This window comes from Microplitis mediator, chromosome 9 (genome assembly GCF_029852145.1).
Source record: "Microplitis mediator isolate UGA2020A chromosome 9, iyMicMedi2.1, whole genome shotgun sequence".
Lineage (NCBI taxonomy): Eukaryota > Metazoa > Arthropoda > Insecta > Hymenoptera > Braconidae > Microplitis > Microplitis mediator.
This window is the reverse complement of record NC_079977.1, coordinates 15,089,893-15,378,250: the sequence shown is the minus strand read 5'-3', so window position 1 is coordinate 15,378,250 and position 288,358 is coordinate 15,089,893. Positions and strand designations below refer to the sequence as shown.

General features: G+C 32.0%; 3 protein-coding genes across 5 annotated transcripts; all 3 read right to left on the bottom strand.

Moving 5' to 3' along the window:
* Positions 1–5,419: 5,419 nt before the first annotated feature.
* LOC130674192 (uncharacterized) lies at positions 5,420–10,729 on the bottom strand. Its single transcript, XM_057479462.1, has one exon. The coding sequence runs from the start codon at positions 10,727–10,729 to the stop codon at positions 5,420–5,422; it is 5,310 nt and encodes a 1,769-aa protein (XP_057335445.1).
* A 65,354-nt stretch (positions 10,730–76,083) lies between these two features.
* On the bottom strand, positions 76,084–233,523 carry LOC130674672 (transcription factor collier). 2 transcript variants are annotated; one of them, XM_057480070.1, is made up of 13 exons: positions 232,467–233,523; positions 210,705–210,858; positions 204,239–204,302; positions 192,940–192,995; positions 175,525–175,598; positions 169,734–169,802; positions 91,797–91,878; positions 88,800–88,932; positions 81,866–82,020; positions 81,657–81,783; positions 81,232–81,558; positions 80,797–81,108; positions 76,084–80,010 (listed from the first exon to the last, which is right to left on the bottom strand). In XM_057480070.1, exons 1-13 carry the CDS (start codon positions 232,535–232,537, stop codon positions 79,862–79,864), a joined length of 1,773 nt encoding a protein of 590 aa, XP_057336053.1. In that variant the 5' UTR covers positions 232,538–233,523; the 3' UTR covers positions 76,084–79,861. The 2 variants fall into 2 exon arrangements, with proteins under 2 accessions (XP_057336053.1, XP_057336054.1); XM_057480071.1 differs by lacking the exon at positions 76,084–80,010 and having other exon boundaries at positions 80,967–81,122.
* Positions 179,426–181,889, bottom strand: LOC130674673 (uncharacterized). Of its 2 annotated transcripts, none has more exons than XM_057480072.1 (3): positions 180,299–181,889; positions 180,006–180,198; positions 179,426–179,641 (listed from the first exon to the last, which is right to left on the bottom strand). In XM_057480072.1, exons 1-2 carry the CDS (start codon positions 181,754–181,756, stop codon positions 180,133–180,135), a joined length of 1,524 nt encoding a protein of 507 aa, XP_057336055.1. In that variant the 5' UTR covers positions 181,757–181,889; the 3' UTR covers positions 179,426–179,641; positions 180,006–180,132. The 2 variants fall into 2 exon arrangements, with proteins under 2 accessions (XP_057336055.1, XP_057336056.1); XM_057480073.1 differs by having other exon boundaries at positions 179,435–179,641; positions 180,006–180,216.
* Positions 233,524–288,358: the final 54,835 nt, after the last annotated feature.

The window sequence follows — 288,358 nt, the reverse complement described above, 5'->3', positions numbered from 1 at the left end:
GAAATAAAACCGATCTGAGTGTAAGGACCAGTACATGCCCAGAGTCTTGGTGCTGGAGTCTGAATCCTCAAATTTGTGATTCTTGATCGCTTCCACATGATTGATTTGTTGTAATTTTGGATGATTGCTTGCCCATTTAGCAAGAGGGAATCCGCCCGCTTTGCAGAGTGCTTTAAGTCGATCAGCAACTTGTTGTAATGAGTTCATCTAACACGTGTGCGATGATGACTGAGTCGTTTGAATGCTTAGATGAGAGTTTGAGTGCAAATTGAGATTTAGCTCTACCAGCATTGGAGACACCGATACCAATGATCTGTATAGATGAGTGTACTTTAGAGTTGAAAAGGGTGCACCAAGGAATCTGAAACAAAAGAAGATTCAGAACCTGGATCCAGCAATATACATAATTAATTAATGTAACGGGGCCGTTAAGCCCACCTCCGTTTGACGGGAGGCCGATACCTCGCCCTTTTGGGCATACTCGCGCTGCGAAATCCCTATTGTATATACTGAGCCCACCATATATTATAAAAGCGAAATATGAGCATAAGCTCACATTAACTTACCCATTAGGCATGCATTGCATGTGGGTGTCTCACCAACAGCCACCACGAGACCGACCTCATTTGGACCCAAACACTCCTCCCATCTCAGGAAATAGAGAGACTCTGGTCGAAGTGGGGCTTGGAATGGATCCCCCATGGTACCAGACTTTAGCTCTGGTCAACCGCTTGCTTAGGATTAGTGGTGCTGATGCAAGTTCTTCCCCAACCCATAAGGGCTACCTCCACTTAGGAATATATTCACCAAGATTTTAGACACGCCATTATAAACACTTGCCCTCATCCAGCACTTAGTGATCTCTAATCTACGAGCTTTTTGTGGCCGCCATGATGTTTTAAGGCACAAAATGGCGGGGGTTACTCACTCGTCGATGGTTACCCACTCGCCGAGCAATGTACATACTGGATGAGTACTCAACTTGGTGATAAAGTCCTCTAGGCAAGTTGCGAGTAAGATTGCTGGGCGATGAGTGCAAGTAAGATGAGTGCCGGACGTGTTTAGAGATGAATGCAGCAGATGAGTGCGTGGCTGGAGAAAGAAAAAAAAAAAAAAAAAAAATTAATATTTATACTGAATTTACTCACTTTAGGGATGAAACTTGGACTTTCGTCCTGGAATCATCGTGGCAGATGCGGGCAACTGCGAGCAACCACGGCAACTTGCGGACAGATGCGGGCACATAAACAGACATATGGAACCTATGTCCGGTTATGTGTATGAGCATCTGGATGGGACCTAACGACTCCACCGTCCATCTTACGGCTTGAAATAAATTAATATTTATACTGAATTTACTCACTTTAGGGATGAAACTTGGACTTTCGTCCTGGAATCATCGTGGCAGATGCGGGCAACTGCGAGCAACCACGAGTGCTAGGTGATGAGTCTGTAACAGCTGCAGCAGCATATGCACTGTTTTAGCGGATGAGCGCGGTGGTTTGGACGAAGGCGCCTGTTCCACTCGTTCTTGAGCACGAGCACGACTGACCAAGAACTCAGTGAGTACTTTGAGTGTTGGGTATTCCGTGGAAGCACTCATTTTGTTTTCCCAGAGCTCTCGGTTGTATGAGTCCAGCTTAGATATGATCGACTGCGTAAGCAGTGGGTTCACGTCTGAGTTACGATGAGTAAATGAGGGTTGTTATATCTCTCCTTGAGCTGATTCCACGCAGGTTCAAATTGGTCGTCGCACATTTGTACACTGGCAAGGCTGAGTGTGGCCTGTCCTTGTAGACAGCTCTTCAAATATCGAAAACGCTGGATTGGAGCGAGTTCTTGAGCATTGATCACCATTGAGGTGAATGAGTCCCTGAATTCAGGCCAGTTCTCGTAACGCCCATTGAACATGGGAATTGCGAATGCTGGCAGATGAGTTGGAGCCCGGGTTGAGTGCATGACAGCTGGAGCAGCAGCTGAAACTGGGATGGAGTTAATGAGTGTGATGAGTCTGCCTTTTGCGTTGATATACGACCGATACACGAGATCGTATACACCGTCCTTGATATATGAGCTCTCCAAGCACCCCTTGGTGCAGGTGAGTGCTAGTGAGTCGTGAGTGAAGATGAACTGATGTCATTCACCCTCAAGTAACTCAAGCCGAGACTTGAGTTGAGCCAAGCCGTCGGCAACGGTGAGTGTAGCCGCCAGAGCTTCCCAGTCTGAGAAGGCTCTGAGGCGTGAGTGCTGGCTGATGATTTTCAGTTCAAGTGCTAGAGAAATCGTAGATTTCCTTGGAGTGCGTCTGATTTTGTGTTTAGACTGGTCTCCCTCGCCGTGGTTCCCAGTCTCGTTAGCACTAGAGTCAGTGAAGGCTGTAGTGTTGCCGACGTCGATCGCCCGATTGGTTGTAGGTCCATAGGGGTACCTTCAGGGACCTCTGAGTTCTGCGGGTTCATTGGGAAACCCTTCTTCTAGTCGACATCCCCCATGTTGAGCTCCGTAACCTGATGATGGGTTTATATGAGTACAGCTGCGCACTGATGATGCTACCGACACAACCTACCAACCATCCGGCTCGAAGGACCATAAAATGTTGTAATAATAATAAAATAAATGCATGCCAGGACTGATTAGTGGTTAGGATGTTGGGAAAATATGCATATTTAAGAATATAACAATATTGTTATGTGTCACAGCACAAAATATCACTGGGTTACAATTTAAATCGTTGATTTAACTAATTGATACTGGTAATTGTCTAAGCTCATGAATATGGAATTAAAATGAATGCAAATTGTTAAATTGAGCTCGAATGATTGATGTAAGTAATTTCTGTAATTAATTTGAGTTTAGTTGGACACTGATTTGATTGTAAAAATGCCAGAATGAAAAGTAACATGAAATCAGAGGTTACCGAACGAAGTTAATTATTGAAAACGTTAATTACTATTTCTAAATAACACTAGATATATAATAATTTAATTATTGAGTTTTAATAATAATAATCACTGGATTAAATGAATTTAATGAGCTCATATTAAATTGCACTGAATTTAATTTATGTGTTGAACACGTGTTAGCATGATGCAGAGGCTACTGAGCGAAATATAACTTTTTATTTATTTGAAATTATTGAGCATAATGATGAATAATTAATTGTAATATTGAGTCCTTTAACTATTTGAGCACTAGTAACAAGTAAATATTTATTAAAAAATGCACCTGTTGTTTCTCCCGAAGGAATAACCTCGTGGTCGATGATCGCTGATTTTGTTGAATTCTTTGTTAATTTATAAATGAGTTTTTATGTAAGCAATTATAAAAATAATTATATTTTTATAAGGCTTACTGATCACTGATTGCTTTTAATTAATTACTTTTATTTAATTACTCGTGATGAGCGCAAAATGAATAGATTTAATATAACACGTGTTGTTACATGAATACGTAATCCGAAAAGATAATGGCGTCGGTCTTCTCGACACAAGGCAAGAAAATTCAATGCGCATGCGTCGCACTGCGCTAGTCAAGTTTGAATTGACAGACACTAGGCCCCAGTAGGTGCTGCCTCTATTTGCCGGAAGTGCAACTACATTCAAATTTGAATGTAGTTGAGATTACGCAACACAGGGGGATGCCGATTCCTTCAAGTAACTGTTATCCAAATTAAAAATACGAAAAGGACAACTCGACCGTTGAATAATTTATAATGTATACCGTTTTCGAATTCGCGACGGAGACGCGAACAAATTCGGTAAACCGTATGTGGTTACCCACGTGTGATAAATAATAAATAATAATAATAATAAATGACTCAAAATAATAAATAAATTAATCGTGTGCCTGAACCAGCTTCTCAGGCTGGGTAAGTGCACGAGGGCGCCAGCCCGTTTTTACAAAACGGACAAAAATAATATCAATTCGGGGAAGAGATCACGGGACCAAAGTTCGAGCGAGAATGTATGCACCAAACGGAAATATAACCAAATAAATATAATGAATAAAATAAATAAAGAATAATAATCACTAAAATATATCCAAGAAATTAACAAACTGATGTTGGCTATCACTGGAATCCTTTTACTAGATTATTTAATCCAAATATATTTATAAGTATAAATCCAACAAAATATTTTTTTACATTACCAAATATCAACTACTAAACATTAATTCTTTATCATAAATTTTATCAAATATTAATATACTCATTATAGCCAAATAATAATAATAAAAATCGAATTAATTAAATTATTCACTGGAGAATAAAATTACAAATTACAAATTGTACTTATTATACTTAATATAAAATTCATATAAATAAAAATACTAATTTCTTTCTTGGTTTAAAATTATTTACTCTGGGGAGAGAAAGACGCGGGAACTTAAAATATATTTGGCAACACTGGGTTGCATACCTGAAATGTCTCGCGACTAGTTTGCCGTGAGAATGAATTAACAATTAATTTTGTTAATTGATAATAAATTTAGCAATTTATTTTGCTAAATAATGATAATTTTAACGAGCAATTTTGTTAAATTATGGTAAATCTTAACAAGCAATTTTGTTAAGAATAATAAGTTTTAACAATTAATTTTGGTGTTAAATAAACGTTGGTGTCAATTTATTATACCAAGCTCAATGCTGCTGATCTCTTCAAAATGTACAATACAACTTATTTTTACACTTACAAAAATATCTTAGCGTTAATCTTAAGAAACTAAGATTGAGGGAAAAATGGGCGTGCTAGAAGGAAAAGAGGAAAACCAAGGGTTGTGATTGGAGCGCGAAGGGCATTAGAAGGGCCAGAGAAAAGTGGAAGGGTGGTATTATCGTGGGAGTATGGCGACGTAGAAAGGGAACGAAAGGAAAGTAAAAGAGGACGAGCCAAGGGAGTGAGATACAAGAAAAATGGTGACCGGACTATTTTGGAAAGTAGACGAGTGCACTTAGAAACAGATGTCCGGACTGATTTATGATAGGGCTTAAATAATTCCAGGATAAGGAGCAAAGGAGTTGTAAAACATGGGACTTGAAGTATTTTACAATTTCAAATTTAAACTTAATCCCTAAACAATAGACCGATGTTTGGCCGTTTACTTAAGCAAAAAAAATATTTAGACATAAGCATAAACTTATAGCTCAATCCTAAACAGATGTTTAGCAGAAGGTAAAATGAGTGAAGCTAATATAACAATAAAATAAAAAATGTAAAATAAAAAAAGATGGGTAATTCCCAAATTCCAGGGACAAATATTCTAAACTAAAAATACTAAAATATTATAAGAATGTGTGTAAATTAAAGTTAATTAAATATACGTAAAATAATAAAATAAAATAAGAAAATTATTCCGTGACGGAACATGCCGCCCGCCTTGAACGGATCTGCGTTCAAAATGAATGTTGGTGAAGTCGCAGCTAGTCGAGGGGCAATGGGCACACGCGTTTGGTGCAGCGTTTGTATTCGCTGGTGGAAGTCTTCACGGTAACCACCCTGATGATGCCGTCTGCTCCGGGGTGTACTGCGGTGATGCGCCCTAGCGCCCATTGAAGTGGAGGAAGATTGTCTTCCACAATAAGCACCAGTGAACCAACCTGTAGATCGTTCGATTTGTCGAGGTGCCCGCTTAGGGTTATGAGCTGATGTAGGTATTCTTTGTCCCAGCGCTTCCAGAAATGTTGCTTCAGCTGCTGGGCATGTTGCCAAGCTGATAGGCGATTAGATGGTATGTCGGTGAGATCGTCCTGAGGAAAGCTTGTCAGAGGGCCACCAACTAGGAAATGACCAGCGGTAAGGGAGAGCAGGTCATTTGGATCCGAGGACATAGGAGAGATAGGTCGGGAGTTTAAAATTGCTTCTATTTCGATAACGCAAGTCTCGAGCTGTTCAAATGTCAAGAAAGTATCACCAACTGTACGAATCAGATGGTGCTTAAAAGATTTTACGGCGGCCTCCCAGAGCCCACCGAAGTGAGGAGCACGAGGAGGAATAAAATGCCAAGTTTTTTTTTCGGACGTAAGAAAACTTGAGACGGAGTTCTTATGCTCCTCCGAATTAAACAATGTTTGTAATTCATTAAGCTCGCGGTTTGCCCCGACAAAATTTGTGGCATTGTCCGAGTATATCTCGAGAGATTTTCCACGCCTTGAAAACAGTCTTCGGAGGCTGCCAATAAAAGCCTCAGTGGTGAGATCACTTACTAATTCTAAGTGGACTGCTTTGGTTGACATGCATACGTAAATTGCGGCATAAACCTTCAATCGGCTACGGTTGCGAAAGCGTTTCTCCTTTATGTACAAGGGACCGCAGTAGTCGACTCCAACACGGAGGACAGGGCGGGAAGAGGTGACACGGGGTTCAGGCAGGATGCCCATGACGTGATCAGCGGCACGCGGCTTTGCTCGAAAGCAGGTAATGCAACGATAGATAATTTTTCGCGTAATAGTGCGACCGTCTAGGGGCCAATACGTTTGACCCACCGAGTATAGAGTGGCTTGAGTGCCAGCATGCTTTAGCCGTACGTGTTCTTCGGTTATGATAAGACGCGTTATATAATGATGAGCTGGCAAGAGCAGGGGGTGTTGCTGCTCCTTAGTTAGCGAGGAACGAGCCAGCCTTCCTCCTACTCTTAGGAGATCTTGCTCGTCGAGATAGGGATTCAACGGAATCAATTTACTATTGCCGGAGATAAATTCATTGTTTTTTAGTTGATTGATTTCTTTCAGAAAGGCTGAGCGCTGGGTAATCCTTATTATGAGATCATGAGCTTGTTGTAGCTCCTGTAAACTTAACCGATCAAATCTGCGATGATCTTTATGGCGAGCGTTATAAATAAAACGCATTAAGTAGGCCACAACCCATTTTAATTTATAACTGGAGTGGTACTTCTCTAGCAGATCATTGAGTCCGCACTCTATTTTCATACAAAGTACGCGATCGGGAGCCACGGGCTTCATTTCTGGAATCTCGATTGAAGGGAGAGCCCCCTTTGGCCAAGTGCTGGGCTCGTACTGCAGCCAGCTTGGGCCAGTCTGCCAGATGTTACTGACAGCGAACTCAGTCGGAGTTTGGCCACGAGAAATAGAGTCCGCGGGATTGTCTTGAGAGGACACGTGGCGCCAATGGCAACGATGAGAAAGCCTTTGAATCTCCGCCACTCTATTGGCGACAAAGGTTTTCAGTAAGTGAGGAGGGGTGTTTATCCAATGAAGTGTGATAGTCAAGTCAGACCATAAGTAGACGTCCTTAATATCTAGCAATAGTGTTTTAATAGCTACATCATAGAGTCTGGAAAGTAATAAAGCAGCGCAGAGCTCTAATCGAGGTAATGATAGTGACGACACTGGGGCGACTCGTGATTTTGAACAAACCAGATGAGTACGAACATGCCCATGCTCATCGGTAAAGCGAGTGTAGATACACGCTCCGTATGCTCGCTCGCTTGCGTCGCAGAATCCATGTAACTGGATATTGACTGCCCCCGAAGGAGCAACGCTGCGTTTGAACCGCAGCTCTTCAATCATGGGCAGCTGGGCCCGAAACTGGGCCCATAGTAGGTAAATTGAGATCGGGATTGATTCATCCCAGGCTAGTCCAGCCTTCCACAGAAGTTGCATTATTATCTTTGCATAAGCGATTATAGGGCCAAGGAGGCCTAGTGGATCAAATAGTTGTGCAATTTGCGATAAAATTGCACGCTTGGTAGTGGCCTCGGAAGCGGGCGCGCTAATAGTGTAGAAGAGTGTGTCGTCCCGACGACTCCACCGAATACCGAGAGTTTTGATAGTAGCGTCAGGGTCCAGGGACGTGTAAGTTCCCTCTGAGGCCTGGGGTAACTTTTGGATGAGGGCAGGCTCGTTGGAGGCCCATTTTCGAAGACGGAATTTGCCTTTTTTCAATAAATCAATTAATTCGTCACGTATGAGCTCTGCTTCTGTGAGAGTTTTAGCGCCAGTAAACAAATCGTCGACGTAAAAGTCCCTCAGTAGAGCGACGACAGCAAGAGGGTATGCAGGACCTTCATCGTAAGTAAGTTGATGAAGAGTGCGCACTGATAAATGAGACGCACAAGCGGTACCATAGGTGACTGTGTTCAGAACACAGGTCTTAATGGGCTCTTGGGCGGTTTCACGATAAAGAATTTTTTGGTAGATTGCATCCTCGGGGTGTACGAGGATTTGCCTGTACATCTTCTCTACGTCAGCAGTGAGCACGTAGGAATGAGATCGCCACCGAGTGAGTACTGTGAATAAATTGTCCTGCAGTTGTGGACCAACCATTAACGTGTCATTCAAGGAAATTCCCGTTGAGGTTTTCGCGGAACCGTCGAAGACTACACGGATCTTGGTAGTTATGCTGTCACCCTTTAGAACAGCATGATGAGGAAGATAGAACCCTGAATGAGCTTCATCGGGTTCATCAGACACCGACATGTGACCCAATTCTTTATACTCCTGCAAAAACTCAAGGTAGTCATGCTTGAGTGAGTGGTCTCTCTGAAAGCGCCTTTCTAGAGAGAAAAATCTTTTTAAGGCTGATGAGTGTGAATCGCCTAGTCTGCTCTTCTTGCTGTTGAACGGCAAGCGAACTACATACCGACCCTCTACAGTCCGGGTGGTATGGAGTTTATAATGCTCTTCACAAGCCCTTTCTTCCGAAGATAAGATTACAACAGAAGGAATTTCTTCCACCTCCCAGAATCGGGCTAAACATATATCAGACGATGGTGAGTTTAAATTAAGAGGACACGACACATTGGAAACGCTCAAATTGCTGTTTATTTCACCAGCAACTATCCAACCAAGCAGCGTTTTGTGCAGAACAGCGTCGGGATGATTTTTGAGGGAAATTTGTCCCACACTAAGAAGCTTATAAAGAAGCTTCACTCCAATTAGAGCATCGACCTCAGACGGCTTGTAGAACTCTAGGTCCGCGAGGGATATGTTTTTTGGTATTTCAAGCTGAGTTACATTAATAGAAATAGACGGCATTGTCTGGCTGATCTGAGGAATAATTAGGAATTCAACAGTTTTTTGAAATTTGCTATGGCGCGATTTTAACGTGGCGCGAGCAGAGTGCTTGACACTCGTAGATGTGTTATCCACCCCAGTTACTGAGATGTTTACCGGTTTTTTATCTAGATTTAAAAAATTAGCCGTTTTCTCTGTGATAAAGTGTGCCTGAGATCCTGCATCCAGAAATACTCGGCATTGCTTGATCTTTCTTTGCTTATTTACAAGGTCCACTATAGCAGTTGCTAGCAACGCTTCAGATGAGACCTGAGCGTGCATATTTATAGTGGATTTAGGCATATCGAAGGCCTTCGCAGACGCATTCAATGGCGATATTTCAGGCTTGGATTTGTCAAAGTAAAGTAGAGTATGGTGTCTATAGCCACACGTTTGACACTTTCCGGAAGGGCACTGTGAAGAGTGATGACCCTTACGAAGACAATTAGTGCATAAGTTAGATCCCCTTGCCGCGTCATAGCGAGCAAATGGTGATAGAGCAGTGAAGCCCTTACAAGAATAGATATAATGATCGCCACCTTGACAATAGAGACAGCGATTCTGAGAGGTAGAGGCTGCGAATGACTGTTGAGGACGCGATTGAGCCCGCCCGTTTGGCGGCGCTTGCCTAGCGTTATTTGGAGCAGGTGCAGGTGCTTGAGCTCTAGAACCTTCAAGTTGAGCTCGCTTTGTTAGAAAGGTAAGCATCTGCTTCATTGTGGGTTTACTCACGCCACAACTGAATTCTTCCCATCGCTCCCGCATAAAATTGCTAAATTTGCTCACGAATAAAGCGATCAGTGGTGAGTCCCAATGATCCGTGGGCTCACCAAGCTGACTTAAGACACGCAGATGCCGTTGGATGTGATCAAGAAATGACCGAATGGACGACTCCTTTGAGATTGAAGGAGTATCCAGCAAAGATTTTATGTAACTGCCCCGAATAAATCTCCTGTCATCGTACCGTTTCTTTAATAGGCCCCACGCTACCTCGTAGTTTTGAGATGAGGTTTCAAGAGAGGATATTACGTTGGCTGCTTCGCCGGTCAAGCAACCCTTTAGGTAAATTAATTTTCGTATAGGTGGAATATTGTGATCCTCGTTGACCAACGAGTTAAACAGATCATAAAATCCCAACCAAGTGTCAAAGGACCCGCTAAAGGTGGGTAGAGTGATGGTGGGTAAAGCGGGTAACATACTCATAGGATAATTGAATGCATGAGGCGCGGCCAAATTATTATTAACCGGTGCGGGAGTTGAAAACACGGCCGATTGATTTGAGGGAGAGGTTGTGACAGAAGGGATAGGCACGCTATTAACTAGCTGATTTAAAAATGGTAATACAGCGTCTTGAGATACCGCGGGTGATGATGTGGTAGTCGCAGGAGGACCCGAGGTTGTTGGAGGCGGAACTGCGGGAGTAGTTCGATCGCGATGTTCCGAAAGAAGGTTCGTCGCGATTGCATAAGTTTCAAAGTATAGATTCTCGAAATCGGCACGATATGCAGTTAATTCTTCAGATTCATCAAGAAGTGACTCTAATTCAAGTTGATATTCTTCAAATGTTTCCCGAACAGTCTCAATTTCTTTATACCGCTTTTCAAGGATTGGAAAATCTTTCGAAGGATCGAATTTCTTTAGAAAGTTTTCATACGTCGTCAACGATCGCTTGGCATTACCGCGCTTAAGCTTTAGCGCTTTAATTTGTTCAGCCGGCATTTTAATAATGAGAATAAAAATAAACTAGTATAAAATAAAAAATGTTTTGATTCTGCGAGCAACGCAATAGAAACGGAAGCAATAAAAAGTGGAGTTAATTATGGAATGATATTGATTGGTGACACATTGACTAACCTTTTGATGAACGTGTGGTTGTATTCTGGCTATGACGATCTATCGGGGTGTTGGGTCACTGCTGATGTAGATGATGTTGCTCGTGATGCTGACGTCGAAGTAGACTCAAGGATAGTGTTGGCCGGAGTGATGATGCGTTGACTCAGGCACTGCAGGATACCACTGACGCGATTACTTGGTGATAACACTTATTTGTATTGCGCGTTTGCAATAAACACACTGGCGATTGTGACAATCACAATAAGTCAATAACTAGCACTGTTACTTTGAATTTGAACTACTTCAAAAGTACTACGCAATTGTAGTTTATTTGATGATAATGATAAACTGGTGCCGGAATTAATTAAATTTTAAATATCCGGCTCGAAGGACCATGAAATGTCTCGCGACTAGTTTGCCGTGAGAATGAATTAACAATTAATTTTGTTAATTGATAATAAATTTAGCAATTTATTTTGCTAAATAATAATAATTTGAACAAGCAATGTTGTTAAATTATGGTAAATCTTAACAAGCAATTTTGTTGAGAATAATAAGTTTCAACAATTAATTTTGTTGTTAAATAAACGTTGGTGTCAATTTATTAGACCAAGCTCAATGCTGCTGATCTCTTCAAAATGTAGAATACAACTGATTTTTACACTTACAAAAATATCTTAGCGTTAATCTTAAGAAACTAAGATTGAGGGAAAAATGGGCGTGCTAGAAGGAAAAGAGGAAAACCAAGGGTTGTGATTAGAGCGCGAAGGGCATTAGAAGGGCCAGAGAAAAGCGGAAGGGTGGTATCATCGTGGGAGTATGGTGACGTAGAAAGGGAACGAAAGGAAAGTGAAAGAGGACGAGCCGAGGGAGTGAGATACAAGAAAAATGGTGACCGGACTATTTTGGAAAGTAGACGAGTGCACTTAGGAACAGATGTCCGGACTGATTTATGATAGGGCTTAAATAATTCCAGGATAAGGAGCAAAGGAGTTGTAAAACATGGGACTTGAAGTATTTTACAATTTTAAATTTAAACTTAATCCCTAAACAATAGACCGATGTTTGGCCGTTTACTTAAGCAAAAAAAATATTAAGACATAAGCATAAACTTATAGCTCAATCCTAAACAGATGTTTAGCAGAAGGTAAAATGAGTGAAGCTAATATAACAATAAAATAAAAAATGTAAAATAAAAAAAGATGAGTAATTACCAAATTCCAGGGACAAATATTTTAAACTAAAAATACTAAAATATTATAAGAATGTGTGTAAATTAAAGTTAATTAAATATACGTAAAATAATAAAATAAAATAAGGAAATTATTCCGCGACGGAACAATACTACCAAATCACAAAATAAATTTTACTCAGAAAAATAATATTTTAAATACTATTGTAAGACAAGGAGTCAAATACGCTATCCTTGTCTATAATACACTAAAGAATTTATTCGACGCGTCTACGCACGTATACCAAACTCTGGGACATACGCCGAATATATTCAACTTATTATCATAAATAACTCAGGTTCAATTATTAAACAATTAAATATCGCGATCAACTCTACCGAGGGTCCAGCGATAGCCGATGCAAAAAATGATAATACAGATGACTCAACAGCGTTGATAATAATTTACTTCTTGAATTTTTGAATAACAATTAATACGAAACTTTTACTTTCAATTCAATATAGCAAAAAATTAATTATCACCAAAATGACTTTCTTTAATATTTAATTACTTTTGTAATGGCAACTGGGCCAGAATAATTTTACTTAAAAATCGCCGACAACGACACGTCCTACCTTTACAATAGCCCGGTCCTCTCTGATTATTTTTCCGCGTCGGTTTTTCGAGGGATGGGTATCAGTCACGTGTTATCCCCTCTAATGACCTCGGACCCGAAATCATCAATTAAAATAAAATATTTAAACATATTACCCGACCTGAGTTATATGATAATAATAAATTAAATGATATTATTCATCAACATTCATAATCAAAATAATAATTAACCCTTTAAACAATAAGATAATAATTATTTCAGTGCACCACGTGGCGGGAGGGATATATTGATTTTTATCCCCACCATATCGACTTACTCTCCCTTCGGTTGATATTTTCATACAATATATACGCGCACGTGTGCTACTAACTAAAATGAAAATATTGATTAAATACATAAAATTGAAAATAATTATCAAAACATGAACATAATAAACAATAAATTCAATAAATCATAAATAAATCATAATTAAATAATTAATCAAAATAATATCAATACTTAAATAATAATATCTTATAATAAATAAATGCGCTTTATTAGCTAGGAGGTGTTTTTAAATTTACGGTGAGATGGAAAAGCACGCGCAGCGATTCACGTTTGAATCTCTACGTGACAAATTAAAAGAGAAAAATTAAATATCAATTATATTTCTTTTTTTTTTCTCTCCTTGAGTTAATCGCTGTTTAGCCTCGGCTACCGCACGCGCAGGAAATTAATCACCAGTGGAGAAGTGCTCAAAAGTCACCAGAGACCCAAAAAGAAATCTGGATGCTGATAAGACTTGGAGTTTCTTTTGTTACAAAAGCAGGGGGGCGATCATGGCGTATGAAATTTTCCCTCGATTTTAGTCTATATAAACACGCGGTTTATTTGCTTCGCGTCTTCAGTTCCCTTTAACATCTTAGTTGAGCTCAATCTTACATTACGACACTTCGGTATTAAGAGATTATTCTGCGAGTTTCTCATTCTCCAATTACTATTATTTCACAAAACCCAACCGGGGGTACTAATTTAATAGAATTTGAACGTGAGATTTCTACCTGGTCTATTATACGATTAGCAATAGCCAACGATCATCCAACCAACAACACCAACTCAATTGTACAACAGAAGCTGAATAAAATTTATATAATCAATTGTAAGTTCTCAAGCCTTTATTTATTATTTCTTTAGATGTAATTCCTTATATTGATTACTATTCCATACATATTACCGTAACGACGAGGTTTCCGTCACCCGAGTAAAGGACTTAAGTGTCTTAACTCAAAATAAGAGACTGTGTTGCATGTTAGACGTAACAATACACAGGAGTTTTACAATGTTTTTATGACAATTATTGAATAGTATTTATTTGCAATTCACAGGTTGAATCTTTTCACACGAACGCACTGTACGCTAGACCGATAGGCCCGCTTTATTCTCGGGTGATTTACAATTTGTTAACAGAATCGACTATTTCCGAACAGGGAATCGAGTGCCTAGGCAGTGGAGATCACATGAAGGGGTTCAGTTGTATTCAATATATCACTTTGTCGCGAGCTCAAATGATTTTACTCTAGGTATCCAAACTAGGAGTCTTGATGCCTAGACGTAAGACAGTCACGAGAAAAGAGTTTAAGGATAAAATTCGACTCGCAGAGTTGACGAATTCAGATTTATTTTTCCGTAGAAAATAAATTTTGAAAATGACCTTTTAGATATTTAATTTTAAAAGGATCGAATTGCGATTGTCAATCTAGGACCCCCGGTTGCCTAGGCATGGAGCGTCACGAGAACGAACTTCAAAATCGACTCAGTGAATCTTACTCGCGGGTTTGAATAAATCCGACGAGGGTTTCGGTAGCAGAAGTAATGACTTTTGGATATTTAATTTTAAAATAAAAGAATCGAATTCCGATTATTGATCTAGGACCCCTGGTTGCCTAGGCGTGGAGCGTCACGAGAACGAACGTTGAAATTGACTTACTCGTGGATTCAAATAGATTCGACAAGGGTTTTGGTTATGGCGGTAATGACTAAATTTGATTGTTTCTCATGCGTTTATATAGCAAGGGCTTAATAGAAAGGTGGGGCTGGATGATGTCACATCTCTGAGACAAAAAATGGGTTTAAAAAATCTGTCTATCGGTTGACTCTGCGGGCCAGCCCTAAAACTTCCCGCTATTTTCGAGCTTGAGGAGCTCGAAAACATTGTTGTGGTTACATTTTCGAGCTCTTCGAGCTTGAAAATACTTTTGTATGCCATTGTTTTCGAAAAAAACCGTTTTTTAGCATTTCTTTCTCCCACGATATCTCGCGAACGAATTAACCGATTTTGATGGTTGAGGCGGCAATTGACGTATCTTATTGAGGTCTAGAGCTGATCAGATTTTGGAATTGATTTATCCAGTCATTTTTGAGAAATTTCAAAAAAACCAAAAAAAAATTTTTCTTTTAATTCTTTCGTCAACGGTTTCTCCTGAACGAATGAACTGATTTTGATAATTGTAGTGGCATTCGACGCGGCTTATGAAGTTTTGAAGCTGATTAGATTTTGGAATTAATCCATCGAGCAAATTAAAAGTTATCCAAATAAAACATTTTTAAAAAAATTTTATTTTTAAAATATCTCCGAACGCACCCTACCGATTAAGCTCAAATATCGACAGCTCCAAGGCATTAACAAGTCGCGTTGAATGACACCTCAAAGATCAAAATCGGTTTATCCGTTCGAGAGTTATGAATATTTACATACATACATACGTACGTACGTACGTACGTACACATACATACACTCGGACATCATCGTAAAATTAGTCAGGATAAAACCACTAACCACTCAAACCACTAACCACTAACTTCCCGAATTTTTGAAAATTTTCAATTTTCTTAGCTTAGAAGGGAAGTTAATAAAAAAGAAGAAAACTAAATTAGGAGAGTTTTGATTTTTGAACAGCTGAAAATAAAATACGAGGTTCAAGAGGTCATGGGATCCGTTAGCGACTGGATGCAGAGAGAAAAATGACTCCGTGGTGGACCATAGGACACCTTAAAAACAATGTCTCTTTGACAAATATATGATGACGCTTATTACCAATACTTTAGTTGCTCTCAAAGAATAATTTTAAAAATCAAAAAACAAAAAGGGAAAAGGGAAAAATTTCCTATGGTAAAAAGGTCATTAAATTTCGAATTATTATACCGATGAAAAATTCAAAGTTCTGAAAACAGTTTGAAGTACAATCAAAATTATCAAAAAAGTTCTAATAAGGTCGATACTTAATTGTGCGTTTCCTTCGTTAGTGACACGTCCCGAAAAGTCGAAAATTCCGAACTTTTAAGCCAATCCTTTGTCCAGCATGATTTTATTATGTTTGTAATGAAATTCGTATTATTTTACAAAAGTTCAAAAAAGTTCAACAAAAGTTTGATTTTGTCTCAAATTTCGAAGTTCGGCACGTCGAACTTTTTTAAAATTTTTTTTTCACACGGGTATTAAATAATCTTAATATTTATTATTGTTCGATATAATATATGCTCAAAATAAACGCCGTTAAATGCCTAACGTCGGTCTCATAAACTTTTCCATTAAACACTCAGAATTTCTGATTAGTTAAATGCAGTGTTGAAACTTTTTTTAAGCATTTTCGCATCCCTTCTACCGTGAAAGTCGTCAAAAATAACCTGAAATATAGTTTTATTAAAAAGTGATTGAAAGTTAGAATGGAATTGGAGGAAGATAATACAAGTGAAAGTGAACCAGCAACTGCACCAGAATTCTCTCAAGCTGCTAATCAAATTTCTTACAATTGACTGCCAGATATATCAAGAAATGCTTATCAAAAAGCTTATACGTAATTTATGGATTAGCGTCAAACTAAGAAAATTAAATCCTTCTCTGAAAAAGTTTTACTTGTATATTTTTCAGAGTTACAACGAACTAAAAAACCATTAACACTATGTACAATTTACTCCATGCTCAATAGTACTTTGAATTTGTATCGTGAGATCTTCATTAATACTTATAAAAAATTACGCACATTTCTTAAAAAACAAGATCGTGGAAAAAAAAATTCTAAAATTTTATCAGCAGACAACGTTGCAGAATTTTTTTAATAATGCTCCAGATGATGATTACTTAGTGGACAAGGTAAAAATCAGTATATTTAATTATTATAAATATTAACTTTGCTACAAACAATCTATTTACAATTTCATCTCATTTCATGTACAATCAATTCACAATTTTACTAAATTTACAGGTTATCTTAATCTTATGAGTTTGCGGAGCTTGCAGAAGAGTTGAATTTTGCAAATTAACAATTAAAGATATCGAGGACAATGACGTGAACATGATAATTCAAATTATTGCCACTAAAACGTCAAAAGTTTGCAAATTTTCTGTTGATGGAGAATTTTACAAGATTATAAAAAAATTTCTATCGCTCCGATCAAAAGTTTGCAAGACTAGTCAATTTTTTTTAAACTTGCAGAAGGATAAATGCATCCAGCAACCGATTGGCATCAATAAAATCGTAGGTTTACCCTGTAAAATTGCCGCATATTTAAAGCTACCCAATGCAGACCAATTCACTGGTCATTGTTTTCAACGAACCTCAGTCACTCATCTCGTAGATGCTGATGCTGACGTTACTACTTTAAAGCGTAGTAGATAGGCAAAGCGGGTTCTGGTTGTACGGGGGTAAGATGGACATGATCTTTTGTACTGACGGATGGTAGGTTGTCGATTTATGATAATGTTTCGACTGTTAACGTGCTTATCTAGGGCCTTTTGACATCACTTAGATTCCAATTGACATCATTTGGATGCTAATTGGCATCTACTTCGTGTTATTGGCAGTCTTTTTTACCGACCGAGCTCAGTGTCAGCTTGTCTAGGGCCCGTTTGATGCTAATCGTCTGCCATTTTGAGTTCTTATCCACTATTTTGAGCTCATGTTATTATAGGTGGCGCCTCATCTATATTTTGAGCATCAAATTTTGGAACAAAATGACACCGTGATGGCGCTCAAGGCTGATACTTTTCAGTCTATAAGCCTCGAGTGTCATCATGGTGGCAATTTACTCCCTGACTAATGTTTGATTTATTCAAACTAGGGGTAGTATGAGCACTTGCGAGAAGACATGCCACCTAGTGGTGTAGTTTCTCTCCTCTTGTTTCATTTGTTTGTGACGTCATTCGACAAGTCTGAACTTGTTTTCGACCGATGGTGAGAGAAATAAGCTGAGCAGTGAGCTCAAGAGCTCGCAGCAGTTAGTCTACACTGAGAAACGTTCTAGTTAACAGTGGAAAGTTTTTTGGTGTTTATAACATTTAAATTTTATCAATAAAAAATAATTTCTTAATAAGTTATTAATTAATAAGGATTCATTTCAAATCCACATATTAAGTAAGTATTAATTTATCTTGTTTCTGTGAATTGTGATTTGTTGCACTAAAGATTATCTAATCAAATTACTAGTTTCCAGGATGGATCTTTAAAAATCAATGACATCAAAACCTTGGCATACATCTTGCCGGTCAAAAAACTTCAGGAATTAGGAGTTGACAAGACCTACAAAATTACTGAAATTAAAAAAATTTCAACACAGTTTAGACCTAAAGTAGTTGCTAACCTGAATGATAAATTTACGATCTACTTTCCTACGAGGACAAATAATGAATTGTTAGCTCACGAAGATAAATTAAAGACTTCGATTGACATGGTTTCTCAAGAGAATCTTTATTTTTTTTTATGGAACAAAATGCAATAAATTTGAATTCGTCGCCCAATCATCATAAATGTAGTTTATGTATGATAAAAATTTACAACAAAATTTAACATTTCTTATTCTAAATATTTACCAATTATTTATGGACCTTATCATGTTAATTTTATTCGATAAATCGCATAATTGAAATAAAAATGTAATTAGTATCATCAATCAATTTGAAAATTAAAAAAAAAGTACTCGTTTGCACAGTCGCAGCAAGAACATGAAGCTGCCTAAAGTTTTTGAGATAGTTAGTATCGTTGAAAGGGCGCGGGAAATTGAAAACAAGTACTTGCGCATGCGTTAGTCAAAGGATTATGTCACGCAATGTTTCTGAGATGGTTAGCGTGAAGCTGTCATAGCTCAGTGAAAGAGTAAGGAGAGGGTAGTGATAATAATATGCGCGGGACAATTAAATAAAATCATTCACTAGAACATATTTGTAGAGAGCGCGGTGTTTTTTAGAGGATGGGACATAGTCGGTTGGTTATAAAGAAAAGAATTGTATATAGGAAACTTTTTGATTAGAAAAATTTAATATTATTATTCTTATTAGTCAAGAAATATTTGACTACATAAAACTAATAGTAATAATCATAACAATCAATAACTGAGATCAATACACTAATAATTATAAATGAAACTCAGCTTGAAATTTTTTGTTATCGTTCATACTTTTGATATCTATTCAAATATATATTTAATGAATACTGAGAGGTGTGATGTTATGGGCGTCAGCTGTCTCGAATTTGGGAAAAGGAAAGGAAAAGGAAGGCGGGTAACAAAAAAAAAAAGAATGGTTGAAACAAATTTTTTATTAAACCAAAAAACATAGCATAAAAATTTTTTAAGTCAATGAAATTTTTTGAAATACTTAAAATAATAATAATTGATTATGGGATCTGTAGAAAATAGTAATTAACAATATTAAACTGAAATAATTGTGAATAAGAATAATGAAAAAACTTAAAATAATGAGATCTACACAAAATCGTAGTTAATAATATCAAATTAAAGTAATGGTGAATAATAAAAAACTTAAAGTAGGAATTAATGAGATCTACAGAAAAATATAAAATTAAAATAATTGTGAAGAATAGAAATTTAATAATAATATAAAATCCAAATAATAAATATTCTTTCTTTAAGTTAATTACAAATCATCATCATCATCAGAACTTTTTTTCGTTTCTGTCCATTCGCCAGCTGAATTCTATTTTAATTCATCATCTGTTACGACTATAGTATCATCTATTGAAAATGTATCATCATCATCATCAGTTATGTTTACCATCATCTGTTGTTGCTGTTGTATTTGTTGTAGCTGTTGGTGTCTCCGTACGAAATAGGATCCTTTTACGCATAATGGAAAAACTAATGCCCCCGTAAAATGATAATCTGGAATGTTTGATACAGTGGTTACATCTGACTGTATCCGAAACCACCAATAACGATTCTCATCATCAATGATTATGTACACAGTTAGAAACTAAATTCAACACAAATCGTCTGTTGCAATCGGTCTACACAAATGTTTGTGTTAATTCAACACATTGCGTTTGTGTTGATCTTTAACACAAATTTTATGTTAAACAAAATTGAACACATAAAATCTGTTCTTTTGACAGAAAATTTGTGTACCTTTAACAGAATATTTGTGTAAATTTAACACATTTTTCGTGTTATAATCAACTAATTAACATAAGCACATAACCTAACCAACTCAAGTATACTGATCTACCCTTAGTAGAACTTATGTCAATTTAGCGAACAATAGAACCAGGTCAAAAAGGTATGAAAGTCATCTAAATTAAATTGTAGAATGTATATATTTAATTTTAAATAAATTTTAATCTAAATTACCCTACAGACAATGCTGCTACAATGCTTTGCTTGGTTATAGTAATAAAGAATCGCACGGAAACGTTTAGTCAAACAGCACAAATTTTGTGTTAATTTTCGTATAACACAAGAAATGTATAACATTCTGGATTTTCCAATCATTTAACATAAAAAATCTGTTGAAGGAAATCAACACAAATGGTTTGTGTTGAATTAACAGATTTATGTGTTAAAAATCAACACAATAAATTTAACCAAATAATATTTTAACACACATACACAAAATTTTTAACTGTGTATGTTGAGATAGTTCCGATTGTTATGATTCTTCGATTAAAACCCTGTCCACTGTTATTTTGTCGCAATAAGTTTAGTTCTCTTGTTATGGCACCAACAGCATAATTCATAGTGAAAACATTCAACCATATGCGTGGAATGATGGCATCATACTCGGTGTACGCGCTCATGAAAACGGTTATTTCTCGACTAGTAGCTATTGTCCCTAGTAGAAATGAAATCGAGGCGCTCTCTAGGACCTGGCTAGTTTTACTAGATTCTAGCCAGGCGCTAGCCAATATAATGTGGAAGCGCTCACTAGCACCTGGCTAGTTTGCCTAGAATTGAAATGAAAAATGGCGATACTGAATTCCAGGATTCCGAATTATAGGTTATATATTAACTAAATACAAATCAACTATTATAAATTGTAATTTTAAAAAATTGAAATAAAAATTATTTGTCATAATTAAAATACTAATTTTAAATATAATAATTATTGTTAATCTGAATAATTTAATAACTTTTTTATTGTTATGTTAGAAATTGACATAAATTAATGTTTTTGTGGGTATTTGGCCCAAGCCGCGGGCATAACGGGCATATGACCGTTAGGCGCGGGATGAAGATCCAGTGATCGGTATAATGGAAATTTTATCGATCACTGGAACTTCACCCAAACCGAAACTGTACTGGCTAGGTTTTCTCTGTGGTTTTTCTACGCCACTACACCTCTATTGCACAAGGGAGGCTGTAGGGCATCACCGTCGGGCCACAGCCGCAGAATGAAAGGCAGAAAGAAAAGTAAAGCAGTTGCGATATAAAGGCAAAAAGTGTAAAAGGCCGTTACTACGGCTATATACTAGAAAACAATTAAAATTAAAAAAAATTAAAACTATATTAACAACTTGATTACAAAAATGTTGAGGTTTAGAGATTATGCTTCTAATTAAAATGTTGGAATTACCTTCTGATTCAAATAAATTTCAATTATAATCCAAAGACAGGTGGCTAATCAGCTGACTCTAATTTACAAGATTCAAAATTATATTTACTATTTTAATTGTAAATTACATATGCTCGAATTTTAATTTTGTAATTCTGATATAACTAACTGAACATTTCAAACTTCATTTAACATTTTAACTTTAAAGTTTCATTTAACATTTTAATTTAAAACTACAAAGCTCGAATTTTAATTATGTAATTCTGATATAATTAATTGAATATTTCAAACTTTCATTTAACATTTTAATTTTAAACTACAGGTGCTCGAATTTTTATTGTGTAATTCCGATATTTATAAACTGAACATTTTAAATTTATTCAGTTTTTAATTATACCTGGTTTCCCTGTGTAAATACATGATGTTTTACTTATACTCGTTCCACTAACTCTTTTCCTTTTCTTTTTCTTCATTGTTAAGAAAAAAACTCGTTCACACTTTGATGATTGCAGCCAGAAGAGAGCGAGAGTTTCCTTTTGTTTTCTTTTGTTTCTGGGTAGTGATTGAATAGTTTTGGTATTATAAGGTGGACCTGGATATTTAGTGAAACATTTTTGTCAAACTGTTGCGTAATCGCAACTACATTCAAATTTGAATGTAGTTGCACTTCCGGCAAATAGAGGCAGCACCTACTGGGGCCTAGTGTCTGTCAATTCAAACCTGACTAGCGCAGTGCGGCGCATGCGCATCAAATTTTCCTGCCTCGTGTCGAGAACACCGACTTCATTATCTTTTCGGTTAACGTATTTGTGTAAGAACACGCGTTACATTAAATCTATTTATTTTGCGTTCATCACAATTAATTAAATAAAAGTAATTAATTAAAAGCAATCAGTGATCAGTAAGCTTTATAAAAATATAATTATTTTTATAATTGCTAACATACGACTCATTTATAAATTAACAAAGAACTCAACTAAATCAGCGATCATCGACCACGAGGTTATTTCATTGGGAGAAACAACAGGTGCATTTTTTAATAAATATCTACTTGTTACCAGTGCTCAAATAATTAAAGAACTCAAAATTACAATTAATTATTTATCATTATGCTCAATATTTTCAAATAAATAAAAAGTTATATTTTGCTCAGTAGCCTCTGCAATCATGCTACCACGTGTTCAACACATAAATTAAATTCAGTGCAATTTAAAATGAGCTCATTAAATTCGTTTAATTCAGTGATCATTGTTATTAAAACTCAATAATTAAATTATTATATATTAGGGTGGGCCAAAAATCCGCTTTTTTTGAATTTTCACTATTAATACCGAAAATATTTTTCTTCGTACAAAAAAAAAATTTTTCGGAAAACAATAAAAATTTTAGATCGTTATCTTAGGCTCGCCAAATCCCGCTAAAGTAGGAAGTTAAAAATTTTTTCCCAACTTATTTTGATCGGAAATTTAACTCTCTACAAATAAAGGCTATAATAAAATTACGTAAAGTTGATAGTTACTGAGATAATTGCAATTTTCCTCAAAAAAATGAAATTTTTCAAGATATTATTACTTTTTCAAGGTAAAAAATGAATTTTATTATAAAAGTTTCATAGGAAATTCAATATTATACAAAACAAACCTAATAAACATTTATTCAAAGTTGATAGTTACAAAGATCATAGCGATTTTTGGTGAAAGCCACCAAATATCGAGAAATGTGACTATCTAAACATAAAATTGCCAGTTTCTGATTAACTATAAATTTCGAGTTTTTACCAGAAGGCCAATTCGGTGAGAAATTTGATTTTTCATGAAATTTATATGATAAAATTCATATTTTACCCTGACAAAGTGATAATATCTAAAAAAATTATATTTTTTAGAACAAAATTGCAATTATCTCAGTAACTGTCAACTTTACGTGAATTTATTATAGGACTTTTTTTTGTAGAGAATTAAATTTCCGATCAATCAGTTGGAAAAAAAATTTTAAACAACCTCTAACTTTAGCGGGATTTGGCGAGCCTAAGATATCGACCTAAAATTTTTTTTGTTTTCCGAAAAATTTTTTTTTTGTACAAAGAAAAGTATTTTTGGTATTAATAATGAAAATTAAAAAAAAAAAAACGGATTTTCGGCCCACCCTATTATATATCTAGTGTTATTTAGAAGTAGTAATTAACGTATTCAATAATTAACTTCGCTCGGTAACGTCTGATTTCATGTTACTTTTCATTCTGACATTTTTACAATCCAATCAGTGTTCAACTAAACTCAAATTAATTACTTGAATTATTTACATCAATTACTCGAGCTCAATTTTACAATTTGCATTTATTTAACTACGTATTCATGAGCTTAATCAATTAACAGTATTAATCAATTAAATCAACGATTTAATTTGTAACCCAGTGATATTTTGTGCTGTGACAAATAGTAAATATTGTTATATTTTTAAATATGCGTATTTTTCCAACATCCTAACCACCAATCAGTCCTGGCATGCATTGATTTTATTATTATTACAACATTTTATGGTCCTTCGAGCCGGATGGTTGGTTGGTTGTGTCGGTAGCATCATCAGTGGGCAGCTGTACTCATATAAACCCATCAGTAGGTTACGGAGCTCAACATGGGGGATGAGAAAAAGGAGGAGGATGCTCCAATTGAAATGCAGCACTCAAAGGTTCCGGAAGGCACCTCCAAGGATTCAAACCTCCTTCCTGAGATCAACGTCGACAACCAACATGCATTCAGTGACTCCAGTGTCGCCGCCGCTGGGAACAACGGCGAGAGAGACCCGCCTAAACTCAAAACAAGACGCACTCTATAGAAATCTACGATTTCTCCAGTATTCGAGATGAAGGTGATTAGCCAGCACTCACGGCTTAGAGTCTTCTCAGACTGGGAATTTCTGGCTGCTATACTCACCGTTGCCGACGGCTTAGCTCAACTCAAGTCTAGGCTTGAATTACTCGAGGGTGAATGGCACCAGTTCAACCTTACTCACGACTCACTAGCACTCACCTGCACCAATCGATGAAAAACCAATTTTATAAACAACTGAATCCGATCCTGATCAGATAAAAATTCATTGCAGCACTGTACTTGCAGATGAATCGTCAATAAATTTAACTTTTTGAAAAAATTGCGTCTACAATCAAAATTGATTGTCTCGATAAATAATTGGCATCAGCATGGTCACTGATAATTATTTTAACAATAAACCTACTAATTACTTTAGTTTTATCGTCAACTGATATTTATTTTTATCAGTTAATAATTCAGAGCAGTTTCTCTGCTGAGAACATAACAATCAGAGCGCAACACGATCAAATATTTTTTTTTTTTGTGACAATTAACATCAATTATCTAATACCGAGAACCATTATCAGCATGTCAACTGCTGAACAGGTTTCTCAATTCTTATCATTTCTCATGAAGTAGATTTTTTTAGTCTACAATTAAAATTGATTGTCTCGATAAATAATTGGCATCAGCATGGTCTCTGATGATTATTTTAACAATAAACCTACTAATTACATTAGTTTTATTGTCAACTGATATTTATTTTTATCAGTTAATAATTCAGAGCAGTTTCTTTGCTGAGAACATAAAAATCCGAGCGCAACACGATCAAAAATTTTTTTTTTTTTTTTTTTGACAATCAACATCAATTATTTAATACCGAGAACCGTCATCGGCATGTCAACTACTGAACAAATGTCAATCAATTGTTCTGTTTCACAGAAAACGATGTCGAGTAGTAGCTCTAGTGATAATTACACATCTCATAACCTTCAGGCTGTCATAACTGTTTAACTAAATAGATAATCTTCTTGTTCAATTTTTAATGTTATTACTTTGTGAAAATTCGGCAAAATGACTTCACTGATTTTCTTATATTTATTCATATGCTAGTAATTATTAGTATTTTATAAAATAATTTCACTATTTATCACTAACACACAACAAGGAAAATAATTCCGAACTTCTATTAACCATCACATGATATTGCACTGAGAGTTGTGGGAATGTTTATATTACGCTCACCGACGAACTTGAAATAAAACAATTTGTAATGACGTTTGCAATCATTTTACTATTTTAATGTGCTAATTATATGTGCATATCATGTTTTTTTTTTTTTTTTCGTAATTCATTTAAAAACACAATCCCGAAATTGTTTAATATTTGTTAACTTCAGGATCATGAAAATTTCACTGTTGGATAACGATAGTTTTATAACACATTTTACTTGGAATTTCTGCACCAGGGCTTTAAAATTCGAAGAACTGTATAAATAAATATTAAAATGATAAAAAAAAAGTTTTTACAAAATATTTTACAACTTCTTATCTTTCTTTCTTTGTCTATATCTGTTGTTTTTTATTGAGTAATTTCTTATATTTCTATCAAACCAATTATTTTAAATTTTTTTTCACGTTAGCAGCATAAAACCGTTGAAACAAGTTTTTTTTTTTGTTTTGAAATTCAGAGCCAAAATATCAAAAAATACTGATTTTAATCAATTACTTTTTATGGTTTTTGAATAATATTAACATTACTGATTGATTCATTTTATTAATTTCCAATCAATTGATTTCTACTTTTGTATTTTTGAGGACATTATGTTTTTTGATTGACATACGATGTACAGTTATTCTTCGCCACTAAACTTTAATATGAATTTTTCTCTAAACACTCATATATTAATTAAGTTATTTTTGTGAAGAAAATAGACAACAATAAATCAAAAAGTTTATCTTATTTTTTTTTTTAGCACACTTTTCTGAATTAGATACATTTTGAATATAATAATACTTAGTACATAAGTTATATTAAATGAAAATAAAAAAAATCCTGATGATTATTATATGTTTAACATAAATACTACTTATACATAAACAAATAATTTAAGTTTAATAATAAACTTATACTGAATACAGTCATACTGTATTCAGTGCACAGAACAACTTAGATGAAAAAAAAACTTAATATACTTTGAGTTTTACAGAGCTAAATATGATGATAAAGACATCAGTTATTAGCAGCCAAGTTCTTTCTGAGAAAAGTATTATCTTTTATGGCTCTATCATTATTCTCAATTATTGTAACTTAAAATGTTTGGAACTTCATTTTTATATAGATAAAATTTTTAATTTATTATTTTAGTGAGAGCTTACAATGTTTTTTGCAATCTACTATGTTAAAATCGAATCAACGATAAAAAAAATCATCCTGATGTCCTAATTTACTTTACAGACAATCATGGAAATATTTTTTGTAATTCTGTAATTTTTTTCTATAAGAATCTTGAGTTTAAACTCAAATAAATCATACGTAATTGATTACAAAAATTTTCAATCAATTATAATTTTTACTTCATCCAAATTTAAATCAGCATTCCAGATGGTTCAAAAGTAGAAAGATTTAAAAATGTTTTGTGCTTATTGATTAATGATCTCAATATTCATAATATCTTTACTTATAAGTCCTAATTGTAGCTAAATAATTAATTAAAAACATTGTAAACTGATAAATATTTATTGATGCGAAAATCTCATTGTGTTATGACTCATAACTTATGAGCAACATCAGAGCCTTTTGAATATTTTATTTTAAACTCTTTTTTTATTTAATAATCATTTGTATAATAATACATTAAGTGTATGGATAATTTTACCTATTTAATAACCCATGTAAAATTTTTAGCCATTGCTTCGAACATTTACGCTACTAATAGTAAAATTATACAGATGATTAGTCAATTCCAACAGGTTGTTGATAAAATGTCTCTTTTCAATAATTTAGTAATTATATTCATTATTACTGTAATGATACAGGTTACTTCCATGTGTCACATCATAAGATTTATCGTACTGCTCACTATAATAATAATTACCTTCTTGATAATTATTATTTTTCTGCTAGTTATCATTTGCTTCGTAATTTTCTTGCTGATAACGATTTTCCTCATAATTTTGTCTGCGTTGGGACCCTGAGTGATTTTGGTGTTTGTAAAAATTAGAGCGTGGAGTCTGTCGGACTTTCAATTTTCTTTCAATAGTATTCAATCTCTGTAAACAGTTTAAAATAAATTGAACAATTTTTAAATTTATATGGGGACATTTGTAATATTTGTATATAAAAATTTACCTCCAGTAATATATTAATCGTATTTTTCAACCGTTTATAATCACTTTCTAATATTGATAAACGTTTATTTCCTCGTTTTGATAAATCATTTGCTGTATTGTCTCGATCACCACTTTTTTTACATCCAATAATGATACCTTTACCTTGACATTTTGCTAGCGCTAAGTGCTGGTTACTAGAGTTTATAGATGATGTTTCTTCATTACTATTGTTATATCCACTAAAGTGATCTTCACATTGAGATGCATTATCAGGTTTATTTATCAAACATGATTGTTTTACTGCATTACAACCAACACACAGTTTTTTAAGCGGACGTGTATCAGCTTCTTGTTGATTTTGAGTATTTGTTAAAAAACTGCTGCTAACTATTATTGATAGGCCATCTTGATGATTTAAACTTTGAGCAGGATAATGCTCATGGTGATGACTTTTACAATCATGTTGATATTATAAGAGTGATGGGAGTGTTCTGGTGCTTGTTGCTTGCCATCATTCAGTTGAGCCATGTTTGTTATTGTTGATGATGGTACTGATGTAGTACCATAGAAGCTACAAAGTCTAGGTTGTATTTGTCCACTAGGTATCTGAGGCATAAAGACTTGTGGTACCCATGAAGGATTAAAAGTGCTGTGGACAGGAAATGTCCTCGGACCACTATTTGAATTATTTCCTGTATTCATTTCACTATGATATTGTGGCATAGGAAATGGTGTAATTATGTTTCCGGCGTGGGCACTGCCATCTTTAGATACATCACTAGAAGGCGGTGTCTTAGTTTTATTGTTTGGATTATTATTCATGGTTGTAACGGGGTAAATTGGGTCATTTTATTGACCATAATCGTGATTTATCACTGATGGCCACCTACCTTACCTGCTACCCCAAATGAGCATTCGATTAAGTTTTTCGACTTGTCGCCGGGCGCGCTAATAGAAAATACTCTCACGATAGGCCCAATCATAATTAATTAAGGGAGGAGTTTTCCGATCATTGCCGAAAATAATCGAGTGGAATTAATAAAACTAGAAGACAGCAGTGAAAAAGGACAGTAGTGACCGGAACGACCAGACTGACTAGACGTTCAGGACAGAGTCCATAGGATCGGGCGAACATCCAGACGCCCAAAGTTACAACCGGGAAGCACCGAGCCGGGATGACCAAGTAACCACCAGGACAACTACACGGAATAGGACAATTACATGGACCAGGACAATAACCAGACCAGGACAACTAATACTGGACAATCGACGATGTAAGAATTCAACATAAATCGTAATAAGTATTTTATAGAATATTCCCAGAATATTTATTAATTGAATACGCACTTATACGTCGTGTCCGCGAAGTATTGTCGTGTCTATTTTCGTGTAATATTCAATCGAAAACCGGTCCCAATATAATTAGCTTTGTTATTTCCAGGCAGGTTGTATAAAGCATCGCCGGAAAATTCTTCTGGAATTTTCCAGGCAGGTTGAGTAAGGCATTCACCGGAAAAGCAATTGCAATCTAGTCAAAATTATCTAGTCACTAATAATAGGATAAATTAAATTAATTTAAGTAATTAAACAAAATCAATTAATAAAATACAAACGTTGAAGGTGTCGTAAAGTAAAACGTGTTCAAGTTTTGAGTATTGGATATAGAGTCGGTGAATTGAATGTTAAGCGGTAAAATAAAAATAAATCCTAAAACCGTCTTAACAAAATGATTGATTAAATTGGTAAAGCAAGTAGTAGTGGTTATAAGAAATAATGAATGTTAATTGATTAGTGAATTTAAAGTGTAATAATTAATTATATGAGAGTTAATTTTAGTCGGAAAAAAGTAATGAATTTTATATTGTAAAGTGTGTGAGAGTGGATAGTGTAATTATGGAATTTGTGAATTAATTAATTAAGGTTTTATATCGCTTAGAGGGTCCAGGGGACCGCGCGGGAAAATAGTAGCCACGTAGAGGGTCTTGTCGACCGCGTGGAAAGTATTGAGTCGTGTATGTGTATTATAGTCCAGGGGACTTAGTGTGAGTGTGTGTGTGATATAGTCAAAGGTAGTTGACATTAGGTAATAAAGTTTATAGGTAATAAGGTAATAAGGTAATAAAAGGTTATAAGGTTTATAGAATAAAGGTTTAAATAAATATTGTCAAGGTTTCAATAAATAAAGGTTAAAACTGGTAATTGTGAAATAAATTAATTAATTATAAATTATCCTTCTTCTTCCTTCTCTTACAAATCAATTTTACACCGACCCTGATGATCCAAGATCCGGCTCTGGGAGGCCGTTATTACTTCCAGTGGCGCCCTTTGTTAGGACGACCAGAGTTATATGGTTAAAACTTCTAGAGTTTTATTCTCGTCATCGGCTGGCGTAGGTGATGGTTTTTTTTCTTGTTGACTTTTAATCTCGTTTTTTACGTTTTTGGGAGGAGAAGATGATTTGTTGCCACCTTTACCTTTCACGCCTGCAAATAATCATGTTACTTTTTGCATGTAATAAATAATTTAACAAAACAAGTAATTATTTTTGAATCTAAGAATTAGACATCATGAATTATAATTATATTAAACTTTCAGTAGAAAAAGAAGTTGCCTAACGTATATATATATATATATATATATATATATATATATATATATATATATATATATATATATATATATATATATATATATATATATATATATATATATATATATGTCGAATTACCAGTTAAGGTATTAATGACACTCGGGTCTACGTTGTTATCTTTGCCACTCATCTTATTTATTAAACAAATTAACGAGCACACCCAGGTAATTACTACTCACAAATATCGTATACACTAAACAATAAGATCACAAGCAATAACATCAGTATCGGACAACTACACAATATCAAAGTATCCAAGAAAATATTAAAGATTACAAAAATATCAAATATTACACAATATTAAATACACAAATTATTACAAGCGATTAGTTCACTAGAGAATAACAACTATTGACAATATTCTAGTTACTGTTGTAAAATGTGCGCGGCGGTAGAGTTAAAATCGAAACGAATACACGATCGGTCGGATAGCAATGTCGTCCGTTCTTTTGCTCAATTAGAACTAACTCTCTGTACTCAATATTCTTGAGTCCCCGAATCGACCAAAACTATATCTCAGGTAATTTTTACAAACTCATACAATTACTTTCATATGTTTGAAAACTCATTATACCGAAAATATTGCTATCTCTCGATCGTGTCTCGATCGTGTAAATATGAAAACTAACAAAATCTTAAGCGGATTAAATTGTAAAATATTTTTACTAAGTTTTTATTGTCTAAAAACGAACTCAATATAGTTGGGACTTTCCCAAGTCTCAGAAAACCCAAGTCTTATTTTATCTCCGACATATATATATATATATATATATATATATATATATATATATATATATATATATATATATATATATATATATATATATATATATATATATATATATATATATATATATATATATATATATATATATATATATATTGTAACATGAGGAAAATTCGACATCGGCCCGAGGTTTTAAATTATTTGAAGATAAAAAAATGCCGTGAGAAAAAAGAAAAAGAAGCCGTGAGAAAATTGAGCCTGATCGGTAGGGCTCATTCAGAGATATTCCAAAAATAAAATTTTTTAAAAAATGTTTTTTTTTGATAACTTTTAATGTGCTCGATGGATTGATTCCAAAATGGACTGGGCTCTAGAGCTTCATAAGCCGCGTCGAATGCCACCTCAACCATCAAAATCCGTTCATTCGTTCAAAAGAAACCGCTGTCGAAAGAATTAAAAAAAAAAATTTTTTTAATTTTTTTCGAAATATCTCAAAAACGACTTGATAAATCGAATTCAAAATTCGATCAGCTTTGGAACTTGATAAAACGCGTCGATTGCCACCTCAACCGTCTCAATCGGTTGATTCGTTTGAGAGATATCGTTGGAGAAAAAATGGTTAAAAACTATTTTTTTCGAAACGAACGGCACCCAAAAGTTTTTTCGAGCTCGAAGAGCTCGAAAATGTATTCACGACAAAGTTTTCGAGCTCAAGGAGCTCGAAAACAGTGGGAAGTTTTAGGGCTGGCCCGCAGGGTCAACCAATGAACAGATTTTTTTTTTTGTGAGACAACCAAATTTTCGTATGGGACTTAAAAAAAAAAATATCGATTTCATTTGGCACAGTCTAATGTATATGTATAGTTATACAGCCTTTTTTATTTTTCTATCAATTGTAATTTAACGACACTGTGTTACCTAGCCATTCGCAATACGATTCCTACAATTCTTTTAAAGAATTTGAAAAAAAAAATTTGATTCAATTACTGCATTTTTTCGCAAGTGACAATGTATACGGGATTCGTACTTGACGGACAGGAGATTTTTTCAAAGTATTTTTATTGAACTAAACAAATTTTGAAAAAGTATGGGATTAATCTACATTGAATTATCTTCAAAATAGTATGAAAAATATCGTAACTCCGTCAACTAACAAGCGTATAATATTTAAAATAGTTGCCAAAGTGAGGCGAAAAAAAATATTTCAATCGTAAAGCACACACTGGTGCTCCGCATCATGAGTTGTTCAATAACAATAGAAATAAACCGATACGTCATAGTGATAGGCGTAAAACAATAGGCATTTTCATTTTACGTGTGCATGTCTCAATAACAGCAATAATTATCGGACTGTTTATGCGTCTGTGAGCAGTGTACTCGTGTTCGGTAATTTGTGTAGTGTCCCAAATTTTTGAATTGCCGCCTTTAAAGATGGTGGATGCGCTTGCGCTGAACTTAGAAAGATGTGAAGGGAATAGAAAGGACAAAACCTTGGATTTTTAGAATGAAGAATTGAAGAGTGCACTCAATTACAAGGATGATAATTAATAATGGTGCAAAGTAAGATTTGGCTAAAGAAATTAATAGAAAAAATATGTGGTGATGTGAATACTCAAGAGATAATGAAAAAATATATTTGCAGTTGATTTATTGAAATGTGGATTGTGTGATCAAAAAAAAGTTTATGTATAAAAAGGTTATGGTTATAAAATCAGTTAATGATCTAAATTTATTATAAGCATGTGGTGATTCAAATTAAAAAACAATTATTATTGTGTTTATTTATTTATTTGTTTCTAATTCGTCATATCCGTGATACAGCACAAATAATTTCGCAAATAATTAATAAAAATTCTCAGAGTAACAAATAAAGTCTGAGAGAATTGTCAGCGTGAGCTGATGCCAATTGAACACAAAATAATAATAACAACGATTATTTTTTACTCTGATAATTGTTGTCAATTATTTGCGGAATTATTTGTGCCATATCATGGCCGAGATACGGCACAAGTAATTTTGCGAATAATTAATAAAATTATCAGAGAAAAAAATAAAGTCTGAGTCAATTGTCAGCCTGTAGTGATGCAATTTGGAACAAAAGAATAAATTGTCATCACGTTAGTTAACTTGTATCATTCATTGGCCATGGCTGTGAAACGGCCCAAATAATATTGCTACCAAGATATTTATTTCATTACGCGAAAAATGTTTCAAATGCCGATTCCCAATGTTACCTTTCGCACGACTGCTTGAGAAATTTTATAAAATCCAATTTATGATACCGCTTCTAGTTGTACGACGGTGATAACCTTTCTTCTTTTTAGTATTGAAAAAAATCAAACTATACGACTTTTAACACTTCATATAATTACTCAGCAATTTTTTTGTTATGAAGCTCAAGTGCTGAAGAATAATTATTATGCAAAATAACTCCGTCAATTTTTTTTAACATTGTGCATTCGTTTTATCATAAGTACAGCATTGATTTGTATTTTCAATTAAATAAAGTGAACGAGGAACGCAACGTCCGATCGAAAATTAGCAATTTTTATTTCTGTTTTCCCATCAAATTTTAAATGGAATAGTTATAATAATTATACAATGATATTTTTTTTATTTAGTGGTTTATTATTTTTCTCTATCGTTTTGTACTGTTTCCACCTAAACTTTTATTACGATCAATTCATCAACTGATTCATCTTTCACCTCATTAATTAAAAGAAAATGACCAATATTTGTCTAGGCACTTAAAAAAGTTTATTTCAAATTCGTCAAATTTAATTTCCTCTAAAATAGCATATATTTGCTTCATGGCAAGTATATTTTGAAAAGCTAAAGTATTATAAATGACTCAAAATATGACTTGAATTGGTGATTGAAATAACTCATAAATATCATAAGCCGTCCGCAAATAATCAATTTATTCTTGTTATTTTTTGTTATAAATTATAATTATAATCATCTATGACTTTTTTTAATCAATGCCTTTGAAAATTTAGATTTTTCAGGAATTCAATCTATTAACTATGATATTATAGATTGCGGTAAATTTGAAATAAATCATTTTTTTTTAACGATTTACATGCGGATAAATTCGTTGTTAGCTTGAGCATCATTTTTATAACATGAAAATTGATCTTTATTTTGACTTTTATCAGATTTTATCCATCTCATTTTCTGTGAAAAATTTTGTTGAAAAATTTCCCTGTAAATATTGTTTCATGAATTTTTTTTATCCAAAAAAATTTTGGAAAACTATGACAGGTGTATATTTAAATTTAAATACTTCTTGCGATCTACACATATGCCTGTTTTTGTATTCACACCGATTTTTATTTTATCTAACAATATATGGAAATATACATTTCAATGCCATCTTTAGTCGAATGTAGGTACTCGATACCCAAAGCATTTGGAGGTGCTTCCATCTGATGACGTAAAACAGAAATATTGATCAATTTTTTTTTTTTTTGACAGATGTATTTCGAGAGGTTACATTATCATTCTGATTGTTTCAATCGTTCGTTTTTTCGTATATTATAATGCATGAATTGTGTAATATGAAAAACCGATTAATTATAAGTTTCTCCATCGAATAAAATCATGATTTTTTCGAACATATGCCGTCAAAAAATAATACATGGAATTTCATAAAGTAGACATCTACCATACATTCAAATGTCGATATTTACCCAAATTTTAATAATAATAATTAATTTTTTTTTGTGAAAAAAATTATTTCATTCGACGTAGAATAAAATTTTTCATAACTTTGGAGATGGTTTTTAATTTTTATATATTTTAAAGAGTAACATCGTTACTTTGAAATTTGATTTGTTCAGTCGATAAGATCCGGTAAACACAAGACTGACAAATCCTCTTAAGTACTTTTAATTAAAAAATAGATTCCAAAACAACCGTTAAAGATAAATTAATGAAATTTTCAGGATTAATTGTCGAATATCTATATTTTATAAAAATATTAATAGCATAAAATTATTTGTTTGTTATCCCATTGTTGATTAACTTTTAAGTAAACAAATCAAAATTTCGGTGACTTCTCCGTCAAAAAATGAAGCTTTTTTTCTTGGGTTACATGCGTTAATTATTAAAGTTCAAGATCCCAAAATCGGGATGGGCGATATACATCGATGTTTGCGCCATCGTTTTTTTTTTTTTTTTGGAAACATCGATGATTATGACCGATGTTTTCAACTGTCGATACATCGATGTTCTATGTAAATTTCTTAACCATCGAAATCGAAAGTGAAGTAAAATAAATTTTTATGCTAACATCTGTCAGTAACTTATCTGTAGGTACATTTTTACATCTCTATACACAAGAAAACATATATATAACATAACGCGCTTATAACAAATAACCGACAAATTTCTAAAAATTGTCTATAATTATTCATTCATTCATTAATATTTGTGTTTGACTAATAATTTATTCTCAGAGATTATATTCATAACAATGTCTGAAAGTGCTATTAAAGTTTCGGAAGTTTCTCGTAAGTACAGTATTATATTTTAAATAATATTTCTAAATAAAAAAATAATAATTTGAGATATCTATTATGTATATTCATTGCAGATGAAACTGGTAGACAAAAATATGTTTTTTATTTCCAAATTGATGAACAAGCTCCACATAAAGTGGAGAATCTAGATTTCTATGCTTATATTCAAATTAAACGTAAGTATATCAATTTATATCTACTCTACAAATAAATTTACAGGTACTTTACTATAATAATTCTTTTTTATATTATAGATGACAATGAAGAGGCTTTTGATTTCATAATGAATCTTATTGAAAAAAACAATTTCCGGTCGATTCAAATGAATGAAAAATAATTTATAAAACTGTAGATTTGATTGACTTTGAACAAATTAACTAACTTGTAATATGAAAAAAAATTCGATTGAAATATAATGTATTAAAAAATAGTTTGTGGTGGAATAAAAAAAATCAGTATTTTTATTTTTATTTAGTAATATTTCCTTATTATTATTATGATTATTAGTATTATTTCTTTTTTTGTTAAATGTTCAGGGGGTTATTCCCGGTAGTCCGACTCTACCGAGGGCTTCACCTGAGCGCCAAATCGTTACTGCTGCGATGCTTCATCAACAAGATGATCAGCATGCGCAAGCAGGCCAAGTTTCGTTGCCTAAGTAAACAAAGGGATCCAAGAATCACAGCTTTTTGCATCCGCGATGCCAGAAACTCTACTTGCGCTGAACAAGTTGGTATACTAGCCAGCGCAGACACAAAAGACTGTTTCATCCATCCTAGGACGCCAACAATGAGTACGGCAAGCTTGACACGGTAGCCTGGGTAATCTCCTGTTTGTCAATTTCAAGCAGGAGATCCTCATATATTTCGTGTTTGTGCTCCTCTTTAACCGTGATTTTATATTCAGCAGGTGCTGAAAACTCAATGACATAAATGTCACGAGTGGTCTTATTGAAGAGTACAATATGAGGTTTATTGTGGTCGTTTTTATGCGTTGTTGCAAATGGCACGTTTCAATAAATACGACAACGGTCATTTTCAACAACTTGCGGAATATTTCCTTGCAGATAAGGTAACGCTGGTGTTTTATCGACACCGTGCGTATGTCTAAGGTGGTAATAAATATTTAGTTGTTGCAGCTTAATTGTATGCTATTAAGGCTACATGAAAATCATGTAGCTGCAACATGATTTTTCGCATGCTACCGCAACATGATTGTCATGTAGCCGAAACATGACAAATCATGTTGCTGCCACATGATTTCCTCATGTTACCGCAACATGATTATCATGTAGCTGAAACATGACGAATCATGTGGATGCAACATGATTTCATCATGTTTATTCACCAAGACTGCATCATGCTGCATTTACTATTTGTTTTTTTCCGGGCATGGGGTATGATTTTTGAACCCCGGAAGATTGACTTAATAACTTTTCTCATGTCATTATAAAATCGCCATGTACCGGGCACACTTCGACAATACGCTATATAATGAAATTTGCAGTATCCAATCGTTCCAGCCAAAATAAAAATTAGTTAAAAAATCAGTGTAAAAAATTCGTCAAATATATATACATTAAATAGTGAAAACGTACGAACTGGTAGCATAATTTTCTATTTTTACCTGATATTTTTTTTCATTTAAATTCAAAAAACTTGGCAGTTCTTGTAATTGACAAAGTCTACCTTCTTTTTCCGATACCAGTTTTACATCCAGCTCGATATAAATATACTTATTCAGCGTTCCTGTACAGGTCTGTTTTTCAAAATTACAATTTTTACAAAACATATTGTAAGTTATACAATTAAAATTCAAAGCTTCTTGTAATAGTTTGTATCCACTATTAATTATAATGTTAAAATCGACAGTTACAACAGGTACGGCAGTTTTATAATCTTCGCAATCCGGTGATGGGCACGAGAAATTTCGGAACGCACTTAGTTCATCAAGAAATAATTTTTGGAATAAATTGGTGACATTATCTCCACATGAAATAACGCGAGATATAATCGTTGTTGTATTATCTTCCATGTAATTTTTTGTTTGTTTCACTTCATTTTATCGATAAATGGGATATAATATAAAGAACCGTATTTGATATATTTCTTTGTTTGCCCCAGAAGATATAAACTCAGCTACACATTTAAAAGTGGTGATTTGGGAAATATTACAAAGTTATGAAATTGACTATTGTCTAAACTTCCGTTAAAAATCAGTTCAATAATGCCATCAAACGGACATGTATTATAGGCAAACCATTGTTTCTTCTCAAAGCAAACAGGGTTACCGTCATTACCATTTCTTAATAAATATTTTTTATCATCTTTTTTCGATTTTTATTACCCTTTATCACAGAATTTTCTTCAGAATTCTTAGGGTCTACTAATTTATTAGCCAATTTTATCTCAGGATAAATTTTAAAATATTTACCTTCAGTTACAATTTTTTCCGATTGTTTTCCAATTGCAGCATCTAAACTTATGTTACTCAATGGCGAACTAGTTTTTATGCAATAACAGCTGTGATCATTATTGATGGAATCATTAAGATCAAATGAAATTGCATCTTCTTTATTTTCATCATTTAAATCTAATTCCGTTTCTGAAATTTTATTAATATTGTCGTCATTAAAATTATTTGAATCGATCTCATCGTGTTGATTCTTATTAATATCAGTTGGATGGGAGTAAAAATATGGCTAATCATATATATCGTGCTTTGGGTCATTTCCTCGTCCAATTCAATTTTCGTTACATGACTTTTTTGCAGCTTCAGCATCATTGTTGATCAAAGTGTCAATACAAGTAAAATGATTTTACATTTTATAACAGATTTCCAGCACTCCCAACGACTCACAGAGTGAAAGAAATGAGCCGTATCGAGTCGTATGCATGTTATCGGATCAGTTGTAGTATTATTTTTAGCGTTATCGGAACATAAGTTAATATATTCCGACAGCGATCGATTGTTGAAAGATAAAGATATGCCATTCAAATAAGAGTGTGCTCCATCACAGTCGACTTTTTTAGGAATATTAGCTTTTAGACGACGCCATTTTTGTAACCATAATGTAATTATATCAGTGTCATGCACCTCCGAAAGCATCTGATAAATTGATTGAGATGTATGATTGAAATCAATAACTACTTGATATAGAAAAATGGCGCTAGTTTTTTGATGAGTAATGTCTGTGGAGACGACGATATTCATGATAGCAATGTAACTGCGACGGCGTAACGTAAAATAAAGAAAAGGGTATATCGGCTGTAAATGTAATTGAATTCAAATATACAGGATTTTGATTTATTCGGATAATCATTTTAATTAAGTCTCGTCGATCTTCTGGTTTGAGATTTATATTTTCTTCAACTAATTCGTTCTTTAACTGGTATAAAGTGTTTGGATTAGTTAAAACAGGACACTGCGTATTACCAGGCTTTAATAGTTCTCTTGCAGCTTGGTTAATGGATTCCTTTACACCTTTTTCTTTGCCATCTTTTTGAAGTACTTTTCGTCGCGGACCTTGAATCGGACGTTTACATTCCTCATGTTTTCCGAATCTGGTATCACGGCATTGAATGCAAATGATAACGGGACCATCTTCATCACGGTTTTTCTCTATGAATCCAAAAAGAGGATTGTTGCATTGCTTACTCTTGTAGCGGCCTATTACTGTAGCGTAGTAATTGCCGTGCTCGTGAATTGCGCTTTTTTTGAATACAAACGCACACTTCAGCCGATATTGATTCCATAATTCAAAAGCAATGGTATCTGTCCAAACTTTCGGTCGTAGGCCAGCACATTTGCTATCTGTCTTTAGCATGATATTCCACAAAGTTCTTGTTATCTCAAGTTCAAAGCAATCAAGGTCATTGCGTTTGTTAGAGTATAGCTTATTGAAATAATCGTCATCATCATCATCATCATTATTATCATCATTATCATTATTATCATCATTATCATTATCATCATCATTATCATTATTATCATCATTATCATCATCATCATGATCATCATTATAATTGTCGTTATAATCATCAGAAACGTCATTAGCATTGCATTTTTTTGTTATAAAGTACCCACATTCTTCTTGAGCTTTAGTGAGAATATTTCGCCTATTTTGTTCAATGTTCGTTCGAACGGCAGCAGCGTTCCATTTTTGTAAAAATTCAGGTTCATTAGCCATAAGTTCCCATACTGGCGATGACCACGCGGGCAAAGTATCCGAAGCAAAGTAATTCATATATTTTTTTTTAATTTTGATGGCATCGTCAACTGACACAAGTGATGGTCGAAGCATAATTAAGTTAACTGTTGATAAGACCTGAAAAACAAAATAATTCATTTAAGAATATCAATAATAAATATATCAATGTAAATAAAAATTTTTTAATTTCTTTACTTAAATTTAATAGTATTCTGATTTGAATCTGTGTTCAATAACAAGCTAGATTTATTTCTTACTTGATATAATTTAGGTGTAGATATTTTCCTAAATAATAATTTTATAATTAATAAAATATAGAATATGCCGAAAAACTTTATAATTGTTTGAAAAAAAAAACAATTAAATCATTAGTGATAATATAAAGGTTCCGTAACAAATTGCCCCCGGACAAAATAACCTCGACAAACTAACCCCGACAAAATAACCAAGAACAAAATAACCTGAAAAAAAATAACCTAAAAAAATAACTTTGTTATAAAATAACCTGAACGGAACCGTCACTTATTATCCGACGACAAAATATCCGCGATAAAATATTCGAATACATTTTATCCAATACACAAAACATCCTCGGACTAAATACTCGATAGATAAAATATCCCCGACAAAATATCTTATAACATAAATACTTTTTTTATAAATAGTACGGTACCTTTTTATCAGAAATGCTTAATATATTTGCACATAAAATTTGAGTATGTGATATTAAAAATAGATCAACAGATATCCTTGAAATCGTACTGTGCCCTTTTTTCATAGATTTTGGGTAGGTATTATTTCAGAAATAGGTCAACACATATGCTTGGAATGGTACGGTACCCATTTATCTAAAACCGTTTATTATTTTTTCACTTAAAATCTATTTTTCTGAATAATCTTTATCAACAAGATACTTTGTCACGAATTTTTGTCTCTTGAATATTTAGTCCGGGGATATTTTTTCTATCGGATAATTTAGATTCGGATATTTTATCGCGGATATTTTGTCGGGGATATTTTATCCGCGAACTACAAATCGTGCTACCAACCTGAACAACAATAACCTCTAAGTACGAATTTTATCGCTATAGATTTATGTGAATTTTTTCAGGTTATTGTTGTTTCGGTTATTTTACAACAAAATTGTTTTTTTCAGGTTATTTTGTTACGAAGTAATTTTGTTCTAGGCTATTCTGTCGGGGTTATTTTGTCAAAGTTATTCTGTCCGAGGGTAACCGGTCGCGGCAACAATATAAAGGAGGTTACTATTATATTCGATCCATCAAAATTTACTTTCTAAGCGCTTTTTATGAACAATGGTGATTCTACTGTCATTTGTTTTGGGGATGGTTTAAAAAAAAAGGCTTGCAATGTATAGGTACATAAATCACTATTTGGATATAAAGTAATAAAGAAAATAGAGCTATTTAAAATAAGAACTGAATAGTGAAAATTATGAATTATTTCAATTGTAACAACTATGGAGATCAATTATTCATTACATATTGTTCAGTCACGAGCTTGATCATTTTGAAAAGCTTCGTGTACTTTCACTACGTACGGGAGCAGCCGAACTCGCTACTGACTTGAATGTCAGAATAGTGTCGGATCACTCGCTATCTGGGCCCGTCACCTGCAATTTCTTGCTCATGACCGTGTCAAAACGGCATAAGAACCCGCTACCAGACGGCCAATCAAATAATTCGTCTTATATCAGTGTGTTCGGCAGCCAATAAGGAAATTGGCTGTTAACTACTTCCGGTTGGCGCGCATTTAAGCCAACGGGAATTCAATACTGCGTAAACTTCAATAATTAATATCTCAAAAAATATCAATCTAAGTGATTCGGTGCTAAGGACCTTTTTTGTAGGAAATTAAATTTACAATAAAGTAGTCATTTGCATTTTTTCCGTAGGTCTTGTTATTTATGAGATAATGAGAGAAAAAACAAGAATCCTATGAAAAAATTCAGTTTAGCGGTCCGTACTACCCCACCTGTACGAGTTACGACTTCGCGACCATGGACACTTTTGTAGAGCATTTAATTCTAAGAAAATCGCGTCTTTGGTCGAGATGATATCATAAAATGCCGCGGAATTATAGAAGTTTAAAAAATAAAAACCCAAGGTTACGTGTATTTTAAATGGGGAATCTTCACACGCTGTGGTCGAGTACTTAATATTAATATTAAGGGCTCAAACTCTCAGGGAATTTTTTTGGGGGTATTTTCAACAAAATTTTGGGATGGGGGCGAAAAAACACAATAGTCGCAAAAATAAAAGCACCCTAATATATATATATATATATATATTTATGTAATATAACGGACTTTTGAGGACACGATTGCGTCTACAGTTCTTATCCGATCTTAATTAAATTTTCTACACTTATTTTATATGTAATTACCACGGTTAAGCTCGAAGATGGGCTGAATCGGTCAATTAGTTTAGAAGTTGTGGCTGTTTGAAATTTTAACGATTTTTCGAAAAAATCAGTTTTTAATCACTTTTAAAGTTCATATAACTTGAAAACTAAAATTCATAGAGAATTTTTGAAAAAAGTATTTTAAAGCTTGACTAATTAGCTTTAATTCATGAAATTAAACTTTATATTTAGACCATTTCTTCCAATAATTTAATAGCCTTGAAAATTTTAATAGAATCAAAAAATGTTAAAAATATGGTTTTCATTCCACATAACTTATGCTTGTCCCATAGTAATCCAGTTTCGTCAGTTGTATTTTATTGTGCACAAAATATAACTTGTTAATTTCACTGCTATTTTATATTTTAAAAGTATTTCTTTTATTATTTATGATGTATCAAATGTACCTCTCATCCCTATGATTATCACTGGTCTTGTCATTACGATAGCACCCACAGTTCTTATCGGATCTTAATGACATTTTTTATACTTATTATATAGGTGATTACCTTGATCAAATTCAAACATGGGCTGAATCGTTTGGATAGTTTTGAAATTATAGCTGTTTGAAATTTTCATGATTTTTCATAAAAATCCGTTTTTAATCACTGCTAAAGCTTGTATAACTTCAAATCTAACATTTATAGACAATTTCCGTAAAAAGATTTCTAAAGGTTGTTTAGTTAGCTTTAATTTATAACCTCAAGCTTCTTGTTTTGACCATTTCTGCCAATAATTTTATAGCCTTGAAATTTTTAATGAAATCAAAAAATGGTGGGAATATGGTTTTTCATTCCACATAACTTAAGCATTTCCCATTATAATCCAATTTCGTCAGTTGTATTATATTGTGAAGAAAATAACCTGTAAATTTCACAGCTATTTTATATTTCAAATGGATATCTATTATCACTTATGATATTTTACACGTACCTGTACGTCCTATCATTATATCCGGTCTTGCCATCGTAATAGCGATTACAATTATGATCATACTAATGAAATTTCCCATACTTTGGTTACGTGAAGGTTAGTTTGGTACATTACCTATATAATGTTTTGTCAAATCAACTATCTGAAGTTTTCCATCGGAAAGAGTCATTGTCTTTTTTTACTCTCACTCTTAGAGAACTAGCCTAATTTCATATCATGACTATACACTAAAATGAATCACAAGATATGTATGTATAAAACTTTTTATATAGATTAATTGGAAAATCTACCTTCCATTTCGGCTGCCGAATGGCCTTTATTTTTACTTGTAAACATAAAAATCATCAGTTGTCTGCAGCTTCCACTATTACAGGAAAATGAGATAAAAATAGTATTATATATTATTACCAGAACTAATGTGAATCACAAACTGATTATCAATTTATTATTTAACCCCAAACTAATGACAATTGAATAAGGAATTAAAAACAGATTACAATGCAGAAACATATTAAATTTCAATTTATGAAATGAAAAAAAATAATGGAGCATAAATTCTGAAAACACGAAACTTAGTAATAAACACTTCATAAATTGCATTAACTGAATTTAACGTCAGGTGGCGTATGGTGAATGTTATTTTAACCAAATCTAGCGGTAAATTCCAATCAGTTATTGACCTAAAATTAAATTATACAAAGCGTATGTGAACCTTATATTAATTAGTAATTAAACTACTAAATTATACCTAAGACAACTTTTTCTCCAATTTTAATTCATTCTAGTGCAGATATTAATTTTTGTAAAGTCACATAGCATTATAAAATAGAATTTTGTTGAGCGAAAATTATCACATGCTTATATTAATCCCTAATTAATACTTATTTCATTATGACAAATATAGTAACATGAGATGCAATTTTGATTAATTTAAATTTGAGGAACAGCTTACACTTTTTATTTACTTTCTCACACATATGCAAGCAAATGAAACTTCTGTTAGCATTTGCACGCACATAATAATAAGCAATTAAAATGAGCCATTGTTAGGAATAAACTTGAATTAAAAAAAATTTTAATTCGATAAATAACTCTACTTTTCAATAAGAAATCAATGAAGTATTTGGTTTAATGATTTAGGACTTAGTTAGTGAAATTAAAAATTAATAACTTAAATTTCTATACATTTGCCGAACTCGTTAAAGTTTAAATGATAAAACATTCATACAAGCGATTTGGATTAGATTAATTTCCATATTATTGCTACGATTAGCTACCTGACGTATGTACCCCCCACCACCACTTTCAGGTGAATAATATCGCTCAACTATTCAGTGTTCATTGTGCTCTGCTAGTCGAAATTGTGCATCGTCGTCTCCATTGCTGAGCCTTGATAGGACATCGCCGTTGGACCACTGGAAATCCTGTTTACTGCCAATCGTCTACATAGATCATAATCATCAGGTGTCAACATCAGCGACATTCTTCGCACTTACCATCGAGATAAAGTAAGTCAGTTGAACCACCAATCCTTATCACTTTATTTGATTCCTTTTATATCTTAAATAAGAATTTTTTGTTGCCTTCATTTCTTACACCTGCAATTTTATAATTGATAATACGCATCGTATCTTATAATCAAAAAATTTATTAATCATGGCTGAAGACCAAATTAAGGCACAGAATCGAACGCGGTGCGGCTCAATGTGCTCTTACCGCATATAAAAATTTTCTTAATCGTTTTAATCCAGAGGAAGACTTTCCTGCTCTGGAAAAAAGGTATAAAGAAATATGAAAGTCTCGGGAATCTTTTTTATCGTATCAAGATGAGTAAGAATTATTAGAGGAAGAATCAGATGAGTTGCATGCTCACAGAACTGAATTCGAGGACCGTTACTTTAAGTCATACAGCATTGCCACTAAACTTTTGTCTAAAACAACAAATAATCAAGCTCAATCGTTAACTTCTGCCGCGTCAAGTAACGAGCTTCCTCGTAATACGGTATAACCACAAGATGTAGCCGTAGTTTCAACTCATTCAAATAATGATAATCAGACGCCGGAGATACCAGAAGTAATTTAAATAAATGATTTGCCAAGTATGGTCACACTCTCCCAGGCTAATCTTTCAAATGCTCCATCTTATAATTACATTGTTGCTGATAAACACTCGCTGCCTGACATCACTTTGCCAACATTTGACGGCTCTTTCGATTCGTGGTTGGGTTTTTATGATTTATTTAGCTCTTCAATACACGAAGATACTTCTATATCCGCCATTCGGAAGCTATTTTATTTGGAGGTCTGTCTTTCGGAAGAAGCGGCCAATGTAATTGCATCTATCGAATCGTCTTCTCAGAATTATGAAGTAGCTTGGAACTTGCTCAAAGAACGATATGACCATAGAAAAATTATTCAGGAAGGTTATATTCAAGCTTCATTCGATACGCCTTTAATATCTAAAGAATTCTCCACGCGTGCTTTTGTAGATCATATTCTCAAAAATTGACGTGCTCTTAAAACATTAGGAGAGCCCATTGAATCATGGAACGCGATAAAAGTAGTCATGCTGCATAATAAATTATATAATAAACTTACAGAACGATGGGAAGACCACTCCAGTAGTACTCCCAATCCCACTATCGATCAAATGATAACATTTCTTACAAAGTGAGCTCACGTTGAGAGTCTACGCTCGCAAGTATCTGCTAAACAAGTCGTACCCAAACCTAAAAAATCTGGGCCAACGAAACAAGCTTTTGGCTTCTCAGTCTCTCAAGGCCAGTGTGCTCATTGTTCTAGCGATGATCATTATATTAACAATTGTGGCTAATTTCTCGAGTTAAGGCCCTTTTCATGATATGAATTAGCAAAGAGAAATGGTTGGTGCACTAATTGCTTGCGTAAATCATATCATTCTCGTCGATGCACCTCGAAAAGTAAATGCCGCACGTGTGACGGTCAGCACAACACACTTCTGCATTTTGAAAGGCCACAGAACTTTGTCTGTGGAATAGGATCCGCCGCCTTCTTCTTCAAGGCCTGGAGCTAAGATCTAAAGTATGCATGCTCTCGTTTTTTCAGAGGCATTATTGGCTACGGCGATAGTAGACATAGTAAACGCTCGGGGGTATCTAAGCCGTGTCATGTTTTCTTGGACGCAGGCTCTCAGGCCCATTATATGACCGAAGCAACCGCTCGTTTTTTAAAGCCGGGTCGAATGTCAGTTAACAGTGCAATTAACGGCGTTGACGATCTGTGCTCAAACATAACGCATTCTGCTCGGGCAACAATTCAATCTCGGTTTAGCAAATTTTCGAAAAAAAATGAGTTTTTAATAATACCAAAGATTAGTAGAGCAATGCCTTCCATGGCAGTTGACTTGGCCCATCTGGAGATACCCAAGAACATTGTCTTGGCAGACCCAGAGTTCTTCAAGCTATCCGCAGTCGATGCTCTCATAGGTGTTGATTTATTCTATAAACTTTTAAGCATAGGCAGAATTGCTTTAAATAACCATCCTGATGCAGTGTTACAGAAAACGTAGCTCGGTTGGATAGTTGCTAGCAGCTTAAACAACTCCTTTAAAAAACCAAACATATCTTGTCATCTCGCAATGAGTCAGCAAATTCCTGACTTTAATCTTACTCGGTTTTGGGAAATAGAGGAATTATCTTATCCTAAAAATTTATCCCCTGAAGAAAGGTTGAGTGAGGATCATTATTTATCTCACACTACAAGAGACTCATCTGGCCGATATGTAGTTCGATTACCCGTTAATAGCAATCAACCGAAGCTAGGTAATTTTTATACCTCACCTTCTCGCCGTTTTCACTCACTGGAGAAACGGCTCATTCGAGACAAAACAATGTCCGCTGATTGTATTGCATTGATTATTGCGGGCCATTGTACATTGAAGAAAAACGTCATCGCAATCAGCAAAAGCTAAAGGTTCACGTGGTGGTCTTCATCTGTATGGTTACAAAGGCGGTGCACCTCGAAATCGCGAGTGATCTCACAAGTAAGACTTTTATCTCAGCTCTAAAACGCCTATTCTCTAGACTTGGAAAGTCTACCGACATTTTTTCGGATAACGGTACTAACTATGTAGGTGCCAATCGTGAGCTGGAGGAAGTTTATAATCTCGTGCAATCCACGGAATATAAAAACTCCATACAGAAATATGCTCAAAAGGAAAAAATGAAGTGGCATTTTATCCCTCCCAGAGCCCCTCATTTTGGAGGACTTTGGGAGGCTGCCGTTAAATCCTTCAAGCACCATTTAGCATGCACCGTGGGTGATACATTACTCACATATGATCAACTTGAAACATGTATGGTAGAAATTGAGGCAATTTTGAATTCTCGTTCTATATCTCCCATGTCCTCAGATCCCAACGATCCTCTTCCCTCAACTCCCGGTCATTTTCTTATCGGTGGTCCTCTGACGAGCTTCCCAGAAGAAGATTGAACTGACACAAATTCGAATCGTCTGTCCGCATGTCAACATGCGCAACAAATCAAGCAGCACTTCTGGAAACGGTGGTATAAGGAATACCTCCATCAGCTCATTAATCGTCCAGGACAGTCGAAGGGGCACAATAACCTGCAGGTTGGCACCCTAGTGCTAATTGCCGAAGACAATCTACCTCCTCTGCAGCGGCTTCTCGGGTGCATTAGCGCAATTGTTCCTGGAAAGGGCGGCATAGTTCGGGCTGCCACTGTTAAGACCACCTACGGGGGATACAAGCGTCGTATCAAGAAGCTGTGTCCATTGCTATTTGAGGAAGACGTCCAGGATTAATCACGATTGAACTCATATAGTTCAAGGGGGGTGGCATGTTCCGTCTCCTCTGATTTAAATTAATTTAGCTCATTATTTAGGATATTCTTTAGCTCCATTAAATTCAACTTAAATAATATTTAAATTTCAATGATGTCGAATATTTTATTATTTTTTAAGTTTTACCGTTTCACATGCGGAAAACTGAAGTGTAGTTTACTTTCATTTATTTTATTTCCATTTTATTTTTATTTTATTAGATTTTATTTTATTTTATTTTACTGCACCCAACATCTGCCTTGCACATTTTGGGTTTGTAAACTCCAAAGTTTACAACTCTAAAAAAAAACTTCATGAGTTCTTCAAGGCTTTTCGCTATCGTCGCAAAAGGGACCACGCAGCTGCAAAGGATTAAATTATAAACATTTCTCATATTTTTTGTTATATGGACATAAGCCTCACACTTCATAAGAAAAAAGTTCACCCTTGCTTAAGTCATAAAAATAAGTAAAATTTTGTTTATGTTTCATGTAGTCCCACGATCCTAGCGTCCTTGAGACTTTCCTTCCGTCATTTTTACTTGCTTCATCACTTCCAACTCCCTTAAGCCCATGAAGGGCCCGCTTACGACTCTCCTAGGCACCCACTTTTTAATTTCCAGCCAATGACCAATTTCTCATCTTTTTTCTAAGGCCTGATCACAAGAAAAGCCAATAGTTGTTTCCGAGTTCCCACTTCCTAGCCAATTCCCACCCTCGCAAAAATTGTAACTTAGATTTTAAGCTATTTTTATGTAGTCAGTTATCTCTTTGAACTTGTAAGACGCAGCACGCTTCCCTCAAAATAAATCTGAGTAAAATTTAAAATCCATCCTTGCCTTCATCCACTCGTCGCCTTTTTTGGTATTGACTACTGGTCAATACGTAATCACATAATTGCAATAAAACAATTGCGGTTCAAAACAAGTGGAAAAAACTATGGTCTCCGCTATCTTGAGACACATTATTTATAATTGTTTTATAAAAAAACGAACAACAAACAAACAATAATTTTTGGCGAACAATCAAGAATATACGACGAACAAACGATTTGTTTACATCAAAATTCTCAAAAATTGATTTGCCTCCGCCAACTTAAGACCGCCGAAATACACTCGAGAATTCAGGCTGGATTATAGATGAAGCTGTCAACAAATTGTACAATGACAATGGTTTTTTTGATGTATCTATGCTGTATACTGAGTCTTCTACTTGGGTTGCTAAAGACTACCATGAAATTGTTATCAATGCAAAGCATGAATTAATTTCGATAAGATCAAATTCTGATTTGAACGCATACATTGTGGCCACACCTGCTGCTGGAGCTCATGTTGAAGCTTTTAAAATTACCCTGCAAAAAATCGAGTGGATTGTACCATACGTGACTATGGCTGATAAACCAAAATTGAAGCTTTGAATTATATTACAAGTGTTCCTGCTATCGCAATCAGTTTCCGTGCCTGAGAGCTGTATGAGTATCCATTATTACCAAATACTTCGAAGCACATTTGGACAGTCAAAACTTCTACGCAGCTTAAGAAACCAGTTTTGTAATTTAAAACAGCAAGAAAAAATGATGCAACTAAAAATGCTAGCGGATTTGATCATTGCAACATCAGAGATATGAAATTATTTCTAAACTCTCAGAGTTATCCTGATGGGAATTTGAACCTCAGCATTGCAAACAATTGATAAGCTCTGTTGTATGACATGTATATACATTTCCAAATTTCTTACTACAACAAAGAACCTGAGCCACTGCTGACGAAGAAAAAATTTTTGGAACAAGTCCCACTGTATGTTATTGATTGCTCGAAACAAAACGAATCAATTAAATCTGGACATTCACCTGGAATTTGAATCTGAAAATCAGTTTCCTGCGTAGACATCAGCTTATTGCCTTATTGTACATGATCGCATAGTCGAGTATAATCCTATAAGCAGCATCGTACAAAAACGAAAATGAAGACTGTTCAATTTAATCCAACGCCAGCCGTCCATTACATGGATGTCAGGAGATTTGCACACGAACAAACAAGAAGAGGCGAATGGGAACAAGCAGCAAGAGATCGAAAACGATTTAAACAAAGATATAATAAATTAAATATAATGATTGAACCTGTACTGATTAAAAAACTTACATTTATAAATGAATAAACTTTTTTTATATTGATAGGTATTGTTTTTTATTCTTATAAGCTAAAATATACATTTAAGTCTTACATAACTTTTAATATTTTTTTCATTTTACATAATCTCAAATACTCATCAAAGTGGATTCTGATGGATAACAAATTCATGGTATGTCTGTAGCACCCGGTACATGTGTAGCTTGTAACAAGCCGACTCAACCACTTATTACTTGCTCTACCTGTCAAAAATCCTTCTATTTACTTTGTCTGCGTAATTATTCAAAAACAAAATCTTTGGATGTTTGTTGTGTAAAGACATTTTCGTCGAGTGAAATCTGTACCAGAAGTAAATCTGCCTTGGTTAAAATGAATAGTCGTCGATCAGGATCTGATACTACTTTGAAATCACCAATACCGTCTTTGAGTACTCTTTCCTTATCGGCACAGTCAACTAATAAGATTAAGAAGACAAGTACTTTACCGACAAAATCGTCAACCACCAGTTATAAGTCGTGTAATTCATCACTCATTACAACAATTACTCCAGTTTCTATACTATCACCGAATTCCGATAACGTTTTCTCGTTTCCAACCTCAAGTTTAACAGCAGTAAAAAACAGTGTCCTCACGAAAAACTAACTATGTCTCAATCTTTGTCGCAAGAAGCTATGCTCTCAAAAGCAACGTCTCAGGCACCTAATCTCGAGCCTTCGAAAGAATGGGGGACTAAAAGTATTGATGATATGCTATTATCAATTATGCAGTTTTTCCTCAAGTCCTCACAATCAATATCCACTAAAATAGATGATCTAGGACAACAAATAAACTCTCTAAAAGATAGTGGTCAGGCAAATACTTCTGACATCTTAAGACTTGATGGAGAGTTGAAAGTTCTTAGAGAAGAATCAAAGGCAGGAACTAGTAGTATACGTGATGAAATAAATAAGTTTAAATCAAATGAAATTTCCAATTCGGGTGCTAACTTATATACTCACATCTCTGCTGTGGCACCAGTGTCTGAAATAGTTATTTCAGGAATTCCTGATACAGTAGCACGTGATCTCTCACCTATTGAGGTCTCTTCTAGAGTATTTGAGAAACTTGAGGTTTCAAATCTGATAGGAGATATTTTATCAGTCCGTAAATTAGACTCTAACCGTAATTTAAACAAAGTTTCACATTTATACCTATTACATCTGAAATCTCCGCAAATCTGTGATTCTATTGTGAGCACAAAGAGAAAAATGAAAAATCTACAAATAAAGGATGTCTTTTCATTACGTTCTGAAGATTCATCGAGTGGATTTGTCTACGTAAATGAATACCTAAAACCGGAAAAATATAGACTTTTATTAAAAACAATAAAGACAGCTAAAATTATAAAAATTCAAATATGGTTGGTTCCGAAATGGCTGAATATTTGCAAAAAAAAACTGATGATTCGGAGCGTATTATTATTAATTCAGAATTAAATTTAATTAAGTTTGATTAACATAAAATAGATTTAACTAGGATAAGTAGTATTAAGGGAAATTCGTTGAAGGTTTTAAGTTTAAATGTGAATAGTCTTATTGGCCAATTAGCTTAACTATCACAACTAATCAATGATATCAAACCTCACATAGTGGTATTAGTTGAAACCTGGCTTAAGCCCACTATCGATAACAGTGTAATTGCAATTGAAGGCTACCAAATTGTTAGAAGAGATCGAGATTTATCAAATCCAATTACAAGGCGCTATCTAGGGGTGGTGGTGTTGCAGGCTTAATTCATGATTCACTTAAAGCAAAAATGTTACAAACATCTAACTCAGATGATATAAATGCACCTGAATTTTAAATTATGGATATTATCAGTAACTTAGGCTCACACCTTTTGCTTTCCTGTATTTATCGTAGACTAAATAGGCAAACCTCGCTATAAGACTAACGACGATAACGACTATAATCAAAATAAAATGTACATGCCTAAAGATTTTAGATTAAATAATTTATTTTCATAAAAAATACTTGAAATTTCGTGGTATCACATAATCAATTAACAGAAAAGAACGACAAAATTCTGTTCATTTTTGATTATATATAAAATGGATACACTGTATGATAAAGTAAAATTGAACGAAATATATAATGACAACGCAAAACGGTGATAGTCTTATAGCGAGGTTTGGGCGCAAACGCTGTTAAGCACAACAGTGGGGGTACCTCAATTCCAAGAATTTTTTCCCCTCCAGCTCCGAGCTAGTCTTATAACGAGGTCCTACTGTATTTAATTATTCAGTTCACTCTGATTGAAAACTTCAATTAAACCCGACTGAATCTGACTGTGATTAGTTGGCTACGCCTCCGGCATCATGACGCGTAGTGCAGGAATCTCCAACTTTCGGCCCTTGTAGTGTGATATACTTAATTTTCCGTTTTTCCGGATAACTTAAAAACGGTCAAATCGACCAATTCCTAAATCTAATTAGCTCTACAACTCGATCAAAGTTTTCGAATGCAGCCAAGAACATCTTAATCAAATTTGATAATCCTTTCGGCAGATATCGTCGACAGAAAAAAATAAAAAAAAAATGTTTTCCGATGTGTTCGAAATACACGAGTACTCGAAAGTATTTGCAAGCTTAAAAAGCTCGAACATATATGGCATTGGTGTACTCTGTTCCGGGTGTATCATAGTGTGGTGTTTCTGTTGACACACCTTACACAGGAATGGTGAGTTGCAAGCATCAGGTAGGTGATGGCCCAAACAATTCTCGCAAAGCCGTTTGTCAACAACGAATTGAGTGTGTTTAGCAATATTGAGTCCCAAAAATTGACTGCATCTCACAACAAAGTGATCTCACACAAATCACGAGGATATTGTGCAGGAGGGAATACCTTCTTAGGAGGCTCCGTGAGTGCAGCAGATGATTGCGTGGCTGGAGATTGAGCATTGGATGATTTGTTAGAAACAGCTGCAGCAGCGTATGAAGCTGTTTTACCAGATGGGCGCGGTGGTTTCGACGAAGACGCCTGTCCCACTCGTTCTTGAGCACGAGCACGACTGACTTAAAAGTCATTGAACGATTCGAGTGTTGGGTATTCAGTGGAAGCACCCATTTTGTTCTCCCAGAGCTGCGTAAGCAGTGGATTCATATCAGAGTTCAATTGAACACCTAGTTCCTTGGGTGCGTTGTCTACCTCTGACATGGTGTTGATGAGGTAATTGAGCTACTCAGATAAGCGTGATGTGAGTGCGTGCATATTTAGGAGCTTGTCCAATTGAGCACCGATGAGTAGGCGAGGATTTTTGTACCTCTCTCTTAGTTGATTCTAAGCAGGTACAAATTGGTCATCGCACATTCGTACACTGGCAAGGCTGAGTGCAGCCTGTCCCTGAAGACAGCTCTTTAAATACTGAAGGCGTTGGTCTGGAGCGAATTCTTCAGCGTTGATCACTATGGAGGTGAATGAGTCCCTGAATTCAGGCCAGTTCTCGTAACGCTCATCGAACTTGGGAATCGCGAGTGCTGGCAAATGAGTTGGAGCCCGGTTTGAGTGCACTACAGCTGGAGCAGCAGCTGGAACTGGTATTGAGTTGATGAGTGCGATGACTTTGCCTTTGGTGGCAATATACGAGCGATACACCGACTCGTATACACTGTCCTTGACGTATGAGCTCTCAAGAAAATCCTTGGTGCAAGTGAGTGAGAGTGAGTCATGCTTGAGGTTAAACTGGTGCCACTCACCCTCGAATAACTCAAGCCGAGACTTGAGCTGAGCCAAACCGTCGGCAACGGTAAGTGTAGCAGCCAGAGCTTCCCAGTCTCAGAAGGCTCTGAGCCGTGAGTGCTGACAGATCACCTTCATTTCAAGTGCTAGGGAAATTGTAGATTTCTTTGGAGTGCGCTTGGTTTTTAGTTTAGGCGGATCTCCTTCGCCGTTGTTCCCAGCGTCGGTGACAATGGAGTCACTAAATGCTTGGTTGTTATCGACAACGATTGCGGGCAAATTTATGCCCGTAGGAATTCCTTCTGGAACATTTGAGTGCTGCTTTTCAATGGGAGGATCCTCCTTCTTCTCCCCATCCCCCATGTTAAGCTCCGTAACCTGTAATGCGTTTATATGAATGCAGCTGCCCACTGATGATGCGACCGACACAACCACCCAAACATCCGGCTCGAAGGAGCATAAAATGTTGTTATAATAATTAAATAAATACATGCCAGGACTGGTTGGTGGTTGGAAAGTTTGAAAAATACGCATATTAAAAAATATAACTATATTTTTATTTGTCACAGCACATAATATGACTGGGTTACAAAATTAAATCGTTGATTTAATTTATTAATACTGTTGATGGTTTGAGCTCATGAATACATAATTAATTGAATACGAATTATAGAATTGAGCTCGAGTAAATAAATGAATTGGAATAATTAATATGATTCTAATTGAACACTGAGTTGATCGCAAAAATGTCATGATAATAAGTTACATGAAAACAGAGGTTACCGAGCGAAGTTAATAGTTGAACACTTGAATAACTATTTTCAATAGCACTAAATGCATAATTAATTGAGTTCATTGAGTTTTAATATTAATGATCACTTAATTTAATTGATTTGCATGAGTTTGTAATAAATTACACTGAATTAAATTAATTTGTCGAACACATGGTAGCATGATTGCAGAGACTACCGAGCGAGAAATAACTTTTAGGTTAATTAAAATATTGAGTATAATGATCAATAAATAATTATAAAATTGAGTCTATTAATTATATGAGCACTTGTAATAGTTATAGATTTTATAAAAAGGCACCTGTAATATTTCCCGTTTAAATCACCTCTTGAGCAACGTGGTTGATGATCGCTGAATTATTGAGTTCTTGATGTAATGTTTATATGAGTTCTGGTACTCAAAAGAATATAAATAATTATGATTTTAACTACTAATTATAATTATATTTACTAAAGATGAATGCTAAATGATACGATTTTATAAAACACGTGTTTTCACTTGAATGTATTAAACGAAAGATAATGGCGTCGGTCTTCTCGACACGAGGCAGAAAACAGTCGATGCGCATGCGCTGTACTGCGCATGATCAAGTTTGAATAAATTGACTTGACCCCAGTAGGTGCTGCCACTCTCTGCCGGAAGTGAAACAACATTTGAATTTGAATGTAGTTGTGATTACGCAACAGTGTTTTAAAGCTTGTTGAGCTTCAAGACAGTGGAAAGCTTTTGGGCTGGCCCGCCGGGTCAACTGGTTTCCAGAATTTTTTTATTATGATATTTAAACTAAAGAACTAGTTGCATCACATTATGTGGTGATTAAAAAAAACCATGAAGGCAAAAAGTTGGTATAACTTTGAACCAATTTTAGTACATCGTATTAATTTTGATGTCTTTAGGTGGTAATTGGCACGGTAAATTGAGTTCTTGAGCAGATAATTTTTTGGGAATAATTGGTTCTGTCGTTTCAAAGATATTTGCGAGAAACCGTTTTTCACTTTTCTTTCGCCATCGATATCTCTCGAACAAATCAATCGATCGAGATGATTGGGGTGGTAATCGACAGGTTTCATCAGATTCCAGACATAATTAGATTTTGGAATCGATCGATTGAATCATTTCTGAAATATTTCAATAAAACTATAAAAAAATTTTTTATTTCTTCTTTATCTTAGAGTCCAATTTATCAATCTATATGAAATTTTTAGGAAATTTGACGGCCAACAAACTCTTTCGATTGCCGCAACACACAGACACACACACGCACGCAAACTGTAGGGCGCCATTCTGAAAATGGCGAAAACAATAACTTACCTTTTTTTTTAATTTACAGTTTTGTTAGCGAGAAGTTACAAAAAAATAAATTTAGTGATCCTTCACGAATAATGAAGGACTCAATCATTTACTTCAAATAATTCAATAAAATTTTCAGTACATACGCTGTTAACCAAAAAAAATCATTTCCTCCAGCGTTACCACTATTAAAGCCAGAAAAAATCCTCATTTTCTTAGATAAGGTGAAGTGTTATCATTTTTTATCATTTCCCTTAGCCTTGGGAAGGCTTTCTAATTTCCTACGGCACTCTGTAAAATGATTACTTAACCATGTTTTTAAATAAATTGCAATATCATCCGAAGACCCAGGAACATACTGTATTTGTTTTTTGGTTTGCAAATGCAGGTAAAGATCTAAAATATATAAAATAATTAAATTGTAATGCGATTTTTGAATAATGAACTCACATACATATTTATTACGGTGTCCCTTATTTTCAAAATTTTGTTTTCATGAAATCCAGTTTGTCTGTAATGTTCTCACAGAATACAATTATTAGGTTATTTGTAGAAACTCTGTATTTTTTAGAATTTAATTTTACTGGTAGTTTTTCCTCAATTATACTTATTACCTGCTGATTGTCTGAGAGCTTATGTTCGATACATACGTTACATCGCCTTTTTCTCCTCCTTGTCACCTCCTTAATAAATTCTTCTGTTGACAGTTTCTTGGGCTCCTTCCACTCTTTCAATTTTTCCCGCTGTTGCTATCTTCCCCTTCTCTGTCCACGCGTGTCGCGTCTGCTCTCTTTCCTGTCTCTTGCTGCTCTGGTTTTCTGCTTGTCTCTAGCAGTCTCACTGCGCTTGCTCTCGTCCCCCCCCCCCCCGGCTGCGGTGCCAACGATTTGTTGGTCTGGAGGTTTGTAAGTCTCCGCTGGCTCAGCTGGTTCTGACTTACACTCTCTAGTGCTATAGTGTAGTCTTTATTTCTATATCCATATGCCCCCCATGGCACATTGTGACTAGTTTGTAAATTTTTTACTTTTCCTGCATATGTTTTTTCACTATTTTTTTTTTTTTCTCTTTCTCCAGCCTTCTTTTGACCTCTTCATATTCACTTTCTTTATACCAGCATCTTTTTAGCAACTAACTTCTCTCTTTCTCCCACATATTCTTTTCAATTTCATATTGATGTTTTATTTTACTGACCTCTTCCTTATTTATTTGGCACCACTCACATACATTGTTATTTCTGGCCGCTTCCACTTCTTTGTTCATTTTGCCTTGCACTATTTTTAATTCTTCCATTAACTTTGCGTTTCGTCTCTCCCAGTTACTGCACAACTTTTTTTTCAGTTCTTTAATTTATTTTTCAGCTCGCACATTCACTGTTTCCGAGATGTTTTGTTGTAGTTCTTCGTCTTTTTTCAGTTCTTGGATTACCCGTTTTTTGATATGCACGAGCATTTCCCGCCATTCACCATCGTTCATGCTTATTCTAGACTTACCGCTTTCACTTGTTGCATCAGGCTCGTTTTGTTTCTTCTCGTTTTCTCTCTTATCACTAACCTCGTCTCCCTCCCGTTCAATAATCGTTTTCTCAAGCTCATCGCCGCTTTCATTATCCTCTATGCTGTGGTTACTGCCATTTAGTGTCTCCCTTACTTTTTCATTTGCTCCCTCACTTCTTGTATTGTCTTAATTAACCACTTCATTGCTATTATCTGCGTCTTCTTTTGCCTTATCGATCCATTTTTCCCTTTCTGTTTTCTTGCTGTCCGCTGTCTTGCTCCTCAATCTATAACATCCTGCCGTTCCTCTATTCTAACCTCTCTTTTAGGCGGCTTTATTTTGCGTTTGTATATCTAAGCCACTACTTATTTTAACTCAAAATTTTTTTTCACTTAATGATGCCACTTGTATTATCTATTCAATTTCACTTTTTGTAATTTTTATGCACTTTTTTTCGCAATTATCTTGTTTTTTATCTTTCAGTAACACTCTCGCGTGCATTCACTTTCGCCTCCTAGCGGAGAATTATTTTTTTTATATAATTTATAAGTAATAATCAAATTAATTTTGTTATATTTTTGATTTTGTTTAAATTTTCCAGTCTATCGAATTATTGAAAGATATAGTCAAAATATAAACTATCGGGTAAAAAATGAAAGCTTTTGAAACAAATTTTAAGAAGCTTTTTACCGAAATTGTCAATCGTTTTAGTTTCAAAGTTATATAAGCTTCAACAGTGAAAAAATAATTTTTTAGAAAATCGCGTGTTACGTCCAGAATGATGAACACAAGTTATTCAGTCCCTTAATTTTGAGTCAGAGAACTTAAGCCATTTACTTGGGTAGCAGGGACCTCGCTATTTAGTGTCGAGTATGTCAATATACGAAAATAGGATGTACGAGGTGAATGGATGTGTCTTATCACTAGATAAATGAACAAATAATTAAACTTACAGTTTGTGTATTTAATATAATAATATGTCAGGATACAAGAATTGGCTAAGCTGGAGACGAGATTGTTGATTGCAATTCGATTCGTAATAAATTGTTGTTGGTTGAAGTTGGTGGCTTGATAGTTGGTTACGATTCGTGAATATTGAGAATTGTTGATGTGAATGAGCAAAGGTGTTTACTTAAACGAGGTAATTGACAATCTGTCTGAATATACTTTTTGATATGACGAAATTTATTTAAATGTGAATAATAATATTTAAAACAGCAATAATATTCAACTGAAATAATTTAATTATTTGTCATATTGAATAAAAGAATTAAAATCTAAATTACTATTATTTAAAATGTTTCTATTTAAATTGTATAAATTCCGAATTCAATTTTCAACGATTTGAACAAGCAAATAAAATTTAAAATAATAACATTATACGTAATCAAGAGCTTGATAATTAATGGGTGTAGAGGACCGATTTGCGGGGGTTTTTATAAACGTTATCATAGGCGAGGGGTTACAAGCGTGACCTAGATTTGAGTTAATTAGCTACCGAAAAATAGGATAGTAGATGAAAGCTTTAGCTATTAGAACGAAAAAGGAGATGCTATTTATAAGAAAAGTCGAATAGCTGAGATACTTGCGGGGTGTGGTGTAAAAAAAAGCGTACATGATGATTTCGGGTAGAAGCTTCTAGAAAAATGACAAAGACTAAAAAAAAAAGACGACGCGAGTTCTTCTGGGTGGAAGAAGAATGGCCGATTCCTATGTTATTAGATAGGGATTATTTTAGTCTGCTCATTACGGCTTATTGATAATGTTTATGGTATAGGTGTTTATTGATTATTGATTCTTTGATTATTATCTGTCGATTGATCATAGTCATTCCTTTCTACCCCCCCCCCCCACCCCGATACTCTCTTTACTGTAATTGGGCTTGAATAATCAGTGTGCAACTAGCTCGGGGATAGTTGAAAATCTAGCAGGGGACGAACAAGCGGATAATTGCTTGTTGGGAACCCGAAAGAGACAAGTGGAGGCCCACAAGTGCAAAGAGAAGCCCTTTACATAGGATATGGGAAGAACTTGCATCCGACCACTATCTATGCAAGCAGCTGACCAGAGCTGAAGTCTGGTACCATGGGGGATCAATTCCAAGCCCCACTTCGACCAGAGTCTCTCTATTTCCTGAGATGGGAGGAGTGTTTGGGTCCAAATGAGGTCAGACTCGTGGTCGTTGTTGATGAAGCACACATTATGGAGTGATCTGGAATAATTCTTGATTCAACTAAATAAGATAGACATCTGGATTACAATGGTATTTTTATTTTGTCATTATTTTGATTATTCATCGAGTTATTCAAAGTAGAAATGATCGATATATTCATATGTGGTAGTGAGAAGAATCACGCAATAAGAGACCTTGAAAACGCAGGCGGTGACAAAAGATGAGTCATAAGACACGCTTTGGAAGAAATTTATAAATCTTAATGAATACTATTAGGTGATTTTTTATTTTATATAATTAATTACAGACCGCCAATTAGGATCAAAATTTGAGTATTTAGCATTTAATATTCCATTTTTTCTTATCTATCGAGGGGTTATGGTTGTTTATCCTTATCATAAAAAATATGCCTGTCTTGATTTTAAATATTAAATGATTTACAATTATTATTAATCTCATCAGTAAAGGGACACTAATGAATTATTATGGGAACCTTGGCTAATCATTGTTTTATTTATTAGTTGAGTTATTAACTCAACTATAAAATAGTGAAATCTAACGATTATTATGTTCACTACAAAATTAAATTGACGGAATAAGGTTATAATGTGAAATGCATGTTATCAATGAATAAAACCATATTTCTTAATTTTGTTTAAATTCTTAAGGCTATTAAATTACTGGAATGAATAGTCAAAACAGAAAGTTTAAGGTAAAAAGTTAAAGCTCATTAAAAAGCTTTTAAATATTTTTTGCCGAAATTGTCTATGAGTTTTACTTTTAAAGTTACATTAACTTTAAAAGTGGAAAACTGGTTCTTTCGAAAAATCGTGAAAATTCAAAACAGCTATAATTTCTAAATTCTTCGACCAATTAAGCCTATTTTCAAACTTTTCAAGATAATTACCCATAATATAAGTGTAGAAAATTTCATTAGGCTCCGATAAGGATTACAGGCGCAATCGCAATGAGAAAATTGGTTACATATATATATATATATATATATATATTGTAACATGAGAAAAAATTCGACATCGACCCGAGGTTTGAAATTATTTAAATAAAATAAATAGTTATCCGGTGAGCCAATTCTGGTGACACCTATGAGCAAAAATTTCGACTTCGACCGTGCAAGCGATCCAACGCATGAATTGTCAAGAGAGATCCGGGTTAGACGCCGTACTGAACGGCCACGTTTTTTTTTATTTGAACAATTCGACCCGACCAAACGACCAATTTCGATTGCGACGTACGAACAATTTGAATTACGACATGTAAGATCAATCCGAGTTTGATCAACGAACAATAATTCGCGACAATTAATTACGACCGACAATAACCGAGTTCGTGAACAAGTGAACAAGCCGAAGCCTCGGCCCGAAACTGAACAACGTGTTCTAGTGAATTTAGTGTGAACAAGTGATCCGCGTTCGTGTAATAATTAAAAAAATGAAATAATCAATTTCGCGTAATAACTGTGTGATCGTGAAATTGAACGCGTTACCGAAATAAAATATTATTTTATATTTTATTTTATTTCGTTCGAGCAATTCTGAGAATTACGGCTTATCCGTGTCTCATTCGCAACAGTAGTCTTGTCACCTCGCCGTGTATGAATACTCTGACGTCACTCGTCAAGTATTTCTTTAATACTTCCGCTGTATGTGTGTCTCCGGACAATAAAATTATGTTATTTTTAATTTCGTCAACCGACTGTGTTTTTTTTGAGCAATGAACTGATTTGTTTTCCGATCAAGTACGAGAAATTTTGTTTTGTTTATATCGAGTCAAGCCGACCACGGCAATTTATTATTTTTGTTGTAACCGATTATTTTTGTGATACTGATCAATTATTTTGTATTTAATATACGACTAATTATTTTGTGTTAATTCTGATCAATTATTTATCGTAATCTTAAGTGCCTGACCTTTCCCCGATCCGCCACCCTGAGCCGAGTTATATTTTGATAATTGTTTGTTTTGGTGATTATAAAATCACCTGGCGCCCAACTAATTATTTTGGAACAAGGTAGCCAAAAACCGTAACTGTATTCGGACTTTACTCCGGTAGATCCCCGGTGGTGAAAAACCCGTTACAATATATATATATATATATATATATATATATATATATATATATATATATATATATATATATATATATATATATATATATATATATATATATATATATATATATATATATATATATATATATATATATATATATATATATATATATATATATATATATATATATATACATATATATATTGTAACATGAGGAAAATTCGACATCGACCCGTGGTTTAAAAATTATTTGAAATAATAAATAGTTACCCGGTGAGCAACTTTTGGTGACATCTAGAATCGAAAATTTCGACTTCGACCGAGCAATGGACCCAACGTCTTGTTTGAAACGAGAGATCCGGGATAGACGCCGTACTGAACGGCCACGTTTTTTTATCTGAACAATTCGACCCGATCAAATGAACAGAATTCGATTCCGACGTTTGAACAATTCGATGTACGACATTTGGAATCTCGACGTGGAATCTCGGTGAATACACCGTGGGTTCACGGTGGGTACACCGTGTAACCATCGTGAAAACACTGTGTAACCACCGTGTATACATGGTGATAAAATGGCACAAACCCACCGTGTAACCACCGTGATTTCACCGTGTTTCCACTTCCAGGGTGATTCGAAGCTCTTTTCAGGGTGATTCGAAACCGCCAGGGATCGATATGTTAACGAGTTAAAAACACTCAAAGCTTAGCAAAAAATCGGTTCATCGGTTGACCCTGTGGGACAGTTCTAAAATTTCCCGCTGTTTTCGAGCTCCTTGAGCTCGAAGACATTGTTGTGAATGCATTGTCAAGCTCTTCGAGCTCGAAAATACTTTTGTGTGCTGTTCTTTTCGAAAATAAATCGTTTGTCACCATTTTTTCTTCAATGATATCTCTCAATCAAATTGACGGATCAAAACGGTTGAGCTGGCAATCGACGTGGTTCATTGAGTTCTAAAGCTGATCAGATCTTACAATTGATTTATCGAAAAATTTCAAAAATATTAAAAGTAATTTTTTTTTTTTCAATTTCACGACAACAGTTTCTCTTGAACGAATGAACCGATTTTGATCGAAATTCGCGCGAAATTTTTGTTTTTTTTTTGTATCAGACTCCAATTTTTTCCACATGCACTTAAAAAAAAAATATTGGTTTGAAATGACGCACCCTAATATACACACATATTGAAATTTTGTAACGAGTGACATTTACGAACCCTTCTCAACCAATTATGATAGATAATTAAGTATAATTAAGTTTAATTATTAGTTTGTTTTCCTTGCTTCAGTTCAATAATAGAACTTATTTAAATGTATTATTCATGATAATGATTAACAAAATAAAATTAGTTTAGTAATAATATTTTTATTTGTTACTTTCAATTATGACTGAACATAGCTGCAATAGACGCTCGGCCGCGCACTGCATTGAGAGCGCTCAGCGGCGTGCGGTGATAAAGAAAATTCATATTGTTTAAACTCATCGCGAGAAGTAAAATTTTCTTTCGGGATCTTAAACTTTAATAAATACCGCACGTAACCCATGACAAAAAATCTGTCTATCGGTTGACCCTGCGGGCCAGCCCCAAAACTTCCCGCTGTTTTCGAGCTCCTTGAGCTCATTGAGCTCGAAAACATTGTTGGGAATACATTTTCGAGCTCTTCGAGCTCGAAAAAAGTTGTGTATCCCATTGTTTCCGTAAAAAACCTTTTTTAGCATTTCTTTCTCCCACGACATCTCACGAACGAATTGACCGATTTTGATAGTTGAGGCGGCAATCGACGTGTTTTATTCAGTTCTAGAGCTGATCAAATTTTGAAACTGTTTGGTTGAGTCGTTTCAAAGATATTAGCAAAAAACCGTTTTTTGGTATTTCTTTTTCCCGCGATAACTCTCGAACGAATACTCCGATTGAGATGGCTAAGGCGGCAATCGACGCGTTTTATTAAGTTCTAGAGCTGATTAGATTTTGAAGTTGATCGTATAAGTCGTTTCTGAGAAATCAATAAAAAACTAAAAAAAAATATTTTCGAGTCTACTTGATCAAATGATCTGAAACTTCCAGAAAACTTGATGGCCAACAAGCTCTTTCGATTGTCGCCTTAACCATCCAAATCGGTTCATTAGTTAAAAAGTTATAAGCCGGTCACACACATACATACACACACACCCACACATTTCGACGCCGATATCTTTTGAACTATTCAACCGATTTTGACGTTTGAGGTGGCAATCGGCGCGTTTTTTTGAATTCTAGAGCTGATTGAATTTTGAAATCGATCAGATGAGTCACTTCAAAGATAATCGAAAAAAACTGTTTTTTATCATTTCTTTCGCCAACGATATCTCTCAAACAAATTAACCGATTGAGATGGTTGAGGTGGCATTCGACGCGGCTTATAAAGTTCTAGAGCTGACTAGATTTTGAAGTCAATCGTTCAAGTCGTTTCTGAAAAATCACTAAAAAACTAAAAAAAAAAATTTTTTTTTTTTCGTAATTCACCAATATTTTCGAATCTGCTTGATCAAATGATCTGAAATTTTCAGGAAAGTTGAGGGCCAACAAGCTCTTTCGATTGCCACCTCAACCATCCAAATCAATTCATCAGTTAAAAAGTTACAGAGTTTACACACACACACACACACACACACACGCACACACACACACACACACACACACACACACACACACGCGCACGCACGCACACACACACACACACACACACACACACACACACACACACACACACACACACACACACTCACATGCATACATACATACATACATACATACATACATACATACATGCATACATACACTCGGACATCATTCTGAAAATAGTCAGAATAGCTTCCTAGGACCTCAAAACGTCGACATCTGATGAAAACTCGACTTTCGAAAATCGGGGTGAAAACAATAACTTCCCAATTTTCCGAAAATCGTCGATTTTCTTAGCGGGAAGTTAAATGAAGTTAAAAACCTTTTTTTTATTTGACTGAGAAGTCAATGAAATTTTCGTTTGTTTACTTAAAAGTTATTTAACTATAGGATAATAAACAAAGAATTTTAAGCTATTAACCTTTCGTTACTTGCGCTATGAGCGTGACGCCGCCTTTTTGACTACAATTGCAATAAAAATTACTGTATGGGTATTTGTAACTATATACTTAACCAATTCTCTTTTTGAAATCTATATGTTTGTTAAATATGATTATAATTGATAAACATATATTTTAAATATAAAAAAAGTATATTTATGTATTACAAGAATGTGAAAAAGCGGCACAGTGCTCATTATGCGAGTTAAATCGTCGATTCAATTTTTGTGACCACGTTGCCAAACTTACTGTTGTGACTGTAAGAAATAATTCATTATAGCATTATAATTTGGCAACGTCGCATTTCCTTTAGCATGGGCGGCACAGTGCTCACCGCGCGATGAAAATCGTCGGGCGAGTGGACGCGAGTACCAAAAGGTTAATATTTTTATAAAATATAGATAATTGACAATAAATCCTGAAAATTTCATGAATTTATCTTTAACGGTTGCTTTGGAAGCAAGCTATTTTTTAATTAAAAGTACTTAAAATTTTCATTGTAAAAAAAAAATTGTAATTAAAATGAAATATTTTGGATAATCGTTTGAGGGATTAATTTTTTATAGTGACTAAATAATAAACAAATACATAGACTTAATTACATGATCAAGTAGAAAATGGGGGCTCCACTTGACGTGATCTTACTCAAGTATCATCAGATCATCACTAATTAGTGCATGTTGAGTTGCATCTAGTAACCTACAATCAGTGTCCTCGGTAGGATCTTTGTGGATCAGCAGCTCCCACGAAGAAACAGACATACCGATGACAGTCATCTTATTCTACTACGACAGGGGAAAAATATCCAAAAAAGATATCGATTCGAACACCAAAAACGGCAATACGAGACGACATGCTAATCAATATGACTGCAGGCTTAGATTCGCTCAAGCCTCCTCAAAATTCAAGCCTCTTATTTTAAATCAACGACAACATCAACAAAAACAATAAATGAATGGCAGCAATAACTCACATTACACGAATAGCTAAAAGAATCCTCCCAATCAAACGGTTCAAAACAACAACGAAGGATATGCCCAACCACTTCAACAAACTCGCTGCCACTAGCATCCATAATGGCAACAATCAATAACATACGACGTGAACATCACCACCCGATAAATCTACTCAAATTTATAGCTTTCGCGAAGTCCCAACCGCATCTCTGATTTATTCTAGCTGAAGCAGAATGTACAATCTTAGAGATCGTCGATGGTAACATTAAATACTTAACAGTCATAAAAGCCATAGGTTATGAAGTGGTCAAACAACTTCAATAAAATAATTTGATTATATCCTGCTACAGATAAGTACAAAAAAGTACAATAATCTTACGACTTTTTGATTCCGGAGAAAAAATCTAAAAAAATCTGAAAACCGGCTGACCCTGCAGGCCAGCCAAGAAACTTCCCGCTGTTTCTGAGCTCAAACAGCTTGAAAGCATTTTCGTCAAAAAACCTATTTTAGCTTGACGAGCTCGGCAATATTTGTAAAAATATTCGTATTTTTTGGCTTTTCGAGCTTCAAAAGGCAGTTTTTTAAATTTTGTTCACGGTTCTGCTTAATGAAAGCAATGAATTTGGACGAAAATCAATGAATGCGAATTAAATAGAAACTTAACTAAAGATTTAGAAATTTACTAAAGGATCTAGATCATCCATTCTTTCCATTTCATCATCATCACTTCCACTGATTTCTACCTGGTCTTCGCATTCTTCACCATCTTCATCATGAGAATTTGAGCCTACATCATTTTGGCCTGTTACTGTGCTATTTCCATGGTTGTTTGAAGACAGCATGACGTGGTAGTATTCTGCTGTTTTATGAATCTTTGATGGCTGTTTCTTTTGCTGGACATTCTAATAAATGAAATATTTAAATTAATTTAATACATTAATTTTTACCTATTAAATAGAAATTGAATCCTTGAATTTCAAACGGATTAATTAAATGATTGGATATATAAGAGATGATTCTACATAAAACGAAGTTCTCCCAAAATTACGCATACATATTTTCTATCTACTACTTTAGTAAAAAAAAAAAAAAAAAAATTTATAATGTTGTTTGTAAAATGATGACAATTAAAAAAATATTAAAATTTTACGTTTATCAATAAAAATTTTATAACATTAAATGCCTAATACTCTTTGATTTCTATGTAACCATACATTGCTAAAATAATAGTTGAAATTTTAAAAACATTGTAAATAACGCAATAAATACATATATTTTGGTATTGAATTTTATTACAAATGTCGTACAGAATTTGATATACACGCTTCCGAATTATAAAAAATATGCTTTGGATTTTTTAAAACATCTACTCGAGAATTAAAAAAAACATTTGACAGTTAAAAAAAAAATATTTGAAATTATAATGCGTATATTTGGAAATTCTGAAACGTATATTTTAAGTACTATATGGAATTTGCAATGCAATATCAAGAAAAAATGTATTTATTTACAGCGTTCAATACAGTGTTTTAAAAATTCAGAAATTACTTTTCACAGTGCAAGTACAGGATTTTTTTCACAAGTTTTTCAAAGATCATCATAAATTTAAAGAAAAATTCCAGGATGCCCTGATGCATTGTGGTAAACATATAAATAATTTAACTCTCAATAGGAAATTCTCATAATTTCATTCTTTTTATTCGATCCAGTATTCTGTTTTAAACCAAAATTCAGTTATACCTTGAAGAGTAAAACCATAAAAAAATTGTTTTTGAACATCCTTGCATTGCTCTATGATATCCAGTTTTTTAGAAAATTTTCATATTGACGGCGTAGATATACTTCGTAGTCACCGTAAATAGATTGTGTAATCACCTTAAATTCACCGTGTAGTCACTTGATAACCACCATAAATAAATTTTAGAATCCCAAAAAATATACCGTTCAATCACGGTGGGTACACCGTATAACCACCGTGGAATTACTGTGTAACCACTGTGGAATCAGGGTGGGTACACCGTGGAATCAGGATGGGTACACTGTGGTATCACGATGGGTACACCGTGTAACCACTGTGGAACCACCGTGTATACACGATGATAAAATGGTACGAACCCGGCCTGTAACCACCGTGATTCCACCGTGTTTCCACTCCCAGGGTGTTTTCATCGTGATTTAGAACTGCCAGGGATAACTAAGAAAAATATTTGTCTCCGTATATTACCACCCATACGAAAAAAATATATATCCGGGCCAATCTGCATATATGAGACATACATTTTTATATATGTCGTTTATATGCAGATTGGCCGGGATATATCCGGATATATATTTTTTTCGTATGGGCATTTTTTTGTAGTTGTAGTTACTTATTTTTTCTCTGAGTGTAAATATACGAAAGCTTGAGATTATTTTAGAATGACTCAACTTAATCGAAATAATTACGCATTAGATTAAATTAAATATTTAAATACAGTAAACAAAGATACTCTTTTAAAACTGAACGAATAAAAGACTAGAAATTAACAAAAGTTAACGAAGAAAATTATTTCAACTCAAAGACCGTTACCAACCTCTTTCGTGCGTCTGTATGATTATTCTCAAAAAAAACAAAAAAAAAGTTTTTTTTTTTTTTTATTGAATAAAAATAAAGAAAAGCATACAGGCCTTGGGCGAACCCAATCTAGTCAAAAAAAAAAAGTTGAAAACGAGTAATCAGTGCTGCCATCGATTAAACGATATCAATACTATTTTATCTTCCAACAATAACGGTAAGAGTTTCATTTGGGATTTTGATCGTTTGTCCTAATAGTCACAATTTAAAGATAATTGTTCAGCAAGTTCTGCAGTGAAACATTTATGGCTAACTTAACGACAAGTTTCTGGTGAGCCTCGGCTGGATAATACTTGCGTGCAAGTTGATGCAAATCTACTGCCGTCATCTAAATGTAATTAAACAGAAAAACTTGCCGTCAATTTGAGGTAAAACTTTTAATCAACTTAACGTCATTGTCTGCCGGTAATTTTTGTTGTCAAATTGAATTCAAGTTACAGACAATTTACTGTCAAATTAAAGGTAACTGCTTGCTTTTCAACACTTTCCCTTTAAGTTGGCTTTGGATACGGCAGTAGTTTGAAGTTAACTTGTGGATAAGGTGGCTATCAGGGTGAAGGAATTTGCTCAAACCACTAGCAGTAACCGTAACCACCAATAAGACAAATGCCTCAGCCGCTAACAGTCGGTAAGGAAGATCTCACACACACCCTTTATTGACAATCGTAACGCAGATTTCTATTGCTGAAGTAGCTCTTCTTTCTTCCCACGTATCCATTGATTCTGAGAACTAATGGAACATTCGAGGTGGTTTGTAGTTTTGCCGCTAATAAGATTTTGCAATTAATTTATAATGTCTATTAATTTATTTGAAAAAAACGATTTTCGAAAATTCTATTTTTGGAATAACTTGAAACGTGTTATGCTGACAACACTGAATTTCTTATAGAATTTAAGTTTGGATAAGTTGTCTCAAATGGCACAATAATAATCTAAATCGGTTGATCCTTTCTTAAATCGTAGATTGTTTATATTAAAATGTAAACATACATACTTGTAGACATTATCTTGAATTCAGTCAAACTAGTTTCCTAGAACCTCAAAACGATAACATCTATTGAAAGCTAAATTTTTTAAAATCTAACTGAAACCAATAACTTTGTTTTTTGAAAATTTTCTTATTTTTAACGGAAAGTTCAAAATCTGTGAAAACTGAAGCATACACTGTGATTTTGAATAACAAGTTTACAAAATGCGATGATGTACTAATTATATGTGAATCAGAAATTAAATTTATCCAGGCTGATTTGTGCTTATTATAATATTGTTCCATGGTCGTATAAACATAAAAACGAATAATCATAAAAAAGTTCTCAAAAAAAAAACAATTTATGTAATCTATATTGAATACGAAAAAGTTACAGAGTAAAATTAATTCCCTATAAAGATTTATGTAATGTTACTTTTCCGTAGTATGTCTGAATTGAATCAAAATAATTTATTTACTTATAATTTTGTTTATATTCATTCTAAATCATTTGAATGAAAATATTGCTGATAAGCATTTTTAAGAACGTCGAAGTAATTTATCTGTAGAGATAACAAAGTGTCTTCGCCGATGACAATTAGAATGCCCGGACGCTCTCATAAGGAACCTGACATGCAACGCTGTAATTTGTTTATTATATATAATCATACAGTGTTTAAAGACAGTTGATGAGTCTAAAGACTTAGCAAAGGCTGGTACTCTGCTGAATTCGATATAGGAGGCTGTTTCTTTTCACACTACATCAATAAAATCCACGATTGATTCGAATTTCACTCAACCTGACTTCAGGGTGCCATTAGGCATCCCAATATTACAAAACTCTCAACATTTTTGGCGCTGATACCGGCTACTAAAAATAACCAACCAAATATTGGGCATTGTTACCGGCTGCGCAATAATTAATCAGTCCCGGATACTGACACTGACTACCCCGGATTTTTTGAACTCCTTATCTTTATACACTTAATGAGAGATGAGGTCGGATGAGTAAATTAATTTCAGTCGGTCAATATTCAAGGGCAAAAATAAATTAAAAATTTTGTTTACCGAAAACTAGCACACACAGTGGATCGATTGATACCCCAATGATGCCCAACTTAGACTCAGTATAAAAACACTTGAAAAATATTTATTCGACAGTTATAAATTTCTGAAACTTAACAGTCATTGATTTATTCTGTTCTGAAAACGTAACTACATTTCACAATTCCTAGTAAATAAATACATAGTTTGTTAACCTTATGCTATCAAAAGGTTTTTCATCCTCTATTCATTTCACATGTACGAATAAGTTTCAAATTATAGTATAGAAGTATTAAATGACGCAAATTACACATATCTACACATCTGCATTTTATTTTATATTTTATATTATTACTTAGGGTGACACAACTTATTGTTACAAAGTTTGGTGAAGGGTAGACGTAAGCACGTGACTGTCCTACCGCATGCCACGTGTCATCCAATCTAAATCTAATAACGTAAACAGCCTTATATATAACAACTAGCTGTATTCTTAATAGGATGTATACATATATAAAGAGAGAGAGAGAGAGAGAGAAAGATAAAAAGAGAGTCTCCTATAGGTCAGAGTAACAAGACACCATGTGAACTAACTGTATTGGTGAGTAGAATTACGATTATGTACCTATCTCCCGGTCACTTGATGAAAATTCAACCCCTTTCGAACTTCGCGTTTCTTCATTCCGCTAAAACCTCTGTATATTGCAATACTACATGGAAGAAGCTCACAATTTTAGATCAATATTTTTGAGGCATCTAGATAAAGCTGCCGCAAAAAAACCATTAGTAGAAAAAGCTGCCAGTGGAAAAGTCGCGCCGAAAATAACTGCTAATTTAAAAACTACAGGATAATCAAAGTACGGAATTGAGATTTACAAACCGATAAAAAAATTATTGATTGAATAATAATATTATTAAATTAAAAGCTCATATACTTGCAATACTATTTTGCTAAGGTGGTTCAAATATTTCTTTTCAGGTGTATCCGAAATTTTTCATAGAACAATGGTTGATTCCTAACGCAAAATCTATGATGATTATGCCATGAAAACCTTTAACTCCACTGTTCATCTTGTTTCTAAAAAAAAATTGATTTATTGTATACAAGACAAAAGACTGATGTATACTGAAATATGAAAGAAAATTCGTTAAAATTAATTAAAATCATTGAAAACGTCATTTTCAACAAGTTTCGAATGAGACCTGCTTATCAGACACAAAACAAATTACTTAAAGAACCAATAGAAATTCATATCCGTGCTTTTCGTCCTAGCAAATGAAAATATATAAGAATTGAATTAAAAATTCTTAGAGTCATGTTGGTTTATCAAACAATCCAGTCGAAGTCACAAAAAGAAATTCTTGAAAACATTTGACCTTATAAGCCCAACCCAAAACTTTGCGGTGTTTTAGAGCTCAGGTACCTCGACAACATCATTTCTTTGTAAATTTTCGAATTCGTTAAAAAGTTTCTAAAACGGGTATTACTTTCTTGGATTAAGAAAAAATAGATTTATTAGGAAAATAATAAGTTTTGTAAAACGGTTTCTTTGGAACAAATTGACCACGGCCCAGGTAGGAACCCCCAAGGCTGACTATAGACCGAGCCTTGGCCCTATTGTCACTTGCCAAGCTTCGGCAGCTGACCGTTGGCCCATGTCTAGGCCGAGGTTTGGTCCAATGGTTTAGTTAAATTAAATCGAGCCTCGGGTAGTGACCATTGGCCCGAGCCTCAGCCAGGGCTAGGCCTTGTGTTTTGATTTTTGTTAATTCGAGCCTTGGCTGCTGACCATTGACCCAAGGATCGGCCGAGGCTTGGCCGAGTAGTTTTACAATGTTAATCTGAGCCTTGGGGAAGGACCATTGGCCCAAACCTCAACCGAGGCTGGGCTCGATAATTCAATTTTTTTTAAGCCGATCCTTGGCAGCTGACTATTGACCAATGCCTAAACCTATGTTAAATTTTTATTTAATATTAAAATCAGCAACTTTACATGTATTAAGATATATGTATATAGAGAAAAACAGGGCATGATGGTCCACCGAGTATACGATTAATATCAAGAGTTGAAATTTTCCAAAAAGTAAAATTATTCGATATACAATAATTTTCATTCAATTAGTTATTGCTATGTACAAAACTTTAGTTAACATAAATGTTAGAGTTCAATAAACAATGTCGTATTGCTACTTGATCTTGCTCTTAATTTATTTATTTACATCAAATCATAAAATTACAAATTAATAAATATATGTCATTACTCATCAGACAATTTTATGTTCATTAAATAAAACTACATTGCACCTCATCTTTACGATCTAATATTTCTGAATTAAATTGGATTTAAATAGTTAAAAAGCAAAAAAATCACGATTATCTGAACATCGCATTTAGCACAGTGGATAGGGTCCCGGCCTAGTAATTGGAAGGATCTCAATTCGAACCCTGGTAGCGCCTAAATAATTTTATTCGTTTTTTTCCATTAACTCAGTAATTATTTAATTAGACTCCAACGTAATGTTGATAAAAGTGTGATCACAATTTTTTTTAGTTATATTTATTAATTTAAATAACGATATTTTAGATCAAGTATTAGGTGAGCTTTAGATTTTTTGCTCCCCGAGGTTTGGCCGAGGCTTGATTTTTTGTTTCCCAAAGCTTGGAACATGGACGTCATCCAAAGCTTAGACCAATGCTCACCTGATGGTTCAGCAAAGGCTTGACCAAGGCTCGGAACTCTGGCATGACGACTGGCCAAAGCCTGGTGCGAGACTTGTCAAATGGTCCCCCCCTATCATGGTTTTCATGTGTTTATAGGGAATTGCAAGGGCTGGTTGAGAGTTGGATTTCATTAAATTTTGAGGCAAACCAATTGAGCGGTTTACGAGTTACGTAACCCGAAAAAAGACGCTTCCATAATTTTCGTACTTCGATAATTTAGAAACTATTTCTACATTCAATTTTACAATGTACTCAACTTTAAAGCTTGATGAGTTCTTTCGATTGCTGCAAAGTACGGTCAAGTTGGTCCATTCGATCCGAAGATCTTCTATGATAGAAATGAGTTCACACACACACGCACACACACGCGTGCGCGCTTGCGCTGACACGGGTATGGACGGGCGTCCGTCTGAAAGTAATCAAAATAGACTCCTAAGACCTCAAAACATCGACACCTAATGAAAACCCGATTTTGGAAACTTGAGCAAAAGCAATAACTTCCTATTGATAAAATTTTCAATTTTATAGAGGAAACTTAGAAAAAAACAAATCAGAGTTGCTTATCTTTAATTTTTAACTTCGCGCTAAGAAAATTGAAAATTTTCAAAAATTCGGGAAGTTATTGGTTTCGGTCCGATTTGCAAAAACCAAATTTCTATCAGATTTTTACGTTTTTAGGTTCTAGGAAGCTATCCTGACTAATTTCACGGTGATGTCCGAGTGTATGTATGTGTGTAAATATTCATAACTCTTGAACGGGTGAACCAATTTTGATCTTTGAGGTGTCATTCGACGCGGCTTGTTAATATCTTGGAGCTGTAAAAATTTGAGCTTAATCGGTAAAGTGCGTTCGGAAATATTTCAAAAATAAAATTTTTTCAAAAATGTTTCATTTGGATAACTTTTAATTTGCTCGATGGATTGATTCCAAAATACAATCAGCTCCAAAACTTCATAAGCCGCGTTGAATGCCACCAAAAAAATCGAAATCGGTTCATTCGTTCAAGAGATATCGTTGATTAAAAAAATAGTGAAAACCGTTTTTTTTTCGGATATCTACAAAAAAATTGAATCATTCGATTTCAAAATCTAATCAGCTCTAGAACTTAATAAACCACGTCGATTGTCACCTTAACTGTCTCAATCGGTCAATTCGTTTGAGAGATATCGTTGGAGAAGAAATGGTGAAAAACGTTTTTTTTTCGAAAACAACAGCATACAAAAGTATTTTCGAGCTCGAAGAGCTCGAAAATGTATTCACAATAATGTTTTCGAGGTTCTTGAGCTCGAAAACAGCGGGAAGTTTTGGGGCTGGCCCGCAGGGTCAATTGATAGACCTTTTTTTTTTTTTTGCAATACTACTATAATTAATATACGGTTTTTTGTGTAAAGTCAATCATTTTTGTTATATTATAGATCTGAATCATGACGAGTCATAATATTTTGACTTTAAATTAATGACAATATGCTACCTTAGGATCCTATTTTATTTTAAAAAATATCTTCACTTTGATAAATGATTAAGTAGTAGAATAAGATGGTTGAAACAAAGATGTGCGACACTCGATGAAATAAATGAATGAAATTTTAATATACAATCGATTTTAATACAATTTACTAATTATAATTCTCATATTTTATAAGATATACAATTTATCTATTATTGTGCACAAATTAAATGGCAAATGATTTTTTTTTTTTTTTGATTGAATCATGAGTATATTATATACAAAATTTTTTGAGAAAGAAAAACACTTATATTAGTTATTGTAATAAAACTATATTTATGAATCAAGACAATGTACTATTCTAGAGAGACTATTAAATATATTCATGGCGTGAATGGTGAATTCGTAGTTATTTTTTTACGACAATCACGCTTGCCGTACAATGTAAAATTTTACAATCGACCATTATTTAAGTCCTGTTTTTTCTAAGTAATCAAGAATTTTTATTAGTATTAATATTTTTATCATTATTATTATAACTATGATAATTACTATTATTATTTATTTTTTTTGTATACATGTATTCATTTTATCGTATACATTTTTTTGTCTAAAGGTTGTGTTGCATTCACTTTGGACTTGCTGTGATGTTATAATATTATTTTATCTGTATATCGACTGATTCAAATGAATCGACTATTTTTTTTTTTTTTTTTTGAAATTCCGCATTGACATATCTTCAGAGTACCAACAAAGGACGCCTATGAGAACCAGAGCTCTTAATTTTGATATTTAGAGGTCATGCATCGCAGATTTTTATTTTCCATTTAAATAACACGGGAATAAAACTTTTTTTTTTTTTAATTCTTCAGCTCACAAACCAATGAACGGATTTTTATGCACAAGAAATATTTTTGTAGGAAATCGAACGCTTTAAAAAAAAGGTTTCATCTCATTTTTTGATAAATCCATCTGTTTAAAAGTTATTTAAACTTGAAGTCAAATTTATAGTAAAGTTTGAGATCTTTTGACTTTTTCGGCGAAACTATCATACTCATCACAAAATGACACATTGACTTTTTTGTAGGTAATTTTATTTCTGATAAATTATTACGAATAAAGTTCTATGAAATCCCGCATTGTTTCCTAGTTATTTCTATTTTAGTGTCAAGATCTTAAAATCAATCAGAAACTTGATTTTTTAAGAGCTTGACATCAAAATGGAAATAACTAGAAAACAATGTGAAATTTCGAAAAACTTTATTCACAATGATTTGTCAGGAATAAATTCACCTACCAAAAATCCTTTGTGACATTTTGTGATAAGTCTGATAGTTTCGCCGGAAAAGTAAAAAGATCTCAAAATTTACTATAAATTTGACGTTAAGTTCAAATAACTCTGAACAGGTGGATTTATCAAAAAATGATAGGAGACATTTCTTGTAGAGCGATCGATTTTCTATAAGAATATTTATCGCACATAAAAATCCATTAATTAGTTAGTTAGCTACAAATTATTCGGTACTTTGAAGATATTTCAATGCGAGATTACAAAAAAAAAAAAAAGTAGTCGGTTTATTTGAATCAGTCTAATATATATATATATATATATATATATATATATATATATATATATATATATATATATATATATATATATATATATATATATTCATTTATTTATATATTGTTATTATTTTATTACTTTCTTCGCAATATTATATTTTATTAACAAATCTGTTGGTCTAACTAGAAAAGTATATTAACAAAAGATTTTCATCTAATTTTCTAATTTTACTTGAAGTAATGATAAAAATAATTACATACTTTAATCTAAGAATGATATTTCTTTAAATTTATTTTTATTCAGAATTAATTTTCGAGTATTTTTACTTTTAAGATCCTTAATTACACTATAACAATATTTACAGATAATTTACAATTTACAATAATTTAATTTAAGGTAATAATTATTGGTATTCGATCAATTGATTTAATTATTTTTGGTGAAATTCACAATTAATTTTGTCTTTGTGGTTTTTCCACCTAAGAACTATATAAGGTCCTGTATTTATGACTAATAGGCGATATGTTTGTTTCTTTTTTTTTTTTTTCTTTTCAATAAATAGACTGCAAAAATAATTTTTTAGTAAAAAATGGAATTAACGCAAATACCCTAAATTAAAGATTAATTTAACTTCAAATAATTTTTAAAAATAGGTCATGAATTTCATAAAATTTTTGCCTAACGGAAGTTTTGCATTTAATATGAAGACACACTTACATATTTTAGTGAATAATAATAACTTAAGTTGCGTGGACTTAAATTACATTTATAAAACTCAACTCGATTAACATTGCATATTATAACATCTTATTCAATTAAGAGTAAAATTTTTGTTATTCTATTTTCACATTCAAGAAATAATGAAACAAAACAGACCGCAAGGTTAAAAAAAGCGTCAGTTTTAGAAGACGTATTAATTAATTCGAGTGTTACTAACAAATAGACTCTATTATAATCAATATTTTTTTCTTCAGGCCCATACGAAAATTACGTTGGATGCAACATACGAATAATTGGTTACCAATTGCCCTCGTAGGTATCTCAGTCAAGATCTTGAAATCACAGTATATATAGAAGTAATATTTCGCTGTATTCTCCTTGACTTGCTCAAGATTTGCTCCAGCATTGATCAATAATGCCACTAGGGTAGTTAAACCCTCCAGCTCAATTGCAAAATGCGCGCTTGCTTAAATATGATTTTCCATTTAAAAGGCATAGACAAAATTTTATTTAACTCTGAAATTTCATAACTCGTAAACGAATCAATAAATTGAAATGACCATAACATATTCCTGTAGAAAATTACATGCTCTACGAAAAGAGTCTTAAAATCTTCTGATAAATCTAACCGTTCAATAGTCATCTAAGCTTTAATTCAAAAGTATGCTAAAATTTTCGTGTTTTTTACTTTTCCAGCAAAACTACTAGTCTTACCGCAAAATGTCATAGGAACTTTATTCTAGATCATTTTTTTTTTTTTTTTCAATCAAAAAATGTTAATTAATAATTTTTTTATATTACAGTATAAAAATTACAGGATAGATTTATCAAAAAATTATATGAGACTTTTTTTGTAGAGCGTTGGATCCTTTACAAAAATATGTTATGATCGTTTTAATTTATTGATCCGTTAATGAGTTATAAAGTTTCAATGTTAAAAGAAAATTTTCCTATTTTATTTAACTGCGAAATCTTGTTTAAGTGAGCACGCGTTTTATATTCGAGTTGGAGGGCCTAACTTGGTACGCAATTTTTTAGATGCTATATTCAACGTAATTTTGGACCGAAAAAAAAATTGATTTTATTTGACAGTTTGAGTATACATAAGTAATATACATACATATACATACATCTATATTCATATGTGCATACACGGATAGAATTTTTTGATGAAAATTACTCTGCAATTTCGAGTAATCCTGGGCCATTCCAAAAAATTAGTATTTTTTATTCCAACTTTTAATATTTTTCGTTGAAATATTAATATTACCAGACTATGTTTTACTCTACTAGTGAGTAATTCTTTAACAGCAGTTAAAGTGGTATACATTTTACACACACAAACGTATGCTAGGAAAAAAGACGATCTCTTCCCTATCCAAAAATTCCCATAGAATCCACTCAAATGCGACGAAAACCGTATAGAATCCTATAGAGTGTATTGGTTTCTATGCGGTTTTTGTCGCATTTGAGGCGATTCTAGGGAATTTTAGGATAGGGTTTATCTCTATAACAATATTTATTTTAAAATTAAAAATAATTTTTCATCTTTTCTCTTTCAACACAATACGAGTAATTTTTGTTTTCTTTTACAAAATATTTATTTTAAGTCATATTCTAATGCGATTAGATGGTTTTACATTTTTTATAGAAATTCAAACTTATTAATTGTAATTTTTATTTTAATTCAATGTAAATTTTATAAAATGAATCATCAATTTTTTATCATAACCTACGAATAAAAATTGAATTAGAGAAAATTTATTTAGATAGTTGCTAGGGGTAATTTTTACTCGTAATTGTGAGTAAAAATTAATCTGATTGATTTTTACTCACTGAAAGAGTCAAAAGTAGAAAGTCGTAATGGTCGAAGATTACTCGATTTAGAGTAATTTTTAGAGTAAACAACTTGGCAGTATTTATACTAAAATTCTTTCCGTGTACAAACATTTATAAATTAAATCCTGATAATTTTGATTTCTACATTTTAATTTTGATTTTCGGAAACAATAATTCAGGTCTACGTTAAACTGTAGAATTATATAGATCCACGTAGATTGAGGTCAATCATTATAGATCTACGCGGCTCTTAACCATTTTGTCGCTAGTTTTGAGTCTTTGAATTTCCATGAAATATTATATATATCTTAGTACACGGAGAGAAATTTATGGTAACAATTACAATATATTATGGGAATGGTTCCCATAATGCACGGTAACCGGTTTTTTTGAAATATTGATTATAGGAACGGCACCCATATATATTATAGTTATCATTACTATAATATTATAGTAATCCTCACCATAATATTATGGTAACCATTACCATAACATTATGGTAACCATTACTATATATATGGTAACCGTTACTATAATATTATGGTAATCATTACCACAATTCTTTCACATGTGATATGGAAACTGTTACCATAATTATGGGAATTGTTCCCATACTTATGGGAACTTTTTCCAGAAAGTATGGGCCTATATCCCATAATTCCAAGTAATCATTACCATAAGGGTATGGGACGATATTTCATACACGTACTAGGAACGGTTACCATAAATTTATTTCCGTGTATGTGGATTATAATCATGAATATACATGCTGAGCAAAATTATTAATTTTAAAAATACATGTTGAAATTATTAAAATAACCTGTCTTGCTTTAGGGTTGGTTTTTTTATTTTTTTCTAAACTTCAACATTTCCATCAGACCATAAATACATAACTACTAGAAAATATAAAATTAGATCAAATATAAATGGATCAATGATAATTTTTTGCAGTGCACCAAGTTAAGTTTTTAAAATTCTTATTCAATCAGACTAACAACAATAGCAGCAGCGAGATAAATCTTATCGTAAATTTTCATTTTTCATTATGTCACAATCACCGTTACCATTACCAGCATCACTACATACAATGTACATCGTTAATTCATAACTTATTATAGTTCATCAAAATGTCGTTCATTTTTTCTGAAATATTAATAACTTATATAATTTCATATTGATATGTAAAACACATTGCCTAAGTTTTTACGTTTTTGAAGTAAATATTATTACTTTTTGTCATTTTCGTATAAACTTAGCAAAGGCATTCGTTTAAGTAGTTCTTTCATTGTTGGTATACGGTATGTTCATATAGTATGTAGTCATTAACACACGCGCAACACTTTACTGAGCAGCTGTGGCAAGATGATGTTGTGTGGACCAATGCGGTGATGCAACTGAAGCGGTGGTTGTTGGTTGTCGGACAACGGGGGCAAATGCACTCCCTCCTCCCACATCACCAGGCGAATAGAAAATGCCGTATTGCTCGTGTGCTATAATGATAAAAGATTAAAGAAAAAAACATGAAAATGATATTAAGATGCAATAGTAGTAAAGAAAAGTAAGTAAAAATGACGATTAATAGGGAAATATCCATAACAAATTATAATTTATTTATCACATAAATTAAGACCAGTTCACTCTAGAGGATGTAGACTAAAATATCCCAATAATTATTTCGAATGCTTCAAACAATTCAAAGATAAATTTGTTGATAGACTGTCTGCGTTTGCAATATTGCTCTTTTGAATCTATTAATTCTAAAAGTCCGTGATCTTATTCAAAAATTATAATCTGTGGTTCTGCATTAATTTCATTTACATATTTCTTAGTAAATCATCTACCTCTGTTGAACCTAATCCGTGTAAGAATTAAATTTTTATCAAAAAAAAAGTGAAGGTTTTTATTTTGTCAATTTACAATTCAAAAATACTAATATTACGAATGGAAGTTTATTTTCAATCAATTACTGTTTGTTTACAGTAACGTGTTATTAATTAATAGTAAGAGCTAATTTTAGTGATTTCATTGAAAACTAGAATAATTATTAAACATTCATCAAGATGAAATAAAATTATGAATAATTATAAAAAAATGTATATTTGATTGTTCATTCACAGTTGTGCATAATATGACCACCCTTGAAATTTTTTTCTTTAATTTTTCTGTTGAAGAAATCTTATTATGCACAAATGTATTAAAACTTTATTGAGTTTTCAGTTTTGGATGTACCAATAAACTCTATAATTTTATATTCAACAAGTAATAAGTATACTTACGAGAAGTGTAAAAGGTTGGACTGATAGTGTACGGATTAACAACAGCTGAATAATTTCCACCAGTCGTATAACTTTGGGGTGTACTTGCAGTACTTCCACAATAGCTGCTACCACCACCAGCTCCACTACCTCCACTGCTATTGCTTGTTACTCCTCTTGGACTTGCACTACTACTTTGTCGATATGTGTCAATACTACCACCTACGCTGCCGCTACTGCTACTACTGCTGCTGCTACTACTGGTATTACTACTTGCTCCCCCACCTCCTCCTCTTTCACCACCACTAGCTCCCGTGCTCACAGTGTTTCCGTCTAAAAATAGAAACCTGCCCGGTCAGAGATGAATTCACATGAGTATCCCATGGCTCTTTATCCGAGAATGTGGTGTAAACATTTAGAAAAAAAATAATACAAAAAAAAAATATATCAACATACCATCAGTCCATTTCGCTGTACTGCTACTACCATTCTCTTGTTGTTGTACAGTAACTGCCAATTGACCTGTATAAGAATTAAAAGATGTATTGGCAGAGCTGGATGTAGGTACAGGTACATGATTTGAGCCTGGACTTCTTGGTGCTCCACCAGTGATTGCTGAATTACCTGCTGATGTTGTTCTTGGCATACTATAAAGAGCTTCTGCTAAATCAGCGGCTCTTTTAAGAATTATTTCTTTTGGTAATTTTTCTGGATCACCCGGATGGCGTGGAATTAATTTTTGTAGTCTATCAAAGCCGTAAGCAATCGTTGGTTCATTCAGAGCTATATATCGTCAACAATAATAATATGATTATTTCTAATATATTTTTTTTTTCGTTTATTTGTTTGATGTACATTCAATATCACTGCAATTTACTTACAAACATAATTAAATCTTCCTGGTGAACCCTTACAAAATTGTTTGCTTTTATACGACAACGTCACTTCGACTACACCAGGCGTTTGTCGTGGTGGCGTTTGAACTTTAATAGCATGATCCGTAATTAGCTAAATCAAAAGAAAGAAAAAAGAGTTATAAAACCATACATCTAGAGATGGTTATAAACGGGTCAATCATCTTTTCTTTTACCTCACTCCAAACCAACATAGATCCAAAAACTACTTGTAATCCATCGAAGAAATGTTCTCCAATAATGATTACCGTTGATCCGCCTGAAGTCCAACCTTCACTAGGAGATATTGCTTTTATACAAGGAGTTTGCAACGGTAATGCTGGATATAAACCTTATATGCAACAAAGAATATAAGAAACTATTAACATAGGTAAATATTAATTCTCGATCAAAATTTTGTCATGACATTATGTAAGGAACTTGAAATTCAACAGTGTAATTTAATAGTCTGCCTAAAATCTTTTTAAAATTTGATGTTCATTGTCGTCGCCTTTCGATAATGACGATATTTTTCGTTGATAATTTCGTCGAACCTAATTTGTTTCGATACAAGCACTCTTTTTATGTAACTCCCTAAGAAAACGTTTTATCTAAATACCCTTTTGTATACTATGCTATTATTATGTTATATTGTATTAAGGGATGGCCGCAAGAAGCTTCGACTTTATGGCCAATTAAATAAAAAATAATAATAATAATAAATACAGCTATGATTTCAGGCATAGGGTCATTTGCAAGAAGTTCAATAATGTCTTAAAGTAGAAATACCATTCGTGGCCACTGATCCATTTTTGGACATTTAATACTCTATTTTAATTAATGAACACCTATTAAATAAAATTTCTATTATAACAATGAGATAAAACTATCTTTCTGCACATTTTAGAAATTGATTATGCCGTTGCGTCTTTTACAAATTATTTTATTTCAAATTTTCAAGTGCCCAAGACCGGCTCTAAAGTGGCCAAACACGGTACCTTTACCCCATGTGAAAATTTATAGTGCTCATGTATGAACACTTAAAGAGTTTTATCGTAAGAATCACCCGAAAATTTGAGTTAATGGTGGGACAACTCGATATTCGGGAGAGTCATACTATTTATTTCAGTAATTTTTAACAAAATTTCATTGACATTTACTCGAAAAGCTGGCTTCAATTTTTAATGTAAAAAAACACCGTCAAATTCTCTGCTATGCATACAGAATCTCGGTTACGCTATATCACGCAATTCATAGTAACTTATCAGTACTAGAATGAACAAAAGAAGCTGAACCTTTCCGGACAAACTAAAACTTAAAAGATTTCTGAGAAAATTGACATGCGGTATAATACGAAGTATCAAAAAGACTGGAATTTCCGAATGAAAATTGAAAAATTTTCTACAGCAGCTATTTTTTTTTTTTTAGTTATTTTTTATTGTAGATAGGCATAGTTAAAGAGTTATCTTTTAGGGTATATTCTAATAAAATTTTTTTAAAAATTACTGAAACAAATAAAATAATTCTCAAGAATATCGAGTTGCCCCATCATTACCTAAAATTATTGGATAATTGTCACAATTAAATTCTCTGCGAGTAATATACATGTATACAATGACTGTGATGGTGGTTGTGGCAAGAGTGGCATTAGTAGATGTAAGTTCAGTAACAATATAGCAGGCCTGCTATTCTGACTTCCAAGCCCGTGCGTGACTGTAAGAGAGTAAAACACAGGATGACTTGAAGATAGCTCTCACTTAGCATTCACGAACCAACGCGCGAAAACCCAGAAAGAGGTTGAGAAGACGTCCAACAATTTCACATTCTCTTTCTTACTCCCTTTCTTTCGATGCTGATATAGCAGATAGAAAAAAAAATTAGAAAGTAGCGTTGATGCAAAGAGGCAATAAAAGTAAGTTAAAAATTTTTTTAGGTAAAAAACAAAAAAGTCTTGAGAACCTCACAAAAAAATAAGAATGGTGGATCGTTCAAATTCTTCTGTACCGTCAGGATTTTTACTATTCTTGCCATCGCCACTAGCGTCACCCCAGTGCCAACAACGTTTTTCATTGATTTACATCTTGTCTTAGGAGCGCACACTAAGAGGAAACGTAAGAGTATTATACAGAAGGGGATGAACAATATAAGCCGTTTGTATGCGTAGCCTATACCAAACTTTGCTGAATTGCGCTACGACTTTTTATATTTTAGCCTACTACTGCTTTACATTCATGTATACGAATGTTTATATATATATTAGAGTGGTCCAAAGAAAACAGTTTTTTTTTTTTTTTTCAAGTCCCATCATATCAAAAGTTTCTGTAAGGTATAAAGAAAATTCTCACCAAAAGCCAGCGTGATATTTCAATTCTACGAAGGGCTCAATCATTTTTTGTTTTTCCATATAAATAGCATATGGAAATTTTTTTTTTTTCGTTTTCTTCAGTTAAAACTACGAAAAACTTTTTTCCTATTTTGATGGAAATTTTTTTATAGGAAATTTAATTCTCTGCAAGAAAAGTTTGAAATAGTTTTATCGTAATCCTAACGGCTAAAAAGTTATCGGGCTTTGAATACCAGCAACGAAAAAAAATATGATCAGACATGACTTAAGAACTTACTTCGTATTACGATAGATTTGATTACGTAATTTTTATTTTTTCTATGTGCAAAAAATGAAATTTGATGTACATACTTAAATACTCGAGAAGAATGATTTAGATCTGACCAGATATAATTATAGCTGATCAGATCTCATTATATCTGGCCAACCACCGGTTATATCCGGTCAGATCTAATCAGATATAATTAGATTTGAGCTAGATTCGGTATCAGACATGATTATATCTAGTCAGATTAGCTTATATCTCGTAAGATCCGATCAGATAAAACTATATCTGAACTAAATACAACATTGAACATAATCAGACATTATATCTGCTCAGATATAATAATGTACATATCTTATTTTTATAGAAAATTGTTTATATCTGGTTAGATCTGCGTATATCTCGTGAGATCTAATCAGATATAACTATATCTGGACTAAAAACAACTGTATTTACACCAAAACTGATACTCTTCCGGAAAGTATCAAAGAAACGCTTGGTAACGGTTATGATTTTCTTTTAGTTTCCTTAAGTTGTGGAAAACAGGGGATAATCAAACCAAATTTACAACGAATTAATTCTTTGACTCATGTTCGCACTATGAACAAGTTCTTAAACATTATTTGACATAACCAATCAACTTGTTAGCGCAACTAAGTATGAAAATATTTTAGAAATCTATCAAAAGTTGAACATTTGAAAGACTCGAGAAAGCGGCACCACGCCATACCAAGTTTTGTTTCCGCCACAAATTTCTGTCTGGTTTGCTGCATTTTTTATTTATTTTCATAAAATGAATTTACTTAATAAAAAAATTTCTAAATATTAAGATTTCATACAAGAAAAATTTTTCGGAAGTAAGTAAACATACAAAAATTGCCGTTAAACATTTGGCGATAGCGTGTTAAATTTGACACAGCAGCGGGAAGCTCATCGCGCGATCAAAGTTGTTCGGAAAAACCACGTGTACTGCGAAAAGTTGAACAAAAAATAAGTGATGCTAATAGCATGCGTCGTGACATGTAATTTGAGCATCCGAAAAAGTCCGGGAACTTCAAGGTTATAAGGAAAAGCGTGATAAAGGAAGTAATTTTTAACGAGATTGCTTTGAACGAGCGTAGTCTAAACTTACATAAAGTCTAAATAAAACAACTTGATCAGCTCAAACAGTAAGGCCAATTTCCAAATTTTCCAAAGAACAAATTTTTATTCCAAAGATTTAGTTGTTTGAATTATTTCATTGAGAACTAAGACGAAGCTAAATCTGAGTAAATTGGGCTTTTTTCGAAAAAAAAGATTGTTTATTGGACTTTTTGTATTTGATCTATGATAATTAAGGCTCATTCTCCCTTGTCATCAAGTTGGTGGCAACGTTCTGATAACTTACTGCTTCGACGTCACCAAAATAAACGCAAGAAGTTGACGACAACAAGATGTCAACTTGTACTTGAGTTGAGGGCAATAGTTGATGAGACATAAGTTATGGCAAACTTTCTATTCAACTTGTCTTTATCTAGTGACACCAACTTTCTGACTAGAAATGCTTACTATCAGGAGCGATAATTCAATTAATGAATCAATAAAGTTTCAATAGTGGCCCATTTTATCTCTGATTCAAATTTTTTTAGTTTTTGATAAAATAATTCAGACAACAAACACATAAAATAAAGAAATATTTTTTTTTTTACTTAAAATTTTTAATTAGTCCTACTCTTCGGACTGACCAACTCATTCTTTTTTTACAAACCATCTGTAAGTATTTTTAAACAAAAATATTACTTTGTTTCGAAATAATGTCCACTTCACCCCCTTTTCCCTATATAATTATTAAAAAAAAAGATATGGATATATACATATAGGCGTTTTTTGTCAATTTCTCGGGAGGCCCATTTCGCTAATCATTTCAAATTTCTACTTTCTTATGACCGGGTAATATTGATACTGAGTACATAATTAGGAACCAAAAAAAGTAGAATCAGAGAAAAAAGTCACATGGTTCGCCTTTTTTTCTTAACGCTCCAATTTTGACTCTCCTCTTGCCTTCGTTCAAATCCAGTCGTTTCATCAAGCATAATGATAAACAATCATTTGAAAAACAGCTTGTTACTTAATTATTATCGTCTTCTGGAATTTTCGTTCTTTAAATCCAGAAACAACTGTTTTCGAGTTCTAAGAATTAGAACAATCTTTTCGAGGTCAAGGAGCTCAAAAACAGCGGGAAATTATGGGACTTATCTGCAGAGTTGACCAGTTAACCAAAGGGCACTACTACAAGAATATTACTCTAGGATGCATACTTTTATTTCACAAAAATAGAAACAATAAAGTTAGTTTTGACGTGGTACCTAGGTACATAATAGAAAGATATCTATTACTCAGTGGCGTGGCTATAATACAGCAAATACGTATAGGATCAGTATTATAAGCGCAGTATTCTTAAAAAATTAGGAGTTAACATTGCTTTCTTTATAGTACCTTCTATAAGCCCCAAACTGCTCTAAACTTTGATTTGGCTTAAACAATCAAAGCGCCTAATGGCTCGGAAAGTAGAAAATTCATCAGTAACTGTTGAACACACAGGAAGAAGTGGATAATAGCTTGATAGAAACTGAATGGAGAAAACCCTTTTGAAGGTATGATGAGAAGTTGTGTCTCTCCACACGGTAAGAAATGCATGGCGTTCAACACCATGCTGGTATGGTCTCAAGACAGATACTAAAATAGTATGTGAAATATTTCAAGACAGTATTGTAACGAGTCCCAGAAGTATGGCGTTATTTACTATACCGTATAGTACTGGAGCTATTGTATTGCTCACACGTATGCATAGCAGGCACGGCGAAACAGCATGGCCCTGAGACCCATACTCCAATGCCGAGGGCACAATGCTACTAGTTTTTTCCGCCATAATTTCCGGCGTGTCAATCAATGTATACTATCGTATCACCACCAAAACTATATAGATGTCGTTAGACTATGTTCATCGGCCAGAATCAATGTGGATACGGCAATGCAGTATGGGCCTGACGGCCATACTGACATTGCAGCGTCCGCGACAACTATTGCCAATGTTACTATTCCCGCAATGGTTGAATCATCTATGCATACAATTTTATAACCTATAAAAATCTTCGATACCATACATCCGCATAATATTTCTTACCGTGCATTTATCTCGAAGCATTCTGTTCACCAGTACAGGGAACTGATACCACGGGAGGCCTTCCCAAGCCCACTTCGACCAGAGTCTCTTTATTTCCTCAGATGGTAGTAGTGTTTCGCCCAAGAGAAGAATGGACTCATGGCGGCTGTGGTTATGTACCACGCGCAAGGAGTATTTTTTTTTTTAATTATACCTCTGGTTAATGTCCACCTTAGTCTTTAATCGATCATATTTTTCGGCTAAGTGTCGTCTAGGTCGAAAGTAGGGATACCCCGCATCGCGTGTATGCCCGAAAAGAGCGCAGAAACGGCCTCCCGTAAAACGGGGGTGGACTTCGGTCCTGTCACATTAATTAATTAGTGCCTTTTATAAAATAAAAGTTCGAAAAATGGATTGCACAAAATATTGTGTGCAACAAATTGGAAAATAGTCCAGAATAATCCAGAATATGCTTTATGCTGTGAAGTGTAATAGAAGAGCGAGAAAGAATTTGCGGTAAAACCGTAGGGAAAAGTGATTATTAACAAAAAGTCTCCTGCAACAACATAACCAGAGACTAATCTGAAAATAGCCCATACCGTAATTAGCCATTTTTTGAATTTCCTGCTGACAAAAAAATATTTTGTTGTTTACTTATGGAACAAACAATAATGAGCGGCGGGACTAGCTATGCGTATATCATTTTCGAAAATAAGAGGTTTTATGTACTCAGTAACTCTAAAATAAATTATCTTTAAAATGCATGGTCACAAATAAAATTACTCTTATTATCTCAATTTTAATTATTATTTAATTCGTTTTAAAATCGCTTAAACTTGATTATCAGATTGTATAATCACCTTTGTAATGCATCATACAGTCTGCGGTGCAATATATCAATTCTGCAAACATACCGAAATGAATTGTCATTATAAACTTAGTTGATGTTAATAAACTGACGGGATATGGCTCACGTATAAGTAATGAACATTTATGTATCTATATGTATTAGGTAGGCTAAAAATAAAATTGTTGATTACTTAATTTTCACTCTCACCCTTTAATAACTTGGTATGATAAATAAAAAAAAATAGTTTCACCAAGTTTGAGTACGATACATCGAGTTTAATAGGTTGGGTAAGAATTTGAAAATGTTTAACAGATTAAAAATATTGAGTGTTTCTTTTTTTCTTTTTAATTACATTTTTACTACTGCAAATGTTACTTCCTACAAGATATATCGAAAATTAATTGTAGTCCAATAAAGGAAAAAAAAAAAGATTTTTAAACGCTTAACGTATCAAGAAAAATTAATTGTAATTGAAATACAAATGAAAATATTCTAACCAGTATTGCACTAATTATGTTATTTACACTTACTATTATACTCTCCATGATCACTGGGGTCCAAACGTTTAGCTCTACGTCCATGTTTACTGTTATTGTGGACAAACATATTATCCGAAACAGCAAGTAGTGGACCATCTACTCCAACTTGTGTTGAAATAATAACCTATTAATAAAAATATATAAAATCGTTCATGATCAATCGGAAAATAAATTACCTGTAGAAAATTATTTAAAATAAACATCTGAGATAATTAGATGTTCTACAAGCTTATAAGCAAACTTAATGCGTTCTATTGTCATTAAACGAACCGTTGATGAATTGTTTTATAAATTTGAAAATTAATAGTTTCAATTTGACTTTCTCAATATCTCTATTTCAACTCGAAAATGATCTTATTACTAAATAATAAAAACGTTATTGAAATAAAATAAAAATAAATATCCACAGCATCTCATTTAGTCGCACTTTCTCCGTTACTATTATTATCATCATTTTAAAAACATTTATTAAAACATAATTTTTGCTTTTATTATATGAACAAAAAAACCAACATAACTTCAATATAAGGAACTTTTAGAGAAGGGGAAAATAAAATTTTAATTTGCAACTTTCGGCAATAAGCAATTCCGGAAGAGATTCGAAAGTACGCGGTAAATATTTTAATTCCGCTCGCAGTTTTTATAGCTGTGTATATTTAAAAGTACGTGCTACATGAAAAAAGTTGACACACAATTTTTGTTTTTCTCTTTTGTTATTTTCCTTTTACTTTTTTACTCAGTATTTGAGCATACTTATATTCAATTTTTAACAAAAATTAATATTTAGTGATTTTTACTCATTTATCAGTTGTTGTGCTTACAGATTAAATGAAAACTGCACAAAATCGTTTTACAAAAGATTAAGTAGAAACAAAGGATTAAAAGAGACAAACATAGAGAGAGTGAAAGAGAAAGAGGAAAAGGGTAGCGTTGATACTGCGCGCTGAACTAATTGCCAGCTTGTGAATAACACAAGTTTCCGAGTTCACTAACACTACGCTATCTTTACCAATATATTAAAAAAGACTCAACACTCAAAAGGTTCTCAACTTTAAAATTTATCTATCGTTGATGGCAATAAATCGTTGTGCTAAAAAAAAAAAAATTTCACACTGAAGTTTGAATTGAATATACTAATAATATCTCGATATAATCCGTACCATTCATTACGTAATTGTGGAGACGCAGAATACTGTGATGATAAAAAAACATTTATTGTTGTGTAATTTTGAAAGATTTTCTTGATTTGAAACGTAAATGACAAAAAATGAATGAAAATTGTCAATTTTGTACGAATCATAAACTCTTCACATAATGAAAACATCAGAGCATAATTTTTTATGAAAATATAATGATTACTATTCGAAAATATAAATTTGTTGTGACTAATCAGAACATTGAGTTAAGTTTGAATTAGAAAAATTTTGAAATACAGTGCTGAGGTTTTTTTGGCTTCCTGTTAAAAAAATTTAAAATTTAAAATTAAGGGAAGTTATTGGTTTCGGTCCAATTTTTGAAAATTGAGTTTTTAACAGATCTCAATGGTTTAAAGTCCTAGAAAGCTATTCCGACTAATTTCAAGATGATGTCCGAGTGTATGCATGTGTGTACGTGTGTATGTAAATATTCTACTCTCTAAAAATGAATTAGTGAAATTCTCGGGAATCAGTGGATAGTCACTATTTCTACAGCTATAAGTATACCACTAATACAACCAGTGCTATACTTATAGCTGGTTCCCAGTGAATATTAACTAATTTGAAGTGAATTTCACTGATTCATTTTTAGAGAGTATGACTCTTGGACGGATTAACTGATTTAGGTTATTGAGGTAACATTCGAAGCGGCTTATTAATTCCCACAATCTGGGAATAACTAAGCTTAATCAGTACAGTATGTTCGAAGTTAAAAATAAAATTTAAAAAAAAATGTATCCTTCAAATTACTTTAACCTTCTCCATGGATTTATTCCAAAATCTCAGATTAGCTCTAAAACAATACACTGCATTAAATGCTACCTCAACCATCAAAATTAAATTATTTGTTCCAGAAATATCGTTAACAGAAAAATTTAAAAGAACTAGTTGACCTAAAATATACTTGCTACAAAATTTAGATTTTGAAGCTTTCTTAAATGAAACTATAAGTTTATCACGAAGTAGTAACAGAGAATAAAAAGTTCAGGTTAGATAAGACACGAGTGGTAAATCCAAAAATGTACACTTCAAATGCTCATATTAAAATTAAAATCATCGATAATTTTTCATTTTTGAAATATGAAGATATTTAAATGCAAATATTTTTATTTTATTATCTGAACAAATCTATTTTAAATAGTATTTAACATATTTCAAATGAAAGTAGATGATTAATTAATTTCATTGCGATAATTACAAAATTTGTTATTAATTACTTAAATTTCGAAACTCAAATCTGTATAAAAAAAAAAAAAAAAAAAAAAAAAAAACGTATAAGACTAGTCATGGTGTGAGGTTTTTGTATGTTCAATTTAACTCAGGATGCGGTTTTCATATTAAACGGATGTCGATGTTACTATTTTTTTAGTGTTCATGAACAATACAGTAATGGCTGACAAAACTAAGTGATCTATTTATCGGAATACTAATGAAAGCCTAATAAATTCTCACAACGATGATATGAACTTCATCAAATTAACGATATATAGAAATATAGAAGATCCTCGAATTTTCCTTTCTTTATAAACTACAAAGATATAATTACTGTTAAAGTGAATGTAATCAATATTTAGTCGTAGATTGTATATTAGCATGATTTGAATATTTTTTCACTAAGTTAAACAGAACATTTATTCCACTGAGCTATAATTTGCGACATTGCTACACATTACATTAAAGTCAGACTGTAGGTTTTAAGAAAGTTAAAAGTAATAGAATGCATCAAAATCTGAGACACAACGGATCTACTCGATTTAATCTTCAAATCAATAATCAAATTACAATAACTCACCTGGAAGCGTCGCATATCTCTCGGATTGCCCGCATTTTTAAGACAATTTTGGTTACACTTGAGGAAGAATTTGAGAAAGAACCTGAAAACAAAAAAAAACAATCATTGTACGTGGTTAGTTTTAGCACAGTGTTGTTGAAAAGGTTAAATGGTTGACAATGTGTTTAACGCTCTTCAGCACGAAGCAAAACTTAATTAGAGAAGACGAGAGGTACTAGCGGCTGGAAAGCTTGCGTTGAATACTGCATAAGCCAATTGGAGCCCCCGGTGCTGCCACTACCTTCCATCGCCACTCTACCTGTCTGTATTATTCAGCATTTCTCCAGATTAAAACCTGCCGCCACGCGCTTATACTTACTCGACCTTTAGGACTGAACAAGCGTTGCATGTTTTTATACAAATACTATTACAAGCATTTCATAAAGTCCTGTTATTTTGGTCTTTTTTTCCTTTAAATTTATATTGTTATTTATAATCTTAGAATTTGATTCAGAGTATACATCTCAAGTTTAATTTGTTAAAATCACCTATGGAATCTATAAGTTGCTTAACGATTTATAGCTAAGATTGAATGGAGTAACATCCACAGCTTGAATTGAAATTAATCCTAGGTAAATTAATTACGTACATGTATACTTTGACTAAGAATACCATCACAATATATCTCATTTGCACTCGATTGTGCATCAAATCATCATGCGTCGAAAATCTTTGCTTATGTTAGAAAGATATGGGAGAAACTTATTTATGAGTAAAATTTCATCTAAAAATTCACTAAAATCAGTTGAGTGATTAAAGTTCATGCACTGAAAAAAATAACTGTTTTCAAGTATCTGCGTGTCTGTATCCCCCCGGGAAAATTATTTGTTTAATATTAGTAAAAATGTACTCCAACTAAGAATATTTTCTAAAAATGAGTGTACAAATTCTTATATCAAGAAAATATTACTCGGTTGAAGTATATTTTTACTATGATTAAACAAATATTCACTCGGGGGAGGGGGGGGGGGGCACAAACACGCAGATACATAAAAAAAGGTTTTTTTTTCAGTGCATTTTTATCGTCCTCTATAGGTTGAACGTATGTATCGATAGATATAGTATAATATAGTGGAATAAATATAAAATCTGACCAAACTATCATTTATTAACATTCAGTAGTCCTTGGTGGATCGAATCTACCCTATGTATTTTTTTTTTAACTTTTCATTATGAAAATCAACGACTTTCGAAAAATCTATTAACATTGTTTTCACCACGATTGTCGACAATTAAGTTTTCATCAGATATCGACATTTTGAGATCTCAGGAAGCTATTCCAACTATTTGCAAGATGTCAGTGAGTGTACTCTCTGTAACTTTCTTTGTAACTTTTTAAGTAATTAACTGATTGGAATTGTACTGGCGGCAATCGAAAAAGCTTAACAGCTATCAAATTTCCTGTGTATTTGAGATTGACCTTTAGAGCTTAATACAACGTGCCAATTGCCGTAAGAGTTGTCTTAATTGGTTGATTCATTCGGAGGATATCGTCAGAGAAAAAAAATATGTATCTATACTGTCCATTAATCATCAAACGAACTAACAGAAAGACCCAATGAACACATCAGACTGAACTTACTACTGAAACTAGACTTAATCCTAATATACAATTCATTACATGGACCTGACTGAAAACCCTAGTTGTTTTCACTGAGAGTACTTTTGGGTATTAGAAATAATTCCAGCACATAAGGGGTCATGTCCTCTTTCACCAAAAAAAGGCATACTTTCTTACTATTAGATATTGAAACTGTTGTATCTAACTGAGTGAAGAAAGGCTGTCCACACTAGTTTATTGGCAATACTCGCCTAACATCTCATGAGCCAATTTCCCCTCGTTGTCAAAATCACTTCCTTCTTCCTTCAATTTGAAATGGTAAAAAAAGTTACTATTCACTATTTACCAATAATCTATGTCACTAATTCATAGAGTGGTATACTTTTCACTAGCAATAAGTGAATTTCTAATGCAAAATAGTGATTTTCACTTATTCTTTTTTAATGAGTACTCAATTAGATTATATACTATTTTTCGAATTGATCGTCTAAACGATGTGACCTGCAGTTAAATGAGTTGATAGAAAATGAGCTTCGATTGAAGATCAAAATTAACCAATCAAATACTTTTTAAGTTACTAAAAAGTATATGAAATAGCAAAAATTAGATTTAATAAAAATTTATAGTGTGAAAGAGTCAATAATGTAAAAATATTTTACGTAAATAAAAAAAATGTCGATATAATAAAGTTTTACGTTGCGCCGAAATCAATTTAATTTACTTTGCTATATCCAAAAGAGTTAAGATCTTATCCAACACTGCTAGCAGAGTACACTGAAAAGATAAGTATATAATGTATGTGTAAATTTAAAGTCTATTGTATACAGTCTTATCAGCATGGATGATCACGCGCGCACGCTAAGCATATCTCTATTTTAGACATGTTGTTATTGCTTTTGGGTTCCCTATTATTCTTTTTGTATGTATATATATATATATATATATATATATATATATATATATATATATATATATATATATATATATATATATATATATATATATATATATATATATATATATATATATATATATATATATTAAATGTATTTGCAATACGTGAAGTAACTACCTGAAAGTCATATAATCAAAAGTCTTTATTTGTTCTGAAATTAATCAAAATTTTCGTTGTTCATGTAGATTACAGTAGAATCGAAGTCGTGTCAAGTTGGAAGTAATGAAACTAGTTGACTATTGGGTAAGAAATATTAATGTACACAACATTTTGCAATTTATGATTAGAAAATATTCGCCTGAATAAGTTATTGAACACTTGAGCACAATGATAAATAAAAATTTTCCCCTCGATACTTTGAATAGCACTTTTATGACGATGAAACTTATTACTGATGTTGAAATCATGTTTTAGACTCGTTGTTAAAGAGTTTGAAAACTAAAGCTACGACGACACTCGAAATAACGACATTTCTGCGGAGATCTAGTGCAAGAGAGAGATAAAGCTTTGAAGGAAAAGAATCTAATAGACTACTGATGCGGAATTGAGTTTAGACCCTGTAAGAAACTAACGCTCGCTTCGCGAAGCGATTCACTATACTATCGATAGATATCACCCTATTGCTAGAATAAAATTCAGTTCGCATTTGAATCAGCTAGGTAATACAATCTATTAGTCCCACCCTAACAACAGCCAATGCCATAGATGTTGTAAGATTATATATCTCCATATATATGTATATGTATACATATATATATAAATGCAAAGACGGTTTTTATATTCACAGTTACCGCGAAATTTTCTAAATATATTCACACGAAACTCATACCGTAAGATTCATCGCGTTTTAAAGATAATTTCAAAACATATTTAATTGTTTAAACCTCTTAAATAACATATTTTTTCTTAATTGAAAAATAATCTAAATTTCCACTCAGTTTTGGCAAAGGTAACAAAGTAATTTTTTTTTTGTTATTTAACCGGATTATGTTTATTAAGTGATGCGTGATATTATGGTTATTCTCCTGTTACAATATAGTGTCAAAAAGTTGAGTTATATGCACGGTAAGAGTAGGTTAGGTGATAGTTAAAATGACATTGTTTTTGTCTGATACTGTACCCTTGAAAAGTTTACCTACATATTACTCATACATACGTATACACAAATACTCTTAAACATTTTCTTAAATTATAATTTGACAACGTCGCATAAGCTCTGCCAGTTGCTGCATAGTGTACTGACTATCCGTTTAAGTTTACCGTTCAAATAGTACTATCCATACTGGCATACTGGGTTGTCAGATTATTTTCGTCCAATTCACCGAAATGTAAATTTTTGCATTTATTGTTAAATTTTGCGTTGCAACGTCTCAATAATAAGATGGTGAATACTTTTTCTTTTAATTCAGAACAAATTCATTAATTTTCTGTTAGTTTTTCAAAAGTTTCTGACTGTTAGTTTATTTATTAGAATCACGACCGCGACCTAAAACGCATACTACTTATTGCTTGCAATGTTAATGATCCGAACTTTAATTATAAATATCTCGAATTAGAGAAGGTCAACCGAGTTTGAATTTTAATAGTGATTGCATCTTAATACCCTTAATAAGTATACGAAATTTTTGAATTTCCTGACACTATGCTCATCACCTGACAACGACTTTAAGAACAATTGTCTTTTCAATTGAAAATTATTTTATATAATTGTTACAAAAAACTGTACCCTCATTTATAAAGAGACATTTTCGTTTTCACGCTTAATACGAAGATTACTATAGACATTCATACAAGCAGAAAAAAAACTAACTTTAATCAAGAAGAATTTACGTGAGCCAAAAAAATTATGAAAAAAGTTTTTTTTTTAATTTATGGATATTTTAGTCTGAAAATTAATATTCTTGACCCAAATGTAATTTTATTGAATTGAAAAAAAAAAAATTCGCTTAAAATAACCCAAACTCTTGTTTTGACTGTGCTACCGATTGAAAAGAAGAATGGTAAGACCTCAGTCCAAGAATATTAGTCTCTCGGTTTTGAAATACCCCCACCTAACTGTCCAAACCATGGAGAGCAGAGAGACCTCTATATTATTGTCATATTAGTTATAGTTAAAGTTCAATTTTACAATAGCTTGGATAGGATCCATGCCAGCCTAGTGGATAGCAAACAAGTTTTCTTACTCTACGAACGCGAGTTCCAACCTGTCTGAGGTTTCTTGTTTTTCAAAAATAAAATTGCAACCTAAAAACATTGAGTAAAGTTGACATTATTTTTTTAATTAAAAAAAAGAAAGTACATAAGTATGCTGAAGTGCCGTCTTGAATCAAATCGCTAGTATCTCAAACCAAGAAAACGCTATACTTAGAACAAGAATATCACGCTATTAGATAACGAATGACATGATTTCGTTCGAAATGTTATAATTCTTGGTTAGAGAATACAGTTTTTTCTACTAAGATAAACTTGCTCAGATGGAGAATTTTCTCGTTTTTGTTGTAAGTAAATATTTTTACCATACCTGCACCGAAAGCTTGCATTCCTGTCCTGTTTAGAGGAAAGAAAGTTATACTTTTATTTTATGAGAAAACAAATGATAAAAATTGGCACAAGGGCCATTTTTCTCACAAACAGATGCAAGAATTTAAACTTTCAGGTGCAGATCTGGTGAAAAGTCGAATACACGCCACGGAGGAAGGCAGGACGTCCGAATTCGCATGCTTGTCGTCCTTGCTTTCAGCTCGGGTAGGTAGTTAAACACGTAGGTTGGAATGCTTAACTTTCCTTCTTCAGTGTGTAATATACTATTTTCGAATTAAAAAACAGAATGACTTAAAACAAGAATTTAATTTTGAAGAAAAAAAAACTCTTGATTCAAGTTAGACTTTTTTTCTGTATATAAAATCCACGTCATAAGGTTCAATGAGCTCTCGAGAGACTCTCGTGTGCCCATGTGCTTGAGTAGAAATACTTTCCTTAGTATTTTTTCCTAACCTCAAGAAATAACGCTGTCCTGATATCTGGACGAACAAACAAGACAACCCTTTTTGGATATCATTAAATATGAACACTACGGGATATTTTTGCATAAATTTATAACCATACGATTGAAGGCTTGAGAAATTTGTTGAAAATCTAATAAATTTTATCGAGACTCATTTTATTATTTTATATCTTAAAGCTAAAAAAAAGTCATTTTCATCATAAAAAATCTGGGCATCGGTTGGCCCTGCAGGCCAGCCCCTAAACTTCCCGCTGTTTTCGAGCTCTAAGAGCTCGAAAACATTAGTATAGATACATTATCGAGCTCGACAATACCTTTGCTTCCCTTTTTGTGAGGTGGCAATCGAAAGCTTTTATCGAGTTCTAGAGCTGATTAGATTTTGGAATTGATCGATCCAACAGTTTTCACAATGTCCAAAAAAAAACGAAAAAAAAAAATTTTTTTTTTTTCGTATTTCTTAGATATCTCAGAGTTCGTTTGAGTAAATTGTCTATAATTTTTTTGAAAATCTAAGTTCAGAAGATATCTTTCGAATGCCGCAAGAACCATCTAAACCGGTTCATTCATCAAAAAGATATGAGAGGTTTACATCCACACACACACACACACACACACACACACACACACACACACACACACACACACACACACACACACACATACATAGAGACATCGCTCTGAAAATGTCAGAATAGCATCCTAGCACCTTCAATTGTCGACATATGATAAAAACCCGGTTTTTGAAAATCGGGGTGAAACCAATAACTTCCCGAATTTTTTGATAATCGTCGATTTTCTCAGCGGGAAGTTAAAAAAGTTTCAGCACTAGAAATTCAATCGACGGGTGGCGCGGGGAGTGAAGGTATTGCTCGTTCTTATATATATATAATTCAATTTTCTAACCATGAATAAACAAAATAAAAATACTTAGACATTTTAAATATATACGCATGTGAAAAAATTGGAACATGTAGCAATCGTTAATTGGTACATGAGTACAAACAAACTCTAGGGTGTGCACGCAAGCAGAGTAGATGATTTATTGCGCACAAGGTTTGATTGAATTGGTTCGACTTTCTGTTTACCCCGGACGTGTGTATCCCTCATGCACAACCCTCATCAATAGCATTCAACACCACTGAAATATCCAATGCGTGTACGCGTCTAGTTTTCATATTTTTCATCTACGTTCTATGCATGCGTATTCATTTTTCTTTTCGATTGTGATATTTACTTTTTAGTGCTTGATACTCAAAGTTATGCATACATCATGTATGGAATTATATTTGTGGAAATTATATTTGCATGAACGTCTAGGTATTTATGTATAAGGAAAAAAATAGGAATCGAACATACATGAAATAATGATACAACATACATCAAACTTCATTATGCTATAGGCAACGAAACTTGCGACAGGCTTTTTTATGCTCCAAGCGAAAAGTCGAAAGCCGATTTGATTGTGAAATTCTCCAATCTCTTCAATGTTTGATTTACCGCTTAAAACACGTCTATTTTAACCATACAAGACTGAACATAAGAATACAATGGTCCCGGGCTCAAAATAATAATAATATTCTTCATAATAATAATCATGTTTAAAAATGCTTAATGATGGCCTGAGAAGTTAATCCCGATAAGGATTTGATGAAAATATCCTGGTAAGGACCTGGGAACGTAATCCTGATAAGGATTCGATGAGGATATCCTGATAAAGACCTGATAAGGTAATCCTGATAAGGACCTCATTGGTCTTAAGCGTTATATCCATGTCAATTCCTCGTCAGGATATCCTGATCTGGACCTTATTTGAAATAAAGTTAACCTGATAAAGACCTTGTTAGGTCCTTATGAAAAATTCTAGTCAGGAATTTTGAACATAACTTATCTTAAATGTGATTGGTGAGTGAAGAAACACATTAGTTAGCATGAAAAATAACGTGTTTTCTCATTTACCGGTTACTTTTCAACTAAATCGATAATAAACACACGGAAAAAAAATTTACTGTTGCTGCAACAGGAGGCATTCATGTTGCAGCAACAGGAAAAATCCTGTTGTAGCAACAGGATTTTCCTGCAGCTGCAACAGAAGACAGACATGTTGCAGCAACAGGGAAAAATCCTGTTGCAGCGACAGGATTAATACTATTGCTGCAACATGGCTGCCTCCTGTTGCAGCTGCAAGAAAATACTGTTGCTAAAACAGGATTTTTCCTGTTACTGCAACATGAATGCCTCCTGTTGCAGCAACAGTAAATCTTTTTCCGTGTAGTGTTAGTCCGAATAAGAATATAGTTTAAGCCCAAGGATATTTGTTGTCGGTAGAAATATGTTGGAGTAAATCAATTCAAAATAGTTTTATTTATCAATAAAAAAGCTATCAGTGGAGAATTATTATATATGAAGTTCTCTGTGCATATAGACGTTCTGGACCGACTTTTCACAATGCCCAACTTACAAGATTTAGTTGGAATTTTTTGTTTCGCAATTTAACATCTTTTTTTTTTTTAATAACAATTGCCTGAAAAATTTTATAAGATTTGTGGAAACTTTATGAAATTTTAGGAAATTATTATTCCTTATTGTGAAGTGGAAAGAGAAAAAAAAACAAAAAAAATCTACGTCTCAGATGTATGGGAGAAAATAGAATTAAAATAGGCTTGTAATTTTGACTCTGGATAATTAGCATAATTCACTTTGAAAATATTTATAGCTGTAATGATTCGATCAAAAATTAATGACTAATAATCGTCATGCTAGACGTGATCAAAAATTTCATTAACCGATAGGGTTAGGCTGATTTACTTCAATCATCAAGTTAGCAAATATCACCAACTTTACCCTATCAATGATCGTGGAATTTACGATAGAAATATTTGTGCTTACTAATAATTACAAATTATCTTCAACCACGATACTTAATGAGACTTACAAAAGAACTAATTGACATCGCAAAAGTTTGAATTTTATTATAATGCGCGTTGGATTTTTTTTTCTTTGCTATTAATATTACCTCAGTTGATCTTTTGTAATGCTACATTATTTATTGACAAGTGCGAAGAAAAGGATAGTTTAAAAAAAAAATTTCATGAGAATCCTACTGTAGATGAGACAAAGGATTTTTGCCTGAGTAAATCCAAGCTACTTTTCTTAGTTTTTATGTGGGCACAGGTTTCGAAAAGTCTACGCGACTGTAGAGAACTGCAAATCAATACATAAAAGAAGATAAGTATATATATATATATATATATATATATATATATATATATATATATTTGTGTGTGTGTGTGTATTTGTTTTTCATCGATATATAGTGCATTGACAAAATTAATTGATTATATTAAAATCCTTGTTTGCCTACACAAACCACGTGAGTACATGATTGGCCTGAAAAATACACATGAAATAAGCCTGCAGACCTAAATGCATAATTGATATTCAAGTCAAGACATATCAATTAATAAGAATGTGTATTAAAGTCTACGTTTATAAGTTAGAGTATACAGAATAGAGAATAAACTATGCAAGCACACTTCTGCACATACTGCTGCTGTAAACACATATATATATATATATATATATATATATATATATATATATATATATATATATATATATATATATATATATATATATATATATATATATATATTCACGTGTATAGATCTTTTTCTTTTATATTTACACACCTTATAAGTTTCCGCAAGTGAGAGAGTTAAGGTACATGAGTATAAGGGGTTAGCGAAGTATCCGGGGATACTTAATGTTTAACCAGTTTCCATTACCCCATAGACCTTAAACTATTATAAACTGGCTGGTGATACATGTATAACTATGTAAGGTACATTTTTAAGTATGTATTGTACAGCCAATAAGAAATGAATTGTAGCGACAATTAATTATCTAAATATGTGTATAACTAAAGACATAATATTCATTTCCTAATGACAATAAATCGATGACTACATTTTATTTGTTTCCATATCTGGAAAATAAAATATGAAACTTATAAAATTTGAATATAGGTGAATCAAGTAGTCGACAAAGCAGAAGAAAATAAGTGGAAAAGAAGGCTATATAAAGTATATACACACAGTTTAGTTGAAATCATAAGATAGCTAACTGAAGATCTTGGAGGCTATTGAAAAAGACCCGAGAGCTACTATACTAAGATGCTACATAATTCATAACTCAGTAATACGTCTTACGCGGGTGAGAGTATACCTTAAACCATGTCTGTGAACCCTCTTTATGTATGTCATAAGACACATATATATATATATATATGTGTGTGTGTGTGTTTCTTGTGCATGTGCTCTCACGCGTCATATTGGATCATTACATGTATATGACGATAACAATGTAAAAATAACCTATAATGACAGCCTATTTTATAAAGCATATAAAATGGGTTAGGAGAATGTTAAGAATAACTGAATTTGCACTCGAGTTTATCATATATTACCTAAGAAACACAATTTATTTATATGAATAAATATTACCTATATTCTTGAGTATTTACTGTGCTCATAAATTAATAGATTTTTAGCATGTTTTTGAGAAACACTTAAACAGATTGCTTGCATGTCAGTAGTCCATTTTGAGTGAAACGTATCAAATCTCGAAAAATATTCGATAGATTAACATAAAATTTGCGACGAAGAAAAAATTAATAATTTAAGCATTAGATAAAGAATTCTGTTTCTTAATAGAATTTTACATTTATTATTAAATAAAATTTTATAATCAACAAAATCGAATAACATTTAAAACAATATGCGTTTGTAAAAAGATTTGAATGCACAAAATATATAGTTTTTATCTTAGTCAGCAGTGTGTTGAATGAAAAAAAAGATATTTGAGAATATTATAGAAGAAAAAATGGCCGATTTGTTATGAGGATACTATTAATTTTGAGTTTTATTTAATTATTAGTGAATTCGGAAATTGGATAAATGATTTGATTATAAATGATTAAGCTAGGAGTTGCACGTTTTGCAACATCAAGTTTGTGATGATAGGTTGGAATGCAATTTTGATATTTGTGTATAGTGTTCCTTTGAAGACAATGACTCCTTAATGTATGAAGTTATTTACTCCCATGCGTTATAACTGATTTATAGAACTTGCCCTGCGAGTTGATGTTGATGTGGCAGACTTGTACTTTGATGTCACTACACTGATTGTTACTTCAATATCTTATTATACTACGCACATCCAAAAAAGAATTAGTTTCCGCTGTAGGATTAATAAATTGGTGTGGAAATTTTAAGTTTAACTAGTTCCAAAATATTTTTATACACGGTAAAATTTTGCAATAAAATAGGGAATTCCACAATCACGATAACGTTAATATATAAATTATTTGACTCAATACTTTGATGAACAGAAATTTAAATACTTGATCCTGTATGGTGGTAAGATAATGTTATTTTTAGGAAGTCCTCACCATTTATCTAGATTATTAGCTTAAATTTGAAAGAAAAAAACCAATTGCTATGTTATTAAAATGTGAAAATGAATTTTCGTTGAGGTTTTAATATGATTGAGATTGTAAGCTGCTGTATCTATGTTTTTTTTAATTACCCTACTACATATACATATATACGGTACTCATATTCCAAATACAATTTACGAGACGGTGAGTCGTATCTCTTTCTCTTATCTTTCCTATTCTAGGGCTTCGGTATCGTCATGTATCCATTCCAACATTTCGACGAAATAATACCAACGCGGTCTTGAGTAAGATTCAATTGCGATTGGTGCTGTACACGGTCCGACTTACTCTCGGCCAACTGTAATCTTTCTCCCGGATTCACGAAGCAGTTACAACTGTTTCACAATACAATTCACGCCTGGTTTGTGTGCGAAAATTCTTGAATTGTGAAAATTGGATTAATTCAGGCTTGATTTATAATCCCTAGCTGAAATTGTACTGAAATTAAGTATTAAATTTGAATCAAACCCCAGCGTATATGTACTTCCTAACCGGGAACTATGCCAATCAATTAAAGCTTGTCGTTATTACCAAGCAAAATGAACGGAGTCAGAAACATAAAACCAAGCTACAGTAAGAAATGTCATGCCGTAATTCTTTTTAATAGTCTCGAGCACAACTAAAGACTCCATATGAGAACCGACTAGTTTTTCCTTTCAATTTGTCCAATTGTTTTTATTGATTATTCGGCTATTACGTTATGTTTTTTCAATGTATCACAAATTTTTGGTAAATAGTTGTTTCCGATGTTTGAAAATTTACCTAGTAAAAAAATTTATTTACAGTTTACATCTTAAAACTTGAAATAATTGTATGCTGAGCATAGAAAAATGAAAAAATACAAAAACTTATAGTACGTGGTTAAAAATATAGATAAATAAAATAGTTGTGAGATTTTTATAAAAAATGTCATATTCATATGTGATTTGACTTATTGTACTTAAAGTAAGGATGACTTCTTTTTAATTAATATACAATTTTTGAGATTTCTGATTTAGTTTTGTATCATAAAAATTAATAGATAACTTTTTAGGCACGTGTCTAGCGATGGTATGTTAAATTTATGATGCACACCAGCAATTTTTTACATTAAAGTTATCTGTTTGAATCATGCAAAAACATTTGATTTTGATTAAAAAAGGAAGACAAAGTCCTTTTAGATCCAAACAACCATTTTATAATGAGCCTAATCAACAATATCAGAAAAAATTTTTGAAAAAATCATTTAGATTAATCTCATGGATCCCATAAACTCGAATTTTGTAATACAATCGAATTCCATTAACTTGGAGAGCCAGCTTCTGGAGGAGCGGAAATTTCTTGAAATGTTCGAGTTAACGGATGCCCCTTCTCCCTCAAAAAGCAAACTACAGCGCATGCGCTTGTACATCTACATAGATGATGCATATATAAGCAATGTAAAAAATTTTTGGACCTGTTTTAGTGTAAATGATTCGGTGTAAAAATTTCGGTATGAAATTACACTAAATATCGTTAAATTTAGGCAGTGTGAATTCAAAATTTTTACACCATCAAGCGTGTAAATGTGTAATTTATGATAATTTTGCGTCAATGAAAAATAATCATATAAATGTTTGAATGTTAAAAATAATATTTAATATCTAAATAATATTAATATAGTTGTTGATTAAGTAGTTAAAGATGTTTAATATGATCATTTGTTGCTCGTTAATCAAAATTATAACGAGTAACACGGAATGGGGTAAAGAAGTAGATTACACCAGTGAATTTGTCGCACGCAAATTTACTTCTAGTCGCATGCAGATTATCGTATAACCCACAAAAATGTCGCGGCAACAGTTGAATCAGCAAAAAGCTACTTAGGGAACAAAACAGCGAGCACTAAAATAGTACTCATATCGCATTAATAATAAAAAAAGTATGTTCAATTCGTGCGGTGGTGTCGATTACCCACACTAGCAAATGAGCGATTACTTCGTTCGTGCGCTCAACTTTGCTCTCGTGGGCAATCGACAACTTACCGCACTAGATGTACAATATACTATTAACTTCCCGCTAAGAAAATTGAGGATTTTCAATAAATTCGGGAAGTTATTGTTTTCACCCCGATTTTCCAAAATCAAGTTTTCATCAGATGTTGACGTTTTGAGGTCCTAGGAAGCTATTCCGCTTATTTTCAGAATGATGTCTGATTGTCTGTATGTGAGTGGGTTTGTGTGTGAGTGTGTGCGTGTGTGCATGTATGTATGTATGTTAGCTCTTTGTTACTTTTTGACTAATGAACCGATTTGGATGGTTAAGGCGGCAATCGAAAGAGCTTGTTGGCCATCAACTTTCCTGAAAATTTGATCAAGTAGACTTGAAACTTTTTGGGGAATTACAAAAAAAAAATTTTTTTTTTTTTTAGTTTCGTGATTTCTCAGAAACGACTCAAATGATCGACTCCAAAATCTAATCAGCTCTAGAACCTAATAAAACGCGTCAATTACCACCTTAGCCATCTCGATTGGTTTATTTGTTCGAGAGATACTGTTTGCGAAAGAAACGGTAAAAAATGGTTTTCTTAAATGATCTTTGAAGTGACTCATCTGATCAATTTATACATTTAATCGTTTCTAGAACTTAAGAAGACACGTTGATTGCGACAATGAACGTCGGATCGGTTTATTAGTTCAGAAGATATCGGCTTCGAAATGTTTGAAAAATAGCATTTTATGTTACTATTCCCGGATAAATCGTCATATAATGAACTAAAATGTGTTCAAAATCATGCCAACTTTTTGTCTTCATGGTCTTTTTCGGTCGCCTTATTAAGTAATCTAACTTGATCTTTAGTTTAAATCATATTATCAACAAAAAAATATCGTTTTTAATAATTTTTTTCAGACTTTTTATATATTAATGCTCTGATCTAAGTCAAAACTCATCTAAATCATAATTTTGATCACTTACATTGATTTCTGCTTGAATCCATTTATTTCATTGAACATAATTAGGAATAAAAATTGGAAAAACGCTTGTTTATTAATGGTTTTCGATTCATAAACTTTCAAACTTTAACATAAAATGTAACTGGTTTGAGCTTGAAAATCTGATAAAAAAACAATCATATGCAAGAGTAGCTCCGAGCTCTAAGAGCTCGAAAACGTATTCCCACTAATGTTTTTGAGCTCCAGGAGCTCAAAAAACGCGGGAAGTTTTGGGGCTGGCCGCAGGGTCAACCGATAGACCGATTTTTTTAATTGAGAAAGAATGTATATGTTTAGTATGATAAAGTGTTGCCTTGAATCAATTCGCTAGTATCTCGAACCAAGAGAATGATAGAGGAGAGGAAGGGGCAAAACGGGGTACTTAAAGAAATACCAAGTTTTCAAGGACTCAAACAATAGTATAACTATGTATTATTATTGCAAAAATATTCTTTACGATACAAATATTATCATCATTGCCCATCAGTATAAGAAGTTTCCTACTCTCGCAGTCGCCATGTTAACAGGACAGGACGCCGTAGCGGACCATGCAAGAGTTGCCATGGCAATGCCTCACATGGGGAGGGTGAATTCACCCTCTCTTATACACAATCCCTCTCTTGCAAGCACCAAGATGATAATAATACAACCTGCCTTTCCAGTACTACTCTACTGCGATGTTACTATTCTCAACTTTATTTCTAACACACGATAACATTCATATAATTCATATACAAGTCATATGACCATAAAGCACAGGATATACAAGTTGTGTAGTTGAAAGAACAATAGTTTTGTAGCTATTACTATTATAAATAAGAATATATCTTCGTATCAATATTAAAAAAAAAATAATATAGATATTGTTTTAACTTTTTCTATCGATTTTAGAAATTTCCAAAGAAAAAAAGAGTTATTGATTTTAGTCCCATTTCCGAGCAATAGTATATGTTTCGATAAATATATTTCCAGTTAATCAATAAACGAATACATATCTTTAGGTAACTTTTTACTTAATAAAATAAATTTTAAATGCTGCAATTGTTATATTTATTTATTGAGTCTTTGTTCTGGAATACTGTCATTTGTATGGGTAACTACACTCAAAAAAGGACTTCTTATTGCAAAAAATCTTTACTTGCCCTAAAAAATTTTTTGAATTATAAATTGCAAACCGAAATTTTCCGTTTGTGAGAAAAAATTTTTGAATTCTAATTATAAAACAAAATTTTTCTTGCGTCAAGAAATTCTTTTTTTCTGTATACGCACATCAAAGAACGTAAGTAGTCAAACTAAGTAATGGTTAATCGAAATATTATTTATTAACAAAATTGATTTTGTTTCAATTACTTATTTGTTTGATCTAATAACTAGTTTATGAACAATTCGAAGAAAGTGATTCAGCATTTCTAATAATCTGAGTTTTAATAAGTGTTTATAGTGTTTATAAATTAAAATTGCAATCATTTGGATTTTTCAGAACTTGAAAAAGTCAAAATAATAAAGTGATGAAACGTCGTTCAAAAAATGAATGTTTGATTAATTAATCAATCAATTTGTCCATAACACCAATGATAAATTTTATATATTTACATATTCTGAACGTGATCAAGATGAATAAGAATTGATTTCATAATTAATGGCATAGTAAAAGAAAAAAAACTTTGTCTCCTCCACAAAAATAGTATTCAATTTTTTTTTGTTTACATGAGATATATTTGGCATCAGAAAAAGTATGAAAAAATTGTAATTTATATTTTGGTGAAATAGAAACTGAGCGTATTAAATTAAAAAAAATAAATTCGCATTTAACGACGAGATAAATGTAATTTAATTTCAATGTATTGTAGGTTTTTTTTTAAATTATAATCAAGTATATTGCCGAAATCAGATTTATTGTTTAATGAACAAAATTTATATTAAAGGAAAAAGTCAATTAAGCTAACATAAATTGTCTAACTTCATTTCCGTTTAATTTAACAAAACAGATATTTACGAAAATGGGATTTTTTAAATTTTATAGAATAATTATATCAGTTTAAAGATAAGTTGGTTAGATCGCAATATAATCTATTGTATGAATAGTAAAAATACACTCAAGTAGTAAAAGTAGTGTACGATCAGACAGAACAAGGGTATACTATACTGTTAAGATTTTGTTGGTTTGTCATTTATTTTTGTAGTTTTTTTTTAGATAAAGCAGTGACGCACTTAATTGTATATGGTCCATAAATATAGATGTGCTTGTCATATTTATAAATTTATAAAAAATGAATTATACATTTATGTTCGATTTGTGTATATAAGGCGCGTGCGTAAAATGTTCAAAAGTTGAGTGCTGGTATAAGAGAAAGAGGTGACGAGTAGCTCAAATGTAAAGACAAAAAGGAAAAAGCAGAGCAATAGTAGTAGCACAAGGGAGAGAGGTTCGAGTGGGAGTACAGTTTGTCCCTGGAGTATCGACTTGCCCCACAGGACTCAGCGCGCAGCCGATAGTCCCAAGGGATTCGTTTTCTCTTTTCCACATCCACCATTCGTTCATTCTTTCTACCTCGTTGTCTTTCGCACAAGCGCCGCGCGCGGCACCCATCAGCGATCACACTCTACTGTTCTCATAGCAAGCCCATTTTTCTCAAGTACTTGATTTTTTTTTCTTTCATGTTTAATTTTTCCTTTATCTTTTTCTTTAATTTTTCAGCAGCACAAATTTATATGCATACTATTATAAATTGCGTACTACTTTTTTTAGATCACCCTTTACGTTTCGTACAAAACTTTACCATCTTTACTTGCGTGAGAAAAAAATAAAACTCCAAAAGAATGAAAATAATAAATAAACCAAAGAGAGGGATGGGGATAAAAAAGAAAGTGAATCTTGAAACACGTTATTCGTTACACGCGTGCAAGGGATCTCTAACACGGTGGGACGACGCTTTGAATAATTGAGTAACTCTACTTCTAACCCCAGCGTATACACGTATTGTGCGCAAAAAAAAACTTAGAAATTTTATGCCAATTGCAAGCAATTGTATAAATAATCAAATAATCATCTTAAAGTAGAAAAAAATTATATATATACAAATATATGTACTGAGGAAACCAAAATCAAAAAAAAAAATGCTCGACGTTTTTGCTATGTGATTGAAAAAGATCGAAAAAAATGACATAAACTAGGATTAGAAATGTTTGGTTCGTCAGCCGGAGTTTAAACATTACCACGAACAAATTTCAACTATGTTACTAATGCACTTGTGGCGTTCCTAATACTAACTAGATAACGAGAGAAAGAGAGAGGAATTAGAGGCAACCAATTATATCTTTTGAGTGGTTTATTAGTTATTAATTAAAATTTTTGAAAATAAATTGGAGGCAATTTTTAAGGGAGTTCGAATGGATAGTAATTTAAAACGGTATAAAATACACGGAAAAAAATGAACTATATAAATTGAGAATGACAAGTAATATAATGATAAAGTGATCAGTAAATACCATCATTTTAAATAGTATTTTTGTCATTTATGATTAAAACGTGAATAATTACAGGATAAGTATGAAAATTTATTGTCTATGTAAGAAAAATTACTATTTGAACTTTAAAAATCGTAACTGATACTTAGAAAATAGACGACACGTATTATAAAATTTACTATTTGAATGTTAAAATTCCCCATATTGACAACCGGGTTCCGGGTTATAATTTCAAACACTAATTTTTAAAGTTTATATTTTTCTGTGTAGTAATGAAGTCAATTTACAGGATATTTGCATCTTATATTGTGTATCATACAAATGTTCATGAATAGATCAAAGGTATCACTGTGGCTAGCGATTGAATTAACTTTTTTTTAAATAATCAAAGTATATTAATCCAGTATCACGCGGTATTTATTTATTATAGTATTTTCTTAGAAACTGTATGATGTTTTGCGCAATTTCGTGCAACTTATTTTTTACAAAAATTTTAAAATTCCTGAAAGCTCTGTAATTATTTGCATCTAAATGTCAATTTGTTACAAAAAATCGCAATCTAGCTAATTTTAATTAATTGAGCTTAAATGCAAGTAAGTAAAGAACTTTAAACAATTTCGTCTATTTTATGATAAATAATTTGTGGGAAGTGAAATGATTTACAAAAAAAGGTCCTATAGCATTTTAAAATAAGTCGGATATTATCGCCTGAAGAGTTAAATAATATTAAAAGTTCAACAAAAACATATATTGATTTTTTGGATACACTGATTTACTTTGAAAAAAATTAGAAAAATTGCGATAAGGCGGTTGTTAATATTAATATTAAGAGCTCAAACTTTGCACTGAGAAAATAAAATAATACTGTCCAAAGATGAATTTCTTGGTTCAAGAAAACCATTACAAGAATTTATTTTATTATTATTAATTATCAATTTCTTGAGAAAAGAGCATCAAATTTATTTCTGTTTTCATATGAATTTGATATTTTATTATGAGTAAACAAAAGAATAGCTTTACTCGAATTAAATAAAAATTATTTCCATCAATTCTACGAATTCTTGAGACAAAATTATATATTCTCGAAAATTATCAAGAATATATATATGTTCTTGTATCAAGTAAATATTCTTAATAAAAGGATTTTTTTTCTCAGTGTAACAGTATTTTTTTTTTCGTTATTTCGAAAAATATTTTTCCTATGTAAAAAAAAAAAATGTCGATATTTTTTTTTAATCAGACTAATATATAATATATTCGAAATTATACAGATTTTAGAAAAGATCATATAAAAATAGCATTATATTTATAAATTTGATCAACATTTCGCGACTATTGACACACTTGTACGTACACATAAGTTATATATATATATATACGTATATATATACGTAGTTGTTTCACAGAGACTCTAGAGACCTTCATTTTGACATGCGGGATTAGGCGTGACTCCGCCTTATATCTCTATATATACATACAGGATAAGTTTTGTCGCGTGCGTGTTCAAGAAACAAGGGTGAGTTTCGAAATAGAATGAAAAAGGAAAAGTACTCAATACAGTAGTGGTGGTATGTGAAGTAAAGGGACTTGTCCGCATCAGTTTCCCGCCAACATCTCGTGGTTTTACTATACCTACTTACACTATATCTGAACTTCCACATACACTCACATCTATAAATATATGTATGTATACTTACATGATAGCTAGAAGCAGAAGCCACCATGAGATATTGATGACTTTTTTTGGCCTCGACAAGTAGAAGGAAATGTATAGTGGTATCGTATAACGCGAAAAGAACGGTTGAAGGAAAAGAGAGAAGTTTTGTTGGCGAGTAAATAGAGAAAATTTTTAGTTATATATATGTATACAAAATACATATTCATAAAATATACTATTGCTTACGGATAATATTATGAAATAAGTATGTATGAATGTATAGTATAGAAAATAGTATTGACCAGTTACTGTAAGAATTTCGATTATCACCAGACAATTCAGAATTATGGAAGTGATTGAAGAAATGGATATTTTATCTTTTATGATAAAAAAAAACAGATCATTTCCAATTTTAAAATACTTTGGTAGGCTACAAAATTTTTTTTTTTTAAATTATTTATTCGTATGTAAAAATAACAGCTATGTAATCAAAATAATAATAATTCAGTGTCTGATTCTTTGCAGCACAATTTTCATTTTAAATACTTTATACTATACGTAGAACTTCCTGAAATTTTAGATTATATATAGTAAAATCATCTCTACTCGTCAATATTTTATTTCAATTGAAATAATAATATGTTTAGCCAAAGGCTGCCCAATTTCAAAACACAGTAAGAGACAAATTTTTCAAAATCGATTTTTTAGTAATTTTAGTCCCAGTGTTTTGTGAACATAATTCAATACATATTTCAAAAATGTTATTTTTGTTAGTTGCTGTGTTTTGGAATTGGGCATCCGTCTTTTTACTTTATCTTAAAGTAATTTTTTTACAGAAATTATTTATTGTTCAAAATTTATTACATAATTTTAATGACTTACGCTATAAGAGATAGTATAATTTTTTCAAAATTTTGCACAATTCATTTGGCTCGATTGGGCCTCATGTTTTACTTTTCTCTCTAGTGTCCCTGGTTAAACAACTGAATTCGATCGAATTAAACAGAATTAAATTCTTAATTCTATTTAATTCAGATAAATTCTGTTAATTCGGTACCTAACTAAAAAAGGAATTCTGTCTAATTCGGCAGGAAAACCAGACTTTGTCCAAATTAAAACGAATTCAAATAATTCTATTCGGTCTAATTCTGATTAATTCGAAAATAATTCTCCAATTTCTGGTTATGGATCCGAATTAAACTGAATTAAAACGAATTTGAAAATTTTAAATCGGTTTCATTCTGCTTAATTCTAATTCAAATTTTCAATTCAGTTGAATTCTCTTTTGCAGAATTCGACAGAATATAACAGAATTAAAATTTTTAATTCGGTCGAATTCAGTTGTTTACTCAGGGGTATGCTAATATTACACAAACGATAGATTGTGGTTATCTCAACTACAAGAAAATAGTAACTGTTACTAGAATATGCAGTAAATTTTAGTAACCATTGATAGTGTTATTACAGTTTTTATTGACGTTGCTACAAAAAGGTGGAGGAATTTCCTTACTCAATTTGTGCTTGACTCAATTTTAGCTGTTATTCTAGCAACCATACTTTTTTCATATATTATGTTCGCGTCAATAATGTTATCATTATTCCTTATTAGTTACAGACCACACTGATATTTATTTATGATAACTAAGAAAATAAAACAGAACAACAAAAATAGGCTTCAAAATATAGGAAAGTACTGTAAATTTTGGTCAGACGTTACTTTGGCATAGTAGCGGACGTAGCGGCGGAGAGTATCGTAAGTCGAGACAGGGTTGTGATCTACACTACGGTGGTTTTTGGGGTAGCGAACTCCCTAGAGGCGGTAGGCTAAATATATCCACCCACCTACCAACCCTCAAGGGGAAATGTCAAGACAACATGGCCGACGCCCGTCATTCGACTATATACCACTACGCAATATACTACATTAGACAAGCACCAAGCATTTAGTACGTTATATATATATATATATATATATATATATATATATATATATATATATATATATATATATATATATATATATATATATATATATATATATTATCGTTCTCGGTGGAATACAGCCTAACTCTACATTTTTGAAAAATGACTTTTTTGCATTGCCTGTTGGCAATCGTCGTAATACAAATTCTTGCTTGGTTTACATTTTTTTCAACTTTGTGAATTATAAAAGTTGTTGCACGAAAGTTGCCTAACTCCAACGAAAAATGAAAGATATAACAGATACTTTAAATATTAAGATGGAAAATATATTTTTCATGCACATTAGAAAAAGAAAATTATATTCTGAACCCCATACGAAAAAAATATATATCCGGATATATCCGGGCAAATCTGGAATATGTCGCATATATGCAACATATATATAAATATATGTCTCATATATGCAGATTTGCCCGGATATATACGGATATATATTTTTTTCGTATGGGACAAAAATATCAGCATATCATGAATCTTGGAACTTTATTTTTTCAAGTTGAAAAAAATGACTTTCTCACTGTTTTTTAGCTCTCCTGTATAATTTACAAAAATGGAGTCAGGCGTTACTTGAATCTCAACTTGAGTTGCTGATGTGTTTCAATCCGTCGTAAATTACGTTTACAAAATTTAATTCGAGATTAATCTAAATGACGTCTAGGCCTGAATCTAACCGTTTGAGTAATATATATGTGATTGTAGGACTGGTTATTGATTATTTGTATTTTGATTTTTTTTTTTTATGTGCGAGAAAAACCGTTAGTGATGAATGAAGGAAAGACGAGCAAGTGAGAACCAGCCGCTGTGTACGAGATAGATCGAGAGACCGTGAGTCGACAGATAAAAATCTACAAAATACTAAATATTTCGCAATTTCGTTTCATTCAGATAGTAAGTGAGTCAAACGACAATGAACGGGTGAAAGAATCTACACAAAACATGGGATTTAGAAATTTTTTTCCTAATATTATTCCCAGCAACCTTTGATTATTTAACGATTGTATTTTGACTAATACGAATGTAAAATATTGTTACGTCCGATTAATTTTTATTATTTTCAAAATAATATTTTTTTTTAATTCATGAAAAAATTTGATAACATACAATGAGTCAAGCGAGCATCAAAACATCTATTAACAAGGAAAATCTTAGAAGTAAGGAGAATAATCCCAGTGAACACATGACCTTATTTTGACGTCATACGTAGGTCATAGCAATGTCACGACATCTGATGTAAATTTGATGTCAATCTGACGTTCTACATGACTTTGATATGATGTAAAGCTTGTGACATCATATTGATGTAAGCATGACTCTTGTACTATGTCACAGTTATGACTTATGTATTACGTACGTTTGACATAGAATCTACATCACATTGTTATGTAGTAATAAAGTCATTATCCGTATATCATAATGACGTAATTTTAAAATCATACATTTATGTCAGTAGCAAAGTCACGGTTATACGTAATATGGATGTCACTCCTAAATCATATCTTTACATCAGTGACAAGTCAGTATTTTACGCAATGCTGATGTAATTTCCGAGTCATAGTTTTTTATCATCTATTTATTGAAATCAAACAATCATAGAATGAATTTTCAAATATGTGTAAATGTGTAAAAATAACAACTAAACGTCGAACATTTTTGGGGTCAAAGTAATCGATAAACTCGATAATAGATCATTCAGACGTTTTAGATTAAAAAATTAGCGTGAGCATAAAAAAATTAACTTTATTTTTTTAAATGATATATATCGAAAATATCATTTAGGATGACAAAGAAAATGTAACGACAGTTTGAACTCTTTTGATATTATGATTCTAAAGTTTAAGTATCACAATTTTTCAATCGATTAAATTTCATACGATTTTGTGGAATTATTTAATGTCTCGCAAAATTTTATATAAGATTTTTTAAATTTCACATCACAACAAAAAATTAAAAAATTTGATGAAACTTAATGAAATTTTATACAATTATCATCGAGGCCCACAAATATTGTTTCTATAACATTTCATATAAGTTCATGGAGTTTTTTTAAATTTAGTAAAAATCCATCACGAAAACTTATGAACTCTGTCTTTTCCGGCATTTCACTCTAAATACATCAATTAAGCACGAGATTTGAACTCTCGTGATGTGGACCAGTGAGTAACGTTCAGGACTACCAGCCAAGAGGAGCCGTGTTCGAACCCAGCAGATGCCCAGGATTTTTTCATCATTTAACGTTATTTAATCTTGTTTCAGAATTCACAATGCGTTCACGCGGTAATAATCAAATCAAAAATTCGGTATTTCATTTTTTTTTTTTTTTTTTTTTCAAAAATATTTTTTCCGAATTGATAATTTTGACATCACCCATATGTCATATTGACGTCATAAAATGTCACACAGACATCACATTTACGTCATGTATACGTCATTAGTTTTACATCATAATCTTACGTAAAAAAGTGGGAAATAATGAGTCACACCTGACTCATTCGTGACTTATATCTTACGTAAATGATGACTTAGCGTAACGTCACTCTGACGTCAAATTTACGTCAATGTGTTTACTGGGATGCGTGCGCCAAAAAGTGAAAAATATGGAGGGGCAGATAAGAAAATTTTGGGCCTGAGTAACGAGTAAAGTTCGCTCTCTTCAGGCTGCATTTATCGAGGTGCGAATAAGTTATTTTACAATGAAGAAGAAGAAAAAGAAAAGTTTTAGTATAAATTAAATTAGTATAAGTAGTTAATTTGAAGTTCATCAAGTATTCACACAGGAAAACAGGTATAATAAAATAATTAAAATATTAAATAAAATTTTGAAATATACATTTTAGTGATATCTGATTTATAATATTAAAATTCAAACACGTGTAATTTAAAATTAAAATATTCAATGAAAGTTTGAAGGTTAGGTTTATTGGACGGAGTAGGTATATCTCCAAATGTTTAACTGATCTAGAGCAAAGTTCGTAGTAAACAAATAAAGATGAATGTCTAGCAAACAAATGTGCTCAGAGTAGCCTACAGTGACAAGCCGAATTTGCTATGACTATTTGATAAATTAATTTATATTAAGAAAACCGTTCTCCTTTATATTATAGTTTTCCTTATATTCTGAAAAATACATAACTTTTCATTTGTTAATCTTTCCAATCGATTGTGGATTTCAATTCCCGTTAAAAATAATAAAATTATAATTCAAAGACTTTTATGTGCATAGGAATAAATATGAGACAATTATATCAGATAATACTCATAGATGGCGTATAGAATTATGTATAATTCGAAAGTTCTATTTCAGAGGTGCAATATAAAAATAACTTATCCAGTAGTAATGATCAGGATATAAAATATTTGACTTGAAAAAAAATGCAAAAATAGATTCGAAGTATGTATAGTAACTACATATTATGAATTATATATATATATATATATGTACATATAGTAACTACATATGAAGTAACACGCAAAATTTTTAGGCGACATTTAAAAATCCATAATCTGATTTAAAATTTCCATAATGCTCATGATTTTACAGAGATAAGCTATTGTTGCCAGGTGAAAGAAAAAATAAAGGACAAAAAAATTATCTGAATTTTAATATTTTCGAAATTTGTAAGAAATCACCTAAAAATTTGTTTGTAACACATGTTTAAAATGTACACAATTAGCGCCCATAGTCGACAGCTGAAAACATTGTATATAACACGGCATGTAAAAAAGATATGACCTAATAATTCCAATTGGGACGTCAGCAGTGCAAAAAATATAATTTTTAGTTGCATGCACTACAGTTTGCGTGCAAAAAATATCAGACTAATTGAGCCTTCTATCACCTGTGACCGATAACCTGCCGGCTTTGGCCAGTATCCCATACAAAGACGCCGTTAATAGAAAATATGCCGTAGGCTGGGCGATGTCTGCACGGAGAAAAATGTTCCCAGGAAAAAATTTTTTCATGAAATTTCATAAAATTTCTTGAAGACTTATAAAATTTGATGAAATTTCACAAAATTTTATCCAATTTTATGAAATTATACTAATGAAATTTGGTAAAATTCTTTGAAATTTTATCAAGTTTCATAAAATTTTATACAATTTTATAACATTGTATATAATTTTATAAAAATTTATGAAGTTTTTATAATTGCTATTGAGATTCCAAGAAGTTATTGGTATAAAATTTGACAAGTTCTTATGAAATTTTATCAGAAACCATGAGATAACTCTATGAAATTCCATAAAATTTTATGAAATTTCATAGAAGTATCTCATGGTTTCTGATAAAATTTCATAAGTTTTTTTCGAATTTTATGAACTTTCATAAAATTTTGTAAAACTTTGTAAAATTTCATAGAAATGTATAAAATTTCATACCCATATCCTAGAGAGGAAAGTACCACGGGCCCAGGCTTGGCCCAACTTTGTAGAACCTTGGGCCAGGCTTGTAAGCCAGTCTTGGCCCAGCCTTGGTAGAAGCCTAGAATGATAATCTCGGGCCAAGCCTGGTTGCCAGACCTGGCCCATGCTTGGTTACCAGACCTAGCCCAGGCTTCCAGGAAACGAATAAATTTGATTGAAAAAATTTATTATTATTAACCTCGTAGCATTCCTGATCATTAACGTTTTAATTATCTAAGGGAGGTAAATGATGTGAACAAAACTCGGTGGAAATTCTGCTGGACTCTGGGCGCGAACTGCCGTCCTTCTGATTACTGGGTCCGAACGGTAGCTACTGGACGAACCTACTAACGTTGAACTGGTACATTTATATGATCTACTTATATAAATCATAGGTATATCCAAGCTTGGGTAATCCTACCTTGGCCCAAGTCTGGGTTGTTATTAGACGGCCAAGGCTAGGTTACCCAGTCTTGGCCCAAGCCCGGGTAATCATTGTAACGGCCAAGGCTATGTTACCCAGTCCTGTTCCAAGCCTGCTTTGCCATTGGATGGCCAAGGCTAGGTTACCCAGTCTTGGCCCAAGTCTGGCTTGCCATTGGATAGCCAAGACTAGGTTACCCAGTCTTGGCCCAAGCCCGGGTAATCATTGTAACGGCCAAGGCTAGGTTACCCAGTCGTGGCCCAAGTCTGGCTTGCCATTGGATGGCCAAGGCTAAGTTACCCAGTCCTGGCCCAAACCTGGGCCAATATAGGTGTGCCAAAGCTAGGTTCCCAGTGCTGGGCCAAGTAGGGGCCCGTTGTTCAACTCTGGCAGCTCCTGTATGGGAACTTCTTGGGATCTCAATAACAATTATAAAAGGTTTATAAATTTTTATTAAATTAAATACAATTTTATAAAATGATATATAATCGTATGAAATTGTATGAAACTTTTTAAAATTTCACCAAATTTCATTAGTATGATTTGATAAAATTTGATAAAATTTTATCAAATTTTATAAAACTTCATGAAATTTTATAAAATTATACAAAATTTCGTATGAAAGCTTAAAACTCCATATCTCGACGAATATACTATTAATACATTCGCTATCACGTACGTGGCTCGGCGCAGTGGATAGTAGCAAGAACTTCAAATCGAAACGACGTAGGTTCTAGCCCAGCAGTCGCCAGGATTTTTTCGTCAATAAAAAATATAATTAGTCTGTCTCAGTAACGCCTTCATTCATTAGATCATTTTGTAAGATCTAATGGCAATTTTTTTTTCGTGATCTAATATTTTATTCGAAAAATTAATGGTGACTGTAGAATTTTATGAAATTTCATAAAATTTTACAAATTTTCATAAAATTTCATCAGGCCATTTTCAGCATAAAATTTTATAAAATTTCATGAAAAAATTTTTTCCCGGGTTGGCTCAAAACCTACTAATTTTTATTATGCTGTCGACCAAACTTGAAACAGGAAAGAAAGCATCCAAAAAATTATTGTGCTCATACGAAAAATTATTATGCTGTATCACAGCACTTACTATGCACGAGAAACTTATCGATAAGCTTTAATTACAAATTATTTTCATACATTAAAATAATTGTGATGCGGCATACTAATTTTTTTATAAGAGCATACTAAATTTTTGGATGCTTCACATCCTGTTTTAAGTTTGGTCGACAGCATAATAAAAATTGGTAGGTTTTTAGCCAACATTTTTCTCCGTGTGACTGCCGTCGCTCGGCCAAGCATTGACAATTAGTAATGGCTCACACCTGGTTAATTACCAGCAGCCGTTTAATTTTTTATCAAGATAGCGTAGTCAATTCAAAGTGATTTTTTATTAAAATTTTCGAATGTATATGTTATGACATAACTGGTTTTATATCAGAATATGACTTCCCGTAAAGGAAAGGAAAGTCATACGACGCTGCCGATGGCTGGCCAATGAATGGCTACTTATGACTGGCCGATTATCGGTTCACAACGTTGGGCCATTGTTGGTGAAACAGTGGTCCATGATTGATTCTTGTTAAATGAAAAAATCTACTAATCAATTATTAATTATTCAAATAACTCATTATTCTATCTTTTTTTAATTAATAATTATTTATTTTCGAATTAAACTAAGTCTTAATTAATAAATATTCTAATCGCCGATTAAAGTTATTTATAACTAACAATTAAAATATTTTTTAGTTCGTTGTTATTTGCAATCAACAACCGCAATTTTATAACTTTACTGATAAAAATTAATTTTATTACCCAAAGAGGAAAGTACCACGGGCCCAGGCTTGACCGAAGCTTGGTTCAACTATGTAGAACTCCGGACCAAGATTGTAAGCCAGCCTTGTTCCAGCTTCTGTAGAAGTCTGGAATGATAACACCGTGCCAAGCCTGGTTGCCAGCCCTGACCCATGCTTGCTTGCCAAACCTGGCCCATGCTTGGTTGCCAGAACTGACCCATACATCGAGGAAACAAATAAATTTAATTTAAGAAAATTTTTATTATTATTAACCTCGTAAAGTTTATGATCATTCACGTTTGAACTATCTAAGGGAGGTAAATAATGTGAAAAAAACTCAGTGAAAATTCTGCTGGGCTCTACCCATGCAGGAGCCACCAGAGTTGAACGACAGGGTCCTACTTGGCCCAGCACTGGGGAACCTAGCTTTGGCACATCTATATTGGCCTATGCTTGGCTCAAGATTGGGTACTCAGTTTTGGCTGGTACAATGGCAACCCAGGCTTGGGCCAAGACTGGGCGCCCCTGCCTTGGCCGTCCAATGGCAACCCAGACTTGGGCCAAGGTAGAATTACCCAAGTTTGGCTATACCTATGGTTTAATAGGTACATCACATAAATGTACCAGTTCAACGTTAGTAGGTTCGTCCAGTAGCTATCGTTCGGACCCAGCAATCGGAAGGACGGCAATTCGTGCCCGGAGCCCAGCAGAATTTTCACCGAGTTTTTTTCACATCATTTACCTCTTTTAGATAATTAAAACGTTAATGATTATAAATTCTACGAGGTTAATAATAATAAATTTTTTTTTAATTAAATTTATTCGTTTCCTCGAGGTTTGGGCAAGGTCTGGCAAAAAAATCAGGGCCAAGACTGGCAACCAAGCATGGGCCAGTTCTAGCAACCAGGTCTGGCCCAATGTTATCATTCCAAAGTCCTACCAAGGCTAGGCCAAGGCTGGCTTACAAGCTTGGGCCAAGGTTTTACATACTTGGGCCAAGGCTGCGCCAAGCCTGGACCCGTCGTACTTTCCTCTCTGGGTAGGTGCGAACTGTCGTCCTTCTGATTGCTGGGTCTGAACGGTAGCTACTAGACGAACCTACTAATGTTGAACTGATACTTTTATATGATCTATTTATTCTACTTCAACCACTCGGTTTTATGAAATACAACGAGCAATTCAATATATTTTCGATTAAGAAAAAAAATAAAATAATTCCGTATTATGTTTATTATAATTACATAATTTTTTTAAATAAAACTTATTAAATTTCATTGATTATGTATCCAGAACCCAGATGAATTATTTTGCTCTACCACCATTATACAAGATTACATTTATTATAAGAGTTTATGACTTATTTCTTAATTGAATTAATTTTAGCTTGTTAATAATCTATTGCACATTTAATTATTTTATAAATAAAAGTTTTTAAGGCCTATTTATCTGCTTTTTCCCTATACTAGTCAAATATATATAGGAAAACAAAAAAATTTTCCTCATGAATATTTATTTTTCATCGTTCTATTCAAATTTTTTTTTTCTGCTTTACGACTATTTACTTTTATGAGGGGCTTGAAGATATAGGACATAGAAAATGAAATGAAATGGGTGAATGGTTATAAACTAAAAATATATATCTGCATTATATTTATGTTTTCTATTTAACCGCAGATATTTCAATTTGTTCACATTTACCACAGCCAAAATAGAATTCACCATGTACCCGTTTATGTACATATAAACCAATATATTATTTAAATATATTGTTATTTAGTCAGGTAATAAATATAACAGATGCAAATACATAGATAGTGATATATATATATATATATATATGAATATATATATATATATTTACAAACATGGATTGATTGAATTTCGGCAAAATTCACAGCACGAACTGTATGTACGTCTCATTTGATTTAAACGAAAATAAGGTAAAAAAGTGAAAAAAATAAAAATCTAGAAAAAAAAAAAAATTTCCTAGTAGTTGTGATAAAGTGAAAGTCAAAAAGATGGAAGAAAGTGTAAGTTCTCAATAGGTTTTATCTTCGTCGGAAATTCGCAGGAATGAATATCGCTATGTTCGATAGGTAGGTATATATCCACCCCCTCTGTACGTTACTATATTCGAAAGAGGATGAACTGGTACTGCTGTATAAGGGCGTCTATCGAGAAAAGCGCCGTTTGCCGTACATTTATTGCTTCTGCCACCCTCCGCGCTTTTCCAGGTTACGACGTTATATTTGATATTGGATAGACTTCGTATACGTATCATTGACGTCGTAAAACCCGCCGTAAATAATATTAAATAAATGTAATACGCCAACACATAAAATACCGTTTAGCGACTCATATGTATAAGGCTACATCTTAATATGTTGATTATTAATATATACGGAAAAAAAATTGTGGTTCTTCTAACCAAAATATTGTAGTAAAACATGTGTAGTAGCAAGTACTCCATATGTGGTACCCTTAAAGGAAAAAACAATAAGCCTAAGCTTGGCCGAGGCTTGGCGCAAGACTTATTAACTCTGGGGGAACCTTGAAATCCAAGCTTGGTCGAAGTCTGTCTAAGCATCAAAATGATAACACCGAGCCAAGCTTGAGTGACAGTATTGTGCCAAGACTGCATTTAAGTATTGGCCCAATATCGAGTGTCAGCATTGTGCCAAGACTGTTGCTAAATAAGCACCTATACTTATTAAACATAAATAGAAAAAAAAAAATTTTAGCAGACGTGTGTAATTACAACATATCTATGGAAATAAATTTGTAAATTAGAGAAATCGGGTAGGTGGATGAAACTAATTTTCTTTGCATTTGCTGGGTCTCGAACCTGGTCCTTCATAGCTGCTAGGCAAGTGTCTTATCCACTAGGCTGTTACGCTATTCCCAGAAGCCAAAGGTTTTTAGGTACCATTTGTTATTTAGACTGGCAAACCAGGGCTTGTTACTTGAGTATTGGCTGAACCTTGCCCCAAAATTGGCAAACCAAAGCTTTTCAATTAAATGTCTGTTAAATCTTGGCCCAAGACTGGAAAACCGAGGCTCCTCAGTTGAACGTTAGTCGGATCTCGGACCAACCTTTGGAAGCCGAGCCTGGGTAGCCAAGACTGGCCCTGTTGTTAATATTTTTTTCCTACAAGGGTAAAGGGTACTATATAAATAGTACTGATTTTACCACACGTCTGGTTGAGGCTATTCCAAGTTGAAGTTGACATTTCTTTACTCCAACTTGTAGTAACCTCAACTCCAGCTGCTAGTGTAGCAACAACAATTCTTTTCCCGTGTAGTAATAAATGATTATAATACAAAATTGTTTTTTTTTTTTTTGTATTGTAGAAATATGTCAAGTCAAAAACTTTTAATAATTATGGATTTCTCAGAAATAACTTTTCAACGGAAATATATTTATTGGGTAAAGAAGACGTCAATTCTGATACAACGAGCTGTAGAGTCATGTAAGGGCGTGCGCTGTAGGTAACTGTGCGCAATCCCATTCATTTCGGACTGAAGCGCACACTTACCCACTACCTACACTTGCCCCACATGACTCTATTGCACACCTCAAGCGTGAAAGCGCAGGTGTGCTTTATGGACGGTTTTTTTTATTCGACTATTTTACTCACATTAAAATCTTTATACACAATTTTTATTCCACCATGATAGGTAAAATTGTATACTAGCATATAGAAAATTTATTCAGAAACAATTTGAACCCAATATTAAGTCGATTTATTATTTTATTCGTTTAAAATAAATTAGTTTAACTCAAGAAACCAATGCTGTCAATTGTTACGTATGAAACTTCGTAAGCACGATAACTCTCGATGGACATCGTTAATCGGCCTAACTTTATAACTTCTCGCTAAGAAAATTGTAAATTTTCAAAAATTCGGGAAGTTATTGGTTTCGGTTCGATTTACGAAAATCGAATTTTCATAAGATGTCAACGTTTTGAGGTCCTAGGAAGCTATTCTGACTAATTTCAAGATGATGTCCGAGTGTATGTATGCATGTATGTACGTACGTACGTATGTAAATACCTGTATCTTTCGAACGGATGAACCGATTTTGAACTTTAAGGTGTCATTCGACGCAGCTTGTCAATATCTTGGAGCTGTGAGAAATTGAGCTTGATCGGTAGGGCTGGTTCAGAGATATTCCAAAAATAAAATTTTTTAAAAAATGTTTTTTTTTGATAACTTTTAATGCTCAAAGAGCTCGAAAACAGCGGGAAGTTTTAGGGCTGGCCCGCAGGGTCAACCGATAGACAGATTTTTTTATTATTGTCTTTGTATTTTTTATCACAAGAACCCTTATGAAAATTACTATCTGAATCCTTTTGGTTTAGTTGTAACTAAGTAACGACGTAAAACTGATTATTCGTGAAAAATTTAGCTGCTATTTTTACTGTTGTTATTTTTTTTTCATTGTTTCTCTTTATCAACTACTGGTGGCAGCACTAGCGTTTCAGTATGTTTGAAAAAAAGTGACATCTAAGACAAAAGGCGGGATATTTAAAAAAAAATGTTAGTAAAAAAATATTAAACTGAAAATAAGAAATAAAAAAATTAAATTGATAATTTGTAAGTTGAATAAAAGTTCATGATAAAAAAAAATACATTAATATTATATAATAAAAGTAGTGATTAAAAATAAAATGAGCGATTGAGGTGTGCACTTTTGGATTTTCCAACATTTTTTACTTTTTGTTTTACCATAATTTTTCCATTTTAAATAAAAGTGCGAAGTTATATAATTGATTTGTGTGTTGTGGCCAAAATAGAACAATAGAATTTCTTTTCGTTTTTCTATTTTTGACTGGTTTTGACCTGGAAATTCATAAAAAATATCATATTATATAACACTATCAAATTCTATAAAAAGATTTTTTCACGGGTAGATTTAAATATTACAATTTCATAAATCTTTATAAAATCCCCAGAGAGGAAAGTACGACGGGCCCAGGCTTGGCCCAAGTATGTAGATCCTTGGATCAAGCTTGTAAGCCAGCCTTGGTAGAAGTTTGAAATGATAACACAGGGCCAGTCCTGGTTGTCAGACCTGACCCAGGCTTCGTTGCCAGACCTGATCCATACATCGAGGAAACGAATAAATTTGATAAAAAAAAAAATTTAATTATTATTAACCTCGTAGAGCTTATGATCATTCACGTTTAAACTATCTAAGGGAGGTAAATGATGTGAAAAAAAATCGGTGCAAATTCTGCTGGGCTTGAACTGCCGTCCTTCTGATAGCTATTGGACGAACCTACTAATGTTGAACTGATGCTTTTATATGATCTACTTATTAAACGATAGGTATAGCAAAACTAGGGTAATCCGACCTTGGCCCAAGCTCGGGTAATCATTTAATGGCCAAGGCTAGGTTACCCAGTCTTGGCCCAAGCCCGGGTTATCATTGTAACGGCCAGGACTGAGTACCCTATCTTGAGCCAATATAGGCGTACCAAAGCTAGGTGCCCCAGTGCTGGGCCAAGTAGGGCCCCGTCGTACAACTGGCAGCTTCTGCATGGGATGGCGAAAATACAATCCCATTAGCACTAAATTGAAATTCGATAAAATTTTACATAACCCCATAAAATTATGCAAAACTACTTTAAATTCTATGACATTTTAAAAACTACAAAAATGTTCATGAATTCATCCTCTTCAATACTGGGTTCAACATTATAAATTTCTATAAAAATTTATAAAGTTTTGAAGAAGTTCATGAACTTTTATAGAAATCGACAAAATTTTATACAAATTAATCAAACTTTATGTAAGTTTCTAAAATTTTAGAAAATCATTATCTTAGGACTTTAAATTTCATTCAATCGTATGAAATTTATCCGAATTTTGTAAAGTAAAATCAATTGTCATAAAATTTTATGGAATTTCATAAAGTTTTACAGAGTTCTATTAACTTTATTTCGTAAAATTCTATAATATCATATAAAATATTACAGAATTTTGTGTAATTTTCTCAAACTATATGAAACCAATTCTATAACAATGACGACTATCTATTTATTTTTTAATGTACTGACTTCGATATACTCGACTTTTGCTGTGAAAGTATGTGGTAAAATTCACAGTTCTTGTAATATATATCGTTTGAAAGTTACTCACGTGGAAAGTATATGGATCCGTGTTGTATACTGACCAGTACCTGTTATCTCGAGTTGAAACTCAGGTCGCAATACAAACGTATTTACAGTGACCGTAAAATCCAACAGTTAATTGAATGTTGGAATGAACCCGATCGTACAAAATCGATCACTGGTGACAACGTGCTAGATAAAAGATTGTGCGCTGATAGAAAATTTATAAACTATTTTTTTTCTTCAAATTTAAGCGTGGATATGCTTTGAAATTTGTTACATTCGGAATTGATTTAGAAAATTTATGGTAAATTTTGTTTTGTCTTTTTTTGAATTATAATGTCAAATATAATCTTAATTTTGAAATTGTGAAAGAAAACCTCAAATAAAAGCTTAATGCTCTATAATTTTTAAAACATTTTATTTCAATATTTCGATAAACGTTTTATATAAACTTATTAATTAGAAGTATTTTTTCATCGTGCGTGAGTGACGAAAAAAAAAAAAAAAAAATTATTAACTTGAAATAAACGCAAACATAAATATGTCATGTGCGTCCCCTAAAGGAAGTGTGATGATATTTCTTTTTTCTAGTAACTGAGTTAAAGCCATTTAATATACTAATATATGATGTTCATTTGTCAGACAAAAAACAGAAGCACCCGGCGCTCAAGTGTTAAATCTGTATATTGACACAGACACAAGTGTTTTTGTATAACATGATACTGTTTAGTTGCCGACACATACGACTGCTATTGCTGCTGCACCATCTAGCATACATTTATCAGAGGGCGTTGAAATATATCATTCTGATACGACACACGCGTTGACCGGCACACCGGAAGAAGACCTTCGAAATTATCGAATGTAAAAATCTCGGATAGTTGTCTTGTCATCATCGTCATATAATGTTTATGTATCCTGTTTATAAACACTAAAAAAAGTCAATTACTACACTTAGAGAATTTTATAGTAAAAATTATTTAAAAATTTTAGGTAACAGTGGGACGACTCAATATTCTTGAGAGTTATAATATTTGTTTCCGTATACGGAGAAAAAAATATAGTAAAAATTGCAGTATTGTAGTAAAAATTACTAACAGATATGAGTAAATACAATCTGTATTTTAATTATTACCAAACATTTAGTAAAATTTACTGGTTGGCAATTATTACATTAGATGATATTAGAAATTATTATGCGTAATGTATTTTTTCCTAACAGGATTATTTTTTTCTACTGACCGTACAGTAAATTCTACTATGCATAGATCAAATTAAAAGAAGGTGGGGACGACATGTACAAATATGTATTACAAGTTAATAAACCTTTGTTCAAAGGAGACATCAGATTCTTCAAAAATAAAAATCGACACCAACACTATTACAGATGACATGAATAGCGATAATAATCAAAATGATAGCAATAATAATAAAAAGTTGAAAGCTATTAAAATTTTAATTTTGTTTATTTCAATTCTAATATAGTAAAATTTACTAAACGGAATAGTAAAATTTATGAAACGGGATAATAAAATTTACAAAATATATAGTCATGTTTACTAATGCAGCTTATATTCAATTCCATATTTAAATAATAAATATTACTAAAAGTAACTAATAGTATATTGTACAACTAGTGCGGTAAGTTGTCGATTGCCCACGAGAGCAAAGTTGAGCGCACGAACGAAGTGAGTGCGCTCATTTGCTCGAGTGGGTAATCGACAACACCGCACGAATTGAACACAGTTTTTTTTATCATTAATGCAGTATAAGTTCTATCTTAGTGCTCGCTGTTTTATTCTCCAAGTAGCTTTTTGCTGATTCAACTGTTGTCGCGACATTTTTGTGGGTTAAACGATAATCTGCATGCGACAAGAAGTAAATTTGAGTGCGACAAGTTTACTTGTCGCACTCAAATTTACTTGTCGCACGCAGATAATCGTTTAACGCACACAAATGTCGTGGAAACAGTTGAATGGGCAAACAGCTATTTGGCGAACAAAAGAGCGTGCACTAAGATAGCACTTATATTGCATGAGTGATAAAAAAATTAATGTGCAATATAGTAGATTTTCCATAACCAGTATATAAGAAAATACTAAGCGAGTTGTAACTATTAATAATCGGATTTTCAATACTTCATATTTGACATTTAAATTTTACTATACAATATAATAAGTACTCTAAGATCAGTATATGAGAAATTACTAAATGACTTGCAGTTACTACTAATTATGTTTTTGAAAATTCATAACTGACATATAGAATGAACTTAACAGAATAGTAAATTCTCCAACATCAGTGTTTAAGAAATTACTATACGACTTGTAAAATATACTTATCTGTTTATGAATGTTTCATACAAATCATACGCGTTTCAAGATTACTATTTAAATTTAGTAATTATTTTCATATTTTTTAGTAAAATTTACTACAATTTTTTCTCCGTGTAATTTTTAATAGAATTTCGTAGAAATATACTCTTAAAGATGACTATTTCTATTACACCGCATAGTATTGTTTCTGACTTATCAAAAAATCTATTACTTTATTTCAATGTTAAAAATAAAAAAAACTAGGTGCACTAGAAAATTTAACAATTCTAATGTAAATATTCTAACTTTTTCGAAACTTTGTACTGAATAGCATAGTAATGTTATTGAAAATATTTTTAATTCAAGTTCGTTCGAAAATATTCTTTTTTTTTCGATAATTCTAGGAGCTCATGAGGAACTCATGCAAATTCGCCTTGGTTTCGACTTAACTGGTCTTACTTAGTCACGATTTAAGACGTCCAAATCTAAATCAAGTTTGATTTTTAACCAAAGTATGTTCCGATGAAAAATTGCACTGTTTTGCCTACGTTTCGTTCGTTTATAAAAATTAAATGGAAACATTTACTCTTTGGAATATTTCGAAATTCTCATTTCTTTTAATATTTCCATCATATAAAGTAGTATGTAGGTGGAAGTATGTGGAATACTTATATCAAAATAATAAATGTAGAATGTTGCATTTGAGGAACAAAAAAAAATTGAATTAAAGAGATATTCAGTCAAAAACGTGTACGTAGTGCAGTCTGTGTGTGGCCTGAAGAGAATGGACAGGCGAGGTGAGCTCTGGCTCGCTAAGTTGTCACTCCGTCTGCGACTCCTTTTTGTCAGAAGAGACTCGAATAGTATATATAGAAATAAAGAAAGATAGAATTTCGTGTGTTGATTCTTATATGCGATGTGCACATTCATATATATATATATATATATATATATATATATATATGTACATACAAAGTAATTCGTTTGTCTCTTTCTGTCTTTTATCTGCCCCTGAGATTCTTTTGGCTCGTCAAGAGCGCGCGGATTTCCAGTTTTTCTTCAGGCAATATACGTAACCAGCTTTCGATCTAATAGCTCGCTGATGCTTCATCTCGTTTTTTCATATTTATTTTTTTCTTTTCGTTTCAACGTTATATCGTTTATCTTTTTTTCCTGCTGTCTGATCGTGTTGCTGTCTCTCTTTCTTGCTTGCGCTTGTCCACATCAATTCGTCCATCATTCTTTCTCCTTACCGCGCGCGCGCCGAGTCGCGTACTTGCACTGGCAACGTTTCTCCGTGCGATCCGTGCAGACGCGCGATCCCGCTGAAGGCAGAACGTAGCCATCGACTGCAGATCAACCTAATGAGGATAATTCCTGCATTGACTGTCGAGCATCGAGTACTTATGCTGAGTAATTTTCTTGGCTGCTATGCGTACCTCACAGTAGCTCAATTTACTGTAATAATCCTATTCGAAGCGCACGACTGGTATATGGACTACAATAAATCATTTTTAACTTAAGAGGCATTCTATTGTGAAATGGGAAAAATTACATTTTCTGCTATTTTTTCAAATATTTTTATACCCAACGAAGGATTGAAATTCAAGACTAATTTCATTTTCTTTTCTTGCGATAAGCTTACAGTTGCAAACGAAACAAAAAACGTTCAAGTTAAAGCTCGAAAGCGCTGGAATTAAAATAATTAATTAGTCGGTACAAACAGGTTTTTATTTTGCCTTTATATAATTATCTTTTAGGTCATTGTCTATATTCAGGCTCACCACAGTTTTCAATGTTTCAAGTGCTTATACTTTGAATATCTATAAATAAACTTTTTCCACTTGTTCTGGTACACGGTGGAATAAATTTTCTGTATGGGTTTTTGTCTTTAACACTAGATATATATCCGAACCTTGCAATTGAAGTGTACAAAATTGATCAAAATAACATAAAATCATGCAAATTTTCAAAAATAAATTGTTCTAATATATAATTAAATTTTTATATAGAACCGTAAGATGGATGGTGGAGATCTATGGGTCTAACAAAGAGTTAGAATAATTTTTGAACTCTTGTAATAGTGAAAATTGGCATATTTTTGTTATTTTAATACTTTTGAAGTGTACAACAGCTCACCTTACATTTTGTTGCAAGTAGTTTGGACGATTTCCACCTCCCTTAGCTAGTATACTATCTGGCTGAAGCCCACAAAACGGTTTTACGCCGGCGCGTACTAGTATAAAATGTAGTCTAAGGCAAGAGAGCGTTAACATAGCCTTACTAACGAGTCTGTTAACGTACTCAGAACAAAACTACATATATTATGGCACAAGGGCATACACCTTAAGTTTTTGGTGGTCGACTTAACAGTTGATGCATAAAATAATAAAAAAATTACGTCAAATAGTGCAGTATAGCACGGAACATTGCGAAAATATCAAAAGAAATTAATGCATCATGTTTACAGCTTTAGCATAAACACTTGAATATTGACACTTATTGTGTACTCAATTAAGCAAATATATCATTAATTGCATGGTGACTAACTTGGTTTCAATGCTAATTGTCTACAATGAGGATTTTTGCTAATTTACACATAGGTGAGCCCCACTTCTAAACAATTACCGTCTTTTAGTTTAAATTTTGTACTTTTGCGCATTTTCAGTGAATTAAGAAATAAACTGAGACTTTAATCCTGGATAATTCTCAATAAAATTTATTGAAAAAATCGGTCTATCGGTTGACCCTGCGGGCCAGCCCCAAAATTTCCCGCTATTTTCGAGCTCAAGGAGCTCGAAAACATTGTTGTGAATACATTTTCCAGCTCTTTGAGCTCAAAAATACTTTTGTATGCCGTTGTTTTTGAAAAAAAACGCTTTATATCATTTTTTTCTCTGACGAATAAACCGATTGAGACAGTTGAGGTTACATTCGACGCGGAATAAATACCGAATTGGTCTGGGTTCGATTCCCAGTTCAGGCTATCTATATTTTTCTCAATTTATCTATAAATTGTTTTATTGAGAAGGTTAATTGCATGTTTGCATGTTTAGGTTTCCACTATAGTTAAATAAAAAATCCAATATATTATAAAGTTTAAGAGCCCAGTTGATTTTGGAATCAATCCAACGAGCACATTACAAGTTATCAAACAAAAAACATTTTTGAAAAAAAATTATTTTTGGAATATCTTCGAACGAGCCCTACTGATCAAGCATAATTTTTTACAGTTTGTAGGAATTAATAAGCCGCGTCGAATGACACCTTGACGATCAAATTCGGTTCATCCGTTCAAAAGTTACAGAATATTTACATACGTACGTACACGCATACATACACTCGGACATCATCGTGAAATTTGTCATAATAGCTTTCTAGAACCTCGAAACGTCAAGATCTGATAAAGATTCGGTTTTCGAAAATCGGACCAAAACCAATAACTTCCCGAATTTTTGAAAATTTTCAATTTTCTTAGCGAGAAGTTAAAAATATTATTAGTATCATGTACCACAACAACGATTTTTGTTATAAACAAATAATTATATCCTACTTAAGATTCTGACCTAGACCGATCACGCGAAACTAATGGCCTGCACGTTAGCACGCTCAGTTACGGTGGCTTGTTGAAAATCATGTTCTTAAGGAACTCTTTTAAGTTATTCATCGATGTTTATCATCTTAAATATTAACCTGTTAACTTGTTGATTTGACTTGCGCTTATCATTTATAGGTCAATGTTCATTTTAATCTGGTAAATTACGTTTTTTCATCAACTATTAATCTCATGTCACTACTTTTCAGGTTTAAAGTTAAGTTTATCTTTAAAAAATTATATTTTTACAACTCACATTGCTTTTACGAAGTAAACGTACAGTTATAAATCCCATGTTTTTTCGTAGTTAGCAAGCTACTATATATGTAAGGAAATAAGTAAATGTTCTTTTTTAAAATTTTATATACACTAATGGAAAAAATTAAAGGATCAAAAAAAAATTCTAAATTTTTAGGCGATTTTCAACAGGCTCTGACTTTGAGAGAAATGGTCGTACAAGAAAAATAAAAAAAAAGGAAATTGTAGCTCCAAGTATCTACTTTTTGGATTAGAACTTAAAAATTTTTTAGCGTCAGTGGTTTTAGAGTAATCTTAGAAAAACCAGTGACAAAAAAATTTTCAAATTTTTTTAATATTTTTTTTTTGGTCTCCGGGCGTGGAAAAAATTATTTTTGCTTAACCACTATAAGGATCGGATACCTTCATTATTCAGCTTTAATTTCTTTTTTTATGGACCTTGATACGTCCACTTCTCGCCGAGATATCGGTCTTCAAATGGAAAAGGATCCTTTTGTCTTTGATTATCGATATCTCAGAAACCAATGATCGCACAGAAAGTTAATGGTGGGTTTTAAAAACTTGAATAAATTCCCTTCAACGACTAGCCATTGCTTTTTCGAAAAAAAAATTTTTTCCTATCGTCACATGAATTTAAAAATGCAACAAAAAAATGGGCTTTTTGTGGTTTTTTGGAAAATCAAGAGCTGAAACGGAAATATTGTGGAAATCGATAATGTTGACTGTGCATTTTACAGTTCAATGTGTCCACAAAAACCCTGCAAAGAGCTAGATTAATCCAACCAGCCGTTTTTTTGTTTCACGCGATCAAATTTTTAAAAAAATTAAAGGATCACGTTTTTTGCTCTGAAAAGCTCATAATCTTTAACAAGATGAAAACAAACATTTTTTTGGAGCTTTGTCCACAATTTTATTGCAGACAGTGCTTAAATTTCCAAAAAAGAAAAAACTTTTTTTTCGAAACAAAAATTTCAAAAAAAAAAATTTTTTTTGAATTTAATGACTGAGAGATCAGTAAAATCACGGAATGCAGCGACGTAAACGTGTTAAAAATTATTGGGTGTTGGTTTTGTAAATTTCCTAAAGTTATTCCAAAAAAAAATTTTATTGAAAAATTTTGTATGTTTTGCTATGTTCACATAGGGAAATATGATATGTCAACATAGGAATAATTCTTATGTTAACATAGTAAATTTCCCTATGTTAGCATAGTTAAAATTCCTATGCGAACATAGGAAATATTACAGCATATGAGAATTACCTGTATTTTTTCTCCATGTAGTTATGACTAATTACATCTGTTACGACCACTGATTTATTAACTAACAATTTCATTGATTAGAATAGTGAAGCGGTTTCTACTGATGGAATCAGTAACATTTTACTAATTTGCAATGATATACTTGAGACTATTTAAATCAGTAAATATTCACTGATAATCAGTGAATATTCACTGATTCAGATTAAGAGAGTAATCCTATTGAAGCGAGTTAACTCCTAGATCCATTTTTTGCGGAAGCATAATAAAAATCATATAAAATGTACACGGAAAGAATTTTTGAATGAATATTGCCATGTCGTTTATTCTAAAAATTACTCTAAATTGAGTATCCTTTCCAGAGAGGAAAGTACGACGGGCCCAGTCTTGGCCCAATTATGTCGAACCCTAGGCCAAGCTTGTAAGCCAGTCTTGGTAGAAGTCTGGCTTACTCGGTGGAAATTCTGCTGGGTTCTGAGCGTGAACTGTCGTCCTTCTGATTGCTGGGTCCGAACGATAGCTATTGGACAAACCTACTAATGTTGAACTGATACATTTACATGATATACTTATTAAGCTATAAGTATAGTCAAACTTAGGTAATCTTACGTTGGCCCGTCTGGGTTGCCATTGGACGGCCAAGGCTAGGGCACCCAGTCTTGGCCAAATCTCGGGTAATCATTGTAACAGCCAAAGCTAGGTTACCCAGTCCTGGCCCAAGCCTGGGTTGCCATTGGATGGCCAAGGCTAGGTTACCCAGTCTTGGCCCAAGTCAGGCTTGCCATTGGATGGCCAAGGCTAGGTTACCCCTAGCCTAAAATTACCTCTAGCAGCTGTCAAGATTAATTCTCTTTAATTCAATTTTCACTCTAGGTTATGATAAAAAGTTGATCATTCATTTTATAAAATTGATATTGAATTAAAATAAAAATTACAATTCATAGGTTGAAACTTCTATAAAAAATCTAAACCCATCTAATTGCATTAGAATATGACTTAAAATAAATGTTTTGAAAAATGAAAAAAATTTACTTGTAGTGTCGAAAAAGAAAAGATACAGAATTTTTTTAATTTTCAAATATATACACATATATATACGAAAAGTGACATGTGCTGGTGTTTGAAAGATGAATGATTTAAATACAATTAAAATTTATTATTTTTTAAAAGGGAGGATTAGAATTTTTATAGGTTGAATAATTTATCTTTTTATTTATCGAGTTTCGAAAAGTGGATAGATCTTAATACAATTATTAATTTAGTTTGTTTATGCTAATAAAATGTACCATTAATATATCACTTTTTACTGATGTTTTTTTTCATTGAACTAGACTTTACAGTTTAAAACTTAACTACCAAACAATATTTAACATAAGGAATTCCATAAGTTTCTATAAAGTATGCAAATAACAAAAACTATAATTTATTATAATGATTTTCATATGACATGTCACCCTTATGGGATAGTGGCCATCAAGAAAAATAATTTTTTTCAACACCCTCGATTATTTTCAGCTCAAATAATTTTTCGAATACTTTGTGCCTAAATCTCTCGGTGCGATTCTTTTGGGCTTAAAAATGTTTAACGATCTACTCATGTTAAATTACATTTACAGATAATATGTCATACTGAAATACAATATATAAGCCAACTATTTCGAGAAGGACACAATATCTCCCAAAAGAAACATATTAAATTTTACTACACATCGTGTTATCCTTCTAGTTTGATGATGATCATCAATTGATAACGATCAGCAGCTCGATACATAGTTGTTTTGTATATTTTTACTCGCTTACTAACTAACACGTATACAAGCAAAGTCACGTATATATGTTCTCGTATACAAATGTTTAACAAAACGACTTTTTTATGGACTATAATTAAAATGAAATATAGACAGCAACAGGTAGAAGTTTCTTTTGAAGAAAATAATAAGTTTAGATGGAAAAAAAGTTATAAAATTATTTATTGTAATGTTTTTTGATTGTAAGTAATATTTTTATGCAGTATCATTGTTGGCAGCAATTGCCTACCAAATGTCGCAATCGGTGGCTCGATAACTTTAAATGCTGCTGAGCATTAGAGAACTGAAAATAAATAGTTGTATTAAAGGCTAAAAATTTTAGGGTATTTTCGTGAATGTATGCATCAATATTTTGCTGTGGGAGTGAAAAAAGATGTTCGTTTAAAACGAATCACCCTAATATATATACACATAGGTATCTATTCAGTTATTATCTCACGTCGAAAATATTCAAACACTTTAAACTTGCAGTAGCCATTTTCTTCACGCTTCTCAATGTGTTCATTCATTTAACATGCTCTATATTTTCGTCTAAATTTATATGTACATAAAAAAATATGCGTTTATAGAACTTGATAGCTTAAGGCTCGACGAAATCACAAGGAGACAAATACTTTTGGCTTTATATACGCCCCTGTTTTCTGTCTCTCATTTTTCACGCCCCTTATACACAGGGCAGAAAAGATAGTACCAGAAAGAGCAGAGCAAGAGTATAAAATAGCAGTGTGGCAGAGAACATCGGCAAGTCTTCCTTTTTTTGCGCCGACGCAGCCTCAAGAGCCACACGGATAATGTCATTCCGATTTACATAGGTATGCATGAGAACGATTCTTCTCTCAATTTAACCACGACGCAAATCAACTCGCGGTGAATCTGAGAAACCGTTTATTTCTATTTTCATTTATCTACTTTTTTTTGTTAGTACAATTTTTTTCGGCAGTTTTATAATGAACAATTTTCTTGTAAATTTAGATTTATTCAAGATTAATAAGACTGATTATTGATTTTTGAATAGGAATAAATCAAACTGATAGAAAAATAACTTTGAGTCAATTTGGTTTCTTTTAATTCCAATATGCCTCGACTTTAAATGCAGTGAAGTTCAATATGACATTGGGTTCAAATCCTCACATATTTGAACGAAAACATGTATTCAAATACACGATATCATAATCATATTTGTGGAGGCTTTTACGCCCTCAATCCAAAATTATGTACAATTTTTTCAATATAATAAGGGCTTTATCTAGCCCGCTATTTCCTTGGTACAAGCAACGGATTTGAACCTAGAATTCTTCGATCGAGAGTTAACTGATGTCTTGGACGACTCAGCTACAAGAGGGTTTACAAATGTATGGAGTGTTAATACCTATACAAACAAACAGCCGTGAGTTACGAGTATGCCTCTAACAGTGGACACAATTACTATTCAACATTTACGACTGAACATTATAATTTTTATAACTTACATCATATTAAAACAGAAGCAGCACTGTAATATTTATTTTATTTTTAAGTAAATAGTAATATAAATGTAGGAATATAGTTTTTAAATTGTACTTTTTTCTGTTCTTTTTATGATGTTGACAGTGTAATTATTCAGATGATTTTTAATACTTAGAACCTTTGCTAAAATTACGATGTTCAATAGTAAAAAAACTAACCGACATATAGTTACTTTTAAAATAAGATATTTGATAATTGACGGTAATGATAATAATTTTTTTCATGTATCTCAGTATCGATCATGTTTCAAATGAAAATATTTCCGACCACAAAATTTTATTTAATCTCTACATAAATACAGTAGAAGTTTATAAATTGCCTAATCATCACGGTTAACATAATTTGCATCGTCAAGATTATTGAGATTGCTATGATAAATATGTATAGGCCTTCAAAATAATCTTAACTATTAAGTCCATGGCTTGGCAGAATGGATAAAAAAATTAATAACCATCAATTAATCAGTACGGAAAAAAACTAATTAACACTTATGAACACTTTTGAAAATTCATTGGTGTTGACAAGTGTTTTATTAGTGATCAGTAGTGACTATTAGTACGCTGACTTGTGAATCTTACAACACTATTGGGTGTAATTAGTGTTGGATAGTGTTGTTTTAGTGTTCATTAGTCGGATTCCTAATGATTTTTCTAATACTATTGGAACTGGATAGTTTTGAATAATGTTCTATTAGTGTTCATTAGTACTCTGGATAATGAATCTTGTAACACCGTTGGAAGTGATTAGTGTTACATTTACGATCATTAGTACTTTAAATACTGAGTCTTGCAGCATTATTGGAAGTGATGTGTGTTGAACAGCGTTTTACTAGTGATCATTAGTGGACTGATTAGTGAATCTTATCATATTTCTGGAAGTGATAAGTGCTGACCAGGTTTCAATAGTATGTTCAATAGATATCCGAATAGTTGGTACTACTCTACTGTGAAATTCAAATCAATAACACTAAATGCACTAATGACATTAGTGCACGAAAAACGTAAATATTAATGTATCTTATTAGTGTTGATTAGTTTTTTTCCGCAAGGAATGATTGGATTCTTTTTTTTTAAATCAGGTTACACTATCGATACTAAAGAATAAGTGGAATATGCTTATGACACAAAAAATTTCTAGAACACCAAGAACACTAAACACACAAATTACACTAAAATAACTAACGACACTAAGTGAACTAATTACACTAAAGCATCAGTGCATGAAAATACTAGACCATTAGTTCTTCATTAGTGTTTATTAATATTTTTCCGTAAGGAAATAAATATTTATTTATTTATCAAATACCTTGAAACTGACGGGTAAGTTATGTAAGTAACAGACCGAATGATTAATTTTCTGTTGACCGAACAAACAAATAATCTTTATCCAGATGGGATCTTGGTCACGTTTATCCCCAAAGGATAAAGTTTGCGGGTGCTGACGAGATGTAAAGGGAACAAGAGCATATATATAAATATATATTTATATGTGAGCTCAAAATATCTAGTAATTGATAGTGCCACAATGGACCCAATGAGCCGTAGGAAAATAATAAGCCATCTAGAGCTATAAAGATCCAGGATGTATGTTACATGGAGTAATGTTATTCTGGACAAGAGTATAATGTTGGCGCTTTTTTACGAACGAGGGATCTTATAAAATCCCAAGATAGTATATACATATGTATATGCGTACATTGATTCTATATATATACAGAAAGCGTAAGTCCAAGAGGGTGACGTAGTACAATATATGCACCCTACTCTTACAGTTGCATCATGTATGCTGATTATATCTTACAATGCTTTGTAGGGGTGTGTGCTTGTAAGCCACATGAGAGTGACTATATTTCAAAACTCATTACTTTGTAAAAAAATTTCCGAAAAGCCCTTAATCAGAATGAGATATTATGTATGTAAGCTGTAGACTCGTTAATGTTGGACATATCTGGATAATAAAAATAAATTCATTTGTACTTGAAAAAAAAGTTTCAATAAAAACTACTGTGACAATCATGACTATGGTCTAGCTGCGTATAGATCTCATCTATATGTAGAAAAAGAATGAATAAATATAGAAAAACATTTTATTGATTAGGACATAGAAAAAAAATATTTTACTTTTAATTGAAGTGGAAGTATTCGACATTTACTAACCATCGTAGTCAATATTTCTATGACACCCAAGTGAATTGAATTCTGTAATTCTCTGCGTGTAATGATTCGAATGATGTTGTGCACTCCCCTAATTCAAAGTATTCGGTGCTCTATCAGCTACTAATTTGCCAAGGACTCATATAAAATCGTACTAATAATTTGAGAATGTTCATTTTGAAATTGCAAAATTTTGCAAGACTAGTAAATATTTTATGTACTGGATGATAATTAAAGAAAATCGCAATAAAAAACTTATTAATCAGATGTACGTTTAAACAAAAGCCTACCAAAGTTGTCACGGTTAAAACCATCACAAGCAATTAATCATTTTGACTTTTAGTGCACGGAAAAAAATAATCAGTAGCAGCTACCGATTATTTCGGTAGTGGTTACGGATTATTTCGGTAGCTGCAACCGATTCATTCGGTTCTACTGAATAATTTCAGTGAGCAAAGAAAACTATGTTTGAAGGATGGGGGAGGGTGGGGCAAAGAGGCTCCTCTAAAATTTTTATCAAAAAAAAATTTTTTTTTTTTCGTTTAATTACTATAAATCTGATATATATGTGCATTTTTAGCCTTACGCATGACACCTGGGGAAAATGGACCAGCCATCTTATATACGTTACTAGAGCCATTGGATAAAAAAAAAAACTAATTGAGCTGCATAAATTTGAATCATTTAAAAAATCAACCCCTTATTTCAAATTATTATTCAATTTTGATTGAATTATAACATGAGCATTCAAGGCATATTTCTTTGAATTTCCCTTACTTTTTTACAACACTATTTTTTTCATTTCCAACGTTTTCGTTTCGTGAATAATTATTAACCCGTCAGCACTCCCGTCAGCTTTTCGGTATACTTTACGCCCGTGATGAGAGTTTTGCACACGCTCAACGCGCTTGCGCGTAGGCACCAAACAAAGTTTTTTAAATTTTAAGCTAGAAAATATTTCTCATAAGTTAATTACTCTATGTATTATAAGAATAATAATAAATGAATAAATGATAATTGTAATTCATTTACGATTAATAAACATTATTCAAACTCTAACGAATTTAACCGACTAACTCTGAACACCACATGCCTATGATATACGAGCAGTCACGAGAGTACCCGAACATGAAATTTTTTTACTCACGCCTTTACGCCCGTGATGAGAAAAATGCTCACATTTTTTGAGGAGCATAAAAAAAAATTTTTTAAAGCGGAATCTGAAAATAAATAAAACTATTCAAAGATAGAAAAAATTGCGACTGTTCGTTCCATTTGGAAAAAAAAAAAGTTATTCATGTTTAAAATCGAGCGTGAGCAAAATGCTCATAATGGGAAAGCTAATGGGTTAAAATTTAATTTATTGCTGGCATTAAATCAGCAGTTCACTAAAATGCTTAAATAATTTTCATATAATTGTAGTCCTTGATGTCGATTTAATTGTGTTTATATAGTTCCCATTTAGTTTTTTTTTTTTTTTTTTTTTTTTTTTTTAACGACGTGACTAAATAAGAAATAATATACATAGCAAGAGAACGTATAATCGAATCTCAGCTGTACTGGTATATATAAACGACGTACGGCGTGAGATTAGATTAGCGTGGATTAGCCAATCAAAAACTACAATACTCGGAGCCCCACGAATATATCCCTTTTCATAGATATATATATCTATATATATATATATGTTACTAGTGGAGAATATATATGAAAGCGAATATGAGAGAAAGAGAAAGTGGTAGCAGTGACATTTGATGCTACAGCTAGTGGGGTTCTATTGGATTTGCGCATAGGCTCCCGGAATCAAATGATCTGCCGTGGCTGACGAAACGATCTACTCGCGCTCTAATACTTTGTCTCTTTTTGCCTCGTTTATTCAACTAAGTCTATCAGTCAGATCAAGATTGGAACCAGGGATGGGGTAAAAAAAAGTTCTATTTTGTTAAATATCAACATGCGAAATGTATTAAAGAAAAATTCAAGTGAAAAGAAGAAAGATTAACTCAAAGTTTAAGATGATAATCTCACAATATATAAGTAACAATGGAATTTATATACATTTTTAAAATGAGTTTTTCATTTCTGATAAACGATTTTGAGCTTCAGAAAAATACATCATTAAAAATTATTTTCAGCTTAGTTATCCTTTTATGGATTACCTTTTAATTTTTCAACCAGTCAAATAAATTACGAAAATTTTTTAGATCGAATAATATGGAATATAAAAATCAATTTATGTATAATCTAATAAAATCCACGACTAGTCCATCTCCATGTCATCTTCACTCTCTTTCTCTCTCTTTAAATATATATATATATATATATATATATATATATATATATATATATATATATATATATATATATTGTGAATAACTTTCTCACATGTGTGTCTGTAATATGAGACATCATTGAAATAGTATTCGTTTCTCATATGCCCACTCTATTTTCTATACATAACTCTCAATACAACATGTGTAGATGGAAATTTAATCAGGCTCAACTAAATATGTATCATAGTATCAACTATGGTTCATCCTCTTTCCTACATTCATATGCGAAAGTACTAGAATCCACGATGATTATAAAAACTGAAAACTATTCATATATGAATCGGTCAGAAAAATAACTTGATTTTGGCGTAATTTTAAAAATTGAAAATGAAGCAAGTCTAGAAAGTCAAAAGCAAGTCAAGTTTAAGTTCCTTTTCTTACTAAATGAAAAACATATGTTAAGACATGGGAACTCATTTGGTTTTGACTTAAATTTGACTAACAAGGAAGGTGTTCCGAGTGTACCTCTCCGATTTCGATGAGACTGAGATATCTCATTCTCCGAGGAAATCGAAGGGACACGTAGTTTTTTTTTTAGCTGCGGAAAAACATATTTAGGGGGTGAAACCACCCCTCAAAGTTTAGGTTCCAAAGAGGTGTTTTTCAAGTTTTGCATATTTGCAGTTTGAATAATCAAATGCTTTGATCCGACTTAGTTGACTTGAATTTAATTTAAATTTTTAAGTTGAAAAAGTCATATTAAAGTGAAGAAAGTAAGTGTAGCTAAAATCAAGTTAACTAAGTCAAATGCAAGTCAAAAAATTATCACAGTCAAAGTCAAGTTGATTGAGTCAAAAGCAAGTCGAATAAATCAAAATTGTCAAAATCAAATTATTTTTTTTTAACCAGGTTGCTTTAAAGGAAAAACCATGAAATCAGTAAATATATGTTATTTTTTATTACGTTTTAAAAATACCATGAACAAAAATATTTATAAAATTTGAAATTGTAACTGATATCAGTAAATATGTAAACAGCTTGATATACTCTCAAGTATACGCCTCTTGTATTATATCATTATTATCATCAATATACTCTGTTTAATATAAATTATTTTATCAATGATTTATTTTTCAAGTGGAATTCGTTATATCAGTCAAATTATTGATGCGATAAAAAGCGAGTGCATGATGAGCAATAATATTATTAATTTACCGAATCTCCATTGACATGATTTTATCAAGTTTCAGATCATCACGCAAAAGTGAGTATTTATCAATTTACTACCAACGACTACTTTCTCTGAATTGAAACTGGACACCCTAGCGGATCCAAATTACGGTATCCAGAAGAATTATCGTAATCTACGGTAAAATGCGGAAATTTACCGAAGTTTACTGCACATTATGGTAAAGTAACACAATGTACCGTAAATCGCGGCAAATTACGGTAAAATACCGTAAATGATGGTAATTCTGCTGGATATCGTAAATTACGGTAATTACCGTAATTTACCGTAATTCGGATCCGCTAGGGCATCTTCGATTCAAAATTTAGTTCTGTAACTTTCGTACTACATCATCATGTTTCACATGCAAATATTCTACAAGCTTATAAAATATCTATTACACAAGCGTAAAGTAAAACAATTTCTTGGAATAATGATCAGTCTATTTACCAAACATAACATTCATTTTCTTTTAGATAGAATTTTGTTTTTTGTTACTCAATCGTTCATTGAAAATTTATCAGAGGAAAGGGATGAAAAGACCATAAAAATTGAAGAGTCATTTTGAATCTTCCAATAGAACGAAATCTTGAATGACTAAAAATATCGATAAAGCTCATCAGTCTTTAAGTCATTACTTTTTCTTTTTCCCTACTTACTTTAAAACATTTACGATTAAAATCAGCATACTGTAAACGCTGATAATAATATGGTAATATTTATTAGTAGGCCGATAATAGTAGTTTATGCTATATGTATACTAAGGCGTGAATAATTTGACAATCATGTTGTCGTGACATGAGCGTAAGCCTTATGATGCATTGACGGTCCTCATATCAATGTGTTATAACTTTAAAGCGAATGACGCGATCATGATTGTCAAGTTTGTTCCTAAGTCCACCTGTAGGATACAGTATTTTTCGCAAACCCTGCTAGGAAAATTCAATTTTCGAGAAGTAAAAAAATTTTAATTCAAATCAAATTTTCCATGGATATGATAATTGTTAGTTTATAAATGTTTGTTTTTTTATCCCAGTAATCATAAACTGACAAAGTTGTCTATTGTATACGATAAATGTCACATGAGCGACAGAAACTAAAAAATAATGCGTTGTCACAACGTATCGTGGCGTTTCACTTGCTTTAAGTACGATCACGTCGTTAGTTACAGAGAGGATAATTAAATAAAAACACTGATCGTAAGGTCTTATTCCTACGTAAGTATAGTACAGTTAAAACTGTAAAGGTGTAGGCTATTTAAGTGAGTGTGCTTACAGCGCTCAAAAATTGAATTTTCTAAGCTGGAATTTCAAAAACGCATTTTTTTTTTTCCAATTATTTTCTTGAGTGGAGACATGATGAAACACTTGATTGAGAAAAAAATCTTTTGGTTTAAAACTATACACTCTTTTGCGCCAAAAATTTTTTTTTTTAAGTCGAATTAACATTGGCTTGGCTTAAGAAAAAACTTATCTTGCTCCTCAAAAAATGCACTTTTGAAATGAAAGTAAAAACATTTTTTGAATAAAAAAAAAATTATCATTCTTTGAAAATTTGCTTTTTTAATAAAAACGAAAAACTTTTTTATTCAAGAATATTTTCCGCCCGCCAAAAAAGATCTATATGTATGCAATGAAATGCCATTTGCAATGTGTCATATAGATAATTGAAAAGTTATTAATAATTGATAAATAAAAAAAAAAATTTCTAATGCCTTTTGATTTTACGATTCTCCATAAGAAAAACTTCATTGAAAGACCTTCACAATCCCCTTATTCTCATACCTGAATTCTCTAAAACCAAATACGCAAATTTAATCAGTGAAGATAGCTACCCTGAAATTAACTAGAAAATCAGTAAATCTCGACGTAAAAGAAGTGATTTTTTAGTGACAGTGATAAAAAATAAGTACGAGTTTCATGGGAATATAGGTTATTAATATCTATATTGCCCCAGAAATATAAATAACTATATAGTACATATGTATTTATGTATTTTTAAAACGAAAAAATGTCTATAACAAAATATTTTATAAGTAGAAATAACATTATCCACATAACTGCATACATAATTTGGTTACATAGGGACACAGATGGTCTCCCTTAGGGCACTTACCAGTTACCGCCATCACCATCACCCCGCTATCGGCATCACCCACTACCAACATCACCAACACCCCTGATGGTAGTATACATGCCTTATGGTCAACATGATCTGTACGAAACTTAGACGAGTCACTAACCATATTCATCTAGCAACTAAATTTAGAAATATTATTAGCCGAAAAATCTATTTCAGCAATAATAAAACTCATCATTAGCTTATAAAAATCTATTTACTTTGAGTTGTATCTCACTGTTGCTTATTTGAGCTACTGCTTAATAAATAAAGTTGGACAACATCAGGTAGATTCAATATTTTATCGGGTTGCAAGTCAGAAAGATTAACCAGTAGCTTGATTGAATATACTATATTGTTAGTGAGACTCTGAATGTATCTAATGATTCATACCAGTTCATCACTGGTGTAAATGAGTGTATGATAATGCTTGATACGTATTCATTTTATATGAGTGACTATTTTTATGGAAAAAAACTACGGAACACTAATGGACACTATTAAAAATTCTAAAGTATTTATTAATGATCATTAGTACTCCAACTAGTGAATCTCGCAATACTATTGGACATTATTACACTGTAAAAAATCACCGGGGTAAGTCCAAGCAGTGTAGGTGTTAAAATTATCGGTGTTAAATGTACCGCCGAAAGCGGTGTAAAAATAACGCCGCCACCGGTGTAAATATTCTGTACCGGTGTTAAAATAACGCCGCCACCGGTGTAAATACTCTAGACCAGTGTTAAAATAACGCCACCGCCGGTGTAGATATTCTTTACCGGTGTTAAAATATTTTATTTTGTGAATATTTTTACTTACTCGATCAATATACTAGTTGATAAATGATATTTTTTATTAATTTTCATAAAGAACTGACATTTTTTGTATTTTATAATCTTTCAAGTTAATACTCCAAGCGGACGCAATTGACCCCGCGTTTACACCGGCATTACTCCGCTTTTACACCTGTTACCCCGCTTTTACACCGGTATTACTCCGCTTTTACTCCGGTTACCCCGCTTTAACACCGGTATTTTTAACACCGGTGTATTACTCCTCCTACACCGGTGGAATTTCATTTTTACACCGGGCGGAGTTAAAACGAGTCCATTTTTAACACCGCTCTTTTTACAGTGTAGTGTTTAATAGTGTTTCGTTAGTGATGATTAATACTCTGACTAATCAATTTTGCAACACTATTGTAAGTGATTAGTGTTGACTATTGTTTCATTAGCAATCGTAAGTAGTCCGATTAGTGAGGCTACATCGCTATTAAAAGTGATATCAGTATCGATCATGTTTCGAATAAAAAAATCTTTAACCTCAAAATTTTATTTAATCTCTATTTAAATACAGTAAAAATTTATAAATTGCTCAATCATCAGGTTTATTATCATTTCTATTGTAAAGTTATACTTTAATTGTTAAGTAGACTTTGAAAGTAATCCTAACTATTGAGTCCATGATATTGGAAGAGTGGTACAAGCTTCAATTGATATGCAGAAGAGGATCCAGATTCGAGCCCCCGTAATCACGAATCGTTTTTCATCAATAAATAAATTATTAAACATCAATTAATCATTACAAATCGTAATCATAAGTATATTCGATTGGATCCAATTTTTTAACTTTCCGCTATGAAAATTGAAGATTTTCGAAAATTCGGGAAGTTATTGTTTTCACCCCGATTTTTGAAAATCGAGTTTTCATCAGATGTCAACGTTTTGAAGTCCTACACGGAAAAAAATTCTTGTAACCAGCACGGTACGATTTCCTGACTGCCACGATACTCATTTACCAATTTGGAGGTTAGTTAGGTTAGCGTTACGTATAGTGGTGGCAACGATCATATCGTGAATGGGAGTAGAATGGATCGTAACGGTAGCTATCCAAATTGCTACCATAACTATACAGATCGCTCCCTTCACGAAATCCGCATAACGATACGTTAGATGCTTCCAATCACAATAATTTTTTTTTCATGTAGGTAGCTATTCTAAGCATTTTCAGAATGATTTTCGAGTGTGTGTGTGTGTGTGTGTGTGTGTGTGTGTGTGTGTGTGTGTGTGTGTGTGTGTGTGTGTGTGTGTGTGTGAACTTCTCATAACTTTGGAACTAATTAACCGATTTGAATGGTTCTTGTGGCGACCGAAAGATTTTGTCGGCTGTCAACTCCCTAAACATGAATTATTGAAAATAAGTAAATATTTACTGATTCCAAGTGAAAACCGAACCACTAATTTCAAAAAGTGGTTTGGTTGGCACTCAGAATAAGTGAATATTCACTTATTTCACTTATTCATGTTTAGAGAGAACTTTCCTGAAAATTTCAGAGCACTTGATTGAGTAGAGTCTTTTCGAGCTCAAAAATGTATTCACAACAATGTTTTCGAGCCTAAAAAGCTCGAAAACAGCAGGAAGTTTTAGGACTGGCTCGCAAGGTAAACCGATAGACAGATTTTTAAAACATCTTCCCATACGGAAAAAATATATATCCGGATATATCCGGATATATATTTTTTTCGTATGGGTTTTACAAGTGACAATAGTCTAATGTAAATAATTAAGTAGGTTACCAGATATGTAACACGGAGAATAAAATTTAATAATATTTGTTATTTGTCAAATAAAATTACTATTTCACTGAAGTAAACTTGAAACAGTCCAAAAGTACTTAAAACATCGTAAATGTTGCTAGATAATATTGTAGTTATGTCCATTTACATAGTTTTCTCGTCAATATAGAATGTTAATTATTCCTATGCTAGCAAAACCAACGTTACCACGTAGAATGATGGGAGGGGGGGGGGGGGCTTTCGACACGGCTTATAAAGTTCTAAAGCTGATTAGATTTTGGAATCAATCCATTGAGCACATTACAAGTTATCCAAAAAGAAACATTTTTGAAAAAATTTTATTTTTGGAATATCTTCGAATGCACCCTACCGATCAATTTCAATTCTTTACAACTTTCAGATATTGACAAGCTGCGTCGAATGCTACCTCTACGATCAAAATCGGTTTATCCGTTCAAAAGTTAAAGATATTTACATACGTACGTACATACATACATACACTCCGATATCATCTTGAAATTAGTCAGAATAGTTTCCTACAACCTCAAAACAGCAAGATCTGTTAGAAATTCTTTTTCGAAAATCGGACCGTAACCAATAACTTCCCAAATTTTTGAAAATTTTCAATTTTCTTGGCGGGAAGTTAAAAAAGAAAGATAAAGTGCACAACTTTTTCAACTTTCTGCTAACAAAATCGATGATTTTCAAAAAATTCGGGAAGTTATAGTTTCCACCCCGATTTTCGAAAATCGAGTTTTCATCAGATGTCGACGTTTTGAGGTCCTAGGAAACTATTCTAAATAATACTTATTATATTTACGAAAGTCATTTTGGAAAGTTTAAAAAGCATTTAGAAAAAACAATTTTTTTTCTATAAAATTTTGAGGGTACCCCGATTCGCCTACCCTGCCCCGTTTTGCCCGGCCCTTCCCTATAGTTATATATACATATACGAACGTCTCGATCAACTAGAAATTTATGCGATTGATTCTGCTAGGGAGAAGTGACAGTACAAGGAAGCGCTTTTAGTCCTGGTAGATCCGCTCCCTTGAGAATACATTTTCCTTGAACGCGTGCGCATAACCACTATGTCCGAAGGATCTCAATAAATTTGCATGTAGAATACACGTGGGAGGACAAGTGTCTTTTGGAATAGACCAGAAAAGATAAATAAGATACTTTGCTATTATATCCAAGAAGAAAGCTACACTATATCTATAATCCGACAGTAATATTATGCTCTGTGTCTTTTCTGCACTCAAGTTCAAATAAAATAATTAGATATAATAGCTAATATTTTTTATTAAATAAAATTATTGAAATATCATTCACGTCAATTATGCAAAAGCATCACCTTACAGTACAAAGAGCACCAGCGTAAATAAACATCATAAATATTTTCCTTCGAGAATTTCCATCATATCCATTAGACTTCTGTATATACATATATCTATACAAAGCCGTCGGCCTCTAAATTGCACAGACTTTGGCCTCTCAATGCGTTAAGGGCAAGAGGGTGGACAAGAGAGCTTGGGCTGACCCGTTGCTATGGCGACCATATGGATTGATCCGAGCAAATATCATCTCCGAAGACACCCGAAAGAATCACCGGATTTTTAAGAGAATAGCCATAAGGCTAACCTCGTCTACTTGCGCAGACTTTTGTCATATATATATATATATATATATATATATATATACATATATATATATATATATATATATATATATATATATATACATATATATATATATATATATATTTGGATACGTAGTTACCTGTCTTTTGTCTTCCCACATGATTTTAGGAAAAATTAAAAATGCGAAAACATTATTCATTTAAATTTATCGCTCCAAGAGTACATATTCAAATGTTTTGAGAAACCATGTTACGCACAATCAATAGTTCATATACCGGGAAAAATTTTAAATAAATTGAACCCATTTCTAGAATATATATATAGAGTTAAACATACGGTTATATACGGTAAAAAATAGGATCGTAAGCTAAACGTTAAACGGGAAAAATTTCTATTTAGCAGAGAGCTATCTATACTAGGGTACACAAGAGTTAGACGATACATTTTTCAAAATCGTTTCAAATCATAATTTATTATTTTTACAATTATTTCGAAGTAACTTGACAGATAAAAAATTTTTTTCAAAAATCGTAATTTTTTTTCGATACTTTCACCTAAGTTGTATTGCAAATAGAATTCCTCACTTAAATTAGCAAATAAATCACCACACGCTTATTAAATTAGCCATTGAAATTCTAAAGTTAGGAACTCTGTTCAAAATCGTTGAAATAAAATATACTAGAAAGTAAATTGTTAAATGTTTTCTGTGTAACAATTGTTTTTGTAGATACTAAAATTTCCACCTGTGAAGCCTTCCAGGTAGGAATAAATAATAGACTTATGCTTGGTCTAAGCTTGTGCTAAGTCTCGCTATACTAGAGCCTAGCATGGCAACCAAGCTAGGCGCAAGCCGTGTTAAGTTATGGAACGATGGCGTTGAGCCAAGTCTGGTAGCTAATCTGGGCCAAGCGGTAAACAAGCCTGGCCAAGCATTGGAAAAAGAAATGACCAAGCCCTAACCAATGCATTGTTTAAAATAATACAGATAATTTCTATAACAACGCTGGTATATTAACACGTTTATTAGTTAGAATCAAAGTTTGTAGATTATTTTTTTTTATCATCGAAAAATTCTTGGGTGTGGGGCTCAAATCCAGGTCTTATATTACCATAGAGCTTTCATTTCTATTAAGAGAATAACGGATTTATAGTAAATGGATCGTTTTCCTGTTGCATTATACATGTTGAATTAAAAAGTTTATTTGACTAATTGAAAATCTGACAATTCCCATATACTAACTGGTAGTTTTGTCTGTTCTGGGGTCCTATTATTACTTCCATTAAGTCCAATAAAATCAATTGGCTGTGAGATTCTATATGAAGTTGAATTAAATTTAACTAAAGTCGATAAAAAAATTTTTTACTGTGCAAAACATATTGAATAAATTATAATAAATGCTTTTAGTATACAATGAGCAATTTTGATTTTTGTAGTGTTTAATAATGAATTATGTACTAAAAACTGATTATAAATTAAATTATGTCACCTTGACTTTTATGGCTGGACGAGCATTACCATCAACTTACGATAAGATCGTAACTTTCTTCAAAGTTAAGTTAAACAAGCTGCAAAGTCAGTCACAAACTTTCTGAACTTGGCAAGTGCCAATGAGGCATATAATGCTATTAAAGGAATCTTATTATGCCACGTAGAGCTAAAGCGATTGCGGCTGCGCTTCTCTGTTCTATTATCATGTCAGATAAATATATGAAACTATACATTTATACCCCTGATTGAAAAAAAGCGAATCGAAACGATTTGTAATGTTAAATTCTTATAAGAAGAGCCATTCAAAAGTATTCAAAGTATTCAAACGCATTAAAAAATATTAAAAATTTTTTTTTTCTAATCGGTTCTTTTAATAAGGAACTATACACCTGTATAAATAGCATCACATCTGGCCAGTTATGGCTATACAAACACTTCCGACATAGCCATACATAGAAATTCACCGTGTATAACAATATATGCCCATATATGAGTGGGGGAGAGGGAGGTAAAATAGGCCCCAAAAATTTTGTTTGATTTAAATGATTCAAGAACAAGAAATCCTTGCGAAGTGTTCGAAATTGTGCTTTACTTTTAACTCGTCTAGATAAATAAATTTTCCGAACTTAAATTTAAAATTAATTTTTTTTTTTCAAAAGCTTTAAAATAATTTAAAAGTTGAACCGAGATCATATCGGTTACGTGCCGAGTGCTCTTTCAGTTGAGCTATCCGAGCTTATGCCATAGTCAATTCAATGTATCAGTATACAAAACAATAAAATAATTAAGCACGAAAAATAAATATTCTTAAAAATTCATTAATTAACATTTTCACCATACTTGCACCGGAAGTTTAAATTCCTGCCTTTTTTAGAGGGATAAAAGTCGTTACTTTTGTTATGAGAAACCAAATGATAAAAACTAGTGCATGCGTCATTCTTTCCATAAACAGAGGCAACAATTTAAACTTTCAACTGCAGGTTTGGTGAAAAATTGTATACACATCATGGAGGAAGCTAGGACGTCCCAATCCGTATGTTTACCATCCTCGCTTTTGGTTCAGGTAGGCAATTTTGAACGTCGGTTGAAATGCCCTACTTTTCTTCCTTGGTGTGTAATATACTATTAAGATGAAATAAAATAACCGAACTTTAATAGATTTCTCAGAGTGTCCATTTTGCCCCAAATTTTAATTTTTTTATTTTTGGAGCATATGGATTACAAATACGTGGCAGAAGACTGGAAAAAGTAAAAAGGGTAAAAAAAATCAAATACTAAAGCGTTTTTTGAGAGGGGCCTATTTTGCCCCAAATTTAAAGATTTTCAATTTTCAACAGATGCGGCATATTGAGACCAAATATACGGTAAGGGGCTTGAAAGAACACAGTAAAAAATATTGTGCATTTGTGTCGAAAACGGTTTGTGTTAAAAATTGTAGTGTGTTAAACTAACACAAAGTTTGTGTCACTTTTTTTTGTAACATAAAAAATGTGTCATACACTCTATATTAACACATTTTGTGTGTTACTCTGGAATATTTTGCGCCCTCTTGTGGCGATATTTCAACATTAACTTTGTGTTAAAAAGGGGTTACACAAAGTTTGTGTCGAAATTTCAACACGAATTTTGTGTCAACCGTTTTTAACACACAAACTGTGTTGATTTTACACAGTATTTTTTACTGTGAAGTTAAACAAGTAAGAACCACTGAGAATATAAGCCCTTTTTTCTTAAATGGCCCATTTTGCCCCTTTCTCTATGTATGGCTATGCATGAAAATTACCCAGATATGACCATACATGCCAATATATGATCATCCATCATTTTATATTTAAAACCGAAATTGATAACTTTACGAACCAAATTAACAATAATGACAATTAGATCTCTGTAACCTAGTAGATAAAGATTAGTTTCTAAAGTAAATAATAATTTCTTTTTTAATTGATGAGAATCTAACTTGTGTTTCCAAAAATTATCCAATTGTTTATGCGTTATAAGATATAAATGCGAAAATCAAATTTCGTAAAATTTTATCGAATTTTGTAAGATTTTGTAAAGTTATATAATTTTGGAAGTTTTGTAGAACTATTATTTCTCGGATGAAATAAAGTTTTGCAAAAATTGATAAGACTCATACTGTTACAGAAATTTATAGTTTTATTCGCAGAAAATAAAGTACATATAGGATCTTGTAAAAATCGGTCACATATGGGCATAATAAATTTTCTTATGTGATCATGTATAGCTACATCTGCGGTATATAAAGGCATACATGCTCATTCAATGAAAAATATTATAATAAGCAATAAAAGATAACATTAAAAATATCATTCTGAAATTCGTGACAAGTAGGTTTGTTATATGGAGAAACAGTCATATGGTATACATGTTCAGTTATGTCATGTTATAAGCAATTTGTCTAGCCTGTACATGATTTTTACATAATTAATTCATGCATGAATAACCATGTATGTTAATATATGGCCAAATATAGTCATACTTGATCAACTAACGAAATTTAATATTCTCTTGATATGAGACGTGTAGGGTCATATATGTGACATGTATTCCAATGTTCTACTCCCTGGGGAAAAATATCTGAGAAAGGGTCGTTTAACCAAAGACCTGACAATGTTCATGGGCTAATCAGACGAGTAGGCTATAAATTATTCAAAGTTAATGAAGAAAATTGTTGAAATTTTACAAATATTTTGTCAACAGTCTTTCTTAACCAAATCACCGATTTTCATCTTCTTAACGGTGATTCAGTCTATTAAGCTTTGAAATTATATAGATTTTTGGATTGAAGTGTCAAGAAAAATTCAAATTATTTATAAATAGTACATTTTTTTCATTGAATTTAATTTTTTAAACAACGCAAAATCTCTTCAAACGAGAAACATTCAAATCAGTAAATTCTTCAAAAAGATTCATAATATAGCATTACGCTTACGAGTGCTCGCATAAAAATACTATTAAAGATTGGGAGACTAAAAATTTTTTGTAAAATCAATAATCTTAAACATGTGTCATATAAAAAATAAATTTTTAGTCAAGAAGAGATGTAAAATGATACTAATAATAAGACATTTTCATACGCGCAAAGAAGTTTATAAAAAAATTACTTAAAAATGGTAGGTAACGGTGAGATAACTCGATATTTTTGAAAAATATATACTATTTGTTTGAGTAATTTTTATTACAATATACTCTAAAAAGATTATTATTTTTACTGCAATATTACTTTTTTTAGATACTATTACTTTCTTATCATTTTGAATATATAGTTATTAAAGTTTTATTGGATATTAATAATAAGTGAGTATAATTCATTCCATATATATACTGGTATTTCGATAGCGTAGAGTTTGATTGATTAGACACACATTAGAAAATAAAAGTATAAATCGGCTTGTATATACAATAAATATCAGCCGTTTAGGCGTGTGAGTATGACTAAACACTAATTCGTTATAGACGTATAGTTAATTTTATATGATATGGTTGTTTTATGCACAATAATATATATAAATCTATACAGGAAAGGCTAAGATAAAGAGTGCACCTAAAAAAGTTGGTTAATTATTTTTTTGTCTTTTTTTACGTCTTTCCAAAAAAATTGATACTAAAAATTAAGATGTAGAAAAAGGTTTACAAGTCCCAAAACTTTCCGCTGTTTCCTAACTCTAAGAAATTATATGTGTACTTTCCAAAAATAGTTTTGTTCAAATGGATAAAATTGATAAGCAATTAACCTTGCTAACTAAATCATCGATTCCTTATAAGGTTTTTGATTAATCCAAATCAAAATCTTGTTCATGCTTTCATTTTTGAGTTTTCCAAAATAAAAAATTCACGAGGGGAGTGAATAATTAAAAATTCATTCACTCCACATTCACTCCGGACTCAATCCGCATTTACTCCGCGAATTTTTTACAGTGTATGTATTCCCTAATTCTTTTAACGAGCTGCAACCTAGGCGAGAATTAATCAACTCAATAACCATGTATATATATTTATATACATACCTATGGATTAGTTTTTTTACTGCCGCATGTAACCCTAAAAATAACTTCAGGGTTACTAACCCGTCCATTACACACCTGGCTATCCTTAAACGGCGGAGGGTCGAGATTTGGTATTGTAATCCCTATGGGGCAGAAAAAGTCTGTACTTAAACTACGAATTCCTTTTTGCAGGAAGATTAATTTGCCTAAAACAGCTTAGTAAAATGGTCACCAACTTAGCTCTTGAGTTACGATAACCCGTTTTTCACAAATCGTAATAGAACTACAAAGAAACGAAAATATATTAGTGGTTAATTTTTTTAAACTAATTTATTTTTCAAGTATTATACATATGTTTTCTACCTTCACTTTTACACTGAGAGAAAAAAATGGTTTTCTGAACTATAAAAAACAGAGTTGAATGAGACCTCCACTATTGACTGCAGTTTCGTTAACTGATTTGATATTAGTTAACAGTAAGAGAAAAGTATAGTTAAGGTGACTATTTAGTAGTAAATTTAACAATTTCTTATTCATAATGCCCAGAAGAAAATTGTTATGACAACCACACTTCTATAGTTAGCAAGCCTACTTCGATATAATTATCATCACACTATAAATATAGTAACCACTATTAAGAATTCATAGTTTTAGCTACTATATTAGTTTAGCGCTTTCAATTATTTCAACAATGGTAAATTCAAAAAGTTAATTTTTTAACTTCCCGCTAAGAAAAATGTGAATTTTCGAAAATTCAGGAAGTAATTGTTTCACCCCGATTTTTTAAAATCGAGGTTTCATCAGATGTCGACGTTTTGAGGTCCTAGGAAGCTATTCTGACTATTTTCAGATTGATGTCCGAGTGTCTGTATGTATATGTGTTCGTGTGTGTGTGTGTGTGCATGTATGTAAATTCTTTATAACTTTTTTACTAATGAACCGATTCGGATGGTTAACGTGGCAATCAAAAGACATACATACATACATGAAATTTATAGTAGATTTTAATCTAATCATTATGAAAACATAGACTAGATTTAGTTTGTCAAGCAGAAAAAAGAATCCAGTTAAAAAAAAAATGTAGTTGATGACACTACCTCGTTATCAAGAAAATTAATTAATTTAAAGAACCTATGTTCTAAGCAAATTTTATTTCATTACTTCAAACAAATTAAAATTTTCCACTTAAAGATTTGACTTGATGAGCGGTATTTCAGACGCAATTGAGATAGCAACGACTATTTTTGACATCAAAGCATATTTCTACTTAATTAATTAATAATTTCTATAGAAATAAAAAAAATAATCTTTAAAATAATCAGCAACATCATTGAATTAAATAAATTGTAATTAGTTCAGTTTCTGTTTATGATTTTATTATTTAATTCAATAAGTTTTCGTTCATAATTTAAATTTATGATGTTGAAATGATTACATTTCTACCTTGTATTAAATAATGATGAATCAAAGACAGTTTGGATGTTACATTGTGAAAAATCGGGAGTAAATCCGGATTCAATTTCAATCCGAATTTACTCCGAATTCACTCCGCCACTCGGAGTTCCGGAGTTTTAAAAAAAATCACTCCGCATGTGGAGTGGATTGGGAGTGTTTTTTTAGCGGAGTGATTTCGGAGTGACGCGGAATTTATTTTACTCCCAATTCACTCTAGCCCGGAGTTTTAACATTAAAATGAATTTATGGTTAACTGTTAAACAGTGTGCGTGTATGTAAGTATGTGCGGGTGCGAGTGTGTGCGTATCAACTATTCAGTAAGGTTCACTCCGCATTCCCTCCGGATTTAATTCGCATTTACTCCGCGAATTTTCTACAGTGTATAACTACGTTAATCAAAAGAAATTCTAGACTTCAAAAATATGCGTGACTTTCAGAGAAACGATCCGTTTCATCCAATACAACCAAATATCAGCCATCATTCAGTTGACGATGGCTTCGTTTGGAAAACTACTATTTTCTCTGAAAGCATATAACACTTGGGTTCAAGATTAATATATAAATAATATCAATATAATTGCTATACATTTTTAGATTCCCGCTAAGAAAAGTGAAAGTTTTCAAAAAAAAAAGGTAAATTATTAGTTTCTAAACAGATCTCGACTCTTTCATCTTGATGATTTCTATTAATAAAAACCCGAAAAAACGATTCATATTGATTATTTTCAATTTCTTGATTTTTTGATGATTCATACGAAACGTTAGTTTTTTGAGCTCGAAGGGTTCGGAAATACTAATGTATTTAAAAATATCGTCGAGTTCAAAGAGCTCAAACATGTATCACTTAGATTGTTTAGTCCTAAGAACAAAATTTTTTTTTCTATCTCCAATTATCTTGTGTACGAGAAGATCAATTGAAATAGTATCGATACTTTTGAGAGTTTTTAAAGCAAGTGAATAGGTTAAAAATAATTTTTCAATTTTTTGCGGTTCTCTACTATTTAACTATAGCATATCATCAACAAATGTTAATCTTAACATATCATATTAGTCATACGCCTATATACAAACAAAACGAAGGTAATCGTAGCATCATTGAAATATACGTGCATATATCGAGTAGGTGTTAGTACAAGTAGCGTATTTTTATTGAGGCCCTTGAAAATAATTGAATTGGCCACGCGACCCTTCAAGTGGAAGTGTGGCCTCCGGTCATGCAGCGCTAGTCTAGTGTGCAGTGTAATAGTGTACATCAGTAGTGTACACATGTTGTGTAAAAAGTACTAGCTAGTATAGTTACATCTATGCGAATACACAGTAGTATTCGACTATACTTGCCCATATATAATATATATATATATATATATATCTTGAAAGTACATGCGCTTTCAAGCTTGTTCTCTAGTAACCACCTGTTTCTCGATCGGCTGCACTTTCGTCATAGAAAAATAAACTTTATTATGGACATAGCGCACGCGGATAAATAAAGGATTTAATATCACATCTTGGTTAGTGCTATTATACTATTGCTCTCGAATTTATATTTATTTTCTGCTTGTGTGCAAATAAATAATATATAGAGTGATATAATTAATTCATTAAATTAAATGTAAATATTTAAAGTTGTATGCTATTCTTTTTGTTCCTAGTAATTTTTCTATACCATTCATGATTGTTGTGTTTGAAATACACTAATGAAATAACAAATCAATAAAAAAATTGCATTAATGAAACCAGTTACGATTTTTTCGTAATCGGATTGAAATACAAGTGAAACACGCTGTGATTATTTCCATATCAAGCACAAAGTGTTCGTCAAGTTTAATTTGCCAATTATATATATATATATATTTTAATAGTTAAATTTATTTTATTAAAAAACATCTATTGTAATAATGTATACAGTGTTTTTCAACAACCGCACATTCACTAAAAATGAAGATAGTGGAGATAAATGGTCGTCTATAGATCAAATAGAGGAGAGCGGGCCAAATGCTATTTGGAGTCATCTACCGTGTCTCAATCTGGAGACGACCTTCCTATATACAAGGCATCGTCGAGCCGTGACGCTTGGCATCTGTTACATCCACACAACATGCTTCGCTTTTAATTCAGATGATTATTATGTGTACAAGTATGAACAGGGTAACTAAAAATAATGATCAACAACAACTACATTATATTCATACCTAAAAAATTATATTTTTACTTGTGTTATATGATATGAAAAAAGATTATTATAAATAATCGTTTATTAATTTATTTGCGTTTGATTTATTGAGAGTAAAAAATGCACTAAAATTAAAATAATAAAAAAAACTCTGAAAAACAGTAGACCCCGTGGGCAAACCCCAAAACTTCCCGCTGTGTTCGGGCTCAGAAAGCTCGAAAACTTTATTATTTGCAAATTTTCGAGCTCTTCGAAGTTATAAAAGGTTTATTTTGTTATTCAACCAAGAAAAATACATTTAGCTAAAAAAAGAAACTAATTTTGTCGTACGATATCTTGGGAACGAATCAACCGATTTGGACGTGTTTGGAGGCAATCGAAAGGCCTCATCAAGACTTTAGAACATTACATTTTGAGGTTAATCGGACAAGCATTTTAGATGAGAAAAAAAGAATTTCAATTTTTATTTTTCGGATAACTCGTAAACGATTTCACCGATCGTCTTCGAAACCTATACAGATCTAAGGCTTGGTGAGCTCTTTTGATTACCGCCCAGAACGTCCAAATCAGTTGATTTGCTCCAAAGATATTGTACGACAAAAATTAGTTTACACACATCCACACACACACACACACATACATATATCCGAAAATAGTCAAAATAACTTCTTAGGACCTCAAAACGTCGAGATTCGATGAAAACTCGATTTTCAAAAATCGGTTCGAAACAAATCCCTTTTTTTGAAAATTTTCAATTTTCATAGTGGAAAGTTAAAATAATGAAATATAAGATGTTACATTTTCTTATACTGTAGTTCGATAAGCTTCATAAAACATCTGTCTTCCTTATTCTTATCATACTAAATTTTAAGATTTGTAACACATTTGCAATAGCAAATTCTAGATTCAAATCATTGTATGGAAAGTACTCTTTGTGCTCATCGATAAAAGCGGAGACAATTAGCGTAAACCGAATTTTTTAGTGTTTTCGATAAAATGTAAATGCCTTAAAGCGGAGTATAATTTATATATTTTATATATATTTCACTTCTATTGAGGATGAATGATGGACATCCGAGTGATCTTATAAGTTTTTCATCCAGAATACTGATAAAAAAATCAGAAAAACGAGTGAGAGAGAGAGAGAAAAAGAGCAAAAAAGCACTGCAGTTTATCGATGTCGTGGTGATTTTTCACTCACTTAGTTAAGCGCACATCAATTTGCATTAAGATCGTCACTTGATCTACTGTAACAATTTTATATGATAGATGTAGAAATAAACCAAAAGTATAAAAGTTTATCCTGTTTTTGCATTACTTGATGAAAAGAAAAACTTGTTTACTCAACATATATAGATACTTTATTTGAAATGATGATTTTTCAGCTGTATTAGGCTAACTCTACTTTAATAAGATGGATTGTATCTGAAAATATATTGAATTATTAAACTTGTTCTTTAGTCAATTTATTCAGTCCAATAAAAATATCTATAATATCAATGCATAAAACAACAATATACATATATGTTATTCGATTCTTTGGAAAAATAAAGAATTCCGATTACTTTTAAATAAATCAGAATTCATCATTGAATAACAATAAACTCAAACACTTAAAATAACAATAATAATAAGAAATATATATTCATACCATAAAACCACACACATCACGAGTAGAGTCACGAATCGAGACTCTCCCCATTAAATTCTTCCAATTAACTAAACGACCAAAAAATAAACATAGCGTTTTTTCTTAATCAAAATCAACTGACTTACTGCATTCGTTTGTCACGAAAACAAACTACTTATGCGAAAAATATAGCAGTACGTAGTTGGAATGTATATTAGATATTATCGATACCTCGATCTATCTATGAAGATCCCATTTTGCCCCCCGCCCCTTCCCCGCCTCTTTAAGAAACGATATTTTGGTCGTAACGAAACTTTGAATTCACTATTATGATAGATTGTAACGATTAAGAGACCATATAGATATTATATTGTTTTTTATTGAATGAGGTACGTGTTCAAATTTGTCAAATGCTTTTTATTATTACATTTTTGGTTATGAAAATCGTACATAAATATAGACAGCATATCTGTATGATAATGAACATAGAATTTTGTATTACGATTCGAGCGCACTTTCAAGGACCTAATAGCAGAATCTTACAAAGACACCCAGGAGTCCCATAGCGAGTGTGAATTCTTAGCGGTATTCCACGATATTCCAAGATGCTTGGTGATTCTCTTACGGTTATTTTCTGTTGAGTATTACCTCGATACGCCTCATTCTTATTTTTAAATTTAAATATATACTTTAACGATGTAATCTGGATAGAAGTTTAGCACATGAAACAGCGTCAGTTCTTAAGCTACTTTCGATATACTTATCTTTATCGTATATATATGAGTATTAAAAGATAAGTTACACAAAAAGATAGACAACATTAAATTCTTTTTTGTTGTTGAACTTTTGTAACAGAATGGAATTGCTTTTTAAATTTTGTTTCGAAAAAAAATTTTTTAAAAATCCAACAGTGCACGCCTCAAACGCAAATGTTATGTTTCAAAAAATTTCATTTTAAAAAAATTTGAATCACCCGCGTTTTTTTTATAAAAATTCTCATCCCTTGTAGGAAAGAAAATAGTGATGACGGGACCAATCTTGGCACAACACTGGGCTACCCATGCTCGGCTTCGAAAGGTTGGTCCGAGATCCAACCGACGTTCAAGTGACGAGCCTCGGTTTTGTCAGTCTTGGGCCGAGATTCAGCCAATACTCAAGTAACAAGCCCTGGCTTACCAGTCTAAATAACAAATGGTACCTAAAAACCTCTGGCTTCTGTGAATAGCGTAACAGCCTAGTGGATAATACACTCGCCTAGCAGCTATGAAGGACCAGGTTCGAGACCCAACAAATGTAAAAAAAAATAGTTTCAACGATCTACCCGATTTCTCTATGTATAAATTTATTTCCATATGTTACCATCACGCACATGTCTACTAATATATTTTTTTTTAAATTTATTTTTAATAAGTATAGGTGCTTATTTAGCAACAGTCTTGGCACAATACTGCCACTCAAGCTTGGCTCGCCGTTATCATTTTGATGCTTAGACAGACTTCAGCCAAACTCGGATTTCAAGCTTTCCCCAGAGTTAAGAAATCTTGCGCCAAGCCTCGGCCAAGCTTGGGCCTATTGTTCTTTCCTATAAGGGATGGTAAATATATGGTAATAAAATTCAACGAAAAAAGTAAGATAAGGAGAACATTCCTCATAAAAATGGCTGCAGTGTGTGTTTATTTACATCTAAAATTGCCGGTCTTAACAATAATGATTTATTATAAAAAAATGAGAAGGACTACAGTCGTAATTTTCGAAAGGAACATTCTCTACATAATTCTGAACATTGTGAAAAAAAAAAATAAGCCGTTCTCGAAATATTCGTACCACTACCTGTTTTTGAACAGACTAATGGACGTCCACGATAAATTTTTTTTATATTAATACGTATCGGACAACTTAAAAAAAGTACCAGGCTTATTCATTAGTGTTCCCTCTTTATATTGATGTGCTTTTCATAACGTGTAAGTGTGATATAAAAATAATATATATGCAGTTTAGTGTGAGGAAATCGCGTGAGCTTAACAAGCCGGTTATAAAGCAGAACCTCTCTGCTTCGCGTTCGAGGTGTGCAATTAAGATTTTTGTCTAATACAGAGTTTATTCAACGATTTCATATGGATCCCAATTAATATGATTAAAAATTGTGCATGAGTAACGAGAACATTTTTTCCTCCATGTATTTGTATACAATGCTTTTAATTAATGTTTATGTTTAAGTAATTAAATATAGCAAATATATATATTACCATTATTTATCCAGCAATTTTTCGGTTCAGCAGACACTTCTGCTCGTGGTCTGTAAATTTATCTACTCCGTATTTTCAATGCAGTATATACAATATTGAATAATACAAATAAACTAAAAAAAGAGTATACAAAATAGGGGTACCATCGTCAATGCCGGCATCGCTGCCGCTGGGCCACATTGCAGTACTACGTTTGTACATTTATTCTGATATGCGTAAGGTACACGCCACAGTAGTAAAAGCACACAAAGAAATAAGGGTGTGACAGACACCCTACAACGAGGGAGCCCCAGTAGTCCCATATGCTACGTTCAAGAGCATCTCACTACTATTCCACATATGTATTAATGAGTGAGACATAAGGGAAAAGGGTAGTAGTGTGTTTTGATTTCACTCATAGAGTTAGGAAATAAGAGTATGCTCCTTGAGTTCACTTGATAAAATATTCAATCAACTAACAATATCAATCTAATACTACTCTTGAATAAATCAAGAAGCCAAGCATTATTTTATTCATACGTAATGTAAACGAAATCACGCTATACTGATCTTATTAATAATAAATTAATAATTCCTACACCTGTTGTAGAAAATGCATACTTATGCTAAAAGAATTGAATAAAAGATACTTTTTAAGGATAAAAACCATAAAAATTTTATGACTTGAGTACAACACATATGATATATGGGTCATTCTACCAATTCAAATTATTTTTGGAGTGTGACCCCCGCGGATTTTGTTCAAATTTTGTAGAGTGTGGAATTTCGTGGGGAATTTTTTACAATAAATATGTCATTTTGGCGATGGGGTTATTTTTTGTTTGAACATAAATAAATTATAAAATAATAATAATTGATTTTATGATTTTTTTTAAACGGTAAAATATTTTTATACAAATTTCCCAAGTTTCGGCATTTGAATTTATCGTCAGAAAATTCACATAACATACTCTATTGTACATCGCTTCGTTCAACTTTGGCAGCTCCTGCAAAGGTACTAATAGTTTAATAGTTTTTATCAAAAAACAAAAGCTATTAACATTTTCCGGCTGACACTCGGTTTTTGAAAAAGTTTAACAAAAAATATTTAAAATAATGCTCAATAATATGTACAAAAGTGATTTTGGAATATTTAAAAAACAAACTTTTTTCCTAAATTTTTGGGGGTACCCCCCCCCCTGCGTTTTGGCAAAGGAGCTATCGGTTCGAGAAAGCGTATCTTGCTGATCATAAGATTGTTTTTCGTGTATGAGTTTTTATTTCAATAAAATTTTTCAATTAAGTTTAAATATTTAGAAATTAATCGTTTTAAGTAAACATATACTTGGAGTAAAAATTATTCGTTGTCGCAATGACGTCTGTGCTTTAGCTTTAAAAATTGGATCTTTGAGTAGCAAATTTCAATTTCTTTTAATTTTAGAATCAAGACTCGTTTGAAATAGAAGGTACTTTAATTGACTACTTTTTTGACAATCCGGTAGCATGGTTGTCAATTTTTTTTTTTTTTCTGTGTAGTTAATCGATCATTAAAATATTAATATCGATTGACAATGGAAGATAGTAACGAACACCATAACATTTTGTATGATTTATGTCTTTATTGAAATGCAAGATATTGAAAGTATTCATTTGTTCTCAACTGTCAATAGGCCTATTTATTTTTTGTCAGAAGATGAAAAATTCAATTTTATATAACAATAGGACTAATTATGATAGTGAGTTGTATCCAAAAAGTGGTGAAAAAATAGTAAATTTCAATAAGCTATCATTTGAAATATTGTGATCTCATTCTTTTTCCTAAGATGCTTGCTTTGCATTGGTCTACACTAGACACGATGGTATTTACTGTATGAAAAAATATATGATCCATCAGTGCAATAAACAATGAACCATACATACAAATATAAACATATACAAATATATGATTTGCATTCATTAACGCCACAAACATGACTGATTGACAATCCGTACGTCATTGTGACGTCAGTTCTGTCGATTCATTCGTCCCTCTTGTTGTATTCTCTCGCAATCAATTCAAGTGACGATTGATTGTAGCCCATACACACGAAAATGCATAAACTCACACATCTAGAAATGTATGTGGCAAATATATGAAATACCCACATATACCATATGATCGTAATATTATATACTTGAATTGAAAAAAAAAAAAAAAAAAAAAAACTGTACGTAAAATTCAAGCGTACCAATTAGTCTCGTAATCTAATCACCCAAACGTTTCATTAAATTCAAATTTATACATATATATGTACAAGCATTTATTATCAAATGTATTATACTTCACTAAATCCCTAGGATTGATCGTAAGAGATTTTTTGGAATATTGCGGTATATCTATGATCAACAAATGATATGTTTATTCATGACTTGAGCAAAATTTGGATAAAAATTACAATTGTATAGGAATGTAGTGCACCACATATAGCTCATCTCCGTATGGTTATATATGCATACAGCTATACTTGGCTGCACTCTGTGCACGGGGCTAGTATAGAGAGGCTATGATCGATGCTTAAATTAAGGGGTTACCGGGCGGTGGTCGAAACAAAGTTAACCAATCACGGGGGTAGATCGTCCGTTCTGCCGTTATTGGCCGTCATTCCCGGGCGCTCGTCACATTGTTGAATTTTTTTTGTTTTTTTTCGTCGACGTTTTTTTTATACTTTTTTTCTAGAATCGTGAACGAGCTGGAAAGATAACGCGCGTGAGCACCGCGACCGAGTCGAAATAGAGACAAAATTTTCGTAATTATGGAGTACAAGTATACTCTCGGGATTTGACGGTTGAACGGTGCTGCGAGCAACCTACACTGGTAGTAGACTATATATAGTAAAATGTCATTTTATAATTATACATGCTAATTATTTTCAATGTGCCTATCGTTTTCAAGAAAAATAAAATAAACATTATCCTGATAGCGCAATTAATTTAAAAAATTGTGCTTAATGGAGTAGAAATATATTATTTGTTGACTAATAGAAAAACCTATTTATTAATTTTTTTTTCTTACATAATTTTGTAAAAATGAAAAAAAAAAAAAAACAAACAAAAAATTGAATGAAATTTCTATAAGTCTAATGAAGTATCTATTCTAATATTTCTAAAATTGAATGTCTAAATGTATATAAATATATAGAAAGAACGAACAGGAAAACCAAGACCGCGCTGCAGAAAAAATGGATTATCGTGCATTCCAATACGCTGAATTTTATTTTTTATTTTTACTTCTTTCTGCAGTAATTAATCCAAATTTCCAATTGCCACAAAAAAAAAAATTTTTCTGAACGGGAAAACCAGACAACTCCCTAAAGCAGTGAAGAAAATTTTTTTTTTTTTTTTTTTCATTTAAAATAAATTAATATAATGAAGTTGGTTATATTTAATTCCAATGGAAAAGTAATTTTTATAACTCCTGTGTTGAAAGTTCAATATTCGAGCGTCGTGTGACGCGAGTAAAATAGGTTTTTTTTTTCGAAAACCCCATACAGGAGCTGCCAGAGTTGAACAACGAGCCCCTACTTGGCCCAGCACTGGGGAACCTAGTTTTGGCACACCTATATTGGCCCAGGCTTGGGCCAGGACTGGGTAACTTAGCCTTGGCTATGCAATGGCAAGCCAGACTTGGGCCAAGACTGGGTAACTTAGCCTTGGCCGTTACAATGATTACCCGGGCTTGGGCCAAGACTGGGTAACCTAGCCTTGGCCATCCAATGGCAAGCCAGGCTTCGGCCAAGGTAGGATTACCCAAGTTTGGATATACCTATGGTTTATATAAGTAGATCATACAAATGTACCAGTTCAACGTTAGTAGGTTCGTCCAGTAGCTACCGTTCGGACCCAGTAATCAGAAGGACGGCAGTTCGCGCCCAGAGTCCAGCAGAATTTCCACCGAGTTTTTTTCACATCATTTACCTCCCTTAGATAATTAAAACGTTAATGATCATGAATTCTACGAGGTTAATAATAATACATTTTTTTAAATTAAATTTATTCGTTTCCTGGAAGCCTGGGCCAGGTCTGGTAACCAAGCATGGGCCAGGTCTGGCAACCAGGCTTGGCCCGAGATTATCATTCCAGGCTTCTACCAAAGCTGGGCCAAGACTGGCTTACAAGCCTGGCCCAAGGTCCTACACAGTTGGGCCAAGCCTGGGCCCGTGGTACTTTCCTCTCTGGGACTCGACGAAATTATAAAATGATACCGAAAAATCAGCTGTTTCACTTTTCATCATGATTTTACTGTACTGAAAAGTTATCTGCTATAGGAATTATACACGGATCAGGGGGTGACCGCCGTTCACTCTAGACAGAACGAGAAGGAGAAAATCATCTCGGTAGCTTTTATCGTACGTCAAAATAGCTATTCCAATACAAATAGTAAATAAAGACACCGAAAAAAAAAAAAAGAAAAAAAACATTGAAGACAAATAAGCTTTTTAAAATTTCAATTCAACGATGAAAGCACCTCGTATATTTTTGAGGGAAGTAAATGAATAATTTTTCAAATTCAAACTCACGGGTAATAATTCCGAAAAAAAAAAAAGAAAAAAAAATTTTGGGACACTCTAATTCGTCTAGAATTTTTTGCAAGGTTCTGGAAATCAGATAACATTCTAGATAATTCGAATATATATGTAAATACATTAAATTACTTATAAATTATTTCATGGATTTGGGATGCTCTGGATTGTTTTAAACTTTAGAAAATGTTATAATAATTTAAAAAAATATTTAAAAATCGTAAATTACATGAAAATAATCGGAACAACCCGATCGAAAAATATTTTAGAACGATCGGAATTAATTCGAAGTGACGTTCGACATTCGAATATTTTAGAACTTATCGGATCATTTTCGAAATTTCAGACCAGTCCAAAAAATTTAACACATAAATAAATGCATCCCCGAGCCAAAAAAGAACCCAGCGAAGCGGGCGTTCGCAGCTAGTATATCTATATTTATGTACATAGATATATATTTATAATTTCATAAAGACGGACAAAGTTTAAGTTTAACAAAACTGATAAAAAGTTTTTGTATAAATTTATGGCATTATTTTATCGAGCTATCAGTAAAAATGAAGTATACTTAACGGTATGAGAAAAAAACTTTTTTTTTCGGAATATTTAAAAGAAAACTTAATTTTCATCAGTAAGTTGTCGATATTTAATCGCTGCCATAAATTTTATTTTGCTATACATATCTAATTTTATCATTTTGCAATTTAGAATATGCTCTATGTTACGTAGTTCATTTGAGTAACTTAGGTCTGCCAAAATAACATTGCCTGTTTTTTTAATAATAGAGTAAGTGATATGTAGAGAGAACGAGGACTTATTCGGCGAATTGTAAAGTTCTGACATGAGCTCAAAGCTTATGCTAAATTTACAGGAATACTTATGTAAATGCAATACAAGTTTGTGAATCTTGCAAGCAAAAATGTTGTCATGACGATTCTTATAAAAGTCATGTTCTATATAAAAGGTTCATTTTTACACAAAATTTATTCATCACAATGAATTTGAGAAAAATACAATATTCCATACGAAGTAAATATTTATAATGATGATAATTTGATTAAGTTGTGTTTCAGTGATCGTAATTCAGTGAATAATTTTCCGAATCTAATTGTCGTCTGTATTATAAATCTCTGTCTTGGTTTTTTATTTTACTTTATTATTTACGATGATATTGCCCTAAAAAAAAAAATGACTCGTCTTGACTGTCAAAATTAGGGGTGCGTTATACTTGTTTATCCATTATTTGTTTTCGTTTCTATAAGTGTAGGGACTTCTCAGGTGCTGGTGGTTCATGGGATTTACGTTTGTTCTTTTGGTACAGTTGAGTGAGCATGTCACAATCAACGAAGGCCATCTCAATCAAAGTGGCATTGATACCCTATTGTCGCCTACTCTTGGTCTTACAATAGTCCCCTTTGCTCAATTTTATATTGTGTGGTTTTACGCAGTGTAATATATACAGAGAATAGTGGGGTAAGATGATGTTGAAAAAGTCGTATGGATTCAGAAAATTTAATAAGCTTTCATTTTTTTTGTTGATTGTCAAGAAAACAGCTTTTATATTGCATTAAAAGCTAAAACAGTGCATTCTGCGAGACCAAACAAACTATCCCAACAAAAATGACTGATGATACTAAAAGAGCAATAATACAGTCAATCAACAAACAAAAAGAACCTCAAATTCTTGATAAATAGAACCGTGACGATCGCTGTAGTATTGAGACTTTCTGAAAATTCTCGTAATTATTAATGACGAGAATATTTTATTTATCACAAGAGAAAACAATAGATATTTATGGCATATGGGAAGTGGCGATTTACCGACAATCTCAATATTGCAATATGAGCCTAAAATTAGTGGCGCGAACTTACGAAAACGAGTGTAAACTTGACGTTCGGAGCGAAGTCGAAGACGGTTATTACGATCATTTTTGTAAAATAGCGTCACAAACATTAGGCGAATATCGTCAAATGGATATTTTCTGAATCGCTACTGAACGGCCGAATGATATACACTATTTTTTGTCATGATTGTTCAGAAAATTTACTTTGTAAGATGATCAGCCTTAAAAATTGTATATTTACTTCATTAATATTTTTTTCTTTTTATAACTTACAGAAAAATGTTAATTAATTATTTAATAAATGTTTTAAATACTGTAATAAAAGGCGCACTGATCGCTGGACTACAACGTATGTTAGTTATAAGTGAGATGGTGTCGTTGTTATTCTGATAATATTTTGTCTCCTTCGCAATAAACTGCAAGCAGAGAAAAAGTTTGCGCTACCACTCTATAGTAGAAAAGTCCAGTCGAAAGGCATTTTGTGGCCTCGGTCGCAAAATAAAGACGGTGAAGTAGGGTCTCTGGAAATGAGTACCATTGCGGTCGCCACCCAGTGCTCGAAAATTGAACTTACTTAGCAAGTATGAAAAATTTATTTGTTTAATACGCATAATTAAAACGAGAAATCCGGTACATTTGTTTTATTAACACTCATCTGAGGTTATGTTACATTATCAACGAGAACGAGTACATACATCTTTTTCGTTAAGAAAGCGTCATAACCTAAAACTTGTGTCTAATAAATTTTCATATCCCTATAGGTAAAATTTTTGTCGAGGTGCATTTAACTAGACAATTAAAAAAAATTTATACAAATGAAATTATGCGATAAAATTCAGAGTTTCTAAATTGTTGCATCTACTAATTTCCAATTCTAAATAAATAGCAGAGTTTAAGGTTCATTTGTTTTAATTGGACCGGAAAAATTTAACGTTTCGTTCTCGTCAAATACCGAATAATATAATTGTAAAAATCATCCGGTGTCATTAAATTTTGACTAGCAGCTCCAACAGAAAAGCTACTTTCATCAGTTGAAAAACCCGGTGATACCCTCTCTGTTTTAATTTCTCTTGAACTTTGGACACGTATGGTAATCACTTAATCCGGATATACATGATTTGTATATAAAAGTGCATTAAAATAAAAAAAAAACTATTATTTAAACATTAATTTGAAGAACAATTTTATAATTTTCGACGGTTAGTGAAATTTTCGTTCATTCTATTTCGCTCTGCATTTAATTAGTATAGATTAGTATACAGAGAAGACTGATTAATATTTATGAAATTATGAGCCAAAAATTTTCAAGTTCAAACATTGATTAAAAAAAAAAATTTAAAGGAGAATGGTAAACATCAAGAAACAATTTGTGGACGAGAACAATAATATACAAAATAATAATGATTAAAGAGACCCATTCTTTAGCTACTGTACGGCACGCGACTGCTATTACAGAACTAATTTTAGTTGCACTGTATGTATACAATGATGTGGCCAATGTACATATTATTTTGAAGCACATTTAACATCAATTTCATTATTGAAATTTTCTTTTACAACAATATGTGTTTAATCACACGCCCTTGTATGGAATATATATCATATTACCGTTTATAAGAAATTAAATATAAATATATATATATATATATAGATACATATGTATCGTAAAAACTAAAAGTAAAAAATAAAACATTTGTTAGTTGAGGATCACTGTGCAGAAGTCGCGTCCTCGTGAAGACTATCTCATCTGAGGTCCCAAGGGAAACTTATTCCTACCGTTGCTCCTATCTCAGAACCTTCTATATAGACTATTCAGATATCAAACTTACCCTATATTGAGCGTTCTTTATATATATATATATATATATATATATATATATATATATATATATATATATATATATATAGATATAAATTTCAAATTTTTAAAAATTAATTAAATAAACTTACCGGTCAATGATGACAGGATCACTAGGTGTTTCGTTTCTGTTACCACAACTTTTTTTGTCACAGCACCGACTGAAACACATTAAAAAAAATGATCAACAAAGCATTAAGTGCACTTAAATCATCAAAATACTTGTCATAGGAGAAAATTAAATCTTATGAAAACAGTTTCCAAATTTTATAAAGGATTCATGAAAGATAACGCAATACAGTAGACTCGAAATTTTCGGGTACGAAATTAAAAGTAAAAACAAAAAAATATCATGATAGTTTAAATTATAGTTTGCTTCAATCTATTTTATTAAGTATATCTTTTGTGAAACGATCAAAGATTTACTAACGATGCCAGTTACTTATCAAAAATTTAGTCAACAAAAAGAATTACTCTTTTGGTCAAATTTTATCACAAGTCTCGTTCAACAATTCAGAGCTTAATGAGGTTAAAGTGGAGTATAGCGATAGTTGTGATGATGTAGCACATGGGATTAGAATAGACAGTTATGGTAGCCATGTATGACAGTCACTAGGCCTTTTTAACGAAACTTACGTATCAATACTTCAGATCACAATAATTATTTTCTGCCGTATACGCTAAGCTTTGACATATTCTGTTATTTGTTTCAAGCAACATCAAAATTTACGTCATTCATTTAACATTCAATTCAAAATTTATGCATAATTTGTTGATCATAAAACTAATCAATCATAAATAACGTATTCTTCAAATTTTTGTTTTTTGAACATTATTACAGTTTTCATTATTTCAAATCAATTTACCGTACATCGATTGTGAGATGTTTTTCTATTGAAAAACAAAAATAATCAAAGTATCCATTTTGTCTCAAGAGCTCTTTCACACCACTTTTTACTACGTGTCACAAAGCTAGCATGAATATAGGGACATAACATGTATCAAATTTTCATAATAATAAAATATCATCATGCTATATTTTTATAGTGAACGAACATCAAAAGTTCTAAGGTTGAAACTAAAAACCTTATACCTTCTCTCTAGATCGAGCTGGCCCATGGGATTTTTAGGAAGGATAGGAGCAACAGAATTGGTACGCAATGGGGTGACGGAGATAAGAACGTGAGACAGTCCCATGGGCTAAAGTGATTCAACTTACTTGCACTATGCGTAAGTATATCCACACATGTTTGTATTTATGAATGTAATAAAGATGAGTGACATGGATGCATAAGTCTTGTTACGTATATGGTTTACCATCAGATAGATATGAGAGTCTATCACTTAAAGTAGAAATATTCATATGTACATTCATATGCATAAGAAAATACAATAGAAGCTTCTAAGAATTGATGCTACCCAGTGAGATTTGTTTTTTTAATATTTATTTTTATTTTCAGTTGCTGATTGTAAGTAATATGACAGTTTGAACATGTCGGTGACTTCTAATCTTTCAAATTTTTTTTTTTTTTAACTTCCCGCCAAGAAAATCGAAGATTTTCGAAAAAGTCGGGAAGTTATGGTTTTCACCCCGATTTGCGAAAATAGAATTTTCATCAGATGTCGACGTTTTGAGGTCTTAGGAAACTATTCTGACAATTTTCAGAATGATGTCCGAGTGACCGTATGTGTGTGTGTGTGTTTTTGTGCATGTAAGCTTTAATAACTTTTTGACTAATCATTCGATGTGAATGGTTTAGGTGGCAATCAAAAGAGCTTGCTAGCCATCAACTTTTATGTAAATTTTATATTAATCCATCCAATAGACTCAAAGATATATAAAATAAACGAAAAAAAACTTTTATTTTTTCGAAATTTCTCAAAGACGACTCGATCGATTGATTCCAAAATCTAATCAGCTCTGAAGCTTCATAAAACGCGTTGAATGCAGCAAGAGCCTCCAAAGAGGAAAGTACGACTGGCCCAGGCTTGGCCCAACGATGTAGAACCTTGGGCCAAGCTTGTAAGCCAGCCTTGGTAGAAGTCTGGAATGATAACACTGGGCCAGTCCTGGTTGCTAGACCTAGCCCATTTTTCATTGCAATGTAAATACAAATTTATTGATGTAAGGGCCCTTACGAAACAAATAAATTTAGTTTAAAAAAAATTTTATTATTATTAACCTCCTAGAGTTCATGATCATTAACGATTAAACTATCTAAGGGAGGTAAATAATTAAAAAAACTCTATGAAAATTCTGCTGGGCTCTGGGCGCGATTCGCTATCCTTCTGATTGCTGAGTCTGAACGGTAGCTACTGGACGAACGTACTAATATTGAACTGATACTTTTATATGATCTACTTATTCAGTCTACTTCTACCAGTCGGTTTTATAAAATATAACGAGCAATTTAATTAATATTTTCAATTAAGAAAAAAACCATAGGATAGCCGAACTTGGGTAATCCTACCTTGGCCCAAGTCTGGGTTGTCATTGGACGGCCAAGGCAGGGACACTCAGTCTTGGTCAAAACTCAGGTTATCATTGTAACGGCCAAGGTTTGGTTACCTAGTCCTGGCCCAGGCTCGGGTAAAGATAAGGATGACCAGGACTGAGTACCCAATCTTGAGCCAAGCATGGAACAAAGCTCGGTTCCCCAGTGTTGGGCTAAGTAGGGCCTCGTCGCTCAACTCTGGTGGCTCCTGCATGGGCCGTCTTAATCGGCGACTTCATTTGAAAGATATCGTAAGGGAAAGAAATGGTAAAAAACTTTTTTTAGAACTCGATAAAATGCGCTGATTGCCACATTAAACATCAAAATCAGTTGATTGATTCAAACGATATCAGTGATGAAAAGTTTAAGAAATAACAAGTTATGGTTTTTTTCCTGATAAATTATAATGTAATGTACAAAAATATGTTCAGAATTATACCAACTCTTCGTCTTTGGGGTCTGTTTCGATCACTACATAATGTAATGCAATTCGTTAACTACTCAAAAAAACTATTCAAGATATGCACTTAAAATTTTAGTATGTTATTTTTAAAAGTATTGACTATCAAACTATGAAAAAAAAAAAAAATAGATTTTTTCAAAATTTCACACAAGTAGTTCCCTTTAAGTTTTATTTATACGTAAAAAAATAGTGGAGTAACAGTTACTCAAGTGAATCAGTATAAATTGAAGTGAATTAGTATAAATTGAACTACACTGTAAAAAAATCTGATTTCGCAATGTGGTGTGGATAGTTTGTTGTGAAAATTTTCAACGCCACTAGTATGAATGTTAAACGACGGTAGGTGTTAAATATTTGGCCCTGTCAATTGGAACGATCAACCAAAGGGTGTAAATGTAACTTTGATAGACCAACAATAAAAAACAAGATAATAATAATATTGTAAATATTAGTAATTATATATAACTATATAGAATTACATATAATTATATGTAATTTTAGTGGGCAATTTTTCACGTATAATTATATATAATTACATATAATTTTTTTCTACCCGGGTTCACTAAACCTCTATTTGTGGTAATCTGACTGACAATCTATAGTATTTATAACAGCAGGACTAGTTATACCAACTTATCGACTGGAGTCGACACTTGTGGTCCCAGCAGCTACACTATATGCAATAATTTCTGCTCGTGTGCCCGAGTCGAAATTTGAATCGTCAGTCGAATGTAATGAACGTTGGAATCGCAAGTTGGATGTATTAGACGTTGAAATCGTCATCTAGTTATTCAATGTCAAAAAACATGGACAAAATCAATTTTTTTCGGTTTTCCCATTGGGGGTTTTAGTGAGTTAAACGACAAATATATTCCCAATTTTGTAGTATCCGGCTTACAGACTTGAGCTTTGGCAGAAATATTCCCAACAATCTTACAAATCCCCCACTATCGGTATTTTTTTCGAAAACTGATTCAAATAATGAAAAAAAAAACAAGAGTATTTTAATCGTTGACTGCATTGAAACTCTCCTCGGAGTTAGTTTTCAAAAGAAAACCAATGTTGGGGAATTTGTAAGATTTCTGAGAATATTTGTGCCAAAGTTCAAGTTTATGAGTCGGATGTGTTTTCTTATCATTCAACCCACTAAAACCCTCCACGGGAAAGCCGAAGGAAATTGCTTTTGTCTGTCTTTTTTATTATTGAATATCTAGATGATGATTTCAACGTCCAATACGTCTGACTTGTGATTCCAACGTTCATTACGTCCGATTGACGTTTACAACGATCATTACGCCTGACTGACGAATCCAACGTTCATTACGTCCAACTGACGATTCAAATTTTGACTCGGGTGGTCACTCTAACTATTTAGTGAGGCCATTTTTACTACATTTGATGTAAAATAATTAATAGTATGTGTAGGTGATATGTCTCCAATAGGAGTAAATTGGACTACTTTTTTTTCAAGTGTAGTAATGTAGGCTGGCTTACTTTGCATTGAAAAATGAAGTCATTATAATAGAAGTCTCCAAGCAATGTTCTTTATTTTCGCAAATAAGATACGATTGTACTTAAAAATTGAGCAGATTTAATTGTAAAAAAAATGTGGGTACCGGTTCATTTGGCAGGTGAGCCTCGAAATTTCTCGCTCTTTTCGAGCTCAAGGAGCTTCAGGACGTCGAACAATTGAATATTATGTTGCGTGCTTTATGTGACTATGCATTATTTTAGTGTAAATTAGTAAATTAAAAGATTTCTTGTAATCGGATAAAGAAATGAAGATTGAACTTTAACATTTGCGGACTGTTTGCACTATATTATGAATGAATGATTCAAAATTCTGTGTAATGTGAACAAGAATCTAAAAATAAATTTAATATTTTAAAAGTGTAATTGACAAACAATTCAGTATGAAATTCAATTATCTAGTTTACTATGACTTATCGGAAACTACTTGTTGATTGTTTAAGAAAATATCAACAGTGTGCAACTACAACTATAGGTTCTAATGAAATGTATGGTGAATTGTTAACGTTACGCAACTTCCTTACATTAAACTGTATTTACAATTTTTATATTACAACCGTTACGAAAAGCACATCAATACAAAGAGGAAATATTTAGGAATAAGCCTGATACTTTTTTTAAGTTGTCCGATACGTATTAGTATAAAAAAACGTTCAATAATAAAAATTTATCCCGGACGTCCGTTAGTCAGTGGTTAAAAAAAAAGTCGTGGTGCGGATATCTCGAGAATGACTTGACGAAACGAGTTAATTTTTTTGTCAACATCTTCAAAATTATGCAGAAAAGGTTTCTTTTGAAAATCACTAATGCAGTCCTTTTCGTTTCTTTGTAATAAATCATTACCATTAAAACCGGAAATTATACATGTAAACAAACACACATTGCAGCCATTTTCATTAGAAATGTTCTCCTCATTTTACTTTTTTCGTTGACCGTATATTTACCATGGAAATTCGTATGAAAAAAACGCGGGTGATTCAAACTTTTTTGAAATATAATTTTTTTAAAACATAACATTAGCGTTCGAGTCGTGCACTTTTGGATTTTCCAAATCTTTTATTTTGATAATTAATGCTTTGATATCTATCCTGATATCATCTTAGAGCCAGATTTTACGGTTTTATAGTCAAAATAAAACAAATATTGAATTTGAATTAATTTTCATTTTCAATTCGCCACCGCAGGCATTGGCATCAACTTTTCAAGCGTTACCCTACTTGCTAAGTTCTTTCCATTAATTATCTAAAGACTTCATAGATTCAACTTACTTTGTGTTACTTTTATTATCACTTTGCAATAATCGGTTTTATTAGTATCCTATGTTTTTTAGAGAAATAATTTTGCTACTTATTGCTTTTGCTGATTATTACTTTATTCGGTTCTTTCTTAACTTACCTACACATAACTTCATGGGTCAGCAAAACTCTACACATCTCTGGATTTTTGTCCTGACCTTCGTACATAATAGCCTGAAACATAAAGTAAAAAGTAAAATTAAAAGTTGAAAGAAAAAAAAATAATAAATAAAAGAAGTAAGTTAGTTGAACCTAAAAATTTATCGGTAAATGCAGAGTAAATAACTCCATGAAGGCAATAAGAATACAAAGGAAAAAAGAGAAAGATATGATGCGCCCATCACCCCTTGGTACTAGGATGAAGTATCGAATAAGCTCTGGATGGTAGAAGTAAATCCGTTAAGCCTCCTTCACAATCTTCTGATTGATTTTTATTTAATGACGACACATTGTGCAGACTTGTGTACATGTATTTATAAATGGAGAGGAAGTTGATATAAATGTTACGTGGTGGATTACCAGAGCATAGTGATCGACCAAGGGAATAATCAAACTTGAGCAAATATACATTAGAAAAAGACCATCGTTAATTTTGATGCCAATTTTATTATGATTATTCTTAACTTTTTAAGATCTGATGAGATGGGAATGATGAAAAATTTTCAAAATTTTTTAAATCCTATTCTAGGTAAGTTTAATTACTACAGTAGAAAAAAGTCGGTAAATAAAGATCCTAGTGGGATGAGAGCTTATAAATTACCACGAAAAAAATATATTTTTGCACTCCTCAAGATGAAAAATTAAGTATGCTCTATTCTCCCTTAGAAATTTTTTACTGATTCGAACATTAAATCCCTTCTACAGTTTATATGCTACTTTAAATTGGCAAGCAAGCGCACTATCGTAAAAAGTACACTTTAATTAACTAGTTTAATGTTTCTTAGGTTGATTCTCTTTAGAAGTCATGGCAAAAAATTTGATTGAAAAAACAATATTTATGTAGCATCGACTGAACAATTCGCATGTTTAGAGTACTGTATGTTTATTCACGATAATTATTAAGTACTTGGTGAATAAAAAGGTATTTTTCAATATACATCTCTATTGAACATAATGTTGAATATCATAATGTTGAATAATTTAAAAACTATCGATGATTTTCTGGGTCAAAAAATTTGACCTGAATTTGGTCTTACTAGATTGTACTTAGACTAATTGGTCTGTTTTTAAATTCTTACAAAAGTTTTAAGCTGTTTTTAATCTAAAGACGGTCAAAAACAGACTAATAGAAATAATAGGCAGTAAAAGTCTGATTTTGGTCTGTAAAAGAACAAAAGAAGACAATATATTATGAAAAAATTCTGATTTCGACCTAGAGACTGAAACTGGGATTTGGTAATTATTACAACATCATGCTCGGGAGATAACTAGAACCTGGTGGCTGCCTACGGTAACTGGACAACGAGAGATAAATTAACATCTTCTTATACCCATTGGAAATTGCCACGAGGCAAAGTTGCAGGACGCATGCGCTAGCCTGGAGTACGAGGTAGTAACCAACTCGCCGAGGGGCAGAACGGACAATTCTGTACCAGCCGTTACACGACTCACTTCGTCTCTGGTTTAATTTATTCAACATCATTACTTCATATCCACCACATTTGGTACCTGGGTATAAACTTGGATTTTGGAAGTCAACCAGTCATTAGAAATATCTTACGGAAATTATATCAACAACTCTTGGAGATCTGAATTAATTGAAGGAGGTAGAATTTTGTGTGAAATCCAGGAGGTTACTGGAGGAGATTTTCTACTGCTATTTTCAAGAGAGCGTGGATGTGGGCCGACTTTGAAGCCAAGCGTGCCAAGCAAGTGGAGTCTCGAGACGTAGGTATTTCAGTTAAGTAAATCTGAGTAAAATTTATACACCGGTAACAACTTGTCAATATAAATTATATACAAGTAAAATAGTCTCAGTTGCGAGTTACTAAATACAATAATTTATTGTTATAAAATCGTTAAGTAAAATAACGTAGAATTTGTTAATTAAAATAAATTGAATTGAGAGTTTTATCAAGTCGAGTCTGTGTTCTGGGCCCGCCATTTCGGGTGTTGCAACTTTGAGTAAATTCAGTTTTCACTCTCACTAGCTCGTGTCGTAATTATTGTCGCGGTTTTATTTAATTAATTTATTGTAAAGTGGGATCTGTTGTCTGGGTAAATTGGTTAAATAAAATTGTCATTTATTTTTATAATTATATCACCTATACAAATCTTTTATTCGATAAACTCCTATACTCTCTAAATTTTCTAAATATTTCTTGTGACCAGGATCAGGTATTTCCCGCCCTGTAGAAGAGCTAGTCAAATAAAACAGTTGATTTATCAACTGAATCTAATCTTGGCTTCCTGGACAGAGAGTCACACCCTGAACTGGGAGTCTCGGTTATAAGACGATCAAAATCAGACTAAAAATGATTGAAAGCAATTCTGAAAACAGTCTAAGTATGGAATAGTACAGGCAAAAATCAATTAAATTTTATATGTTGATTAAATATAAATAAAAAGTAAAATTAGATAGAAATAACAAAGTTTTTTATTTGATTTACAACAGATCAAATTTTTCGACCCGGGCTTACTAAGCTTGCAAGAGTATCTGTTCGATTTCCCTCTTTCTCTCTCCCTTTTGTGAATAAATCATCGTATTTTTATAATTTAAAATTAAAATAAAATACACAGGAGGTATTCATGGAATTAATTATTTATGATATATATAAATAAAATTACGAACTTTTCTTATGGCCCATTTGGCTTAAAAAAATCGTACACCCCAATTGTTTTAATTGATAAGTGTGTAACTGTGTTAAACTGAGCCAAAAATAAAATCAATCATGATAGTATAAACCCAACAATTCACGTTGAAGGTGCGCAAAAAAACTAGTTGAACGACCGTGAATAAACAACATTTTTAAAAGTTTCTAAATATATAAATATATTTATTTTTAAGATAATTAAGTAATAACGTCATGTTATAATACGCAAGATACGCGGAATAATGGTTCGTTAAACATATGAATTGTCAAGACTCATACATAGTAGTGGACATCACGACATGCGATTCTGTTTGTCAAAGAGTCCATTATACTGCGAGACAGTAGTAACATCGACAGCATTATTTGTTTCTCACTCGTTCTCTTTTTCTTGTGTTCAGTCGCTTTGTTGCTCTCATTCCATTAGTACTTACGAACAATTTCTGGTAATTACTTTTACTCTGTATGAACAGCAATATGACTGCCACATGCATGAGCTATTTCCCCAAAAATTATTTTTACCTTTTTTATAATTTTTTAACTATCCACTGAAAGTAATAATAAACTACTGTAAACACATTTTTCTACAGTAATTTTTATTGAGCATTTCTTTTAGTTCTACACATATTTGCGTTTATTGTTTTATTCACACACAATAAAACTTTTTTAGGATTTTATAGAGTGGATAATACATATAGTTAATCGATGATGACATTCAAGTCGATGAAGAAGATGTGTTCAGAGCGTACAAGTTGTTGATATAATCCCCACGAGAGATTGTGCCTTCAAAGAAATCTACTTCTCATCTACTCTCCTTTCAACTCCCAAAGCATATATAAAACTTAAGTCTCTCCCAATCGTCAACCGAATTCCCACGGGAATTACTTACTGAGGATTAATAACAAGAGTAACCTTGCAACCACTATTCCTATCAATGACTAGCAAGTTAAGCTAATCGCATTTATGACGTTGATATCAAAACAAAAAAGTTACCCAAACATGTAATTAACTCGAAGACGATTCGAATGGAATACAATAAATTCAAAGTGATATCATATGTTTTCATAAATAAAAATGAATATGATCATAAAATTAGACAGTAGAATTATAACATAACAAATTTTACACTATGACATGCAGTCACTTTCGATCACTGACAAATTGATTTAAGGGGTTAGGGGTACTCAGGGGTATGAAAAAATGATGATTTTCAATAATTTTTTTTTTGTAGTTAATTACTTTATTTGACAAAAATAAAAACATAGCTTTATTAGAACACGTTTCGATTTGACTTCACGAAAATTTCAAAAAAAAAAATTAATAATTCAAAAAGTTATCGCTGTTTTTGTAGAGCCCGTTCCTCCCGAAGTCCTTTGCGGTGATCATCATAAGTCCTTGGAGATTCATCTAAAATCAATCGGACAAGAAAAATTAGTTTTATTAATAGATAATCTTGTGCCTGATCGAAGCTTTTTTTTTTTTTTTCGAAATTAACAAAATGGCGGCCTCAGGAAATTTTTTTCAAATTTTCGAGAAAAAAACCGACAGTTTATTGTTAAAAAAAAATCGAAATTTTGAAAAAAAAAAAAAATCCTTCGATCAGGCACGAGTTTTTAATGTATTTCAAAAGTACAATAAATTTTATTGAAATCTACCGAGCAGTTTTTAAGTTACAGTGATCACCAGTTCAGAAAACATAGTTTTGAGAAAAACGCATTTAAAGTTTTGCTATGGATTTATGTCGAATTATAAGAATTATTTAATAACTTACACTGAGTCATCTATTCCTGGACCATATAATAGCTCTTCAGCCGACATAGCAGCTTCCAAAATATCGATTTGCTGGTGCCTACGTTGCAATCGACCTTCTCGGGTGTTATCATTAGCGCGCTTATCTGCTACTTTGATACGTGCAGCATCCATTCTTTCTGCATACCGATGAGAATTAGGCCCACAATTAAGTCCTAGTGTATTCATCAAGACTAATAATGAATTTATACCCTCATTAAATATACACATAGCAACGTATGCAGCTATTTGTACGATGGTAAAACTAGTATTTACCGTTTTTGGGCATATTTTCCATACTAGTTGGTTAAAGCTTTCATTATTATTCTGATTGAATCCACCTACACATCTTGAAAGTAAATTTTCATTACTAAGATCTTCGTATATAGGCTTGATAGCTTTTAAAACATCAGAAGGTAAAGGAGAATAATCGTGAGAAAAGGTATCAAGCTCTCCTCTTGCTTCAGCGCGCTGGTAAGAGCACCAAGATTCTTCGCCTTTTGGACACATATCATGATTCGGTTTTTCATCACTCGAGCCGTAGTGATAAAAGGTTGCCATTATAGCAGATTTCATATTTTCAATAGAATCACAATGCCGGCGTATTGCTAAACCATAGTACACAGTTAGTTTGTCTATTAATTTTCCTGTGAGCTTACCTCGACCACCAAGACCTTTTTGTTTACTCTTCAGCGTACGTAATCGACTCCCCATCCGCTTTTGGACATGCCCTATACATTCCTTTTTATTTACAGTTGTATTTTCGTAAGGATCTGATTTTATAATTCCTGAATAGGTCTTGGAGTCACCATCACCAATATAGTTGGCATACTTAACTCCATATTTAGTTTCAGAATACGAAAACATTTCGACCATCGCATCCACCTCCATTTTCCCAGAAGACCCTTGATGATTAGCAGAACACACATCTTCATGCGATTGATACCATTCCTCGAACTCAACAGTATTTGTTTTTTTTTTCCAATACTCACATAGCTTACAATATGCACTTTTAATGTTTATGTCAAGAATCTTTCCAGTAAAATAGCCAATTATAGAAGAAACTCCAAATGACGATGTATATCCCCGTTTTTGCCAGGTTCCATCTCCCGATACAGTTAGATGATTTATATCTTCATTTTCAGTTGTTGGCATTGCTTGCTTTTCTTCATTCACAGCTTTCGTCATGAAGGTTTCTGCGACGGCTTTACTACAATTCAAAATCTGTTTCAGTAAAATTGTATGCGTAGATTTATCTAAAAAAGACGGCATGTCCATCAGGCCGCAAAACTTGCACAATCCTTCGTATCCTATTCCTAGTATTCTCATTACAAAAATGAAACGTCTGTTTATTTCATAAGAATGCCCAACGAAAGAACAGGAAGGAATATATTCATTTCCACAGTTATTACATGCAACTACAATTTTGAATCCCAGCCCACGTGTACTTGCTGTTTGAAACACTACATTTCCATCACATTTTTTACATTTTATAAGAGCAGAAATTGCAGTGAATACCTGAATAAAATTTATTATTCGAAATTCAGTACTGCTGTCTTCAGGTACATCATCTTCAGTGTTTTGTTTTAATTTTTTAGAAGATGTACTCTGAATACTTTCATCACGTTCGGCTGTTTTCGGATTAAAAACATTCTTTCTTTTGACTGAACGCGACTTATTAATTTTTTCAGAACTCCGAAGTTCTCTTGAAACCTTTCTAGAATCACGTCCCATGGTTAATAATTTAATTCACTTGAGAAATAATTTATCACAAAACTATCGACTGATCAGTGCAACGACTACAGGTATACTGGCAACCAAAAATTATTTTTCAGTTCTTGTACTACCTACAAATTGTGAATATATGTAGAAGGATATATATATATATATATATATATATATATATATATATATATATATATATATATATAATTATAAATACATTAAAATGGGGAGATATTCATGACAATGAAACCCGAAAGGTCGGTTGCTTGCAGCTGTTTCTAGCTACCTGCTCTCGAATGCCACGTAGCACCCGAGCGTCCTTTGGTCATTGTTAAATAACTCGAAAAGAATTTGTCGGATTCACTTCAAATTTTCACACAATATTTTTAAAATATTATACTTTAAGAAAATGCAAAAAAAAAAAAATCGATTTTTTGAAAATTCTGACTACCCCTAACCCCTTAAATCGATCTGTTATTTTAAATATATCACCAACGCAAAATTTAAAAGTAACTTATTTCCTCAGCAGAACAATGAAAAAAAAAAAAAAATTGTCGACTTTTTGATAAATCCAAGTTGGCAATTGGTTACATAAAGCTGATTGTCAACTTAGATTTAACAAATAGTAAACTTTTTTTTTGCCGCTTGGGCTATCAATTATCCAGAGACACGGTAGTATCTCGCGCCAGTGCACAATCAAACACATGTGCATCTGTGAGTGTACAGCGTGAGCCTACCGTATCTCTTTTCACGAGTCAGAACGGCATTTTGAGGTTATGAATTATATGCATTTTAATTAAATTTTAATCACAACTAATTCTTCTTCTTTAATGTTATTTGTTTCTCACTGGACATTCATCAACAGAAAGTTATCAGTTTTCATTATAATTTGTTGTTATTTTTTCCATCTATATTTTATGCTCATTTATTACGATCATAAAATAAATTATTTTAGAAAATACCACAAACTACACATTCAAGTTTCTCAAAAGTGTCTAGATTTTTCACCACAGGAGAACGGTTTCATTACCCGAGCACTCACCCAGTCTTGATTAATATTAGCATCCAATCCGAGCTATTCCCCTGACAGCTACCTTAACAACAAGTTGACGGAAATCTGCGGCCCAAAGTTGATGTTTAGTCGAGTACAAAAAAATACTCTACGTATAGTTGGCGTGAAATTTTCTAGAACTTTTATTCCTGTCAGATTAAAAGTAATACTTGTTGTTTAGGTTCTATCCTGCAACAATTTCGGACAACTTATCTTCAAAAATGTGGTGTAGGCTTACAAGAACTTGTAGTTTATGTTGTACCCATCCCAGACAGCCAGGTTTATTGAACAAACGTTTGCTCAGTAAAAGTTTCCTTCGATACAACGACAAATTGTTGCCGAGTATAAGTTATTTATGACGTTTGACTACAATATGAATACAGTATAAACTACATGTTGTCAAAATCAACGCCTGTTTTAAAGACAAGTTGACAGATCGTGTTTTCTGAAAGTTGCAGGAAAGAACCTAAAGAACAAAAGTTACTTTTCATTTGTCAGAAAATTTTAGGAAAGTTGAAGTCAACCAATTGAACATGAACTTTTTATTGTCAACTTAATGTCACATTTCAGTCCTACCTTTCTTTCAACTTGTAGTCAAAGTGGATATCAGGATTTTTAATAATAAAGCGATGATTTTGAATTATATTAATTTATTCGCTCCATTGAACATTCAAATTGCTCATTTTCTTCAGTTATAATCCGCAATGAAAATATTAAATCTACCCTACCGACAAAAAAAAAAGCGCCAAGTAATTTTTTGACCCGGGTACAGCACTACTAATAAGATGTCATAAACAGAGGAGAACTAAAATAAATTTAAATATTTATTAGAAGAGATAAACAAATGTTGAAGGTTAAATATTTAATTTAATCTAGATAGAATAGTTTAAAAAATTTAAAAAGTACAGGTTTTTATGTTCATATATTTTTTTTATCAATTATCACAACTTATAGAGACAATTGCATAATACGATCGTAATAGTTACACACAGAAAAAAAAATTAACTTGATTCAAGTGAAATATTCTTGAACCAAGGATACTAGTTTGAAAAATTCCATTTTTTTTGCTTCAAGAATTTATTTCTTGGCTCAAGAAGTTTTAGGATTCTTAAATCAAGATTTGTATATGCTTGGTTCAAAAGTATATTTTTTTTCACACAATAAATCTAACTCTCAAACCAAGTAACAGATTTACTTGAGTGAAGTGAACATTTTGACGCCAGGTGGCGCCTCGATGGGAACAGCGTACTTGCTTGTTTTTCTCGGTCAGTTGTAGTTAGTTTTGAATTGTAAGTTCACAATTTGAACATCAAAACATTAATCTCGCCGTTGATAATTATTTTTGTTTAATGTATATGCATATGAACAAATTTCGGTATCATAATACTTAAAGTAGTAAATAATTACTGTGTTCAAACTTTAAAGATTTTCACAGTAAATGTATTTAATTGTCAATGCTTATTTACTGGGTAACCTCAAATTTTCTATTATTGAAAATGAGGCCATTAAACAAAAATATTATTTAAATTTTTAGTACAAATAAATTTTTTTTCAAATAAAAATATGCATTAAACTTCCAAATCAAAAATTAGTATAAGTAACCATTGTAGTAATAAACTGATTAATAATTTTTAAAAATATATTTGTATATTTCTGAATCGAATAAAATAACATCCTGATTCAAAAAATGCGCCAAACTCAAATTAAGTCGGTATCATCCTGAGTCAATATTATCGGCCTCAAACCAAGAGAAAAAAATTCTTGGGAGAAATACATATATATCTTGTTTGAAAGCAAAAAATGCTTCTTTTAAAATTAAAATTTTTGAAAGAAAAATTTTTACTCTCCATTGAAGAATAATAATTTATTTATTCAAGACTGAAATTTTTTTGAATTGAGAAGTTTAGATGTTTCGAAACAAGAATAATATTTTGAAGAAAATAATTTACTTGAACCAAGTTAATTTTTTTTTCTGTGCACGAATAAGAAACTTATAATATATAAAAATAATTAGAATTTATATTTTTGCCATTTGGTTGGGATGAGGACGAGCTGTTTTACGTATTAGAATAATTACCTGCCAAGATTTGAATAATTGTCACAGATTTTGTAAGCTTGGAATGGACATTAAAATGAGAATCAATTTTATTGGTTATAAATAATATTTCATTAGTAATTGTATGAAGTGCATTCTCTTGTGATAATGGCATGCCTCAACACCAAAAGACTGAATCGGAAGGATGCAGGTTCGAGTCGAGCAGTCACTGCGATTTTTTTCATTAATTAAATTCATGTACACTTCCTCTTAGTTATTTTCCTAATACATTAAATCACATTTCGGATCAAATTGAAATTTTCTTCTTTTTTTTTCCGGAATTTAGTATTTTTTTTTAATAGAGATGCCCTAGTGGGATCTCTTGAAGATTTCCCTATTGGGGTATAGCTGAGACTGACCAATTAGGGCCCAATAGGTCTTTGCGTTACATCCCTATGTGCGGTCCCCATAGGGCAACCCCATAAGGACCTAATAGGTCCCACAAAAAAATTTCTAGTCCGGAAATGTATTCAATTCAATTTCGTTTATCTCGATTGTTTGAGAGTTATAAGACAAAAACACGCTCATTAAAAAAAAAATCAAAAATTGCGATGATACACCTCTTAATATTAATATTAAGGGCTCAAACTTCCAAGATAATTTATTTTGGTCATCATGATCAATATTTTCACAATACCGTTAAAAAAAAAATATATATATATATATATATATTTGTATACGGTAGTGTGAGAGTTTATATGAAGATGAATAAAAGATAGTCAAATTCAAATGTATATAATAATGATTGCCATCGCTAATCGATTTCAAACTTCCCTTGGGAATTTTCTGTTTTGGTCGTAGAGAAGGGAAGAACATTATAGAATTGAGCGCTAAATAACAAACACACACACGTTCATACATCTATATCAGCAGCTAGTTCCCCCAAGTTGTAAAAAGGGAGGACGCTATTCTGTTATTCTATTCTCTAATCTTTTATCTGGTCGGGATTAGCTTATCATCAAATTATTTTCTTTATCCATAGTTAAATACTAATATTTTAGTATTAAAGTCAAATCATCTCGACAAGCGATTTGATTTGCTGTTGCTTGATTTATATAACTAATGCATCACATTAATTTTTATAAATAATTACAAAACTTATCATACAGCATTGAATGATTTATAATAAGAATTTAATGAAAATGTTCATAAATATAATTTTAATGCAGTATAACATTAGTACGTCCACATCGGATATGATAAAAACACGGCTAGATGAAAATAAAAAGAATACTACGAAAAATGTATAAAAGGTTGAATTATTTCCTTTCCTTTTTCTGTGAAGATGGTAGCCAATTATACGTAGATTTATAACCAGCACAGTCCATGGGATACGTGATTTAAAATATCTAGATAATAACTACTCGTTTTTGTTATTTGTTATTTCATTATATATTCATTGAATAGTTTCATTGTTCTTGAATAATATTCATTATTTCAACTTTTTCAGGCAATACGAATCACAAAAATAGAGGGTCTCTAATCGATAAACTTTTTGCACTGAATAATTTTAAAGTGAGATCTTTAAATAAAAAAAAAATTAGGATAGTATTTTAAAGGTAAACGTCTCTACTACACTGTAAAAAGAGCGGTGTTAAAAATGGACTCGTTTCAACTCCGCCCGGTGTAAAAATGAAATTACACCGGTGTAGGAGGAGTAATACACCGGTGTTAAAAATACCGGTGTTAAATCGGAGTAACCGGTGTAAAAGCGGAGTGAAGCCGGTGTAAAAGTAAGGTAACAGGTGTAAAAGTGGAGTAATGCCGGTGTAAAAGCGGGGTAAATTGCGTCCGCTTGGAGTATTAACTTTAGAAATTATAAAACACAAAAAATTTCAGTTCTTTATGAAAATTAATAAAAAATATGATTTATTAACAAGTATAGTGATCGAGTAAGTAAAAATATTCACAAAGTAAAATATTTTAACACCGGCAAAGAATATTTATACCGGTGGCGGCGTTATTTTAACACTGGTCTAGAATATTTACACCGGTCGCGGCGTTATTTTCACACCGCTTTCGGGGGTAAATTTAACACCGATAATTTTAACACCTACACCGCTTGGACTTACCCCGGTGATTTTTTACAGTGTACACCTTTTACCGATACACGGAAAAAAAATTCTATGAAAATTTACTATACAAGTATCGTAATCCTTGACTCGACTCGTTTTACCGTAAACTATCATAGATTTTATATGAAAACTTACTGTTTACAAAAGATTTTTTACAATTTACTATCATTATTTTACCAAAAGATTATTGTATTAAGTTCAGTTAAAAAAATACAATACTGGTATCGTAAAAAGTGTAGGAATGAACAATAAGATATAAAAACACAGTTATTCTTGTATTTTTTTTTCAACTTTCAAGTGCTGTCTTTGTATCTTTCCAATGTAAGTAACAAATTTTACGATACTCAAATAGGAGTATTTCTAAATTGATGTTAGTAGTATTTGTCGTGCATAACGCTAGTGTACATTTGAGTGACCAGTGTATGAGTTGCCTACTTTATGATAAGATGTTTGTATGGGTATCCGGTATATAAATGTATGTTGGGATTCGGCTTTTCCGTACGAGATGGCACTGCCATCTACGCTTCTCACAAGTGTTTATATTCATGCCTGTTTCAATATATAAGAATTCTACGTCATACTCATTTGACAATCTTGACAAGAGCCATGACGTGAAATCCTCAGATGATGAAATGACGTCGCGTGTCTTCAACAATCTTCCTTCAATTCTTCTCTTTCTCAGTTTTCTCTCTGACTGCATCAGTCAGCAACCTTCGCTTTTTCGTTCGTAGGGGCGGAAATTCTACATTATCGACTGTTCAATATTATGATACTCGCATTGTAAACTTTATGAACCAGATTTGTATAATTTGCTCTATAGTATTGGTCATCATAATGTTTTTGGTAATAACATTTATCAAAAATATTTATTATTTGGAGAGTCTGGTCCAGCGTTAAAATTTTTATACAATAAAAAGTACGATAAAAAGATTGTGAAAATTGCGAGAGTTTTATTTCCGTGTAGGAATTAAGCACATACTCTGGAAATTTTCTTTCGAAGAGGTCGATAATATGACCACTAGTTCTCTACTAAACCTTATTATTCAAAAACATTTTAGATAATTTTTTCAATAGAACGATTGAATAAAAAAAAGATCGAAATCAAACAGTATCAATACATAATTTTAATGAAATGATGTTAATAAAAACTTGAAGTTTAAAAAAATTGAATATTCTCAATCGTAATTATAAAGAAACTGTATCTATATTTCTAGTTCTTAAAAGAAATTGGTAGATTAAAAAACACAAAGGAGTTAATGATGAATTTGCTTTAAACAATTGAAATGTATTAGCTTAACTTAGTTCCTTCATTTAGATCGAAATATCCAATTGTGTTATCTTTCTGCGATGTTCTATAGGAGAATATCAAAAACGTGATTAGTAGTTACGTAAAATCAAATACAAAACAATTAATAAAGTCAATTGGTTAGTGGATCGATCGGTATATCTAACATAAAGCTGTATTGGTGTGGTAATTTAATCTACTAAAACCAAGTCCATTCTACTTTCCAAGATTTGCCTTCCGTCACGAGGTAATCTATAGACTACAAAATGTGATTTAATCTGCTAAAACGTCGCTCTTATACTTATGTAAACCCATTAATATATATATATATATATATATATATATATATATATATAAAAATATAATATTTACATACATATAAATATACTGTATACACATAAAAATATCTATGTACCACTTACGAAAAGCTAAAAGTTGAACCACTTAATGATAATTTGAAAATGTACAGCGAATATAATTATTAGTTCTATGATAAATGAGAATTTAATATTTTTTGTTGCGCTTGCCCTGAAAGTTCAATATTTGAGCGATGAATAGTGTCCTGTAAGTAGTTGACTACCGGACATCTACTATTCCATTCTCTTTACTGGCCTAGACCGCATAGTGTTTAATTTCTGGCCTTCACAGTGTGCTGTTTTTATTTTGCTGGACCAAAGTCGTAAAACTACATTATATGTAAAAAAAATTCATATTATCAGTCGGCGACTTCTAATTTATATAGATAGATTAAAACTTTCATCCAATTAACTATCACTATTATGGAAATACTTATATTTACTAGTATGTTTCTCATTTTATTTAAATGAAACCTTGACTCTTAATGAATTTTTAATGCCATTAAAATCTGGTAAATTAATGTTTTAGAGTAATAGTAATGATAAATAATGTATGAAACTTGACCGTGAAGTGGCGGTTCAGACAGTCACGATTTCACGACATTGGCCTAAGATTTGTGATGCGTCGTTATGAAAAATCATGTGATTTAACGCACGAGGCTTTAACCCACATAATGCAATGAAATTTGAATTTTCAGTAAAAAAAACTATATTTTTTAAAATGACCATTAACCAAATTATGTTATAGAAAACTATATAAAGTTAACTCTGAGATTAAATGAGCCATTATTGTAAAAAAACATTTTATTTTTTGAAATTTCGAACTTAGTTTACAACCATTAGACAACTCACATTGATAATTAATTTAATAAATCATTAATTAATTAACAAAATTCAATAAATCGATTTATTAATAGATTGTGAGTATCGAGATACACATGTTTTTTCCAGTTAATGGACTTAGATTATTACTTAATGACCATACAATTATATCACTTAATCCGCAAGACAAAAATTACTAATTCATAATGTCAATCACTGCTATTTATAGTCACCCCAACAAGAGAGATTACCTTGGGTATTATTGGTTCGTAGAAGTTGAGCCTACATCACCTGTACTAATGCGTTCAACCAACCTCTCTATGTCCAGCAGCGCAGGTAAATAAACTTCAGGGTTCTTATACCTAGCATAGTTGGCATACGTCTTTGATTCAGGAATATAGATGGTTTGAAGTAATTATTTCATTTAAATCAATAAATTTGCATATTATATACGAAAAAAAAATTGTAGTTGCTACAACAGCAGCTGTGGTTGAGCTTACTACAAGTTGGTCAACCACACGTGTAATAACGTCAGTACTATTTATGTAGAATCCTTTACTGCATATTGGGATATTCGCTACTACAAATGTTTTACTACAATATTGTGGTTAGAAGAAGCACATTTTTTCTTCCGTGTACTTATAATTTATTTAATAGATTTTATTTAACTAATTTATATGGACGTTAACCGGATGAGAGTTTAAAGGACTCGCTCCATTGAGGAGTGGTGTCTCACCACAACTAGCACGAGTCCATACCTCTGTGGGCCTAACACTCCTACCATCTTAAGAAATAAAGAAACTCTGGTCGAAGTGGGCTTGGAGGGACCCTCCACGGTACTTGTTCCCTGTACAGCTCAACAGGCCGCTTCGAGATAAAATGGTAAGACACGACCTTGCCTTAAGGCCCTAAAAAGGGTCCTTTCCATTTGTAATCATTCAGGTTGCGAACAAGCTATTATTATTCACTTGTTCAGTTGTTGATGATTTTCTACTCTCCGAGCCTTTAAGTGCTCTGATTTTTTAGCCAAATCAAAGTTTAGAGCTGCTCGAGGGGAGTCGCTGGTGAAATCCTCAATGAATGTAACCGGGATCGAAGTCCACCGTCGTTATACGGGATGACGTTTTCTCACCTATTTTAAGTATACACGCGCTGTCGATGCCCCTGCTTCCTCCCCAGATGACACTTTTAATCGAAAAATATAATCGAGTGACTAAGGGTGGAAGTTAACCAGAGGTAAAATCTAAAATCCTCATTGCACGTGGTATTTACACAGCTTAGAAAATCCGATAGATTCTCAGAGCTGTATGTATAAGGCCTATACTTCATTAAAGCACTCCTCATAGAACTCATTCATTCTTACAAAATCATTATGGGAATTTATGAGAAAATATTAAATTTTATGAGATTTTCTAAACAGGGTCACCACAGCAACTACGAGTCCACAACTCTATGAGCCACACACTCTTATCATCTCAGGAAATAAAGAGACTCTGGCCGAAAAGGGCTTGGAGAGGCCCGACGTAGCACCAGTTTCCTGTACTGGTGAACAGGTTGCATCAGGACAAAATGGAAAGACGCTACCTCACCTTCATACCCTAAAAAGAGTCCCTTCCATTTATAATTACTCAGATTTCAGACATGCCATTATCACTTGCTCTCATCCATCACTGAGCAATTTTCTAATCTTCGAGCTTTTAAACACCTTGATTTCATGAAACAAATCGAAGTTGGGTTTGTACTCACCACCCGGTATCACTAGTGAAAAAAAATTAGTGTAACAGGACCGAAGTCCACCTCCGTTTGACGGGAGGCTGTTTCCTCACCCTTCCAGGTATCCACGCGCTGTCGATATCCCTACCTCCTCCCCAGATGACACTATCAATCAAAAAATATAATCAAGTGACTAAGGGTGGACATTAACCGGAGGTATGATCAAAAACCCTCATTTCTCGTAGAATCTAACCACAGCTACCAGGAGTTCCATATTTCTGTCAGCAACACACTCCGGGCATCTCAAGAAATAAAGAGACTCTGGCCGAAGAGGGCTTAGAGAGGCCTTCTGTGGTACCAGTTTCCTGTACTGGTAAACAAGTTGCATCGGGACAAAATGGGGAGACGCAACATCGTCACTACACCCTAAAAAGGATCCCCTCTATTCGTTAACTTTCGGTTTTTCAAACTATTATCCACTCGTTCAGTCCCCGATGAATTTTCTATACCATTCGAGCCGTTAAACGTTCTGATTATTGTATCAAGAGCAACTCACGAGTCTATGGTGAGGGCCCAAGTCTCTGTTCAGATACTTACTTTCCTTTAAATATCTTGAACCTTAAGATGGGTCATTCACGTGATCTTGTTTGAGCCATCACCTATAAGGTCTGGAACACTAAGCCGAGGGCCTTTTTCAGAGTCTAGGTGAACTGAGCAAGACAAACAATGCGTTGATAAGGGTAATGGTAACCTTAAAGGTACCTTTAAAATGGCTTGACCGATATGAGCAATCAGAACTCCAGTTGGCCTGTTACAGTTTTTTCATCGTCTTTCTATTGAAATAAGGTTTCAAACATAGGCAAGCGCATGCGTTTTTCATAACCTATGGAAGAGGGGTGAAAATTGAAGGGATGATTGGGTCTACTAGACTTCAACATAATTTACTTGTCTCTGAAAATCAGTGCGTTTCCAATCGTCAGCAGGGATAAAATAATTATTGCCGCAAAGAATCTAACTCACAGGCCTGGAAAAAATTTTTTACTGTGATAATTTTAAATAATTTTAGATAACTTTTTCTAATAATCTGTCAAGCGTTTTTAAACAAAAAATAGTTTCTTCATCTCAAAACTGATATCTCACTTTGGCCCGATCTCTTCTATTTTTTTGAAATTTTCAAATTTTCGATTATTATTTTTAGAAAATTTTTCGTAGAAATAATTTATTTTTTTCCTGCCTAACAAAACTTTTGATCAAAATTTATGCAAGATAACATACAGAACTCATTGGAAGGTATGCTTCCCTATACCTAATCTACCCTCAAAGTGCATCAAAATTTATTATCAGATATATTTGCGTTTGCCCAAAGGTTATGATCCTTCTTTAGATACTATCACACTCGATCAAATAAAATATTTCTAGTTGTATTTTCTACCGGTTCTCTAGGATAACACCATGAGTTCCCGCGTAAATGAACGCTCAACGAGGGTGAGGGGATCGCCACGTGGCAAAGATAACAAGGCCAGGACAGGCGGGTATTGCTGTCACCTCTCGTCCTACATATACTTAGTATATACTACACAAAGTAGGGTAGAAATCAACCCCCCGGAAAATTAAGTGCTTGTACCTACTACGATAACGTGTCTACTTCACGCATCACCTTCAACAAACGACGACGTCGATTAGACAGCTCATCTACTGACTATATACCACCAACATATTATCATATTATATTATCTATGTAATAAAGATAATATAAATCTAATATAATAAAAATAAAATGGTTATTATATTTTACCTGTTTCGTCGACGAATCGATAAGTCTAACGTAGATATCTTGCTCTTGTCTGTGACCTGCGGAATAAACAAAATTTATTTCATAAAAAAATCATTTAATTATTTTAAGTAAATATTAATCTATAAGCTCAAGAATCTGATAAGCGCTTGAGTTTGAGGGTCAACCCTGAAATTTTTCACTAAAGTTTCGAAAATCATATTTAAATTAATGGTTTCTATTTTTTTTTTTTTATTATCTTAGCGGAAAGTTAAAAATCTTTAATCAGATTTGGGACAGTGTAGCTTTTCAAGAAAAAATTAACTCGCAAAGATAATTTTAAGAAATCTTCGTACGGTTATTTGGTATAGAAAATCATTCAATCACAATAACAGTTTAATGAATCTCGAAATCTTCAAAAAATTAGGCAATCCCGGAATGAAGCTTTAAGTCCATGTGATGTAATACTCAGGCTGCGTACAGTAGAACTCGTCAGTATTTAACCAGAACTTAAATAACATGAGGGTGATGCTTTATCTAGAATACCCCTGTTTTTTAACATTAAGACATACAGACGCGAACATTTGAAGAAAAGTTCCTTACACTCATAAGCATCTACCATTACTGGTGATTTTTCAAAAATAAACTGAGGGAGGTTATACCGAAGTTTTCAACAACAATGTAAAATCACATAATTTACGGTGACATAGCTGCGGGTGATGGCCGGTATTTATATAAAAATATAAACAAGTTGTATTTTTGGAACCCGCTCTGTTAATTTTAATAGGTTTCGATAAAATTCAATAAAAAGTCTGCTATGAGGACAAGCACCATATCTACATTTCAAAAAAATCTACCGACAAGAAGTAAATATACTGACGATTTGATAGGGATTGAATAGTTAGGAAGCTACTTGAAAGTCAAAATCAAGTTCGTGAAATTAAAAAAATTTCATTAATTTTGAGTTTGATTAGCGATCTGTAAGTTTTTTAAAGAATCTAAAGCGATCATACCAGGACCTCAGAGTTCTCGAAAGATCTTAGAAGAAACAATGAAAATAAAAACTCTTATTATATAATAGTAATATTATTATTGTTATTACAAATTATTAATAAAGTATTAGTAGTACCTGAAAAGAGTTAAAAAGATTATAAAACGAGTGTAAGAATTCATAAAAGTATTGGAATAAAATATTTAAGACTTCTGAGTTCTATCTAGATCCTAATTTTTCAAAAAGCAAGAGCTTCTTAGATACTTAATAGTGCTTGAGAACTTGAAAGTACTTAATGAGTTTCTAGTCAGCACCTAATCGGATTGTAGTAGAGCTTAAATTATGACTCAGGCAATGATTTTAAGCTCGATTTTGTCTAATTCATTTTAGATAAATTACAAGCGATGAAAAATATATACTGAACAAGAAATGTCGGTCATTTTATCCCAGCGGCCGATCTGAATTTCAATTTTGTATAACATGACTGAAAATTTTTACTGCAAAAATTAAATCACTGGTTCTTATAAAAAAGAATTTCATAGTAAATTAATATATATATATATATTTATAATATAAATTTAAATGTTCAGAAAGTTCGATTGATGGCATTTTCATCATTATACGAACATTTTAAGGAGCTTTGAGTCTTTCTTAACGACAACGACAACGACTGTTGTGGGACGGTCTAGTAGTCTATACTTTACCCATACCATCAGCAATTTTTCACTCTATATACGTTGTAAGCTTTATTAGCTTTCTATCCACATGATCTTCTCGATTTTTTCCTTCTTCTTCTTCTTCTTCTTATTCTTATTTTGCTTCTATTTCTTCGTCTTCTACTGTAACTAAACTTTTTTTGATCTTTCCAATGATACATTCGTTCTAATTCCACACAATGTCACTAGCCTATATATAGATTACCTTATGTTGTGATATTTTATTTTATTTCTTTTAATTATGAACCAGATGATATTATTATATAGGGATTATTCTGTTATTATCATCAATATTATCGCACCAAAAGAAACTGCTCAAAGCATGATAGATGAAAATTTAATGAATAAAAATAATTTAATCGTACAAAAAGTGAGTCGTAAGAAATCAATAGATCCATACTATCGGTCATTTATACTATTAATAATTTGTAGCTGCAGTTTATTCAAATATAATAAGACTTAATAACAATAACAGTTGATAGTAGTTTGTTAGAAATTTGATGTACGTTTAGAAATCCGACTACTTACTACTGGGAATCAGCTTTTAACTGCGTTCTCTACTTTGCTGTCAAAAGTATCATGTATTCATTGGTTGTAGTCCTTGTTCACGTTGATGTTCAACGTCATGGCATATCACCAATCTCCCATCTTTCGCAGCAACCAATAAATCTATAATTAAATAATAAATAAGGAGCGATCTCTGGCATTCGAGAGATGGCAAAGTCTCTCCATATCTGGCGCTTAATCTCTTTTTGTCTCCATCATCTCATCAGGTCTCCTTATCCTCGCACGACGTGTTCCACGGATTGTCGTTCTCCATCCACAGGTCGTTGTTTCTTTTCTGTCTATCTTCGTGCTTGTTTGTGTATATCAGTGTGCGGACAATGTTGAGAACGACGAGAATACACATATCAACCAACAATAGAAACAAAAGTAAAAGTATCATCCAATACTAAATCACTGATTATGGCCCGCAACAAGTCGATCATCATCCTTGAAGAGAAGATCCACTTTTTTGTTTAGCTTCTCTTGTTTTCATTCTCTTTTATTATATATATATATATATATTTACTATCATGCTTATTATTATCCACTCATTTTACACATCCATTCACCATAACTAAAAAGCCAGAGATATCTCCTAGTTATGCTAATGGATCACAGTTCATCAAAAGCAGAATGAGGAAATGGAATAATACTTGCACACTGCAGTAGCAGAATATCTTATAGTTATTCAGTCATCGCCAATACTCTTTTTAGTCTTATTTCTACTATGTTAAGCATTATCCCTAAACTTCGTTTTTCTTTCTCCTTCGTTTACTTTTTATCATTGAACCTGGGTAGACTTTTTCGTAGTAATTCTGTGTGGTCCTTGCAGTCATCGAATACATTTAATAAACAAACATATTATCGAGCAGCTTCTATAAAAATATTGAAAACGTATTCTACACAAGAAAATAGTGTACATCAATAAAAACGAGAATATTAATAGTGAATAAAAACAATTTTGTGTGGAATAAGAACATAGTAGTTGTAGTTATCTGCTGTCCAGTGAGTAACTTCCAGTAAGCTACGATAGTTTCTCGAAGTAATTTGTGAGATAGTTTTAGTCGAGCCGTTGTAATCCACGGTGTAGGATGTATATATACTAACGCTGATAACTTGGACCCCGAATCTTATATTGGAATTACATGGCTTATCGTATGTAGTACACCAAGGTAACCAATATCATGTTCAGACGACCAAAATCCACGGGCTCTGTAGACATGTATTTATCTGAATTGCTCTTGCGAGTATGAGAGATTACTTAACCACTGGATTGAGGTCTTATTACCAGATTATCTAAATATATATAAATATAAAGATATATTACGATGTTTCATTTTTAGGTAACTTTTTTTTTATCGGTTCTAGTTAAATATCTGATAATTTATAGAAAAAAAAAAGTATTCTTAGTGGTAATAAAAAATTTTCAGTCAATTAGAGGCTTAGCGCATTGAAAAATTCGATTTCCTATTTGAATAACATGAGGGAAGTACTTTTATGGTTTCAACTCGATTTCGCGGTATTTATAAATTGTTTTTGAAAAAATTTTTATAAAGCTTTTATGGGTGATAAAATTAGTTATAAGAAAAGTTCGTAGGAATCAAGTTTCCGCAAACAATATTTCTCAATTCACAGAGCTTTAAAGGTTAACTTCGATAAAAATTGACAAAAAATCACATATTATTTTGAATTTATTGACTTTACACGAAAATTGTTGATTAAAATTTCGTAGAATTACACGGAATTTATAGTTTGAAATAGACATTATAACTCGAATTTCATTTTTTTTACTCAGTTAAGTTTATCAGAAGTTGTACGGTTCTTAAATTTATGATTTCTAAAATATTTAATTCAAATACAATATGGAATATAAATTTTAATAACCTGTTCATTAAAATAACTATAACGTACTTTAGAAAAATAATAAAAAATAAAGTATCTAAAGTAATTATACACTGTAAAAAATAGGAAGTGAATGCGAAGTATATTGGGAGTGTTTTTTTAGCAGACTGATTTCGGAGTGACACCGATTTTATTTCACTCCCAATTCACTCCTGTCTGGAGTTTTAACATAAAAATTAATTTATATTAAACCATTAAACAATGTGTGTGTGTGTGTGTGTGTGTGTGTGTGTGTGTGTGTGCGTGTATGTGCCGGTGCGTGTCTGAGAATGTGTGCGTGTGTGCGGATGTGTCTGCGTGTGCGAATGTGTGTATGTGTGTGTTTGAGTATGTATGGGCGTGTGTGCAAATGTGTGTGCGTGTGTGTGTTCGGGTGTGTACGAGCGTGCGTGTGTTTGGGTGAGCGTGTGCATGTGTGTGTGAGATTTTATTTAGAGGAGATATTGTTTATTAATAATAATTTCAAAACTCCCTCTAGAGTGAATTTCACTTCGGAGAAATTAAATTAATAAAAAATTAACTACTCCGCGAAAACTCCCCTTCGGAGTAAATTTCACTCCGAAGGGAGTGAATAATTAAAAATTCATTCACTCCGCATTCACTCCAAATTTAATCTACATTCACTCGGCGAATTTTTTACAGTGTAGTTATTTATTTCTTAAAATTTATATTTAATATTGTAATAGAATAAATAATTTTAGAAACGTCATTTTAGAACCGCATAATTTCAAATCGTAATTTTGTCTAATACGACAAAATTTTTTTCTTTTTTAATTTTTGTGTAGTCACTAAATTTAGAATTGGGTGTAATTTTATGCAAATTTTTAGTGAAGTTTATTTCACAACCTCTGTAACCAGAGCAAACCTTATCCTCTGCGAAAAATCTTTCCTACTCATTATTTTTGAAAATATTTTATAAATACCGAAAAAACAAGTTGACATCGAAAAAAAAATTTTCCATGCTTTTTAAATAGGAAATCGAATTTTTCGATGCTCTAAGCCGCTAATTGATTTCAAATTTTTTCTCGAGTAGAAACAATTTTTTTTCTATGAAATATAAATCAATTAGAAATTGATCAATTTTAAATGAATTAAATTGTAATTATGGACTTTCAATTTTAAATTATATTAAATTTCGATGAATTTATTATAAACATAATCGTAATTGAAATTAATAAATCAGCTAATCAACTAAATAAAAGTAATTTTTCATTTCAATAACGTGATACAGTAAAAGGTAAAAAGAACAAAGTAAGTACTTAGTGACTACAAGCGTGCGTATGTTAATAGTGAATCGTAAGTTCTTATTTTTTTTTTTTTCAATGAAAGTGCATTTATAAATAATTTTGAATATAAAAACGTTTAATTTAATCAATTTTTCTCGAAGTTATAGACTTGTAAAAACGAAATATCGTCATTTTTCGAAAATTAATATCTTGTTAACAGGTTGTTAAAAAAAACAATTGAAAAAAATCCTAAAGGTTAGTTTTGTCTATTTCTAGACAATAAAAAAAATTTGAAAAAAATCGGGGATTTAAATTCAGACGGTACTCAATTTTGCGAGGATTGCCCCATATAGATATATGTGTATGTGTTGTTACCACGTACAAAACTAGATTGGTGATCGATTAGTTTCAATCAACAATTGTTGGTTACGGTCGTTAGTCATTTGAACTTTACTTTTCAAGTACGACAAAAAGATAGAGAATGAAGCTCTACCTATAGGTTGGAGTACACGGGTTTTCGTATCTTGCTAATTCAATCTATTGGCAGGCTGCAAGGTATATGGTATATGGTGAAGAGAACTGAATCAACTTCAGCGTACGCTGTGGAGAAAATATGCGATAAATCGTTCTCACCTTGTGAATAAATGAATGACAAGCCATTAAAGAAATGCTATATAACCATTTTAAGATTATGAATCACTACTATTTCTTAGTAGATTAAGATCAACGTTCTAACGTTTTTTAAAATTTTGATTATGTTAGCTTGACTACTATCTTTGTTAACAAATCAAGTTTTTCGTCAATAATGAATTAATAGTAAGTTATTCATTTACTTAATGGAATCTTTCAAATATATACATACCCATACAGGAGCTGCCAGAGTTGAACAACGGGCCCCTACTTGGCCCAGCACTGGGAAACCTAGCTTTGGCACACCTATATTGGCCCAGGCTTGGGCCAGGACTGGGTAACTCATCCTTGGCCATCCAATGGCAAGCCAGACTTGGGCCAAGACTGAGTAACCTAGCCTTGGCCATCTAATGGCAAGCCAGGCTTGGGCCAGGACTGGGTAACCTAGCCTTGGCCGTCCAATGGCAACCCAGACTTGGGCCAAGGTAGGATTACCCAAGTTTGAATATACCTATGGTTTATATAAGTAGATCATATAAATGTACCAGTTCAACGTTAGTAGGTTCGTCCAGTAGCTACCGTTCGTACCCAGTCATCAGAAGGACGGCAGTTCGCACCCAGAGTCCAGCAGAATTTCCACCGAGTTTTTTTCACATCATTTACCTCCCTTAGATAATTGAAACGTTAATGATCATAAATACGGGGTTAATAATGATAAAATTTTTTTAATTAAATTTATTCGTTTCCTGGAAGCCTGGGTCAGGTCTGGCAACCAAGCATGGGCCAGGTCTGGCAACCAGGCTTGGCCCTAGATTATCATTCCAGGCTTTTACCAAGGCTGGGCCAAGACTGGCTTACAAGCCTGGCCCAAGGTTCTACGAAGTTGGGCTAAGTCTGGGCCCGTAGTACTTTCCTCTCTGGGTATATACTTTTGATATCACTTTCATCTTTAAATCATCAAATGAATTCATAGAATCCCAGTTCGCATTTGAATATAGTTTGAGGGTGCTGGACCAAAACTGTATGGCCTACGGGTTAATAATATCTAGGCAATTAAAAGTTTGTTTTTATCATTAATTACCCTCTAATTTAGAGTAAGCTTGTGACGACGAACCAAATCGGAATGAAAGAAAGAATAAATATCAGTTTCATTTCTTACGACTTGAGGGTAAAAACTCTCAACGGAGTATTTTTCACCCTGTGAGACATAAATATTAAGAAAGATCACTAGTGTAAAATTTTGAAAAATCAATTTAGATTTTTAGCATATTTCGACAGTAGTGCATATTTCAAATAGTTTTTTTGAGTTACAGCCATCTGAAGAGCAGCCGCTTATCGGTTTTTAATAATATATTTTTCAAAATTGCTGCATCTGTAACTAGAAGACCAATCATCCGATCAATTTAATTTGAATTGCAGTTTCTTTTATATATATTTCTACGTACCACGAACCTCCGGTTTTTGGATCGATAAAAAAATGTAATTTTGGCAGGTCAAAAATCATCAAATTTTTGCACAAAATTAAAATTATATTTTTTAAACTTCGCCATTTTGTTGAATTTCAATTTTTTTCTTAGCCCGAGGGTCATGGTACGGAGAATACCTTCTAGGTTAATAAACTTTGTGGTTTTTTTGATTTCATGCACTGCGAAGGTCGCTATCATTGCAGCAGTGGGGGGACTTTTTTTTTAACGTTGGGAGATTGTGAATAACTCGCTGAATTTTGAATTTTTTGGTCCAAAAATTTCATCTTGTATTCATTATATATCCACAAATGAATCCTTAAAATGTTAAAACATTCCCTGTAGTAGTTTTCTTTAAAAAAATTCTCGAAAATCCTCGTTTTTTCAGGCGGTCACACTAGTGTGGTCCTCTTTAAGAAACAAACTAAATAGCATTAAATTGTATCCAGGTCTTCTCATATCGAAGTAATTTTTATTGTTATATTCTACCCATGAACTTGTATAAATAGTCGATATTTTGATCAGTGAGGTCTTTTGTTTATTGATTTCTATCGTTATCTGTCAAAGATTTTTGTCAACAAGACGACGAAGCTTAAAGCGAGTTTCATTATTTTATATATCGGTCCTTAAAAAATTCTAGCACTAACCCGACTAGAATTTCTTTCTGATTTGCCTGAAGTATCGTAAGGACCTTATCCGGTTAATATAAGGTTTGCCTTATTAGGGCAAACCTGACAAGTTCCGTGTCGGAACCTCGTCAGGATATCCTTATTCAAAAAAAAGTTATCCCATCCCTTCAAGTATTCCATTTACAGGCTAAAAATTAAACAAAATACAAAAGAATATATAAAAATCACGTCAATCATTCCAGCACGGATTTTTTACTTCTTTATCAGTTATTCTTTGACATCATAATGAATATTATATTTACACTTTTAAGATCACATGTGTATGTTATCCTAGTGGATAACATCGAGGACTTTGAATCGGAAGGACGCAGGTTCGAGCCCAGCAGTCATCGGGATTTTTTCATCAATGAAAAATATGTTTACTTCCTTTAATTAATGCTCTCAATACGATAGATAACATTCTCGATTGAATTAAAATTCTCTTATTTTCTTTTTACAATTTAATTTTTTTTTTTTAAATAATAACTAATAAGGCAATGCTGATAAGGACCTCATGGGTCTTAAGCGTTACATCCATGTCAGGATTTTCGTCAGGATACCCTGATCGGGACCTTATTTGAAATAAGGTTAACCAGATAAGGACCTCGTCAGGGCCTTATGAAAAATTCTAGTCGGGAATAACTGTTGAAAGACTCCAAACTCAATTTTTAAATTTTTTTTATACTCAGAATTTCAGTGACTTAGAATAAATGTAGAAATTTCCATTAGGATCCGATAAGAATTGTAGGCGCAATCGTGTCCTCAAAATTCGGTTCTATTACATGTATATATGTAGCGACTACGTCACTACTGATATTTCTAATATTCATAAGTTCGGATAAGTCCGTCAATCATCGATCGTCATCGATCACCGACTATTTCCCCCACGCGGATATGATATTTAGTAGCAACAGTACGCGGTACAGTACACACGTCTAATAGAGAGAAACACGGCAACTAGCTAACACATATCTAATGCAACCAGCATTACTTTGTATTATATAATTCATTAAATAAAACTAATTATTTATCATTTTGTTAACACTAATAAATGGAGTCAGATAAAATTATTTAACGTAGTGATTAAGTTCCACGAACCTCATCCCAGTCATTACATATATATATATATATATATATATATATATATATATATATATATATATATATATATATTTTTCCACGAATGGTATTTTTGAACTCTACTCAACCAATTGTGATAGGTTATGACAATATTTCTTGAAAAATCGACTATAACGACAAATAACATATCTAGTTTTCAGAAAAAATTTACCTAAAAATTGCGAATATGAATATATATCATAGCTGAATGATTCATTTATATAAATGCAACAAAAAAATTACTAATTAAAAAAATTTTTCATGAAGTCAATAACGTATATAAATATTAACATTATGCAGGCAAAAAATATTGTTGAAAAGTGTTTAGATACACACATCAGTGATTGAAAGACCGGTTAGATCAGTAATGAAATCGAAAAATCTCTCTAGGTGTCGTCGTCACCGGCGCACGTGGGACTCTTTTTATATAAAGATAAATAAAGAAGAGTATATAGTTTATAGCAATGATTGCAGTAGCAGTGGCATCACCGCATCACACAGTCAAGCATCCATTGAAATAAAATATGTCTCTGTTTGGGCGATGTTCTGTGATCAGCACCGCTTGATGGGCACTCATCTCATCGCATCGCTCTGTAACTTTTTAGCGGCCCTGCGAGACCCACGTGTCCACGAAGAATGCCAATGGAAGCGTCATCGTCGCTTCTTCAACCATACCTCATTATATATACTCTTTCGCGTGTGCCGCGAATTCTATCTATCACTGCCTCTGTCTTTTTTTTATACTCTGATGATGGTATGGTGTGTGGTATCCGACATATAGATCGATAGCAGTCACGCCGGATGTTTTGCTCAAAGTGTCAGCATTTTTGTCAACCAAAATAACCGAACCGACACTTCTTACCACCTCGGTTAAATTATTGATTCTCATTCCAGTGCAATCATGCGAATGACCGAAATTGAGTAAAAACTTTTTGATAAAAAAACAAATGAATATCTGTATAATAAAGGGTGGGCAAAACGTGACCGATAACGAAATAATGGGTGCTCGTGGATTCGAATACGCTGGATCATCTTTTTTTGATTTTCATTAGAAGCTCTTAGACCAAATTTTCAATCGCCATCGAAAAAAAATATTTTTTCACGGTTATATGAATAGTATATTACATACCTAGGCCAGTATCAAAGAAAAGTCTCAGATCACATGTAATTGTTGGCCGAGGCGAAGCCGACTTCACTTGCATGAAGAATAAAAAAAAAATAATAATTTTTCGAATTTATCATTGTTGAAATAATTAAAAGCGCTACACTATAATATAGTAGCTAAAACTATAAATTCTTAATAGTAGTACTATAGTTATATTGTGATAATAGTTCTCTCGAATTAGGCTTGCTAACTATAGAAGTATGGTTGTCATAACTATTTTTTTCTGGAAATTTCATTCCTACACGATATCAGAATAGTTCCTATAAATTATAGTAGTAATTTCTGTTATTATATAATCGCTTCCATACTACTATAGCGATCGTTTCCATACAACTATAGTAACCGATTCCATAAACTATAGTGAATTCCACCGTATATTATAGGTGAGAGTTCAGTTTCAAAATGTCTGCCGAATTAGGCATTTCTAATAACGCAGGAATTCGGACGTGCGTTATTTCTGTGATGGGGGCCTTATGCGTTTGCCTTATTTGGCGTGAACTCGGAATCCGGCATGCTTAATTTGGACCTAATGAACAACGAAGAGAAATTTCTGGTCGGGGTTATTTTTCTAAAATCGTTATTTTTTGAATTGTTAGATTGCATAAAATTAAATTATAATTGCAAAAAGAAAAATAAGTGATAATTAGAAATAATTTTTCATATGTAATTAATAAGCAGAAATTTGTATTTTCGAAACTTTTGGAAAAATTTAATACGTCGAAAAAGGTTGAGTACAACAACTGAACAATTTGACGTAGAATGTGTGTGTGTGTGTGTGTGTGTGTGTGTGTGTGTGTGTGTGTGTGTGTGTGTGTGTGTGTGTGTGTGTGTGTGTGTGTGTGTGTGTGTGTGTGTGTCTTTATGCAGTTTTATACGTAGATTAGTTTCACTACTTACCATTGGCGTAGAGAAGTTGAAGTCTATACTGAATTCCGTTGTTTGTTTTTTGTCCCTCAGACTCCTGAAAAATGAAACATTTAAGTATTATTCATGATAATAATTATAATATATGGGAATTAAATGAGCAAAAGGAAGGCTTAATGAGGCGTTAGAAGATAATGTAATTAGTGATTAGAATTTTTTGAAAAGCTCCGATAAGGGCCTTGTTAAGTTAACCTTATATCAAATACGGCCCAGATCGGGATTTCCTGACTAGGAACTGACATGGATATAACGCTAATGACCCATGAGGATATTGTCAGTATTGCCGCACCTGGTCCTTACCAGAATTTCTTCATCAAATTCTTATCCAGGTTCCCTTATTAGTAATTATTTTTAAGAAATACTAAATTGCGAAGAAAGAAAAAAGATAATTTTAATTAGTTTCGGAACGTGACTAATGTAATAGAAGCATTACTCGGAGGGAGTGAACATGTCTTATCGATGAAAAAATCTCGGTGACTGTTGGGCTTGAACTCACATCCTTCTGGATCAAAATCCTTGATGCTTTCCACTGCGCTGACCTACGTATGTGATCGCGTTAGTGTAAATAGCGTATGTAATATGATACTAAAGAACGATTAATGAAAATAAAAAATCCGAGATGAAATAATTGACGTATGGTACTTCAGGCAAATCGAGAAAAAATTTCTCTCGGTACCGTAACAATAAAATTTGAAATACCTTTTACCATGATAAGCAAGCAAGAATGCTACCCTGGTCTGGTCTTGATAGAGAAATCATCAGGATAGCCCGTTGGTAAATAACTTTTTAATTAATAAAGCTATCCTAATCTGGTTCTGATAAGGATCTCGTCAGGTTTCCCTGATGAAAAATAAGTTTTTTTGCAATAAAGCTATTCTGATATGGTTCTGATGTTAACCTAAAAAAGTATTCATGGTACTCCATGCAAATCAGAGGAAACATTTTAGTCTGAACAATGCTGTAAATATGTATCAAATTCATCTAAAATAATATAATTTATAGTTGTTTTAAATCGTCTACACTAATAACTTCTTTATGAACGATTCGGGCAGTCTATTTTTCTTTACAACTTTCGTTAATATAACATACTGTAATTAATTAATTCACGGTCGCATAGTATATTTTTAATTAACAAGATTCATCAGTTCATTTTGTCTTATGCTAGCTAGAAATAATTAAGTTTATTGTTTTAATCTAATTTAATTAATAAATACATTAAGAAAATTATATGATACAAAATGTTCACTACCCTCATTTATATTTATATGTAACCAGTTGGAATATAGTGTGTGTGTATATTGTAATATAGTAATGTATCTCGTGATAATTATTAATTTCTTGATGCGTTCGTAGGAGTCGCGTCATTATGTTGTATCGTGGCGTGCAATGCATAATTATTATCTGTCGGTTGACGACGAGTGGTGCGTGCATAGTACCATATGCCATGTGGATGATTGTGGGTAATGCATTTTCAACTACTCACAAACCTGTGTGTGGCCAACACGTCAAACTTCTACTGCTAGTTACCATTCATGTCACTGATGACCAGCGTACAGTGACAAATTGAAAAAAACTGATACTAATTTTATATCACCGAGCTATATATTTTGAATATCATACATAGAGATTTAAATAAACTGATATGAAATCAGTATTCACAGTAATTATTTAACCATACCATTGTCAACTATATACTCCGTCAAAAACATCTTCTTCTTTTCTCCTTGAGAAGGAATAACACAGATCTATGCAGCTAGCATTGTAAGTTTTGCAAGAAAGTATATATTACAAAAGTTCTGAAAGTATTTGAATCCTCTATGACTTGAATTATATTGCAACGAAGAGCAGTTCAAAATTTAAGGTGTTTGAGTATAATGAGGGATGTTGCCAACACTTAATAGAAATTAGAAAGATAGGTGACATATGGTTAAACAACGAAATAAGTATAGAGCACTTTACCAGCGCGTAAATAAATCGACCTGTGTTCGACTCCTGCAGTTCGTGACTACTTACCGAAAACGTTTTCTTTAGTATATACTATTTTACAAATCTGTCTGTCATTTCTAACAGTTAATTGTTGCACACCTCAAGCGCGAAAGCGCTGAGGGTGCTTTATGAATGGTTTTTATTTTTAATACTTAGGAACATTAATTTCACTTAATATTATAAATATTTAATCCAGCCAAGTAAACATGAAGGCTGCAGACTACCGTTAACTGCTGATATTTTTAAACAAAAGACACTTAATAAATGGTAAACAAAATGTACTTAGTTCTGGAACTTTAATATTTTTTTATATAAATTCTCCATAAATAAAAATACTACAAGTCCATGATTTTATCGACACGGAGAGAAATAAAGCTCAACATAAACGGAAAAATACTGTCTTATTATTAATATTCATTAGATCTTTTTAAAAACTCCTACATTATAATAATTTTTATGAAAAACTGGAAAAAAGTAATAGGTACGCAAAAAAAATTATAGAATAGCATAATGATTTTTTAAGTCTTTGATTTTTAATAACCAACAAATATAAAATATGTTACGCTATGAAAGTAATATCAAAATAAATCTTAAAATTTTATAAATTGGGAGTAAAATTTTGATAAACGATTGCTATTAATTGCAATGTAAATAAAAATTATTATATCTTTCCTCCCTAGAAATTTATCTATTAGCTTAAACAATTTTTTCCTTGTTTCTAGAATACAAATGCTTTTGCTACAAATAAGTAACATATCTTGCTGCTAATAAATATCTTTGATATTAAGAAATGAAAATTGAAACAAGCAATTATTTTTTAATTTAAGTGTAAGATTTTGTTGACTTAGAAAAGATTTTTGATTCAAGATAGCATTTGAAGATGATATTTGCACGTTGTTCAAGAAAATTTTGATTTACCTCATCAATTAGAAAAAATTTCTTTAATTAAGAATATTTTTCTTGATTTAAATTAACCTTTTTTTCTGGGTATAAACATCCTATGATAAAAAAGAGACTAAATGTATGTGAATTCTCTTTTCAGAACATCTGAATGGGTAAAGACAGTTTAAAAATATACGCGATTCGAAAAACAATATACTTTAAAATAAATAGACGAAAACTCGCATGTACGTGCTTGCGCGTAAATTATATATATTCTAGAACAATGTTAATTTACGTAGTTTGATGATGATGGGGAGATCCTTATGTGTATCGTCTCCTATGAAGTTGGGTATTCGCTATATATATATTGCGACTGTCTTAGCCTAAGTGGGGACTAATATATGTCCGCGGTGCATGACCCTTATTAATAGGGAGGCCACGCAATGCAACTGTCTAACCACGTGAATTATATTATACGTACACACATGGAGATAGGAATACATTAGAGAAAGAGAGCGAAAAATTAGAAAAGATAAACGAACATATGGTCCCTTATTTCTGCTAGTGATTGATGGATCGACTAATTATATTTGTAATGTTATATTTTTGATAGCTATTGATAAGTAAATAATTTTTAATTTCTGTAATTATTTATTTGACTACAATATTAAATACATATTTTAATACACAAATCACTGCAGTGACCATTAAATCCCTTAAACAAATTAATAACCATTAAGATATTTATGGTAATTATAGTAGCTAGGTTATTAAAATTTATATTATTATTGTATTTAAATGAATAATACACTGTAAAAAACTCGCGGAGTGAATGCGGAGTGAATGAATTTTTAATTATTCACCCCCCTCGGAGTGAAATTCACTCCGCAGGGGAGCTTTCGCGGAGTAGATAATTTTTTATTAATTTAATGCCTTCGGAGTGAAATTCACTCCGGAGCGGAGTTTTGTAAATATTATTAATAAAAAATAACTCCACTCAATAAAATCGAAGTAAAAACTCGCGTATTAGATAATTGATCAGCTGATACGCACACACATACGCACACACATATTTAGACACACACGCACACTCGCACACACGCACACACGCACGCACACATATGCACACACACACACACACAGTTGTATACACACACACATATCTGCACATACACGCCCACATTTGCACACACGCACACATTTGCACACACACACATGCATACATGCACACATTTGCACACATGCACACATTTGCACACATGCACACATTTGTACACACACACAAACATTTGCACATATGCACACATTTGCACACATGCACACACGCGGACACACACGCAGAAATTTGCTCACACTCGCACACACACACACACACACACATTGTTGAGCAGTTTAATATAAATTCATTTAAGTATTAAAACTCCGGACCGGAATGAATTGGGAGTGAAATAAAATCCGCGTTACTCCGCAATCACTCCGCTAAAAAAAAACTCCCAATTCACTCCGCATGCGGACTGATTTTTTTTAAAACTCCGGAACTCCGAGTGGCGGAGTGAATGCGGAGTGAATTCGAATTTAATTTCAATCCGAATTCACTCCGGATTCACTCCGAATTTTTCACAGTGTTGAAAGTAAAAATTCAAGAAATATACATTTTCTAATAAATTACATAAGAGAATGATTTTATCCATTTGAAATTATGAACTTTGTTTAATTGATCTAAACTTTTATTTAAATTTTTTGTATGATGACAATTAATTTAGACTTTATTGTTTGTACAAACTTTATTTGGCTACTGTGAACTTACAGTAGCATATTCTATGCCCTACAAAAGCTTTGTAATCACTTTTTCTAGAAAAATTTTATAAATATCGAAATGACAACTTTTTTGAATATTTAAAATCTCCACTATAATACTATAGTATTTAATTGTTTGACTGACTATATTTTCATGCATAGGGTTCACAAAAAAAATATAGGATAGACATTTCCTGTCGAAATTTGAGTTCAACTCAAATACTTTTTAGTGCTTGTTACAACGCATTGAGTACTGTCAAGACCTCAAGTACTATTTAGAATCTAACAAATTCTTACTTTTTCAAAATTAGGATCTAGATAGAACCTGGAAGTTCTAACACATTCTATTCAGATACTTTTACCATTGTACCTGAATCTTCCTAACTTTCTTGAGATACTCTTCATATTATAATAAAAATTTTTGGATGTATATTCAATTTTTAATTTTTACAAGTAAATTTAAACAATTTGAGTGTAACATCAAATATTTATTAGACAATCACAAAAATCTACAATTTTTGCAAAAAGTCACTCCACTTATGCCTCAAGGTATTACCGAACCTATAGTCAACTCAAGGAGAATACACTTTTTTTGAGACTGTACATTTTGAAAAAAACTTTAAAAAAACTAGGCATCGCTGCAACTAGGCATGTATTTGGACATGCTTGCCCTAGCGCAAACTGCATTATAATAAATGAGTGATTTGTGAGTGCATGTAAGTGCTCATGTTTGTAACAATAACATCGTTCAAAAGTGAGGTACCCATGCAGGAGCTGCCAGAGCTGAACGACGGGGCCCTACTTGTTCCAGCACTGGGGAACCTAGCTTTGGCACATCTATATTGGCCCATGCTTGGCTCAAGATTGGGTACTCAGTCTTGGCCGTTACAATGATTACCCGGGCTTGAGCCAAGACTGGGTAACCTAGCCTTGGCCATTCAATGGCAAGCCAGACTTGGGCCAAGACTGGGTAATCTAGCCTTGGCCATACAATGGCAAGCTAGACTTGGGCCAAGGCTGGGTAACCTAGCCTTGGTTATCCAATGGCAAACCAGTCTTGGGCCAAGATAGGATTACCCAAGTTTGTCTATACCTATGGTTTAATAAGTAGATCATATAAATGTATTAGTTCAACATTAGTAGTTTTGTCCAGTAGCTATCGTAGGGACCCAGCAATCAGAAGGACGGCAGTTCACGCCCAGAGCCCAGCAGAATTTTCACTGAGTCATTTTCACATCATTGACCTCCCTTAGATAGTTTAAACGTTCATGATCATGAACTCTACGAAGTTAATAATGATAAAATTTTTTTCTAATTAAATTCATTCGTTTCCTTGATGTATGGACCAGGTCTGGCAACGAAGCCTGGGCTAGGACTGGCAACCAAGCATGGGCCAGGTATAGCAAACACTATTTTACAAAAACGAGTATAATAACCGTCCTCGGCTTCGTCTCGAACGTCAAGCTTATACTCGGTTTCGTGAATTCACGCCACAAACTTTGGGCTTATATCGCAACATTGAGATTGTTGGTAAATCGCCACTTTGCGACCGTATGACATAAACATTTATTATCGACCTTCTAAATTTGACAATATTTTCTCCTTTTTCGTCAAGGTCCTGTACCTCTTTAACCATACTTCAAGATTGAAACTAAGTTCTAAGATTATACATATTACAGTGCAATAATCACAACTACGATGAAAGGATCTATAATATCATAATTATTATCATCCGCATCACTATAAGCTATGAATAATATGATTATAAATTTACCTGATCTTTCTCAACGAATCCAATGAAAGCGGTCCTTTCGATTTCGATTGGCTGGCCACCTCGATCGTAAAGAGCAATAACAAAATGAAAAAAATTACTTTTTCTCAAATTACTCGGTGGTTGCTTTTCGAAGTGTGCTCTTCCGACACCAACCCTGAAATAATGTTTTTTGTTTATTCAAATAAATTAAGATAATGAAAAACAAGAAAGTGTACACGATGAGAAATATTTAGAAAATTTTACGAAAAAATTTAAACTAAAAATATTAAGTTGATATTTTGTAATGTTGAAATGCTATTGAAATTTCATAATTTTTACTATTTTGAAAGATGAGTTATTATTAGGACCAGGGACTTTGTATAGAATGGAAACACTACTATGTGTCAAAAATAAGTAGACAGTCTTTGTGATCAGCATTCTTTGGCAATAGGTGATGTTCAAGACGTAGTCTGACAAAATTGAAATGACAGCGTGAGCTATCATAATTACATGTATAACTTAATCTTTTGCACCAAGCAACAAGTATACGCTTTATATTCATGTATGTAATATATAGACTTATAACTTGAACACAACTACTAGTAGTGTGCTGAGTTATAATATAAAGAATAGAACGATTGATAAATTACAGGCTTAAAAAATCTGAAAAATCAAAATTAAATAGATACAATATTTAATCAGTTTAACAAGATATTAAGATACAAATCAAAGCACACATTAACCCATACTTTCAGCTATACGTTGTCCTGCATACAATGCCACACATCCACCCACAAATTCAGCCACACATTATCCAAAACGTCGACCCACACATACTATCACACATTCAGCCATACATTGTCCTAAACATTCAGTCACACATTGGCCCATACAAAATCATATACATTGATGAACGCATAATTCCACACATCCAGCCACGTTGAATATATGGTATTATCTGTGGAACATTATGTGGCCGAATGTGTTGTTGAATGTGTAGGGCAACGTGTGACATGTTTGGAACAATGTGTGGTTGGATAAGTGAGATTACGTGTGGGTCAATTTTTTTTTTTTTGATAATATGTATGCGGATGTGTAGCATTACTTACGGGACAATGTGTGGATCAATGTTTTCCTTGATTTATATTCTAATATCTTGTTGAGTGTGCTGGACAATATGCAAAAATATGAAGTAGTTTTTTTCTCTCTTGAGTCATTAAAGTCATAACGAACTTACAGAATGATGTTTTCACCATACCTACTGTGGAAGTTTAAATTCTTGCTTTTTTTAGAGCGGAGAAAGTCAATCTTATCTTGCGTCATTCTTTCCACAAGTCGACGCAAAAAATTCAACTGTCAGGTACAGATCTGGTGAAAAATCGTATACACACCACGGAGGAAGGTATAGGACGTCCCAATCTGCATGTTAGGCAATTAAGACGCGGGTCAGAATGTTCTATTTTCCTCCCGTGGTGTGTAATATAGTATTTTCAACTAATCAAGTATTTGCATCTATATAATTTTTTTTCTTTAAATATCATTCTATTCTTTATATTGTAACTCATCATATTACTAGTAGCTATGTTTATTTGTTAAATCTCTTTATTGCATCTATAGATAACAAGTATATATTTATTACTTGACAGAAAGGGTCGTTTGAATACGGCATTGATCGCCGAATACTGCCAATCGCACCGATTGATTACTTTTTAGGTAGATTTTAAAAAAATGTAGCTATTGTATTGTATTGGTCCTCATGGTCGATTTTTCAAGGAATTTTATCATACCCTATCATAATTGGTTGAGTAGGGTTCAAAAATACCATTCATAAAAGAATCTATTCTGGAACTTAGAATATATTTTATAAGTTTTTTCTATGCATAAATAAAATTATTATAAGTCCACGATTTAATCTAGTTTTGTCCTTCTGTATCGCAATTGTTTTTTAGAACAGTAGATCGAAAACATCTTAAAATTTTTATAAAAGATCAAAAACAGATCAACTAGTTCAAATACAGACCAATTAGTCCAAATGCAGTACAGTTAAACTAAAATCAGATCAAATTTTTTGACCTGGGAATATTTAAATAGCGGATTAAAAATCTCGGATTGAAAAGCTGACCTTCAAAAATTGGTCTAACCCTAGTAAAAATAAACAAGAGTCGCCTTCGTTTTAAATTAAGAGTGAACTAGCCAAAAATCAGGACAGTGCTTAAAATTTTCGAAAAATCTACTTTCCATTCTGGCTGCCAGATGACATTTTATTTTACATGTATTACTATTTCTCATTTTATATAAATCTCTGGTCCGAGTAATTATTTATATTCAATAACTCTCATTGAATAAATATACAAAGAAATATACGCTCCATTGGTAAAATTGACGATGTATTTAGAAAACATAACTGTTTCATATAGTCCATCGTCCTTCTTACTCTATTAGCTTAGAATAAAATTGGAGTTTTATTTGATTTTCAACTTCTATTATTGTTATTATGATCTATATTGGTAGCATTTGTATTGTTGGTGGTGTCGATTTTAATATTTTAAGTCAAGCAACCATCAGCACCACTATAAAAATTATTTAGCTTAGTCGAGATTCGGATCTCGATATATCGAACGTGAATTGTTTCCTATGCTTGTCAGCCAATAATTGTTTCTATTCGACTGAGTACGAATACAAATGCAATAGTTAGAAAAGTAATAGTAAAACAACTTTTAAAGTAAGATATCATATTAATTAATATTTCTAAATCATTACTAAATATTTGGTACTAAATAAAAAAGTTGAAGCTTTTATTGATTAGCATTACTATATTTTTTACAAAAATACATAAAATTTTAATAAATCTTCGAGACTCGTTTTTCCGTGTAATATAACATGTAGAAAATAATTGTTGTCATCTATAGTACTAGATAAGATCGTGCGTTTATGTATAAGGTGCGAAGGGTTGCGTTGCGCATGGAGAAAAAAAGGAAACAAAAAGAGATAAACGAGGTCGATTGTTGAAGCAGTAGCGCTCAGGTGGTCTCGACGCCTTAAAATCCCATTAAGGTCTCATGTGCTGAGATTAAGGCCACTGGACTCTTCTGCCATCTTTGAGTAATGGTACAGCGTGAGCTCATACCCTTTATTTGTTCTGAAGAATAATAGTGAGTATCTTTTTTTTATCACAAAAAATGAGACATTAAGAGTGACCCTGTAAGCCAACTTAAAAATTTTCCGCTGTATACGAGATTTAAAATTCTTTATTCTTCTGTACAGCATAACTTTGTAATCATTAGCAAAAACAAAAATGAACGAAATGTATTGTAAAACAATAATTTTTGTAACCTCGTTCTCAAATCAAAACATTCTGTATATCATCCGCAAAGGTAAATTATTGAAATATTCCAACGTTATTAGGTGGATAGTTTTTCCGAATATTTATTGTAGTATTTGTTCATCATGGATTTTGTTTAATAAGGTGAAAAACAGAGTCAGTATTGTTTATCATTTTGTGTACATAAAAAATATTTTGGATACCTCATTTTGTCGTTCCTATGTCAATAGGAACTTTCATCTATGAGTTATTTGCAGGTGATTGGAAAATACAAAGTAGTGTTTTTTAAATATGTTGTAAATGATTTTTCATTAAAAAATAAACTCCAATAATTTCAATGTCGCTTTTGGAATGAACTTTGGGGTAATTGAATCAGTTTTATGAGTCTTTGAAATTGAATGAATTTCTAAATTGATCGATTGAAAAATTTTACAGTTATTTTAAATAGACATTCAAAAGTTTTTTTTTCAAAAGTGACTCAGTTAATCAAAACAAAATTTCCACAAAATCTGTGTTGAGAAGTCCTTTTACATTTCACAAGGCTGGTATTAATCAGCCAGTATGTTCAGATGTTATATAGTATTTCCATATTGACAAACACACAGATACATACAGACATTCGGATATCATTTTGAAAATAGTCAGAATAGCTTTCCAAGACCTCAAAATGGCAAGATTGATGAAACCACGATTTTGTAAAACCTAAATGAAGACGATTGCTCCCCTATTTTACAATAACTTTAAATTTCTTGTAGCAGGAAGTTAAAAAGTAAAATTCTTAATTATCATTGTCTCAAATACTAATAATAAATGCGAAAGACAATAAATCAATATGTAATGTTGGCTTTGAGGATAAATATTATATTAGCATGTAGACTTTTGCATAATGACAATAAACCAAAGCCACAATGCGTCGCGTTTGGTTCGCTCGTGCGACCTGATATCGGACCTTCCGAGCGGAAAACTGAATCGACTAGCTCGAAAATGAATAGCGGCAGTTTTGCAGCACATTTGCGAAATAAATGATGGTATCGGCGGTGCATTTGTCACGGCAGAGGGCGGAGAAGCTGGTTGGGGGGGAGGGCACAAATAGAGGGTGTCGTTGGGTGGTATAGTGCGGCAATGGAGGATTATATCCTGCTATACTACTATCCAGGTTTCGAAAGCATGAGAATGGGGTAGGTGTTATATGTGCGGCGGGTACCACATACGGTTGAGAGGAATGTTAGCGGAGGGTAGTGAAGCTAGGGACGATGGTGATGTACTGCCCGTGTCGATAATTATCGGTGGCTGATTAACCGGCCGCTGGTTCGCGCCCCATAACTCTTGACGTCCGATTATTTCGCTCCGCTTACACCGCCTGTCTATACATTATCTATACATTCAGATATATATATATATATATATATATATATATATATATATGTACATAAATACATACATACATATTACAATAATGAATAAAGAGACGTTTTTTGTTGGAACACGTAATTGCGAAAACTACTGAACATACATGCTTAAATATTGTGCACTAAGTCTATTGTTTTTAATTAGTTTACATCGAGAAAACAAGGCTTGAAAAAGTTAGAATATTTAATTTTTCTTAGTAAGAAATACTAATTTACATCTATAAATGCATGTTTTTTACAATTTATTACCAAATGTTTCGTAAAAATCACAAAATAATCATTATTACTGTATGTTTATCTGAAAAATTGCATTATTATTACTTTTATTATTAATTCATTCGTATTTTTGATCAATAAAAAGCAATTTTTATCAAGAGTATATTAAATTATTACTAAACGTTGAGTAATATACTTCATTAAACGATTTAACGACTTTTATTTTATTCAGTAAAAATATGAAAATGAACTAAAAATATGCATTAAATACTTTACAGTGAGCAGAAATTACAACCTATTTAGTAATTTCTGTGAATCAGATGAATAGTATCATATTTTCGAAAGCAGATCAGTAAAATTAAAAATTGGCATATAAATGACGTCCCGACTAGAATTTTTCATAAGGGCCTGACGAGGTCCTTATCGGGTTAACCTTATTTCAAATAAGGTCCCGATCAGGGTATCCTGACGAGGATCCTGATATGGATGTAACGCTTAAGACCCATAAGGTCCTTATCGGGATTGCCTTATCAGGACCTTACCAGGATATCCTCATCACGTCCTTATCAGAATTGCCTTATCAGGTCCTTACCAGGATATCCTCATCAAATCGTTATCAGGATTACCTTATTAGTAATTATTTTTAAAAAAATATTAAATTGCAAAAAAAAAATAAAAGAATTTTAATTAGATCGAGAATGTTATCTATCGTATTGAGAGCATTAATTAAAGGAAGTAAACATATTTTTTATTGATGAAAAAATCCCGATAACTGGTGGGCTCGAACCTGCGTCCTTTCGATTCAAAGTCCTCGATGCTATCCACTGGGATAACATACACAAGTGATCTTAAAAGTGTAAATATAATAGGTAAATATAATATTCATTATGATGTCAAAGAATAACTGATGAAGAAGTAAAAAACCTGTGCTACAATGATTGACGTGATTTTTATATAATATTATTTGTACTTTTTTTAATTTTTAGCCTGTAAATGAAATATTTAAAGAGATGGGATAACTTTTTTTTTAATAAGGATATCCAGATAAGATCCTGATCAGGAACTCGTCAGGTTGACCCGATGGCAAATAACTTTTTTTTGAATAGGGATATCCTGACGAGGCCCTGATCAGGAACAAAATTTTTTGTCATATCAACGGCGGAAGTTGAATTTGAGAGAGAAACAGTAAAAAATGTTTCAAGTCGTGTAGGAATGTAAACACAGATAGAGAGAAAGAAGTTACTTTTCGATACAAGTTCGAGGAAAGTTAGCCAAACTATAGATTGCCAGAAATTGTATAGTGTGCGCCCTCTGCATGTTGCTTGAAAATTCAACTTTTGCGGTTGGTATGACAAAAAGTTTCATTCTCCAGATAGTAAAAATTACACAATTTCAATAGTGTTTTAAGTATACGGCATTAATTTCGTAATTTTACTCATATTTTTAGAGAAATTTAACTCGTTTTCTTAGGTAAATAGGAATGACTCCTTTATCCACAGTGGAAAAATTTCCAGGTGCATATGCGAATAAGCCCTGTATATCATGGAGAGGATTCCAATAATATATCTAAAATATACAAATAATATAATGGCAATCGTTCCTATACTACTATTGTCAATGTTACCAGATATATAGTAATGATTTTCATAATGTATTGTAGAAGTAACTATAGTAGTATGGTAATGATTACCATGCTATTATAGTAATCATTTCCATAAAATACTGTAGTAACTTCTTCCATACTTTTTTAAAATGAGTAAGTAATAGTATATTTCACACCTAGGGGCTTCGCCTCGGCCAACAATTACATGTGATCTGAGGCTTTCTTATTTACTTCCCGAGGAGTGTATACTATTTTTCTCTTCGACGAAGGCGGAAAGCGGCAATTTCGTTTTGCACAGCGGGACGAAAGTTGACGCTTTTCGCCCGGAGGTGAGAAAAAAGTATTGCATATCAGTGAATATTTATTGCGAATCAGTCCCAAGTATATCACTGCTTAAATTAGTGATACACTTGAGACTATTTGTGCAGTATATATTCATTGATTGCAGTACTTTTTACTGATTCATTTTAAGAGAGTATGTTATGGGAGTCAGTGCCATCGTATATTGTAACGCTCAACATACTAGGTCGGGAGCGATTACCATAATATTATGCGAATGATTACCACTATTCCGTAGGAACTGTTCTATTATCGTATAAAAATGAAACCTATAGAGATAGTAATGATTATAATGATTTGTATGGGTGTTATTCCTATCACCGATATTTCAAAAATAATGTTCCCATAGGATATGGAAACTGTTCTCATGGCGTATTGTAATCATTGCCGTAAATTTCTCTCTGTGCCGTGATAGTCGGGTAATCATGTAGAAACTACAAGTTACTAATTATCCATAAATTAATACAGTCACTAAAAGTATTATTATAGCAACATATAAAGATTAATTGTTTACTTTATTACGGTATCGAAAAAATTTTTTAAATTATTATTTTTTTTTTAATCTAGAGTTTTTCCATGAAGCATGAATTAATGCAATATGTTATCTTCTCTAATAAAACTAAAAGAAAAAAAAATGAAAATGGAATAATACATATACAATTATCGATACAGATATGGGCATCAAATATAGATATGATAGTGATAGAAATAAGGGAGAAAATGGCACAATGGTTAGTAATGTGCTTGAGCGGCCAATGTAGGGTTGTAGGTGGTTGGTAGAGTTGCTGTGTGGGACAGCGAGGCAATTTAGCGGTCCAGAATAATTATAATCACGCGACGAGAGAGCATTTCCTGCCAATATTCCTCTATTAAATGGCTATTTTTCGCATCATTTCGCTTTCGTATATACCTAAATAACGTATTGGGCAATATAGGAATATTTCTATACAGAAGTTTCTCCAGTTGGATACATGCGTATCATTTTTTAATTATCGATTGTATATTTTGAGTGATAATAGAGATCAAACCAGATAAGTGTCTATTACTTATTGGCATTAAATAATTATTTAGTAGAGTAGAGAAAAATAAACACTGAGAATATATTTGGTACTAATGATTCAATAGCAGATTATATAGCGCGTGTGCATGGAGGGATATCTGACGAGCGTCAAGTTGGTGCATAAGCCGATAGCTTATGGTGTATTCAGATGAGTATGATGGTGAATAACGGTCAAGCCGTAGGCAAGTGTGGCTTCTCACCCAAGTACTCATGAGAATGTAGTATATAGCACAAGCAGAAGCAAATGCAGCAGCTACGCTCGTCAGGTGTCCTTCTGATTGCTCACATGACATACACTGTATATTTTGTAAGACTCACTAGAGAAGTTTAGTTTGAGAAGAATATTCTATCATTGTATAACATTATATAATAACGGAATGATACATTATGATAATATTATATCATTTTTGTAAATTACAATAGTTTATTTAAATTATTTTAATTTATTTCTTAATTATTATGAATTCATTTCTTATTTGTAACTGATTATTTATTATAAATTAAAAATATTTTTAATTATTTATTAACTATTTTCTTCATTTATTTTATTTGAAAAGAAATGGATCATGCACGGTAAGAAATATTCTGCGGTGATCACTATGCCAGTATAGGCGTGAACACCATACTGTATGGTATCGAAGATTTTTATAGGTTGTAAAATTGTATGCATAAATGATTCAACCATTGTGGGAATAGTAACATTGGTGATAGTTGTCGCGGACACCGCAATGTCAGTATGGCCGTGAGGCCCATACTGCGCTGCCATATCCACAATGCTTCTGACCGATAAACCAAGTCTAACGACATCTATATAGTTTTGGTGGTAATACGATAGTATACATTGATTGACATGCCAGAAATTATGGCGGGAAAAACTAGCATTGTGCCCTTGGCATTGGAGTATGAGTCTCAGGGCCATGCTGTTTCGCCGTGCCTGCTATGCATACGTGTGAGCAATACAATAGCTCCAGTACTATACAGTATAGTAAATAACGCCATACTTCTGGGACTCGTTACAATACTGTCTTGAAATATTTCACATACTATTTTAGTATCTGTCTTGAGACCATACCAGCATGGTGTTGAACGCCATGCATTTCTTACCGTGTGAATAATTTTTCACTGCACCTGCACCGAAAATTTAAATTCCTGCCTTTTTTAGAGGAGAGAAAATCATTCTTCCCTTTTATGAGAAAACAAATGATAAAAATGACCGTATGTGCCATTTTTTTCGCAAACAGAGGAAAAAATATCAACTTTCAGGTACAAATTTGGTGAAAAATAGTATATACGACACGGAGGAAGGTAGGACGTCCCAACCCGCAAGCTAGGCGATTATACGTGAGTTGGAATGTCCTACTTTCGTCCCTAAGTGTGTAATATGCTATTATAATACTTTTCGTGTAAAATAAGCATTTGTGGTTTTGGTTTTATAATTAGCTATGGATGATCAAAACGAAATTGAATTTCTGACAGAAAATAAACAGTCAATTATAAATTAAAGAACAAAATTTTTTTGTTCCAAGTTTGAGATTAAATCTAATTAACCTTCCTCTAATATCAAAATTAAAAAATGACAACAACAAAAGGAATCAGATTATTTCAGTTTGATTTTGAAAACCATATTTTTAGATGCTGGTATTTTAAAGTGTTAGAAACTATTTTGATGATCTTCAGAGTTTTTTATTATCTTAAATCTAATTTTTAATGATTGATGAAGCCGAATATGTTTGATATCAACCTCTTCAGTTACCGCAATAATGGTCTTATTCAGTCCAATAAATAAGAAAATGCTATCATCGAGAGATTTGAAAAAGCGCATGAAAATCTTATCATTTATAAACGGTTATTAATAGTCATCAATCACATCGGATCTTTGTCTCACATTTTCGATTGTTGCCATAAACATTGAAACACATGATTGTTTTATTTTATTTGAATCACGCTTAGCTTAAAACCGTTTCAACATGATGTTTTTGAGCTTTCTAAGCTCTCAGAGTGGATAGATTTGGGTCTGGCTTGCAATGTCAGTGGTTTTCTATTTTTTTTTTCTATTTTGCCTTTTTGTAAGAAATTTTAATCTGAAATACGTAATAATTTGATGTCCTTTATTTTAATATAATAATTTCAGAGGTACTATAGCTTGATAAAGTGATCGAGGATAACATGTCGGTTTGGAGAGAGTAGATAACCATATCATTTTATGTGAATTACATTCACGCAACAACATAAGTCTAATTACTACACATAGTTCAAAGAATTATCACTGTATGATGTACCCCCACACATACACACACCCGTATATATATTTATGAATGGATACTTAAAAGTAAGTATCATTGTATTTGTGTCCTTGTGATCTATTTAAGCGTTGAGGGCTTATTGATATTGAGGTTGATACGATCAACGCCAGGTTTTGTTGTACACGTATTGATGAAAAAAATCAGTGATATGCGCACACGACTCAGTCAGGTCCCGCACAGTAATCAGTGTGGTGCTGCACCACAATCGAGCATTTTTTTCAAGCATCGTACTGAGTCGGGTGCAGAACAATAACCAGTCGGGTTCCAATTTTTTCGTGTAACATATGCTTTTATTACATAGATAACCTTAATAGAAGTTAATACATCTAGTACAATTATGTGTGAATCGCAAGTTGTAACGATACTCGAGCCGGAAACGAGGTTTTTAACACATAAGTGTCTCGTATGGATATGCGCGTACAATCGATTTACACATTTATTCCTGTAAGAAACATTCGATAAGCACGTCAATGAGTACTAATAGGCTGTAGGGGAGACTGGTGTATCAGCCACTACCAATTTTTTGTGACTTTTGAACACCGGGTATTAGTTGATTTGATCTATCGCGAATAAATCCATAAACGTTTGGAATGTGTGTTACAACCAATTTTATTTGTTGTATTCATGGTCAAAAATAAGATCCCTATTCACTCGAGTATGGATACTACAGTGGCATCATATTCACATTACATCTATTTCATGCCATACTCGAAGATATAACTTGTGTATAAAATAGATCAACTCTCAGTTAACGTTCTTACCTCGTGATGAAATTTTTTATCAAACTATCAAAATTGATCACCAATCACAATTAACTTTAATCAAAAATCGTAATAATTTACATTTGAAAATGTGGGACTATTCTTTAAGCATATTTTATAAAAACTTTTATATATTCTATATTTTTAGTATAATTGATTCTGAGATACCCGAGAATTGATGTACTTGTTTGTGGCTCATCAATAATTCCACCACTCATTGTATGTTCATTTGTACAGATGTTTTAAAATAACATTCTTCTGGTCAAGGAAATTTTCGTGCTTTAAATAGTAAAACTTAATTATGTAAAGCTTGTATCCAATCAAGATAATTCTACTAAAAAGGATTCAGACGATGGCGAAACAGCAAAAATTATTGAGGATAGTATTACATCATTTCCGATATTTCTATTGGTGCTTTTGCTATATAAGTACTTTTTGGCAAGCTCGAGACCACATTCCCATTTGCACAATTTTGAGTTATGGACATAAGTTCGTATATATCTATTCTGTTTGAATTCATGTATACAAATACAGATTCAGAGATGAAGCAATCGCGAGGGCAGAATTACAATAAATCCGCGACATGGGCTTTTTCCCTTCTCTTATTTGCACACACGAATATACATGTACCAGGGTTTGCATTAGTTATTACGCGTTAACCAGACAACGCGCTACTATTTACCCTCATCCCATTATATACTATGTTGCTATCTCACACTTTATAATGCATTCGGTATGAGAATGATTAAAATACATCGACAGCGATATATAACGTACATTATATATATATACATATATATATATATATATATATAATATTTATATATATATATATAGAAACATTGAAACCAATGGTATTTTTCGATACTATTAAACTAATTATGATAGATTAAGACAAACTTTCTTAAAAATTAGTCCATTGGGGCAACTGTAATAGCTAGATTTCCATGAAAAATCTACTAAGAAACGGTAATACTACACAGAAAAAACAGTTAACTTGAAACAAGGAAAATATTCTTGATTCAAGAAATTTTTTTTGATCAATTCGGAAAATCAAAATTTACTTGCACCAAGTAAACAATTATCTTCAAATTTTAATCTTGAATCAAATTTTTTTTTCTCACGTCAATATATTTTTACGCTTAAATCAAAAAATTTTCACTTGTTTCAAGAGTTTATAATTCTTAAAGTAAGAGATATTTTTTTTTGGTGCAAGATACATTATTTTTTTGTAGCAATATTGCATTTTTTTGGTTAAAGAAAATCAAATTCCTCGGAACAAGTACTATTCTTTTCAAGCAAGTATTTTTGTATTTTCCGACCAAAATAACAAAAGTTTCTTAAGCCAAGAGAAAAAAATTTCTTGGGAGAAAAGATCGATATGGAGATGGGGAAAGTCACCGGTGCTAGGCAGCAGCAGCGGGAGTAGTTCGGTGCTCGCCACGAGATCGCGCCTACAATTTGTAGTGTCCCTGCTAAGAAACTTATTTCAGAAGTATTATATTCCAAACTTGGAAGCAATTTTGATGCGAGTACTCCTCTGTCATTTGACAGAGTGACAAGTATCTTTTCGGATGTGCTCTGGTATATCCTATAATACATCATGACTTTAATATTTAATATTAATGTTTACCTGAATAATTTTATGCGAAGTAAAAATACAAAAATTACGTTTCAGATAAAAAAAAAAAAGAATCAACACGTCGACCTTTCGGTGAGAGAATACATATTTGACTGAGAAAAATTTAAGTCTTTATTAAAGAAGCAAACTTTTGGCGCAAGAAATTTTTTTTTCTTGGCCGAAGCAACTTTCATTTTCACTTAAGGAATTTATTTTTCGGAGCAAGAGAATTTTTTTCTTGGGGCAAAAAAAAGTTTCTTGGCCGAAGTAAACTTATTTTTGTTCAAAACGTTGATTTTTTGGAGTGAGAAATTTTTTTTCTTGCGGCAAGAATTTCTTCTCTTAAACCAAGAAATTTTCAATTTCGCTTCAAAAATAATTTTTTCTGGAGCAAGAGAATTTACTGTCTTGAACCAAAAAAAAGTTTTTGAATCAATTGTTTTATTTGAATTGAATCAAGAAAGAAAATTCGGAGGACAATATTTTTCTTTAACCAAGTTAACTGTTTTTTCTGTGCACATATAAGTTTTTGAAGTTTTTGAGCTCTCAGAAAATTTTGTTAAAATCGATAAAATCGGAAAGTGGTCGAATCTGAAATCCGAATTATGAAATTATCGTTTTTTGGAAGCTGTAAAATCTAACTCATGTTCAAAATAGCATTTTTGGGCTTTTGAGCTCAAAAAAGCTCATGACGAGTTTTTGCCTTAGGCTCCTCGAGTTGAAATTCGTGCTTTCCGAGATATTAAATTAAAGCTGAAACGTGCGATTCTTTCCCATACAGGAGCTGCCAGAGTTGAACAACGGGCCCTTACTTGGCCCAGCACTGGGGAACCTAGCTTTGGTACACATATTGGCCTAAGCTTGGGCCAGGACTGGGTAACTTAGCCTTGGCCATCCAATGGCAAGCCAGACTTGGGCCAAGACTGGGTAACCTAGCCTTGGCCGTCCAATGGCAACCCGGACTTGGGCCAAGGTAGGATTACCCAAGTTTGGATATACCTATGGTTTATATAAGTAGATCATATAAATGTACCAGTTCAACGTTAGTAGGTTCGTCCAGTAGCTACCGTTCGGACCCAATAATCAGAAGGATGGTAGTTCGCGCCCAGAGTCCAGCAGAATTTCCACCGAGTTTTTTTCACATCATTTACCTCCCTTTGATAATTAAAACGTTAATGATCATGAATTCTACGAAGTTAATAATAATCAATTTTTAAAATTAAATTTGTTCGTTTCCTGGAAGCCTGGGCCAGGTCTGGCAACCAAGCATGGGCCAGATCTGGTAACCAAGCATGGGCCAGGTCTGGCAACCAGGCTTGGCCCGAGATTATCATTCCAGGCTTCTACCAAGGCTGGGCCAAGACTGGCTTACAAGCCTGGCCCAAGGTTCTACAAAGTTGGGCCAAGTCTGGGCCCGTGGTACTTTCTTTGTTGCGTTTCCGGATGACAGCATACCTGAATTTGATAACTCTCTTTTTTACAGCAATCAACTGCAAAATTATATAAAAATGAAGAAGTAATATAATTCCTGACCACTGCACTGTTAGAGGTATTTATTTGAGCCAAACAAGATTTATTGATAGTTAATGAATGATTTATTAAATGAGATTTATTTGAGCCAAATAAGCCATTTCTTAATAGTTAATAAATGGCTTATTTGAATAGAAAGAAATGACACATGAAGTTAAGGTTATAACCTTGAATGGAATGAGTGTGATTGTTAGTAAAAATTTATTATAATATTTCATTTTTTTTATATCTTTTGTATAATAGTTTTCATCTTCAATTAACAATAATTGTGTGTATTATTTTCTTTAAAAAAATAAAATTAAACAGTCCTATAAATTATTTGTCATAACCTTACTTAATTAACTTCATGTCTCATTTCTTTCTATTCAAATAAGCCATTTATTAACTATTCAGAAATGGCTTATTTGGCCTAAATAAATCTCATTTAATAAATCATTTATTAACTATTCATTTATTTGGCTCAAATAAATACTTCTAACAGTGTGAGATTAAGACCTCTATGTTTTCTAGACGCTCAAAATGTCTACACAATGATAAAATTTCGACTATGGTAAATCGAAATGAAAAGAAAAATTCAAAGATTTTCAAATTCGTTAATGGGAAGCTTCAAAAATGTGTGTATGTTTATTGTGAATCTTGATACTTATTCGAATCATCTTAATATTAAATGAATTAACGAACTTGAAGTCAATGAGATAAAACAAATCGTCGTTAAAATTAGTGCAATTACATTGATTTGATTGCAATTAAAGTAGTTGAGAGTTTGTAGCGGAAAGAGGATGAGGATGTGAGTATAGCGCATTACAGAGTATAGTAGAGCAGTAGGTACTGAGAGAAATGTTTGGGTGGAGTTAGTTAAAGGGAACCACTATTGGATTAGAGATTCACCACCTACTCGGTTTACCTTTGGCTTCCCGTTATCAGGGTAGTCTCTGTGTCGTCGTTTGCACGTCGTACAAATCCGTTAAGCGAGGCTACAATAAACCGCAGTTTATTGTTCACCAGCATGGCTATCTATAGATATCTACACTCATATTCTAAATCCTACACTATATAAAGATATATATTATCGACACATAACAATAATATACTTTGATTTTTTAGCAAATAAATGGTACTTGAAATTATTATAAAATTTCCCGTTTTTTACTTAACGTACAATTTTTATTTCTATTTCTTTTTACTTAATTGTTTTCCATATATGCTGTTTTTTATGGAGGAATAAATCATCGTGGAGAATTTTCTTTAAAGTTTCAGTAAAAATATGGCAAATGAAATTTCGTATTTCCGATGGTAAAAGAAAAGAAAAAGAAAATGTTGAATTATTATCATTTTTTAAACTCGATTTTTAACTGTTGCCGACAACTCAAGTTAGTTATGACATCACTGAATCAGTGTTGCGAATAATTCTTACGTGCTGAAAGACTTAAACGCAGTTTGGATAAATTTCGCAGTAATATTAAAGAAAATAGAAAAAATTTGAAATTAATATAACTTTAAAAGCAATCCGTACCGTAACTTTTGTAATACATGAAAAATTATACTTTGGTTTTTTTTTTTTTTTTTTTTTTAGTGACAATCCACTTATGCAATCGTTCTCAAAATATAAACTATTCAAAATTTGATATTTTTTTTTTTATGTTTTTACTGGAAGTATTAATTTATTGATGTTAATATATTTATTCAAGATTCATCATGAATAATTGACAAAAAAAAATTCCTTTCCTTAATTTTATTTACGTAATTCAAATACTCTGTCAATTTCGAATTGTAATGAACTCTTTTAATTTCTGCAAAATTAATTTTAAGCAGTCGATTTATAAAAAAGTATCCGTAAATAATACGTTCAAATGATTTATATTTTTTACGGAATCTTAACTTTTTTTTCCCTCAAAATAATAAGTTTGAAAAAACTACTTGCCGTAGAAGATAAAACAGTTTAAAAATCGATTATTGATATAACTTTTAGGATTTCTGCGAGCTTGTAAATAATATTGCAATCATCTTTAATCGCAATCTCCTTCAGGGTCTGTTAATTAACTTACGTTTAAAAAATCAATTCGATTATGTAGTTAATTATCTTACACCACACTGAGAGGAAAAAATGGTTTTCTGAACTATAAAAAACATAGTTGAATGAGACCTCCACTATTAACTGCAGTTTCGTTAATTGATATGATGTTAGTTAACAGTAAGAGAAAAGTAAAGTTACACTGTAAAAAATTCGCGGAGTGAATGCGGATTAAATCCGGAGTGAATGCGGAGTAAATGAATTTTTAATTATTCACTTCCCTCGGAGTGAAATTCACTCCGCAAGGGAGTTTTCTCGGAGTGGATAATTTTTTATTAATTTAATTCCTCCGGAGTGAAATTCACTCCGGAGGGGAGTTTTAAAAATATTATTGATAAAATATAACTCCACTAAGTAAAATCGAAATAAAAATTCGCGTATTACAGTACTGATCAACTGATACGCACACACACACACCCAAACACACGCGCACATATTCGCACACACACGCACACCCGAACACACACACACACACACATATGCGCACACACACGCACACACCCGATCGGACACACGCACACACACGTACACACCCGAAAACACACACGAACACATTCGCACAAACGCACACACCCGAACACACACACGCGCACATTTGCACGCCCGCACGCGCACTCACGCATGCACACACATCCACAGACACGTGCACACACAGACACTCGCACTCGCACACACACGCTGCTTAACGAATTTCAATATAAATTCATTTAAATATTATAACTCCGGACCGGAGTGAATTCGGAGCGAAATAAAATCCGCATCACTCCGAGATCACTCCGCTAAAAAAAAACTCCCAATTCACTCCGCATGCGGAGTGATTTTTTTTTAAAACTCCGGAACTCCGAGTGGCGGAATGAATCCGGAGTGAATTCGGATTTAATTTCAATCCGGATTCACTCCGGATTTTTGACAGTGTAAGGTGACTATTTAGTAGTAAATTTAACAGTTTCTTATTCAGCATGCCCAGAAGAAAATTGTTATGACAACCATACTTTTCTAGTTAGCAAGTCTAATTTGATATTATTATCATCACAATATAAATATAGTAACCACTATTAAGAATTCATAGTTTCAGCTACTATATTTGTTCGGCGCCTTCCATTATTTCAACATTGATAAATTCGAAAAATTAATTTTTTTTTTTTTCTGTTTTCACTCTCAGTTCAAGTGAAGTACAAAAGTAATTACGTTTATACTGCATTAATATATTAATATCATACCTAAATGCTCGCTCTTCTCTCTGAGAATCGGATTTTCGCCATTGACCTACGGCGGATTCGAACCTAACACCTAACATTAGACGCGCGAGAGATCAACGATAATGTCGCTGCGCTATGGAACGAGTTGAAAAATTACAGTTCGACTGTGCTTCTAATGCTTTATTCCCATAATGAATTTTCATATCCTATTAGTTTTAAAATATTTTACAAACGTTTCCGAATAGAAATATTTTTAAAGTATGTCAATATTCATAGAAAAAAAGATTTCTCAGAAATATTTCTAAATAAAATATTCAAAATAATGAAAAAAAATCTGTCTATCGATTGACCCTGCGGGCCAACCCCAAAACTTCCCGCTGTTTTCGAGCTACTTGAGCTCAAGGAGCTAGAAAACATTGTTGTAGATACATTTCCGAGCTCTTCGAGCTCGAAAATACTTTTGTATACCATTGTTTTCGAAAAAACCGTTTTTTAGCGTTTCTTTCTCCCACGATATCTCACGAACGAATTAACAGATTTTGATGGTTGAGGCGGCAATTGATGTATTCTATTGAGTTCTAGAGCTGATAAGATTTTTGAATTTTTTAGTTCAGTTGTTTCAAAGATATTCGCAAAAAAACCGCTTTTTACCATTTCTTTCTCCCGCGATAACTCTCGAACGAATTATCCAATTGAGATGGCTAAGGCGGCAATCGACGCGTTTATTGAGTTCTAGAGCTGATTAGATTTTGAAGTTGATCGTATGAGTCATTTCTGAGAAATCAATAAAAAATAACCAAAAAAAAAAAAATTTTTTTATCGTAATTCGCTAATATTATCGAGTCTACTTGATCAAATGATCTGAAATTTTTAGAAAAGTTGATGGCCAACAAGCTTTTTCGATTGCCGCCTCAACCATCCTAATCGGTTTATTAGTTAAAAAGTTATAGACCGGTCACACACATACATACACACACACACACACACACACACACACACACACACACACACACACACACACACACACACACACATACATACATACAAACAGACACTCGGACATCATTCTGAAAATAGTCAGAATAGCTTCCTAGGACCTCGAAATGTCGACATCTGATGAAATTTCGATTTTCGCAAATCGGGGTAAAAACAATAACTTCCCAATTTTTCGAAAATCGTCGATTTTCTTAGCGGAAAGTTATAAAAAGAATTTATAGAATATTTGTAACATTAATTTTTTTCAATTATCTTAAATTTATTTTTTGGCAATACTTTCAAAGAAATATTTGTAAATCCTTTTTGCCACCTTTTTGACATTGGCATATTATAAAATTATGTAAAAAATACTGACAATATATGCTGGAAATATTCTTAAGATAGTTTGATGTTGATAAAACATATAATTTATTTCCTACACGATATTTTTTTTCATAACATTTACAAGTAACAATAATCTAATGTAAATAATTAATTTGCGGATACAACATATGCAACACGGAGAGTAAAATCTAATGATATTCGTTACGATTCAAATAAAATTACCATTTCACCGAGGCAAACTTGAAACGGTCCAAAAAGACAGAAATTTCTCCCTAAATAAGTCGAAATTATGATCGCTTAATCCTGTATATTGCAATATAATAATTTTATCTTATAGTGTTCTTAACTACACATTTGTCCTTAAAAATATTTGAAAATCGTTAGTACCTTCGGCAAAGTACTTCATAATGGTTTTATTAATCGCACTATTTTAATGTGTATTAAAGTAATGTATCACAGTTTAATCGATCTAACTATTTGTAGTTGCAGAAACTATTTGTGCGTAATCAAATACGGTGACTACATTGTCAAAGTAGATGCGTTGACTATTAAAAGTACTTAATAGTCACTGATACATTCTTTATTTGTCGGGGTGAACTAAAAAAGTATTGTTATTATTATTGCGGAAGTGTAAGTTCTGCGAAATAATATTAAATAGTTACCATAACAAGACAAAAAATGTTAGTAATGCTTAGTTGATGTTACTACCCAATAAATTGGGTTGATGTTACTATCCAATAAATTTCTATGAAATATTTCATTTTTAAATTTTACATTATTAGAAAGACATGTAACAGTTTTTTTGTAGATTTATGCTTTTTTTAAGCAGAAAAATTTTTATGAAGAAAATTCACTTTTGAAAGTAACTTGCGAATGAAATTTCTACATCTTAAACCTTCTTGTATTATTTTTGTTCAAAATTTTTCATCAGTTATTTTAAAATTTGTAAATTGTCTTACTCGTTGAACCTATTTTAATTACAAATAATCCAAGTAAATATAAAAACAGCACTAGCCTACTAATTTTTTTCTGGATATAATTTAGATTTACTAGGGTTTAATTCGAAAGTTGAGTATTGATAGGTTCAACCAATTATGATGGTAGAACCCTAGATCTAGTAGGTCCTAATGGATAATGTAGAATTCCTAGGTCTTAATTAGGATATGGAGTACCAATAGGTTTTCTAAAAATACTTTGATCACTGTAGAATGAATAGGACTTGATAAGATTTTGGCTTATGCTTAGGCTCTAAAAAGTATGTACAATTTAAAGTTTTTACGCCTATTTAATGACTGAACATGTCATTTTTCCCGTAACTGACATTTAGAAGTTTTATATAGGAATTGTTTTTCTATCGATAATAAGTTCTCAGTAAGTCCTTTTCGTTCCTAATTTTAGAATTTCTAGGTACTGGAAAGGTTTAAAATATCGACTCGGGTACTTTCAAATAGTTTCGGCCACTATATGATACACTGAAAAAAAGATTTATTTGAGCCAACTAAGATTTACACTCTAAAACCAAGTGTGTTACGAGTGTATTATTTTAGCACATATTAAATGTGTTCTATGTTTAAGGCCATAAGCAAAACTATAGTATTTTGTAGTGATTTAAAACACGTTTCACGGTGTATTAAATTAAATATCTATAGATTGCTTATGGCCAAATAAATATTTAATTGTGAGAAAGATATAATATATTTGAGCAGTTTAATTGCGTCAAATAAGTGATTTATTTGAAGTCAAGAAATGATCCAATCGCTACAGATAAATAAGGGCTTCAAATATATGTATAGTATCGCCATATTTTAGGTTATTTGTCACAAATTTAACATTTTTACCACAAATATATCAATTACTTACCACAAATAAATTATATATTTCTGTCAAATTATAAAATTATTTGAATCAACTGACAAATTTTGTTGTACCAAATATATTTATTTGTCACTAAGAAATATTAAAAAAAAAAAAGCCACAAATAAATTGATTTATTTGGGACAAATATTTCTGTTTTTCAGTGTATAGTACAAGAAACTATAAATATTAGTTAAGATTACTACTATTTCATTAAATATTTTACAGTATACCAAAACTAGGAAACGGTTTGTAACTTTTCTAAAGCTGATCAATAGAATTGAAAGTTGGTATAAATAGCATATATAAATATGTACACATTACAACTTCAAAGATCTTTCTTCAAAAGAGACATCGGACCGACAGACTAAGGAAAGGACTCGTGCGCGAGCGATCAGGGTTCGAATCTCTATCAAAATAAATATTGACACCAACACCGATACGGATGGCATCAATAATAATGATGTTCAAAATAATAACAATAGTAATAGTAAAAAGGTAAAAAACTGATAACAATTTAATTTTATTTATTCTTATTTCAAAGTAGTAAAATTGACTTAACCAGATGGTAAAATTCACTAAATATATAATCAAGTTTATTAAAGCAATTTACATTTATTTTCATATCCGAGTAATAATAATTACTAAAAATCAATAAATATTGAATTTTCGAAATGGTAAAAATTACACATTTTCAATAGCGTCTTAAGCTTACGATATGAATTTAGGAATTTTAACTCGTATTTTTAAGTAAAATTTTCTATTTTTTTTTTGTTTCGTGTACACGGAAAGAAATTTTCTTTAAAAATTACCGTTAAATTCACTGTAATCGTGGGACGAATGGCACGACCTAATCATTTGTCGGTAAGTGAGATAATTTTTAGCTTTTTTTCAACAAATTTTACCGTAGTCTACTGCAAATTTTATTCGGTAATAAATAAAAGCGCCGCATTATGTCCCACGATTACAGTGAATTTAACGGTAATTTTTAACGAAAATTTCTTTCCGTGTACGTATATTTCAAATAAATTTTTCAATGAAATATAAATAAATTTTTTGAAATAAATACTATTTCTGCAACATTATCTAAATTATCTACTTGAATTCTAATTATTACTATCGTTTTCAAGTAATAACTTTTTTTTTTTTTTTTTTTTGTAAAATATATGACTTACGATGCGTTATCGGCAAGAGCAGGTTGTGGCCAAGCACGTGGCACTGGTTCTTCTTTAAGAATTTGCCTCATATCTTGCGGTGCAAATACCAGTGGTGCTGCTCGGGGATGATGATGCGGTGGCGGAGGTGGTGGAGCAACACTTGCACCATACAATTTTCTTCCCCAGTGTCCTTCTAACTCGACAGGACTTCCACTTCCAGTCGTTGCGCCCGCGCCACCACCAGCACTTAAGCCTAACCATGGTGACCCCCCAGCACCCACGATTGTGGAGCTGGGCAGGAGACCGCTCCACTCGTCGGAACGCGTGTTGATGCCGTTGAGCCACTACTTTTAATCTATTGCTCTATTATTTATTCAACCTTTAATATATTTCTCAAATGTTAGTTTTTATTATCACGTAAAAAATTGCGAGTAATTTTTTTTTAATTAGAAATTATCATACACTCATTGACTGATATTTATTAAAAATACCTAATACTTTAAGTCTTGTTATATAAATCACGACACTTATTTTTTTTGATTGATCAAAATGACCATTGATTTGTAGAAACAAGTTATTCACACACTTTAAGTTTTTATTAAGTTTCAATATTCATTATTAATTTATTTTCATGTATTATTACTTTTAACATTTTATGCACTGTGTTTTCTTCAATTAATATTAGAAAAATGATAGTTACAATAATAATAATAATATCAATAATAATAATTATGATTACTACTATGTATTATTATTGCAAAAAAATGTAAAAACTATCGAAGCTTGACTAATCACTTGACTTGTATACATTAATATTATGATTTTACCGGTTATCGGTTTGATATGATCGGAAAATTTAAATTCACTACCACCTTGAGAGTATCGTTACAACTGTATTTAAGTAGTTGTTGGATGAGCACACAAGAAACGTCACAAGCTTTAACGTAAGCGATGTGTGCTGGTGATGAGGGTGGAGTGTGTGATTTCCTCGCAGGTCAGGAGCGTCAAGAGGTGAGGTGAGGTTTCTTCCAAGTCCCCAGCCGCGCGTTGTTTCCCGTTACGGCGCCGCTTGTCGAATGTGTCACGGCTAGCTAGAACAGCGTGCACCAAGTCCCACGGGGTTGGAATACGGTAATGGAGGCGTGGTAGATAACGTTGCGCAGCATCGACTACGGATACTGCTCATACTCTGTTTGTAAATAAGTTACGCCCATTAAGCGTTGGACCAATCGAGAAGTACGGAATCAACCAATCACAACAATTAAGTTTTTGCATCATTTCACGCCTACTTTAAATAAAGACAGCGAAGGAAAGTGGCGCTGTTGGTGCTTTAGTGATGAAATGTTGAGTCTGCCATTCCGGCGGTAACCGTCGACATAGAAGTATGCATTACGTTAGTTCTCTCTAATAAATTTACGAAAAATACTTCTATACATAGAATTTCTATAATCCAGTGGAGGTGAACGGGCCTCTCAAAATTTTTTTATAAGAAATTCAAACTTTTTCGAAACAAATTTGTGAAAATTCACCCCAAATGATGAATATTCACTATTTGTATACTATAAATCCAAACATTTTACGCAGATGCTTGAATACCTATCGAAAGCATTATATCCGTTTTTTAAACACTTTTGTGTCCAACTTCTATATACTTTGGTATAAGGAATTTAAAACACTTAAAAATGTTTAAAAAGTGACAATATTGCTTCAGATAAGGGATAAATCACTTGTGTAGAACAGTTGGATTTCCGGTGAAGTAGATTGTCGCTAATGAACTCTCTGTCGATCGTCAGCTCAGTAAAACGCGTACTTTTCCACTTCAAGCTAGTGTAGCCACATTTTACACACTTGAAGACGTGGTAATTTTACTTGGACGCTTACAGAAAAATTAACACACTTTTAACTCTCTAAAAATTAATCTGTGAAATTTACTGCGAATCAGTGGATAGCCACTGTTTCTCAAGCTATACAAGTATACCACTTACTTAAGCATTGGTTTACTTATAGCTGGTTCTCAGTGCATATTCACGAATTCGCAGTGAATTTCACTAATTCATTTTTAGAGAGGAGTGCAAAAGAGGTGACTACGATACTTTTGAATGGGAAGAACCACATTTGTCTAAGCTGTGACAATTTCAAATATTGTTTTGAAATATAAAATAAATACCTAAATTTTTTTTTTATCGGGCAGTCAGAATTTTTTACGAGTACACTGTAAACCGAAGTGTTTAAATTTTAAACATCTAAGTGTTTTGTTGCCATTTAAATACATATTGTAGTCACTTTTTACACACTTGCAAACGTTTAATGTATTTAAATGACAATTAAACACTTTTAGATGTTTTAAATTAAAACACTTCGATTTACAGTATACTATTGTCGTACAGAATTGAAGGTACACATTGAAATATTTAATTTTCATGATTCAAATACTCTCTAGAAGTGAATCCACGAAATTCACTAGAAACAAATAGTGAATATTCACTAATTCCGAGTTATAGTCTTACCACTTTTTCGGGCAAGTGGTACGACTATGTCACTCTGGATTAGTGAATATTCACTTATTTTCACTAATTCAGTTTTAGAGAGTTCGTATTAACATGTTTATTTTTGATTATAAATAATATATCAATACCATCCAACAATGAAAATAAGTTAGAACGATGGTGAAGATTTTTTATTGAAACTTGACCATTACATTCGCAGTAGTGGCCAGACAAGTTACAATTTATTATTGAAGATGAAAGTTTTTTATCGTATATACGAAACAATATTTATTTTTACCTTCACAAAATATTCAGGAGCGTTCGGGAATATTTTTCGCTTCAACAAATTATTAAACCGTTATGCATTAGAAAAACTTTTATTAAGTAATAAAATATAAAATTTCAATCTACGACCTTGTGACATAAACATTATACTTAATAGTTTTCGACAGTTAAATTTTTAGTTTTTATATTTTACGCGGTGTTTTGTAAAACTGTATGGAAAAGAGCAGTGGAAAAATTAAAGTTTTTAGTGCAAGAGCAGGGCCCTCGTATATAAAACTTCAAGTATCATTATAGTTTGCACGGTTAAAATTGAGACCAATTCCAGTAATAAAGTAGTTCAGTTTATAGATACCAAATTTTACAGTTTCTAATTTTTAGTTGAGCGAAACGTTATTATAAATGAAACGCTATTAAGAACTGAGAAAAGTCTTATATGAAACTGTTATGATTATTTCGTCTCAGAAATAATTTAATTTTTACAGTTTCGAAGTAAATGGACTTTACTGATATTTGAAACTGTAATTTTTCCAGTATTTTTTTCCGTGTACGCCAAGAACAAAAAGTGTAGCATTTTCTCAAAATCTATTGATTAAAAAAGTAACAACTTTTCATTCATTTTTGAGCGTTTTATCGGTTATAATCGTGTTAATAGTCCTTCTATTCGAAAGAAAAATGATAGACTTATGATGTCACACTTGTTTTTAGAGTGTGTGACATTAGTTTCCGTCGAGTGAACTCCTCTTCTATCGTTCTGTTAGTGACCCTGAATTACTTTGCATGAATAACGCGGAATGGAGAAATTGTGGATTATAAATCATTCGACCATATTATTACAGGCAGTTCTTATGAAAAATAAACACAACCCGCATGGAAAAGCTATATATTGTTAAAAATATATAAAAATATATATGGTGAATATGTGATAAATATATGGCGGTAGAAAAATATATATTTATGAATATATGTTTTTCACATACATTAAAAATTACATTTTTCTCGGTATATCGAAAATTATAGTCTTTATGTACATATATTTTTTGAGAAGCTGTCCAATAGCATATAAATGAAAATTACCAACTAAAATGTAGGGCAGAGCGGGGCTACTAGCTAATCATAGGGGCAAGTTGTGCAATCGAAATATCTCGAAAACTAAACAACTTTCAACAAAAGTTCAAATGGTGAAAAGAAAGGGTTACGGGAGGAAAACACATTGCATGATTATCAATTGCCATCCAGGGCTTAAACTAATTAACAGAAAGCTTTGTTTTTTTTGCGTCAAAAAAAAAAAAAAAAAAAAAAAGGTCTTCAGAATTTTTCTCCTATATACTCGTATAAAAATACTTTTTCGTGATCACGTCAGTATTCAAAGACAACTTAATTATTGGTCTTTCGATTATTTATGGTTATTTATTTTTAACACTTATCATCTTTTTATAATTTAACTTGTACCTGGTTGCCTCATTTGGGGCTAGTTGAGCAAGGCGCGCTGAATGCATTAAATGCGTACCGAGCGTTGGTCTAACCTGTATGTTCGTATACATGCGATTGTGATAGTGACAAAAATGATTTAATAATTTGCCATTGTTAATCATCTAGAAATATTTTTGGTCTCATAATTAGTCACTACTTTAATTTTATATTTATTTACTTAATAATCATTGTTAAATATATAATTTTAAATACAAAAAGTCTAATAATAATCCAAAGATTGGGAAGTTTTAATTTTGTTTGATTTTATTTTAAATATCAAAGTTATAGCAATAATATAAGTATGCGACAATCATAATAAATCAATATTTGCTTGTTGATTACAATTTTATGTTGTATTCATATGATTTTATACAGTCATTCCGTTTACATTAGCTATTGCACCGCACTAGCCCCATACTATGCTCAACTCTAGCCCAATAGTGGGGCACGTTGAGCAATTTGGAGCACTCGCGCATTTCTGAGAATAACTTGTAAATTTACATTCGGATTGTTTTTGTGTAGCTGAAGGTAAATATTCTTGATTCAAGAAAATTTTTTTGGAGACCTAAATTTTCTCAGATAAAGTAGAAATCTTCTCCAACCAAGATGAATTCTCTTGGCTCAAAAAAATCTTGACTTGGTTCCCGAAAACGTTTGTCTTCAAAGATATTTTCTTGACTCAAGATATGTTTTTACTGTATACATTGGGACTCCATTGGGTATTGATGGGGCAAGCCTGATAGGGTTATCCCTATTGGGATATGGTTGGGAAAATATTGGGCAAGCCCAACATTAAAACAAAAAATTGCGATTGGGTTCTCCCGATAGAGATAGTCTTGAGAACATCTTGGAAAAACCCGATGCTCAAATTAATGACTCGATTATGGGTTTGCTCGAATGGGATATTTTTGGGAACTTGTTGGGACGATCTAACGTCAAAATTAATAACTTGCTGTTGGGCTTACCCGATTGGGAAAGCTCGTTGAGCTCGGAAACATTATTGTACATACATTTTCGAGCTCGATAATACTTTTGTATACCATTGTCTTGAAAAAAAACATTTTTTAGCATTTCTTTCCCCCACGATATCTCGCGATCGAATTAACCGATTTTGATGGTTGAGGCAGCAATCGACGTGTTTTATCAAGTTCTACTGCTGATTAAATTTTGAAATTGATTTATAGAGTCGTTTTTGAGAAACTTCAAAAAACCAAAAAAAAAAAATTTTTTGAATTCTTTCGTCAACGGTTTTTCTTGAACGAATAAACCGATTTTGATGGTTGAGGTGGTATTCGACGCGGCTTATAAAGTTTCAGAGCTGATTAGATTTTGGAATCAATCCATCGAGCAAAATAAAAGTTATCCAAATAAAACATTTTTGAAAAAATTTTATTTTTGAAATATCTCCGAACGCACCCTACCGATTAAGCTCAAATTTTTACAGCTCCAAGATATTAACAAGCCGCGTCGAATGACACACCAAAGATCAAAATCGGTTCATCCGTTCATGAGTTATGAATGTTTACATACATACATATGTACGTACGTACGTACACACATACACTCGGACATCATCGTGAAATTAGTCAGGATAGCTTCCTAGGACCTCAAAACGTCAAAATCGTCGAAACCAATAACTTCCCGAATTTTAGAAAATTTTCAATTTTCTTAGCGGGAAGTTAAAAAAGAAATTTTACTTTTAAAAATTAAAAATAATTTTTGAAAGTAAAATATTTAAGTTTTATTATGTATGTTAATTTAAAAAAGAAAAATCTGATTAAACATAAAAAATGAAGAAAAAAAAGTAAAGAATAGAAAAAAATTCTTTTGATCTCTTGCAGACAATAAATTTAATTATGAACTTAAAAAAATGAATATTTTGAGGAAAAAATAATCCATATAAAATATCTACACTCTATATCCAAGTGTGTTACAAGTGTATTATTTTAACACATATTAAATGTGTTCTATGTTTAAGGCTATAAACAAAACGATTGTTTTTTGTAGTCATTTAAAACACGTTTGCACGGTGTGTTAAAAATCTATAGATTGCTTATGGCGTTTCAATGTTATTCGGCAAGTGTGTTAATTTCGACTACACACTTAGTTTTAAAGTGTACTGCTTACATATACTTATATATTATTATATGTAAAGATAAAAATCGAATAGTTGTGTATGTCACCACCAGTGATGCACATGGTGACAAAATCTCGTGACTATAATACAAACGTAAAGAAGTTCAGACAAGTCCGCGCTTCAAACAAATAACTTTCGCATTGGAAAACGTTTAAGTAACTCATCAAGACGTAATTTTTTGAATCCTCTACAGTTACAATACCGTGCAATATAATTGATAAACACAACAATAAAAAAGTGCTAGTGCAGTGCAATATAATTGATAAAAATAATAATAAAGGGATAGTATAGTGAATATAGGGTATAAAAATTATGTCACATGCAAAGTAAGAATTTGTGAAATAATTAATTTTTCAACTTCCCGCTAAGAAAATCGATGATTTTCGAAAAATTCCGAAAGTTATTGTTTTCACCCCAATTTTCGGGAATCGAGTTTTCATCAGATGTCGATGTTTCGGTCCTAGGAAGCTATTCTGACTATTTTCAGATTGATGTCTGAATGTGTGTGTGCGTGTGTGTGTGTGTGTGTGTGTGTGTGTGTGTTGTGTGTGTGTGTGTGTGTGTGTGTGTGTGTGTGTGTGTGTGTGTGTGTGTGTGTGTGTGTGTGTGTCTGTGATGGTGGAATCGTCAGTGAGGCACCTCCACCACACCCTGCATCATACATAACACTAAAGTTACCACAAAATTCTAAAAGACTTGGACCTACATGCCACCGTCCATTGTACGGTTTTAAATAAAATTAATTATTAGGTAGGGTAAGGGGGGGGGGGCAAAACGGGATAGGCCGGCAAAATGGGATACCCTCAAAATTTCGTCAAAATCTTTTTTTCTCGAAAAACTTTCGAAAATGGTCAAAAACGACATCTAGTATCATTTTACACTATTAAAAGCTAAAAAAAAACATTTTTATATTTTTTGCGAAAATTATAATATTGGCGCCAATTTCAAATTTTGAAAAGAAATGACAAGGAAAAACTTCTTTAAAAATATGTTGAGAGTAAATTTTATTACTTACATCAATTTAGAAAGACGTTATTACATCAATTTTATTCACTTAAAAAAAAAAAAAAAAATTTTACTTTTTTTTGGGGTATCCCATTTTGCCCGCAGAAAATAAAAATTTTTTTTCTGATGGCAGTCTAAAATTCGTTATATTTATTTCAAATACACTTATCCAAAAAATTAAAGGAACAAGAAAATTTTATAAATTTTTTAGTGATTTTTGGAAGGCTGTATTTTCGTGAAAAATGATCGCATCGAAAAAATAAAAAAAGCAAATTGAAGCTTGAAATCTCTAGTTTGAAAATCTTCCAGCAAAATATTTTTTTGAGCCACGGTTTTTGCGGAATCATAAGAAAAAAGTCGAGACAAAATTTTTCTAAATTTTTTGGTTTTGTTTTTTAGGTCTACGGGGCCGGGAAAAATTTTTTCAAAAAAACAAATTCATGGCTCGTTTAGGAAATTTATTCAGCTACAATTTGATTTTTTTTGTTTCTCTGTACGACAATTTGCTGCTGAGATATCAGCCTTTAAATGAAAAAGGAGCCTTTTGTCTTTAATTATTGATATCTCAGCAAGTAATGGTCACACAGTAATTTAAAGGGCAGTTTAATAAACTTGAATAAATTCCCTACAAGCTCCATTTTCGATTTTTTCAAAAAAAAATTTTTCTTTATCCTTGATATCCATTTGAAAAACTCACATAAAATGGCCATTTTCTGGTTTTTTAGTCAACTCATCGCTACTCTGCAAATATTGATAAAAAAAATAATGTTGCCAGGTAATTTTACAGCTTAATGTACCCCCAAAAACCCTGAAAATTTAAAGATTGATCCATTGAACCGTTTGTCCGGTCCGATTGCTCAAAGTTTTGCAAAACAATTAAAGGAACAAGTTTTGTTCCTTAAATTGTGTAATCATTACCAAAATGAAAAAATTAATTTTTTTCGGATTTTCTTTCATTTTTGCGTTAGTTATTCAGTAAATGTAAGGTAAAGAGGAAAAAAAAAATTTTTTCGGAAAAACGAATAAATAACCCTCCGAATGAAACGTAAAAAAAAAAAAATGTAAAGAAATTCTTGTTTGGTCTCGTTTTTTAGAATTTTTTTTTTTTTTTCCTCTTTACCTTACATTTACTGAATAACTAACGCAAAAATGAAAGAAAATCCGAAAAAAATTAATTTTTTCATTTTGGTAATGATTACACAATTTAAGGAACAAAACTTGTTCCTTTAATTGTTTTGCAAAACTTTGAGCAATCGGACCGGACAAACGGTTCAATGGATCAATCTGAAAATTCTCAGGGTTTTTGGGGGTACATTAAGCTGTAAAATTACCTGGCAACATTATTTTTTTTATCAATATTTGCAGAGTAGCGATGAGTTGACTGAAAAACCAGAAAATGGCCATTTTATGTGAGTTTTTCAAATGGATATCAAGGATAAAGAAAAATTTTTTTTTGAAAAAATCGAAAATGGAGCTTGTAGGAAATTTATTCAAGTTTATTAAACTGTCCTTTAAATTACTGTGTGACCATTACTTGCTGAGATATCAATAATTAAAGACAAAAGGCTCCTTTTTCATTTAAAGGCTGATATCTCAGCAGCAAATTGTCGTACAGAGAAACAAAAAAAATCAAATTGTAGCTGAATAAATTTTCTAAACGAGCCATGAATTCGTTTTTTTGAAAAAATTTTTCCCGGCCCCGTAGACCTAAAAAACAAAACCAAAAAATTTAGAAAAATTTTGTCTCAACTTTTTTCTTATGATTCCGCAAAAACCGTGGCTCAAAAAAATATTTTGCTGTAAGATCTTCAAACTAGAGATTTCAAGCTTCAATTTGCTTTTTTTATTTTTTCGATGCGATCATTTTTCACGAAAATACAGCCTTCCAAAAATCACTAAAAAATTTATAAAATTTTCTTGTTCCTTTAATTTTTTGGATAAGTGTAGAATCAAAATGAAGCCAATTTACGATATTTATGTCCCTAAAAACTAAATTTTTCGTTAAGTATCCCGTTTTGCCCCTCCCCCCCCCCTTCCCCTAAATTTAATTTTAATTGAGTTATTGATAGATGATAAATCAACGAATACACGATCGTAACGAGCGCCAACTGTGTGCACGTATCATGATTAATTGGAGTCTAAATAACGGTCTTGCCGGTGAATTTCATGTATTGTCTTTAGTTATAAGAGTTATGAGTCAAAATTTGTGGCTATTGTAGACCGATCGGTGTGGTGACCTATACGGAAGTCAAACTTCGATATATTATCATAAATTAATACGGCCAAAATATAGATGTTATTTTATATACTGTGCAATATATCACATTATAATATTCATAGATTTTTAAGTATATTTTTTCACATATAAAGTTTTTTGATGCGGAAAATGCCGCGTTCAATATTTACGACTTGTTACAATCAATTTTTTCGCAAAATTTAATTACCGTATTTTACGTACTTTTTTTTTATTCCTTATCTAAAGCATATTACAGTTACCCTTGAAAGACTTTTAAGAACATTAATACAGACAATTTGAAACGCTTTTACATTATGAAATAAATGTGTCATTGAGTATGTTGGTTTTTTTAAAAATATATAGAATACAGAATAATTCATTTTTTTTATTCTCTCAATCTCAAAACGGTGAGCAGTACGTACTTTGTTAGACTTACATACAATGAATACCCGAGTCGAAATTTTAAACCTTTCTAGTACCTAGAAATTCTAAAATTAAGAACGAAAAAAACTTACTGAGTACTTATTATCTATAGAAAAACAACTCCTATATAAAACCTCTAGATGTCAGTTACGGGAAAAAATGCCCGGGTCAAAAATAAAACTTATAGGTCTTAACTGATCTCTGATGAAAGATTTTATAGGACTTAATAAGAATAAATAGTTCCTTTAGATTCGAAAAAAAAGATGATCTTTTTCTGTTATAAAATCTTTAGGAGCTATTTAGCGTATAGAATACTCATAGGGTTTAATTAGGTTTACTGAGAGATGTTAAATTAGAAAAAAAGTAACATAGAATTTAATGAACTTATATGGGAGTTGACGATTATTTATATTTAGGATATTTAGGATACTTAGGTTTTAATTAAAAAGTTTAGAATTCATCCTACCCAATGATAACGAATAGTTTTTATAGGTTCTTAAAAGATGTTAAATTTTGATTTTTTAGAATCCTTAGGACCTAATAAGAGTATGAAGTATGGAAAATACTAATTTAGGTCTACTCAAGAATTTCAAGTACTAAAATAGGAACATTTAAGTGTATTGAGTACTTAAAGCGAAGTTAAATTTTGACTCGGGATCAGATTAATGTTTAAGATCTAATTGCAATTTTTTTTTCGTAATCTAATATTTTTTTCAAAAAATAAATGCTGACGACAATGTTACGGAATTTTTTAAGATTTTATCAATTTTCATAAAATTTTATCAGGCCATTTTCAGCATAAAATCTCATGAAATTTCATTAGTGAAATTTTATGAAATTTAAAAAATGATAAAATTTTTTCCCGGGTATACCGAATAATTAATATCGATCGAATACTTATGATTGCTACAAAAATTAGCGCAATAAATCTTATTGTAAACAACACCTGCACAAAAATACTGCTGTGAAAGTAATTATAGAATTTGTTTGAATAAATTTATAGTAGATTGGTTGCGATTGTAAATTCAGAATGAGGGACGACAAACGAAAGAAAATAATCTACTACGAATTGCAATATATGTATTTTGTTGTAGAAAAAGTTTTGTCTGTATTTTAGTAGTGTCTTTTAAATATATTTACCAGTTTGAACCTGTTATATTAACTTAAAAAAAAAAAAAAAAAAAAGAACTTCTGAACTTTGATGAGGTAGTACGCGAAAATAAAGTCTATCAAGATGAGGTATAATGCGTTTTGTGCCGGGTAATTTAATCCTCCCTTCTTTAATTTTCTGCTCTCCGCATTTACATCTCTAAATCATTGTTGAGACAGTTTTTTATTTTCACTCGCAAGGAATCATTTTTTTTTTTTAAATAATTTTTTTTCCTTGTACAAATTTACAAAAGAGAAAAACATATAAATATCTCACTGCTATCCCAAATTTATTTATTCGAATTAATAAATTTACTTTGCACTTGATCAAAATTTTTGTTTTTGAATCATTTATTTTAGTTTGTTGATTCTACAATGTAATAATTTTTTTTTTGTAGTTTGTACTTTATTATTAGATTTTAGCTCTACTGCTACATTATGCAAGATCCACACACACACACACACACACACACACACACACACACACACACACACACACACACACACACACACACACACACACACACACACATACATATATATATGACATCTGTGATATATGACAGCTCTCTTTGCTGCTCAACAGTCTGTAACATTGCTTCCTTATGGCTATAATACTGTACTGTATCAAGACATCAGTAGCAGTAGTTTATATACGTAGGCTTCACTTAAATATATATAAGCATGTATATAAGCTATAACAATAAAATATATTTTATTATTAGATACCTGATTAATTCAATAAGATTACGAGCAGTGTTGTGGTTTCAATGTTAAGACCCCTGTAACGTTAAATGATGTCAAATGAACATCGGTGCATTGAGTGAAATTCAATTACAATCATAAGGGTCGGTACATACACACATACGTCTCAATAGTATTCGTTGCGCCCTGTACATTTTACTTGGATTATGTAGAGCTGTTAAGCCTGTTACTACTCCATGTTAATAATATTCGAATTTAAGTCTTTATATTTATTTGTATGACCAATATATATGTAGTATATCTATTGGGAAGAGCGAAGCCAATAAGACACCTTGCTTTCGTTATTGAAAGTTTTAAATTGACCGCACTGATACCCAGTCGAATTAACTTGCCCGATCTCTTTTGTAAAAACACAAGCTGCTTTTCACACACTCTTAGGTGATATTTGATTTTCTAGATTTTATAATGGAAGCATGTAAACAAGCCTTAAAATTTATATAGTCTGATACAATGCTTCTGGATGAATAACACACTAAAACTAGCGATTCACCGTCACCATTTATAGTTGATGAATATGATGTCTTTATGACCCATTTCCTTAAACATGTTATAAGTTTTGTTCCTTCTGTTAATTAACCGATCAACTGAATTATTTATATTGCATACTATTAATATAAAACTGAAGATTTATAATAATATCGATGATATTGTAGAGAGTATTATTGTTTGGAGTAAGAACACACTCATGTACAATGTATATTTTGATGTACACAGCAACGAAATCTCCCTAAAGAATATCTGACATATGTGATACTTAGGGGGTAGCATCCCCATACATATGTAAAAGAAAGCATTGGAAACATGTGCCATGAATAGAAGTGCCCGAAAATTTTGTATAAACAAGTTTGTTGCACTTGTTCATTCGATAATATACTATTTTTCAATTTTCAAGTGTCTACGTTGCACTAAATATTCTCTGTTGACTATCGGTCATTGTAGACTAGATATTTAAATTTTTGAATGCGCAATTCTGTAGAAGAAAAACTTTTTGAGTCTTTTAAAATGAAATATAAATTGATGATAAATTGTAATAGTTAAAAAAAAGTTATGGAAGGATTACATAAAGATATTTTCAATATTGTAAACACGTCGATTGATTATATATATTTGTATAATAGGTTGTTTGGTTTTTAGGTAAAATTTTTTTTTTTTTTGGTCCTAATTCAAAAACTGATAATTTATCAATTATATCTGTGTATAGAAAGAAAAATCTAAAAAACGGTTGACCAGCATCAGGATTTCCCTCTGTCTTCAAGCTCTTTGTGCTTGACAATACTCTTTGTTACATTTGTCTTTTTAAACTCTTCGAGCTCCAAAAAACTAATTTCTTGCCTCAGTCTATTTAAATTCAAAAAATCATAAATAATTAAGACACGCAACCTCTGAATATTTGTATATACGATTATCCTTTTGATTCAACAAAAAAGCTTCGAAAGAAATAAATGTAAAAGACTGAAATGACAAGTGTAAGTAGATTTACAATATATCAGAACGCCAAAGTATAAAATATCTAAGTAAAGTTCAGAAAAAAATTAATTTTTCAATATTTTGTTGACAATATTTCTGAAATTAATGGTACATTTGATTATGAGTGGTCTTTGAAAATAAGCCAAATTGTTATTTTTGAAATTCATCGGTTTGTCGCATAAGAAATATTTGAACAAAACAATTTTTTATTATACCTTTTTCCAACGAAGTCCAGAGCTGATTAGAGTTTTGAATCAATTAATTACAGTATTCAAACAAAATAGTAACAGTGTATTGTATTTGTACACAAAAGTTTTAAAAATTCAACGCTTTAATTTTTATCACTTTATTTACTTTAATTTTGTATTAAAGAATGTAAAAGATACTTTCAAGAAATGTGTTGAAGTAACACAAAAATAGATAGTGGAATCATTACTTTTACAGTGTTATAGAATAACATCTAAGTGTGTTAAAATCAATCATTAGATCATCGAGACGTTAAACATTCGTTCGCATTAATTTCAACATTTATATGTGTAACTTCTTCTACACAAACTACGTAAATCTTAAAATAACATATGAATGAGTGAAAACCGTTCGCTTGACAATCGATCTTTGTAAATTTTCACGTATCCTTTTATTGTGTAGCTTGAAAGATATTGAAATAATGAAAAGAGTTGGGCCTTTCTTTTGCGTTCTTGTGAATATTAACTATAGAAATCCTGATTAATTCTTAACAAAATTTTGGTTTGAAGATATTTTCTGGTGTCATAAATTACTGTCTATATCAGACATTTTTTAATAATCATATTGTGAAAATTTGTATGAACTTCAAGAAAAACCAATACTTTGTTATACTAAATAAAACATAATTAAGATAATCAGTAAAATGTGGGGTTATTTTTTTCTGAACAATGATTTTAAGGCGTCCCATTCCATATATATAATATATATATGTTCTCGAAACGTACCTATTGTATTATTAAATATTATGCTACCTCCTCAGTAGATATCCGATACAACAGTACACCAGCCACCATTTGGCACTAACAATACAGCTGATCAGCGCATCGGTCCACGATTATAATGATAATAGCGAACACCCTGGTATATTATTGAACAAGGGGGCGCGAGCAAGCGTTTCTACCCCTCATATCCCCTCAAGGGACAAGTACTCAAGTTTTTCGTGCATTAAGGTATATAACTCTGTCATGTTTCACAGATGCGCTGTATATGTCAGACTAGACGAGCGCAGGACCTGCTACTATTTATCAGCCCGACTAGACTCTCAATGACGAGTGGTGTGTGCATAGTATCCCCGAGATTATTCTGTACACAAATTTAAACCAATAAAAAAATTTGAACTTCCGTTTTTCGATTTCTTGCTTTTGTTAAGTATCCTTTGCTGTGTAATTTATTACTTTAAAAAATGGTTTCATTTACAATAAAAAAAAACACATTACAGTTTACAAAAATTTTAACATTTTGCTCACGATTATGCTTGATTCATTCAACGTTTTTCGACAGAAATTAATAGAAATGATCAAGATGAAGAGTTACGTAAACATTGAATGAAACCAAAAAGTGAATATATGAAATATCTGGAAGAAAATGTTAAAAGCAGTGATTTATCAAAAATTTTGTTAATGATATTCTTAATGCTATCAAATCGATTGCAATAATTTATGTGGTGATCATAAAATGTTATAAAGACAAAGTGCCGATGTGAGTTTGGCAAAACATGATAATTTACATAAAGCGTTGTCCGGCAAAAATGAAGTAAATTGTTAATTTTTTAATTTTTTATCGCTGATATCTTTCGATCTAATTAACGGTTTATGAGGTTTGGAGAAACATTGGAAGTGGTTTTTCAGCCTCTAACGCCAAGAATTATTTAGAGGGAAAAAAATTTTTTTAATATTATTTCGACATCGAAATCTCTTGAACGATTGTTCCAGCTTTGATTGAATGCAGCAATCGATGCAGCTTACGGAGTTTTAGAGTTGATTAGAATTTAAAATTGACTCCCTGGTCAAAAATAAAACTTGGTTGAGACTTGGTCGTCTTAAATCGTGACTAAGTAAGACCAGTTAAGTCGAAACTAAGGCGAACTCACACAACTCGCCTTGGTTTTGATTTAACTGGTCTTACTTAGTCACGATTTAAGACGACCAAGTCTAAACCAAGTTTTATTTTTGACCCGGGCTGATTTAATAGTTTCTAAAATATTTGAGAAAAACGAAAAAAAAAAAAAAAAAAAAACGATTTTTTTAATTCTTTCGTTGACGATATCTCTAGAACGAATTAGCCGATTGAAACGTTTTTAACTTCTCGCTAAGAAAATCGACGATATTCGAAAAATTCGGGAAGTTATTGTTTTCACCCCGATTTGCGAAAATCGGAATTTCATCAGATGTCGACGTTTTGAGATCCTAGGAAGCTATTCTGACTATTTTAAGAATGATGTCCGGATGTCTGTATGTATGTATGTATGTATGTATGTATGTGTGTGTGTGTGTGTGTGTGTGTGTGTGTGTGTGTGTGTGTGTGTGTGTGTGTGTGTGTGTGTGTGTGTGTGTGTGTGTGTGTGTGTGTGTGTGTGTGTGTGTGTGTGTGTGTGTGTGTGTGTGTATGTGTGTATGTATGTGTGTGACCGGTCTATAACTTTTTAACTAATGAACCGATTTGGATGGTTAAGACGGCAATCGAAAGAGCTTGTTGGCCATCAACTTTCCTGAAAATTTCAGATCATTTGATCAAGTAGACGCAAAAATATTTGCAAATTACGAAAAAAAAAATTTTTTTTTTTAGTTTGTTAGTGATTTGTCAGAAACGACTTGAACGATCGACATCAAAATCTAATCAGCTCTAGAGCTTTATAAGTCGCGTTGAATGCAACCTCAACCATCTTAATCGGTTAATTTGTTTGCGAGATATCGTTGGAGAAAGAAACGGTGAAAAACGGCCCGGGTCAAAAATAAAACTTGATTCAGGCTCACTTCGCCTTATTATCTTTTGAAGTTATCGATTTGCCGACGATTTTTTGATAAGATCTCGACTTTTTCGACTTAAATTTAATTTTTTTCAACTTTTTGAACTTTTTTCATCTTAGTTTCAACTTATTCGTCTTTACTTTGAGCACGATAGTCATTCACATTACTTTTGACTTGTTAAACCAAGTCGAAAAAAAGTCATTTATTCGTCTTACTTTCGCCTTAATATATAAACATTATTTCAACTTAGTTCTGACTTTTTTGACTTATAATGTAAGTCGAATAAGCCTACATCAAGTCAGTTTCGACTTGATTTAGACTTTTTCGCCTTACATTTTAAGTCGAATAAGTCTAAACCAAGTCAATTTCGACTTGATCTTGACTTTTTCGTCTTAAAATTTAAGTCGAATAAGTCTAAACCAAGTCGATTTCGACTTGATTTCAACTTTTTCGTCTTAAATCGTGACTAAGTAAGCCAGTTAAGTCTAAACCAAGGCGAAAACTTAATATATTTCATACCTCCGTAAAAAAAGTCGAGTTTGTCTTATGAAAAACGGCTCCAAATTTCGACTTGGTAAACCAAGTCTAAATCAAGTTTTATTTTTGACCCGGAGGTTTTTTTCAAATATCTTCGAAACGGCTGAATGGATCAATTTCAAATTTTTATCAGCGCTAGAATTCAACAAAACGCACCGATTGCCACCTCAAACGTCAAAATCGGTTTATTATTTCAAAAGATATCAGCGCTGAAAAGTTAAAAAAAATAACATAAAATGTTATTTTTTCCGGATAAATCAAAATATAATATACTGAATGTGTCTGAAATCATACCAACTCTCTTCTTTATAGTCTCTGTCGATCATCATATAATGACATCTCACTCGTTCTTTAGTTCAATCAAATTATCAGCAAGAAATTGAGAAAACTCAGTTTTTAATATTTTTCTCGGATATTTCATATATTATTGCTCTGACCTAAGTCAAAACTCACTTAAGTCTTGATCTTAATCACTGACATTGATTTATGCCTCGATACGTTCATTTCATTGAACACAATCGAGAATAAAAATTTTAAAACCGCTTCTTCATTAATAATTTTCAATTCTTAACTTATCCAATTTTAGCAAAAAACGTAACTTGGTTGAGCTTGATAAGCTCATAAAGAATAATCGCAGGTAATAGCATTATCGAGCTCGAAAATATATTCACAGTACTGTTTTCAAGCTCCTTGAGCTCGAAAACAGCGGGAAGTTTTGGGGCTGGCCCGCTGGGTTAACCGACGCCCATATTTTTTTTGTGGCAATCAAAGCTTTTATTACGTTCTAGATCTGATTTACTTTTAGAATTGATCGTTTTGACAAGGTTTTGAAATATCTAGAAAAAACGAAAAAAAAATTGTTTTTTCGTATTTCTTAAATATCGTAGAATCTCTTTGACTAAATAATCTCAAATTTATTGAAAATCTAAATTCAGAAGAACTCTTTCATTTGCTGCAAGAACATTCGTTAAAAAGATATGAGAGGCTTACAACCACACACACTCACACACACATTTATACATACACGCAAACAGACATCTCTCTAAAAATATCAAAACACCATCCGAGGACCTTCAAACGTCGACATCTGCTGAAAACTCGATTTTTGAAAATCAGGATGAAACAAATAACTTGCAGAATTTTTTCGAAAATCTTCGATTTTCTTAGCGGGAAGTTAAACATGTTTTTGTATTTTACGTTAATGTGTAAGTATACATAGTGTATGGAGAGGCTGTGCGTATAAATGTCGATAAATTAACTCATATCTCTTGGACATGGGTGTCACGTCTGTTTCCATAAACCAAATTATTTTTATATCCTTGGGATTTGCGTGCTCTTAAATTAATGATGAAGCCACATATAAAATGATGGTAGATACCATATTTCCATTGACCTAAGCAAACATTAAACCCTCTTGAGTAGAAAAAAATCGGTTTTCTGTCCTCAAAAATGTATTTCAAACTGATTTCATTTCCATTCAACGCTTTTTCTGCTCGAAAATTATTTTTTCCTCAATTTCTACTCAATAGTATATATTAGCTGCCTAGCCTAACTTAGAAACTTTTAGAGTTTATTTGTGGATCCAGAAAATACGAGAGTCAGAATTAAACCACACATAGAAAAATTTCGGCATTATTAAATTGAATAACTCAGACACGTTTTACTTAAATATACATAAGATTTAAATTTAACACTTAATTTATTGATCAGATTTAAAATACAATAATTGATTTCATCTGCATAATAGACACAGTTTTGTCAAATGCACTTTTAGTTTTGAAGTGTAGAATAAAATTTGTTGAAATTTATCCAGTATCAAAGATCGACTTTTTTTCTTAATACAATTTTAAGATTTTATATATTTTACATAGATTTATTAGCATAGTACGTGATTTGCACAAATAATCTACTCCAGCCATTTTACTCATGTTAGTTCTACATTTTATGTATGAAAAACTTATCACCGTTATTGACACAAAAAGTACACATATCAGATTTTTGACGGGAATCGACAAATATTATGCAGAATTACACATTCATAAAAGTATGGAGACTCAGACTTAGACAAAATTTCACGAGCCACGGCAGGAGGCGTAAAGGCTTGTGAGGCGCAGCCGATAAAGCCCAGGCGAGCCAACAACAGTCTCTCTCTCGAGTAGGAGAGGCATATCCTTCATCAATCGCGTGCAACAGAACACCAGAGTGAATTTGCAGTCAATGCATACGACCTCCTTGTCATCATAGAAAGCACCTCTTATGCCGATATTGAGAGAAAAGCTCAAGTAATTGTAGATTTCATACTGGAATAGTGTCGCTTCACAAAACTTATGCTGTCGGAAGCCAAGGCCAAAGCGATATTCCTCAAGAGAGAGTACACCTGACGCGGTCCACACGGAAAGAAATGTATGGTGCTTATCGCCATACTCTTATTATAGTATTGCAGCCAGTACCATAAGTATGGCGCTATCTACTATACTGTATAGTATAAAAATCTTTGCGTAGTTTACATGTCTGTATAGCGGGATAGACAATATCAGTATGGGCTTGAGTCTCATACTACATTGAAGAAACGGCAATGCCACTAGGCTGCGTCACAATAGATCTTTGTGGAGTAGTCAATACACTATCGGATTACCATCAATGCGTAAATGTAGTTGCTAATTTTTTTATATAATCTTTATTAACGTCAATAATGCTGTACATTAATCAAATTAAAAAAGAAATCATAAATAAATAAATTTGAAAAAGAAATTATCCCTGGTGGAAATTTTTCGGAATTTTCTCTAAAAAACTCAGTCCTACAGTTCTAAAAACTTTTTCAAAGTTCTAAAGACTTTTTCAGAGTTTTTCAGATAAAAGTCCGGAAAATTTCCTCCAGGAAAACTATTAATAGTTTATTTCCTTATTTATCTTTTAAATTTTACAAGAAATAATGCCTCATAATTTAAAAATTAATTTTTCTAAAAGATATATTTTTATTATTTAAAGCAATTAATATATTTCAGAACATTTTTATCATATGTTCATTTCCGCTGAATCCCATCGAGAATTTTTAATTGGTATAAATTGATTTCAATCGGGAATAAAAAAAATCATATAGTTTATATTGAAAATAATTAATATTAATAACATAGATTTATCATTAATATTATGTTCTTATATATTTCTCTACTTATAAATATTGGGTTTAATCTTATAATTTATAATATTCATAGATAATATATTTCAATCTATAACCACACATAACCTATGTTTTGACTTCAATTAACTTTGGTACTACTGCAATATAAGCATACGTAATTTTACAATATTGAATAGGGTTATCTGCCAGAAGCATTGTAGATACCACCAAGCAGTATGGGCCTGACGCCCATACTGGCATAGACTCATACGCCATGATTATTGTGAATGTTACCATTCCTGTATGGTCAAATCATCTATACATACAATTTTTAAACGAATGAAAAAATCCTTGCTACCATACAGTATGCTGGAATCGACCATACAGCATAGTGGTATCCGCGAAAAATTTCTTTCCGTGCACAAGGACAACGGTCCGTACCCCTACGAAGCAAAGAGACAGAGAAAGCTTAAGAATGATTTAAAGCCACCGGAAATCGTTATAGGAAAAACAAAAAGAACGTTAGATACCTAGGGGTACACTCTAAAGACAAGGTGTGCGAAATTAAATAAAACTTTTGGTCGTTTACACCGTCTTGCATGGACTGAATGGGGATTGCGCTTTCTGGCTATGTTCACTATTTAGAGGAGTAACTTCCTGCCCGTTGTCACTTGTGCGGCAGCAGGCTATAGTGATCTATGTAGAACAAAGGATTGGAAGGCTCTTAGGGTCCTGTAACGCTGAGCCCTGATTACGATGACGTCTTGATACAAGACGGCATCGTATTCAGGACTTCATGTAGTGGTAGGGGCAGTGCTCATTTCTCTTGTGATTGACGAACGTCGTGCCCATTACAATCTTCGCACTAGAAAATTGGCAACGCTTGGATCCGTGACCATGCAGCCAGATGACAAAGAAAACCTTATCTACCTTAGGAAATAAATCATTCGTAGACGGTAAGCTAATTTTTGGGTAAAACGGGCTATTACCGAAGATTCATTGATATAATTGCTCGAAGATCGCTAGACTTTTGACTATACTACTGATAAAAGACGTTCCATTTTTATTCAAAGTCGAACAAATTAAGGCATTTGAAACTTTTAGGGATGAAATGTGTGAGTCACCTATTTGGCAATTCCCTGGTTTTACCAAAGAATTCATTATAAACACCGATGTATGTGATTACGGCATCGGTGAATGCCTTAGTCAAGGTGAAATAAATAATTACAAACCAATCGTTTACATTTCCACGGTTCTCAATAGGGCCGAAAGAAATTATTCTACCATTGAGAAAGAAATCAGCGATTATACACACAGTTAATCAATTTAGATATTTATGGAAGGTTCTTCACCATAGTTCTGATCATGACTCTTTAACTTGGATGAATTCAGTAACTTCTCCGGATTCACGCATAGTTCTATGGAAAATATGTATGGCAAAATGTAAATACAGAGTCGTTTATAAACCGGGTCGGGTAAGCTCTAACGTGGACGCATTATCGAGAAACCCCCCTGTGGAAAAGGTCTTATAAAATCTCATAAAAAAAAATTGGCTATGAGAAAACGATCAGTATTTGTCCACGAAAAATCTCAAAAATTCTGATACAATTATTTTCTCATAGATGGTGCATCAAAAAAATTTTTTTCTTAAAATTCTTATATAAATTATCAGAATCTATAAGAAACAGAAGCTGTAATATTGTAATTAAAAGTATTTATAAGTTTTCGAAAAATGTAAAGTTTACAATTGAGTAGATTTTGGAAATGAATAAGATTGTATGAGACGATTTCTAAAGTAATCATACAAGATTTGATACTGATTAATCAATGTGAGTACAGTTATTTTCCATATAGTTTATATGCTAAATTATTGAATTTTTTAGCATGAATTCAAAAAGTTTCTATTATGTATACTCAAGAATATTTGTATGAGTATTTACGCGGAAAATCTTTAGCAATCTATTCACGAAAAATCTATGAAATTGAGTCCGTTTATTTATTCATCAAATTTACTCAAGTAAACATTAATATTAAATATTAAAGTCATGATGTATTATGGGATATACCATAGTACAACCCAAACAGGTACTTGTTGGTCTGTCAAATGACAGGAGTACTCGAATAAAATCGTATTGAAATTTGGAATATAACACTTCTGAAATAAATGTCTTACCAGGGACACTACAAATCGTAGGCGCGATCTCGTGGCGAGCACCGAACTACTCCCGCTGCTGCTGCCTAGCACCGGTGACTTTCCCCTTCTCCATATCGATCTTTTCTCCCGAGAAATTTTTTCTCTTGGCTTAAACAACTTTTGTTATTTTGGTCGGAGAATACAAAAAAACTTGCGTGAAAAGAATAGTACTTGTTCCGAGAAATTTTATTCTGTTGAACCAAAAAAATGCAATATCACTACAAAAAAATAATGTATCTTGCACCAAAAAAAAAAAAAATGGGGCAAGATACATTACTGGGTTTGTAAAAAATCACATAAAAACTTATATTTTCACTCATCTCAGAACAGTTAAAATACTTAAAGTACAAGAAATAGTGATAATATTAGTATTTTGGGTGTAAATTCTTATAAAACAAAAATGAAGTTAAGCAATTATTTTTGAATGAATCTGATAAAATTAATATTTTATGTGAATGGAAATTATTTATAAAATCTCATAAGTACTCCATAGTATTTTATAAGTAATAGCCTTCTAACTAAAACTTACAAAAACTCATAAATCACATAGCTTTTAAATTAAAATTAAATCTTTTAAGTTTTTACAAGTTAATTCGATTATAGATTTTCTTACTAATTCTCATAAAATTTTTATGAGAAAAAAGTCTGCATTTGTCCATGTGATTCCTGATTCAATCTCATAAAATTTCGAAGAAATACATGTTAAATATTTTCTCATAAAATATGACAAATATTTTATGATATTCAATAAGATATTATCTCCTAGGATAACTCTTACTAAAACTTATAAATTCTGAAAATTTCGTATAAAAAAATAATCTTATTGAGATTTTGTAAGTATTATAACATCGGAATTCGCCTGATCAATTCTTATTGAAAATACATTAGAATAAACTGTAACAATCTTATAGAAATGAAAGTACTTATTGAATCTCATAATCGTTGGCGGAATTCGAGTCACAAAATCTCATAAATTAAAAAATCTTACTCATTCTTTTAAAAATCTAGTACGGAAATCATGATAGGAAAACATCAAAAGCTTTGACTCATAGATTCTCATAAAAATTCATATGAGAATTTTTTTAAATCTCATAGATATTTTCGAAGCTCATAGATTCTCATAAAAAATATTCAATATTTTATCAGAATTTATGAGAGCTTTTCCACAGGGCCAGTAATAACGGATATTAATGAAGACTTTGTAGAATCTGTAGAAATTTTTATGGTCTGGCGGAAAAAACAAATTAAATTAAAACTTGAAGACAGTATAACCTCTGAGGACTCTGAAATCTCCGACTAGAATCCAAAAAGGAAAACACCTGTCAAACAAACAGGTGAATCTGCAGCTGGAACATCGGGTACCTTGGCGTTCCGCACGTATCAGAGCAAAGACAAAACCTCAAATACAGGAACCCTCGAATATTAATGAACTATCTAATGAAACGGGAATTGCGGTAGACAATCGGGTGGCAGATAATGAAGGATCTATGGAAGATATGTCATTGACTGAACCCATAGAAAGCCAACATAATCATAATAATGCTGACAGTAATGACGAAGTCAGGGAGATCGGCAGGATCAATAATGACAATGATGGTACTGACATGTCCGAAGTAGAAAGTAGTGGATCCGAACACGAATGGGACTTTCGAGATAACCCACTTGCTCGGAAAATTGGGGAAAATGTATTTGAAACTCGTGTCCGACTGAGTATGGCAAAAGATAATGTCGTCATATTCGTTACCTCGAATAGAGATTCGTACAATGAAGGGAGCGTTGAGTTAGTAGGTTCAATTCGTATTCCTGAAGAATTAGAACATGGCAAAGTCTACCCAGTGGTATACAAGACGAGTAGAAAATGCTGTCTTGTGTCGTAAAACTCACGCAATAGTACCCAGCTACCATGGATGATGTTCAGAAGGTTTTTGATGCTCTGTTTGTGTCTACTGGCGAGTTAAACATAAAGTCATTTAGTATAGCCAAGACAAGTCAAATAGATGAACTTAATTTGGGATCGGTACAAAGCTACTTAGTGAATAAATTTAGGACCAAAACGACATTTGACAGAATATTAAATGAATACCATGCAGCTCCTGCTGCTGGGCATAAGTGTAGAGGTAAGATATACAGACGAATCAGAACTGATTATTTCTGGAAAAATATAAAACAAGACATTACGAAATTCATACACAGATGCACAAGTTGTCAATTAAAAAAATTGATTAGACTCAAAACTAAAGAACCAATGGTACTGACTGAAACACCCGGGTCGGGTTTCGATAAAATGGACATAATGTGGGGGTTAGACAGAGTTCCATCAGGCAATCATTACATTTTAACGATACAAGACATGCTAACTAAATTTGCAATAGCCGTACTCTTAGAACAGGCTACAGCAGTAGAAGTCGGCAATGCTTTAGTTACTAGGTGGATCTGTTATTTTGGACCACTTGGGACATTGTTAACTGATCAAGGTTCATATTTCTTATCAAGCTTAATGAAACAAGTCATTAAGAAATTTGGAATTAAACAATATCACACCACAGCGTACCACCCATAAAGCAATGGGTCGATCGAAAGATCACACCATGTATTCACGGAATATTTACAACAATATACAGATAAACATCACGATTGGGATTATATGTTGGAAGTTGTTACGTTTGCATATATTACCAGTCGACATGAAGGGACTGGTTTTTCTCCATATAAATTGGTGTTCGGGAAGCTTGCCAGACTCCCATTAATTGTACCGATCAGTGACGAAACTAAAATAAGTTATAAGGAATACTTGGAAAAATTATTTAACGAAATACACAGGGCTGAACAAATTGCAGCAGAAAATCTAAACAAAGCTAAACAAAAATCTAAAGAATATTATGATCATAATATAAAACCCAAACATTTAAAAAAGGGTGATAAGGTTAATTTACTCGTAGAACCGCGTAAGGGGATAGGATACCCACATTATAGTGGTCCACATGAAGTAGTAGAAATACTACCTGATCAAAACGTGAAAATTATTATAGGGAATTCAATGAAAAGAGTCCATATTAATAAATTGCGAAAAACCCGTTAACTGTTATAGATAGTACAATGATAAAGCAAATAAATTGCCTGAAAAATGACGGGATTATGGTCAGTTTTCATCACCTTTGTGGCTCTCCTTCCCTCTGCGCGTGGCCTACTGGGGTATGACTGTGGTGGAGGAACTCTAAATCTAACAACAATATCATCACTCGGTGTAGAGGAATGCAATATTCCAGAGACCAAGATTAAGAGCGAAAATATTAAAATACAATTATTACAAACCATAGATTTTAAGAAAGTGGAGAGTATCGAATGTAGAGTTGAAATTGATAGACAAATACATCGCTGTGGAATGCATTCTCATTGCTCGGTTGTTGCTAATTATTGTAGAAACTATTTACTAGACTTAAGGGAATCACTATGTCGCGATATGTATCATACAGGGTCAACTAATCATCGAAATGTCATGGGACTATGACTCATAGTTTATTAAAAAAGAGACAACAACTGATGAAAGGGTTGAAAGTATTAGCTGCTAAACATCCTGGTGCTTATGGAGATATCAAGGAGGTATTCTTAGAAAAATCTCAGTTTAGAGAAATTTCCAATGATCTGCTTCAGTGTGTGTGTGCTTGAAGAGCTGGAGTAATTGAGATGCAAAGAAAGGCCTGTAATCCTAAAGAGCAACATCAAGCAACTAAGCTAACTGAAATCCCGCCTTCAGAGTCTCATTTGTTAGATGAAGAGTTTCCTTTAAAATTCTTGGATCAGTGGGATAACCTGTCTCAGGTGTTTCCATTCTCCAATGGCACAAATCAGAAGCTCCAGACCACATCCTGAAAACTATTTCAGGTTATTTATTTTCGTTCATAAAAAAACCGATGTCACTAACTTTTTCAGAGGAAAACAAGATCAAGTTCGGAACAAGGGTATCTCACCGAATGATTGTAAAGATGAAGGAATCAGTGGAAATTACTTATTCTCAAACCGGATGGGACAGCTCATCAGATTTTCGATTTGAATTAACCAAATCAGTATTTCCAACCGAAGAAATTTCGCTTAACAAATTAACTGAAAGTTCCAAAATTTCTTCAGAAGGACGACTACTTGATAAAGCTAGATGTATCTCGGGCATACTTCCACATTCCTATTAAAATGAGTCATCAGAAATATCTTTGTCTAGTATACAGCGGACGAATTTATAATTTCACGTGTCTTTCCTTTGGTCTAGCCAGAGCTCATTTAGCTTTTTCAAGGATAAACAACTGATTGGCAAGTATTTTTCGTCAGTAAGAGATAAGGGTGCTGGTCTACTTGGAAAACTTCCTATTTGCCCATCAGAACAAAATTGTTTTGCAGAAGCAAATAAACGAAGTAATTTGTTGTCTGCTGAGTCTAGGATAGATGACAAGCTTCGAAAATTCAATGCCGAAGCCAACTAAAGAGTTGGAATTTTTGGGAGTTAGGTGGAATACGGAGCTCAAGAATACGTAGCCTTAAGGTGACAAGAAATAACGAATCAGAAGGTCATCAGTTATATAATGTCATCTTAAAGTTGGAGCTGGTCAACATGAGCACCTCTGCTGGGTTAACTGAACTTTGCGATTCTGGTGACCCCGTTAAGGCGCCTGTTTTCATGCGAGTTGTAGAGAGCGTACCGGAACATTTCATTAACGGTGTTGGAGGATTGTTTATGGTGGCAAAAAAATACTCACCAGGTCAGTCCGATAAATAACTCAGACATTTCATGTAATTCTACAACATTACACGATCTATTTGAGCCCTGTTGCTTTTCATGAAATGCCTAAAAATTTTAGACCGTTCGTGTAACGAAATGACCGTCACACAATCTGTCTGCAGTTCGTGAAATGTCTATACAGTTCATGAAATGTCTAGACAGTTCATGAAATGTCTAGACAGTTCATGAAATGTCTAGACAGTTCATGAAATGTCTAATTTCACGATGTGTCTACGACATATATATGGCAGGAAAATCTCTATGACTTTAAATTAAATGCCTTATAAAACTGCAGTTCGTGATGACTTTTCATGTTTCATAAGCTTAATATTTGTATTTTTCGCAATAGTCGAAAATAGTAGTGACCACAATAACCCTGTTTTTTCAGAACTACTTTTTGACTTTTAAGTGGAGAGGAAAAAATTAAATTTTTAACTTTCAAAAGAAAAAGAAATAGTTAAACCGATAGTCAAGAAACGGGGTAGTATCTCGCGCCGAGTATTCGCGCAAACAGTCGTATGTGTGTGAGTGCATAGCGTGAGCCTACTATGTCTCTATATATGATAGTCAGATCCATATATTGAGGTTGTGTAGATATTTTAAAATATAAAAAAATCATTATCTTCAATCATATTTTATGGTAATTACTTATGCATCACTTTGCTCATATTACTTGACATCAATCGATTTTTTTAATGATTTATAGTATAAAATAATCAAAAACTGTAGCAGAAACGATAGCACTCCCGATTTTTCGATCCTGAACTTTGTTTCGTGTAAAATCGGAACGCCAGAGAATTACAAAAATAAGGAGAATACACGCAATGTTGATAAAACAATTTTCTATAATCAGTGTCAAATGCTTTTGCCACTAAAAACGCTCGGATAAACAAAAATATATGTCATATCACTTGTCGCTTACAGATGACAAAACAGATCGTTTTTGACTTTTTTTCGCTTTTGAGCAAATCTATATTTACTTGTCGTTATTAGTACACAAAATTTGAAATAGTCTCCAATAAAAGATAATAATATATTATTTGTGAAAATAAAAAAATCGTAAATAAAAAACTTCGACATTGACAGACAGTTGTGGGAAAATGCTCATTGACCAAAATGCGTTAATTAAATAATTATTTTCCAATCAATAATATTCTTTCATTTAAATGAGACGCAATATGGCAAAACTAAAAGTCACGTTATCAATTGTTTCCTATTCAGAAACATAAAACACATGACTCCGTTAATACATATCAAGTGGTTTTATTTTAGATGAAAAAAACAGATATTCTATCAAAAAAAGATTCTCTGTGAAAAAAAATCGCGGCAAGTATAGGCTTAAGACTTTTTACAAAAGATAAAAATTTACTCTACAAAAAATAACAAAATCTTGGAAAACATCAAGTAGCTGGCAAAATAAAATCATGGGATAAATTATAATAACAACACATGAATTAATCAAAAATTATTTGGATGTACTTGTTGTGCGTCAGTGATGTCAGCAAATAAATTTCTGTGATCAAATGTAAATTTTAATCGATTCCAGATGAATGACTAAGGGCAATTGAACTCACATCCACACCAAGTACATTTGATTACATTATCGGATCTCATTAAAATTTCGTATACAATATAAATTTTTGCTTTAAATGTTTTTAGTTTTTTTGAATAATAAAACAACTAAGCTGCGGTGCAAAAAAATCAAGCTCTTGGTTTCAGAAGATACCAACTTTTTCTAAAAACATCGTTTTCTCGAATTTAGTCGATATTGATTCGTTTCAAAAATTCTATTTCGAGTCAAAAAATAATTCCGTCCATAGAAATAAGATTGTCGATCAAAATATCGATGTTGAATATTCTACCAATATGTATTTAGGTACACTGAAAAAAGTTTTTTTCCTCCCGGTAAATGTTTTATTCTGGTAGCTATACTGGTATTCTTGTAGTAAGAATACCAAAGTTTATTTCACAGAGCAATACGTACACTGGCTATAGCAAATCCCGGTATTGCTGTAGGCACAATACCACAATTAAAATGAATCAAACTTAACCTTACTTTATTGAAATGCATGGATGTATGTAAATAGGAGATTTTTTTATTATAATTGATGTACTGTCAAGAATTGAGACGAAAAACCAATAAATACTAACCGATAATTATAAAAAAGAATATTGCACACACTATTTTAATATTTGTTGTCACTTGCACTTTTATTTCTATCTCATGATAAAATGAAGTAAAAATACGGGAAACAAAAATTGCTATAGGATAAGTATGTAAGCGCTGGAGACACCACTGCATTTACTATAGTAAAAGAGTATAAAGTTTTAGTCCCACAAGAAAACTTGGTATTGCTGTTGGAATTATATCAGGTTTCTTACAGTAAGAATACGTTTACTTACTATAGGAAAACTGGATCGATAATATTTTGGATTCCGGGAGGAAAAATACTTTTTTTTTCAGTGTATGTATGGAAAATACTGACATCCCAATGTATCATTTTTTCGTATAAATCCTAAAACCGTCAGTCTAAAATTTGTTAAAATTTTATAGTTTATTTTAATAGTTCGATTTATTAGCTAAAGTTATTTTGTCATCTTAATTTTCTTGAAAACAAAATAATTTTCGTTCATGCATCTATGTTTATGTAGTTTTTCCGATGTGATCACTTTTTTTTATTAACTTAATGAGAACTGATAATAACACTAAACAGTATGTGACATTAAGGTAAGGCATACAATAATAGATTTACGGTAAATACAAATATATATACAAATATCGCGAGAGATCTAAATTAATTCATCCGTGAAGCAAACAAAGGATATTGCACGCAATGTGTTGCGTTGACTGGCCACACCAGTCCTGTATAAACAGACTAATGTGAGAAATACACACATTTACGAAACGTGACTAATATTGAACAATTGTCAACGCTACTACCACTGTCACTTTTACTTTTATTGACTTGCTTCTATGTTTACGCCATAAACTTGATGTAGAATTTTTTTTTATATGACCCTTAAATTTATAGGATATACTAATACAAATGTATACATCATGCAATTTATTTCCAGTTACGTGCTGTTTTAATAACCTTTTCTTTTTTTTCCATTATTTTTGTATTCTGTGGATAATGTAAACATGTGTGAGGTACATAACAAACGATACATTTATTAATATGAACTGTTATTATCAGTAGCTAATAACGCATTTATAATATGCATTATGTTTCCGATTGTAAAGGTTTTTTAATTAACATCAAATAAATTCAATTTTATTACTTCTAACTAATATTGATATTTATTTATTGAATGCGCAGTTATGAATATGTTTTTAGTAATCCAAATATAATAATTTGAGGTGAAATGGCTTTCTGATTCAAATGATTTGCAATTTAGATTTAATTTTAGTTACACAAGTTTTTTAATATTTTCCAACAAGTTATAAAAAAAATCTCAGTTAATTGATTACAAAAGACAAAAAAATTAAAAATATTTTCAGTACCTTAATTAACGATTAGTCTACACTGATAGAAGGATTTCCTAGCATTTAAAAAAGATTTCTTAGTATATAAGAAATCGTTTCTTAAACATCATTTTTTTGTATTTAAGAAATATTTCTTACTATTTAAGAAATGATTTCTTAATAGTTACGAAATCATTTCTTAAGACATGATTTCTTAACTATTAAAAAATTATTTCTTAAATAGTAAAAAAAAAATTGTTAAATACAAAATAATGATGTTTAAGAAATGATTTCTTGAATACTAAGAAATCCTTCTATCACTGTACTTAGTAAGAAAACAAGTTTTCGCAATTACTGTGAATACACGGAAAAAAATAATGCATAGTAAATAATGCTTAATATCTACTTTGTAATCGTATGTTCAGTAAATAATACTGTGTCAATCAGAAATTATGTGGGTTTAATATTTTATCAACACTAGTCATCAATTAAATGCTAAAATTTAGAGCTTATTTTCATCAAAGTGTCATCACAAACTGTAAAAATTACAATATGCATAAAGAAGCAAATTAAACTTGAATAATTAGTAGTCGTAGCATAAATGGTTATTGTAAATGACGAAAAAATTACAGTTTGTAAAAACAAAATCTTAAAACCCAAAATAAAATGAATGTTGAGAACTATGTTTCTTTAGATTATTAAAATAAAAAATTTTAACGAAAATAATTCTAACATATATATTAGGGTGCTTGAAAAAAATTTTTTTTTTCACTCTTACCCCCTGAAACGTCACGTCTGCCGAGAAAAATATGTTTCCAAACGATGAACTCTTTAGCTCAACTCTAAGAGATTGCTATTTTAATTTTAATTTCCTATCTAATTAACATTTAAAAATTTTGTTTTTTAGCAACAATTTAATTACTCGTAAGCTATTTAATATTTCTGCATAGGTCTTTGAAGCTGATTCCTCAAGCTTTTCAAAACCCTATGATGAGTCATAATTATCATATTTAAATGCCAATTGAAGCTATCTGAAGAGTGTCCATTTTTTTGTTTCAAAAAGACATTATTACTCTTAGTTATAGTTGCAAAAAAAAAGAATTTCAATTAATAATCTCATTTTCAGATAGCTTTAATTGGCATTATATTAGCATTCAATTAGCGGTGCATAAGTTAAACATGATAACCCTAATTTTGAACAACGTTTACTGAACTTTTCACCGCACTTGATTGGCTCATTTATTAATGAATTGAGCTATACGTTTAAAGAAACAATCACCTCCACCATCAGCACTTATTATTTTGAACTCTCTGATATCAATAACTATCATTCGCGACATCTTTGAGAACAATAGTAGTTTATGCTAGATGCGTACTAAGGAGCGAATATTTGACAATCAAGTTGTGGTGACGTGAGCGTAAGGCTTATGATGCATTGACATGAGGACGAGTTTGGTGGTCGTTTCGAGCTATAGGCGATGACTTGTATTGTTTCTATACAGTTTTTGACGCATTTGAGTGGATTCTAAGGAAACTATTGGATAGGGCAATCGATTGTGTATTTTTTAAGTTATTGTGTTTACCAACATCCGTACATACTGACGGTCACTACAGGTTTTTTTTTCACACTTTTTTGTTTTTCAATCATGATTTTTAAAAAAAGTGACTTAAAATTGTGTTTGCTTTATTCATTAATCAATTATTTCTCAAATGGTACGAATTTTGGTATAGATGAATACATTTGAATAAGTTTAAATATGATTTTTGCGTGAGTGAATCAGCTAGGACCGAGTAAGAGTTAGCAGAACACATCTCATTGCTTCGCAATTAGGTTGTGCAATATGTAAGGATACGATGAGTATACAAACAAGATAGTGTTACCTCAAGAGAAATATATGAACGATGGAATAAAGACGACAATCCAAAATATGTACACACCTCTCGGGCAAAAGCTCAATCATACACATATAGCATGTACACATTTATTTAAGAGGAAACAAGTGTTATAGATGATATTGGGAAGTCATTTTAATTGTAAAATTTATTTAAAGACGAATCATTAAAAATATATCTTTCAATGATATAGCAAGATCCAAAATTGTATCTTTAATTACATTAATGCGTATATACTATTCCATGAATGTAACATACACATTATATATGAGTAGTCTCAACTATATATCACCGACAATAACGTTCACGCAATGGTAACCGGTGTCACGAATTGGGCTCAGGCACCTGTCTGTAGGAATTAGACTGTTAGTCTGTTAACCTAGTAAGTTCATTAGTTCATCCAAAACTTCCGTACATCGCTTATGTATATTTTATGTACACGCTCGCGAAGACTAAATGATTAAGCCGCTCGATAATTCTGAGACGAAAGAAGTAAATGTGTTATATATATATATATTAGGGTGATCCAAAAAATAACAAACTTTTTTATTTTTTTTCCAAACAGGTTCAAAAGTTTCATTTAGATGAAAAAAAGACGCCTGTGAAAATTAGAGCTCTTAATATTAACATTAAGAGGTTCCTCATCGCACTTTTCTATTTTCCATAAGAATAACATGGGAAAAATTTTTTTTACGTCTTCTGATTTTTATAAGTAGCTAGCGATGCGTCATAGGAATAAATGGCAGGCATATTTTTGTAGGGAATTGAATGCTCTACAAAAAAAGATTCTTATCATTTTTTGAGGAATCTATTTGTTCAAAAGTTATTTGAGGTTGAAGTCGAATTCATATTAAATTTTGAGATTTTCTACTTTTCCGGCGAAACTATCAGACTTATTACAAAATATCATCAGACCTTTTTTGTAGACAGTTTTATTCCCTAAAAGTTATTTTGAATAAAGTTTTTTCGAATTCCGCATTGTTTTCTAGTTATTTTTATTTTAATGTCAAGCTCTTAAAATCGATCAGAAGATTTTTTTTATGAGCATGACATTAAAATAAAAATAACTAGAAAAAAATGCGGAATTCGAAAAAACTTTATTCGAAATAACTTTTAGGGAATAAAATTGTCTACAAAAAAGGTCTGTTGATATTTTGTAATAAGTCTGATAGTTTCGCCGGAAAAGTAGAAAATCTCAAAATTTAATATGAATTCGACTTCAACCTCAAATAACTTTTGAACGAATAGATTCCTCAAAAAATGATAAGAATCTTTTTTTGTAGAGCATTCAATTCCCTACAAAAATATGCCTGCCATTTATTCCTATGACGCATCGCTAGCTACTTATAAAAATCAGAAGACGTAAAAAAAATTTTTCCCATGTTATTCTTGTGGGAAATAGAAAAGTGCGATGAGGAACCTCTTAATGTTAATATTAAGAGCTCTAATTTTTACAGGCGTCTTTTTTTATCTAAATGAAACTTTTGAACCTGTTTGGAAGAAAAAAAAAAAATTTGTTATTTTTTGGATCACCCTAATATATATATATATATATATTAGGGTGTTTAATTTTAAGGTGATATTATTTTTTTTCGAGCCTACCTGAACCTCTGATAATTTATAGAAAAAAAAATATCGCCGTCAGAAAAAAATTTTAAGTTAATTAGAAGCTTTTTACTCTTTGAAAAATTCGATTTCTCATATAAATCACGGTTCTCTCACAAAATAACTAACGACAAAATAACCGCGACAAAATAACTTTTGACAAAATGATCGGCAACAAAATATCCACAACAAATTGAATTCACATAAGTGTTTACGGACGTTGTTGTAAAAGCTATGTATCTACAAAATACATGTTACGATTGTTTACATGTAAGATTTATGAAAACTCCGAGAATTGAACTAAGTCAGTCGAAAATACTGACTTACTGAGTCACTTAGTATTTTATAAACTGGTGTAAATAATTAAAAAAAGGCCATTTGGCAGCCAAAATAGAAGGTAGATTTCTTACTCAATCGATCGAATAAGTTAATTTCGTACATGAATATCTTGTGATACATGTTACTGTGTAGTCATGGTATGAAATTCGGCTCCTTTTCTAAGAGTAAGGGTAAAAAAAGACAACGATTAACTTTCTCGGACAACTTCAGATAGTTAGTTTGACAAAACATTGTATAGAAAATATACCAATATAACCTTTACGCTAATCAAGTATTGCTATATTCATAGTCTACAATTTTTATTTAATTGTTAGATGATGACTATAACCTAACAGTCTTACACTATTAACGAAATATTATCTTTCAGTGCAAACCAAATAAAAGATTATTTTATTATCGACAAGAAAAACTTAATGGAAATAGATTTTAAAGTGTAATGTATAAGTTATTGAGACTTCAAACCATAAAAGATGCGCGTTTCTATATTAAAAAAAATTTTCAATACTTTAAAAGTATCATAAAACAGTAACAATGTCAAGTTTAAGGTACAAAGTTGAAGCCTATCGCCCCGACTAGAATTTTTCATAAGGGCCTGGCGAGGATCCTGATATGGATGTAACGCTTAAGACCCATGAGGTCCTTATCGGGGTTGCCTTATCAGGACCTTACCAGGATACCCTCATTAAATCCGTATCAGGATTACCTTATTAGTAATTATTTAAAAAAAAATATTAAATTGCCAAAAAAAAGTAAGAGAATTTTAATTCGATCGAGAATGCTATCTATTATATTGAGAGCATTAATTAGAGGAAGTAAATATATTTTTTATTGATGAAAAAATCCCGATGACTACTGGGCTCGAACCTGCGTCCTTCCGATTCAAAGTCCTCGATGCTATCCACTGCGCTGAGATACACATGGGATCTTGAAAGTGTAAATATAATATTCAGTATGATGTCAAAGAATAACTGATGAAGAAGTAAAAAATCTGTGCTGCAATGATTGACGTGATTTTTATATAATATTCTTTTGTACTTTGTTTAATTTTTAGCCTATAAATGGAATATTTGAAGAGATGGGATAACTTTTTTTGAATAAGGATATCCTGATGAGGTCCTGATCAGGAACTCGTCAGTTGGACCTGATGGCAAATAACTATTTTTTGAATGAGGATATCCTCATGAGGTTCTGACAAGGAACTCGTCAGGTTGACCCGATGGCAAATAACTCTTTTTTGAATAAGGATATCCTGACGAGGACAAAATATTACAGTACATTTTTGTAGACAATTTTATTAGTCCGGGAGCCAGCGACAGATTTATATGACCAAGTTCCTCTCAAGCGATAATTAGAGGAATCCATCAGAGTGTTGGGTTAATGTCAAGCTCTTAAAATCGATCAGAAGACTATTTTTTTTATGAATTTGATACTAAAATGAAAATAACTAGAGAACAATGCGAAATTCGAAAAAACTTTATTGAAAATAACTACTAGGGAATAAAATTGTCTACAAAAAACGTCCTATAATATTTTGTGATGAGTCTGATAGTTTCGCCGGAAAAGTAAAAATATCTCAAAATTTAATATAAATTCGACTTTAACCTCAAATAACTTTTGAACAAATATATTTATCAAAAAATGATAAGAGACCTTTTTTGTAGAGCATTTAATTACCTACAAAATCAAGCCTGCCAATTATTCCTATGACGCATCGTTAGCTACTTATAAAAATTAGAAGACGCAAAAAAAATTTTTCACGTGTTATTCTTATGGAAAATAGAAAAGTACGACGCGGACAACCTTAATGTTAATATTAAGAGCTCTAGTTTTCACAGGCATCTTTTTTTATCTAAATGAATCTTTTGAACCTGTTTGCGAGAAAAAAAAACAAATTTATTATTTTTTGAATCACCCTAATATATATATATATATATATATATATATATATATATATATATATATATGTGGGATATAACACAGTTTTGAGGACACGATTGCGTCTACAATTCTAATCAGATCTTAATGAAATTTTCTACACTTATTCTATGGGCCATTATCACGGTTAAGTTTGAAGATGGGCTGAATCGATCGATTAGTTTTGAAGTTATTGCTGTTTGAAACATTTAAGATTCTTCGAAAAAATCAGTTTTTATTCACGGTTGAAGATCAAATAAGATTAAAACTAAAACTGATAGACAATTTCAGTAAAAAGTATTTGAAAGCTTGTCTAATAATCTTTAATTTATGTCCTTAAAATTTTATGTTTTGACCATTTCCTCCAATAATTTGATAGCCCTGAATGTTTGGACAGAATCAAGAAAATAGAAAAATATGGATTTAATTCCTGATAACATGCATTTTTCAGTGTAATCCAATTCTATCAGTTTTTTTTTATTGTGATCTTTGAATTATTAAGGTTCGTATAACTCTGAAACTAAATATTTTAGATAATTTTTACCTCATGTATATTTAAGATGACTTGATAGGCTTTAACTTTGCACCTTAAATTTGACATTGTTACTGTTTTATGATATTTTTAAAGCATTGAAAATTTTTTTTAATATAGAAACATGTAACTGAAGTTCCGAACGTTCATTGAACGAAATTATCTACACAGAAAAAAAGGATATCTTGCCGCAAGAATATTTTTTGTAATTCTGAATGAAAACGAAAATTTTCTCGGTTCAAGAAAAAAAATTTCCTAAATTTAGTCATCTTGGCATAAGATTTTTTTTTTATTCAACCGATATAATATATGTTTCTTGAAGTAAGAAATATTTTCTTAAAGTGAGAAAAATAAATATTTTGACCCAAAATGTTGCTTCACAACATTTAACATTTATACTAGGTTAAATCCACTCAAAAATATAGGACGATATATATTTTTTTAAGTAGAGTAATTTATTTTCTTGAATTAAGACTACGTTTTTTTTTAAGTCAAGAGTATAATTTATTTAAATCAAAATTAAAATTTTTCCTTCCAACAGACCGTTGTCTTCAGCCGATAATGTAGTTTTCTCAAACTTAGAGTAAATGTTCTTCTGCCACGAAAAAAAAGTTCTTGGTTTGAGATGTTGATATATATTGTGACAATTTACTATATTCACCAACTAAGACAGAAAAGTATCTTGTTTTGATAGTTTTTTTTACTTAGTTAGAAACAAAATAAATTTGATTTCAAATAAATATTCTTGAATCAAGATTATTTAACTTGAATTAAAATTTAATTATTCTTGACACAATATTTTTATAATATTAGTCGAAGAAAATGTTCTCGGATTAAAATAACCTAATTACTCAGCCCAAGAATAAAAAAATGAAGGCAAAAATTATCTTGGGCCAAGTCAACCTTTTTTTCTGTGTAGATAATTTAAAAAATAATCAAAGGCCAGGAACACTCAAACTAGATTAATATTGGTACAGAGTAGAGTCTGAACGCGTCAAATTGTCAATCAACCCCTTCCTCTACCCTTACAGAGCAGAAGTTCATAACACTACAATCGGTTCATTATACCCCTTCTGAAAATTCTGAAAAAATTCTTAAAATATTCTCTCTGTATGTAGAGTATTTCCACCCAGTTTCTGATCGGCGGAATCAACCCCCTCACCTACCTAATGTATACGTCTCTAGCCCGAGATGGCTTCATGTAGCCGATTAACGAAAAATTATCATCGTTTGATGAGCAAGATGGCCCTATTGACGTTTCAATTCTACTCGGGCAACCGTCGAGCAGGTATCCGAGCGCTCGTCACTTGGACTTTCTATTCAGAATTCTTTACCTGAAAAAGGTTAAAGGGTCATTCAATATAATCATTATAATGCATCGAAATGAGATGCTTTGATATTTAAAAGGGTTATTACTCACGGAAAAAAATTTACTGTTGCTGCAACAGGAGGCAGCCATGTTGCAGCAACAGGATTAATACTAATAGTAAAATGTAGTTACACAGTGAAAAATTTTGCGTCATTGCGTCAAAAAACTTAGTGTTAAAAATTTTTGTGTTAAATATTTAAGACTTTTATGTGTATATTTAACATTTATTCTGTTAAATCAATACAAAAAAGGATTTTTTCCTGTTGTAGCCACAATAAATTTTTTCCCGTGCATGGACTAAGAATAGCTGATTAACACATTATTAACGTAAGTTACTAAAAATTCATTTTTTTCCTATTGAAAACTTTGAAACGCGTTTTATCCAGCTTTTATTTTCACAAATCTTCTAAACTGGCAAGCGTGATAGCTAAACAACTAAATGATTCACTTAATTGAACCAAAGCTTTTCTTGCTTTAGTATTCAATTCTCTTCTACTTGAATTTAAAAAATTTGTCAAAAAGTTTATTTAAATAATTAAAATAGCGCCTTAAAGTTAATTTATTTTATGTGGAAAACACCTTTTCTTCAGACCAACCAAAATTTTAAATTTTTCAATTGTCTGCATTTTTTAGCTCATATTTACTAGTCCAAAAAATTGTACAGAATACTTATAGATTTGTAATTCACGCTCCAGTTTCATGACTGCAAACAGGTGTGTAACCGCAGTTTTCACATCGCCAATGGACACTGATAAATGACACCGCTGATTCGCCTTACGCAAGCCGTATATTTGTGCTGGCTTTACTATTATATCTAATTCTACGTAATGAGAAGTTCCGATTTTGTCTTCTTCTATCTCATGCACGATTAAAGTTATACGTTCTCTTCCCTTACCCTGATTGTCCCCTGAGATTTCCATCATTTCATATTTCCATCAAACTGTATGCACCTCAAGGGCTAACGTGCTTAGAGTGCTCTAGAGTTGTTTTTAGATAATGAGTGATTTCTGACTATTTCATTCACAATAAATCTTGAATACATGTCATGTCATACACTTAAATATCGCAGGAAAAAAAATATATGAATAATCATATATAATAACAAAAAATTCTATATAATTTTTATGTAATTTCGTACAATTACCCGGGTTGAAAAAAATTTTAATTATGACTTAAAATTTAAGTCAAAATCTTTCAAATGTCAACTAAGTTAATTTTTTTAGTCAGTGTAAGATTTCCATATTATTTTACTTAGATTTGACTTTTTGTGGCTTCGTTAGGATCGATTTAAGACAAAATAAGTCACGTTTAGATCCAAACTGGTTCAGTTTGACTCTATTTAATTTAGATTTAAGACAAAAAAAGTCACATTCAAGTCAGAATGGCGTCGATTTAAATACATTGTACTTAGATTTCAGTTAAAAAAAGTTTCATTTAAGTCAAAATTGATTCAATTGAAATATATTTTATTTAGATTTAAGACAAAGTTGATTAAAGTCAGAATAAAACAAAATTAGACAGTTACAACGCAAATTAAAAAAATACCTATAATTAGTAACATATAATTAATGATAGTAATAATTTTTAGCGACAGTTATAATAATAATGTTAATTATAATAATAATAATAAACATTAAAAAATAATTCTTCTTATGTAGCATTTAAATACTTGAATGAAAAACGTTTTGGTCTTCTTCATTCTTTTATAAAAATTATTGATAAAATATGCGATTTTCAAAAAATTAGTAATTGTAAGTGCCTTGGCCGTCATTTTGCAATAATAACTCTTCTGCAAACAAAACCTTTCAAAGAGCCTGTCAGACTTCTCTAACTATCACACTTATATGAATTAATTGCAACTGAAAATGTATTTGCGATTCCTGTCGAAAATTTACTACCGGTATGTTTTTATATTAATACAGGTAATAAAACGTTTATCGCAGAATTGGTTAATCAATATGGAAATGAATGATATTGTAAACAAGAGCTTATACAAGTAGATAGACAGGGAGGGTTCTGGATACAACGGGGCAAGATGGGCATGATCCATTGTACCGACGGTCGGTAAGTTATCGATTGGCGGATGGTAAGTTATCGACTGTTGGTTGTTGATAATGTATCGACTGTTGATAATGTATTGACTGTTGGTGTGGTTATCTGGGGCCCTTTTGACATCATTTTGAAGCTAATTGGCATCATTTTGAAGCTAATTAACATTATTTCAACTTATCTGGTGCCTTTTTTACCGCCATTTTGAGCTTATCTGGGGTCTTTTTTACCAACCGAGCTCAGCTTATCATGTCCGCCATTTTGAGCTCTTATCAACCATTTCGAGATCTTACCAGCCATTTTAAGCTTATCTAGAGTCTTTTCTCCAGATTTTTTATGCTTATTGACATCTATTTTGAGTGCAATGACAGATGGCGCCTCATGTACTGACAGTTGTTTTACCGGCTGAGCTCGGCTTATCTAGGACACTTTTTGATCATTTCGTGTTAATTGTTGGCCATTTGAAGCTAATTGACCACATTTTTTGTTAATCAACGTCTACTTTGAGCTCTTACTAGGCATTTTGAGCTCGTGTTATGACAGATAGCGCTTCTTGCATACTTCGAGCTGGAATATTTGAAAAGATTAAAGCTCGTGTTGACATCATAGTTATCAGTTTTGAGCTCATGCCGCCATCTTGAATCAAATATTATACCCATTTCCGCCATCTTGAATCAAATATTATACCCATGTCCGCCATTTTGAATCAAATATTATACCCATTTCCGCCATCTTGAATCAAATATTATACCCATGTCCACCATTTTTAATCAAACGTTATACCCATGTCCGCCATTTTGAATTAAATATTATACCCATGTCTGCCATTTTAAATTAAATATTACGCTCATGTCAGCTGTTTTAAATTAACTTTGAAACTTTCAAGCATGTGTGTTTTCCTGAAGTTACTATATGAATAAGTGGTACATTATCAAAAAAAAAAAGTTATCATGCACTAATCAAAAATTGCAAGATTTTACAACATTATTTTTTTTAGTAACAGCGAATTTCCTTTATTAGCTATGACTTAATTGATTCTATTTTTAGATGATGACTCATCTAATTCCAAGAAAAAAAACTTTGCATTGTCCTATTTTTTAACTGCATAGTAGAATATTTATTTTTAGAACATGACTCATCCAGTTCCGAGAGAAAAACTTTCCAATGTTATTTTAACTGCGCAGTAGAATATTTATTTTTAGATGATGACTCACTTGATTCTATTTTTAGTTCATGACTCATCCAGTTTAATTTTGAACTGCGTAGTAGATGACGTTAAACTTTCCGTCGCACCATCTGGATCTTAGGTTATGTTGATACAATCTAGGAATTTTTTTGCCAAGATTCTAGGGAATTTTGTGTTATAAGGTTGGTACTTTGTAATTTTTTGGGGAATTTTTGCAAGATTCTGGGGATTTTATTTCATTAGGTTGGTACTTTTGAGAACTATAAAATTGTTTACTACGCAGTTGATGAGTCGCGCCCCACCTATAAAAGCACCGCGCGAGAGCATACTTCACAAAAAGAAGTACGAGTTCTCTCAATGAAGTACGAATCTCTCACGATTAAAAGTTCTTTGTGTGTGCGTTTAAAAAATTTTTTTCTGAAAATTTTTATAAACAATTTTAAGTGATTATTTAAACAATATAAAAATAATTTAAGTGGTTATTTGAACAATATATCAATAATTTAAGTGTTTTAGTGATAAATTTTTAAATGAACAATCTTAGTGATTTTTTAAAAATTTATTTTTTAATAAACTAATTAATTTATATAAAAACTACTTAATAAACAATACTAGTGATAAACTTTTAAAAGACAATTTCAAGTGTAATTATAAACAGTAACTTTAGTAATGAATTTTTGAAAAAATGGCACAAAATGATTTTATTGCGGCGCTTCAGCGTCCAGTAGATTCAATTATTAAATCATTTAATGATTTACGTGATAAGCCATTAGCTAAAGAACATTGCCAGAAGTGTTATCAAGTGTGTGCTGATACAATTGATTACTTTAATGAGATCTTGCTAGATCCTCAGATAAATGTTCAAGTCAGGAGAAGTGTACGAGCAAATATTATACTTTTGTACTGGTATGCTGATCAATTTGTACAATTGAGTGGAGAAGTAACTGGTGGTGATTTGCGTGCAAACCGACGTCTCATCAAGTGGCAAGATCTTGAAAATGCATTCTCAAATAACATCAGATCAGGATGTGTGACAAATCAAGCTCATACAGATCTTCGTGCTTTTCTCGATGATGCTCAAGACCTAATCATTGAAAAAGTTGAAAATATGCTCAGAGATGTTCCTGGACTTAAAGTGAATGTTGAATTAGTTTGCAAATTCAGAAATGTAAAAGCTGAAAATGTCATTGAAGAAACAAAGACATTCAACACCAAGAGCCGAGAAATTTTACATGCAACATCTCTTGCTACTTGGTATAAAGATCATGTTAATGATAAATTGTTGAAGAAAGTTGAGGAATTCAATCAAAAGGATTCTGGGTGGAGTTTAACTGAAATCCACAGTTTGATCATTACAATGTCAAGATATGCGCCTCTTCAAGCTGGAGATTCAACGTTTATAGAGCTACCCAAGGACATCCAGGCGAAAAAAGCAGTATTAAATATTCAGAATTTTGATGAATACTGTTTTCTATGGAGCGTTGTAGCAGCATTACATCCTGCTAATAGTAATCCTGCGAAAAAATCATCATATCCACACTTTAGTTCTATATTAAAATATGAAGGTATAAATTTTCCAATCACTTTAAATGATATACCAAAATTTGAAAAATTAAATAATTTATCAATCAATGTCTACGGTATCGAGTCAGAATTTTGCAATAAAAAATCCGAAAAAAGTACAGTAATTCCATTATACTTAAGTAAACTCATAAAGTCTGATAAAAAAGTTATTCATCTCTTAATGGTACAACAAAATATTAAATTAAATATATCTGATTTTGATATCAAAAATTTTCAACCCAAATTTCACTTTGCTTTGATCAAAGATCTTTCACGTCTAGTTAAATCTCAAGTTTCCAAGTCAAAATCTAAATTATTTTTTTGTGATCGATGCTTGAATCATTTCAGATATGATTATTCATATCAAAATCATAAAGCTGATTGTTTTAAAATAAATAAAGTCCATATGACATTTCCAAAAGAGAAAGACCAAATTTTAAAATTCAAAAACTATCAATATAAAGACACTGTACCTTTTGTTGTGTATGCAGACTTGGAATGTACACTAGAAAAGACCCAAGGAGATGATGAAACTCAGAAGCATGTTCCACACAGTGTAGCATTCTATCATCATTGCAGTTATGATAATAAATTATCTAAATTCGAATTAAATCGTTCAAAATTTTGTATTGGGTGGTTTATTTTAAAGTTGGAAAAATTAGCTATTGAATACGAAAGATATTTGAAAAATCCTATACCGATGAAACCACTCACCAAACAGCAGCAAGAGACACATGATCAGGCAACTGTTTGTCATATTTGTGAAAAAACAATCACTACCAATACTGATAAGTGTTATGATCACTGTCATTTCACTGGTAATTATCGTGGTCCAGCTCATATATCTTGTAATGTCAATTATCCAAAGTCTCATGTTATTCCCATAGTCTTTCACAATTTATCCGGTTATGATTCACATTTTTTAATTAAAAGTTTAGCTACATTAATTAAAGGTGATGTAACTCTACTACCAATTAATAAAGAAAAATATATATCTTTTACAAAATCGATTGAAAATACTTCAGTGACATTACGTTTCATAGACTCATTCAGATTTATGGCATCTAGCCTTGAAAAATTAGCTTCAAATCTTGGTGATGATGAAAAGCTTATAACGAAACATCACTATCCTCACCCAGAACAATTCAAATTAGTTACACGCAAAGGTATATTTCCTTATGAATATATTTCCAGCATCGATAAACTAAATGACAAACAATTGCCCGATCAAGTATCATTTTTTTCAAAATTAACAAATGAAAGTGTCTCTGATGAGGATTATTTCTTTGCTCAGCTAGTCTGGAACAAATTTAACATCAACACACTAGGAGAGTACTCAGATTTATATCTTAAAACTGATGTACTTCTTCTAGCAGATGTGTTTGAAAATTTTAGACGTAGCTGCTTTGAAACTTACAGTTTAGATCCGTTACATTACTATACTGCTCCCGGTCTGTCTAATGATGCTATGTTAAAATACACTGGTGTGGAACTTCAGCTTTTAACTGATCCTGAAATGGTTCTTTTTATCGAGAAAGGAATCAGAGGTGGGGTATCACAGTGTACAAACCGATATGCTGCTGCTAATAATCGGTACATGGGTGAGGACTTTGATCCAAGCAAAGCTGAATCATATTTAATGTATTATGATGTAAATAATTTATACGGTGCAGCTATGAGTATGTCACTGCCGACAGGTTCATTTGAGTGGGTGGAAAATGTAGATGATGATGTAAATAAATTTTTAAATGATAATGATGATATAGGATACATTTTAGAAGTAGATTTAAAGTATCCTGAGGAGTTACATGAACTTCACAAGGACTTGCCCTTGTGTCCTGAGCACTTTGTTCCGCCAGGATCCAAACACTCAAAATTATCAACAACTTTGTATGATAAAAAAAATTATATTATACATTACAAAAATTTAAAACAATGTCTAGAATTAGGATTAAAATTAACAAAAGTCCACAGAGTACTGCAATTCAAACAATCACCTTGGCTCAAAACTTATATTGATAAAAATACTGATTGTAGAAAATTAGCAAAGAATGAGTTTGAAAAAAATTTTTACAAACTGATGAACAACGCTGTATTTGGTAAGACTATGGAAAATGTAAGAAAGCATAAAGATGTACAATTAAAAACTGAATGGGAGGGTAGATATGGTGTCAAAGAATTGATATGTAAGCCAAATTTCCATAGTCTTACCATGTTTGATAAAGATATGGTAATTATTGAGATGAAGAAAGTAAAAGTCTGCTTCAATAAACCTATCTATGTAGGCTTTTGTATTTTAGATTTATCTAAAACTTTTATTTATGATTTTCATTATAATTATGTAAAAAAGAACTTTAAAAACGACGAGTCGAAATTAATGTACACAGACACAGACAGTCTCATCTATCATTTTACTGTGCCAGATGTTTATAAAATCATCAAACGTGATATCTCAAAGTTCGACACCTCAGACTACCCCGCTGATAATGTTTACAATATGCCACAAGCCAATAAAAAAGTCCTGGGTCTAATGAAGGATGAGAATAATGGTGAAATCATGACTGAATTCACTGGACTCAGGGCTAAATTATACGCATTTAAAACATTTAAAAACAAAAAGGCTAAAAAGCGAGCAAAGGGGGTCAAGGGTCCTACTTTGAAAACAATCACGTTTGATGATTTCATGCAATGTTTAAATAATCATGCGACTTTAACTAAAAAACAATATTTAATAAAATCGAAAAAACATGATGTTAGGACAATTGCGCAAAATAAAATTGCATTGAGCTGGGCTGATGATAAGCGCCAGCTCATTGACGGCAGCCATGACACCCTACCATGGGGCTATAAAAGAATTGTAGATGATGATGATGATGATGATGATGATGATGAGATAATTAAAAAAAGAAAACTTATGTAAATAGTTGTAAATAAAAAAACTTATGTAAATAGTTGTAAATAAAAAAAGAAAACTTATGTAAATATCATCAACAATTAAATAATAATAATTATTATTCACGTACACATGATAATGTAAAAATTTTAAAAGATTGGTTTACATACATTCAATAAAAACTTTAATTTAAAATATTAATTTTTGAATTTTGTATTTTCAACCTATAATAGATTAAGTTAATTATAATTTATAAAATTAAGCTATCTATTAAAAATAATTAATATATTATTGAGTTTGAAAGAAAATTGCTTGATTTAAAGCAAAAAATATTTGTCAGGTATGTATGATTTTGAAATTTTTATCTCAATAAGTATAATTATTTATTTTTTAACCTTTAATAAAATTAATAGATTAAGTTAATCATAATTTATAAAAATGATTATTATAAATATATATTTTAAGTTTAAAGAAACAAATAATTGTCAGGTATGTATAATATTTGAATTTAAAATTTTTACCACCAAGAGTATAATTCTTTATTAATATTTTTTTAAATATATTGATTAATTTTATATATATATATATATATATATATATATATATATATATATATATATATATATATATATATATATTCTAAGTTTAAAACAAATTGCTTAATTGATTTGATGAAACAAATATTTGTCAGGTATGTATAATTATTAAATTTTTACTTTCATAAGTTTAATATATTCAAATTCAAAAATTTTACCGCCATTATCGATCACTAGTATCGATGTGTTATATTAGTCTATCTCGGTAGAGGTCGCCTCGGTAGATATAACCCTTTCCCGCGCGTAAATAACAATCAATTTTTATTCAATATATGATTGATTGATTCTTAAAAATAATGCTCAATATCGCATCAGGACATGTATTTAATTGCATTTTTGGTATAAAGTGCATCAAAAAATATTTACTATCATTTTTTGACGTCATAACTTGCCGGTGACAGCACAACTGCGTCATAGTGTAATGGACCAATCAGGTCTCGAGTTTTTAGGCGTCATGCATTATCATTGGTTGTTCAAACTAGACAAAAAATTAATTACTCTCGGACATACAAATCTCTAAACTAAAATCGCAAAAGTGTCTCAACGTGTTGGGTGTCGGCCGCAGATTTTTGAGAAAAATTGTAAGTATTGTTTTTAATAAATAATTATTATTTATAATCATTTATTATTTATTATATGAATCAATTATATAATAAATAATAAAATAATAATAAATGATATATATATATATATATATATATATATATATATATATATATATATATTAAATATTAAAGAATAATAGATAAAAAATATCAAACAATTGATTTAATATTAAATAATAATGAAAATAAATATTAAATATAAAATTATTTGAAACTATTAGCATATTTTGAATTGGCTATACATTAAACTAACATGGTCTTCTTAATCTTATTTGAAATATTTTTAAAATTCATAAATTTTATGTTACAGATATATAATTAAAAAATTATTTTTTAATTGATTCTACCAAATTCATAAAATACAAGTAACAGAACTGTTTTTTCTTTCTGCTAGTATATCATTTTATAAAGGTTAAAAAAATTTTTTGATTTATTATTATTATTATAACTTTAATTTAAATCTATTACTAATGATTTTTTTTATTTGTTTAGATCTATAAAAATGGGTAACCTGTTATGTTATAGTTTGATAATACCAGAAGAATGGTATCTACATTTTTCAAAAGATCAAATTCTGGATGATATTCGCCATCATATTGTATTATTGAATAAAAACGGTGAAAAATTTGAAAATTCAAGACTACAAATTGGTGATATTATAACAGAATTAAAAATATTTGATATTGAAACATGCTGGTGGTTTGCCAGATTAGGTGATGGTGAACTGAATGGCAGAACGTATTTCTTTACGAAAAATTTAATTTCTGAAATGTTTCCAGAATTTGAACATGATTACATGATGAATCAGAGGAGAAGAGAAAGACAAATAATGATGGATCGGTTCCTAACTCAATCAAACAATAATTATGATTATCCAGATGATGGTATTGAGTTAGATGAAAATGAATTTGAACGCTTGGATGATATAAAAGTCTTTTTAAAATATAAAGCAATTATACCAAAAATCTGGACAGCTAGTTTGAGTATAGATGAGGTTGTTGAAGGAATCGGTGAAAAAATTGCAAGATTTATGAGAGATGAAGAGCCGATTCAAAATGGTGTTATCACGATAGGAAATGTACCGGCAGTTTTGAAAATAGAGAACGAAAAATTTTGCTGGTGGTTTAGTCTGTTAGGTCATACAGAACCTAACATATATGATTATGAATTCACAGATGATATTTTAAATTATGGATATCCTAAATTGGTTGAACAAGAGTTAGAAAGATTAGAAGAAGCAAAACGATTGAATGATATGAAGAGGAAAAATAATGAATCAAATGTAAGAGATGTGAAGAGAAAATATGATAAACTAGATCAAGAAGAGAATTGTGATAATGATCATTAAGGGTGATGATTCAAAATATTTATTAAAAGTAGAAAAATTTTGAGAATAGAAGCTGATAAATATTTATAAAAGTGTGAGATATTAAAAAAAATTTTTTTATTTTAATTTTGATTAGATTATTTTGAAAAATGCAGATGATAAATATTTATTTAAAGTGTGAGATATTAAAAAAAAAATTTTTATTTTAATTTTGATTAGATTATTTTGAAAAATGCAGATGATAAATATTTATTTTAAAGTATTTAGAAAAAATAATAAAGATATATTAGAAGTATTTTATATAATTAAGAGACATTAAAATAAGTTTGAAAAGTTTTTATTATTATTTAAAAAAAAAAAAAGATGATAAATATTTATTTAAAGTGTGAGATATTAAAAAAAAAATTTTATTTTAATTTTGATTAGATTATTTTGAAAAATGCGGATGATAAAATATTTATTTTAAAGTATTTAGAGAAAATAATAAATATATATTAGAAGTATTTTATATAATTAAGAGACATTAAAATAAGTTTGAAAAGTTTTGATTATTTTAAAAAAAAATCAAGATGATAAATATTTATTTAAAGTATTGAAAAAAATGTTTTGACTAATTTTCATCAAATTATTCTATAACAGATTACATTTAATTATTGTAAGACAAATATTTTGTGTGTGTTTTTAATAAAAAATAAAAGAAAAAAAATTATCTTCATTTAATAAACTACCAACATTTTGTATAATATCCCATTCTCATTTGAACATAAAAATTAATTTATGTTTCTATATTTTTAATATTAAACTTAAATTACAAAAGTAAAATGTTTTTATTTCGGAATAAAGTGCACTTGTTATTGAGTACATGTAAAAATATATCAGAAAATCCCCCCCCCCCCCCCAACCGTCTTCTGTTTTTTAAAAATTTATTTATGAATTTTGTTGTTCAAATTTCCCACGCACATTCCAACCATCAGCGTTCGCGTCGCTGCTGTCGCTTCTTGCACTTGCGTGAACTGACGTTTGAATTCCCCGCTTATATCACTTTCACACTACTTTCATCGGAAATGGTGTCTCTCAAGGATATTTGTCACATATTTCATGAAAGTAGTGTGAAAGTGATATAAGCGGGGAATTCAAACGTCAGTTCACGCAAGTGCAAGAAGCGACAGCAGCGACGCGAACGCTGATGGTTGGAATGTGCGTGGGAAATTTGAACAACAAAATTCATAAATAAATTTTTAAAAAACAGAAGACGGTTGGGGGGGGGGGGGGGGGATTTTCTGATATATTTTTACATGTACTCAATAACAAGTGCACTTTATTCCGAAATAAAAACATTTTACTTTTGTAATTTAAGTTTAATATTAAAAATATAGAAACATAAATTAATTTTTATGTTCAAATGAGAATGGGATATTATACAAAATGTTGGTAGTTTATTAAATGAAGATAATTTTTTTTCTTTTATTTTTTATTAAAAACACACACAAAATATTTGTCTTACAATAATTAAATGTAATCTGTTATAGAATAATTTGATGAAAATTAGTCAAAACATTTTTTTCAATACTTTAAATAAATATTTATCATCTTGATTTTTTTTTAAAATAATCAAAACTTTTCAAACTTATTTTAATGTCTCTTAATTATATAAAATACTTCTAATATATATTTATTATTTTCTCTAAATACTTTAAAATAAATATTTTATCATCCGCATTTTTCAAAATAATCTAATCAAAATTAAAATAAAATTTTTTTTTTAATATCTCACACTTTAAATAAATATTTATCATCTTTTTTTTTTTTTAAATAATAATAAAAACTTTTCAAACTTATTTTAATGTCTCTTAATTATATAAAATACTTCTAATATATCTTTATTATTTTTTCTAAATACTTTAAAATAAATATTTATCATCTGCATTTTTCAAAATAATCTAATCAAAATTAAAATAAAAATTTTTTTTTTAATATCTCACACTTTAAATAAATATTTATCATCTGCATTTTTCAAAATAATCTAATCAAAATTAAAATAAAAAAATTTTTTTTAATATCTCACACTTTTATAAATATTTATCAGCTTCTATTCTCAAAATTTTTCTACTTTTAATAAATATTTTGAATCATCACCCTTAATGACCATTATCACAATTCTCTTCTTGATCTAGTTTATCATATTTTCTCTTCACATCTCTTACATTTGATTCATTATTTTTCCTCTTCATATCATTCAATCGTTTTGCTTCTTCTAATCTTTCTAACTCTTGTTCAACCAATTTAGGATATCCATAATTTAAAATATCATCTGTGAATTCATAATCATATATGTTAGGTTCTGTATGACCTAACAGACTAAACCACCAGCAAAATTTTTCGTTCTCTATTTTCAAAACTGCCGGTACATTTCCTATCGTGATAACACCATTTTGAATCGGCTCTTCATCTCTCATAAATCTTGCAATTTTTTCACCGATTCCTTCAACAACCTCATCTATACTCAAACTAGCTGTCCAGATTTTTGGTATAATTGCTTTATATTTTAAAAAGACTTTTATATCATCCAAGCGTTCAAATTCATTTTCATCTAACTCAATACCATCATCTGGATAATCATAATTATTGTTTGATTGAGTTAGGAACCGATCCATCATTATTTGTCTTTCTCTTCTCCTCTGATTCATCATGTAATCATGTTCAAATTCTGGAAACATTTCAGAAATTAAATTTTTCGTAAAGAAATACGTTCTGCCATTCAGTTCACCATCACCTAATCTGGCAAACCACCAGCATGTTTCAATATCAAATATTTTTAATTCTGTTATAATATCACCAATTTGTAGTCTTGAATTTTCAAATTTTTCACCGTTTTTATTCAATAATACAATATGATGGCGAATATCATCCAGAATTTGATCTTTTGAAAAATGTAGATACCATTCTTCTGGTATTATCAAACTATAACATAACAGGTTACCCATTTTTATAGATCTAAACAAATAAAAAAAATCATTAGTAATAGATTTAAATTAAAGTTATAATAATAATAATAAATCAAAAAATTTTTTTAACCTTTATAAAATGATATACTAGCAGAAAGAAAAAACAGTTCTGTTACTTGTATTTTATGAATTTGGTAGAATCAATTAAAAAATAATTTTTTAATTATATATCTGTAACATAAAATTTATGAATTTTAAAAATATTTCAAATAAGATTAAGAAGACCATGTTAGTTTAATGTATAGCCAATTCAAAATATGCTAATAGTTTCAAATAATTTTATATTTAATATTTATTTTCATTATTATTTAATATTAAATCAATTGTTTGATATTTTTTATCTATTATTCTTTAATATTTAATATATATATATATATATATATATATATATATATATATATATATATATATCATTTATTATTATTTTATTATTTATTATATAATTGATTCATATAATAAATAATAAATGATTATAAATAATAATTATTTATTAAAAACAATACTTACAATTTTTCTCAAAAATCTGCGGCCGACACCCAACACGTTGAGACACTTTTGCGATTTTAGTTTAGAGATTTGTATGTCCGAGAGTAATTAATTTTTTGTCTAGTTTGAACAACCAATGATAATGCATGACGCCTAAAAACTCGAGACCTGATTGGTCCATTACACTATGACGCAGTTGTGCTGTCACCGGCAAGTTATGACGTCAAAAAATGATAGTAAATATTTTTTGATGCACTTTATACCAAAAATGCAATTAAATACATGTCCTGATGCGATATTGAGCATTATTTTTAAGAATCAATCAATCATATATTGAATAAAAATTGATTGTTATTTACGCGCGGGAAAGGGTTATATCTACCGAGGCGACCTCTACCGAGATAGACTAATATAACACATCGATACTAGTGATCGATAATGGCGGTAAAATTTTTGAATTTGAATATATTAAACTTATGAAAGTAAAAATTTAATAATTATACATACCTGACAAATATTTGTTTCATCAAATCAATTAAGCAATTTGTTTTAAACTTAGAATATATATATATATATATATATATATATATATATATATATATATATATATATATATATATATATATATAAAATTAATCAATATATTTAAAAAAATATTAATAAAGAATTATACTCTTGGTGGTAAAAATTTTAAATTCAAATATTATACATACCTGACAATTATTTGTTTCTTTAAACTTAAAATATATATTTATAATAATCATTTTTATAAATTATGATTAACTTAATCTATTAATTTTATTAAAGGTTAAAAAATAAATAATTATACTTATTGAGATAAAAATTTCAAAATCATACATACCTGACAAATATTTTTTGCTTTAAATCAAGCAATTTTCTTTCAAACTCAATAATATATTAATTATTTTTAATAGATAGCTTAATTTTATAAATTATAATTAACTTAATCTATTATAGGTTGAAAATACAAAATTCAAAAATTAATATTTTAAATTAAAGTTTTTATTGAATGTATGTAAACCAATCTTTTAAAATTTTTACATTATCATGTGTACGTGAATAATAATTATTATTATTTAATTGTTGATGATATTTACATAAGTTTTCTTTTTTTATTTACAACTATTTACATAAGTTTTTTTATTTACAACTATTTACATAAGTTTTCTTTTTTTAATTATCTCATCATCATCATCATCATCATCATCATCATCTACAATTCTTTTATAGCCCCATGGTAGGGTGTCATGGCTGCCGTCAATGAGCTGGCGCTTATCATCAGCCCAGCTCAATGCAATTTTATTTTGCGCAATTGTCCTAACATCATGTTTTTTCGATTTTATTAAATATTGTTTTTTAGTTAAAGTCGCATGATTATTTAAACATTGCATGAAATCATCAAACGTGATTGTTTTCAAAGTAGGACCCTTGACCCCCTTTGCTCGCTTTTTAGCCTTTTTGTTTTTAAATGTTTTAAATGCGTATAATTTAGCCCTGAGTCCAGTGAATTCAGTCATGATTTCACCATTATTCTCATCCTTCATTAGACCCAGGACTTTTTTATTGGCTTGTGGCATATTGTAAACATTATCAGCGGGGTAGTCTGAGGTGTCGAACTTTGAGATATCACGTTTGATGATTTTATAAACATCTGGCACAGTAAAATGATAGATGAGACTGTCTGTGTCTGTGTACATTAATTTCGACTCGTCGTTTTTAAAGTTCTTTTTTACATAATTATAATGAAAATCATAAATAAAAGTTTTAGATAAATCTAAAATACAAAAGCCTACATAGATAGGTTTATTGAAGCAGACTTTTACTTTCTTCATCTCAATAATTACCATATCTTTATCAAACATGGTAAGACTATGGAAATTTGGCTTACATATCAATTCTTTGACACCATATCTACCCTCCCATTCAGTTTTTAATTGTACATCTTTATGCTTTCTTACATTTTCCATAGTCTTACCAAATACAGCGTTGTTCATCAGTTTGTAAAAATTTTTTTCAAACTCATTCTTTGCTAATTTTCTACAATCAGTATTTTTATCAATATAAGTTTTGAGCCAAGGTGATTGTTTGAATTGCAGTACTCTGTGGACTTTTGTTAATTTTAATCCTAATTCTAGACATTGTTTTAAATTTTTGTAATGTATAATATAATTTTTTTTATCATACAAAGTTGTTGATAATTTTGAGTGTTTGGATCCTGGCGGAACAAAGTGCTCAGGACACAAGGGCAAGTCCTTGTGAAGTTCATGTAACTCCTCAGGATACTTTAAATCTACTTCTAAAATGTATCCTATATCATCATTATCATTTAAAAATTTATTTACATCATCATCTACATTTTCCACCCACTCAAATGAACCTGTCGGCAGTGACATACTCATAGCTGCACCGTATAAATTATTTACATCATAATACATTAAATATGATTCAGCTTTGCTTGGATCAAAGTCCTCACCCATGTACCGATTATTAGCAGCAGCATATCGGTTTGTACACTGAGATACCCCACCTCTGATTCCTTTCTCGATAAAAAGAACCATTTCAGGATCAGTTAAAAGCTGAAGTTCCACACCAGTGTATTTTAACATAGCATCATTAGACAGACCAGGAGCTGTATAGTAGTGTAATGGATCTAAGCTGTAAGTTTCAAAGCAGCTACGTCTAAAATTTTCAAACACATCTGCTAGAAGAAGTACATCAGTTTTAAGATATAAATCTGAGTACTCTCCTAGTGTGTTGATGTTAAATTTGTTCCAGACTAGCTGAGCAAAGAAATAATCCTCATCAGAGACACTTTCATTCGTTAATTTTGAAAAAAATGATACTTGATCAGGCAATTGTTTGTCATTTAGTTTATCGATGCTGGAAATATATTCATAAGGAAATATACCTTTGCGTGTAACTAATTTGAATTGTTCTGGGTGAGGATAGTGATGTTTCGTTATAAGCTTTTCATCATCACCAAGATTTGAAGCTAATTTTTCAAGGCTAGATGCCATAAATCTGAATGAGTCTATGAAACGTAATGTCACTGAAGTATTTTCAATCGATTTTGTAAAAGATATATATTTTTCTTTATTAATTGGTAGTAGAGTTACATCACCTTTAATTAATGTAGCTAAACTTTTAATTAAAAAATGTGAATCATAACCGGATAAATTGTGAAAGACTATGGGAATAACATGAGACTTTGGATAATTGACATTACAAGATATATGAGCTGGACCACGATAATTACCAGTGAAATGACAGTGATCATAACACTTATCAGTATTGGTAGTGATTGTTTTTTCACAAATATGACAAACAGTTGCCTGATCATGTGTCTCTTGCTGCTGTTTGGTGAGTGGTTTCATCGGTATAGGATTTTTCAAATATCTTTCGTATTCAATAGCTAATTTTTCCAACTTTAAAATAAACCACCCAATACAAAATTTTGAACGATTTAATTCGAATTTAGATAATTTATTATCATAACTGCAATGATGATAGAATGCTACACTGTGTGGAACATGCTTCTGAGTTTCATCATCTCCTTGGGTCTTTTCTAGTGTACATTCCAAGTCTGCATACACAACAAAAGGTACAGTGTCTTTATATTGATAGTTTTTGAATTTTAAAATTTGGTCTTTCTCTTTTGGAAATGTCATATGGACTTTATTTATTTTAAAACAATCAGCTTTATGATTTTGATATGAATAATCATATCTGAAATGATTCAAGCATCGATCACAAAAAAATAATTTAGATTTTGACTTGGAAACTTGAGATTTAACTAGACGTGAAAGATCTTTGATCAAAGCAAAGTGAAATTTGGGTTGAAAATTTTTGATATCAAAATCAGATATATTTAATTTAATATTTTGTTGTACCATTAAGAGATGAATAACTTTTTTATCAGACTTTATGAGTTTACTTAAGTATAATGGAATTACTGTACTTTTTTCGGATTTTTTATTGCAAAATTCTGACTCGATACCGTAGACATTGATTGATAAATTATTTAA

What these genes read in the sequence shown, in the direction of transcription:
- LOC130674192 (XM_057479462.1), bottom strand. Translation starts at nt 10,729, where the DNA reads ATGCCGGCTGAACAAATTAAAGCGCTAAAGCTTAAGCGCGGTAATGCC.
- LOC130674673 (XM_057480072.1), bottom strand. Translation starts at nt 181,756, where the DNA reads ATGGGACGTGATTCTAGAAAGGTTTCAAGAGAACTTCGGAGTTCTGAA. An exon ending in GGAAAATATGCCCAAAAACG is followed by an intron (nt 180,199 to 180,298) that starts GTAAATACTAGT and finishes TGAATACACTAG; the next exon opens with GACTTAATTGTGGGCCTAAT.
- LOC130674672 (XM_057480070.1), bottom strand. Translation starts at nt 232,537, where the DNA reads ATGAGGCAAATTCTTAAAGAAGAACCAGTGCCACGTGCTTGGCCACAA. An exon ending in GCTCTTGCCGATAACGCATC is followed by an intron (nt 210,859 to 232,466) that starts GTAAGTCATATA and finishes ACATTATTTCAG; the next exon opens with GGTTGGTGTCGGAAGAGCAC. An exon ending in TCAACTTCTCTACGCCAATG is followed by an intron (nt 192,996 to 204,238) that starts GTAAGTAGTGAA and finishes TTTATTCCGCAG; the next exon opens with GTCACAGACAAGAGCAAGAT.